This window comes from Juglans microcarpa x Juglans regia, chromosome 1S (assembly GCF_004785595.1).
Source record: "Juglans microcarpa x Juglans regia isolate MS1-56 chromosome 1S, Jm3101_v1.0, whole genome shotgun sequence".
Lineage (NCBI taxonomy): Eukaryota > Viridiplantae > Streptophyta > Magnoliopsida > Fagales > Juglandaceae > Juglans > Juglans microcarpa x Juglans regia.
Genome location: NC_054595.1, coordinates 26569315 through 26804263, shown reverse-complemented (window position 1 = coordinate 26804263; position 234949 = coordinate 26569315). Strand labels below are relative to the sequence as shown.

Here is a 234949-nt window from a genome sequence, read left to right as displayed (position 1 = left end):
TGTTTCCTGGAAATATTGAAATCAAGGTTAAGATTCTTTATTTGATAGATGATCGAGATTTTTAGGAGATCTTCAGAATTTTAGAAGATTTTAACCCACAAATATTCTATTTTAAATTAGTAATGTTAGGTACACTATTTATATGATATGCAAACTTCATGCATTTCCTTTAAAAATATAAAATTGACCATTACAAAAAATAATCTTTTATGTAGATTCTAGATTTATCTAATTTTTTAAAGGAATTGCATGGAGTCTACATATCCCAAAACAGCAAAGAAAAATTATACTTATCATCATTACACTATACACTACACATAATTTTTTTTCTTACCAAATGTGTGGTATACAAATAATGAGTAAAAGAATTTATTTAGTTTAGCAAGAACAAAATAAAAAATTAAAAAATTAAATGTGATGTGTAGTATAAAGATGATGAGTAGAAGAATTCATTTAGTTTAACAAAAATAAAATAATCTCGTTAGGTGGAGACTATAGTCGCTATACTCCTTATTTAATCCCTGTACACAGTTTCTCACAAAATAAATTCAATACGTTTTTTAATATATATATATATATATATATATATTTTTTATAATCTAAATAATCCCACTGTAAAATAAATGTTTATTAGATACTAATATTAGCAATATTTGAAATTTAAATTACAGCCCAAGTACGGCAGCCTGCAAAGATTTAGGGGTGGGTTGGGTCACTCGCACGCCGGCGGCCAGGGCTCTTGCTATTATAAGCTCATGGTCTAGTTCTGTAGCTTTAGGGCCCATAAGACTTAAAAATAGCCCATCAGCCAAAACCAATGGGCCATAAACTCTTGGGCTAGTTTGGTAGCTTTAGTTTTATTTTCATTGTATCAAAGATTAATTAAATTTGGATGAAATTGATATTCACAAATTATAATAATCGAGGAATACAATATATTAATTTTGATAATTTGAAATATACTGCCAAAATAATAATAATAATAATAATAATGGATAATTTTTCGTGGCGCACTCGATGTAATACGATAGAGTTTTGCTATACATCAGTTATTATTCATTCTCACATTCCACATCTAACAGTTTTTTTAATAGAATATAAAATATTTTTTATAAAATATAGAGGAATAAATAATAGTTAATAATAAAAATTATTCAATACGATAAACCGTAGTCTTGGGTGTGTACTTTTTTTTTTGGTCCAATAAATGACTAAAATTCGAGCACAAGTCATCTCATGTCTCTATAATGATGATAACAAATATTAGTCATGAAAGTAGTTTTCCTTCTAACCAGGATAGTGACATTATCTTTCATTAAATTATTCTATTTTATCGTGATATTTCACGCATGACGATATATATCTTTATCACGTCCACGTCCACCTTAATCTTAATAATTTTAGTAAGAAAATGATTTACACACAATAATTTTTACAATACTTTATATAATAATATTTTAAATAAAATATATTTTTATAAAAAAAATAATATCATTTTATAAAAATATCTTTATTTTATAAAATTATTATGTATTTATCATTACTCGTTCTAGTATTATAATCACATCCGTCCAGTTTGATTTTCTTTAAACTGCTTATGCTTTTTTGGCCTTATACGACATATTACTATATATATTTAACATTCGGATTATCATGAGATTCATATGTTTTTTTTTTTTTTTCACCTTATAATTACATTTAATATTATTCTTTTTCAAAATACGTGATTAACCTAAAACTTAATTTGGACAATTTAAAACTAAGAAAATATTTTATTTGTGATATTTAATTGGTAGATACAGCTCTGTGAACTACGTACAGGCTAAGAAATTACCTCTCAAACTAAACTACGTACATACTTAAAATGAGTTATTTGATTTTCAAACTAGTGTGTAGAGCATGTCATGATTTACGTTACTAAAATTATAAGATTTGATTAATTTGTAAGATTCAGATTTTAACATTTATCTTACAAATCAAATTATGCTATAGTATTTTTATAAATATAGTTTTTCCACACGACCGGCGTATAAACATGATTTTTCCGCTTAAGGAATATATGTGAAGTAGCGCTTGGCGAAAAATTAAGACTTACAAAATCACTTAAAAATATTATGTATGTTAGTTAGTGTAATCAATGATGGTGGAGAAAACCTATTCATCATCTTCTTATTATTTTATGATGTGATATTGATGATAAATTTATAAGTAAAATATAATAAATAATTTTTAATCATCTAATACTACATTATAAGATAATGAGAATTGAGATAACGAATAACTTTACTAATATGATAAAACTCAAGATATGAAAATAACGTAATTTAATTAATTAGCGACTTTACTCTCAATCCTTACCTAATCTGGGTTTGACTGTGATTGAAATTGTCTAACTAACATGACCTGTCTCGAACAGCCAATATGCCTCTCAAGTTTGGTGAAATTTCCCTACCTTTCTTGAAAAAAATCAAATTGGGTCATGGTCGCAGCATGAAATTAAAAAGGCCAGTTGGGCAACACTAAGATTGGCCAAACATCTCATCTAATCATTATAATATTTTTAAATTTTTAAATAAAAATATAAAAAATAATTTAATATTTTTAAATCTTAAAATAAAATAATATTAAAAATAATATTTTAATAATATATTTTTAACTTTTAATTTTCAACTCATTTTATCTATATAATCAAATAAATCCTAAAAAATCTTATAGATGGATGGCCCCGTTAATTTTTTATTATTATTATTTATTTTAAGATGGGCCTCATGTCAAAGTTGAATGATGGGCGAAGCTAACACCTGTTGAATATGCTAAGAAACATTAAAAGTTTGATAAAGACAATCACCCACCACAAGAGAAGAGATAGATCATGTGTCCTGTCGGCAAATATCGTACGTTTTGTTTCGATATTAATAGTGTTCCATCTCTTGTACATATATATGTTATTTACAAAGAATATCATTAATATTTGATTTGGAGTTATCCATAATACAAGCATCACATTCAACCAATTAATATTTATATTCGAATTAATCAACCTATACATGATATGAAACTTTGAATTCAACAATTGAATATCAAATTTGGGAGTCTAACGTCCCAGAAAAAGACTGCATGGGAATATCGTGCACAACAAGAAGACCATGATCATCATGATCAGTACGCGTAAATACCTTAGAGATAAAGAATATTTTTTTTATACGTACTCAGAGTTATAATTAATATATGAGTATTTCTAGGTATCAGCCTACAGCCGCAGCACATCTTATAATATTTTTTTTTTTTTTATCGTAACACATGATGTGTGCTGCGGCTATAAGCTGATACAAATATATTTTCTTAATATATTTAGCCTTCAGCGCGTCATATCATCATGTATGAATATTAATATATTTGATTTGGGTTTTACCCTTTCAATTCTCTCTCTCTTTCTCTCTCTCTCCATTGGAATCCTCTACGTACTCACAATGTCAACATATATATATGGTCACGTCAATATATCGCAAAACTAAATTTGAGAAAGAAAGAAAGAAACTTTGAATATTATAATAACAAGTAGTTCAATATCTCGGGAAGAAAGGGCGGAAGAGTGGGTTTGATTTGCAATATTCAAGTCATGCATGCCTTGCTGCAAGTTACACCAAAGTCCAAAAAAAAAATATTATTACAAGCCCTTATATGGCAAATGAATGGACATACGTGGAAAAGAAAGGGACAAAAACGTTTAAGATAGAGATTGGTGGGTACTGGCCGGGTCGGGGGGGCATGCATCAGATTCCAAAAGAGACAAAGGACCTCAGCTAGGCTGCTGCTGCATGCATAATATGTATGGTCGACGCTATCATCAAACACAGGATGGGTGAAATTTAATTTGTACACTTTTTAGCCTGTGGTCCTAAAACCTCCCTTTTATTTATTATCTCAACATGACTCTTAACTCTGCAATGCCATAGATTTCCGATTTAGCAGGCAGAATAATGCGTACGTCACCAAGTACTACTGCATGCTTTTAATTGGATTAGAAAAAGTAAAGAATGAGATCATATATCTGCGCCTCACAGTCCAAAACAGGATTACACGTACGAGATTATCATCATGTGTACAATGCACGTTTGCAAAGAAAAAATAAAATTATTGAAAATAATGTCTAAACGGTAAATAAAGTGTGAATTCTAACCTACAACACAAAATATTGAATAATTGAATTAGTTATTAGTTCATAATCATTAAGATTGAAAGAGTGCATAAAATCGATTAGTAAATAGTCTAATACATAAGAGCATAAAACCTAATACAAACAAGTATCTGTGAATTTTCATATTTCTCTACTTTAATAAGAAGAGTTTGTTCAAATCGCAGTATCTCCAAACATTTCCTTTGGGTTGATTATCTGTACGTAAAAAATAATCACGATCACATGTTAAAGCTCTGCATGGAAGTTTTAACTTTACAAATTAACCATATTTGACGGTAGAAATCAATGCATGCATGTCATGTTATCCAACCATGCAGAAGATGTAATGAGCTCGTATGAAGCAAATTCACACTTCATGTTTCTGCTCTCCCTTTTTCTTAGTTAATTAAGAATATTACGAGATTTAAATTATGTTAAAAACTCTAATTATTTATATGGTTTTACTTTCTTAAAAATATTTAGCAAAACTTCATTATTTAATTATGTGTACAGAGGGACGTAAGTGGAAGAATGAAGTGTCAAACAAAATTATTGTTCATCATTTATTATGGGATTTAAATTATGATGAAAATTCTAATTAATTAGATGATTTTATTCTCTTAAAAATGTTTAGCAAAACTTTATCATTTATTTACTGATGAAATATTAGTATTTTATAAATTAAAATTGATTTTAAGTGTATGATATGATATTTATTTTTTAATTATCTATTTTAAGTTAGTTTAAATCAGTGTTTAAACCTCCACTGTTAGATCAAATCTGGAGATTCAAGATGAATGATTGGGATTTAAAACTCTCAAACCTAGCATTTTCCCATCACTTTCCCTTTCTCCCTCTCTTTCATTCCCTTTCACCAGCTGCACGTCTTCCCTCTCTCTCACCTGATCTCCTCCTTCAAGCAGCCCAACGCCGACGTTCGCCACCCTGCGGCATCACTGACCACCTCACCGACTTCCCATCACGCCGGCAACCAAACACCATCGTCGATGCCCCTTGGCAACTTCTCCCTCACCAATATGCGAGCAACCCGAAATGGGTCTTGATGCACGAGTTCTCCACCCTTGCGCCATTGCGACTCAACCTCAGCTCCACCAAGCACCACCACTTAGTTCCCCTCAACGCGGTGGATCACTTCCATGGAACTCACCACATGTACCTCCTCCCTAGCCCCACACATGCACTGGTTTCTCCTCATAGTGCTGCCGTTAGCCACCACCATGCCACCGCACCACCATCAACAACTTCCTCCTTCGCTGACGACCCCTTCCCTTCCTCATTTCCTCCAGCCGAAGCCCCAACTACTCTCATGCCCTCTCTCTTCACGGGATCCCAAATCCACCGCCGTATGCCTCCTCTAGCAGCCATGGCGCAACTCCCTTGCTTTGTTGTGTGGTGATTTTGCGAGGAATATAATTATTGTGAGGATGTAGTCAGGGAGATAAGTGGAAGAAAAAAAGTATCAAATAAAACTAGTGTTCATTACTATTCATAAAGAGATTGGCTCTTTTAAAAATAAGGAGATATGTATAACTTGTTTCTCATCCATTTGGTTTAGTTTCTCCCTGATAATTATTTTTTCATTTTCCCTTTTTTCTCATCCTCAAACGTGCTCCCTGAACAGTTTATAAATTAAATGGTATTGAGGACCGTTTTAGGGTTTGGTTCACAATTGTAGTCCGTCTTTCATCACATAGGGTTAGCATATTTTCATGAACTTTCCGTGATCAGGACACTTAGTGTCGTTTGAATTCGAAGATGAGTTGAGATTGGTTGTGAATGGTATTGAGATGTGTTGTGAATAGTAGTAAAAGTTATGAGTTAAAGTTGATGAATAGTAATAAATAATAGTGAGATGAGTTGCGAATACAAACATCTCCTTAGGCCTTGTTTGAATAGTGAGTAATTGATATGAGATGAATTAAGATATGTAGTTTATCAATAATAGTGAGATGATTTGTGAATAATAGTGAAATAGTTTGAGTTTAAATGTTTTATGAGATTTTGAAAAATGAGAGAGGAAAAATTGAATAAAAATATTATAAAATTAAAATATTGTAATAATATAATTTTTGTTTTGGAATTTGAAAAAGTTGAATTATTTTTTGTGTTTTGCTTGAATGTTTGAAAAATTTGTAATAATTATGTAATAATTGGATGAAAATGTTGAGGATTTGAAATTAAAAAATGTTTTTGTTTGTGGTGTTTAGATATTGATAAGATGAGATGAGATTGCAATATCGCTCTATCCAAACCAGGCCTTAAGGCTCCATTTAAATACTGAGAATATCTTAGATAAATTTGTAAATAATAGTGAGAATAGTAGTAAAATAATATTGAATAGTTTGAAAATAGTAATAAAGTAATCTAAAAATATCTAAAAATATATGTATTTCCAAACAAACCTTAAAACTATTACGCGGGGATAGCCTTTGGATTTATACATATTTGCGGCCTAGCCTCCGGTACACGAACAAAACATTACCGGTTGGACAAAAACAAATATTTATAACAAATTATTTGTGACGTGAATGATTATTTAAGATAAAAATAAATTTATTTTGATAAAAAATAATCATTTTTGTTAAAAATAACTGGTCACAATTAAGCAGTATTTTTTCTAATTACAATGATCATGTGGATTTTTCCACAAGTAAAATGACACTGCAACAAAATATTTTTTTTCTTATGAAGTTTTTCATCTAAAAAAACTCATTTAATACGTAGCAAAAAAAAATTGCGTCGGATATATAGTTTATTTTATTTTTATGTTGGTAGGTGGTCGAGGTTCAAGAGTGAACAGATCAGTTTAGGTATGAAACAACTCATTGCATGGTGTCTAAGTTCATGATCTGTTAATAGTCGGCATTGCATTAAAATGGATATATTGGCCCCATGCTAGCTGTTTCTTTTCTTCGAGTGCCTAAAAAAGCGTCATTTTTGTCTGAGCCTTTTCACTTTCCTAGCTACTTAATTGATATTAACCATGAGTACTGTTTCGTGTTCATGTTTCTCGTACGTTGATATATATTAAGGGATAGCCCTTAGATTTATATATATTTGCAGCCTCCCCGCGTACACGAACATACATACATAAAAAAAGGTTGACATATATCACCGGTTGGAACAAATGTTCAAACAACCCAAGCTAGCTATCTGACATATAATGCAGTTAGGTAAGGTGTCTTGCCCAAGACCAGCTTTTTGAAAGGAGCTTGATCTTCCTGATCTGCTGTTGGTGTTGGATCATCACATGCATGCAGGTATATATGAATCAATTACTGGTTTAACAACTTGGTGGGCTCCCATTTTGTTAGATAATTTATGTGACAATTAATTGTCACACATCAATGGCCTGCAGCCCTGTCTTGGATAAGGTACTCTCGTCATGATTCTGCAATGGAAAACATGATGTAATATAGCAGCCTAATCTAATTACTTATTCATGATTAATTATTTTTATTGAATATGATTTTTTTATTAAATTAATAAATTTTTTTTTTATAAATAATCGTTATTATCGTAAATAATTCGTCATAAATATTTATTTTTATTATTTAATTTAAAATATCCCAACTAGTACAAATATATTTATATTTTTTGGGAGACTTTGAACATAAGAATGAGGCCTATTAATTATGATTAATCAAGAGATGATCATGGCAAGTACGTACGTAGTTATGACACGATTAATGGAAGTGATCAATGATCATGAATATATATACAATGCATTACAATTACAATGATGTGATCTTTCCATAAATAAAATGTTAATGCAACAAAAATTTTTTTTTTTTTTTTTTGCAAAATTTTTCGACTCAAAAAATTCATTCGGGTAGCAAAAAATAATAATTTCTTCGGAGATATATCTTATTTTATTTTTATATCATCATAATTAACTTAGTAGATGGACCCGAAATATATAATTTCGTCGGCCATGTTGTAGGTAGGTCGGTCGAGGTACTTAAAGAGTGAACAGATGTTTAGGTATGAGACAAATCATTGGTGTCTGAGTACTTCATCCGTTAGCTAGTCGGCAATATTGCATTAAAATGGATATATTGGCCCCATGCTAGACTAGCTGCTTGTAGATCAAGAAACTAACGTATATATAATATCTATATGAAATAATTTAATTTTAAAATGTAAATGCTACGTAGACATATCGAGAACTCCCGCATGCATTTAATTGCCATGTAAAATGGTACTGAATGGACTTCCTACCTAATTCTCTCTCCTTTTTAAAGGGATATATGCCTGATCTGCACCTTTATATATATACTAATTAATTTCGGCAAGTGACTGAATGCACCACATATGCAGAGGAAGCTCAAGGAAATTAAAGGGGTACGTTGATGTCATGTCTTGCGGGCCTAGACAACTTCACAATGACAGTATTTGGATTCTTTCTTACAAGGAAGAGAATGGGAGCTCAGGGTCCGTGATACCTCTAAAACTCAAGTTAGTTTTAATATTAGAAATGAAGAGAGAAAGTAGTAAAAATGTTTGTAGATGTTAACCTCTTTATTGATTATAGAAGACGTCTATTTATACATGTTGATCTAGCTTTCATGGTAGTAGAGTGTCGCTCAGTAGGAGATTGGACACTCATGTTGCCCATCTGTCATGCTATAGGATGTTCAGGTCTAATGGTGACTGCTCCGGATACAGGGCCTCTCCTAGTGTGTTCCAAGTCTTGGGTCGCATTCAATGCGATATGTCTTCCTCTCTAAGCTTCCTTCTACCTCATTAATGAGGCGTGCCTTCCTCTCTAAGTTTCCATTAATGCGACGTGCCTTCCTCAGCTTTTCTTCTCTTTATGTCATGTCTGGGTGGCGATATTTAGAGTCGGTGAGTGTACCTGTCCGTCGGCTAGTGGGTTTCCAGATTGTCTTAATTCCTTGCCATGGGTTTGCCACGGTTTCCTATCTACCCATCTTCTTTAGTTAGGCATTTGAAGTATACACGGCTCGACCCATACCTCATATCTGGGATAGGGCCCAGTTCTTCTTAGTGTGCTCGGCTTGGCCCAGACTTCATGTCTAGGTTTGTATCCGAGCCCTTTCTCTTGGTCTAGCCCCCGACCCGAGCCTTATCTCTTGGTCTGACCTAGGGGATAACTCCTCTCACAGGGTACATCTATGCAATTCTTGAATTGGAATGTCGATCAAGATTGTCGAGTACTAACCGAAGTTTAGGCTTGTTTGATTACGTAGATGAAATGAGATAAGATAAAAGTTGAAAGTTAAATAAAATATTATTTTTATTTTAGAATTTGAAAAAGTTAAGTTTTTATTATATTTTATTTAAAGTTTTAAAAAAAATATAATAATTATATAAAATGAAATAAAATAATTTCATCTTTATAACCAAACAAAGCTTAATTTGACGTACTCATATTTGTAGGCGGTGACATAGACACGGGGCGGCTTTGAATATTAGTAGTACTCACATAATAATAAGATGAGATAAATGAATTGAAATAATTTTAATATTCAAACAGAGCCGTCTCATGGCATTTCTTTCATAAAATCTTTTCATTTCGTACCCCTCTCACTAGATCTATACGTTAAAGCTAACGTCCTTAATTGGCAACCTTTTTTTACTAGATTTGAAAAAAAATAAAAAAATCTTTTTTTGCCAAATTGTGCGTATAGGCATGGAGTTTACGTTCTTTGCAAGTAAGTTTATTAGAATTCTGATCTTTTCATGGATTGGATAATTAAAAAATCTACACCATTTCATGACTAGATCAAGGCCGAAACCTCTATTATATTGAAGAACTAAGCCGTCGTTTCCCGCATCCGTCCTCCCAATATAAATACTCTCTCTCTCTCTCTCTCTCTCTCTATACTAACTCAAACCTATACGACACGGCAGCATCGAAATTTTGTCTTAATCGATATCGATAAGTTAAGACCGGTTTAGTTGGACCAAATACAACGAAGAAGGTTCCTTGTGTTCATTCAGGGTTCTCTTTTTTTGAAAAAATAAAAAATAGTCATAGATTTATATAATTATGGCACCACATCAGCCCGCATCATGATGTACAACCAATACCCATTTCATGCATTAAAATTGCAATCATGGCCGGGTTGAAGAAGTATAAGATGGGCTAATTGGCTTATACAATCATACCACATGTAAATTATATAGGAAAATATTCCCTCTATTTCGGTTGTCATGAGATTGAGGGTCTCGACTCTCGAATAGAAGACTACTTAAACATGACGTGAAGTAATCATGACTCTGTAATATTTATCTCATTTCAAACATTTATCTTTCTCAAACTTAAGATTTGTAAATTTTTTATCAAAATTTAGAAAAATATTGTAAGACTCATTTCATGTATACTTTTGATCAGTTTAAGTAAAATTTGCTTGAAATAACATTGATTGATAAACGTGCGGAATATGACAGTTGATAAACAACCATGATGATATGATCTGTATTAATATGGGATTTTCTTTTTCTGTTTTCAATTTTGTTGGCTTGGATGGAAGCCTCTAGCTCACTCTCTAAGAGTAGTCAAGAGTATGTCACTCTCAAACATCAAACTCGTCACCTACTATATATATACAAACCCATTGAATCCAAGTCCCGTGGGAGTAACCCTTGAAAATCGATCATTGAACCACACACATGACCATGATCTCGACTTAATTTATAATATTGTCAACTTTTTTCATTTATCTCTATCTAAATAGTCTCTAATTAACACACGTGGAGGCGGCTCCAACATGAATCAAACTCTATCATACATCTACCCTCGTTGACCAGATGGTCATCATCCATATTACGAAGTCGGTTAGGTATCGTTTGAATACAAAAATATTTTTAATTCATCTCATCTTAATTTTTTAAAATTTATATATAAAATATAATAAATAATTTAACTTTTTCAATTCTTAAAATAATAATAATAATAATCTTATAAAATTTTATTCAATTCATCTAAAACCATTTCATTTCATCTCACTATCCAAACAAGCCAATCTCTCTCGTGTATATTTTGAGTTTTATAATTTATAAATCTGCATAAAATTTTTTGTTACAACACAACTTATAGCAAGACCCATTATAACTTAAAAAAAAAAAAAACTTAAAATATAAATCATTTTTTAGTATAACTAATGTGAAAAAAATTTACATCAATAATGTGTTGGATATACAAAAAGATAAAATTTATAAATTGATTTTCTCGCAAATATATTATTTTGTTTTTTTGTATAAGCAATGTGTTAAATAAATATATCAGATTTTTTTTTTCAAATAAATGTTTTTTTAATTTCTTATTTTTATGGAATACTGACATTTCATTAAAGTTGGATTGAAAATCTCGTGAAAGACAGTATGCAGGTCGCACGTACGTACGCAATTAATTAATCTTAAATTCAACGTGCTGAAGTCTGCACACAATTCTCCTACCTCCAGACATGGGATCCAATGGAGGCAGGCAGGCCATCTCCACATGTACGCAATGCATTAATTAGGAGCCTAATTGGTAGAGGTGACATGTATTAATATTATGATGAATGTAGGCAGCCCATCTTCATTAATCATTCCTCCTTTTTTTTATCTTTTTTTTTTTCCCACACGGAATACCAGCAACCAGGACCCCACTAATTCTGCCAACTATACTTATTAATAAGAGTATGTATTTAAAAATAAAATGAGAAATACTTGTTTTTTTATAATAATTTTAATTGTGTTATTCGTTAATCTTTTTAAAATATAGGTTCGGATATGAGGTTACATTTAAATTACAATTTGCATTAATATCAAATTCATGCAGTACAAGAAAAAGAGAGTACATTGTCTTAGATAAAATCTCCATTATAATAGATATAAATTAAATAATCTATAAAATAGTAAGGTTGCTTAACATGATAGCCAAAAAAAAATCTACTTTCATTTATACATATTATTATGCAACGATTAATTACTAGATTTCTAATTCATCAATAATTATTTTTTTAATAAATTAATCACTAATTCTATATTAATATAGTTTTATTCATTTCACTGATAAAGCGCATATTGATTGATAACAAGCATTAAAGTTGATAATATTAAAAATAGGATAATGCTACTGAGAACAATGATGAACCGATAAAATTTGATCGATAAGCGTAGATGAACTTTTTTTCTTTTTTTTTTCCCTTTTATTTCAATCATTTTTTATATATTTTTAATCATTTTTAAAAAATAAAAATAAAAAATATATATATATAAATTCACTAATAGTACTTCCTTAATCTTTAAGTAAACAAAAATTAAAAATTCAATCTTTTGTTTTTATCGGTTTAAGTAGTATTTTCTTTAAAAATAATCATTGAGTACTTTATAATGCGGCACTAATAAAAACTTTAAACTATAGTATATTTAACATCACTTTAATTAACTTTAATACTACTATACATGATTACGACTTCATTAGGATCCAGGAGGTGCTATAAATCTTGGTCCAGCAGTATCATGATCATCTAACTTATACGGCTGTGCATATCACCTTATCCATCTTGATTGAAATTACTATTATTCATCAATGGTTTGTACTACAATCATATAGAAATTATATAAAAATAAACTCATAAATAAATGTAGTTTTATATGATTCGTTAGATTTGTTTTACAATAAAAGTAAGTTTATAATCTTGCAAACTATATCAATTTATAAAATTATTTTTGTATAATCACTTTGTAGTTAAAATATTTCTCTTTATTAATAACTACATGCGGTTGCTTTAAAATTTTCATTTCAATTGTATGATGTAAGTGAGGGGAGATAGACAGATAAAATAAATTAGACTTTAATGTTGCGTGAATGTGGTACCATTTTTATAACAATGATGATAATTAAAATTTACGAGCCATAACTTTTTTACTTCTTGGGAGAGTGATTATCATCTAACTAATGGACTTGATCAACTTGTATCATGAGAAGATAAGAGACAATGTTTATAAGATCAACGACAACTTTAAAAGAAGTATTAATTAAGATAACAAATTAGATTTTTAATTATTTGATGTTTCATAAAGAAATATTAAAAGTTAATTTTCTATTTATATGGATAAATAAGCTCCCAACCGGCTAATATGCCGCTTGTCTACTACAAAGCGATTACGTCTACACCTGATTAGAGACCTCATACAGCCCTCCCATGCCTCCCTCACTTCTTCGTCTTCCACTCCATCCCACTCCCAAATGAAGATCTTGAACCCCACACTCATCCCGGCGGCAATTCAACCCCCTGACGGAGCTCGGATCTCGACCCCACACTCATCCCGACTGCAACTCGACCCAGACGGTGGTACAAACAAAGCTTGATTTCCAAATAAAACTGTGAGATCTACACCTCTAAACCAAAGTGGTTTTTACTATTTTTCTACTTTACCAGTATTTTTTTGGCTTTTTGATTTTGTAATACAGTTTATTTGTTATGAGATCTTGACCCTAAACCAAAGATTAGTTTAAGATACTAAGAATAAATCTATTAAATTTGCATCTGCAATCAATTGTGGGTCTTTCTCATCTCTCTCATCAGCCCATTTCTCTGGTCTTTCAAATTTATGCATACAAGCTATATTTTTTTATTTAGGGGTATGCTTCAACAGATTAGGCTCCTGTAATTTTGCAAGATATGAAAACAAATTAAATGCATTAGAGAAAAATTTGAAACATAATGAACTCTTACAACTGGTATAGGATTCTGATAATAGCTTGGAGAAATAATGAATATTCATTAATTATGTATTATATTGTATCATAATTGTAAAGAAAACAAATATTTATTGCAATATGTGGATCACGTGGATATGTTCTACAGAAACTAGAAGACAACAAGAATTTTGGAAGTTTCTTTGAGATTTATTCAGCACAAAGAAGATGCATGATCTTGAAGTTTGGTCTTGGGCAGCAGACTGAGATGGTGGCGGTGGAAGAGAGGCGTAGCGAGAAAGAGGAAAAGATGAAAACACGAAGTGCTCTTCGGCGAAATCAGTGAGGGCTGCTTTTGCTTTGAAGTGTTTGTGTGGTGGAGTCTATTTCTCTTATGATGTATTTCTTTATGTGGCAAGCAATGAATGGAGGGCTGCTATTTTTCATTAATTAGCTCGATCGTTGCAACGCGGCTTTGCTTTCGTAAATATAATACCATACGATTTTGATTGAGAATATAATTGTTTTCATATATTCTCAATAATACTTAATTACTATTTACTATTGTTTTATTTTTATTCACAAATTATTTGACAACTATTCACAAACGAAAATAATTTTAGCATTGAAGCGGTAGACATTTTGATCATTTTAATAATTTTTAGAGAAATGATATATATAAGTTTCAAATGCATCAGTCTTACTCTTTTTTTTTTTATAAAAAAAAATGCACCTCATCAAAAATACAAAAAAAAAAAAAACTCATTTTAATGGGATACACATTTTTACAAAATTCATGTACAAAACTATACACTTTATCTAGCATTATTAAGGAGAGATTTGGATAAAAAAAAAATCATATCATTTTTATAATTTTTATAAATTTCTATAAAAATTATATTAAATAATTTAATTTTTTTAAATTTTAAAATAATAATAATATTAAAAAATAATATTTTACTCAATTTTAAATTTTATTTTATCTCATTCAAAGATTTAAATTTCGTACCGTACCGGCCGGTACGGCCGAAATTTTTCGTTTCGGCCGTCCGGCCGGTACAGGTACTATACCTGTTCCGTACCGGCTAAAATACCGGCCGTACCGGCCGGTACCGGTCATACCGGCCTCAATTTCGGCCTGTACCGGCCTATATTTCGGCCGGTACCGGCCGATATTTCGGCCTGTGTTTTTTTTTTTTTTTTTTTTTCGTTTTTTCAAACTACAAACTTATTTTTTAACCCTCAATTCAGACTAGACTATTTATAATTTATATATATATGTATTTGTATATAATTTATTTATATATAGACTATTATTTGAGAATATAATTTTTATATATATTTATATATATAATTTATTTATAGATCGACTATCCCGAAACGTTATCCCGAAACGCTATCCAGAAACGGTACCGGTACCGAAATATTTCGTTCTAGTGCCTTGACCGGTACGCTGTTCGGTACGGTATTCAAAACATTGATCTCATTTCTTGGCTGGCAAAAATCTTGCCTAATAATTTTTAAAGGTTGTGGCTAATATACTGCCCTAAGTTGACAGCTGGATGTATTGCTTAGTGTAAAATTTTTTTTTCTTTACATATTTTTTAATATATTTAAATATTTTAAAAAAATATCAATATACTTAAAATAATTTTTTTAATTATTAAGTAAAAAAAAAAATTTATCAAACGGTGAAATAGAGCGGTCACAATGAGTAGATAAAATAGTGTTTCTCATTTTTAAATAGTGGGTCCACTTTAGTTGTCTGGTTCAAGTTTCAAATCTACCTGTCACTTCGCCGAGAGTGATAGTACGGACGATCCGTAATTTCAGTAAAAATGGTGGTCGTTTTCACCCTTTTTTTTTTTTTTTTTTTTAATATATATAATGAACTTCAAACCGACTTTTCTGTCGCGTGGAAAGATGACGTGTTTATTAGGCATTGGCTACTTCAACATCCTGGAGCTGGATGAGCAGATAGATTAACTGTGGTAGTAACTACTGTCTACTATTAGCACGACTGGATCCCACCAAGATCACTACCTCTGATCCACGATCCCAACAAATACGTCAACCTCATTCCTTCCCGTCCTTATCTATTGTTTTTTTCTCGAGTTTCTTCTCACGAGCTGTTCTTGTTTCATAAATCTGATATTTATTTACAGTTCAAATTTAAAATTTGATTCCTATCTATATGTAACATAGGCCTTACAACATTCAATTTAAAATACAATAATAAAGTTTTTTAAATAAATATTTACTAATGTACGTATACCAAATTCATGATTCTGCTCTGACCAAGACAATGCATGACCAACATATAATAATGTTGTTGTTGGTTTAAGATATCGTTTGTTTTTATAGATGAGTTGAGATTAAAGTTAAAAATTAAATAAAATATTATTATAAAATATTTTTTTAATATTATTTTTATTTTAAAATTTAAAAATATTGAATTTTTTATTTTATTTTGTATGATAATTTTAAAAAATTATAATAATTAGATGAGATGAGTTGAGAAATTCTATAAAAATAAACGAAACTTAGTTGGGTGAAATTGTGTATAGGTGATTGACCAACCTGATAAAAAGGGCATCATCATGTGTCAATTAAAACTGCACAAAGGGGAAACATTCGAATATGTGCTATTGACCAACCAAAACAAGGAAAAACCACAAAAAAGGAAGAGGAAAAGTAAAGTGGATGATGAATGAGAAAGATTTGATTTGAAATTTTGATGTATAAAATTGTTTTCAGATTGGATATTTCAAAGAAATAAACAATTAAATCCATAAGAGTTGATTGATCCAACATTAACCACTAAGAGAATAGAACAAACTAACTATATATATAGTATTGATGAACATTTTTTAAGCTCACGTCAAATTTGGAATTGGTTTGAATTTAAAGATGAGATGAGATGATTTTTTATAAAAAATAAAAATTGAATAAAATATTATTATTATTTTAATATTTAAAAAAATTAAATTATTTATTATATTTTATTTATAAATTTAAAAAAATTATATTAATAAAATGAGATGAAATGAAACATTTTTAAATCTAACCGGACCCTTAAACCACCTTTCATCACCGTCTTCGAGTTTTACTTTCAGTTGTTTCAAATTGAATGGTCCAAGAGATATAGACGCAACATTAAATATATGCATATTATTAAAAAATATTATATTAACAATATTAAACAGTATAGACTTCTCTTTCTGCTCTATTCTTATAAAATCAAATCATATAATTTAATTTAATTAGATATAAAATGGAAGAATACCTGTACGTGTATTCATTGATTTTGACGAGGAGGATTGGACTATGTTTACGTGGCATTAATTTACAAATCTTTAATGGTGAAGTCTTGATTGTTGTTCAACTTGTACTTAGGGGTCGCGTGTAAATGTTACATACAGTGTTAAAATATGTAAATATGGTGTATATTTTGAAAATAATAATATAAATAATATTTTAAGTGGATTCCAAATTATTATTCGTATATTGATCATATATACTTAATTGACACTCTATATTTTGAAAAATAATATCCTTACACTTTATTTATTAATATTTTATTGTCTATTTTTTTTTTCCTTTTATCCTTTGAATCTGGATTGAGAATCTCAAAACATAAATTTCTTGCATAATTTTAAAAAAATAAATTCAATTAACCAATGTAATCATATAATTTAATTAAAAATAAATTAAATTTTATAAAAATTAAAATTCCTTCACCCTTTGAGTCAAATTTTATAAAATTAAGTGATTATGTTAGTTGATTGCTTTTATTTTCTTTTAAATTTTATAAAAAAAAGTCATGTTTTAGAATTTTTAATACGATTCAAATAATAAAAAGAAAAAATAGATAGATAATAAAATAGTAATAAAAGAAGTTTAAATAAAAAAAATAATTGTTACAATCGTGAATATGTAAATATCGTTTAATTATTTTAAAAAAATTGAATAAATATAAAATTTATATAAAAAAAATTAATATTTTATTAATTAATCATATTTTTTTTCGCATTGAACAACTACATATAATATCATTATCTACTTTATAGGCAGCTTCTGGAGTCCTTTCTGTTTTAAAAACAAAGAAAATAAACAAAAAAATAAAAAATAAAAGCATTGAAAGAGGGCATCCACTTTCAAATACCCACTGTCTGACACTGACAGGTTTTTTTTTTGGCCGAATGACCACAAAGACAACTTTATTTAATGCCTCGAAAGTGAGATTGTTATGTTGTGGGAACCCAATTTTTGTCACCAACTTATTTATTCTCCCGAAATCTTAAAAAAATCAAGCATTTATAATGACATCTTGTTGTCTTCGGTGATCTTCTCACGATATTTTCATTCCAGAGAAATGATATTTTCAATGTTTCGGATCTGGTGATCCAACTCCCCCCCTTTTTTTTTGTCATTTAATATTTCTTTTTTCCCCAAAGTTAATAAAATAAAGTGGGAAAGTGACATATCATGAAATTTACGAAACCCTTTACCAGACAACTCTATATTGTTGGGCGTGACAGACACGCGCCGTACATGTTTTTTAATTTTTGGGAGCCTGTAATTTCTTTTATTTTTGGCCGAGTGTGCGTGGAAACTGGGAAGGTAGTGTCAAGACTGTTTTGTTTGACACTTTTCGGGAGTAGTAGGGACGGCTCTTTTCTTGTGGTACTGAAATATTGTACATTGCTATGAAAGTACAGACCCTAAATTCTAGGCTGTAAATTACTATATTTTACCTTTTCCTGTTTCTCAATTTAAATATTATATGTCAGGTGCAGGTTGTTTGTACTGAGAAAACTTCTAAACACTCTAATTTTTTAAAATTTTTTATATAAAATATAATAAATAATTTTATTTTATTAAATTATAAAATAAAAATAATATTTTATTCAATTTTTAACTTTTTATTTCAACTCATTATCTAAATTTCATAAAAATAAACTAGAAACTCATGGACCATATTTTACCAGAGAGAAGCTATTTTGCTTTTCCAAGTGTACCGCTCAAGTGTATTACTTGTTATTTTTTTTATTTAATAATTAAAGAAATGATTTAATACACACATGCATATATACAACCAAATTAGAAAAACAAAGGTGAAGCAAAGCCAAAGGGATAACCCACCATCTTACTTTTATAATCTCGAAGGCGCAATAAATTGCCTATTTTTCTGTATTGATGAGCCAATTAATGCTTCCCTTCTTTCTACCCCCACTCCCTTTTGTTGCAGTGAATGTGATTAGTTGAGTTATAATAGTTTAGAAATAGTAATAAAATTAATAATTAAAATTAAATAAGATGATATGACATGTGATTTATCTCACCTCTGTATCTAAATAGGCCTTAACTCTTTTTTTCTCCTGCTATCAATATATCACTTAGAGTGCATTTGTGTGCTGAGCTGATCTCATATGATCTAATTTGATATATGGATATTAGTGTTTTATGGATTCTATTTATATGTATTTAAATATATAAAGTAGATTGAGATATGTATTTGAATATATGAAATATGATGAGATATTTATAAAATTTTATTGAAATTTGAAAAAGTAGTGAGTTTCATTAATGATTGATTTGAGATAGGTTGAAATGAGTTTGACAACAACATATAACCTTAAGAAAAAATTGACTTAAGAAAAATTCGAGTTTTGATTTTAAAAAAATTATAATTATCAATCTCATTAGTATCTTCTTTGTGCGTTTGTGAGATGTAATGATTATAAAATGCTACTTATACTTAACAATCTTACTTACAAAATCACACATGTTAATGGTTCAGCTATTAAAAAATGAAATTTAAATTAAAAAATATTGATATAACGGGACTACCACTCAATATTTTACGGAGTGCGTATAATAAAAGAGAATATATATATATATATATATATATGTGTGTGTGTGTGTGTTTCATTTCTCTTTCAGAATAATAATTGACTGCCATGTGATGTAATTGCCTGCACCAAGTTGGTATGTATTGTTTTATGGTTCGTGGGTTGAGGTGAAGTTATGAATAGGATGTTTCGATCTGATCTCATCTTATTTTAATATCTAACTATTATAAATATAAATATTTTTAAATTTTTTATATAATAATTACTTAATTATTACAACTTTTATAAATTCCAAATAAAATATAAAAAATAATTCAATTTTTTTAAATTTTAAAATAAAAATTATATTAGAAAATTATATTATGACAATATATTAGTTTTATAATATTTTTATTTAATTTTTTCCTTCTCATTTTTCAAAATTCCATAAATTATTTTAATTTAAATCATTTATAACTCATCTCATCTCGATTTAAATATTTTTTTATTATTTATAAAATTATTTAAAATTATATCATCTCAACATGATGCATATCATGTGGCATAAAACTTGTATGCGGTTTCAACAGGAGCTCTAGAGTGGACAAGTTGGGGTTTGATAAATGATAATCCAAATAAAGCAATTCCGCGGTGATGTTTCCCATAAAAAAGAAAAATGAAAATGACGCATCAAATCATTTATGAAAATTATTAAAAAGAAGAGAGAGAGAGAGAGGAAAATGGCAAGTTATATTTAGAAGCATCATTCATGTTTAGATTCAGTTGGGAGTTGATAACGATGACATGATCAAGCAACCAATTATGAAAAGTTCCCTTTTTATCAGTTGCTTCAAGTGAAATTATGATGATATCACCAAGAAAAAATAAAAAATAAAAATGGAGCAGTAAACAAGACCTGAAGATAAATGGTCCTTTTCAATATGAGTTTCCATGAAAGTTCTACCTGTCAATACTTGGCATTATCAACACCTTTCTCTTTCTTTATTTAATGTGTCTCAATCAATCCACCCATCTATCCATAAATATATATCATGCACATCTATATATAGGAAAATTCTTTATCTACAAATAGATTATATAAAATAACGTGATCTTGTATAATTCATTAGATTATAAAATTATTTTTATTATAAAGTAGATCCAATTACGGATCAGATACAGTCACGTTAATTTGTTAAATTATTTTTATGTAATTCTTTTGTAGATATAACAGTACTCATATATATATATAAATACTCACACACGTGATGAGGACACACATGCATTAGCAGTTCGCACGTGCATTAATCTTAAGTCTCGTTTGTTTTCAGAAAACATCTCATCTAATTATTACAATTTTTATAATTTTCAATACAAAATAAAATAAACAATTAAACTTTTTTTAAATCTTAAAATAAAAATAATATTAAAAAATATATTATAATAATATTTTATTCAACTTTTTAACTTTAATCTCAACTCATCTTATCTTATCTACGAAAACATCTTTGAAAAAATGGTTCCTGAAATCCCACCACTGGCTACATATATACTATAAACAGGATGGCCGATTTATGTTTAATTTGTTTGTATGCAAATGATTGATTACTAATTTATATAATTCAATATATGCTAAAAATTACTCATTTTTCTAACATCTTGACATTTTAAATAATGAAAACAGTACTGCATGCCAGTCCTGTGCCTTTGCTTTTATGGAGTTCACGAATATGACACATATATACATCAATACAATGAATATGACACACATATATATTTTTTGAGCAATTTATATATATATATAGATAATATATTCTTTTAGAGAGAGAGAGTAATATTAGATACGATCTTATAAATTATGATATATAAATTCCGTATACTCCGGTTAAAAATAATAGAGATTATAATTAAATTTATTGTAATATAAATCTTAAATTTATCAATTTTTTTTTTAAATGTGCAGAAATTAGAGTACAGATGATTTTCTATTATATATAATTAAAAAAAAAAAAGGAAGACAAAATTGACTTTGGTTTCAACGTATGAGTTATGATCACGACCTGTACCACTAATAATTTCAACCCTTACTAACTTGATTCAGAAAAATATAGTATTCGGGGGGACCCGATCGAATTACCAAAGTGGTCCACGTCTTTATCCTGCCCATCAATTATTTCTGGTCTTCCATTTCAGTAGTACAAACCATTACTTAAAAGGTAATATATTCGCGTGACACATTTCATAATATATTTCATAATATACATTATAACATATTTTATAACACATATTTTAAAGTGGGATTATTTTTGTAAAGTGATATATTTTTATAAAACATTTTATTAAAATACTCTTAATTTTAAAATATAATTATATATAATATTGTAAAAAAGAACCAGGTGATCTATGCATTAGCCACAAGTTAAGATTATAAAGAATGAAAAATTTTAATATCATTTTCACATCACGCATAATACATAATTTTATTTTATTTTATATTTTTTTCCTCAGTAAGTACGTGATGTAGAAATTATGAGTTGAATAATTTAATTAATTTAACAATAATAAAACTAAAATAAATAAAAAAAGTGGTATGTATTATGTGAGATGAAGAGTAATCAACCTCAATAAAAAAATTACTCTTCATGGCTCTGGTTATCATACATTTAGGTTTATACCCAAAAAGATTCAAATCATACATTTCTACTTAGAATAGGTTACGAGACTGATACAATTTGCAATGTCTTCGTGAAGGACCAAACTACAACTTATGTCTATATTTTAAACGATTCATCGGAATTCCATTACAACCATTTTAAAGAGCAAATTAAAAAAAAATAAAATAATACGGTATATAGCCTCTTTCTTTAAAGAATAATTTTAAAGTTTATCTTTAACAACCTTGAAAAAAAAAAGGCATAAAAACAAAATATGTTATAATTCTCCACCTTGAACGAATCACGTGTCGGGGAATTTGATGGAATTATGTAGATCGATGTACGATCGATACAAAAGATGGCCCCACCATTTTAATTTCCACCACCTAGATCTCATAAAGCGTACAGCTGTGACCTCCACGCGCTTACTGACAGAACCAAAAACATTTGTAAGGACAGTAACTATGCCTCATTTATTTTTTCCAAAACTTTTTTAACTCATTTTATTACAATTTATTATTATCATTTTTTTAAATATTTATATAAAATAAAATAAATAATTAAATATTTTTAAAATTTTTAAATAAAAAAAATATATTATAATAATATTTTTTTCTATTCATCTAATCTCATCTTAATTATAAAAACGAACAAATCTTTTGATTTTCGTAATTATTATTATCTCATCTCATTTAATTTAATTATTATAATTTTTTTAAAATTTTTATAAAAAATTTAAAATTTTTAAATATTTAAATAAAAATAATATTATAAAAATATATTATTTAATTATTTTTTATCGCAATTAATTTCATCTTATCTATCCGCAAAACAAAGGAACGGAGAATCAAAGGCCGAGAGGAGAAACGGAAGTGGGACCCATGTGTCCTCCTCGTTACATCCCAACAAGCTCAACCTCAGCCTCACAAACATGCGTGGGCCCATTTACCCAGACACAAGTCACACGGTTAGTTTGTTCCCTTGTCAGTGGCTCGTACTCTCCACGACCGCCCATCGAGCGTGTACACTTTGTTTTGTACCAAAACTTATCGTCCCTCAGTCACACTATAATCTAACCTTTTTTCTTTAAAAAAAAAAAAAAAACTTCCTTTTCTATTCTTTCCGATCACGTTTCTCACAAATATTTTTCAGTTTTAGTTCCAACGGTCCACGTGTCGTCTTTTCAAGCCATAGAGTCATGATCAAAGTTCGGTGTCATCGAGGGATGCAGCGCAGAAAGTTATTAGTTTTATAATATTATTGCTAAATTCATATTTTAATAATAGGAGTCTCAAATATATATATGGTCAGTTCTACGGGAAGACTGAAGGTCTATCGATACAACTGATTGATTAACACTAAATTATTATTTTTTAATTTAAAATAATAATAATAACTTAATATATTTCTTAATATCAAAGAGAAAACAAAAAATAAAAATAAAAATACACCCATCCGATACAAAAGCTCGATAAACCATCGGTCTACTTAGCATTTCTCAATATATATTACTCAAGACTCTTGTTCTTTTATATATTCATTTTATCTCCATGCACGTAATTAGTCGTTATACCATTACCAATCTCTTTATAGGTTATCATTGCGATTCACAACCTGAAAAATTTGACATAAATCAACGATTTTATTTTAATAAATAATTATCCTAAGGAAACCTACTTTGGCTATTTTCTACATTAATTATTGTGTGTATTAACATCATTAGTGTCAATGATCTCGGTCGTGCCAATATTTAAAAAGTCACCATATTTATAGCGAATTAGTTAATGTTATAGTTACATCTATGTAATATATTTTCCTTAAAATTTAGAATAAAAATATTGGCAGTATATGGGTACAATGAATGCATGCCATAGAAAAAACAAAGGTCACACACTCATCATGTGCAATATATATCCGTGCATGCATTATTGCTAGTAGGTATTTGTTTAAAACAAAAGCACAGTTGCATTTATGTTACAAAGTGGTGAGTGGGTTCTCCACTTAAATCCATTACGTGAAAGGAAACAGCTCTAAGAAAGAGCTATTATTATATGAGTATAAACCCACTAAGCTAGCCATATATATACATGCACGAATAACTCAAATTCGATTAAGTTTTTATTTATTTAATAAAAATGTAATGTTAATAAAATTTAACTTGTTTTAAACAATCTAACTTTTTATAAAGAGTAATTTTATACATTAGCCACTATTTATTTTCACACCCCACACTATATTTTTTTTTCATAGAATGTGATGTGTGAAAGTGAATAGTGATTGATGCATATAATTTTTCTTTTTATAAAATAAGAGAGAATAATACTTCTACTACAATAGTACATATCGTTTAAATTTTTATAAATATAAGTCTTGATACAGTATTAACGTATGAGAAAAGATATTTGCAATCGTAAATTATGCAACCGCCTTGTAATCATTTTGAAAAAAATGAATAAAACAAGAGACCTATATGAAAAAATTAATTTTTTAATAATAGACCACACTCTTTTTCAAAGTAATTACGTAACGTTTACACACTTCACAGTTGTATATAAAATTATTCTTAATCTATATATAACAAAGTCAAGACGTTTTCTAAAGTATTATTGATGTAAGGACTGCCACGTTGGCTTTGGAGGTAATGCTAATTTTATGCCAAGTATGATTTTTTTTTTATTTTTTTTAACAAAAACACAGGTATAGTGAATGAGTAGGGTGGGATGTTTTGAGAGCTAGTTGGATTTTTTATATTTATTTTTGAAATTGTAGACAATTTTGAGTAAAGAATTTCCTTTTATTCTGTGAAAAAAGCAATTATTCAATGGCTGAAATTTAATATTGGATTTTCATACTTTTAGTGACATAAAAAAACTCAAACTCATTTAGAAAATAAAAAAATCAATGCTCTGAATATTAATATAATTGAATAATAATAATCTCAAAGTTAACAAATATTGCATTAAATAATTAATACGACCTGAATTGATTATATAACCCTAACTCTTGTGGTTGATACGAGAGGATGACATCACGATAAATAAAAATTCTGGACCGGACGGACCCACTTTTAGAAAATATTATTATTGCCGAGTCGTTTCGTTAAGGTTAACTTCCTATTATTTAAGTATTAATATTATAATCGCCGAGAAATCCTCAAATTGTCCGTTCTCCCGCGACAAAAAAGTATTTTCTCCTTTATCTCGTTTCGTATCGCAATCATGGACGGTATTACTGTATCACGTGATTTATAATAAAGCTTAGTTTGTATTCAGAATTCATTTTAACTCATCTCAATTAATCTCAACTCATCTTATTACTATTCATTATTATTTATCAACTTTAACTCATAAATTTTACTATTATTTATAATTCATATTATTATTATTCATAATTCATTTCAATTAATCTCAATTCATCTTCGAATCTAAACGACACCCGAGTGTAATTGTACAACTACCAGCAGTGGATGAATGGCAACGGCAGTAATATTTAGCTTATTCCGGGGTTCAAAGTTTATGGGACCCGTCCGAGAAACCTTGTCGTTTCATGAGGGATCCGAGCCAGAGTAAAAGTCGCTTTCTCGGATATTTCGATCTTGTTCTCGAGTGTTGCTCTTTCTTGTTTATCTACCGTTAGATGGACTTCGAAAACTAGCTCAGATCTTTTGATTGAAATCTACGGGAATAAGTAAAGAACAGTCGCATGTACTTTGTGTATCCTATGATTTCTCTAACCCTCGGTCCAACCCAAGCTGAAGGACAGCTGTCAGCTGGAGATTCCGAGCCGATGACCTCGATAAAGTCTAGCCGGCTAAGTGGGACCCATCTTCAATTGGACATATAAATATGCAGATATGCATATCACCATAACTTATCTATTTTATGTACGTATCAGTTGATACGTACAATGACTTATCATCTCTTTACCTGTCTGCCTCCTATAAAATACCCTCCGTTTCTGCAAGTTCAATGTCTCATTATATAATTTTTCAGAGAGAGAGAGAGAGAGTAATACAATTCCATTTCTTGAGAGGAAAAAGCTCGTCTTAGCTTCCCTTCTGTTTAACGTGTTCTTTGGTTTTCAAGGTAAGAGCTTCCTTTAATTCTCTCAACCTCTCTCTCTGAAATTTAGAATCTTTTACTTTAAAGTTTTTAGCTTTTTAAGCTGTTCTATTTTTTTTTTCTTCTTCGTCTTCTTTGGGGATGCTTATGCGTCTTTGATACCCACATGGTCTAAAAGCTGCTTTCTTTGTTTCCGTGATCCTCACAAAAAAAAAAAAAAAACACCCTTTATTTTTTATTTTTTGGATTTTGACCCGATTTCTAAGCTTTACTCGTGTTGTTGAGTGCTAAGTACTTGTAGTAAATTTGTTTGCAAAATGGGTTGCTTTTGCGTGGGATGGATGGTGGTTGAGTGATCTGGTTCAGGGTATAGATTTGAATCTTTGTGCCGTTTGTTTTGCTTTTTTTCAACAATTAAGCTAGGAAGAGATGGCCCCTTTTTCCGATTTGTGTAACGTATGATATTTTTTCAGATCTAGCGCTGCTTTTGGTGATTTCGTGTTTTTTGAATCGAAGACGACGGGGCGACTACCATGTCGTCGCTTAGTAGAGAGCTTGTGTTCTTGATCTTACAGTTTCTTGACGAGGAGAAGTTCAAAGAGACCGTTCACAAGTAAACTCCTAAAATTTAGTTTTACTTCTCTGTTGTTTTTCTGCTGTTTTAGTTTTCTATTGATAGGTCATTCCGAACGATTGATTATGCACTTTTGCCTCATTAATTGCTTTGTTTATTAAATAGGCTTGAACAGGAATCTGGGTTTTTCTTCAATATGAAATACTTTGAGGATGAGGTGCATAATGGGAATTGGGATGAGGTTGAGAAGTACCTATCCGGGTTCACAAAAGTGGATGACAATCGGTATTCAATGAAAATATTTTTTGAGATAAGGAAGCAGAAGTATCTTGAGGCATTGGATAAGTAAGCTTACAAATTTTAAGTACTAATTTTTTAATCTTTGGTTTTATAATAACAGATTCTTCGTCTTTGGAGATTTTATGTGTATATTGTCTGCGAATGAGTGAGATTGTTCAAATTTTTGATAGGCATGATCGTTCCAAGGCTGTGGATATATTAGTTAAAGATTTGAAAGTTTTTGCCACATTTAATGAAGAGCTTTTCAAGGAAATCACCCAGCTCTTGACATTGGAGAATTTTAGGTATGATGAGTTTGTGTTGAACTCATACAGGTTACAGTTGTTTTTGGAAAACGAAGTCAAAATGGGTTTGTTGTATCACAGGGAAAACGAACAACTTTCCAAATATGGAGATACCAAATCTGCCAGAGCAATCATGTTGGTAGAGCTCAAGAAGCTAATTGAAGCAAATCCTTTATTCCGTGACAAATTGCAATTCCCAAACCTTAAAAATTCACGGTTACGGACTCTCATCAACCAGAGGTAATTTATTTAGAAATCCTGCAAGATTCAGTTTAAATGGATTACTGTATACTAGCTTCAAATGGACTTCAAGGTGTTTTTACTTGGTACCTTGTTCCCTGTGATTTCTTATTGGATTATTTGCATGAGTGCATTTGTCTTTCATGACATCGAGAGTGAGTGTTGTGTTATGCATCGTAGGTTAACCTATGATTATGTTCTTTTAGCCATCTCTGCTATGATTGCCCCTGCTCTTAAGGTTGGGGCCGTGCCTTAAATGCTTGGGTAAACAATGCAGGAATGATCTAATTTTCCCGCCATGCCAAGAGTAAACTTTCTGTGAATGTTAGCATGAAATATATGCTTCACAGTCTATAGCATAAGATATATGCTTCACAGGCTAGGGTCTGTGGTTGTATCAGTTTTGGAGAACAGCAGTAACATTAATGTTTGTCATCAGCATACACTCATGTTAGTTCAGTATACAATCTGATTACTTATTGTAAATTACAGCTTGAATTGGCAGCACCAACTATGTAAAAACCCTCGGCCAAATCCAGATATAAAAACCCTATTTGTGGATCACACTTGTGGACAACCAAATGGTGCACGAGCTCCATCTCCTGCAAACAATCCACTGCTTGGATCCTTACCAAAAGCTGGGGGTTTCCCTAACCTAGGTGCACATGGGGTAGGTTTCAACTTAATTGGGTGCAAAGTAAACTTAGTTGGATATTTATAGGCTTTCATTAATTTGCTTGAATTTATGTTTTCAGCCTTTTCAGCCTACACCAGCACCAGTTCCAACACCCCTTGCAGGTTGGATGTCCAATCCTGCCACTGTAAATCATCCGGCAGTTTCAGGAGGGGCTATTGGTCTTGGTGCTCCATCAATCCCTGGTACTAGATTAATCTGTTTTGGTATTGGGTATTGATTTCATTTGCTTTTTTTTGGGGATCGGATGTTCTATATAGTTCCAATTATGACCATGGAAGTGTTTCTTTATCTCAAATAGCTGCTCTGAAGCATCCAAGGACTCCTCCAACCAACCCTACTGTAGAGTACCCATCTGGGGATTCTGACCATGTTTCTAAAAGAACAAGACCGATGGGAATTTCTGATGAGGTATTGTACTGAACAAAGAAAATATGCTTTGTGACATCCATGATTACGAGTGAAAAAAGTTACTTTTTACACATTAAGTTTGTTTCTCATTCTACTAATACCTCGATGAGACAATTACGATTTCTCAAATAAAAAGTACAATAAGGACAAGTTTATAATGCAAGAATCAATAGGTGTGCATGCATCTAATGTGCTTTAGCAAACTATTCTGCTTTTTCATGGTAACATTTAATTATTGGATGGGGAGATCAGAAGCATATTATTCTTTCTAAGGTTCTTTATTTGAGATTTTGAAAATAGTTTGGTTGAACCTGATTAGTATTCGTTTGGTGCAGGTAAATTTGCCTGTCAATGTTTTGCCAGTAACATTTCCTGGTCATAGTCATGGTCAGGCTTTCAATGCACCCGATGACTTGCCAAAGACTGTCTCAAGGACCTTAAATCAAGGATCGTCTCCCATGAGCATGGATTTTCATCCTCTTCAACAGACCATACTTCTTGGTCTGCCTTTGTTTAAAACCTCTTGTTTAATTATAAATATCTGAGTACTACTATGTGTTTTAATTGGTATATTTCCTTACTCTGAAGTGTTTACTATTCTATCAAGGAATTGAACCTTGAATATTTTGAATGTTGTGTTTCAGTTGGTACCAATGTTGGGGACATAGGTTTATGGGAAGTTGGTTCGAGGGAGCGGTTGGTTTTGAAGAACTTCAAAGTTTGGGATCTTAGTATATGTTCAATGCCACTGCAGGTGTGTCCCATCTTCTTTAATCAATGATCCAATTTAAGTTTAATGTTTTGTCCTTTAAGCTTTTAATTCCGTGATGGATTTCAGGCAGCTTTAGTTAAAGATCCAGGCGTATCTGTTAATCGTGTGATTTGGAGCCCTGACGGTTCTTTATTTGGTAAGCTTTACGATATTGGTTCTTCAGCCCATATAATATAATTGAATATATTGCGTGTGTATTAAAGGTGAACTGGACAATCAGATGATATGTTTATTCTATTCTAATTACAGGAGTTGCATACTCCAGGCACATTGTTCAAATATATTCTTATCATGGGAATGATGATGTACGGCAGCACCTGGAGGTATATCTTATATGAAGCTTGCAATTTCAGATCTCTTACTCTATTGCATGTGGTATTTAAGTTGCTATACTAAATGTTGCTCTGTACTTGCTGGTTTAGATTGATGCCCACATTGGTGGAGTAAATGACATAGCATTCTCCCATCCAAATAAGCAACCTTGTGTGATAACCTGTGGTGATGATAAGAGCATCAAGGTCGGTTGGTCCTATTACATGTTTGATTGTTTAAATGTTTTGAGTGGAGGTTAAGTTTGCCATGCCTTATTAATTTTGGTTGGTAATTGTAGGTATGGGATGCTGCTACTGGTTTAAAGCAGTATACTTTTGAAGGTCATGAAGCTCCTGTTTATTCCGTCTGTCCCCACTATAAGGAAAACATTCAGGTATGCTTTCCATTTTCTCTGATTGTTTTAATTGAATACTTTAGACTTGTCAGGCTTATTAGTTTTTCCTTTCCTTTCCTTTTATGGATCCTTCCCAAATCCTGGAATTTTTGTTCTTAACATATTTTTTTGTGTTTGTATGCTTAGTTTATCTTTTCAACAGCACTGGATGGAAAGATCAAAGCATGGCTGTACGACAACTTGGGATCTCGAGTTGATTATGATGCTCCTGGTCGCTGGTGCACAACAATGGCTTACAGTGCTGATGGTACTAGGTAATTATGTCGGTACTGTTATTTATCAAAAAAATGTTGTTGGTACTGCTTGTCCTTTGCCAGTTGTTCGGGGTATTATCAACAACTAGACAGGGTCTTACCTGTTTTGACTTCTTTTTTTGGGTGTGGGGGTTGTGGATATTGCAGGCTCTTTTCGTGTGGGACAAGTAAAGATGGGGAATCATTTATTGTTGAATGGAATGAAAGCGAAGGGGCAGTTAAAAGGACCTATCAAGGATTCCGCAAACGTTCTCTGGGTGTTGTGCAATTTGATACAACCAAAAACCGGTTTTTGGCTGCTGGTGATGATTTCTCAATCAAATTCTGGGATATGGACAATGTTCAACTTTTGACAACTGTTGATGCTGATGGAGGCCTCCCAGTAAGTTCATCAAGTTAAATAAATAATTAGAAGCATGTCCTTTTGGAAAAATTGTTGCTCAATTTCGTCTTCACAACTTTCTGTTTAGGCCTTTTTTTCTTGTATACTCCCAGTGTTTATGGCTAACGCCTTTTGGCTTATCACTAAAAGTTGCTCTCTAAACAAATTATCTTTCATACTTCCTAGGCAAGCCCACGTATCCGCTTTAACAAGGATGGGACTCTGTTGGCTGTTTCTGCTAATGAGAATGGAATCAAGGTTTTAGCAAATACAGAAGGTATTAGGATGCTACGTACATTGGAAAATCCTTCTTATGATGCATCGAGAACATCTGAAGCTGTGGCGAAGGTAGCTTTGTTAGATCATTCGCTTTTGTGACACCCTGACCTCAGCATGAGCTCATCTTGTGTTAATATGTGATATCTCTTTCAGCCGACAATAAACCCAATTTCAGCTGCTGCAGCAGCTGCTACTAGTGCTGGACTTGCGGACAGAGGTGTCTCTGTGGTTGCTATTGCTGGAATGGTTTGTGGCACATGCCCTTTTCCCTTTATTATGTTTTATTCATATCACTTGGGCCATTGTAAGTTTCTGCTGATCATAGATTGAATAGAAGTTACTATCCAAGCACACCTTATATTGTTGCTATGTTATCTTTTTTGGTTCTTTGTTTTAAATGCTTTTTGCTTATGAATTTGTTTTTTTCTTTTAATGTTCATTAAATTGACATATTAATCTAACCAGAATGGGGATGTCCGGAACTTTGGGGACGTGAAACCTAGAATCGCAGAAGAATCCAATGACAAATCCAAGATCTGGAAGCTCACTGAAATCAATGAACCATCTCAATGCCGATCCTTGAGGCTTCCCGAAAACTTGAGAGTAACCAAGGTGTGATATGTGCTAACTGGCTTTATTCTTGGAAGGTTCTCTAACATGATATAGTTTGGCTATGTTTGTGATCCTGCTTTGTTTTAGTCTCTAGCCACTTTGGCGGCATTGTGTTCCTCTCCTAAGATTTACTTGTACTTTCATGTGCTGTACACCCACTACATTTTTTTCATGCCCACAAATTGGGTTATCTCTTTCCACCTACGTTGCTCTTTTCATAGACCAAACATTCAAAGTACATAAATACTAGTAGGATAGCAAGGGTATCTTCCCTTTTTCTTCTCTCTCCCTCTCTCTCTCTCTCTCCCTCTCTCGTATTGGATAATTCTGTATCAGGTGAACTCATGAAGTTCACTCAAGATTTTTTCTGATTCCATCCCGTCTCCAACAAAATACCCTCACTAGCTTCCTCGATTTTTTCGTTCGCTAAGTATTTCCTCCCTGATTGTCACAGATATCAAGGTTAATCTATACGAATTCAGGAAATGCTGTTCTAGCATTAGCATCAAATGCCATTCATCTGCTCTGGAAATGGCAGCGCAGTGATCGTAATTCTTCTGGAAAGGTATGAGGACATGTCAAAGTAGCTTATATCAAGCCTGAGTATTTCTTTGATCATATCTGGAGAAATGAGTTCCAGTTTGTCTAAGAAAATTGTCATTTATCTTGCAGGCAACTGCCAGTGTGTCACCTCAATTATGGCAACCACCAAGTGGAATTCTAATGACCAATGATGTTTCTGAAACTAGTCCTGAAGAGGCTGTGCCCTGCTTTGCTTTGTCCAAGAATGATTCGTATGTTATGTCAGCATCTGGAGGAAAAATCTCCTTGTTCAATATGATGACATTTAAGGTAACCCATGAGTCCTGTGTAACTTTGAATTCATGGACTAGTTTCATTTTGATCAATTTCAATTTCTTTCTTGAAACTGCAGACAATGACAACTTTCATGCCACCACCACCTGCGGCTACATTTCTTGCCTTCCATCCTCAAGATAACAACATTATTGCCATTGGCATGGATGATTCCACAATTCAGATATACAACGTTCGCGTAGATGAAGTATGATGCAGTATATGGCCACCGCAATTAATCATGGTTGGAAATGTTATTTACTTAATATTTTCTTGATGCAGGTTAAGAGCAAGTTAAAAGGACACTCGAAAAGAATAACTGGCCTTGCCTTTTCTCATGCACTGAATGTGCTAGTTTCATCTGGAGCGGATGCTCAGGTAATAATTTTCCTATTCAAATGTGATTTGCAGATTTGTGTTGTTTTTCTGATTAGTTGTTGTGAACTTGACCTAATCAACTTCCTCAATCTCGTTATTTAATTAATCTGCAAACATCAGTCAGCAAGGCAGAGCTAAGGATTAATTCTGCCTATTTACCCTTGATATGTTTAAAGGATTAATCAATGTTTCAACTTATTTGTCTGACATCTTTAAATAATCCCATAATAATGATCAATGCTTATTTTTTCTCTGACATGGAATGCAATTCCTAACTCGCACTCATGTTGATTTCTTTGGAATTTGATTATTCATCAATTTATTAACAGTGATCAAAGTTCGAAGCACTATCATCAGCATATTATTCCTGAATTCTAAATCAGTCGTAATCAATAATTCTTAATTTTCAAAGGAATTTTGTGTTGGTTCACTTACAATTGTACTATTTTTTTCCTCAGCTCTGTGTATGGAACTCTGATGGATGGGAAAAGCAGAAGGCTAGATACTTGCAGCTTCCTGCTGGAAGGGCTCCAGCACAATCAGACACACGTGTACAGTTCCATCAGGACCAGGCACATTTTCTGGTTGTACATGAAACTCAGCTTGCAATATACGAAACAACAAAACTAGATTGCGTAAAGCAGGTATTTTCCGCGTCCATGGGCTTTATATTTTTGGAAGGAACAATTTTCGTTCTTTTGTTTTTGGTTCTGACATATTCTTCATCTGTAGTGGGTCCCACGTGAATCTGCCCCCATCTCTTATGCGACATTCTCATGTGATAGCCAGTTGGTATATGCCAGCTTCTTAGATGCAACAGTCTGTGTGTTTAGTGCTGCAAATTTGAGACTACGATGTCGGATCAATCCTTCTTCTTATCTTCCTGCCAGCGTCAGGTAATTTACCAAGCTCCAAGCCTACATGGGCTTATTCAGGCTACAATCTTTGTTTAGATACGATGATATTTTGTTCAATATGTCTGAATGTCACTATTAATTTTACTTCCTCAGTATATTTGAATGATGGAATTAAACTTCTCAGCATTTGACACTTTCACCTTCTGGGTTCGTGAAGATTTTTGCTCTTTCCTGTTGTATTCCTTCAGTGTAGCCATATCCATGCCAGAGCCAAAAATAATGCTAAAAAAACTTCTTTGAGCCCTATGCACAAAGAATTGTTTGGGTTGAAACTTAAGACTCTAAATGTTTCTTTTCTTAAAGAAAAAACTCACTTAACATTGGAAAACATATTCTAAACTTAACATTGGTTCTTGTTAAAACATTTTTTACCCTAAAGAATTTATTGGACTGCCCAAATTTAGGCTCCAAAAGATGCTGAATTTTTGGCAATCACATCTAAATTTTGATCGAGCCTATCTTTTAACCTGGTAAAATAGCTTGTCCAATAACACAGATAATTTGTCAATTGTGTGCATCATGTTCTGCAATTACTTCTTTGTATGGGTACAATTGCTTGTTTTTCATGGGAAACTTGACAGCACTCTGCCTACCTATATGCGTGATAGCTATTGTAGATTCCAACCCTTTGTTTCCTGAATGCCAGCAGTTCTAATGTACAACCACTTGTGATTGCGGCTCACCCACAAGAACCGCATCAATTCGCAATGGGACTGTCAGATGGGGGGGTTCATGTCTTTGAGCCCCTTGAATCTGAAGGCAAATGGGGTGTGCCACCACCTGTTGAGAATGGGTCAGCAAGCAGTTTGCCAGCTACTCCGGTCGGAGCTTCAGGTTCGGATCAAGCCCAGAGATGATGAAGTAGCTGCCAGTGAGGAGTTCTTTTACATGCTTGCTTGCTGGCCCATCTCGAATTTAGGTATGCTGTACAATGTACATGACTTCTTGGTCTATTTGTTCAGAACCTCCAGTTGTCTGCTTTTGTTTTTCTCCTCTCTTCCTCATTCATATTTGATATTTGTTGTGCAGTTTGCGGGTCATGACACATGTAATTTACTCAAGGTCGCTGCAAAATATGTAGATTTGACATGTTTAATCAAATTCTAAGGTAAATGCTGTAGGAGTATAAATAGTTTTGGGAAGGAAATTCTTCGTAAAAGAATTTTATGTTCTTCTTCCTCAAGAATCACTGCATGGAATCATCGAAGTATCGGTTATGCGATCTGTATGAAATTTCAGTGTAGTCTAATCAGCCATTACTATGTCTTGAACGGCGCTTTGCTCTTCCCTTCCCAAGTGCACTAAATTTTTTTTATAATCAATTATAGTAAATCCCTTCGGAACCCTTTTAGCAAGCAATTACGGCCAGCAATCGGAATCTATTTTTGTTCGTCTTTATCCTACGACTGGTTTCCTCAAGAGCAAAGGGTCCAAGAAAGATTATTCGGAGCAAATGTTGAAAAACTCTTGACGTGAAACCGTAGTAAGCCCCGCGACTATCCGCCATTTTCATTCTCGCGTAACATCCGAAAATGTTGAAGAGGAGCCAAGATAATGACCCTGCACTCTCAGGTGTAGCTTTGGTTTCATGGACAGATTCAGATTGCCACTGCTTATTGAATGATCACCGCGCGAGGATCGGAGGCTGGTTTATGGTATTAGGTATATGTATTTCCATCACTTCAAAAATTCACCAGTGGATCCATGTATAATGATTTTCATTTCCAATCGCAATGAACTCCACAAAAAAAGGTTCCAAACGCACACAACCTAGGCCAGCAAAGGTGGTGTGCATGAGGGGCCTTGTCCGAATGACGAAGATAATTTTTTGTTTTTTGTTTTCTAACAATATCAAAACTTTCCACGGTGCTTTCATGGCTGCTCAGATTTGGTGGTCGGAAGCCAAAACTATAGTGTTGGGCTGGCAGTGTTGGGCGTGAGTGAAACAAAAGACGATGGGTTTGGCATGTTTCTAACGACAAAAGGACAGACAAACATGCAAACCGAGAGGAGAGGGAGGACGAACAATGTCTGCAACGGAGGCGAGAGTGCGTCATCCAAGTACCAAATAAAGCCAACATCCGATCGAGAACAGGGCATCACAAAAAGTCACAACCGGATGTCATGTGGTAGGAGGTAGGTGGAAAAATGTCGCAGTTCACTAACGAAGTATACATGGCCCATAGCCAGTTTAATTTCATTAGTAACTTCCTTTATTTTAATTCAACATGTTAGTTTTGTTTTCTTTGATCGAGCGAGCCGAGGGCTCTATAGTGTTAATCATCCGGAAGTCTAATATAATTGATTTTCCAATCTCTCTTCTGCTCTTGAAGGCAAGGTCATCTTTGAGTTTGAATCCATTTTCTTGCATTTTCTCGTATTTTCTGCTTATCCAAACACCTTCCATCGGGTGTTTGCAGAAAACAGCAAGACCCAACCTCCACAAAGTCGCCTAGGGCACACACTGCCCAGGTCACAGGATCAAGGCACTGGAGACAGGCGCTCATGGGGCACCGACATATTACTAAGAGTTTGGATGGCACTGAGTGTTCTAAGCGGACTGAACCGATTAATCCCAGCAATAAAGGTGATAAATAAAGGTCGAAGAATGCTAGTCACTTTCTTGATCTTCTTGCCTAGTAAAGCTCACTAATTTACAGAGATTTACATAGGCCATCAATCAAGAACCAAGGGCGTCGTCAATGCACAAACCCAACTACAAGGGAACTGCAGTACATAATTTATATGTCAATATATACAAAAGCATAACCACAGCTGAAAAATGTCTCAAGGAAGCTTTTATCTACATTTTCTTCTACACCATATGACATTCATGACACAAAAGAAAGCTTCGCAGAAAGCATTGAAATAATTTCCTAGAATGTCTCCTGAAGCCCCCATTTTGAAATACCCTTCAGGATTTTAATCATATGTACAGAACATCCAACTCCACCTTAATCTTTATTTTATATACATAGCTGCCCCTAACGCCAACTGTAGCTTTTCACATAAATCTTATCTCCATGACTACTCCGGACGGAAGCTTACCAGATTAGGAAGATCAGTTGACTGAAGCTTCTTCATGTCATTTGCTGTCACCTTGCAGCCCTCCAACGTCAGTGATTTCAAATTCTTCAGAGTTTTCAAATGATGCAGTCCTGCACTGGTGATGCGAGAATTTGACACATTCAAAGACACCAATCCCGTCAAGCCTGCATTGACATCGAAGGATAAGAGAATAAACTGGCAGGAATCCTTTGATTCGGAAACAATATCTCACATCTCAACTGCAACGGCTCTACAAATAAACTCCGGTACATTTGAGTCCCATATAATATACTATTTTTGTAAGTCCCATATAACGAACTAATTTTATGAAGATAAAGAAAGCACACATTCATTTAAAGAAAAATAAAAAAAGGTTCAAAGAGCTACCAGAAACCAACTCCAAGGTTTTATCTGTCAGGTTAGAGTTTTGTGAAAGATTTAGCAGCATCAGGGAAGAAAGATCTTTGATATTCTTCACACCGGTATCTGTCAGTCCACCGCCGCATATTTCCACCGACCTCAGGTTCTTAAAGTCTGACTCATCAAACACGGGAGGAAAAAGAGAGAATTTAAATCAGAACCGGTCAATCCGCAAAACAAAGTTCAAATGGTTCAAGAATGTTATTTATGAAGTTAGATAAGGCCTCTAATCATTCATAGTTATAAACTCTCTCTCAGATTCAATCATCATCAGAGAACCAATCAGTACATCTAATTAACTACAGAAGGAACTTGGAAGACTATCAGTTGCTAGATATTATAAAACATTCCCTGCAACTACATGAATCTGGTTAATGACAGTACTCTGCATTGTTCTCTTGTACCTAATCCAGTTCGTACATGAATCCTATAGCTCTGTGTTTAGAGGCAGCATCATGTATAACTAAACAAATTTGTTAGCATGGGCAACTATATTTAGTGTCATCTAACATACTTCGCAGATGGTTTGTTCCAGCATCTGTAATACGAGCTCCAAAAAGATCAAGATGAGTTAGTCCAGTCAAACCTGCATCCGAAAAACATGAACATTGCATCCTTTTTTTTTAAATTGTTAAAACAAATTTATATTGATCAAAAGAGTAGACAAGAGCCCAAGTATATGGGACATATATCAATTGCATCCTGAAATTGAAGCATTCAAATAATTATGAAAAACTAATAACGTAATAAGCATTTTGGGAAGAATAAGCTGCTCTTGCAGTGTAACAGTAGTGCTCATCAGTCTATTAATAAGAGCAGCAGAAGGGCAATCAAAGTGAATGCAGAAACTAATTTTGAGGCTATGACACAAAGAACTGAATGTTAAGGAGGATTGGGGGCTCTCAAAGTCATTTGATGACTTGGTTTGGACTTTTGAGAGGCTCAGTGGCCCAGATATTTTGCAATTAAATATAAAAACACATTAACAAAATCTTTGTACCAGGTTATTAAAACAAACTTATAATAAGAACGGAAAGAAAATAATGGCTCATTATTTAAATATTATAAAGAGATACTAGTTTAGGAAAATGATTCAGATTGGAAAAAAGAAAAGAAAATAAAGAAAGATCGCTTCCACTACAGGTATTCTAGCTAATGTTGATCCTTCGTACTTCCATTCTGTTCACATCCAAACAACTTTAATCTAAATCCCTTACTTGTAAGTGCTGCAAGCCCAGTATCCGTAATATGGCGAACATCCAAATTGAGTGATTTAAGAGATGAGAGTCCAGACAATTTTCTTAAACCGTCATCAGTAACCTCAGTGAATGATAAATTTAAACTCTCCATGTTTGTCAAACCTACAGGAAACAAACCAACATATCATGTTATGAGAAAATAAAATCTAAATGGCAATTTGCTAAACAACTTTGTTAGCTCCTTAGCCTGTTCCTTTCTGTTCCGACATGTGAACTCCTCTCTACATGCACACACAAATAGAATGAAATAAACTTTGGATCATACAGGGGGTAGATCTTTTTCTTTTTCCACTCAACTGGAGGTTAATATGTAATCTCATTCATAAAGGACAAAAGAATTTACCAAACACGTGCAGACCTTCATTATAGGTAACTTCCGACTCTTTTCTGTTCTAGATGTACATATACTCACACAAATGAAATAATACCGTAAAATCTAGCGGCTCTTATCATTAAAGTGCCACTTCACAAACAAACCACTTTTTAAATGCATGTGAACCTGATTATATGCTACAATGAATTTCTTGAAAAACATTTTTTATATAAGAAAGAAATTTCTTGAAAAATAGAAGGTGAATGTCTAACCAGATAGATAACGGAGTCCATTGCTTCCAACTTCGGTATCAGACAACTCCAAGCATTTCAGATGCTGATGGCCTAAAATCAAAGCATTTTATATTCAAATTTCAGCATTATTTACAAATGCGTTGGGGAAACAAGGAAAGTTCCTAGCATGTGTTGGGCCACTCCAAGCATATGTTGTTCTCATCATTCTATAATCAATTGTTACCATCAAGAATCATGTACAACAGCCTCGAGACTTAATCATATTGAACAAACTGTAGACATGTCTCTCAAAAGTAAATCCTCAATATTTACTAACCAAAAAAAAAAAAAAAGCAACTCCTCAGTATTAGGACTATTTACATTGATCAGCTCTGGTATTAAATCATAGGGCAAGCAAGCAAGCATCCATTGTAAAATCTCCAAAAGAGGTTGCAAGAACCATAAAGAATCACGTATTTTTTGTAACTCTGACATTTTTCCTTAAAATATGTTGTCTGAAGTTAAAACACTTTTTCTACTAGACCACTTTGTTGGAAGCAGAAGCTTTGCCAAAAACAAGGCGGACAAAATTTAATATTATAGAAAATAAGGGAAAACATAAACACCAACCTGTCAAGTTAACCAGCCCTTCATCCCCAATCCTACATGAATCCAGGTTCAAGCTTTCCAAATTTGTCAGACCTGCTTGAAGCAAGATCCACGATTATGTATAAAAACTATTATTCAAAATGTATAACAAAAACATAAAGCAAAGACCGAGATATGTGATAATTCAAGACATCACACACGCACAAACATGCTCAAACTTCTTTCACAAGAGATTTAGTTTTATGGAAAATTCTAACAAATATAATCCGTGAGCTAGCCATGAGCTACACTCAAAGCAGTTGCAGATATAAACATTGAATAAATAATGCAGTAATTTGTCCACAAAAATCATATTGCACAAGCTTAACTGTCAACAAGAACATTATGTATGATTGGCACAAACAAAGGAAATCAAGATTTCATATCCTGTGCTCAAAAGGAGGAAAAAGATCTCATATCCCAACTGCGATGATCCTAAGGGTTAAAAGCTTAACCAAATTAATATCCAACAGTCCTAGGGCATTTGGTTCAATAGTTGGGACCTTTAACACCAACTATAATAAATGACAGAAATTGCAGCTGTACTTTTTAGCAGTCATAGATACAAACTCTTTACCCTCAAACCTGTTCTTACATTCATGGAAACTACAAAAAAGGAATCACGGATCAAAGTTTTTGAACTTGTATAGATATGAGGAAAGACACAACCAACCTTTCAAGTGGACCAAGCATGCATTTGTGATGTCATTGAAGCCCAAGTTTAGTACTTTTAAGTTCCCAAGTCCTACAGATAACAAGGTATGCTATAAGTTCAAGGCAAGGTTCTTGTAAAAAGTAAAGCAGCACAGTATAAATGATTTTTATGATTATTAAAGCAGACCAAGAAATGCATGTGTCAGTCTTAATGATACTTACTCGAAAACTTCTCACATCCCTGATCAGACAGGTTACATCTGTTAAGATTCAAATATAACAGGGCAGAAAGAGCTGGCACAAAAACAATGTAAGATAGGTATCAGACCAAACCAAATATTGAACAGAATATTGAGTACAGATAATTTGAAAAAGGAATATTTATTTTTTTAAATTTGCATCACATGCTAATAGAACCCAATCAGCCATAGATACCATATAAAAATAATTGCCAGGGGTCAATTAATTAAATAAATTCACAATCAGAAGCATGGTATGTCAAAATCGGACAGCCACCCACAGACAGTGCCGACAGACACCACAGACAGCTCCGAGAACCACCAAAAAATGCCAACAGACCCACAGACACCAAAAAAACAGCAAACCCACCACCGAGAACAACCAAAAAACAGCTGAGAACCACCACAGATAGCTCCGACTCCGCAACCTGGAACACCAAGAGCAAAAAAATCTTGCAGAAACAGAGGGCAAAAAAAAAAATCTCCTCCTGTCACTCACGAAGGATTTAGACAATAGACATGAATATCAGAGTAGGGGCTCCGGTACCATGTCAAAATTGGTCTGAATACCCTTTCCATAGGGTTTGCTTTCATTATATAGAAGAGATTTACATATTGATTGCCAGAATTCCAGCGCCTAAGTGCTATACAAGGTAAGTATTTCCAACATTCTTTACAGCCTAATTATCTGCTATATACAATCTAGATATGAAGGAAAACATCCCTAAAATAGTACAAATCAAATCCCGTAACATGGTAAACCTCCATTCTTCCTATAGAGCCGTAAGCATTTCCACAAATTAAACTACCAATTCACAAGTACGCACTCATAGAGAAGACACTCCGTGAACAAAAGCATAATAAAAGCATTTATGAAAAAAATTAAATATAGTTTGTACTATTTTCTCTAAAGAATTAGGAGAAAAGACCAAGCACCAACAGAGTAAAAACCTGAAAGAGAGTCCAGGCATGCAGCAGTAACCGGGCATCCCTCCAAGTTCAATAGAGAAAGCTTGTGCAGACCTGCAACACAGATAAATAATCTCCACAAAAATTAATGTAAACAAAAACACGATACAATAATGATAAGAGATGAAATCCAAAAGCAAAAATAGAAAACCTATGCCACTTATTTAAGAAAATAAAGTACCTTTCAAGAAATTAATGCCGATATCTGAAACCTTGCTGCATGAAATCTGCAGTCCTTTCAAATTGATAAGCCCTGAAATTTTATTGAATGAGTGATCCACACAATTTTCTGCTACCATCTTGATTACAATGTTCATGCACATGCCAACACATATAGATGTTTGAAATGAACTAATCAAAATGTATTTGCAGTATGTGACAACAAATTCCTTGAGCTCTGTAACGTTTTAGTTCATACACGATGCCCAACAAAACAAATAATTTTTTTACTTTTCTATCAAAACGTATGCCTCTTGAGGGAAACACACAGGAAAAACCTCTTGGATGCTAAACTGAAACCCAAGTTTCCATACTTAACAGCACTGCTGTAGTTGTCCATAACTAATCCTAGATACACATCAGCATTAACAGTTGTAGTGACCAGAGGAATGATTTTTCCTTTTTCATATATATATATATATATATATATATTATATTGCATCAATGTATCTCATTTATAGAATCTCCTAACAAGCAATTCACAGAGGGGCGAGGGAGAGAGATGATGGGCATACAATTTCAATAGAAGGCTGACTATAAAACTATGGGCGTAGAAACAATGAAGGATAGAGACTAGAGAGCATAAGTTACCAGAGAGAGGCTTCATGTCATCATCTGTTATGCAATTGCAGCATTTGAGATTGAGAGACTCCAATTTCGTTAAACCTGTAAATATATATATTATTAGTAAACGATTATATTGATATGAATAGGCATCGCCCAAGTACACAAGATGGTATACAAGAGGTAACACCTATTTAGGATGAGGAAATGGAAACAAGAAAGTCATGAAAATCAAGGCCACGAAAATAAATTACATATATATAGATATATATATACACACACTACATCAACAGCGAGAAAGCTAACTAGACTATTCCATGCAATGTTCCTGTTATCAATAGAAAACTAAGTATAAAACTTCACTAAAAAGCACAAACTGCATAACCCAAGAACATAGGATGTATACAAGACAGACCTATCTAGAAGAAGAAAAAGATGTAAGAAAATCATGAAAGTTAAGCCCATTAAAGTTGAAGCTTTCCAAATAAATCTGGGAATGCCTTGCTACATCAAAGCATCTGTCTGTCAATAATTAGTGCCAAAATTACAATAATGCAGGCAAGAAAGGTAGTGAAAAAACATGTGTGCATTACCCTCGTTATAATAATATCGCCTCTAAATGATATTGCCATTTTCAAACGCCATCAATTAAGAACTAATGAGAGTAAATGGAGTGCAGTAATACTGACCAGTGATTGAAGACAATTATATCTTAGGTCACAAAATGAAAAAATGGTTTGATCATATTTTAATTACGCCTTTTTTAATTCTTTTTTTATAAGTAAAAATTAAGACCAAGCCTTTTTTAATTCTTTAATTGTTTGCATCTGACACGTGCATCATAACAAACATATCAATTGCATTCCAAGGACAGTCATGATCTTCTTTACTAAAGAAAATCTCTACAATTTTCTTTTAAATTAAAATAAGTTTAGCTGGATATTATTGCCTCTCCTTTTATCCTGGAGAGTCTAGGGTTCAACCTTTCATTGAGGGAATAAGTTTTGGAAGGAGAATGTTATGACCCAGGGAAAGCACTAGTCACATCTGCATTATAAACGCAAAGAGACTACTTAATTTAAAGCTCCTCTACAATCACTCATAAAACCCAGTTTTATCTAGTAAGTAGCCAATTTGATACTTAGCACTCCTGACCACCTTCATAACTTACCCACTTTATATGGATTATTCATATTCCGAATGTGGGACTAGGGTGTTACAAAATCTCCCTCTTAATTTTTGATGTCCTTGTCAGAGTCATGTCATCCCGTGCCCCAATTTCACACGGCTGACCTTACAGGTGGCCTTATACATTATGTACTGATCCAAGAAAAAAACTAGCCACATCTGTGCACTATAACCCAAAAAAAAAAACTGGTTTCATGGCAATGTGAGACTCGACGCTCATGACTATCTTTATAACCTTTTTTTTATTGCCACCAAGTGTCCGTTAACAAAGTCCCGACTAATCCCAGGGGTGCACAGGTCCTCGGAAAGGAGTTTCCTGCAAGTGCACCTCTAGTAAATTAGTAATTCAATGGGAAGTTCCCCAGACCGATAGCCCCTAAAAATTGTTTGCACCCAAGAGGATTTGAACCTTAGACTAGGAGGGAGCATACCACCAAGACCAAGCAAGTCCTTTACCACTTGAGCCAACCCCTAGGGGTTAATCTTTATAACCTATCCATTCTATGTGGGTTTATTCATATTCACAATGTGGGATTGGGGTGTTACAAGGTAGGCAATCCACATTACATAGCCTCCAATAACCATTCAATTTTAAAAAAATAATTAATTAACCTAATCACTTATTTAGCCAATCATCTTACTCAACAAACTCATGAAACCCATTTTGTTCCTCTTGGGGAAGGGAGAGAATGAAACTACGTTCAGAGAATAAATACCTTTAAGGTGGACAAGCCCACCATGAATCTCAAGGCATCTCTCCAAGTCTAACTTGACCAGGTTAGCTAAACTGGCAAAGGCACTCATTCCCTCAGCAGTAATTGCATTGTTTCTTCTAAAACTCAAAGTTGTCAAGTTTGAGAGACCTGAAACATTTGATAAAGGTCATACATGGCATACATAGACCTAATTCGAGTTCCAAGTAGGCCCAATGCCAATTCACATTTATCTCAAGTCAAGAAAAGATCAAGAGCACAAAATAAAATAAATTTAAAGTAGAATTATGCACCAAAATAAATGCTTTCAAAGGGGAAAAAAAAAACTGCTCACTCAAGAAATGTGGAAAAAGGATTTAGTCTTGCATCAACATATAGTAGACATGCATGTCATACAAACACCAATTTCGCGTCCAACACTACACTAGAATTCAGCACGCCAAAGAGAGTAAAACCATAGCATGAAACCAATCTTATATGATTAGGAGCATCTGGCTTCCTCTCCTCTCTTCCATTCTAGAGTTTGAGCATATAGCTAAGAAAGCCATTATGAATACGGAGGTCTTAGACACTTCTGTCTGAGTTTGATTTCAGGTACACCATGTCTCTTCTAGTATGGGATCATGATTACTTTGATTCTCTTTTTCTACCCTCTACACCAGCACTTCCCTCTTTATCTTGCATCCAAACTCCTCCTCCCAATTCTTTCACTTTTTCATCTTTATACTAATCTATTAAAATAATTAAATAACCAATTGAAAATATCAAATGCCCAGAACCAACATGGTAAACGAGAAAGCACAGAAAAGACTACCACTTAGGCATTCCAGCCCACGGTCAGAAATTTGGTCACAACAATTAAAATATAAGGCTTCAAGATTTGTGCAATCTTTGAGATGAAGCAACCCAGTATCAGTAACTTCAGAACCAGAGAGATCAACAGAAAGCAAAGACGATCCCTGTGAAGAAATTACATCCATCCAACTATCATTCACCCCAGAGTAATCTCCCAAGTGCAGATCCTGTAAAAAATAGACAGGAACATTAAAGAACAGCATGGCAGACTAAACACTATGGGGAAAATACATTAAAACCAACTTTCCAAATAATCACTATGAGCTACCTGGAGAGCGCAATCTCGAAAAGCTTCAAGAGAAACATCAGTTAAACGTTGAGAATATACCAACTCATCAAAGATCTGCTGACTAATATCCCTTGGGAGCATAGAAAAGGTTCTATATCTATCAATGTCCTGCAAGGGAGAAAAAGAGATAAGACAAGGAGTTGGTATCCTGCCCAAACATAATATATATTACACGTACCTCACATGTTTTACGTATACACAAATCCAAAAGCGATGGACGGTTCCCTCTTCCCAGTTGAATATCTATAGCAGGTCGCGAAAATGAAGTTGCCAACCACTTAGAGCTTCCACTCTTACGATATCTTCCAGACAACCCTCTGAGTAAATTGTCTTCATTGTCTCGCTGGTCTCTCTTCCTAGAACAAGCTCCCCCCATCGAGAAAATTTCCCGTAATAAAAAAAATTCACAAAAACTGAGGCAGAACACTACCTAAGCCACTGAATTATAGAAACCAAAATATGCATTCAACTTCCTGTATAATAAACAGAGAGAATAGCAGAATAAGTATTCAGCATAAGTGATGGTAATTTAACACGTGCATACACCAGATTCGTGTGAAATTAGGACTATCAAGGATAGAGATCAGAAAAATAGAGATCAGAAAATGCAGTTATTTCGCTAGTGGTTACATGCTGTCAAGGATAATATCATAACAGGCAATGGTAACCGCGACTCCTCAGCACCTCCGGAAGATAAGGATCAGTTGGAGAAGAATACGGATCAGATAGATAAGTCTCTGGAGTCAGTGGTTAAAAAGCTTACATTTATCTTTACTGCTATGGTTATCTTCTTGTGTACTATACTTTTAGTCAATCTTATGATCAGTAAACAATTTCAGCCAAATTATCCAGTCAATTAGTTTCTCAACTTGGTATCAAGAGCCTCGAGTTTTCTTCTCCTTGTTTCCCCAGAAGAACAGTATCTCTGACTATCTCCGCGACCGACCACAGACTCGTCGTCAACAAAACAAAGTCACCACTGCCCCTTTAACAGATAATCATAATTCACCAAAAGGAAAACAACCATAGACGTAACAACTTCGTACCGAGTCAAACGAAAAGGGAGGACACTACAATCGTACAGCATACAACCCCTTAAGCCGTTCGATTCCCTAGAGCGCGCTTCCACCGAAAATTCCCCGTTATTTTTTTTTATTAAAAAAAAAAAGCAACAAATTCAACCGTAGAGATGAACTTTCTCGACCCCGAACTTGATAAACAGTATCAATAAATTCACACGATATACCCATTAACATGAATAGACCGTCAGAGGAGAGAACAAATAAAAGTTCATCGTCTCCAAACTAAAAACTTTCCCGGAAAACGACTTCCACGGAAAGAATAAACTTTACCTCATCACGATCACCGACCGATAACCAAAAGACCTGTCGTTGAGTCACTGGAGAGAGAGAGAGAGAGAGAGAGAAGGCAGAAGAAGAGTAAGGAGGGAGGGGAGTGAAAAAGTGCCAGATTGCGTAAGGCCGAGACTGGGTCCAAGCCAACGGATGAAGAACACGTGGAAATTGTTGGTCAGATATTAGATGATTCGGAGTTTGGTTTGCTGCGTTGGGAGGTTGGGATAAGAAAGCAGAGGAAAGTGTGGGTCCCCCATTTGGGCCTTTCCTTTTGCTTGTGGGTTTATACATCTCAGAAAATGGGCCCACTCGGCGGCTTTGGACAATTCAACCGTTCAACGCTCTCCTTAATGGAAAATGAGGTTCGGTAAATAATTATTTCAATTCGTCTTAATTTATTATTATAATTTTTTTAAATTTTAAAATAATAATAATATTAAAAAATAATACTTTAATAATATTTTATTATCTCAATTTAATTTAATTTAATATTTACATCTCATCTCAAGCGACCGGGAGTGTTTTTATGGATCTTTTTAATAAATTTGTAAATTTTTTTAAATGATATTTAAAATGATTTTAAAAAAAAATATAAAATAAAAAAAAAATGTATTTCGTACTTATTAGTGGGAACTCTTAGGACCACTCGGTGTCCTTGCGGTCCTTTTTTATTCTAAATATTTTCTTTTGTCATTATGACAAGAGATAAACATTCGACTATCTCTAATAAAGAAATAATAATGATTGTTATGTTTATCCGGAAATAGAAGGTATAACTGGAGCTGATCTTCCTGCAGGCATTTATAATAACATCATGTGTTAAGAAGACAAATTTTATTTATAACTCAGTCTAAATAAAGGGAAATGATAATTATAATTATGAGTACGTAAGTATTATATAATTATTTTAAAATAAATAAATAAATATATGAAAGAAAAATTAATAATAAATTTTATTTTTTTTCAAAATAATTACACAATACTTATAGACTTAACGCATGTATATATTTACTAACTTATTACTCAAGACCGGTGGTACCTTTAAAACGAATCGTCATCTATCTGTCCATTCGGTTCTGACTTATGCAAAATAGGCCATTTTTTTCATTAAATAATGAATTTACTAATAAACCCTATTTATTTCTGCCTAACTAAAAAACGGGCCACAAAATAAATAAATGGACTCTTTAATGTGAATTGTCTAACTCACTCATTGATAAAATCATTAATTATGATTATATTAATAATGTTAATAGTTACATGCTAATGAATTATGATAGTCAAAACATGATGACCTATATATTAAAATCTTAATATTTTATATATGGTTAATGAATAATTAATCTATAGATACTTCATACTTGTAACCTATGTATTTTAATTAGGTATAAATACTAAAGTATGTATCGTTGCATATAATATTAGAGATATTATATTTACAGTTGTGGAATGTGTAAGCATTGCGCAATTCATTTGAAAAAAAATGAGTAAATATAATATTTACATAAAAAAAACTAATTTTTAATAGTATATTTCATTATTTTTTAAAACAATTGCGCGATACTTGCGCATTTTATAATTGTATGTAGCATTACTCTGTAACATTTTATATGATCAATGGTCACAGGTTAGATGAAAATTATATAATTAAATTATAAAATTATTATATAAAATACTATATAAAGAATTATTAAAAAAAATTATATATGTAGTCCGATTAGTTTAGTCTGGGATGAAAAAACCATACTACGAGACCGAACCAAAAATAAAAAATTTCAAAACTTGGAGGTCGAGACTGTAAGGTATGAGTGGTAATATGTGACACGATCCACGAACTCAATACGAATACAACATGAAATTAGCAAATTCGGATCAAAACAGGTTGACTAATTAAAACACGATTTATAAACGAGATAATAACGAGTCAAACCGTTTTGACCGGTTTAAATTTTATTTTAAATTTATAATTTTATTATTATTAAGTTGTAATATTGATATTTTTTTTATCATGCTTATGTTTTTATTATTGATATTGTAATTTTATATCTATACTCATATTTGTTGTTGTAGAGTTTGTAGTACTGGTTTTATTATATGTTAAAATTTAAATAATATTGATATTTTTGTTAGTAGGCAGTTTTATTTTATTTTAAAAATATTGTGTCTGCTAATAAATACATATTTTAACTTTGATGCGAAATTATGTTAATAAGGTCAAATAGGTTATGTGTATTAGTTTAAGCAATTTATATGAAACGTGTTTAAATTAGTTGTGTCTTGTTGACATATTTCTAATTAATTATTAAACGGGTCAAAACAAGTGACACAACACGACTCATTATTTAAATGGGTTGAGTTAAGATTTTTTTTTTTTTTTTGAAAATTGGGTTAAGATTTAAAATTTTAATACGTTTACCTTAATGGATCAAATTTAAATTGACTTATATAATCAAATATTCATAACTTATTATCATACTAAGAATGTAATTTGAAAATACGATTTGCCATCCCCACCGTAAAGTTATCAGTTTGGTCCACAGCGACCGGAACCATCCAACTCGGTCAAGTTTTCTGGTCCAGCCCAGTAACTTTAGACACTCACTCAAAATTTTTTTTTTGAAAATACTTATGCATTAATCTAACGATACGATTTTAGTTTTCACAATATTATGTATGGTGTCAAATTCATCTTAAATTATTTTAAATTAATTATTGATGAGACATATTATTTTTTTAAATTTTTTATAAAAAATTAAATATATTTCATAAATTCAAACATATTTCAATAAAATTTATAAAATATTATCATTTATAAATTAATTCAGATCGAAATCACTCATCACTTAAAAATATTCTTTTCATCTAATTTTAAAGATAAATTTAATAAATCTAATGCTGATGCTGTTATACTTCATTGACCAGTCTCAAAAATAAAAATGAAAAATGAAAAGATGTTTGACGTGTTACACCGTCCACAGGTACACCTTCGTGATCATTTCATTACCGGATAGACGGATAAACCCTGGATGACATAAACCCTGGATAGACGGATAAACCCTCTCCCTCTCTCTTTCCCCCCCCCCCCCCCCCCCCGGATAAACCCTCTCCCTCTCTCTTTCCCCCCCCCCCCCCCCCCCCCCCCCCAAAATCTTAAACCCAAAAGTCCAACCTTACCGTCTCGAGCGAGCATGGCTTCGGTAACGGCGGACCTAGCCACCACCTTCCTCACCCTCACCTATCGCCACCGGACCCCACTCTCCCAGGTCCGAGCCACGGTCCTCCCCTTCATACGATCAGCCAGGACCTGCCAGTTCCGGCCCGTGCGCTTCACCACCACGTCGTCGTTTCACTCCAGAATCATCGCCGTCGATTCCCCTAAGGCTAAAGTCATCTCGCGTCGGCTCTCGGTTGCCGCAACCGCCACCACGACTCCTCACAGCGAAGGCTCCGATGTCTCCACCAAGATTCCGCCCGACGATAGGGTCCCCGCCACTATAATTACCGGATTCCTGGGTTCTGGAAAGGTGTGTTTGTGCGTGCGTGCGAGTCCTTATTTCAAGGAACTTGAATAGGTTGAGATTTCTAAAAATTTTCAATAAATTTTGGAGAGCCCAATGTTTAATTTAAATTTGGTATCTCGAGTCAAATGCTAATTTTAGTTTCTTAGTTTTTCGCTTTAATTCTTCGACGGAAATGTGCTTAATGATTAGTCTGAAAAAAATGAATGAATTTAATTTATTTTTTATTTATTTTTTAATTTTAAATATTATTCAAGAAAGTGGTTTGGTAAGTGACGATTGAAATTGCAAATAGCGTATGATTTTAAAAGGTAGTGCTCTTTTGGTGCATTTAAAATGGACGTTGGTGTGAAATATTATTATCAAATATAAGAAACCTAGTATCTTGGAAATGAAAACGATTTGTTCGTTGATTTATGCAAGCCTCGTTAGGTTGAATTCAAATTATGGAGTCACCATTGCATGCCTTGTTCATGACTTCTCTTGGTTGCTAACGATGTTAATATGCGATGAAATATGCCAATGAGCTCCATCTCAAATGACACGTCCTCTCCCCTTCCCCTTGAGAACATGATGGAGAGAATAAGGCAGTGGGTCCTAGACCCGGGGATGCGTGTATAAAGTTTGAGTTTACATGGTGGCCATGCAGATGAGACTTAATTTTTTTCTTCTGTTATCTGTGTGGGTGCAAGTACTTATGTTGCTATGCTTTAATGTGAACTGAGCAGACAACATTGCTTAACCATATCTTGACTGCGGAGCATGGGAAGCGAATTGCAGTCATAGAGAATGAGGTATGAGGTTAATTCTTCCTCTGTTTAATGTGCTCACGTGTTTAATTTTGCAGCCCATGTTACTAATAAATGGTTAAAGGTGAATTTATTATTATGTATTCTTTCTTATTTTCTCAAATTTGCAGTATGGGGAAGTAGACATTGATGGTTCTTTAGTAGCTGCGAAAACTACTGGGGCTGAAGATATTGTCATGTTGAATAATGGCTGTCTTTGCTGCACTGTGAGGGGTGATCTTGTGAGGATGATCTCTGAATTGGTGAATAAGAAGAAAGGAAAATTCGATCATATAGTGATAGAGACTACAGGTAACAAGATTGCTTATGCTCAAGATAATATTTTATCAGGTGCAATGTGAATTGCACGGTTACCTTCTACTTTTTTTTTTAATCCTTTGTAATACTTGATGAGATTTGGCTGCAACTCTGCAGGATTGGCAAATCCGGCACCTATAATCCAAACATTTTATGCTGAGGATGATGTTTTTAACGACGTCAAGTTGGATGGCGTTGTCACATTGGTTGATGCTAAACATGTTGGCTTTCACCTGGATGAAATAAAGCCGAAAGGAGTGGTCAATGAGGCCATAGAACAAATTGCTTATGCTGATCGTATCATTGTGAACAAGGCATGTGTGATAACCACATTCTTTTCGCATGCTGGACATGAAATTTAGTAATCTCAAATATTTTGTTGATAAGTAATAATAGAATCTAATTAGATGAAAGAAGAGACCTTAAGTATATGGGGATGTGTACAAAAGTTTCACCTAATGAATGCATACACAACTCAGCTAGTCTATGAACTTTAAGAAAGAGAAAACTGGTTACTGTGAAAATAAGCATCCACATATACAGTGATCTCAAAATTGAACACTTGAGCTGATGCATGGAAAACTCAGCAACATTATTATTCCTCTCCATCCAAATAGTCTGCTTCAAAATAATTCTATGATTAATGATTGAATATGATAACGATGAAAGTTTATTTGATATAATTTATTTGCTCTTGCTGATTTGCTTATCCATTTGTTGGTGATAGACTGATCTTGTTGGCGATCCAGAAATTGCATCTTTGGTCCAGCGAATAAGGGTTAGTATCATGCTGCTCCTTATATTATATCATAATGATTATCACTGCTGCTGCTGCTGTTGTTTGCCAATGATGATGATGTTGGCGCTGATGTTTTCTCTGATAATAGAAAATAAATCACATGGCTGATTTAAAGCGGACAGAGTTTGGAAAAGTTGACTTGGACTATGTTCTTGGGATTGGAGGATTTGATTTGGAGAGGTAATCTTTCATTCACTTGTTGTTTAAATGGTTCAAAATTTTCACAAAAGATCTGAACTTAGGTTGCTGCATATTTAGGGCATTCACTGATCTCTTCTTTAAAACCACTCTCTCTCTCTCTCTCTCTCTCTCTCTCTCTATATATATATATATATAGATATCACACACACACACATATATATTACTATTTAGATCCAGCATTCTAGTCTCACCATCCCTAGTTGCCCACCACGACTTGTAGAATTTTATTTTTATGTGTTTTGTTTATGTAGCCTGTATTCGCTGCACCATTTTTTGAAGCTTACCTGGTCTTTATCGTTTAATGTTTGTTCATTTTACACGTAAAATTTTAGCTTTTTTGTGTATCTCAAGCAATTCTTCGTTCCCCCTTTACTCTTTCCAATGTTGTTCTTTGAGCACCCCCTGCTTGAGCCCTCATCGGTAGTTTTGGTTTTGGATTGTAGGCTAATATTGTTGGCATTTTGCCAGGATTGAGAGTGTTGTCAATGCTGAAGGTGCAAAGGAAGATCATGACCATGGCCACCACAACCATGATCATCATGATCACAACCATAAGCACGGTAATTTTTTTGTGTCGTACATAAAATGCTTTTTTCTTTATTAGTATTGTGGTGTGTGTATCAACAATGGATATATGTTGTTCTAGCAATTGTTTAATATTTATATATGTCATTCCTCTCTAAAAATCTCCTGCTTCAATCTGTGGAGGTGTCTAATTACTTCTTCTTAGCATCATGGTCATCAATTAATATTGGAAGTTATTGTTACTCACCTGAAAAAAAAATTATTGTTAGTCTTTTAGGTTTTACAACTATATAAACCTATAACAGTTATATTGGTATTCATATGCAGAACATCATGATCATCACCACTCTCATGATCACAGTCATGATCCTGGTGTTTCTTCTGTCAGCATAGTTTGTGAAGGGAACTTAGACCTTGAGAAGGTTCTCTCTCTCTCTCTCTCTCTCTCTCTCTATATATATATATATATATATATGCATGTATGTATATATAGAAACTTGAATTTAATGAGGCTAATTAATTTACAAATGACACAGCAGTATTTTTCTACTATTTCATCGACCTGTTCTTTAGTTTCAGATGGTTTACTAGACAGGAGATGGTCAATAACTGCCGACTTGATGAGCAATCACTCTTTTTTGCAGGCTAACCTTTGGCTCGGTACATTGTTATTGGAACGCAGTGAGGACATATACCGGATGAAAGGTCTTCTATCTGTTCAGGGCATGGATGAGAGATTCGTTTTTCAGGCGAGTTAAAGAATTCTAGGCGCCACCTATGTTTGTCTCTTTTATTTTCAGGATTTCTAGTTAATTTTGTTTGCTGTATATGTTTGTTCTAAGTTATCATTCTTCAGGTAAGTTCTTGGAGGTTTATACCCATATATATATATATATATAAAAGGAGTTATTCGAGGTTTTATTGCATAATTAGCTCAATGTATGGCTTAAGATTTTATATTCAATGCATTTCTTTATTTTTCACTTGCCGAGTGGTTGGTCATAAAATTCCAAAGTAGAACTACAAATAGTTTTCAACTTTTGCAGCGGCTCAGTAAAGCATATACTCCTATTGGCTTCTTCATTGATTGTTGTTTCTTGTGTTTCAGGGAGTCCATGACATATTCCAAGGTTCACCTGATCGGTTGTGGGGCCCAGACGAACCAAGGATGAACAAGATTGTGTTCATAGGGAAGAAACTGGATGCACAGGAATTAGAAAAGGGTTTTAAAGCCTGTTTACTATAATACGAACGGAAGATTTTATCCATTTTTATTCTCGATAATGGTCTCGAACATTATGACAGTGGCCTAATGTTGCGTATGGAAATTATGTGACTCTCACCAATAATTATATTAATTATCATATAGAAATTTAGTATTTGATCCGTCTACATTTTGGGTGCTATAAGCAGCAGGATAGGATTTTCCCTTGTGATTGTGAGCAGTACAGGACTTCGTTCTGCTACTGTCAACTGCAAAGGTGTTTGGCCCTTGTTCCCTCAAGAATAGAGAAACACCTACGTGCAGGGATGAACAAAAATTCAAAAATTCGGCTCTGAAAAGCCGAAAACGGAGTCAGAATTTTTTTCTCCTGGGAAGTCGGAGTCAGAGGTGGAGTTGAACCGACTTCAACTCTAATTCCGACTCCGATACTGATATTATACATATTTTATAAATATGTGTTTTTACTTGTATTAATCATATAAATTTGATATAACTATATCTTATATAGTTAGTTAAACTCAATGATTGTTAATATTATGTTCTTGGCCCACCAAATCTCTGTCAAGTGATGAGAAAAATATAATTATGACCATGTTATAAAAATGTTTTTAAAAATTATTAAAGTCCTTGAAGTTCTAGTCCAACAGAGTAGATTTCAAGCTCAATTAGCATTTATTAGCCGAAGCAATATTACAAATCTCAAACAACAATGATGAAGAAGAACCATTACATCAAGTCAATTTATCTCCATCCCAAACAAGCTTCATATCAACAGTTTAGCAGCAGACCTCTCCTCCTCAAGCTCAACAGGCTTCTCCTTCTCAGACATACAATCAAAGGCTTCTCCTTCTCAGACATACAATCAAACACATCTAATGGACTCTCAAGATCCACTTGATCTAGAACTGCAAATTATGACCATTAGATTATTATGTGATTCGAGGAAATGATTGCTTTTCCGATTATTCGACATGGACGGTTACTTTAAGCTGAAGTACTATTGATTACTATCAGAGCATTATCTCTTCAAATCTGCCGATGCGTGAAGACAACCAACTTTAGATATTATCAGATTACTGTTAGAATATCATTTAATATGTTCAATATCAAAATAAAAAATACTTAATATAACTTGACATCTAGCAAATATTTGTTATGCAACCAAGTTCTTTACGTTTTTAATTAAAACTTCCTTAACTGATTTGCAATTTATTCAAAATAAAAACTTTTGATTGATTCAATAAGTCATATTGGAATTTAAAAATGCAAAATACAATAGCTAAAATTTCTTTTTTAATTGTATTGCAATTTTTTTTAGCAGGATTTCAACATCATGAATAGAATCGAATAATCTGTTCTCAACCAATTGATAATGAATAAGGATTCCAACATCCTTATGATAAAGAATTTTATGGGAAAAAAAAATATCCATACTAAAGCTAGACTAAGTCAAATGAATAATGAATTATTAGAATGTTATAAAAAGAAAATTAACGATTTATTAACAAAATGATTGATAAGGAAAAGCAAATCACCATAGAGTTGTACTGCCTTTAATGTTAAAAAAATGCAGAATTAGAGCGAGGAGTTCCTCAATTAATTAGCAACTATAAATCATTAAATAAAGTATTACAATATATTAGGTACCCAATTCCTAAAAATAAAGATTTATTATCTCGTCTTCAACTATATTCTCAAAATTTGACATGAAAGGTAGATTTTGAAAAATCTAAATTGCTAAAAAAAACTGATATAAAGCAACATTCACCGACTCATTCAGACATTATGAATGTAAAGTTATGCCATTTGGATTAAAAAAATACTTTTAGTGAATTTCAACATATTATGATTGAAATATTTACTCATTTTATTCATTTTTTAATAATTTATATAGATGATGTATTAATTTTTCCTCATCTATTGAACAACATTGGAAACATTTAAATACCTTTATGCAAATTATTAAACAAAATTGATTAGTTGTTTCATCATCAAAAATAAAATTAGGTTCATTGGACATGATATCTATCAAGTAACTATTACACTAATCAGTAGAACAACAGAATTTGCTAATAAATTTCCTGATGAAATAAAAGATAAGCAACAATTACAAATATTCTTAGAAAGCTTTAATTATGTTGCAAATAATTTATATCAATCTCTCATGCCATTATGCAAACTATTATTCAAAAGATTAAAACAGAATTTCATGATCCAATTTAATTTTGTTTTGTGGAAGAAAAAAAAAGTAGCGGACAATACTTTAGTGCTAATGGATAATCATTTTGAGATGAGAAAATCTTAAAATTTTATTGGAGAGAGAGAGGAAGGAGAGAGGTTTAGATCTATAATAATTCCATCATAGTAAAAATCATCACGAGAGTGTTCCATTCTCTTGTAATTTGTCAAAGTGGAGGAGTTTTAAAAATATTTTTATCTATGTCTACTGGTAATCGTAATAATTGTTTCAAGATAAAGACTTGTTTAATGGTAATCTTATGAAATGCAATAATCGAGAATGCAGATGGAGAAATTTGAAAGTCTAATATATCATTAAGAAACTAATATAATAATGTGTAATACTAATAATAACCTATTAAATATTATTGGAATAACTTATAAATAAATACTAACAATTAAAATTAAGTGATAAAAAAATTATAAAAACTATGACTAAAAAACTTAGGATTAAAACGTAGATTAAAATCGATTTAGGATTTAGATTAGACTTTTAGGATTTGAATTAGGATTCAGGGAAAAAAAAAAAAAAACCCGACAGCCCAGTCCAAAAGGGCCGAAACGTGCCGCAGTCCACGTAAAACGGCGTCGTTTTTATATTGTAAAACAGCGCCGTTTTACGCGGTCACAGCCACGAAGACTCTCTCCCCCCTTCCCCGAAGCTTCTTCATTTCTTCTACAAGCTGTAACCCCAGGCGACGGCTCCCCTCACCCCTGCACGGCCTCTCTCTCAAAATCCCACTGGAGACCTCACGACCTCTCTCTGAGAGTCCCAACGCACGGTCTCTCTCTCTCTCTCTCTCTCTTCTGGTAAGCCCCTATCTCTCTCTTCTCCCTTCGAGTTCGTCGTCTATCTCTGTCTCTCCATCTCTCTCTTCTATGGTCTGCAATTTTGCCCATTGATTTGCGATTTGGTCTGCGATTTTTCAATGCTCATGAACCAATTGAGTTTACAGTGAGGATCTTGCCCCTCTCTGCCCAACGGTGCCCCCAACTTCCACGCCTCAGCCAAGCACTTCGCTCCACACGCCGCAGTCTCCGTCGCTACCTTAAGTGACGGGTTCTGCTTACGCCGCCTCTGCCACGACCACCAACACTGATTTTTTTTTTAATTCCCCGATTCTTATGCCATTTGGTTCCAATACAATTTATTACCTTTAGTTTGCAATAATTAATCAATATTGAGTACATTTGGTAAGCTGTTTGTTGTCTAGAAAAATTGAGGAGAAAAGAAATTAGATGAACAAAGTAGTGGAAACTATGATTCTTTGTCTTTCGGTATATATGAAAATCGCACCTTAATAGTATGCCCCACACATGAGCGCGCACACAAAAACCACTTTTATGTTTTGGATTTACGTCTTTTGCTTTGAGATTCATTGAATTAGAGATTCTTAGCACTCTGGATATATCGGTTGTAGTATGCTGATTGGTTTCCGGGGAAACTGAAGAACGGAGTACAAACTAGACATTTTGAATCTTTATGTCGTCGGGTTTTTCTGAAAACAGTATAAAAAATACAATTGAGTTGACCGAAGAAATGGTTTTCAGTTAATGCAGCAAATTGCCCGTACTCGTAGTTTTAAAGGAGTTCCTTTAGCTGATGTCAAAATATGTGCTTTTTTTCTTATACGTAATTTAACTGAAATTAAAATGTGAGAATATGAGCTTTGATTCTGACAAGAGTTTTCAAATATAAGTTTGGCTCAGCTCTGCAAATTCTATTGCACTCGTTTGATCTGCCTGTTCTTTTGCTAAATTGTTTAATCTCAATTGCCTTCGCTGAGAGCATTTACCGTACAATAACAAATTAATAGAAGTACACTCTGTTTGTCATTCACTTATAAAACTGATTTACAAATATTGCACTAGTTTTACTTATTTTAGATAACTGACTTTGTGTAATTATTTTGTTGTTTATGATCATAGGTGCTGAATATTCTGTAATTCCTTGAGAATAGTTGGTGCTAGAAGAACTGAAAACATGGAAGAAGCTGATGATTATGTTGAATATGTTCCCGTGGCAAAGCGTAGAGCCATGGAAGCACAGAAGATTCTTCAGCGAAAGGGCACATCCTCTGCACTTGAAGAAGAGTTGGAGAAAGCAAAACTTGCTGAGGCCAAACCAAGCCTTCTTGTAAAAGCATCCCAGCTGAAGCGAGACCAACCCGAGATAAGTCCAACCCAGCAGATTGTGCAACAAGAAAAGGAAATGATTGAGCACTTATCAGATCGGAAAACGTTAATGTCTGTTCGTGAACTGGCAAAAGGGATTACTTATAAGGAGCCTCTGTTGACGGGATGGAAGCCACCATTGCCAATCAGAAGGATGTCAAAAAAGGAATGTGATGCAATTCGGAAGCAGTGGCACATAATAGTTGATGGGGAAGACATTCTCCCTCCAATTAAGGATTTTAAGGATATGAGGTTTCCGGAACCAATTTTGAAGATGCTAAAGGCAAAGGGAATTGTACGACCAACTCCTATTCAGGTGCAAGGTCTTCCCGTGATTTTATCTGGGAGGGACATGATTGGGATCGCGTTTACAGGCTCAGGCAAGACATTGGTCTTTGTGCTGCCAATGATAATGGTGGCGCTGCAGGAGGAGATTATGATGCCTATCGTTCCAGGGGAGGGGCCATTTGGTTTGATTATATGCCCATCAAGAGAGCTCGCAAGGCAGACTTTTGAAGTAGTGGAAGAGTTCTTGACTCCCATGAGGGAGGCTGGTTATCCAGAACTGAGGCCTTTGCTCTGTATAGGAGGAGTGGATATGAGATCGCAGTTAGATGTTGTGAAGAAGGGTGTTCATATTGTGGTTGCTACTCCTGGGAGACTGAAGGATATGTTGGCAAAGAAAAAAATGAATCTTGACAATTGCAGGTATATAACTGGCTTCTATTTATATTGATGGGATTATTCGCTCCTCTGCATCGGCCGGAAACTATTTAAATCATTAGCCGTTAATTTTTGTCACTCATGTTACTGTTCCTCAATTTTTTTTTTTACTTCTCCTTCACTTGCATCAATGCATCTCCCGCATTATCTTGTTATCATTATGGTCACTTTTTGTTCTACTTTTAAAAAAGAAAAAATTGACCAAGTTGCTTTCTAAAATATTTTGTCTGCAGTTGCATGAATGCCAATCTTGATTACTGATTTATAATATATTAGTGCCACTACTTTCTATGCAGGTATCTTACTTTAGATGAGGCAGATAGATTGGTGGATTTGGGCTTTGAAGATGATATAAGAGAAGTTTTTGACCACTTTAAAGCTCAACGGCAAACTCTCTTATTTTCTGCCACCATGCCTACCAAGATTCAGAACTTTGCTAGAAGTGCTCTAGTAAAACCTGTGACAGTTAATGTGGGAAGAGCTGGAGCAGCAAATCTCGATGTGATTCAGGAGGTTGAGTATGTAAAGCAAGAGGCCAAGATTGTTTACCTTCTTGAATGCCTGCAGAAAACCCCACCACCTGTTTTAATTTTCTGTGAGAACAAGGCTGATGTGGATGACATTCATGAATACCTCCTCTTGAAAGGAGTCGAAGCTGTAGCCATCCATGGAGGCAAGGACCAGGAAGAGAGAGAGTATGCCATTTCATCCTTTAAGGCAGGAAAGAAAGATGTCTTGGTTGCTACTGATGTTGCCTCAAAGGGGTTGGATTTTCCTGACATTCAACACGTCATTAATTATGACATGCCTGCAGAGATTGAAAACTATGTTCACAGGATTGGACGAACTGGAAGATGTGGCAAGACAGGAATAGCTACAACATTTATAAACAAGAATCAGAGTGAGACAACGCTTCTTGATTTGAAACACCTCTTGCAAGAAGCAAAACAGAGAATTCCACCTGTGTTGGCTGAGCTAAATGATCCGATGGAAGATGTAGAAGCTATTGCCAATGCAAGTGGGGTTAAGGGCTGTGCATATTGTGGTGGGCTTGGTCACCGTATTCGGGACTGCCCGAAATTTGAACATCAAAAAAGCATGGCTATTTCCAGCTCCAGAAGGGACTACTTTGGATCTGGTGGTTACCGAGGGGAGATATGATATTGACCGAGCTTATATTTGTAGAGACGTTCTTCACATGGTCAAAAATATGGTATGCACTCTTTTGCATCTTGTAATTGCGCAAATGAAACAGAATTGGATTACATGCTTGTATCTTCATGCATGATGCATTTGGGGATAAGGCCTGTAGAAATGGTCCCGATAAGTTTGATTCAGTCGAATATCTGAATGTGTTGTACGTCAGCTAGAAACGTTCACAGTAACTATGATGAAGTGGAATCTTCGAGCATATTATGGGATGCCTGTCTTAATATGTTGCACCAAATAAAGAGTGCATACTTTACTTAGATTTCGTAGGAAAGCTGATGCATGGCATGCGTGAAGATCCAATACGCTTCTCTTGTCATTGTCATTACTAGTTCTAGCCTCGCTTCTCTTTTCTTTGGTGTAGCTTCATGTTTTTTTAATAATCAACTCGAAGGATGCAGATTTCATCATCACCCACTTATGTACCCACTTATGTTCATCTAGAGCGGCCAACTACCATGGAGCTAGGTTTGGGTTGAATGAATTTGGCAAGATTTTTCTACATGATTATGAAAAGGTTGAGATAATGCCAAGCGAAGAAAGAACGAAAATAAACACTTGGATGGTTCTTCACCCCAACCTGCAATGAGAAGAATATTCCCCATTCGGTAAAATCTCATGGTGAGACGTATAGGGTCCATTTCTGACCATAGTATTACATATTTCATTTGAATACAAATTACAGTGTAATTCCAGATGGATGTGCATATGGCACTAGAAAGTTGATTCTTTAATCTTTGGTACATATTCTTATGAGAAACAGTAAATCATCGTACTGAAATTTATAATGGACTCGAGAGCAGAAAATACAGTATCATATTATATCTGAAAGGAATCAAAACAAGGTGGTTGTACAACTTCCATGAAATCTCAGACGAGGCGAATCGACTATTTGAGAGCTCGTGCAGTACTTAAAGCAAGTTCATCGAATTCAATCATTTTAGATCTAAGATCTCTGGTGATTAGAGACAGATTTGGTTCAGGGAAAATAATATCTGATAGACCAGCCCCCATTTTTCCATCCTGTTCATAAACAACATGCATTAGGATAAAAGCCTTCAATGCATATAATTATAGCTGTAAAGAGGTAAGCATATGAGCATTGAAAATCATAGAACAATGCCTATACAAACCAATATCTTTTCGTTTCATTTAACCGAACGCCGATGCCAAGAAAATTTAGAAATGTTGGAAGGAGTTAACTCATTGTTATAAAGGTTAAGAATTTCTCGTTTCTAAACAATGTGATATTTTATTCGTCACTCTTTTTTTGTTTTTTTCCCCTAGCCGAAGCACAAAAGAATGAGTCAAGTGACACTATAAACTTCTATAAATTAAGAGTAATGCTATATATAATTGTAGAGTGTGCAAATGTTGTGCAGTCGTTTAGAAAAAGAGTAGGATCTACTATTAAAAAACTAATTTTTTTTATGAGTCCTTTATTTATTCACTTTTTTTAAAATGATTGCGTGGCGTTTACACAATCACAACTGTAATTATCATTTCTCATAAATTAATAGACGAGAGGATTTCAAAGCGGGAAGAGTTACCTTTGGTGAGTTTGCAGCCAAAGTATCATCAACCCATGTTTGTCCTATTGCTGGATTTTGAAGGCAGATGCAACGCTGTATAATCAGAAACTGCTTGCATATCTCATTCAACAGCACTCTGCTCTCTTGCAGAGCCCCAAATATATCTTTCTTCATAGTTTCAGTTTCTTCTTCGAGGATCTTCAGTCGTCCGTTAAGCTGTTGTACTATCTCAGCCTGCAACACTCCCTTCCCTTTGCAAGCACTGATGCAAGCCTTGCTTGAAAAACACTGAGGGTTCACCATTTTCTTTGGTGCTGAAACATTTGAATCTGTTAGCATTTTTGTACCACTTGAACTTCTTTTTTCCAGATTGCATTGGCTTGTTTGCTTATCCTTTCCTGTCATTGCAACTGCCTTGAGACACAGCTTGTCGAACTCACTGATGAAATCTCGCAAAATCTCATTCCAGAATCTGTATCCATCATAAGTAGCATGCTTACTAATGCTTGCAGTCATAAAATTCTTGAATCTTGAAAGCTCCTTCAGAGACGCATGAATTTGTAACTCAAAAGAGATGGCACCCATTTCCCTCCTGCACAAAGTATGTCCGCAATAACATCAGCATACCAGTGTTGATCAGATGTGAAAACCAAAACTATCTTAAACAAGCAGGCACATATATCATAAATGCAAACCAAGAATACCAAATACTTCCTGAAAAACTGCAAATGCAAAGAATAGAAAACTGCTTTGATAATTCTTAGAGTGGGAAAGTAGAAAAGTTGGGTATAACACAGATTAGTGACAGGGAATGATGGGTGCTTGCCTGACAAAAGTTGCAGCTTTAAAAAACAGACTGAACTGAGCTCCCTTAAAAATCAGTCCGGTACTGCTTGCTTTACTTGTAAGAAAGAGGAAGGGTTACTGGCAAAGCATGTGTTGCAGCGTCCAGGGGCTGGAAAATTTGAGAAGTTTCTATGTTGCGTGTGTTCAGGTGCATGTACAAGTCATACTAGCGAACGAGTGCCAGGAAATTGCTAGCAGTTGAAAAAAAACGTTTTATATTTGTCGGCATTGTGATTGCCGATTGGTAGGCTATTTTAACATGGGTAATGATATTATGATTAGCAATTCTACACAACCTTCATGCAACATATATTTTTAAATTTTTTCATATTTTTATTAAATTTTTTTTGAATTTATTATTTTTAAATTAATTCAATTTATATATTAAATATTTGATAAAATAATAAAATAATAAAATTAAAAAAAGTGTAATATTTAAAAGTTGTGTCAACAGTAATAAGTATTTTTTCTTTTTTCTATTATGATACCCTTACGTTTTCAGCCCCCGTTTACCATATATTTTTATTCTCTACAGCACTGCCAACTTCTCTGCCCAAGGTATCTCTCCATCGGTACCCTCATGTGTCAGAAACTTTCAGTGAGACGCTTTTCAAAAAGAAATTTCTTTTCGTCTCTCTCTCTCTCCTCTCTGCTCTCGCTCAGAAGCCTGCCCCTCTTCTTTCATTTTCAGTGGCCAGCCACCGTGCATTGTGCCGGTCGAGCCCACCCAGCCCAGACCTCCGCCGGCGTGGGAACAAGGGCTCCGTCGAAGGTTTCAAAACCACATATCTCAGAGAGGGACCCCTTTTCGTTTCCTTTCGTCTCCACCTCTCCTGAGCGCCTTCGAAGGTGAGGATACTTCTCTCTCCATCTACTTCGTCTTTCTCTCTCTAACTCTCTCCTTGTCTTTCTTTCTGTCTGGAGTTTGGGCTATTTGGGAGAAATCACAGCAGGGTGCTGCCGCTGTCGTCGTCTCGCACAAGCCCCCCTCCCAAGCCTCCAGGTACTTCGATTCCTTTCGCATCAGTTTTTCCTTTAGGTGCTTGGTCATTCACCCCTTCAACAGCTTTTTCTTTTGGTGTCCCTTCTTTCGTTTGCATTCCATTGACATATAATCTGATATGTGAACAGATTCTCGTAACGCAAGATGAAATTACTATAATTTTTATATTGTCGCACCGCTCAAATTGAAAAATTTAGACCTGCTTACATGAAATGAAATAACTTTTAAACCCTCCTGTACTCGATTGTTTTAGTTTCCTCGGAATGCAGTTGGCACATTTACAACTAAGAAAAGAAGATGAAAGGTAAGATAGGGAAGTGACGTGCGGTTTTCTTGAAGTAGAACTATTCATCTTGATGATACTGTGAAGGCAATCAAAACAAATAGAGGGATCAAATCTATTTTTGCTATGGCAGGATATAGGGGGATTGGACCTTGAGGAAAAGGTCTAGTTTTAATCATAACTATCTTTTGAGTGGTCACTTATGCTGCAGCTTAGCTTAACAGAAAAGAAAAAAAATGAAGAACTATAAGCTTAGGTTGCTTTCGGATCAGTAATTCCTTATTGAGAAGTTAGATTATCATCAGGTCTATACTTTGACATGGCCACTTAGATATCTATAAGCCATGTTCAATATTGATTCACGGTCTTGGTTTTGAGGTTCATTTCTAGGATTTTCCCATGTATGTAGTCCTATTGTGTAGAGTTTATAATTTTGGAAGGAGATAATCTTACCAAACTATTCCCTGGAACATCATTGGATTAGATTGGGTTGGTTGAGGGATCTCCCGCGTGAAGTCTTTAGGTTTCAGGTGTTGTAAACCATTTCTGTGAGGCCTCCATTGGGTTGCTTACAGCTGGTGGACAACCATAAGTATGAGATTCACAGTTCTCTTTGAAATGAGTTTTTCATCCACGTACATGGGTTGGTGGACATTTATGTGGTTTCTAAGCTTAGATTTCTTGCTTTATGCCAGGTTAATAATCCTTGCACTAAATGTAATATTTTCAGAATACAAAGTTTATTTACATTGTCTTGTGATATTTTCAGGTGATTTTGATGTTTTGTACAGTTGAGGAAAAGAAAAGCCAGATTGGTGCTAAAAGTATGCACATTGGAGAAAACAAGAAAATGAGACTACTTAGATTAGAATCTTGGATTCTCTTGTATTCTAGGAATGTCGTTTCGATTCGTTAAAAAATAAAAAATAAAAAGAGGCTGCTTTGTAATGTTGTATCCAATTGGAATGAATATTATGACTCAATATTTTACCAGATGACTTAATCCAAGGATTGTTATTTGACGGCAGTGTGAATGCAGTATTTATGTGTATTAAGGATTGTTTTGCACAATATGACTTGCATGTAATCACCATTTTTCATGACCCAAATATGTACGTGGGATGTATCAAGGATTCATCGTTATAATGCTGTAAAAAATTGTGCACAATTTGACTTTGTACGTAATCCTACTCAATGTACAATGGGAATGACCTGCCCAAATAAATCATAAATAACACTTTTATGGGATTTCATTGGTGAAGAAACAAAATTTGTATAATTTCTCACTTGGTACATAAACATCCCACTTGGTGGGATCAAAGCAGTCCCATTTTTCTTTATAAACAAGATTCTATATAAGCACATGGCTAGGAGAGAATAAAAAAACTCTATTAATTTTAGATAGTCGAGCTTTCATTGATATCAATTGCATCTCTTATTATTTTTTAATAATCGTTGAAACGATTCTTTTTTCATATAATCGTGACTTAATGTGATGTCAGATTATAAAATTAATTTTATTATAAAGTAAATTTAATATATCATATCAAATTACGTTAGCTGTGAATTTACATTTGTAAAATTTGTTGGTAGATACAACAAATTGCAATTAGATTATGGGGGAGAAAATAGGAAGGAAATGTCCGATTAACTGAATGGACAGCTTTTAATTACAAAAGTATTGGGACTCTGGGAGTGCTTTAATATTACCGGAGATTCTTTTTCTAATCCAGGTCGGGGGGCATTTCCGAAATTTAACCCGAAGACGTATTGACACAAATCACATTCACTTCGTAGTAGCGGACTTCGAGAGCTCTTGGCACCTGTGACCTACGCGCGTGACGCTCCCTGCGAGGAAGCGTAGTCTCCGCCACTGCGGTGACTCCCCAGCGAGATATCCGATCAGGTTAGTCCAGCTACCATTTAAAAATCCATCAATTCGATCGTTTTTTCTTACCTTCACTTCGTTTCCCTAGAAAATTTCGAGTCATAGTGGAGAAGATGGAGGAATGAGTGAATAGCTATTGTTGCTTCGGGGAATTAGTGATGTAAGATGGTTCCTAATAATTCAAGCGATACATACATACATACATATATATATATATATAGATATAAATTTACTTTTAATCTTGGGTCTTGAAACGAACACTAGGACTAGAGAATTAAATTAGGAAGAATTCGTTCGTATCAAAACAATCAATTTTAGGACGACTGGGAAGGAGTAGTTCTTTGTGACGAGCCACAGGCTAGGCCTGTGCTGGATAATGTCATTGGACATAATACAAAAATGTTGAGTAATTCGGAGAAAACAATAGTTGAGCTTGCTTTTTCAGCTGGTTTTTGCGCTGTTTCTATTTCCAAAAAAGTTTCCTCTCGGTAATAAAATATGTTTGGTTCGAATGGAGAAAATTGAAAAAAGAAATATCCACACTTGATCACTGATTGTAGTTTTGAGATCAATGACAGCCAAAGTTTGTCGAGGGCGTCTTAACTTTACGGAGATTTTGCTAAGGAATGCGTTATTTTCATATTTTCTCTCCTCCGCGGCAAATGCATGCTGTATATTACATCTATCTGCCAAAAAAGTAGGGTCTGAATTCTGATCACGGTAATTGCTGTGTGTATGGGCGTGCATGCATAAATGATATGTGAGATGGGTCATCCAGTTTTGGATCTGCCAAGGTGAAAACTTTTCCTGAGAAAAGTGTCATTTGGATGGAAATCTAGATAATATATATTAGACATATTTTGATTTTTTTTTTTGGGAGCTAGATTGCTTGGCCTCGGACATGCTTGGACTTGTTTGTCTCAAGGTGTAATCCAAGATATTTTTTTGAGGATCTACCAGTGGACCACATTTTTTGTGATGTTTTTTTACACTGAGAGAGAGTCTTGAGAGACCCAATCAACATTCTTTACAGAAATCCACATTTTATTACCCATGGATAAAATCTCCTGGATTTAATGACAGTTTAGAAGGTAAAGTATGATCCCTCTATATTTTTAATGAACTCACCAAGTATTAGTTATACTTTTACTAGAAACCAGACTGCTAGTTTGAAGTCGAATAATTTTTACACTATCGTTCCTTTTGTTGTTGTTGTTGTCAGGACAACTACTACATATCTGTGTACGCTTCTTTGATTCCTTTTCTCTTCTAGATGGATGAAGTTTCTCTCAACAGTGAGCCAGTCGGTGATGATGATGCTGATGAATATGAGATAGAAGGAGATTCTTCAATGATGGAATATGTGGGTCAAACTGGCATAATTCAAGGAGAGAACCCCCTTCCTCCCGTTGTTGGAATGGAGTTTGAGTCTTATGAGGATGTATATTATTTTTACAATTGTTATGCCAAGGATCAGGGATTTGGGGTTAGAGTAAGCAATACATGGTATAGAAAGAGTAAGGAAAGATACAGAGGAAAACTTAGCTGTAGTAGTGCAGGTTTTAAAAAGAAAAGTGAAGCAAACCGACCAAGACCAGAAACAAGAACTGGCTGTCCAGCGATGATGAAGTTCAGATTGATGGACTCCAAAAGGTGGAGAATTATTGAAGTGGAGCTTGAGCACAATCACTTGATTAGCTCAAAAAGTGGAAAATTCTATAAATCTCACAAGCACCTGGGTGTTGGAACCAAAAGAACATTGCAGTTAGATGGTACTGAAGAAGTACCAAAAGTTAGGCTGTTTCGGACAGTGGTTATCAATGCAGAGGATAATGGAAGTATAGATGTTGATGAAGGAGAATTTGGGAATAATGTCGACTACGGCAATCAATTGAAGCTTAAAGAAGGAGATGCCCAGGCACTTCTTAATTATTTCTGCTGCTCACAATTAATGGATCCAAACTTCTTTTATGTGATAGATCTAAATGAGAAAGGATGTTTGAAGAATTTGTTTTGGACAGATGCAAGAGCAAGGGTTGCGTATGGCTATTTTGGTGATGTAGTTGCTATTGACACTACATTCATGACAAATAAATATGAAGTTCCCCTGGTTTCTTTTGTTGGAGTGAATCATCATGGACAATCTCTGCTATTGGGTTGTGGTTTACTTGCAGGTGAGACTATTGAATCATATACATGGTTGTTTAGGGCATGGCTTACGTGTATGTTAGGACGCCCTCCACAAGCCATTATTACTGACCAATGTGCTACTTTACAGACTGCTGTTTCTGATGTTTTCCCAAGAGCTTCTCATTGTCTGTACTTATTACATATCATGCAGAAAGTTCCAGAGAAACTGGGAGGATTGTTCCAATATGAATCGATCCAAGAACTATTGAGTACAGCAGTTTATTACTCAGTGAGGTCTGAGGAATTCGAGGCAGCTTGGGAGGATATGATGCAACATCATGGACTTAGAGATCATAAATGGCTTCAAGCATTATATGAAGATCGAAAACGCTGGGTTCCAGTTTATTTGAAGGAGACATTTTTGGCTGGAATGTTTCCCATCCAGCCAAGCGATGGTGTATCTTCATTCTTTGAAGAATATATTGACAAACAAACTCCTTTGAAAGAATTTTTAGATAAGTACGATCAAATTCTGCAGACAAAACATCAGCTTGAATCCCTGGCAGATATGGATTCAAGAAATTCAAGTTATATGCTGAAATCAAGAAGTTATTTTGAATTGCAACTCTCAAAATTGTACACGAATGACATATTAAGGATGTTCAAGAGGGAGGTGGAGGGAATGTACTCTTGTTTTAGCACTAGACAGTTAAATGTTGACGGACCGATCTTTACGTACATTTTCAAGGAACAAGTTGAAGTTGAGGGTAACAGGAGGGAAACAATGTATGAGGTTCTGTATAATGCACCTGAAATGGAGGTCCTTTGTGCTTGTGGTTTGTTCAACTTTAAAGGTTATTTATGCAGGCATGCACTGTCTGTCCTTAATCAAAATGGCATAGAGGAGATTCCACCTCAGTACATTCTTTCACGGTGGAGGAAGGACATTAAGCGCAGTTACATTCTTGATCACAGCTCCAGTGGTATCGACAGCAATAACCCAGTTCATAGACATGATCATCTGTACAAATGTGTGGTGCAGGTTGTGGAGGAAGGGAGGAAATCACAAGATCGTTACAAGTTTGCATTGCAAGCGATGGAGGAGTTATTAAACAAGCTTCATCTTGTGGGGGACCAGCCAATGTAGCATATAAGATGGAGGATCCAGATTTATCAATTCTGTAACTTGAAGTTTGTACATATTGTTGCTTGATCTCTTTCAGCATCTGAGGAAACTTGTAAAGAAGTCCAAATTCTGACGTACAATTTCCCAGAACCTACAGCATCTGCTTTATACGTCTTGTGGAGAAAACAGAAACAGAGAAACCACCTAGCCAGAGAGTATTTAAGGCATGCAAAACACTGACCTAATAGGTGAAATCCATAACAATGGAGGTTGATTATGATGCACAGTGACACTTGTAACTAATTTAAAGCCTATCCAAGTGCTGACTTGGCTTTGGCAAGAGCTAGAGGTTAAAAAAAAAAAAGTCATTTTCTTTTTGTTTATTTCTTCCAAATCTCCACCATCATCATTTTGGATCTGGAGTGTGTTTTTCTTTGCATGCTGGTTGATACAAGTCTTAATCATGAGACGTTAGAATGCAAAGAAAAAGCCAATTTGAGTTGATGTAAATTTTAAACTATATCTTCATAGTAGCAGGTTTTGACTATACCTCGTCGCGGAGAATGGGTTTGATGGTATAGGATTCAGGTTGTCTGGGATTTCATAGAATTTGTTTGCATAAAATGGGTTTGATTCCAAACTCGTTGGCAAGCAATTCCTTGGTAGGCAAAGCAACAGATTAAAGTTTTTTGGATTTACGTGGTGTAGAACAGAGCTTTAGGTAGAGTTTCTTTTTATGATAGAAGTTCTGTAATTTCACATCCGAGGCACTCTAGCCCTAATTGAATAGACAGACGGCTTTAAAATAAAACTAGGCACGAATAGATTTTAATATGCTTGTATCCGACTACAAAATAAATAGGCTTTTCTGCTAAAAAAAACTCAATTGTAGTCCTTTACAAATGCCAGCTTATAATATTGTAATTTGTCTCTTCATGGTACAGAATCCCCTGAAAGTATTGATGCTCTGTTGCTCTTCAAAGCCAGATGATATACGGAGCAAGAAGACTACTCAACGCTTCACAGTCTGCCAATTTCGCAAACTCACCAATAATCTTTACATGAACATGAACCGTTCCTGAAATGATGGAATCGAGTTTTATCCCTAACAATTACTTCTCTGTTGTACAAATTTGACACCAGCTTTGCCACACGGTGACAATCCACGCACATTCTAAGGTTCTTCACGATTCTAATTGTGACCCCAGGTCCTGAACTAATAAGGCCAAAGGCAATAGCCAACTTTTCGCTATGCCGGTATAGTGCACTCTCTTTATCTTCTTCCCCTACATCAAGGGAAATCTCTGATGTATCAGGTGAATACCCTGCAATTTTCAAGTCTCTTGTCATCTCATCTAACTTTGAATAGATGTCTGTAGATTTAGGATGTGACTGGTCTCCAGCCACAAATTCATTGACGATACCATTCATCTCTATCAAACTGCAACCTGGGGTTTTCTTGATTCCTCTATCCTTCATTGTTTGTCTTACTTCACGCAAATCTTCCCATCTATTGCAAGCTGCATATATATTACATAATAGAACGTAAACAGCCCCATTTTCAGGCTCTAACTCAAGAATCTGTTTGGCTGCCATTTCAGCCATTTCTGCGTCTTTATGTACTCTACATGCACCAAGAAGTGCCCCCCAGACAATTGAATTTGGTTTCATTGGCATATTCTTTATAACTTCATGAGCTTCTTTTAGATGTCCAGCTCGGCCAAGAAGATCAACCATGCACCCATAATGTGCGACATTGGGCTTAATCCCATGTTGGGTGGTCATGCTAGCAAAAAACCTTTTTCCACTGTCTACCATGCCCGTGTGAGTACAAGCACATAGAACACCAATGTAAGTTATCTCGTCTGGTGCTATTCTAACTTTTAGCATTTCAGAGAACATATCCAGAGCTTCTTCACCAAGCCCATTAATGGCAAGACCAACAATCATCGCTGTCCATGTAAACTTATCAATCCGAGGCATCTCCTTAAAAATCCCTTGCGCTTTTTCCACGTTTCCACATTTAAAGTACATGTCTATTAAAGCATTTCCTACATACACGTCATTCTTGATCTTGTGTTTTTCAATATATGTCTTTATCCATTCTCCTAATTCAAGTGCCCCAAGATGTGCACAAGCAGTTAGAACACTGACTATGGTGAACTCATCCGGTCTTATATTTGAAGTTTGCATCTGACGAAAAAGTGTCAAAGCCTCTTTGAACCGGTTCATCCGAAGGTACCCATCAATCATGGCAGTCCATGAAACATAATCTCTTTCAGACATCTGGTCAAAATACCTCCGAGCTAAATCAACTTCTCCAGCATTGGCAAACCCTGCAACAATGGCAGTCCAAGAAATCACATCCCTGGTCTTCATGTTCCGGAAAATCCCAAGCGCAAGATCCATTTCTCCACAAGCTGCATACATATCAATCAAAGCATTTTCCAATATCAAATTGGGTTCAACCTTGCATTCTTTGACATACTCATGAGCCCGCTTGCCAATATCTAAGTCCTTGGATTTGGAGCAAGCTGATAGCACTAGAACAAGGGTAACTGAAGTGGGCGACACTCCCTTTTTGTCCATCTCATAAAAAAGCCTCCGTACTTCATCAAATTGTTTAATTCTGTTGTATGCAGATAACATTACATTCCAAGTAACCACATCCCTTATCTGACTCGAATAAAAAACACCACGAGCCATATCAATCAGACCACACAAAGAGTACATATGTACAAAAGAATTTTGAACAAACATATTAGAATCAAACCCATATTTCACTACATGACCATGCAACTGTTTCCCACATGCCAATGCAATATCATGTGTAAAACCCTTTAACAAGAACGGGAAAGTGTAATGGTCAGGCTTGACATTCCTTCTCAACATTTCCAAGTACATAGAAATCCCATTTTCAGGCAGATGAATCCTAGAATAGCCTTTTATCATGGTGTTACAAATGAACGCACTTGGTTCAGGAATGGTGTCAAACATGTAACGGGCATAGCTCATATCGCCAGATTCATGCGTACAACAGAAGGATACAATTTTATTTTGTACAACCGGCTTTGATGTCAACCCTGTTTTGATTGTTTGGGAATGGATTTGCTTGAGTTGGTCCATGGACTTGCAATTTTCGAAGAGAGTGAGTAATGGGTTTTCAAGGGAGCGAGGATGGGAGTGTGGAGAGATGCGTGTTGGGGAAACGGATGCCATGGAGATCATTTGCTCGAGGGATGAGGAATGTGAAGTTGACAAGGTCAAAGGAGAACAGAGCGAGTGGATTTTGAGAACATAAGAGGGCGGCATACAATGAGACGGAGAGAGGCAAACAAATTGCGCGGCTTCCCTGCCTTTTCAGTTTTCATGGACCTGTTGGAAGACCTAAAAAACAAAGGACAACTACCGTAACCTACCTACAAATTTTTTTGAACTAGCAATTTTTTTAAATATAAAAAATAAATTTAAAAGTATAAAAAAAATATTTGAAATTTGTCTATTTAATTTTTTTTTAAATATTCAAAACATTATTCTCTCTAAAATCTTATTTATAGTAAAAATTTCAAAATTAGGGTATATAATTAATTTATTTAAAAATAAAAAAAGAATGATATGTATCAGTCAACTTTCACTTTCATATTTTATATCTATAATTTTTTATAAGATATGAGGATGTTTTTCTGTTTTTTTATTGAATGTAGAGCATAGAGTCTAGACTATAGAATGATCAGGAGAATTTTTTGAAACAAAAACATGAACTATTTTAATATGTAAAAATATAAATATCAGCCTACAGTATAAGGGTAAATAAAAAAAAAAAAAATCAGGTAGGTGTATTGCAGTTATAGGCTGATATTCTATTTAATATATATTTATTTAACGTAGCGACAAGAATGTCTCCTTTCGGGGAGAAATGGTTGAGAAAGTATTCAATGCCGTTGAAAGAATATCACCAGGAGCAGGCAGCAACTCCAACATAAGAAGAAAATAAATAATCATTCGGCTCCGACCTACACAGTACACACCCTCTCTCTCTCTCTCTCTCTCACCCTCTTTCTCTCTGTTTTAGGAACTCGGTAAAGAAAATAAAATAAAATAAAAGAAAAGAAAGACAATCACAACTGAGATATCGAAATGAATCTGTACGCGCACGACCTCTCTCTCTTGGACGACTATAACCTCGACTTCTTCGATGCCATTCTTGAACCGTTCTCTCATCGCCGGGATTCTTCCTCTTCGAATTCCACGATTGACCCTTACGATGACGACGATCTCCTGGACAGCTACAAGCCCAATTCTGGTCACAGCGTGTTGCCCAATCGCAGCCCTCCCAAGCACCGCCACGACGGAAAGTCGCCGCTCCCTTTGGGTATGGATTGGAGCCCCCCTCCTCGCAAATGGGTACCCTTCTTTTTCATGTTTGATCGACTTTTATCGTTTTATGGGGTTGAATTGTAACTATAATTGGTGGGTTATGTGTTTTTGGTAAGATTTTCGATTCGTTTGAGCTGAATGTTTGATATGGTGGAGCTGTTGTTAATTTCCCTCAAAGGATTGAATTTGATTTATGTCGCTGATTTTCGGGGTTGCTTTAGATCACCAGGTTTGGAGGGTGGTGGTTTTTCTCCGTGTCTTATTAATTTAATCTCTACTGGCACTTGCACATATCGGAGAGCTGGGAATTTAGGTTGATATAAATCTTTTCGTTTGCGATAATCTGCCCTGCCCTTTGAATGTAGGATGGACGTGAAACTGTCTGGCCGCATGATTTCCACACTGGTTGGAGTTACTGCATCTCAATTCCTTCTTGGGTTTTCCTTTCCAAATCAAGAGGCTCAGATCCTGTGGTGGTATCTATAAGCATTTCTTAATACATACTTTTTTATGGTTTATTATTTCCAATCTAACCATCAAAAAAATTTATTTCAAATTGAACCACTTTGCTGTTTTCAAGTTCGACTAGTATTGGTAGTTACCTTCTAAAGTTGTTGCATGTTTCTGAGCGTGGTATTCTAGTTGACAGGGAGTATATGTGTGTACTTGTCTATGTAAAGAGAGTAAAAGTTTATTCTATAAAAAAAAATAACGTTTATCAATATTCTTCTTTCATACATGATGAAGAGTTTATTTGAAGCTGTCTAGTTTTACCCATTTCTTTAATTGGGCTGGATAGAACTGCTATGCTGTTATATGTATCATATGTTTTCTCCACTCTCTTGTCTTCTTTAGTGCTAACAGTTTCATGAGGTACGGTTTGGAATATTAAATGATATTGAATAGTGCTTGTTTTTCTAATTACTGGTAGCCGGATTATGTAATTTATTGGACATTAGGTTTTTGAGTGTTGTGAGTAAAATGGGTTTATATTATCAGCAAAGGTTCTGCCATTGGAATTGTCTTGGTAGCATTTTGTTCTGGTTCTATTTTAATTCAACACCACTTTACCTATTTTCTATTTTAACATTCATAGAGAACAGTTTTACAGGGTTCAAGTTGGTTTACAATCACCAGAAGGAATCACCACAATTCGAGGGATATTACGCAGATTTAACGATTTTTTAAAGCTTTTTTCCGAAGTAAGTGGCATTTCCTGTGTAGTGTGATACTAGGGAATTGCCTGCTTTTTAAATCATTGCATGCATTTTGCATTGTTTTAGGAAAACAGTGCATTTTGCAAAGTTTGCAATGTTTTTTGACCTTTTCTTATCCTCTACTATGGCGAACACATTCATTTGCATATTGTGGTTGGAGGACATAATCATTCTTTTTAGCTTTGTAGGTCAGGCAGGTATTTCCTAAGAAAAATCTGCCTCCAGCTCCTCCAAAGGGGATTTTGAAAATAAAAAGCCAGACCCTGCTGGAAGAGGTAGATTGCAAATTTTTCTTGTTTGTCTATCTAACTCTCTGTGGTAATGCTCAAATTTTCTTTAGTTATTTTGTACGATTCAAAAATAATTGATAGACTAGATATTATGATATACACTCTGAGACAAATTATGATGGCAATTCATTATATGGATTTTGAAACTTATTCTTGTAACCCCCATACGAAATAATGTTGGATCCACTAGTAGAGAAGTTTTGAGATGTCCCATGTTTTTTTTCTGTTTTTGATAAGCGAGTTGTCCCCTCTCTTACTTTAACCCTGGTAAGAGGAATTAATGGGTTCTTGGAGTTGAGTTTTTCTCCTGAAGTGCATGGATGTTTATGGAAGTATATCCAAGACCTGAAACTGTAGAAGGAAAGAAGAAAATCGTGTCCAAGTACGTGGCGATAATACATGTATTCAGCGACAATACTTTATAAGTTTTTGGTTTATTTGTTCAATCACTATATGCAATTTGAGGACAATGGCCTACTTGTATAATATTTGGCTGCAGTCACTGATTGTGCACGTCCACTATACTATCAAGTTAATACTCTTTTTGTTAACTACTTAAAAGATTTCATAAATCTAGCATATTTCCCCACGTAAAAATTTTAAAAATCAGGCCTATTTCCCCTCAAAATAACATTTACAATATTCTCAACACAGTTAGTTTGTTGCAGCGGAGGTATTCTTTGGAGGATTGGATGGGAAAATTATTGTCAGACATTGATGTATCAAGAAGTGCTCCTGTGGCGACCTTTCTTGAGCTAGAAGCCGCTGTGAGGTCTTGTAGGTGTTTCCTTGATGTATCTTGGAATCAGCATTACATGGTTTCCTAATTCTTAAGTGCACCAAGTGTGATCCTAAAGAGTAGAATATATGTACTCTACAGATAATACTCCAAACTAATTTGGGTTCTTGTGTTATTACTTTTCAGCATTCTATGATGAGAATCAGCAAACTCCGGATGCTAATTCTTCAATTGGTGGTGTGGTTCTATCATCTCTGCTCCGTTCCAACTCAGATGTTTCTGGGCTTGCTGGTGGTTTGTTTGCATCAGATTATGGTAATGATACTCCTTATGAGATATCTGAGGTTGGAACACCAAGGCGTCGGAATGATAATTCTACTAATCCTGGCTTGGAGAAATCCGTATCCGAACAATACTTAATTGATCCATATAAAAGGACTGTCAAACATGGCATGTTTAACAGAAAATTTATTCAGGAGAGCCTACAAAGATTTTCAAGGCATCAAATGAATATGGGAAGTCAGGTCAATAATATAGGCAGGGATGAGGTAATTGGGAATAATTCTGGTGCTAAACCTCTCCGCATAGATGGAACGGACTTTTTTCCTGAACTAGGGGATTGCGAGGTGGATGGCCATGTTCGTAGACTCTCAACAGAGAGTGTTGGAAGTGACTTGAGTTCTGTAAGAGGTAGTGAAATGTCAAATACAGGGGAAGCCAATTATTTTGGTGGTTACCCTGACCATTCCAGAGGTTCTGAAGCTCCAAAGAACATGGATTCTTTTGTAAATCCAGATTCACAGCTTCCAAGGGACTTACTGGTTGCTCTTCCATCTGACGAACGATATAGACTGAACAGAGTACTTGTTACCATGCAGCGGAGACTAGCCACAGCAAAAACAGATTTCGAGGACCTTATAGCAAGATTGAATCAAGAAGTTTCGGTGAGACAATTTCTCACAACAAAGGTATATTCTGTAGCAGTTATATAATTTTTTTGGTTCTTGTAATTATTTATTTCTTCAATGTCTGTTTCCCAGTCACTTTTTTCTTTCTAGTTCACATAAGCCGCGTTGGGGCTATTCAATAGTTTCAGGGTGTTTCTAGATGGTGAATTGGTATTGTATAAGTTTCATTTCATTTTTCTAACCATGATTAAATTTCAAATTTTGTGGTTCTATTTTGATTTAAGTGGAGAAAAGTCTGGATAGGTTTATTATTCGTTTGTTGCGCCACATCAGTGTTATGTTTTGGCCATATATTTCTTGTCGTTTCATTCGTTTTTCCTGTTTGGAAGGCATCAAATTAAGATGGAAGTTTTACATCTAATTGGTGCCTTTTTACTCTATTGATACTGGCGAATTAAAATCTTTGCATGTATTGTTTAGGAGTTTTCAACATATCAACTTCAACTTCTGAATGCTTTTTGGCCTTAAAAAGGAAGAGTGTTGTTCAATATTGCTGTCTTAACCTGTTTGTGATAGCTGTATGAGAGACATCATAAGGTTCGACGCGCTTGAGAATCTAGGCTAAAATTTATTTGCTCAGGGGAAATGAGTGTTCTGGTTTTTACATGTTCTTTTAGTCTTATCTTGTACCTTGGTAGAAATTTTAGGTGAGCCTAATGGAAATATATGCGAAAACTGTGGATGTGGCTTTTTATGCTTAAAATACATCCTGTGTGTGCAGAATTAGAATATGTGCTCGTTGACCCAAGCCATGTTAACGGAGAGTGTCAAACATGAAAGAAATGAAAAGAAAGTCATGAGGGCCTTGACATGCTTAAATTTTTTTCAAGATCAATTTAAGTACCATACTATCCGTTAATATCATTTATGGTGATGTGCTGTTGTAGGTCAAAGATTTGGAAGTGGAATCTGAAATTACTAGACAGAATTGTAAAGATAACATGCAGCAGGCTGTTTTAATTGAAAAGGAGAAATTGACACAAATGCAGTGGGATATGGAGGAGCTTCATGCAAAGTGCTTGGAGATGGAATTAAAATTGAAGCTTGAACAGGTATGGAATTTTGTACCATTATCATTTATCTCGATCTCCTTGTTATTCAATTTTTAGGGGCTTTGGTGAATGATGTGCAAGAATATTCCAGGATGAAAAGGTGCGTGCTGAGTCAACCAAAATATCAATCGTTCAGGAGAACAAAATGTTGCTGCATGAGTTAGATGTTGCCAGAGAACAGCTTGAAAACTTGCAGAAACAACATGAAGAGTTTGAGGTAAAATCAAAGGCAGACGTTAAGTTGCTTGTTAAAGAGGTCAAATCTCTTCGAAGTTCTCAGTTAGAATTGAAGCAGGAGCTCAGCCGACTAATGAAAGAAAAATTAGAAGCAGAGGTACTCATTTTCTTTTTACGTACTTTCTTACTTGTCAATTGAAGTTTCTGGTTCTTCCTTCTATTCTTCTTGAAGTAAAATTTTCCCTTTTGATTGTTCTGGTTGTTTCTTTATGTATAGTTACTTTTTAGTGAATATCTTAGGGCTTTGTTTACTTTATTTATATAATTAACAAGAGGAATCTTGTGTACTTGGGCTATGCCTATTCATATCAATATAATCGTTTACTTATAAAAAATAAATAAATAAATAACAAGAGGAAGAATACTTTGTTAGACGCAAAAAGAAAAGAAAAGTAAGGCCGGAGTCCTGGTCTGAAATATATGGCCTTATTTCCCTGAGACCATGCATATAAATGGTTTTAATGACTGCTGGTTTACCTTAAGTGACTTTTGGTAAAATCATGTGAAATAAGAATTAATTAGAGTATTTGTCGAAGGTCCACAAGTATCCATCTGGAGCATATGGTTTGTTAATTGCTTTAATTTTATAAACTTGTATGTCTCAAAGCATTAGATTGGGAGAAATTCCAGTTTCCTGAGAATGGGAGATAACCAATCTAATGGGTTAGACATGTTGGGCTCTGTCAAAGATTACATGGAAGACCAGACAACCAAGTCTTATGATATTCTAGCGCCTTGGCTCTCTCGTTGTACTTATTTTTTCTAACCTTATTTTCTTTCCTAGGCAAATTTTATGGCACCAGTTGTTGGGGGATGGAACCCCCATCCAAGACCCTAGCATCACTTCCTATGGGAAGGATGGAGGTGCCAACATGCCAGAGTCCTTGCTCGCTGCCTATTTTTCTAACTAATTTCCAATCAGAACTATTTTCTTTCTAATAAATTCTCCTTGCTGATGGGGTTGCATCTAGCATTTCCATGCTATTTTAGATCATTTGCAAAACCCTTTTATTTCATGCTGTTGTTCCTTGTGTCTTCCAGAGGAGTCTTCAAAAGGAAAGGCAAAGAATGGAACATGCAAATACTGCTAATACAAAGTTTCTGCATGAATGTGGAATTCTTGGTGGTAGGCTTCAAGAATGTAGTCTTAATTTTCTTGTTGAAGAGGAAGATAAATTAACTTTGGACACTTCATCACCATCTGATGCCATAGATCTGTTGACAACATCTGATAATAGAATTGGCCTCCTACTCGCAGAGGTATCTTAACAGCTTTAGTAAATTCTGTCATTTGTTTGTTGTAATATGTCCTTGCAATCTGTCTCAATTTTGAATGCTGTTCTAAAGAGTAACTCTTCGTGTGTGAAAGTTCAGTCGTCTAGATATAAGTTCACATGCTTTAACGGTTGCTTGTGGGCTATGTTTTGTACCATTTATCAGTGTTCAAATCTTGTCAAGCCTTAAAGAAAGAAACTGTGTAAAAGCAATGCCGTGTTAACTCTCTGTTCATAGTGAAAGTACCACAAAGTGCCACATTTGGAATGAAGTCTTTGAGGGAGTACAGTTAGTTTATATTCAGAATAATTCAAAGAAAGTGCATTGTCAACACCTTAAGAAATATGTATAAACCAATATGTGTCAGTATATGTATGTCTGGTTCAATCTAGGTTTAATATGCCCATAGTTACTTGGGTACAGGTTACGGGTTTACATGTTAACCGGTTTCTATTTGATAAGATTCTGGGGCACCAGGCGATTCTTTATTTCCTGATTTTGCTAGGTTTCTGATGTCACTATCTTCACATTAACTCCTTGTGAAAATTGGGAAGGGCTAGTTTTGATTTGTGTTTACCATGTTCGTTTGTCCATATAGTCAGTATACCGTAGCTATTGCCTCTTATCTCCATCTTGTTTGTCCACGTGACGCCATGAATGATTGTAATGGCCGTTTTTGGACCATGATAGTACTTCAGTATTAGTCGGTGACACTTTTTCATTTCTTTTTGCCCAAAAGTAGGAAAACACCAACCTGTTATTTATTTTTTATGTTCTTTATTTTCCCTCGTTGAGCAAATCCAAATGGTGTACATTCAGCGCACTTATGTTCCGTGGGCATGAAAAAAAGAAGGGTGAAATCTTCTATAGATTTTACACAAGTCAGAAAAGCCCCACAATTGTGGATTCTATTCACAGTTCTAGCATCGTATTTCTGGGGTGCATTTCAGGCTGATGAGAAAGTTATTCATGTACATAAAAAAGCCTGCCCTTTTCCTCTCTCCTTCAGATCTAACAAGTGCAGATTATCATTGTATATTTGGGTTTAGACTTCATAATATAATTTATTTTTAGGTCGTTTTTTTTCCCCTTTCTATTAACATCTGTGCATCTGAATCTTTGACATGGTTTGTAAAATTGGAACAGGCACAGCTTCTTGCACAGGATGTAGAAAATGCCGTTGCAGTAGTGGACGAATCTCGCGATGTAAATGGCAGTAATAAAAGGACAACAGATGATGAGTTGAGGAAGATGTTGACAGATGTATTCGTTGAAAATGCTGGATTAAGGAAACAGGTCAACTCAGTTATCCGTTGTGCTTTAAACACAAATGGTACACCCGAGCAAGATGATGAGGACGAGGAAGTTCCATTGAGAAAAACTGTTCTAAGCAAGTTCTTAGAACGATAACACGGTTGATCTACTAGATGAATATATGGTTTTCTGACAAATTCTATATTGTCATCCCAGTAAAAAACGCATCGAGTTTTGTAGTTCTGTATGATATCAGGTCTGGCTACTAATTGACATTGTTGTATCATATCGTTCCTTGAATAAATTAATTTGAGAAGCTCGCGGGCACCTATTTGCAGTGATAGTCTCTTTTCAAATTTCAACAGTTCTTGCACAAATAAATGCTCAAAAGTCATCACCCTTTGGATTGCCATGTTAAAATGAAAGAAGATATTATCGAGTTCTTGTATGAATATATAGACTTAAAAGTAGAAGAATAATAAATATATAAAATAAGTCTTTCACAGCATTTATAACATTTGCTCGAGACTTTCATGTTATGTTCGTATAAAAACTTATAAAAATCTTCATGCCCGTGCTAATAATTTTTGGGGTCTAGAAGGAAAAAGGGTAATGATTTCATTTATTTTGTTAATCGCGCAAGTGTCTAATAACCTCAAAATCATTTCCTTTTCAATACCGCGCGCGACCAACCTTTCCAAGTAATTAATTACATACAGATTCAAGGCTGACTCTTCGTATTACAACAACGTCCCACTAGCTCGAAACAAATTACTAAACCGAATGCGACCCCCTCAGAAGTGAATAAACATCTGAGAGAGGCGACCAGAATGGTCAGTGGCATCTATACGCATGCATGACTGCCTCTTGTCCGACAATGCAATGTTGTAGCTGCAGGAAACCAGTCCGAACTCATCATGGTCGGAGTTGTGGGCGGCAAAATCGATTAGTCTCCCCCTCCAAACATCCCCATCATATCTTTTGTAGATCCCATTTGCTTCATCAAGTTTTGTAAGCCACCCATGCCACCAATCTGCTTCAGCATCTGTGGGGGGAGGACTTTGCTCATGTGCTGTGCATTCATATTCCGAGATAACGCATTCATATCACCCTTCTTAGGAATCTTAAGCCCTTTCATTTTGCTCCATACTTTGGCAAGACGCTTGTACTCTTCCAACATATCCATTACTTCTCTCACAAGACGACCAGAACCTCGTGCTATCCGCATCATTCGAGACTCATTCATAAGCTTTGGATTCGTACTATCCAACTCTGCAACATTTTAGCAGTTAATTATTAGGATCAGGGCATGGGTTCTGTTCTGTCAATATAAACGCAATCCAATAATGATGCGGCCAGAAAATGTAGCAGAACGTTACCACATAAAAATTGACTAGACCTACCTTCATTTGTCATCGAGTCCATCATGGTCATGTACCTCTTGATCTTTGCCGAACTTTCCTTTTCATGACCTTTTGGCATTAGCTCGGCACTGGATCCTGGAAGCATTGAAAAAACCTACACAAACCAGGTCAGTCATCAACATGAAAAACCAGCCTCTCCGATAATGAATCAGAAGTAGAAATTTAATAGCTTCAGTTAAAAAAATCAAAACAACAAAGTTGAAACTTCCCAATGGTCATTTGGTGATGTGTAAAAAATTTTGTTAATCAATTGTTGACATTTCCCTATTTATTTGCCTTCACACATGCGATCATCAATTATTTCTCACACTCTAAACAACTGATGCAGAATAAATGTGAAAGACACATATTATCAACAAAGCTTCGATAAATAATATGAGTAACAACCTGGCTAATTGGACCCATTTTAAGTATGTTCTGAAATTGCTCATACATAATCCTTAATGTAAAGTGCCCCTCTGAAAGCTTTTGAAGAAGCTCAGGCTGCTGATCCATGGGAACAACTTCATGAATTTTGTCCATAAAGGCAGACAAGTCGCCCATGCCTAGATGGAAAGATAATTGATGTATAAATACTCAAAATATTCACAGGAATAGGTAAAGCCACAAAAGTCAAGCGTCAAGACTAAAAAAATTAGGTGCACACCTAAGAGGCGGCTGACAAATGGTTTCACATCAAAAACTTCAAACTCATCCATATGCTCTCCAGTTCCAATAAATATGACAGGGCTCTTTGTTGCTGCAACACTACATAGAAAAAGTGGAACATGATTTAGTTGTCAAAGCAAACAAAAGACAGGCTATAATTGCTTTCTATCAGAACGAGAGTTTCCATTTCAAAACAAGTTCTTTGATTAGTAATTTTAAGCACAAGGTCAAGAAGCACTTTTGGGAAAACTGCACTAAAATACCAAGTGTCCAAGCATATATTGCTCAAAATGCAATCGTGTTATCTTCCCTCAAAAACAATATTAAAGGATAAAGTGTCAACGCATATATTGCTCCCCTTGACAATTGGGTTGTTTTCGGGAAGACTCCCAATATGGAATGGAATTTAGGATCTCCTCAATAAATACTAACCCTAATAGCTTTGAGTAGCACTTGCACAGCCTTAACAAACAGATGCATGGAAGCTTTATCACAGTTTTTTTTTTATAAGTAGCACGGAAGCGTTAATACATTAAATCCAAAAACATAAAAGTGTAGGCCGCAGTTGCTTGCAATAGAACTTACGCACTAAGTGCACCACCTCCCTTTGCATGTCCATCCATTTTGGTAACAATTACAGCTCCAACTGAAACGCTTTGCTTAAAAGCTTGAGCTTGATCAAATGCAGCCTGACCAATACTGCTATCCATAACAAATATTACAAGATCTGGTTTCTGGAGGAAGCAAGGAATATATATCAGCAATCATAGGCAATTAAATACAATTTGAGAGGAAAAATGCAATATCGGGAAAATACCGTTGCTTCCGAAACTTGACGCATTTCTTCAAAAAGAGCAGCTTCTTGTTTGTGGCGCCCACTGGTATCAACAATTATTAGATCATAATTTTCTTCCTTGAACCTTTCAACACCTTCCGCTGCAATTTTCACAGGATCTGATTCTGTATAGCTGCAGGGTCAAAAATCCCTGTTACTACTTAAAATTCTGAAGAATACCATCTCAATAGATTTGATTGATAAGGAATCAATAAGATTAATAACAATAACAAAAATAAAACGAAGAAAATAATTCAGGTAGATAAAAAAAACAGAAGCTACCATCTCAAGGGAAGATAAACTCTCTCTCTCTACCCTTTTGAGAGAAGAAAAAAATGAAATTGTCAAAGGTCAAGCGTCCGCAAATATTTCAAAGAAAATCTAATGCTTCATCTCTAGAATGAAAATGCATTTCAAAGCCCATTATTAACCATGCATGTCACCATTTGGCAGTTAAAAAGAATATTGAAGGAGCATTATTGTTGTTTATCCTCTAGTCATTGTTGTCTCTGCAATTATCTTCTTTTACATGAATTGTGTTTCTCCGCACATTTACTTCGTCTGATCTTTGTAACACATATCTTTGCTCACAACAGTAAAAAGTTTAAAAATACCTTCCATAAAATGGAATTTTAGCTTTAGTAGCATTCTGTTTTAGTTGATCAAAAGCACCAGCTCTGAATGTATCTGCACACACGAGGGCAGGTCTCCAGCCCTTTTTCTGATGATAATATGCATATTTTGTACATGTTGTGGTTTTACCCGATCCTGAATTTGTTGGAAACGCAAATAATAAGAGGTGAAGATCAGAAAAAAGGTACATCCAACTTAAAATTAAAATAGTACAAACTACTTTTAGACCCATGAATCAACAGATAAATATCACCCGGATGACAAGTTCACATCCTAACTTCTCAAAAGAACAATCTCATAGATTATTATGATCTCTACTATATGAAAAATTCTGAATGACCCAGATAGAAATAAATCTGATAAACATTGTACCTTGTAAACCTACAAACATAACCACACTTGTCTTCCCTTTCTTTGGAGTGAAAGAAGGCTTCCCAGGGTCCAGCATTTTGCAGAGTTCGTTAAATATAGCCTGCAGTGAATGCAAACCTCTTATAAAAGCACAACAGATACAAGAGATTTTTTTTTTTTTAATCGGTAACAGATACAAGAGATAATATACAATGAAGACTAATCTTCTGCAGCCCCAACATAAGCAACTAGGTTAATTGCACAATCTAGTTCCTAAACAATAAGGGCAAACTAGTAACATGAGGATGGAATTATTTGACTTAAAAGAGACGTACTCGTGACTGAAATAGCACAGAGTAAACACATTATTTTAGTGATCAGAGCATGAGGATGCAATAGATCATGATAGATTTAAGTTAACTGTCATCACCAGCTTCCACTATCAGCAATCTCTTTCGCAAACTTTGTCAGAATGGATCTAGAATTCTAAAAACTAAATCTATATAGCCCTACTCTAGAGCCTCTAAGCATTGAGGTTGTAATTGGTAAAAAAAAAAAAAAAAAAAAACTCACTAATAGAACTATTTCTAGACACTAGAAACAAGCTATCTTTCAAATTGGGCACTCTACAATTTTCCCATTTTAAATGCTCGTCTATTAATGATTAATCACATAGGAGAAGTTTGAAAGGATATCATTGAAAACTATGTCTACAGCACTATATAATACGTAATTCCTACACCACCCGATTTAAGTCGGGGAAATTACCAACCTTTCCAAAGCAAATCCATTTAATCATAATGACTTACAAAGCACAATTATTAAATATATAGATGATAGAACTGACCGCAAGTATAGACAAATTGATAGAAACTGATATCACGTACTTGCTGGATGATCTTGCGTTTGTTGTGACCGGCGGCGAGATCGTCGAGGTTCACGATCTTCTTGATGTTGGTCTGCATGTCTCGGACGAGCTTGAATTGAACATCGGACTGAAGAAGAGCCCGCGTTATCTCGTTCAGGCACTCGTTGAGGACCTTCTCGTCGATTACGGTCGCATTGCTCATCTGCTGGAGAGCACGGGATATGCTCCCCCCTAACTCGGCCAACACCATTGTCGCTGCCTTCAAAACGACAAGGAACTAAGAAATTGGGGTCCGATATGAAAGAACGGGGGATTTAGGGTTTTAAGGTTTGGGAAGTTTTGGGGATCAATCAAAAGGAAGACCAAGATTGAAGACGGAAGTCGGGGAAGAATAACAGATACCTGATATAAATATACGTTTGCTGGTATGGGCTTTGTTAAGCCACGGCCTAAACCAGAGCCCAGAAATGAAACCATTCAAAGTTGGCCTAGTAATGGCGAAAAAATATTTTCTATAATAAACAAAATCGAAATATTTATTCATTATTCTTTTTAAATTATTTCAAATTTTCTATTCATTATTCATATAATAAACATTTGATAAAAGAAAAAAATAATAAAAATTAAAAAAAATGTGGAGTATGAAGTGTGAGGAAGTTGTGAAGATTTATTCAATTGAAATGAGTTAATAGATTAATATTCCGACTTATTTAATTTGAAAATAGTAATTATAAAATAGAGTCAAGATTAATTAATATTTAATCATATTATCATGGTAGATAAATATTTTCTATACTAAAAAAGATTGAAATTAATAGATTAATATTCCGACTTATTTAATTTGAAAATACTAATTATAAAATGGATTCAAGATTAATTAATATTTAATAATATTATCAGGGTAGATATAGAAATCTGATAATTATTGTAAAGTAAACAAAAATATTTGAATAATTATTTATGTAAAAATAAAATATTTTATATCTAAGAGTTGTGTACATTGTACCAAAATGCTTGCGTAGCCGAAAAAAAGAAAAAAAAAATGCTTGCGTAACTAAACTTTCTCGAATTTTATACATTCAAACTAAACATCTTCGCATAAAAAATTAATCATTAAAAATATCTCATCTCGATTTCTAAGTTACAATAAAAACATTTATAAAAAAATATTTAATGCAAACATAAATCTTATTAAAATAAAGTTATAAACTGATATATTTTAATATAATATATTAGATTGTAAAGCAACTATTATTATAAAATTATTAAAATATGTATAATATTCTTCTCCATCTATGCGGTCAATTAGAGTGCCATTAGCTCATTGACACGATCCAATAAAGAAGAACTTGCCAAGGCTCGGGCAGTGTGGAGAGTTGACCACGACTCGGTATGTGGCTATTAGAAATCAATTCCATCCACAAATCCCATCTAATATGTTTCTACATGGTGTAATGAAAATGAGAGAATTACGAATGCAAAAAATCAAAATCAAAATTTCAAAGTTCGATAAATTGTTCTCGGTAAACAATAAAGTCATTTGATTCGTTCTTCTAAAGTAGCAACCTTTTATGATGATAATTATAACATTCATCGCTGTGAAATTCCTTTTTTATATACTTCAAAGAATTAACATTCTCCATCAATACACAAGATAATATATATATATATATAATAATAATAAGTATATTTATTTAAAATACTAAAAATATATTTTATTTAAGTAATAAAAACCAACACACGGATGGTGAATCGGTGATTGATGAGCACAATCTATTTTAAATAAATAGATAAGTACATTTTAGTATTTTAAAAAATATATATATTTTATGATAAAAATAACATTACAATTTAATGTATCATATCACACGACGTTATTTTAATATTTTATAATTATGTATATATTTTTTCCTTTTGTGTGTATGTGCACGTGCGTGCGCGTGTAACATCTTCTTAAATGATTCTGAGTAGGTGGGCTCAATACCGGACTAGACGAAATTTTTTATGATAACCCAGGAATAGGGAGTACAAAGACACTCAATTTAAAACGAAATAAAAAATATCCATTTAATATATTTTTTCCTGGCGAACATAAAGAACCAAAATACATTATGGTTTGTTTCATTTGAAATGAAGAGGATCTTATTCATATCAGAATACTCGATAGCCCCCATCTTACATAAAGCTTCACTTGGACGTTTTAACATATTAATCTAAAATATATATATTTGTTATAAGTGCATATTAATCTAAAATATGTTGAAGATACATCTTTTGCAGACCCTATTATCAAATGCAAACTTCCATCTCGTTCCTAGAAGACATCGGGATGGAATCGCCCAGGAATGGAGCTGCTTTGGTTGGCATGCTTCAAATGCATTGTCAATGCATAGTTGCTCATCTGGATCCATACCCATGAAATTAAACAGATCAGTCTGCTAGAAATCAAATTTCTATTTAACATTACAACACAAGGATGGTTAAACTCTCGACTATAAAACAATCCCAATTTCCATGGTTTTTTTGACTCTTCCATTGCAGGTTGGAGGGTGGGACCCCTTGCTCCTACACTAAAATGTGTCCTAGGGAAGGGGATTTCACCCTAGACTAGGGGCTGAGGATGGGAATCCTCCATGGGTTTACTTATTTTAATTTTTTAGCTTTTCCCCTTCTTTGGGCTTTTTTATTTTCTCAATTCATTTATAATATATTTATTTAATGTTCCTCAGATATATGCACAGCGTATGATTGCTTGACATACGCAGATACCATCACATCCTAAATTGCCCCAAAAAAACCATCCTAGTTGAGATTCCGCAAAGGGGCAAAACCTCACGGACAAAACTAGTCAATATGCAAAAAATAATAATTATGAAGCATTATTTCTAACCTCAAGTGTTCTCAACTGCTCTTGATATTGGGTTACCAATTGCTTAAAATGTTGCAACTCTAGATTCCTATCATCATACTCTTTCTGACGTTCATGTTGGATAGCCACAGCACGCTTGAGAATGGAATTCTCCCGCATGAGTCCTTCAATTTGTTCCTTCAGCATCAGATTTTCCTGATATTTGAAAACATTCTAATATTTAAATTATACAAGCCAGAGAGAGAGAGAGAGAGAGAGAGAGAGAGAAGAAGGATCCTTTGCACGTTTTCAGGATGAGGCACAGTGTTCAGTTCCTCCTTGAAGTGTGGGTACCCTTCTCAATCAACAATTCTTATTAAACTTCTATCCCATTTAAAGACAGCATCACATCAACCCTTCATTATTAAAACTTGTCTTTTTTATGAGTCAATCTTTTTGATAATTAATAAAATTTATTGATCATCATAATTAGGCATAGCCCAAGTACACAGGTACAAGAGAAAAATACCTAATTACAACCTACAGACAAAAAAAGAAGCATACAAGTCATTAAAACTATCCCCCTCGAATGCTTTACGAGCCAATCTTAGGCATGTGCATCCAGAACCCCCCCCCCCCCCCCCCCCCCCCGGCCCGGGTCTGGTTGGAACCCTGCAGATCCGGGTATATCCAGATGCCCAGATCCGTATCCAGATGCACAGTCTTAGTCAATCTAGACGGTTGGATCTTAGAGAAGGGGCAAACTGTAAAGAAGTGATAGTTTGTGAGTGAAGTAAAAAATTTGATAGTTTAGAGGTCATATGGCAAAATGAGTTTAGGGGAGCAAAGAACGTTCAACCTTATAACACTTCTAGGTAAATGGCATGCCAAACAATGGCTCACATGGTCACACCACTTAACATTTGTTTTCAAGTGCTTCACAATCAACACATGGCTTTTGATAAGGACAGGAGTTGTTGAAAGTCATAAAACGGGCAAACTCCACTCCACAAAAACATTGACAGATTAGGATCATATGTTCATGTAATGGTTACAAGGGTGTCCATCATTAAATAATTCCACACAAAGTAGCTTCTCAACACCAATAGGACCTACCACTAATCTCATACTGGAAAACAAAAAAGGCATTGGCATGAGCATTAAATATACTTACCTAGTGAAGATATTTTGTTGCCTCACCAGCACGTGAACTGACTAACTTCTCAACTCCACTACGACCTATCTCTAGTCTCATATAAAAAATTGATGCTGATACGGGAATTATAGGTACTCACCTTGTGAAGAGTTTTTGTTGCCTCACCAGCACGTGAATTGATGGAATCCTCTAAAATCCCTAATAATCTTGCAGCACGGGCTTTGGCATCATCCATACTGGAAGCACCCATCATCTCCCTCACAAACAAGTCAACCCATTCTTGACCTCCTAGAGGAAGGTGGTTTGAAGTCGATAGATTATCAAGAGAACCAGCATTTCCATCATTTGTCAACCTACCTGTCATGCCAGCAACTGTGAGATTCTTCCCCCATAAAAGAAACTGATGTTGCAAAGAATGCAACTTAAAGCAAACAAATCTTAGCGGACCATCTAATGCAAAATCCCAGAATTAAAAATGACTCAACAAAGAACTTTCGCGTTGAAAACAACATCTTAAGGGTGAGAGTAATTAAGAGTTCAAATGATAATAATATACTCCTTGAAGGAAGAGGTTGAAAGCGAGCTAATAGGATTGACAATGTACCCAATAGGACATACAAGGCAATGTTCACAAATAACAATAAAAATGATATTTAATTTTTTTTTTTTTTTATAATTAACATGATATTTAAAGTTGAAATCTTATTTCTAATGTAATGTCCCAAAGGTAGCATGAGATTCAAGGCATTAAACGTTGTTGTCCTAAAAACTTAAGCTTATAAGAAAAAGGGAATTTAATTAATTTAAAACTGCAATGCAATGTTTGCAAATAACAATAAACATGATATTCAGAGTTGAAATTTTATTTCTAATGTAATGTCCCAAAGGTAGTATGAGATTCAAGGCATTAAAAGCTGTCCTAAAAACTTAAGCTTATGAGAAAAGAGGGATTTAATTAAATTAAAACTTCGATACTCTTTCACGTGTGGGGTTACACTCCCCTCTATTAAGTAAAACCCAACATGTAAAGTATTTAACTTAAATATGAAGTATCAGATAGTAAGGGTTAAAACTCAATATCTTTGCTCTAATGCTATGTCAAAACACTTGCTAGCAAGGGGTTTCCTGCTTTTGCAGGTCCTTCCTTCTCGATCCCTATTCCTGCCATTGGATAGTCAACCTTCCTTGCCATGGTTATTGGAATGAAAAGAACCATACCATCAAACACAGCCTTCATTGTATATCAATGATCATTTAAAAACGAAAGGAAACAGATGCAATCTATAGTTCTTCCTTCTTTTCAATTCATCTATAAAAGTTTCTGGATTCACTTGCATCCCCACCTGGAGCATGACAACCTAATTCAGGCATGGCAAGAAATTCTTGAAGAAATTATTTCTCAAAGATTTAGCTATTAATGTCGCTGATTCAAATTCTCCATGGCCAAAGGCAAATTGGTAGCATGGCAACTGAAACCTACTTTGAGCTGTCAATTTCAATGAAAAACTGCAGACAAGACAGCACATTACATACCCTTCTCCACATTTACAACTGATTCTTCCACACAACCTGAATTTCCCTCCGTAGATTCTAGGCAAAGCTCATGCAGGCTCTTGATGGCAGCATCCAAATCATTACCATGTTCTTGCAGTGCCCTCTCAAGAATCTGAAAGGTCAAATCATCACAATGTCAAAAATATGCTAAAAATGATTAAGCTGACGACAGTATACCATAATCCTGCAATCAAAGGAGAAAAAATATTTCTAGCATTATGCATAAACGCAGTAATGACAAGGTTGAGCCAGCACCACTCAAATTTGAGTATACTTGTAAAAACTTAAGTTAAATGTCTAAACCCCCACGATTGTGAAAACATTTAACAAAATTCTTAGACAGGGAGAGGAGGAAGGGAGGAGAATCCAAATTGGCACAACTACAAAAGATTATAGCATCTTAGACAGGGAGAGGAGGAAGGGAGGAGAATCCAAATTGGCACAACTACAAAAGATTATAGCATCTTAGACAGGGAGAGGAGGAAGGGAGGAGAATCCAAATTGGCACAACTACAAAAGATTATAAGCCCATGTGACGAGAACGTTACAAAAATTTGTCTTCCAAAGTGATAGCGAACAATTAATTCAATTGGAAGATTTACAAATTGCAATAAATCCCATATTTAGATTTAACTGATCCATCAGAGTTTATCTTGGCCTACTAAAGAAATCGCAAACATCCTATTAATAATGTTGGAACCACAATAACGAAGTCTATATCTGACTAAATCCATTATATAAAAGTAAAAAAATACACGCGCAAACTCTCCGTTTGGCTAAGAAGAAAAATAATATCACACGAAAAAAATCTAAGCTTTCAAGTTAGAACTTCCCCGGTATATTCGGTTATCGTCCCTATTCCTTTGCCAAAAAAAAATCAACACAACGAATTACACAAAATTTATCAGCAATTTTTTCCCTCAGAAAGCAAACAGGCAACAAGAATTGGCAACCAAACAAATCACCATCAAAATTCCCATATATATATAATAACAATAATTGATCAGAGAGAGGGGTGGATACGTTGAGTTCCATGTGAGGAAACACGGAGCGAAGCTGATCTAGGAGTGTCGGCGCAGAAAATCGAATCGGCGAAGAAGAAGAGGAGCAACGAACCCTCTTAGAGACGGGAGGCGACGGCGGTAGCTCTTCGAAAAAAGATCTCTTGCTCCCACACACGGCAGCAGACATCGTCTTCTTCAACAACAACAACAACAACAACAACAATTCCTATTCCAGTTCCTCTATATCTCCGATGCTCCGCTCCGGTTTATGAGACAGAAAATATAAACCAGGAATTCCAACCAAAGCTTTTATGTTTAAGGGTTGCTTGTCTTGGGGTTTCGGTTTGGCATTAAGGAAACGTGGGTTTCTTCTCTTCCCTTTTATAGCGGGCAGTGGATGAGCCGATGGGAGGCATCACCGTTTACTTTAATGTGAAACGTTGCTTTTCATTGTTTTCAAACATTTCGCCGTCAAAAGATAGACAAAGCTTTCCAAATTTATCGTAGTAACGATATTACGAAAAATTCCACTTCTCTAAGCACCACATATTATATAATATTTTTTAATTTATTTTTATTAAATATATGAAATATGAATGATAAATAAAAAAATTCAATTAATTTATAAAAAATAAAACTAAAAATAAATATAAATAAATATAATATATGGTATATGAAAATAATAAATAACAAAGCTAGGATATTATTACAATTCCTGTCACAACTAGTTAAAAAATAATTTTAATTTTATATAACTATTATTCATTTTAAATAGTGTGATAAAATAATTATAAGTTTTTTATTTGTTTTTTCAGCCGCAACATAAATAATTAAAAAAAAAACTGATCTAATAAAAATAAATTTATAAATTTAAGTGATTCAATATAATATAAATAAATCAAATAATAATTCCATATTTTACTGAATGCACATGACGGATATATTAGTTTGTGACATATACATTAAAATTGATTAATGCTGCACCATAATCTACCTCACTTCCATTGTGCTGTTAAAATATTATCTTACCTAGCCAAAGCCGCCATCTCATGTGCCAGATCAAATGGCACAAACAGATGAAGGAAAAGCTTGTAGTGACACATTTTTTCAAATTATAATCTTAGTGAAAAATTCAAAAATTAGTAGGTAATATAGATATGTGATATTAGTTTACATTGATTAATATATATGTGATATTTTTTTATTAAAAATATTGATATTTTTTATTATTTTCATATTCCCATCATAGGAGAATAATAAAATTAAAGAGAAAAATTAATATTAATTAAAACCAAAATAAAAATAGATCGCCATCGTTTTGCAGTCTGGGCCTACTCTGGGTAGGATAAGTCTCAAAGTAATTAAATGTTACGTAATTTTTTTTTTTTTAAAAAAAGTGATATTTATTATTAAAATTTTAATTTTTTATCACGTAACTATCGCAACATTTACTTATTTTTTTAAAAAAAGTTACGTGGCGCTTGTTCACGATTATAAATATTATTTTTAAACTAAAAATTTAATTCTCATCAGCCGGTTGAATAATTTTACACCCCACAACCTACGTTGCAAACCGAGTTCATTGAGAAATAAATGGGCTCTCCAAACTCGAACATACAGTCCGACACTTCCTCTCCTCCCATCTTCTCTGTGGAGCCAAGCATCCCCCATCTTCTATGTGAAGCTCGACACATCCTCTCCTCCCCTTTTCATCTCCTCCACTACTTGTGCTTCATCTCGGCGTGAACAAATCACCGATCTTGGCCTGCACAAATCATCGTGGTCCTCTCTCGTAAGTCTTTGCTCCTCTCTCTCATTTCTATGTGATTCCAGGGCAAAGCCATGCGTATGAGATTAGCTCCTCCCTCCCTCTTTACTCCATTTCCTTGTTTCTCTTTGATTCTAGGGCAACACAGAATATTGTTCGAGTTCAAGGGGTACTACGTCCAAATCTGCGAAAGAGAACCCGTCTCCAAGTCTAGATCTGCGCCTAAGGTACATTAACATTTCTGTCGAAGAATTGTTACGATCGACTAAGTATATGATTGGTTGATGGTTTATAAATATCAGGTACCATTCCTTGTAAGCTAGTTTTCAAAGGTAATTTTTAAAGGTAAGGTAACTTCTACCTAGTCGGTTCATAATAAATAGTATCAAAGCTATCTCACGTTTAAGGCTATGTTGCGACGGTTGCAATCGTGCGGCATGGGGTGATGTCGGCATGGTAGTGTTTGTCCGTAATTAAGAAAAGATCTAGCGCACAGCCAGCCCGTGTGAGCACCAGGACCGCCGTGGATGTCGGCTGCAGAGCGTGGTGATTGTTACGATCCCACATCGACTAAGTATGAGATTGGTTGATAGTTTATAAGCCCCTAGGTACCCTTCCCTTGTAAACTAGTTTTTAAGGATGAGTTCAACCTAATGGGTTCATAACAAGAATCTTCAATTTAAAATTGTGCAATACAAAAGAAAGAATAAAAACTACCGAAACTCATAGATATCATATGTAGAAAAGTAAACCATTGTACAATTGAGTCTCGGGATTTTTAGAGTATTCCATGCATATATTATCTCCTGCTTAATTTTTGGTATTGGGCAACATATTTTAGGACATGATAATGAAACAGGGGTCGTAAGATCACTATGATTTTTTGTGCAAAATTTCCTATGGAAGTTTGGCTTTTAACTCGAAAACCAAAATGCTAGCTGTTACTGGATAGAACTTTAATGCTAGACTCAAATGCCTTATAGATGTTATTTTCTGATTTGTCGAGAATTTTCCTCAAATACCATGTTCTAAAAATTTATATGGGTCCAATGGGATTTTGAGCACAAATCTACTTCGTAAATGAAATGGAAGCCATGGTAAAGGAGAAATTTAGCTATGTTCCTTGTACTGTTGGGGAAAAAAGTAACAATGATAAGTATGGGGCCCTCATGCAGAGTTTAAATGATTTTCAGGTTTCTTTTCTTTTCCGCTTATTTGCAACTCTTACTTGCAGCATGTTTCTCATCTATCAAAGTTATGATAATTTTTGCTTAAGATAGATGAGGGATTTAAATACTTGTAAGCAGGTCAAATGTTTCAATGCTCCATTACAACCTTTAGAAATAGTAGGTGTTAAGAGGGTTGTCGGCGGCAGAAAAGTTGCCAAAGGAGTCGATGAACGTGGGCTTACTTTGATGAGATTCCTCTTGCTAAGGTTTATTCATCCAGGATTATTCATCTTGCTAAGGTTTTGAGGTGGGCAAGCCCTGAATTTCCCACCCTAATCCCCTTATGTGCACATAATTTGAAGTTCGATTAAACTTCTTTGCTTGAGTATAACATACCATTTAGTTCTAATATCATGTAAAATGTCACTAAATGAAGCCATTGAGCTGACAAATGAAGCCATTGAGTATCTAAGAGGAATCTTTGAATTGTTTGACAGTGATCATGTATGTCTTTTTATGTACTCTCTGAGTATTTTCTTTTCCAAGTTTGTTAATTATATTATCATATTAATATAACTTGTGCAATCAGTATTTACTGTGGTAGCCACCGTTTATTTAAATTGAAACGTTAAGCACTCTTCCCATTGTGCAGGCAGGTGACTTTAAGTGGTTTAGTGATGGTGGCCAAGCTGCAAATCAATTTTGTATTTCTAACCCAATCATTTGTGTCTAAACTTGTTTTTGGTTTTTTAGAATCACGCATGGCATCAACCGAATCATCGTCGTCTTTAGTTAATGATTTTGTGATGGAATCATCAACTTGTTGATGTGGTTTGAAAACACTACTAAAGAACTCCCACGCTAAGAAAAATCCTAGAAGGAGATTTCTTACATGCCAAAGGTATAATACAGTATAGCAACTTTATCTTTCTTATATTTGCATATTGATTTTCCGTTTGCGGGGTGTACTCATCATGTTAATTAAATGTTCGTACTGTGTGCAGAGAGAAGCGAGATGTGAATTCTTCGTATGGGCAGATATACTTTATTTGCTAGATGAGAACATTCGTGCAAAAGAGAATGTGGATTGGAAGACGTGGGATGACATATTGTTGCGCGAGTATGAAGTTCGAAGAAGGGAAGATCAAGTGTGAGAGAGAGAGAGACATCTTGAAAAGGAAAAGCGAAAATTATTATGTCTGTACTAGATTGTCACATTTGTAATAGTGTTTGCTTGGTTCGGATAATATAAATATCAAGTTGTAACTTTTATGGAGTATATGGTCTTTGAATGGGTCAATTGTAACGGTGATCCCCCTATGTTTTGGTTATGATGTACAAAAGGGGGTATCTGTATGTATGGATCAATTGTGTGTAAGAAAATGCTGGATCATTACATTAACCTTTTGGTATGGAGTATGTATATTAACTTGTTTGTGAAATGGTGGTCTTGACCTTGCAAGTAACTTATTTGAATTGTTGTTGGACTATCAAATACAATAACTTTTTAATGGGTCCGGTCAGCAAGTTGGTAATGAAACCTCATGTAATTAACCTGCTAAAATGTACATAAGAAGTTAAATTAAAGAAATTCTTGCAGGAACACATAAAATCTCCAGCTAAACCAAATTATTCAACTTCATATAAAGTTGTTATATTCATCACAGTATGAATTTCAAGTAGATATCAGTATATACAAAAGGTACACATGGATCATGCTACCAACGCCCATAGTCTACATACAACACCACAACATCTCCGCAAACTACACCATAGCCTCTCCAGAATGAATCATCAAAAATTGGTTAAAAAATTAAGACAAGTATACCTGGAATGAATCTTCAACTCGCCTCAAGTCCTCCAGATTACTCGACGGAGGGTGGGGTATATTTAGTTTAAAAGGATGCTGCAATTATGTAATTTGTTAGATTCAAAAGCACGTCAAACAAACTTTTTAAAAAAATAAAAGACATCAACCTGGCTACCCACATGGTAGACGTTTGGATTTCGATATGTATTTTGAGGCCTCATTAATGGTGGGTAGTATGGATTTATGGGACCAACATACGACTGTGAAGTCAACATCAGAGGCCTGAGTGGCATTTCATCTTCCTTTTCCCCCATCGCACTAAAATTGAGAACGTCAATAAAAAAAACTAGTCAAGCTTACAATGATTAATAATAGCAAACACTTGAGCATGAAGAGCAAGATGTTAGATTAGGAGGAAAACCGTCCATAAAGAAAGTATACACAAACTTCTCAAAAAACCAAAAATATTAAGCTAAAAAAAAGGCAGGTCACAATAATATAAGTATCCTATCTCATGGCGGAATTGATATACAATAATCAGTGATACGCTAAAGAAACTTTATAGCAATTAAAAAAAAATGTAGCTTATCTAAACAATCGTGAAAATAACATGATGAAGTTTGTCAATTCCCACATAAAATGTAGAGTCAGTTGAAAAGAAAATCGCTCTAGTAGCAGGATGAAGCCTTGTTCAAGAAAGGATGATAATACAGTGAAGCTCTAGAAGTTACAACAAAGAACATGGATTCATACTGCTACAAGTATTGCTCAGTTTTCTTGTATAGATAAAATAAAGTATTGCTCAGTTTTTTTAGAATCATCAAAAGTTATATATACTTGAATAGAGATAACACACTATAAGTCATCCATAAATAAAGAATATAATATTTAAGAACACCCAGTAAGGGCTTCTAGCAACAATATCTGCCCATTACAAGCCGATCCTCACTTCCCCTTCTTTAATTTCCCTTTTTCACTAATTTATGGGTTTTTTTGTATTCACTAATTCAATTTGATTGTCAGCACCAGGAAATAAGCTAAACATAATCTTCTCATAGTGTAAAAATCATACTAGTGTCAACCTATCAGTAAACAAGAGACGATCACAAAGGAGAAATCATCCATAACCTTGACCATTAATCATAACAAACATTTATAAGAGATATTCCAGATGAATTCACCAGTTGGATAAACATATATTTGCCACCCAAAGCAATACTAAAAAAAGCGGGATAATACTATTCATTTCAAAGCTCTAGTTGAGGGATCGCTATCTGAAATTCTGAATTTTTCTGGGATAATTTCCTTTAATAAGAAGCTCAATCATAAAGAAAAAATGTCCCTGATAGAAGCACGCTCTTCTATCATTTTCACTCGGGTTATGTACATTCCAAACGGTAGGCAGTCCATAAAGTGTCAAATTGGGTCTAATAGCATTCTCAGCCTCAAAGTCATTGTCTTTTAGCCACCGACAGCCGAACTTCCCATCTTAATCCCAACCTAGAAACACTCCTCTCTCCTGTTAACTATCCAAATGTCTTCGCATCGTTCTGCTATGGCCTCTCTTTTTTATAAACTACATTTTTAGTTCTATGAAGAATTTTCAGAAAATCTGATTACTTTTTCCTTTACATAAAAAAGCAGCAATATTTAAACAAAACTTCAAACTAAAGAAGAAACGAATTTAGGAAGAAATCGATTATGAAAGAGAAACTTCAAACTTCCGTGCCTCCCTTCATCTCTCTCAGTACACAAGCACTACTCACTAATATAGAAGGAAAAATGGTAGTGGAGTTACCTAAGAAGTTGAGCAGAGGGACGGTAAAACAAATCTCACGAATTGGCTACCCGAAGTGTGAGCAAAGGGGTGAACGCGGGGTGGTACTGGGCGCAGGGAGGGGCAACGCGGGGCGCTGTACAGAGGGAGGGGTGAACGCGGGATTGCAGTTGCGTTTTAGCACGAAAGAAAATTCAAATGACCTCTATCCTCAAAACGCACGTTTCAAAAAAACAAAAAATAAAAGCGACGTCAAGTGTAGAGTGTGGATGAATAATAGTTAATCTTAAATGACAAAAAAAAAAGCCCATATCAAGTCCGTACCCAATATCTTTAGACTCTGAGTCACGTGCCACCGCCATATCCATTCTCCGATGAAATATTAACCAATCTACCAAGTCGCAGCACCGTCCTAACTTCTTTCTTTATAGTTCGACACTCTTCTTCTCACTCAGTGGGGGAGAGATAACATACGTTACATACATGACAAACCCTCTAAACCCTAGCAACCACCATTGAATCCTCAATCCCCCTTCAAAGATCTCCCGCTTCTTCACCTATCCCACAAACTCAAAATCTCTACCTCATTGGAATCTCAAATCTACACACCCTATAAATCATTTTCCTATCAAGGGTTTTTAGGGTTTTAGTATAGGGATTATAATCTTTTTGCCATGTGGAACAACGGCCAGATTGCGCCTCCGGGTACCTCTGGATCGTCTATACCGCCTCCACCCGCGGCGCAGCCCTCGTACACGGTGCTGCCGTCCCCGGCCGAAGCCGAGGCGCGGCTCGAGGAGAAGGCGAGGAAATGGCAGCAGCTCAATTCCAAGCGATACAGCGACAAGCGGAAGTTCGGGTTTGTCGAGACGCAAAAGGAGGACATGCCCCCGAGCACGTCAGGAAAATTATTAGGTGATAGCTATTTCGCGTGTTCTCCAAACTTAATTTGGATGATTTATTAGATGTTTTCTGATTGGTATCTTAAATGATATGATATTTTTTGGAAACGAAGATAGTTTAGGGGAGTAGTTGTTGGATTTTGCACGTGGTTAATTGATTTTTTAGGCATTCTAACCTCTTGTTTTGAGATAATATGTTTTTATGTTTCTCTTATCTGGAAGTATGCTTAGCTGAAATAAGTAATTAACGAATCAAATGCGAAATAAGTTACTCTAGCTCCTTAACCTTGCCGGATCCGAGCTGAGAGGACATAAGTCGGTTAGGGTATGGCTACCAGAAACTCCAAAACGATATTAAGGCATCACCAACGCAAATAACAAATTCCACAACAACAGAGCACTAAGTGGAATGAATACTGCTGTGTAACAACCCTCTGCTGTGTAATATTCTAGAATTCTGCTGTGTAACAGAATGGACAGATGTCATGTATTAAATGGAAAGAATATTCTGGGTTGTTACTCACTGCTTCTATAAATAGAGGCCTATCGTGTATATGCAAAAACAAGAAAACAGTGAATTAATTTCAAGTACTCTGTGTATGGCCTTTTTACAAACAGCTGGTGTGTTGTTGTTTTCATTATGGTATTCAGAGCCATAAAGGACTAACGTCCCTTCTACAATGGCGACTTCCGCTAAATCCACTTCCTCCTCTGTAAGTTCGTCTATTGTTACTGCAGCCACACACCTTGTTAATCTCAAACTCACCATAGAAAACTATCCTCTATGGAAAGCTCAAATAGTCCCTTTTCTAAAAGGTCATAAACTGTATGGGCATGTTGATGGTTCTTACCTGATTCCTGAACCTCTTCTTGATAACAAACCCAACCCTGCCCATGATCAATGGCTACTTCAAGACCAACTCATTATCTCAGCCATTAATTCCTCCCTCTCCGAATCTGTCCTTACTCAAGTTCTTGACTGTACCACCTCAAAACAAGTATGGTCAACTGCCTAAAATCTGTTCTCTGCACAATCTTCTGCACACCTCATGAACACTCAATTCCAACTTGCTACACTTAAGAAGGGAGCCGAATCTATTACGTAATATTACAATAAAGCAAAACATCTCTCCTCTCAACTAGGTGCTGCAGGTCGTTCCCTCTCAGATTCAGAATTTACTGTCTTCCTTCTAGCAGGGCTGGGAGCAGATTATGAGTCATTAGTCACCTCCTTAACCACTCGTCCAGACCCACTCACTCCTCACCAACTCTATAGCTATCTCCTAAATCATGAGTCAAGACTCTCCCATCAAACCAACTCCCTTCTCTCGGGTACATCCCTTTCAGCCAACAACACTACCATTCGACCCCCTTCTTCATCTGGATGTGGCCGTCATAATAATTACCGTGGTGGTCGGAGAGGACGTGGTTTTGGTCGAGGAAACAACTCCTCTCGTGGCTCAGGTCCTTCCTCCAATTTTTTCACCAATCAATCTGATACTCGTCCTCAATGTCAGGTTTGTCATAAACCAGGGCACACTACCCTCCTCTGTTATCATCGTTTCAATCAATCTTACCAGGCATCACCACCACGAAATTTGTCTGCTCATTTCACTGCAATGCCTCATTCCGCTACACTAAACTCAAGCTGGTTCCCTAATACTGCGGCAACACATCATTTTACTCCAGATTACAACAATCCCAACCTTGATTCTGTCTCTTATCAAGGCTCTGACTAGGTCAGCATCGGAGATGGCTCCTCACTGCCCATTCAAAACATCGGCTCCGCTCAACTTCACTCTTCTACTGGCAATTTTCTCTCAACTTAACTTCTCCATGTTCCTTCCATATCTAAGAATTTACTGTCTGTTCGACAATTTTGTCAAGATAATAACGTTTTCTTTGAATTTTACTGTGATCATTTTGTTGTGAAGGATTCTCGCACTCGGGTAACGCTGCTTCAAGGTCCCGTTGAAGAAGGCTTGTACGTCTTTCCATCATCCACCATTGCTACTGCTTCCTCTTCCCCACCTCAAGCACTACTCAGCACAAAAACAACAAATCAACTTTGGCATCTTAGGCTCGGTCACCCTTCCTCCAGGATTACGGCCCTTACTTTGAATCGGTTTCATCTTCCCACCTCCAACCATGGTCATCTTCTCTGCTCTGCTTGTGCACAGGCTAAGGCCCATGCCTTGCCTCATCCCTTGTCTCCCACTCGTGCGTCTAAGCCCTTTGGGCTTCTTTTTATTGATGTATGGGGCCCAGCTCCAATTTTGTCTTCAAAAGGATGTCGGTTTTACCTTTCAATAGTTTATGACTATTCCAAGTATATTTGGCTTTTTCCTATGCAATCAAAATTCAGTGTTTCCACTTTATTTTTTGCATTTTCCAACTATGTTACTAATTATTTATCCTCCAAAATTATTTCTATTCAATCCGATTGGGGAGGTGAGTTTCGACCTCTTCACAATATTTTTCAAAAAATTGGAATTTCTCATCGGGTCACGTGCCCTTACTCTCACCAACAAAATGGAAGTGTGGAACGTCGACATCGACACATCGTTGAAAGAGGCCTTTCTCTTTTGGCTCATTTTTCTATGCCCCATAAATATTGGGTTGAGGCTTTTCAAACTGCCACATTTCTAATAAATAGAATGCCCACTCCCATTCTTCAAAACAACTCTCTATATGAGGTCTTAATGGGCCATGCACCAGACTATTCTTTTTTAAGAGTTTTTGGTTCCTTGTGCTGGCCCAACCTGAGACCATTCAATAAACATAAAATGGACTACAGGTCCAAGCCATGTGTGTTCATAGGCTACAGCCCGGATCACAAAGGTTACTTGTCTACATGTCGCCTCGGGTCGCATCTGTGTTTCGCGTGATGTAACCTTCCATGAGACTATCTTTCCGTTTGCAAATCAGCCTTCAACTGACCATGGGCCCTTTATTCCTTATCCTGCCCCTTTCATTACTTACTCTTCGGTTCCTGCTACTTCACCCATATCTTATATTTCTTCTCCTAGTCCACATACTAAATGTAGCTCATCTCAGCCCAGACCCAATTCTCCTTCTTCCTCATCTAGGGCTTCGACTTCTTCTCCCTCACAAACAGACTCTCTTACATCCCCGATAGCACCCTTCTCCCCTGCCTCTCAACATTCATCCTCCTCTACTTCATCACTTCCCTTCGGTAACTCCTCTCCTCCTTCTATTTCACATCCGATGGTCACAAGAGCCAAGTCCAACATCCATCACCCTCTGGTTCGTTCCGATGGTACGATACCATGGCCTCCACCCAAACCCAGTTTTTCCCACACCTATTCGGTGTCTTACAATCCTTCCTCGTCTGTCTTCATACCCGAAGAACCTGATTCGTTTACTGAAGCCTCCAAATACCCAGAATGGAGGACATCTATGCATCTTGAGTTTCAAGCTTTAATGAACAATCAAACTGTAACACCCCATTCCCTTAGGATAGAGATATTACCAACATTTAAAACATAATGCCCGGTAGAGAGATTCATATCCTGAATTACCTCATTTATTGAAATTCATCAAAACATTAAAACTGAACTGAACATGATTGTTTTGGAAACTGAACGAAATATAACGAAACATAACTAATCCTATGCATGACATAAAAGAAATCTAATTCTGGTGATAAAATCACTTATTCAGCCCTAAGTCTTGGTACTAGATCTACTCCTGGCCATTCCGCTCTTCATCATCATAGACATCATCTGCGAGAATCAGACATGGAAGAAACAAGAAACACACAAAAATAATGAGTTGAATACTCAGTAAGTAGTACGTCATATCGTAAAAATATGGTCCTTGCCTAACATACAATTCATCTCTAGGATACCCTTACGAACGTGCACACAACTTCATGGATTTCAATCAAATACGTAACATGATTTTCTGGAAGACTTTACATACATATATCGTCACAGATTTACATGGCACCCATTTTCATTGTATTAACATGGAGTGAAACACGCTTGAGTCCGTGTTTCACTTAACTTGCATAACATAGAGTGAAACACGCTTGAGTCCGTGTTTCACTTAACTTGCATAACATGGAGTGAAACACGCTTGAGTCCGTGTTTCACTTAACTTGCATAACATGGAGTGAAACACGCTTGAGTCCGTGTTTCACTAAACTTGCATATCATGAAGGGAAACACGCTTGAGTCCGTGTTTCACTAAACTTGCATATCATGAAGTGAAACACGCTTGAGTCCGTGTTTCACTAAACTTGTGGTTAACCACGCTTGAGTCCGTGGTACCGTTACATTTCTTATCTTTCTTAATGCATGGGATTTGCTTCATGAACATCTTTAACATGGCATAATCTTGTACATGGTATAGCGTAACATGACATGGCATGGCATATTCTTGTACATGACATATTCTTGTATGATTTAGCATGGCATATCTTTGTACATGGCATATTCTCGTATGATTTAGCATGGCATACTCTTGTATACTTTAGCATGGCATAGTATAACGTGATATTACATAACATGCTATGAAGGTTCTAAGACGATCCAAGGCATACATGATCCAGGTATTACTTGAACATGGCATACATGGTTTAAGTATTACACAAACATGGTATAGGTACAATCTAAGCATTTCATGGACATGGCTTGCATAATCTGACTATTACATGGCATACTTGACTTTGAACTACAACTTCAACATTTCATGTCTTTCATGTGAATTTAGTAACATTAAATCAATCAACAATAAATTCATTCACTCAAGTATAATCTCATATTTCATCAAGATTGTAAAGTAAACTAACCTTGACTTGCCTCTTAGTGTAGCGTAGTTAGCAATCATAAGCACATCACATTTTTTTATACATAACAATAATATGTATACATAACAATAAGAACAATCATATTCACAGTACGCGTGCATTTGTACGATCATACTATTTACCTCTTAGCGCTGCTTCCTGATTTCCAATTTGTAGTGCGTTACGGGAGAAAGAGGCTGCGCGATGCTCACGAGGGAGAGCAGAGGGCGTCGGCGGCTCTAGGTGGCTGAAAGCGACCGGCGACGAGACTGGGGGGTCCCTGAGGGGGTGGGTTCGACGGGGTTGAGTTGGCCGGCGTTTTCTGGCGCCGTGGGTAGGGCTCTGACGTCCCGGGGTGGACGACGATGGTTGGGCAGAGGTAAGGTTTAAGCGGGAGGGTTGTTTCTCTTGATTTAACACTGTGTGAATCACAGAGGTTTGAGGGTCTTTTTATAGGCGATGGGAGGAAGCGACGTGGAGAGATTGGTTGAGTTTTGAAAGGTTTGATTGGAGTTGCTCAAACTCTGGAAACCGAAACTGGCATGGGGACTAAGTGGATAGCATATTCGAAGTTTTTTTTTTTTTTTTTTTTTTTTTTTTTTTTTTTTTTTTTTTTTAAAAGGAAAGGAAACACCCAATTGATCTATCTGTTACCACAAAGAAAAATAAAATCTAAAATAAATAAATAAATATAAAGAAATTAAAATACCGATAATTGAATAAGTAAAATACTAGTTTTAAACCCTAAATTTAGACCCGTATGTTACAATCTCCCCTCCTTAAAAGAAATCTCGTCCTCGAGATAACGTACCTTAGTCGAATAAATAAGGATATTTGATCCTCATGTCCTCTTCTAGCTCCCAGGTGGCCTCTTTTTCCGTGTGGTTGCTCCAAAGCACTTTGACCATCGGAATGGTCTTCTTGCGGAGTGCTTGAGCTTTTTGTGCAAGAACCCCGATTGGAAATTCCTCATAAGTCAGATCCTCGCGAACTTGAAGAGGCTCGTACTCAAGTACATGTGTGGGGTTTGGAACATACTCTCGAAGCAAAGAGACATGGAAAACATCGTGAATAGCCGATAACTGAGGTGGAAGGGCTAACCTGTAAGCCGCAGCTCCGATCCTTTCTAGTATCTCGAACGGACCTAAATATCTTGGACTTAGCTTGCCTTTCTTACCGAATCGCATGATTCCCTTCATTGGTGCCACTTTCAAGAATACTTTGCTTCCTTCCTCAAATTGCAAGTCTCGCCGTCTCTGATTCGCATACTTTTTCTGTCGCTCTTGTGCAATGGCAAGTTTCTTCCGGATAACTGCTATTTTCTCATGCATATCTTGGATAATCTCCTGACCCAAGGTTCTACGTTCTCCCACTTCGTCCCAATAGAGAGGTGACCGGCACTTGCGGCCGTAAAGAACTTCATATGGTGCAGCCTGAATGCTCTCCTGGTAACTATTATTGTACGCAAATTCTATCAAGGGTAAGTATTTAATCCAGCTACTCTTGAAGTCTAACATGCAAGCTCTAAGCATATCCTCCAATATCTGTATTGTCCTTTCTGACTGTCCATCAGTTTGAGGGTGGAAGGCTGTACTATAAGTCAACTCTGTCCCTAACTCTTTCTGTACACTCCTCCAAAAAGTCGAAGTGAAACGAGTGTCCCTGTCCGACACAATCTTAGAGGGAATTCCGTGCAATCTAACGATTTCGCGTACATACAGTTCCGCTAATCTGTCTGTAGAGTACGTCATCTGAATCGGAATGAAGTGAGCTGTCTTTGACAACCTATCGACAATTACCCAAGCTGCATCCTGTCCACCTGGTGCCTTAAGAAAACCCGACACAAAATCCATACCAATTTCGTCCCATGTCCAAACCGGTATAGGGAGCGGGTGTAAAAGTCCGGAAGGCCTCTGATGTTCTGCCTTGACTTGCTGGCAAGTTAAACACTGAGCCACATAGCTGGCTATCTCGCGCTTCATACCGCTCCACCAGAACTGTTGCTTCAAATCTCTATACATCTTAGTACTACCTGGGTGAACAGTGTAGAGTGAGCGGTGAGCCTCTCTCAAGATTACATCTCTGATTTCCTTAACTTTTGGAACGCATACTCTTCCCTTGAGCCTTAAGGTGCCATCCCCGGATATAGTAAATTCGGGCCTTCTTCCTTCTTGGACTTCTCCTCTGACCTTCGCTAAGTCTGAATCAGTAGATTGGGCAGCCTTTATTTGGTCCATCAGCGTTGATCCCAAGGTCAAACTACTCAACCGTGCTTGTGAATCCATAACCATCTCTATCCCTGCCCGTTCCATATCTAATAAAATATGCTTCTGTGGGGTATACATAGTAGCAAGGGTACCGGAGGAGGACTTCCGGCTTAGAGCATCTGCCACTACATTAGCTTTACCTGGATGGTAGTTGATGTTGCAGTCGTAATCTTTCAAAAGTTCTAACCATCTGCGTTGTCTCATATTCAAGTCCCTTTGAGTAAAGAAATACTTTAGGCTCTTATGGTCTGTATAAATCTCGCACTTCTCCCCATATAGGTAGTGTCTCCATAACTTTAAGGCGAACACAACTGCTGCAAGTTCCAAATCATGTGTCGGATAATTCTCTTCGTAACTTTTGAGTTGTCTTGAGGCATAAGCGATAACCTTCCCATGCTGCATCAAGACACAACCCAATCCCTGGAGGGAGGCATCACTGTAAATAACAAATCCTGTATTGCCTGAGGGAACCGTGAGTACAGGAGCTGTCACTAATCTTTTCTTCAACTCTTGAAAGCTTCTTTCACAGTCTTCTGTCCACAAAAACTTCTCATTTTTCCTAGTCAGCTTAGTCATCGGTGCTGCAATACTGGAGAACCCCTCAACAAACCTCCTATAATATCCTGCCAGTCCTAAGAAGCTTCTGACTTCACTCACATTGGTTGGCTTGGCCCATTTCACAACCGCTTCAACTTTTGACGGATCTACTGCAATTCCTTCTTTTGACACAACATGACCCAAGAAGGTAATCTCTTGCAACCAGAAATCACACTTCTTGAATTTCGCAAACAACTGCTCCTTTCTTAAGATCTGCAACACAACTTTTAAGTGGTACTCATGGTCTGCTTGGCTTTTGGAGTATATAAGAATGTCGTCGATGAAGACTACAACAAACTGATCGACATACTCCCGGAACACTTTGTTCATCATGCCCATGAAGGCGGCGGGAGCGTTCGTCAAACCGAATGGCATGACTAAAAACTCATAGTGCCCATAGCGCGTTCTAAACGCCGTCTTCGAAATATCTTCCGGCTTAATCTTAAGTTGGTGATAGCCCGATCGCAGATCAATCTTGGAGAAAACTTGGGCCCCCTGCAACTGGTCAAAAAGATCGTCGATCCTGGGTAGTGGGTACTTGTTTTTAATAGTCACCCGGTTTAATTCTCGGTAGTCAATACAGAGTCGCATAGAACCATCTTTCTTTTTCACAAACAGGACCGGTGCGCCCCATGGTGATACGCTAGGGCGAATATAACCCTTCTCCAACAACTCCTGTAATTGTCCTTTAAGCTCCTCCATCTCCTCACTATAATGTCTTGGCCTCCAAATGGATTCTCAAATCCAAACGCAGAGCTGATGGCTTCCTGGAACGCCGCAAGGCTAGACTTGTGGCCAAGGGATTTCATCAACAACCTGGCTTGGATTACTCAGAAACCTTCAGCCCTGTCGTGAAACCAGTCACCATCCGTCTCCTTCTTTGCCTTGCCGTTACCTCCAACTGGCCACTCCATCAACTGAACATACAAAACGCCTTCTTGCACGGTGATCTTGAAGAGGCAGTGTTCATGCGTCAGCCACCCGGGTTCGTCCATCCAGAACATCCTACTCATGTATGTAAGTTGCTTAAATCCATCTATGGTTTGAAACAGGCCCCTAGGGCCTGGTTTGCTAAACTATCTGATGTTTTAATTTCACTCGGGTTTCATGGTTCTAGGGCCGATTCTTCACTGTTTATCTTAAACACTTCTACTGGTTGTATTTACCTTCTCATCTATGTAGATGATATAATAGTCATGGGTTCCAGTAATGCACTTATCTCTAATTTTATTTCCTCTCTCAGTACACATTTTCCAGTTAAGGACTTAGGGTGTTTACATTATTTCCTAGGAATTGAAGTAACCCGTAACTCCTCTGGTCTTTTCTTATCTCAGTCCAAATACATTTGTGATCTTCTTACCCGTGTCAAAATGCATGCCTCTAAACCAGTATCCACCCCGATGTCAACATCTACTAAACTGACTGCTTTAGATGGCTGTACATTTGAAGATGCTCAATTGTACAGAAGTGTGGTTGGAAGTCTTCAGTACTTAGCATTCACTCGTCCAGACATCTCGTTTGCTGTTAATCGTGTGTGTCAATACATGCACTGTCCACGGCTGCCCCACTGGCAAGCTGTTAAAAGAATTTTACGTTACCTAAATAACACTCAAAACCTTGGTCTGTGCTTCTCTCCATCCTCCTCTCCTACACTGTCCGCTTTCTCTGATGCTGACTGGGCCGGTTGCCCAGATGATCGCAGATCCACAGGTGGTTTTTGTGTGTACTTTGGGACTCACCTCATTTCCTGGGGTTAAAAAAAAAGCCAACTATAGCCCGATCTTCCACAGAGGCCGAATACAAGTCAGTAGCAAATACGACGTGTGAAATTCTTTGGCTTTAATCCTTACTGCGTGAGCTGGGTGTTGTTCTCAAACAACCCCCCACACTCTGGTGTGATAACTTAGGTGCCACATACTTGTCGGCAAATCCAGTTCTTCATTCTCGCACCAAACACGTTGACTTGGATTATCACTTTGTTCGTGATAGGGTAGCAGCAAAGACACTTCAAGTATCCTTCATTTTCAGCAAGGATCAAATTGCGGACATTCTTACCAAGCCATTTTCAGCTGCATGGTTCCATCTTCTTCGATCAAGCCTCACTATTAAAACAGTGCCGCTTGACTCGCGGGAGGGTATTAAGGCATCACCGATGCAAATAACAAATTCCACAACAACAGAGCACTAAGTGGAATGAATACTGCTGTGTAACAACCCTCTGCTGTGTAATATTCTAGAATTCTGCTGTGTAACAGAATGGACAGATGTCATGTATTAAATGGAAAGAATATTCTGGGTTGTTACTCACTGCTTCTATAAATAGAGGCCTATCGTGTATATGCAAAAACAAGAAAACAGTGAATTAATTTCAAGTACTCTGTGTATGGCCTTTTTACAAACAGCTGGTGTGTTGTTGTTTTCATTAGAGCTATTCTGGGTAGCCAATGAATGTGACACCTAGACGCTAATGTAGCTGGTGAAACCAGTCTCCATTGCTGGTGATTTGATTGTCGTTAGCGACAGAAGGATTTTACGAGGGCTGTGTTTGGATGTTGAACTGAATTGAGTTGAGTTGAGATGATAAAATATTGTTAAAATATTATTTTTTAATATTATTATTATTTTGAGATTTGAAAAAGTTTAATTATTTATTATATTTTATATTGAGTTTTAAAAAAGTTGTAATGATGAGTTGAGATAGGTTTAACTTCCAAACGAAGACTTGTTAGCAAGAGAAGGTTTTTTCCTCGAGCACTGCGAGTGTTCTTTTTGTTTTCTTTAGCCGTCCTTTTTTTATGATTGTATTTAGCTTCCTGTTGGGATGTCTGGTTTAATAAATACAACCAATTAATAGATTTTCCGTTTTGGCCCTTTGTTTCAAAAGCCTTTTTTTTTTTTTTTTTTTAAATTTCCCCATCTTTTGATTTTCTTCATTATCTATTACTTTGTTCCACATCTACCCTTTTCTATTGTCATAAAGTATGTTTGTGTAGCTGTGAGATTTAATACAGTTGATTGCTGGGTTTATCACTGTATTTATTTTGGCGTTTCATTGCTCATCAATAAAATCCTTATTCATTGATGATTATCATTATTTTTTTTTTGTGTTTTATTGGACAGAGACCATGGGGACATGTCCTCAAAGAAATATCGTCATGATAAGCGTGTCTATCTTGGAGCCCTTAAATTTATTCCACATGCAGTTTACAAGCTCCTTGAGAATATGCCCATGCCGTGGGAGCAGGTACTTATTCTTTGCCTCCTTTGACCATCATTTTTTTCATCTTTTATTTTTGAAGTGCTTCATATATGTTCTTGTTGCTTTTTTGTATGCCATCGTAAATTATCTTACTGCTTCTATGTGGTTTTAGGTCCGAGATGTGAAGGTTTTGTACCATATTTCTGGGGCAATTACATTTGTGAATGAAATACCATGGGTTGTTGAACCTATATATCTGGCTCAGGTTTGTTTCTTCAGCAAGAAGTTTCCTTTTTTTTTTTTTTGCCCCTCTTATTTGGTTTTTATTAATGTGGAGCTCATGTGAGTTCAATGAAAGTATGGGTAGCTGTGCATTGCGCTCTCGTGTTATATAATTTATTTCCAAATTGCCAATGACAGATTGAATCTTTTTTTTTTTTGATAAGTCCAATGACAGATTGAATCTTAAAATGTTACAGTGGGGCACAATGTGGATCATGATGCGAAGGGAGAAGAGAGATCGTCGGCATTTCAAGAGAATGCGGTTTCCACCATTTGATGATGAAGAACCTCCATTAGACTATGCTGATAATCTTTTAGATGTTGATCCTCTTGAACCTATCCAATTAGAATTGGATGAAGAAGAGGATTCTGCTGTATGTACATGGTTTTATGACCATAAGCCTCTTGTGAAAACAAAGCTGATAAATGGTCCAAGTTACCGGAAATGGCATCTCTCCCTTCCGATCATGGCGACACTGCATCGGCTTGCAGGACAGCTACTTTCTGATTTAATTGATCGCAATTATTTCTACTTGTTTGACATGGAGTCATTTTTTACAGCCAAAGCATTGAACATGTGTATCCCTGGTATGTCTCCTACTTTCCCTTCTCTTATTTCATTTTTGTTTTTTCACAGAGTTATTTGGTGCTCTGAATGAAATTTTTGGACATTCTGGTGGTTTTATTTCATCATATGTGATTAGTTTACAGTTCTTCCTTTGGTTTGATTGATGTCATTCTTAAATCTCAGATTGGCTCTTTAGGGAAACTTGTTGGTGGCATATTTTTATCCTCTGACATGATGGGGGAGGAGAACTTGAGATGTATGGTTTGATGTGATACCAATTACCAGCACACAGGCACATAATGGTTCAGTTTAGGTTGGGCTTTTTGAAAAACTTCTCATTCTTTTGGAGGCTGTTCAATGGTGTCACATATAACAAAATTGTATGAGTTTTTTGTGTATCTCGGTCAGGTTTCTGTTTAACTTATATTACATAGGTTGGATGTCTGGTCCTGTTGTTATGCTGGTGCTGTTGGTCCGATTACTTTTCCAGTTTTCAGAAGTGCCAGTATTCAATACGGTCATGGTGAAGTTTGGATGTGCTTTTAGTGCTCTGTTAACTTGTTTTCTGTTGGCCTCTAACTTGCCAGTGGATCTTAAAATTCCAAGTATGTTCACTAGTATCGTCTGAGTATGTATTTATTCTGATGTTTATTTAGGCGGCCCTAAATTCGAGCCTTTATACCGTGACATGGAGAAAGGGGATGAGGATTGGAACGAGTTCAATGATATTAACAAGTTAATAATTCGGTCACCTCTCAGGACAGAATACAGAATTGCATTCCCTCATCTCTATAATAACAGGCCCAGGAAAGTAAAGCTCTGTGTGTATCACACTCCCATGATCATGTACATAAAAACCGAGGATCCTGATTTACCTGCATTTTATTATGATCCTTTGATACACCCAATAACTAGCACTAACAAGGAGCGGCATGAAAAGAAAAGTCGTGATGAGGATGATGATGATGATTTTGTCTTGCCAGAAGGGGTAGAACCTTTTCTGAATGACACACAACTTTATACCGACACCACAGCTGCTGGTGTTTCCTTATTGTTTGCTCCACGCCCTTTTAACATGAGATCTGGTCGGATGAGACGGGCTGAAGATATACCCCTTGTGTCAGAGTGGTATAAAGAGCATTGGTGAGTTCTCTCTGTTTTTTTATTTGTAATTTTCTTTATTAGTTTTTTAAATGCCACTCAGATGGATATGATGCAAATGAGGCATCTAATAGATATTAGATATTATCTGACTTTCGTTGTTTTTTTTTTTTTTTTTTTGCAGTCCTCCATCCTATCCAGTTAAAGTTCGGGTCAGCTATCAAAAACTGCTTAAATGCTTCGTGTTGAATGAACTGCATCACAGACCTCCTAAGGCTCAAAAGAAGAAGCACTTATTTCGATCTCTGCAAGCAACAAAGTTTTTCCAAACTGCAGAACTTGATTGGGCTGAAGCTGGTCTTCAAGTTTGTAAGCAGGGCTATAACATGCTAAATCTCCTCATACATAGGAAAAATTTGAACTACCTTCATCTTGATTATAATTTCAATCTAAAGCCTGTGAAGACCCTCACAACAAAGGAGCGGAAGAAGTCACGCTTTGGTAATGCTTTCCATCTTTGTCGTGAAATTCTCCGTTTGACAAAGCTTGTCGTTGATGCCAATATCCAGTTCCGCTTGGGTAACGTGGATGCCTTCCAACTAGCTGATGGCTTGCAATATACATTTTCTCATGTTGGTCAACTAACTGGTATGTATCGCTACAAGTATAGGCTTATGCGGCAGATCAGAATGTGCAAAGACTTGAAACACTTGATTTACTATAGGTTCAACACTGGTCCAGTTGGGAAAGGACCAGGATGTGGATTTTGGGCACCAATGTGGAGGGTGTGGTTATTCTTTCTTCGTGGTATAGTGCCACTTCTGGAACGGTGGTTAGGGAATTTACTTGCTCGCCAATTCGAAGGGCGCCATTCAAAAGGTGTGGCAAAGACTGTTACTAAGCAACGTGTTGAAAGCCACTTTGATTTGGAGCTTCGTGCAGCTGTTATGCATGATGTTCTTGATGCCATGCCAGGTAGTCTTTGATTTAACATAATTTATTTCCTTTTGGCTCATGGTTTTACCTTTAAGATCTGATTTACTGGTTGTTATAGTCTTGTGATGTCTCTAACATAGTAATACTTAATTGCAGAGGGCATTAAGCAGAATAAAGCTAGAACTATATTGCAGCATCTCAGTGAGGCGTGGCGATGTTGGAAGGCAAATATTCCCTGGAAGGTTCCTGGTTTGCCCGTGCCCATTGAGAACATGATTCTTCGTTATGTCAAGTCAAAAGCAGACTGGTGGACAAATGTTGCTCACTACAACCGTGAGCGTATAAAACGAGGAGCAACAGTTGATAAAACAGTTTGTCGGAAGAATCTTGGGAGACTGACTCGGCTTTGGTTAAAAGCGGAACAGGTGCGCATTCCAATTTCAACAGTCTCTGGTTAAAGTTCCACTTGATAATATATGTGTTTGTGTACACATGCATGCGCGCACTATCTTAATTATCTTTCAATTTTCGTTTCTCTTGTTGTAGGAACGACAACACAACTATTTAAAAGATGGTCCATATGTCACACCTGAAGAAGCAGTTGCCATTTACACAACGACAGTGCATTGGTTGGAGTCCAGAAAGTTTTCTCCCATTCCATTTCCTCCATTGTCATATAAGCATGATACAAAACTGCTTATCCTTGCTCTGGAGAGGTTGAAAGAATCTTATAGTGTGGCTGTGAGATTAAACCAGCTTCAGAGGGAAGAGTTGGGTCTCATTGAACAAGCTTATGATAACCCACATGAAGCACTGTCACGAATAAAGCGTCACCTGCTCACTCAGCGTGCCTTCAAAGAGGTGAGTTTGTTGATGATTATGGATGAATTGATTCTGACCTTTGGGCCTCGCATTGTAATCAAATGTGTTGGAACTGAACTTTTGTTTTCTAGGTTGGCATAGAGTTTATGGATTTGTACAGCTATCTCATTCCAGTTTATGAGATTGAGCCTCTTGAGAAGATTACAGATGCATATCTTGATCAATATTTATGGTATGAAGGTGACAAACGCCATCTCTTTCCAAACTGGATCAAGCCTGCGGATTCAGAGCCTCCGCCACTTTTGGTTTATAAATGGTGTCAGGGTATAAACAATTTACAAGGTATATGGGACACAAGTGAAGGGCAATGCGTGGTGATGCTTCAAACAAAGTTTGAGAAGTTCTTTGAGAAGATTGACTTGACAATGTTAAACAGGTGAGTACATATTCATTGCTTTTCCAACTATAAATATGGATTTTTATTATTAAATTGATGTTTCTTTATTCTGCTGTTGCAGACTCTTGCGATTGGTTCTTGACCACAATATTGCTGATTATGTTACTGCAAAGAACAATGTGGTGCTGTCTTACAAGGATATGAGTCACACGAATTCATATGGTCTTATACGTGGTCTCCAGTTTGCTTCTTTTGTGGTACAGTATTATGGACTTGTGCTGGATCTCTTGCTCCTTGGATTGACACGAGCCAGTGAGATTGCTGGTCCTCCGCAGATGCCTAATGAGTTCATCACTTATTGGGACACAAAAGTTGAGACACGGCACCCTATTCGGCTGTATTCTCGATACATAGACAGGGTCCATATATTGCTCCGCTTCACTCACGAAGAGGCTCGAGACCTTATTCAGCGGTACCTTACCGAGCATCCTGATCCTAATAACGAAAATATGGTTGGATACAACAATAAGAAGTGCTGGCCAAGAGATGCCAGGATGAGGCTCATGAAACACGATGGTATCTATCTTAGTTTTTCGTCTTCACTTTTAATTAAAAAGTTTTTTTTTTTTTATAAGTAATAATATTACATATATATATTTTAATAGGAGTAACCAAGTACACTGGATGTATACAAGAAAACACCTAGTCCATACAAGAGAGCCCCTAATGACCCAAAAGCCCATGAAAACCTACCCAAAATACACCAAGCCGGAAATGGAATGTAACACACCTCCCCGACCCCAGTCCCTAGATTCTGTAAAAACCTCTACCCGAAAGCCCTCCCTTTAGCCTTCCCTTGATTGGAACTAGCTCCCTTAGCATCGTAGTTGATTGCCCATGAAAGGTTATTTAACTCCCTGCTTTTCTTAAACTTAGATTTGGTTTCAAGAGCGTGGCTCGTCTCAATTGCAGTGAGTAGTGTTTTAAATTGGTCTTTTTATTCTCCATGTTCTCCATATGAAAGCCCTAGGGTTTGTAGAAACCCATTATCTTTATTTAGAATCCAATCCAATGTTGAACTTGCTATATCATTAATCGGAGGAAGAGAAACCAGGGGAACGACATTATCCCCAACCACAGTACCCGATTGCACTTCCAACTCTAAACCTTCCCCCACACGAGGCACCAACGACAATTCTAAACCTTCCCCCACACGAGGCACCAACGACAAATCGAGAATTTCCTTCTCGCCAAATGGTTGCTCGACAACTATATGGTTGTTGTCCCCTCCATCTGTTACCAATACAGGTTCCTCCCCTCTATCAACATTGCTTGTATTTGCTCCACCCCTCGACAATCCTTGCTCGTTTGCCGTGCCTACTTCCTCAAGAGGGGAAGCACTATCTTCTATTACCCCGTTTGCATCTTCTATAAGAGGCTCAACTGTTTTATCCGAAGCACTTGAGACCTTGAGGGGACCCCTGTCTTTAACTAAAAGAGAACCCTAGACAGAAGTACCAACTTCATCTGCAACTGGTTCCTGAGACCCTATAGCTCCCTCAGAAGGCATAGTGACACTGGCATGCACAAAGATGCCAGCGTCTAACGACCCTATCATTGACACACCTTTTGCCTGCACACTTTCTGTCACACTTACCGGCACACTTGTACCCATGACCAGGTCAAGCTCCTTGTCCACTTTAATCATCAGATCTCTTGCATATTCCATAACTCCTTTCAATTGAGGTTTGACATCTCACAAGACCCCCTCCAGCTCTCCCAATGTCACCTGACGTCTTTTGTCTCCTACAAGTGCCTTGCCCTTTCTTTCTGCCGCTGAGCTGATCTTGGTCGGACTACCTGCTAATGATCTCAACATTGCTGCGTACGAAGCACCTTTGACTGAGGAAGGCCTTCCCACTGTTTTTTCCATCAACAAACTCTCCACTTCGAGTAGTGGTTTTGGATTCAGTGACACTTAGAATGGACTGCAGAAAACCTTTCCATCCAATGCCATTTGTACCCTCCGGAATCATCAATAAACCTTTCTTCCTTCCATTTCAGAATTCTGAGATCTATAAAAAGTACCCCTTGCGTTAACATGATGTTGAATGCTAAAAACTCCATTACCCATCCTTAGCTCTCTGAAGAAACCTTCATGACAGTTAAGTTCTAAACAATCCTCAATCCCCTTAGCCACCCACGAAGCTGTCGTCCCCCCTAGACACATGAACTTAACTATCCTTTTGCTAAATTCAGAAATACGAAAGCTATTTCTTCCCTCTTTCGTAAAAATGAAAGTTTTTATTCCACTTTCAACCACCTCTTGCCTTCCAACTGAGAGGAATCCACCTCATGCTTCATCGTCATTGTCAAATCCCACTGCTCCCTACTGCTCCTGCTTCATCCTCAAGGTAAAAACACAGATCTTTGCCCACTCGAAAGAACCAGATCTGAAACTGAGCCAAAGAGACAGATTTGTGCCCACTCCCTACCTTGCGAGTGAATAATGCTGCAAAAATACAGATCTGAGCCCTGTGTAATGAAGGCTGAATGCGTTACCGTGAACAACAGATGCTGAGGCTTAAACTTGCAAAAAATCCGGTTGCCAAAGAGAGAACCGATGCCGGACGGCCCTCAACAAGGTCGCCGGGGTCCGCCGACCTCGTCTGTGACGATGGTGAGAAGGTGCTCGCCAGTTAGATGGGTGGCGACTTGTCTGGGAGAATAGGGTGGCAGGAGAATAGGGTGGCGACTTTTAATTATAAAGTTATGACCAAACCTTTTTAGAAAGAATGACTTAGCTTTCTTGAGATGCAGAAATTGGTTTATATCATGTCTCTTTCTCTGATTGTCCTTTCAGTAAATCTTGGGAGGAGTGTTTTCTGGGATATGAAGAACCGTCTTCCTCGAAGTATCACAACATTGGAGTGGGAGAATAGCTTTGTCTCAGTTTACAGCAAGGATAATCCAAACTTGCTATTCAGCATGTATGTATATCCATCTATTAAGTCACTGTATCTTTTGTACGTATTTTATGAGATGTTTCTGCTTTGGAGCTATGTTTTCCAGCAATGATCATATACTCAATGTTGCACGGGATTTTTGGTTTTGGTTAGTTCCTGGAATTTCCTATGCGCCAGTCTGGTTGCTTTTAATCGCTCAAGTTGGAACTCCTGGATGATTTGCCTAGATAATTTAAGAGTGAACAAGTACAAAAAGAATGGGTTGATAGTGTTGATCCAGACTTGTTTAACTGTGAGACATCATTTTCCCACATATGATCTATATGTTTGTATAGAATAGGTTTCTTGTGTTTAAGAGCTTTTTTTGGCAGTTACATGTTAGATTTATTTATAATATATATTTTTTTAATTATGCACAAGTCCAAGATGCCTTTATCTTAGCGCCATATTTGCTTTAGAAGATACCTTTTTCTTTGGCCTCCCTAGGCCTTTCCTCAAAGAGGCTTGTCAGATTATCTGAAGCATCTCCTCTTTGACCTGTAGGTGTGGATTTGAAGTTCGGATACTTCCTAAAATAAGAATGACCCAAGAAGCATTCAGTAATACAAGGGATGGCGTTTGGAATCTGCAGAATGAACAGACCAAAGAACGGACTGCAGTTGCTTTCTTGCGGGTGGATGATGAACACATGAAGGTGTTTGAGAATCGTGTGAGGCAGATTCTTATGTCTTCAGGTTCTACAACATTTACGAAAATTGTCAATAAATGGAATACTGCCCTGATAGGTACTTATTTTGAAATCTTATTTTGCCTTGTTACAATTGTTTTGACATTGCAAGGATATTTATGAGTGGTTCTTGTTTTTGATAGGTCTCATGACTTATTTCCGTGAAGCCACTGTACATACTCAAGAACTGTTAGATTTGCTGGTTAAATGCGAAAATAAAATTCAAACCCGTATAAAGATTGGGTTGAACTCAAAGATGCCTAGCAGGTAAAATTATTGGCTGCATGAGATGCAATTTCATTTCCCAAAGATGCATTGTGAATCTCATTGTGCTTTCTGAATCTCAATCTGCTCTCAGGTTCCCTCCTGTCATTTTTTACACTCCAAAGGAAATTGGAGGACTTGGCATGCTTTCCATGGGTCACATATTGATTCCACAAAGTGACCTCCGTTACAGTCAGCAGACTGATGTCGGTGTAACTCACTTTAGGAGTGGAATGAGTCATGAAGAGGACCAGCTAATTCCCAATCTTTATCGATATATACAGGTGACTTGAGATTTATGTTTCATGTGTATATGGTATGTCTATCTATGTATTTGCTTCAGATTTTTAATCATCTTGCTCGTTTCTTGACAGCCATGGGAGAGTGAGTTCATAGATTCACAGCGTGTTTGGGCAGAATATGCACTGAAGAGGCAGGAAGCTCAGGCACAAAATAGGCGTCTGACCCTTGAAGATTTGGAAGTGAGTGGCCATTTTTTTACAGTATTTTTAGGACTTCTGAAAAATTTCTTTCATCCTCATATCTTACTCCATTCATTTGTCAGGATTCATGGGACAGGGGAATTCCACGTATAAATACTTTGTTTCAGAAGGATCGGCACACTCTTGCATATGACAAAGGATGGAGGGTGCGCACTGACTTCAAGCAATACCAAGTTTTAAAGCAGAACCCTTTCTGGTGGACGCACCAGAGGCATGACGGAAAACTTTGGAACTTGAACAATTATCGAACTGATGTAATCCAAGCTTTGGGAGGTGTCGAGGGAATTCTTGAGCATACCTTGTTCAAAGGAACATAGTAAGTGTTCTGTGTGGCAAGTTTCTTCAGACTAGTTGTCATCATTTTAGTCAGTCTACTGTTCTATATTACAATGGGGATTGTTAATGAAACAAGTAGGTATATATGATTTGGTCTGTTAATACACCTAGCAGAGCAGGTTTTTGTCCTCTATGATGTTGGGCAGTTGAAGTTTGTTGCACTGCAGTACACACTTCACCTAAACGGGGTTGAATCGATGACCTTACTTCCACTCATTAGTCATGTAGTGGAAATGCCTTGTAGTCCTAAAGGCCATTGGTACATATATTATAAAACTTGTTCTATGGATTGAATCATTTCAGAAGTGGGTATGATAAAGGAGCAATAACTGAAAAAAAAAAAAAAGGAGCAATCTTTATTTTCAAATTGTTACACAGTTATGGGTGTAACACATATTGTAATGTCCTTCCCCTAAGGGATTAATTAATGTTTGAATTTTTCAGCTTTCCAACTTGGGAAGGTCTCTTCTGGGAAAAGGCATCGGGCTTTGAGGAATCAATGAAGTATAAGAAGCTGACAAATGCTCAGAGATCTGGTCTCAACCAAATCCCTAACCGTAGGTTTACTCTTTGGTGGTCACCTACAATAAATAGAGCGAATGTTTACGTGGGTTTCCAAGTCCAGTTGGATCTAACAGGAATCTTCATGCATGGGAAGATCCCTACCTTGAAGATCTCACTCATTCAGATATTCCGTGCTCATTTGTGGCAAAAGGTTCATGAGAGTGTTGTCATGGATCTTTGTCAAGTTCTGGATCAGGAGTTGGATGCTTTGGAAATTGAAACCGTACAGAAGGAAACAATCCATCCAAGGAAGAGTTACAAAATGAACAGTTCTTGTGCAGACATTCTTCTCTTTGCTGCTCATAGATGGCCAATGTCAAAACCTAGTCTTGTGGCCGAGCCGAAGGATGTGTTTGATCAGAAAGCTAGCAACAAGTACTGGGTTGACGTGCAGCTCCGCTGGGGAGATTATGACTCTCACGATATTGAGCGTTACACTCGAGCCAAGTTTATGGATTATACAACAGATAACATGTCTATATATCCATCTCCTACTGGTATGTTATCATTGCCTTTTGCTTTACTACTTTAGGTGCTTTTGCTTTTAGGTTTGAAATAATCATCATGGGTTTTTCCATGCAGGGGTGATGATTGGCCTCGATTTGGCATATAACTTACATTCTGCATTTGGTAATTGGTTTCCTGGGTCAAAGCCTCTCATCCAGCAGGCAATGAATAAGATTATGAAGGTATATCTCTTAATTTTGGGTTGTTATTTTTTTTTCCCCATAAATTAGTGATAGACATATAGCAGTACATAATGTTTCTTGGTGCATTTGCAGTCGAATCCAGCCTTATATGTCTTGAGGGAGCGGATAAGGAAAGGTTTGCAATTGTATTCTTCTGAGCCCACTGAACCATATTTGTCATCTCAGAACTATGGAGAGATCTTCAGCAATCAAATAATATGGTTTGTTGATGACACTAATGTGTATCGTGTTACTATCCATAAGACATTTGAAGGAAATCTTACAACAAAACCCATCAATGGTGCTATCTTTATATTCAATCCAAGGACTGGGCAGCTGTTTCTGAAGGTCTGTTTCTTTCAATATTTTTTTCCTTTTCAATGGTATTTTGGAAGTAGTCTCTCTCTTGATTTGAGATTCTAAAGTTCATTCATGATATGATTTCTTGCAGGTCATTCACACAAGTGTCTGGGCAGGACAGAAGCGTCTTGGTCAGTTGGCTAAGTGGAAGACGGCAGAAGAAGTTGCTGCTCTTGTCCGGTCTTTACCCGTTGAAGAACAACCAAAGCAAATTATTGTGACTCGTAAAGGAATGCTGGATCCATTGGAGGTTCACTTGCTTGATTTTCCCAACATAGTTATTAAAGGAAGTGAGCTGCAGCTTCCTTTTCAGGCATGCTTGAAGATTGAGAAGTTTGGTGACTTGATTTTGAAGGCTACAGAGCCACAAATGGTTCTTTTCAACATTTATGATGATTGGTTGAAAAGTATTTCATCATACACTGCATTCTCCCGGCTCATTCTGATCTTGCGTGCACTTCATGTGAACAATGAGAAGGCAAAGATGTTACTAAAGCCCGACAAAACGATCATTACCGAGCCTCACCACATATGGCCTTCTCTCAATGATGATCAATGGATGAAGGTAACTAACCCCATTGTTGTAGTGATGCATTCCTTCTTAAATTTGTTGTTAAAAAGACTCACCTTTTTCTTATCATTCAAAAGGCATATAAGTTTCATAAAGGTTACTTATAAAAAAAAAAAAAAAAAAATTTCATAAAGGTTTTGGAAATTGGTAGTGTTGTGATTAAAATTGGATGGTTAGATTCAAATCAGTAGTCTCAAGAAATCTTCTCAAGTTATGATTGAATTATTTTTATGCACCTCCTCAATATTATGAGTTATGCCAATGATCTTCATGGTACAGGTTGAGGTTGCTCTTAGAGATCTCATACTCTCGGATTATGCCAAGAAGAACAATGTTAATACATCAGCTCTGACGCAGTCTGAGATTCGTGATATTATACTTGGAGCTGAGATTACCCCACCTTCCCAACAGAGACAGCAGATTGCTGAGATCGAGAAGCAGGTGATGTTTCTTTCTGTTCATATTGATTATAACTTTATTTCTGGGTAGAATCTCATTGTTTTGGTGTGTTCTGTGTAAAAATATCAGGCAAAAGAAGCAAGTCAGCTGACAGCAGTGACAACAAGGACAACCAATGTGCATGGTGATGAACTGATTGTCACCACCACAAGTCCATATGAGCAAGCTGCATTTGGATCTAAAACTGATTGGCGTGTGAGAGCAATATCAGCAACAAATCTCTATCTTCGCGTCAATCATATTTATGTGAATTCAGAGGATATAAAGGTTCAGGTCTTCCTTCTCATATTATATATGATAATCATATATTATTCACATCTGCTGACATGGAGAGCACTGGTTAATGCAGGAAACGGGATATACTTATATCATGCCAAAAAACATTTTGAAGAAGTTTATCTGCATAGCAGATCTGCGGACTCAAATTGCTGGCTACTTGTATGGCATAAGTCCCCCTGACAACCCGCAGGTTAAGGAAATTCGCTGTATTGCTATGCCACCGCAGTGGGGAACCCATCAGCAAGTTAATCTTCCAGCAGCTCTCCCAGAGCATGATTTCCTGAATGATTTGGAGCCTTTGGGATGGATGCATACACAACCTAACGAACTTCCTCAGTTATCGCCACAGGTTTTTGTCTAACCCAGTACTCCATCTTTCTTATTTTGTTTTTCTCAATAAATTGTTAAATCATAGGTAGTTTGCTATTTTCTTCTTTTAGAGGGGAGCTAGGGAGTGTTATCTTACCTGAGATATTACTTACAGGATCTCACAAGTCATGCTAAGATCTTGGAAAACAACAAGCAATGGGATGGGGAGAAGTGCATAATTTTGACTTGCAGTTTCACTCCAGGGTCCTGCTCCTTAACTGCTTATAAGCTGACACCATCAGGGTATGAATGGGGACGTGTTAACAAGGACACCGGAAGTAATCCTCATGGCTACCTTCCCACTCATTACGAGAAGGTCCAAATGCTCCTGAGTGACCGCTTCCTTGGTTTCTATATGGTAAGAATGTTCTCCACCTGTCTTTGAAATTGATGATTATTGGTCATGCATTGGATAATGGTGTAGTTATTTTTCATCAGATGTGTATTTGCTTTGCTGATTGGTTTCTTGTTCTCCCATGGCGTTAACTTTGTCATTTATTGCTTTGGTTTCTAGATTCCAGATAATGGTCCGTGGAATTACAACTTCATGGGCGTGAAACATGCACCTAGCATGAAGTATGGAGTTAAGCTTGGGGCACCCCGTGAATATTATCACGAGGACCACAGGCCAACCCATTTCCTAGAGTTCAGCAACTTGGAGGAGGGAGAGAGAATTGCCGAAGGAGATCGTGAAGATACATTCTCGTAGGAGTTAGTGATTAATGTCACAATTGTAAACAAGTGTGGTATTATTTGCGGCGCGGCTTTTCAAAGTGCAACCACGGAGTTTTTCACTCGGCCAACTTGGGGACAGAAGAGTATAGAAACTATTTTTGTTGTAATAATCAATATCTTGAGATGGAGCATTTTGTAGCGGGCGGTTGTAGTGTTGTAGTAGCAGGCTTTGTACATATGTGATTTTGATATTTAAGGTCTTATTTGGATAATGAGATAAGACGAGATGGTTTTAGATAAAAGTTAAAAATTAAATAAAATATTATTTTTTAATACTATTATTGTTTTGAAATTTGAAAAAATTAAATTGTTTATTATATTTTGTATGAAAATTTAGAAAAGTTGTAATAAAAAAATGAGATGAAACTATTTCTATATCTAAACGGAGATGGAGAGCGTGTACGTCGGAGCTGAAGCCCTCGAATATTGCCTGCTTTGCACAATTTAGGCTGCGTTAGGACCAGCTCAGCTTAGTTCAATTTTAGACATCATCTAGCATCCAAACGCACTTGAGTCTTCACTTTCCACTTGAGCCTTCGTGAAACCCACGGATAAAAAGCAGAAGAAAAAGTTGAACTTTCTCCCAGCGTTTCCCTCAAAAAGTAATGGGATCTACTAACATTCCATCTCTATTTATCTCCAAGAAGAGAAATGTTTTGGGACCTGACTTGAGGACTCAAAAAGTGTCCTGAATGATTTTTTTTTATGTAGTGATTAAGAAAGTATTTTTTAATGATGTAAATTTTTTTATTCTTTTAAAAATGTTTATGATAATTAAAAAAATACATGCAAAAAAAGAAAGAAAAATAAAAAAGTCAAGTATGCTTTTCGAGACATATTTTCGATAAGTGTAGTGCTACTCCAAAAAATAGCCGAACTCTCTCTTTATTTCTTTTTTCTGTCAAAAAGTAATGGGACTCATTGATATTCTCTCTCTATTTCTCTTTAATTTGTGAGACCCATTGACCATCTCTCTCTATTTCTCTTCAAAAAGGCATTTTGGCTCTCAAGTGGGAGACAAATTTCTCTAGCTCGATTGTCAAGCGACTGAGAACCTGCTTGAGCGGGAGATTTTCTTCCGCATTACATGTGTTTTGTTTATCATTAATTAAATAATATATAAATAAATAATAGAATAAAATGTGGACATGATACTATTGTAATTTTATTAATAATTATTTTATCTTTTTTTTATTTTATTGTAATTTTTTTATATGCATTGAGGGAATTTATGTTTGATTTATATTATTTATTAATAAAATATTTAATAAATTAATTATTCAATTTTTATAACAACTTTACAATCATTGGTGGGGTCCATATATTTTTCAACTTTCCATAAATAAGTACTAAACTCATCGTAACATCTAAACATATATAAACTCATTTTAGATAGGTCCCACAGAACTCACTTTACTATCTCAATTCACTACTATTTATAAAGAACTAAGTTCAGCTCAGCTCAACATCCAAACGCAACACAACTAACATTTTGTATCTTTTGATACTGAGAATGAAAAATACAAATTTGTATTTATTTGGTGGTCCAAAATACAAGGTTCTTCTCTCCCCCGGTAATCTGTACCCATATTTAGAATGTAATGTAACCAACGTCAATATTATTATATCTATGGCTGATTTGTATTTTAAGGAGTTCTATACACTGGCGAAAATCTATCTGTGTGTGTATGTATAGTCCAGACATTGCGACGTTTATGGTAATAATAACAAAGCTGATAAGTGCGTGCGTCATTCAATGAAGTATATAGAAGTTCTCGAGCCAAAAATCCAACAGAAAATCCAACACAGTTTCCATGTCATTCGTTCCAGTACAAAGAAAGAAAAGATGATGAGCAACCAACCGCAAACAAAGCCCACTGCACTCGCAAAAAAACATGCTTTCTTGATACACCTTGACACGAGAAATCCAAATATTGTACATATACTTCCACATCAAATTGATACTGCACCTAGTAGTTTCAGTGATCTTGCTTGCTCATTTCTAACCCCGATCTTCATTCTCAGGCTTAAAATCTCTCTCCTCCGAAATGAAGTCTGAGCTGTCTTCCGCGACTGATGCCCCATCATTGTAATCTGCAGCTTGAGGGGACTTGAATAGTTCAAGATTTTCCAGTTCAGCTAATTTCTCCTTTGAAATTCCCTTCAGAAGATCCACCACCTCAAGCATCGTGGGTCTCTTCTCAGGACGACTGTTAGCACATACGAGTGCAACCAAGATAAGTCTTTTCAACTCTTCCTCTACATACTTACCATTAAGTTTCGGATCTGCTAGTTCACCAAACTTTCTCTCACATACCAATGGCAGCGCCCAATCAGTAATGGAGCGTTTCACTGTTGCACTCAGTTTTTCAAGGGGTTTCCTGCCGCTGGCAAGCTCTAGGAGAAGTATCCCAAAGCTGTAGACATCACAACTCTCATTTGCTTTACCTAACATAGCGTATTCAGGTGCAAGGTAGCCAAGGGTGCCCTTAACTCTAGTAGTCACATGTGTTGCACCATCAGGGATTAACTTTGCGAATCCAAAATCAGCAACCCGAGCCTGAAAATTGGAATCTAGCAACACATTGCTAGCTTTGATGTCTCTATGGATTATATGAGGGGTGGATTGGTGGTGAAGATAGCTGGATAAAAAAATTAGGGGTTTAAGTACACCTCATCACAAAATATGAAGAACAAAGTAGGGTTCAGTACTTACGCAATTCCATCAGAAGCCCCAACTGCAATACTCATCCGACGGTTCCAATCAAGAAGGCATTCTGCTGAGTGCTGCCCATGAAGATGAGATAGCAAGCTTAAATTTGGCATGTAGTCGTATACGATCAGACGCTCTTGCCCCTCAGCACAATAGCCACGTAAACTTAGCAGATTCTTGTGCCGTACTCGTGCCAGTATCTCAACCTCAACAGCGAATTCCAAATCTGCTTTGTTGCTCCAATTCTTCAACCTTTTGACCGCAATCTGCATATTTGTCACCTTTCAGAAAGATATCCAGTTTATAAGAAGGAAAAGTGGAACTATAGTGGCAGACAAACAGCCATTAGAATTCCAATATAATGAGGGAAAGGAGCATCAAAACAATACGCAAATGCACAGATTATCATCAGGTGAACAAAATTCAGGGAGGATTTAATTGCAAAAATCTGAAAACCCAAGGAGCAATCGTTAAAATTACAAACTCATGAAAACTAAGTAATTGATTTTGCATTTAAATTTTAACCCAAGAAGATTCTTCTGATGGCAATAAAAGCTCCATATAAATTTTTGGTAAACATGAAGCTGTCAACTTACAAATACTTTACAACCACATTTTAAGTGGTTTCTGTTTTTTTTTTTTTTTTTTTTTAATTTATTTTTATCGGTTTTAGGGTAATATCTGGTTTCTTGCGAGAACAATAACCAAAAATATCACAATTGGATAGAGAAAAGTGGACTTCAAGTTCAGAGAATATGCAAGAACTGCTTTTATTATCTTCAAGGAGTTAGCATGACAAGTGCAGCAAGAGTTATCAAGCAATGCAATTAGATGTAATTAGTCCAAGCTGGCCCAACAAAGCATCATAACTCTCTTCCTACTATGTCACTTAGGACGTAAGTTCTCCGTGTCTCGACATGGACTGTAAACCTATCAATATTCATTGGTAAGATTGATTACAGAGAAGGGTGCACTATTAGCAATTGCCTAACTAGAAGAAGAGGCCTCAAGATAGGTTAATGATAGCAAAAGCTCTTCAACCTACTGGGAGAAACTTAAAATTTAATAAGCAAGTAAAACACGTTAGCTTAGGCACTGATTGAGCATCACTTTTGCCCACAGCTTTGCTTGGATACAGGACAAGCCTAGAAACATGGAACTGGCAATTTTCCATTTACGAGAAACGTCTTATATAAACTATACGATCAATACTTGGCCTGTTATAGCACTGTACCCCTACAATATCACTTAGTGCATAGTGCATACAAATAGTTTAAGCAATCAGCTAACCACCTGTCCTCCATACCATGACTTCTCAATGCTATGTCCTTGTTTGACTTGCATATCTCTGCCATGATTTATCATTCCATTTTACAATGCCAAGATTCAAAGATTTGGCACTATTCTGTGCATGAGAGTTTTGTGGTATGCACTGCAAAGATGGGTAGATACGACACCACTTGCCGTCAAACATGGCACAAAGGGGAATTTTTTTTTTTTTTTTTATAAGTAATAATATTATATATATATCAATAGCAGTAATCAAGTACACTGACGTATACAAGAAAAACACCTAGCCCATACAAGAAAGCCCCTAATGACCCAAAAGCCCATGAAAACCTACCCAAAATACACCAAGCCCGAATTGGAAAACTATCGTTACACCTCCCCGACCCCATCCCCTAGATTCTGTAAGACTAATCCTCTACCCGAACATTCCACTACGAGAACGTCTTCACAAAGCCCCCTTTAGCCTTCCCTCGACTTGAACTACCTCCCTTAGCATCGTAGTTGATTGCCCATAACAGATGCATGTTGAAGTATGATGCCAGTTTTGTATTCTTTAATGGAAACATTGCCTCACAGAAAGAGAATAGAATGGAAAGAAACAACAAAAAGGAAATCAAACTCCTTTCAGAGACTGTACAAATGCCCCATGACCGTTTAGTTTTTTGGCATTGTCTTACAGATTTAATAATCAACATAGCAATAAAGGGGGTGGGAAACTACCAAAAATGTTGAGAAAACAACCCTCTTTTATTGATGTAATAATTAATATCCTCACTTTTTGTGGTGGAGGTACAACTAGTCAAACTTTAAGAAAAAACTATGCCATTTACTGGAATGAAACTGGGGAAAAGACTAGTTTCTGAAACTGGGGAGGCCTGCTTTATTCAGAGTATATATTCTGATCAGATTCTTGGGCAGTTCATAGCGAGAAGTTAAAAAAAGGACATGCCCAGCAGCACATAATATTGATATTGACACATACAAAACCTAAAGTAGAATCAATTGAAGCCAACACTTCAAGATACTGGTTTTCTATATGAATTATTTTCTATCGACAACGATAGCCATCAATGTTGTCCGCACCAAAAAAAGTCATTTTGCACAAACAGCAAACAATAGGGAGGCCAAATTACTTATATACTGAGCAGGATATAAATTTGAGTCGAAACATGTAAATGTAATCATTACTTGTGATCCATCCCAAAGCTGACCCCAGTAAACGCTGCCAAATCCTCCTTCTCCAAGCTTATTATCATAATTAAAATTGTTTGTAGCTGCATGCAACTCCTTCAATGAAAACACCCTCCATGTTTGCTGCTTCTTCCCTCGTTCCCTCCTGTACAATTGCGCACTCCACTAATTAAACTTCATTCAGGACCTCATAACGGAAAAAGAATACAACAGAGTCTAAGAGAATATAAAAGATATAACTTTAGTTTACAGACAAAACTGGAGTAGAACTCCTTATTCTGGAAAAACTGATTAAATAGTACAGTTAACGGATGCCTGCGTCTGTTGGTTTTAGTCATCAAGATTCCATTTTTATCTTTTTGCTCTTTATTTTACTTTTCCCATCATTTCTTAACAACCAAGCAAACCATTCAGAGATTCTTCTCACCCACACCCAAAATTCAGAATGCAAACCCTCTTCTTCGGCTCCCCCATATCTCACCAGAATACAGCACATCACAACTTCTCAAACTCAAATCACACCAACAATTCAGTAACGCTAGGAAAAGAAAATAAAAAAATAAAGCAAGTAAATATTCATACCGATCCGAAACCCTTCCGCAACAAAACATTGAGTAAAGATCCATATCTCCTCTCCTATCAAACCCACAAAAAGTTCAAAAATTGAACCCCTCCGAAATTCTGGGTTTTCAAATTTAGGTCCCTTTCCTTCTTCTAACTTTCAAACCCTTCTTCAACTTCTTGTCTCGTGCTGCTATCTGGTTGCAGAGTGGAGGACAGAGAAAAGCAGAAGCTGAAGCAGACAATCAGATGCGAAACGTAACGCTTTGGAAGAAGGTGTAGACATATCTTTCCTCGACTCTGTGTTCAACTTTTTGTGTTTCTTTTTTTTTTTGTTTTAGAACTGTCCGGATCAAAAACTACAGATTTGGAATGGTAGTTTGGTTTATTTGCCGAAGGAAGCATGCAGTGGACCTGCGTGCGGATAGTGGGTATGCACTTGAAGTTGGTGTTCCTTCTCCATCAAGGCTTATTCGTTTCTTTTTCTTCATGCGGCTTGGTCCTAGGCTCTAGCTGTTTGTTTCCCTTTTTCAAAACACGCACATGGGGACCATTTTTCATTTTTAATAATACACAATAATTATATTAATCATCACTCTACACACTGAAAGATATAAAACATTATATTAGGAGGTTTGTGGATTTGAAGTAAATGACAAAGTTGTTTATTTTGCCACTGTAATATTAAAAAAAAATGTTAATATCATTAACATAACCCAACTACCAAATATTTATCATTTTAATTTCACCAATTTCGAGAGTCATGTTCTTTCACCATGTAAGCAAAATAGCCTTTAGGACTCGTTTGTTTATATTAATGACATGAGATGAGATGAAAATTAAATAAAATATTGATATAATATAATTTTTATTTTAAAATTTAAAAAAATTGAATTGTTTATTATATTTTATGTAGAAGTTTGAAAAAGATGTAATGATTATATTAGATGAGATGATTTATAAAAACAAACGATACTTTAATCTAATAAGTTACCTTGGCGGTTGCTTTAGAGAGAATACACCTACTGCACCAATAGATCCAAACCCCCTCCCCCAAAAAGAACAAATTGAAAATTCATAGTCCAATATAATTGCCATTTAGGTAAACATTTTTATGAATTGGATGTTAGAAGCTGATTCGATCCAACCAGTTTTTGTCACACTTAATTCACAAAATGAAATCCATCCAATTGTTTGCGGCTAGTCATGTGGTTATGATGGGATTTTGGTGCATTATTTGGGAGGTTGTGATGGGATTTGACTAATTATTGGGATGAGTTGTTTCACCATTCAATGGGCCTATTCCTTTATTGCAATTAACTTGAAAATAAAAATGGTGCTTAATAAAAAATGACAAAATTGGCAGAAATTCAAATATACTGTACGGTAGTAGCCATATGATATAAAATTATATTTATAAGTCGACGTGTATAGTACATCTAATAAAGTATTTGCATGGCATAATTTGATTTAAAAAAAAAAAATTTAAAATTTAAATTTTACAAATTAAATATTATCATTTGAGTAATATGAATGACGTGCATTACATACTGACTTGAGAATATAATAACTCTTTTAAAAGACATTAAAATATAATCTCAAATCTACTACTCCAATTTCTCTCCCACTACTACCCAAACACCTTGCGAAGATTTTGTATCTAGTTTGTAAGGTCCCGTTTGGAACTTAAACTAAATTGAATTAAAATCAATTCAATTCAATCTAATTTTAAATTGAGTCTAACATCTAAACACTTAACTCTCACATTGTTAAACTCATCTCAATTCAAAATCTCTTTACATGTGAGACTCACAATCTTTTTCAACTCAACACATATTTATACGTGTGACCTACAACCTTTTTTAACTTTCCATAAATACATTTAAACTTATCTTAACATCCAAATAAATTTTAGGTGGGCTTCACAAAATTCACTCTATCATCTCAACTCACTACTATTTATAAAGAATTAAACTCAGTTCAACATTCAAATGGAGCCTAAACCTCACACATGAAAACTTTTCAATGCTATTTAATTAGATATTCATAGTGTTTATGCAAACTTAAAACTTTCTGATCGAATTTGTGTTTGGGAACTTAGTAATTAAGCTGGTAGAAAGAAGCCGAAATTAAAAAGAAAAAAAAAAATCTCTCTTTTTGGATATAGTAAAAAACAGAACTTCCAGACAAATTGTTAGGTATTTTGATCTGTCTGGATTTCTATAAAGTTAAATGCAGACAGAAGCCAAGAAGCCAGTTGCTCAAACATGGTATTATTTGCACGGATCGAGGGACTCAAAGCTTGGCAACTGATTTTTGGTCATCAAGTTCTGACCGTATCTATTATGTGATGCCAACCAATCGTGGGGACGTTATTCCAATGAACGAACCCCGACAAACAATAAAGAATAAATAATTTTGTATATATATATATATATATATATATATATATATATGAAGATCCATGATATATTTTAACCACACAAACAGATTATATAAAAATAAATTTATAAATTGATATGGTTTAATATAATGTGATATATAGTATATATCAAATTGTAAAATTATTTTTATTATAAAATAAATCTAATAATTGTATAAAATCACGTCAATTTTTATAATTATTTTTTTATAATCTTTTGGTGTCTCTGTCCATTCTCAGAAATAAATAAACAAAAGGCCAGAAACAGAATATTAAAACTTTGGTGGAAATATTATAGAGTACTCTGTCTTCTGATCCAGTACTGTGATTAAACTTTCAGAATATATAAATACAAATAGTATCTAATTACAAATTATAATATTCTTCATTTCTAATATTATCATTTTATAACTACGTGATCGATCATCTTGCATATTCTAAATGTTATTATTTATATAAATGATAAATAAATTAATTTATAATATGTTATATCCGAAAAATATAAATAAAAATAACAAGATTTCCAATAAATAGCAATATATTGCCCGTAGTCGTAGCAAATTAGCTATCCTCTACCAATACATTATGATACAAAATTTTAAGTCGGTAGGCCTTGATCTAAACATTGAAGTCAGAGCAGATGCCAATACTTTTTGTGAGCCCCACGCGACAAAACTGTCAATATGGCTGGCTATTCTTAATTCACTGTGACAATTGCATGTTACTTAGTATTGTTGGGAATAGCCGAGAATAGATTTAGAGATGATTTCATCTTAAAATTTGTTCTTATTTTCTTTTCGGATATTATTTAAATAATTTTTTTTTTAATTTTTTCGTATAATCATTATCTTACAACTTTTCCATAACACAAAAAACAACTCAAAAATTTCAAATTCTAAAAAAAAATATATATATTAAAAATATATATTTTAATAATATTTTAACTTTATAATATTTTTATTCAACTTTTCTTTCTCATTTCTAAAAACTCAATAAAACATCTTAACATGATTTAAAAAAAAAAAAAATAGAACATCTGAAGTACTCAAACCTTATCTTACTATTCACAAACCATTTCATTATGAGAAGATATTTACAACTATGAATTGTGCAACCGCAGCATAATCGTTTTGAAAAAAATGAATAAAGTATGAGATTCATATGAAAAATTAATTTTTTAATAATAGATCCTACTTCTTTTCAAAGCGATTATGCGGCGTTTCTTACTCTTATTATGTTTGACTCTAGAAAAGTGCACTAAGTCCTTAATTTGTGCTTAATTTATGTCCTTAATTTGTGCTTAATTTGTCTGGCAAGTTATAGTTTAAAGGGCACTATAAACAAAACAGCAGTTCCGAGATCAATAATTATTTTATGCTTTTTTCTTCCCTTTAATCTTCACTCAGGTTTATATATATTCACAAATTAAACCATCAAGATTCAGGGAATTATCACAAGATAAAATATAATGGGTAAAATTTCTTTCGCTATATTTTTATTTTATGTTCAACTATATAATTAGACCGGATCAACGTGCCTAGGTCTCAGATATGAATCTATGATTCTATGAAACAAAACCAACCAACCCACGAAGATACAAATTAATGAGAAAACACAGATGAGTTAATTTACGGATTAAAATATTTTAGTACTGTTTGTACTGTTGAAACTGCTACGTGCCAAAACAAACGTAGCCATGCAAACATGCAAATCTCGCTCTTGACACGTGCTGCCGCGTATGCACAGTACCTCATAGATGAAGCTTTATCTCCACTATAAATTGCATGCCTATATATATATATATATAATGTCTAAGCAACGGTGGCAAACTATGCAGCAAACGGAGGAGCACGACAGCGCAACAAAGCAAGGCACTGAAAATCAACGGGTAAGAGACAAGCATGTGAGGGATCTGATGGCGGGCAAGAGGAGACTAGTGGAGGTGCCCTACACGGCCTCGCTTGCCCACACGATGAACGTGCTGGTGGCTAACAAGGTCGTTGCAGTGCCGGTGGCTGCGCCGCCAGGTCACTGGATTGGAGCCGGCGGGTCTATGATTATGGAGTCCGATAAGCAGACGGGGGCTGTACGGAAGCATTATATAGGGATGGTCACCATGCTAGATATCCTGTCCTATATCGCTGGAGATGATGATCATGATCAGATGAACGGCACCGGCGATGTGTCTGATATTGATGTGAAGATGGCGGTCCCAGTTTCGTCCATCATAGGGCACTGCCTTGAAAGTCTTAGTCTATGGACCTTAAACCCTAATACTAGGTGATTTTTCGGTTATACACACACACACACACACACATATATATATATATATATATTACTGTATAAATCTTGCCAATGAGACCAATATAATATAGAAAACGAGTGGATTCAACCCTGTTTGTTTGGGAACTTGGAGAAGTTAGCTTTTTTCTGTTTCCTAGCTAGCAGTTTTGAGGTCACACACACACACACACACACACAAGCAAGCTGGGCCCCTGGGGAACGAACCCCTGTGATCAAAGCCGTGGAGCTTGGGGTTAAGTGGTAATGATAGTACTCGACATGCATTATCACTACATGTATTCATAGTGTAAATAATGTTTATTCAAATTAAATTATATGTCATGTCAATTTATAATGTTTATCATTGTGACACGTACGCAGTTTGTTAGATTGCATGGAACTGTTTAGCAAAGGAATCCACCGGGCTTTGGTACCACTGGACAGCCACATGGAAAACATATCGGGAGTGGAACTTGTCGAGTCTGCATCGAGCTATCAAATGCTTACACAAATGGACTTGTTAATGTTCTTGAAGGAACATGCATCTGACATACAAGGTATCATTTCGCGCACAGTGAGAGAATCGGGAGCGGTTACTGCGAATGTTTTTGCCATCACGGAGCGCACAACAGTCATTGAAGCCATCAAGTGCATGAGGGCTGCTATGCTTAATGCTGTTCCTATAATCAGAGCCTCCACTGATGCTCTTGCTCATGAAGATCATAAGCAGCTTAAAAATGTAAGTCTCTTAAAACAGCGCCCAGTTGGTTTGTCTTGATCAGTTTCTCCCTAGTACTGTTTAAATGATACAACTTCAACGTCTCACATGATAGATATCTATAAGATTGTTTCACTCTTTTTTAAGTTAGAAAAATGATAGTTGTAGTCTTGAGTATGCAAGCGCTATACAATCACTTTGAAAAAAGTAAATAAATATAGACCTTATATGAAAAGAAAATTATTTTTTTAATAATAGATCCTACCTTTTTAGCAACTGCACGGCGCGCCACAACTATTCGTAACACTGTATGTAACATTGCTCGTTCCCGTCATTTCTCTCAAATTTTTTCCTTTTGATTCTTCACAACCGAAGGGGTACTAATTGAAAAATCTAGATGGATTCTCTTTGAATGTAAATGGGGTTTCTCATGGATGATATATCCGATTTCCTTGATATGATACATTGATACGTCCAGTTTCATTGACCAATTTATTACTAAAAACTCGCATATGTTTTCTGAGACTATGAAATGCAGGGCAAGGGTAGGAAACTAGTAGGTACATTTTCCGCAACAGATTTGAGGGGTTGCCATCTCGCCACGCTGCAATCATGGTTGCCTTTGAGCGCACTAGACTTTACCGAGAGCGTCTTAAAAAGCCCTTTATATGAAGCTTCGGATTCACCAAGGGAACTTGTTACTTGCGTAGCCGAATCATCCCTCGCAGAGCTGATTGACAAAGCAGTAACCAAACATGTGCACCGTGTTTGGGTCGTGGACCAACATGGTTTACTTGTCGGACTTGTTTCACTCACAGACATGATTAGAGTGCTAAGGCTTGCTCTGCTCTCACATTCCCAGGCGATGTGAGAGGCTTTCGTGGTTTCTATTTTGGACTCTTCATCTTAAGTTATTGTTAACTACCTTTGGCAAGCTGGATGTTGTACTCTCACGTCGATTAGTGTGAAAATCAGGGACCCAGAATCTTGAGAGTTGTGCCAACTCGACAAATTGGCAGTGATGACGGCATAATATTTGTTTTCTAGCTAACCAAACAAGTTTTTTCTGTTTTTCAGTGTAATGTTGTTATGTTCGAAAACTTATTTATAGACGAATCCATTATGACATGTATGTGTGTTGTAAGAGAGGATGGACTGGATGATTCTACTCCCCAGAATCTAAATCAACTGGACAGGAGCCATCGTCTACGTTGGCAAGTGGGTCATAAAGGGGGTTGCTAGGATCTGTGCATCCTGGTATGAGATTGAGATCGCAACGATCCCCCTGCATCAGTGTTATTCCATTCCATCCATTAAAGTTTATAAACTAGAGAAACAATGAAATGATTGCTAAGATTCACCTGAATAATTCACTTACCCCTTCAACGGTCAAATTTCCGATCATAGCACATCTGTTGACCACAAGTTCCGTGTCTGGAAAGATAGCTCTGTCACATGCACCTTCTTTATTCAGATCTTCTGCTAGACCCTGCGAAACAGTATTCAAAGCTCCATTTCAGTATCGAACCTATCATGAAAAATGTTATGAAATAAATAGCTAGATGTGATTTTGTCTGAGTTAGTTTGATAATTCAAAAAGCGTTCATTTAGGTCACAAAAAATCCTCCCTACTGTCCTGCAAAGATAATTTTTTGTGATGTCTGAATTTGATTTCAACAAGAACTTGGCAGCATATGGTAACTGTTTTGAACGTTGCAGCACTACATTCAAGCTGCTAACTGATGTGTAATGTTATAACTTATACCTCGTTGAAAAAGTCTACCGGCTTGTTTCGCAAAGCCTTTGGAACTTGAAATTGCAGTTTGTAAGGACCATCCCAATCAACTCCGTTCGTGAATGAGAAGATCAAAGCCAGAGCTGTGGAGAGATGGTAAATTAGTAAGGAGAAGACAACTAACAGATGGAAAGATACATTAGTGGAAAGCAAAATACTTTAGAGAATGATTACTAACCATGCTTAGGAATGCTTATCTGGATGGTATATATTGGGGGATCAGCTTTGCCTCTGTTTTTCCTAAGCATTGCCCTCGGCTCACCACACATCATGGCCTGATTAAAGCCCCCTGGAGAGAACACAACTCAAGAAGTCAATTGGATTGAACTCTAACTGATTAGTTTCAACAGCAGAGACCCCTACAACTGCATTTTTAGCCATACAATGTCATGCTTGCTGTGGGGTTATGACAATAGGGCTTGCAGTTGAACCACACGACAACCGGATTAATTATATAATATGAACTACTTATCGAAATTGTAGAATCTATCATGAATTTTGGTATCCATCCGAATAATATCATTCATTTGTATATTCAATTTCTACAATAAGCTAGTACAATTCACTTTTCTCAGTTGCTAAAGCTAGCTTCCTTCTCTTGTTTATAAAAGATTAAATAAATTGGCGCATATGTTACACGATAAAATGAAAATTCTGTTTCCTGTCAGTGATAAACATGATAAACCTTCTGTTTTCATGACTAACTTCATATTTGTGCCTGCTTTAATTGGTGTATAAAAATGACTAATGTACAAAACATTATGAAGCATATGGTGTATAGAAAAGTACCATTAAAAGCAATCCCAAATTCTTCATTTGGAACAAGGTTGTTCGCAGCCGGATTATAGAAAAGCTTTAGCTTTTCTCCCTGTCAAACATTGTATGCACGTTGTCTTCAGAAGAGGATAACCAAGAAAAGTCCATTGCAGTTCTAATTCAGCAGCAATTCATGGCTTACAGAAGTAGGAGGAAGACCATTCATCGTTTTCCAGTATACAGGGGCCATGCCAAGTTCAAACGTAGCCCATGTAGGAAGGGTAAACCTGAAAGGACAGAATTTACAGATAATACCATAATAACAATTCAGTTTCTCACGCTAAGGCATTGAAATTTGTTTTTATTTTTTCTTGTGTGTTGCACATATGCTTCCAAGAAAATCTGAAAAACTAGTGTGGCACTTTATTAATCATAAAGTGTTCATATGACAGCAAACATATGTGATACAAGTTTAGCACTGATATGATAAAAAAGTAGGCAGTGGAATTCATACTCCTTGATTTCCACAGCAGGAGTAATTCCACCAGTTGCCACAGCTCTCACTTTCCCACTAATCTTGACAATTCTCTTCTTCTTAGGGGAACACCTTGGCAACCAAGAGCCGGTCAAACTGCTAACTGCAATAAATAAATATATAAAGCTGTTGTGCATTTGAAGTCTAGGTGGAGCAATGCTGATTGCGTCTTGTAAACAAATTTCAAAGTAGATACAATGACACATTGACGAAATCGGTAATACAAAACGAAACATATCCTATTAATTAGCATAGGATTTGTAAAATCACGTGTTTAACATTGAACTTCTTTTGCTCAAGAAAATAAATTAGCACAGGATTCGATTTAATTACACGTGTTTAACATTGAATTTCTACTTATCAAAAACATTGAACTTCTTTTTCACAAGGGGGGAAAAATAACTTTTCAAAGTTTTGCGTTTTTAGTACAATTTGTGAGAAAATCATAGACTTATTACTACTGTCTATTAATTTTTCAAAGGTAAGAGAGGAATTTCGTGAACAGCAATTGAAATTTGTGTATAATTAAAAGAAGTGTGATTGTAAGTTCGAAGCGAGGAGAAAACAATCTATTCCAAAAATCATACACACCAATCTTTCTGAACCTTCGTTGGATTCTTAAACCCAAACTCAAAGATTCTAAAACAGAATCATTTATTGCAGGAAAATCTACGAAAAAAAATTTGCAGATGAATTGAAATCACTCACCAAGCATGTTCGAAAGATGTGGAGTTATATTACTGTAAGAAACGGATTGCATGGCTAGAAAAGGTTGTGAGGAAGATGCACCCATCGACGCATTTACTGCCGCCATTTCTCGCGCTTTCAGTGCCTTCTCCAACTACGACAGCCAGACAGAGAGTGAGAGAGAGAGAGAAGATCGTAAGTTCTAACATAATCCATTCTGACACCAGTGGACAGTATATTAGAGAGAGAGAACCGCAGAGACAGAAGCGCCCGTCCACAAATATGCCTAAATATCTATAACTAATTATTTAAATGGACTTACGTTTGCGTGGACTTCAGATAATAAAATATTATTTTTTAATATTATTATTTTAATATTTAAAAAATTAAATTATTTATTATATTTTATATTAAGATTTAAAAAATTATAATAATAAATTAAAATAAAAAGTTAAATTTACGTGGTCCACTATTTTTTCTAAAAAATAGTAGACAACGTGAAAATATTATCTTTTTAATAATAAATTTTATATTCTTAAAATAAAAAATACACAACTTAAAACTACGTATTAATGAAACTATTTTTTTATATTTTATTTTATTTTATCTTATCACATTTAATTTTAATTAAAAATTTTATTACTATTTATAAATTATCTCAATTACTCTCGTCTCATATTTAATCTAAATCGACTTGCTACAAGTATCTCACACGGAGTTTCAAGCTTCCAATATCACCCGCACTGTGATACTAGTATTATCGCCGCTTGTAATTGTATAAATGGGCCGATGGGCCCAGAGAGGCCCGAAACTAGGCCCAGGACTTCCTCCTCAAAGGAATAATCAAGGTTGGGTTACTTTGGCGAGCCCATCAGGCGAGGGGGGAGAACTGTGATGACCTCTAAATGGGCGTGACAACATTAGTACTCCAAACGGACAAATCGAATTTGGTCATTTAAAGGGTAGAGATGTGAGGTTTGGGTATTATCTATTAAGAATACTTAAAAGGAATTCTCATAATATTTTATTATTATTTATTATTTTATTATAATTTTTTATTACTATTCATTACTTTTTATTACTATTTAATATTCTATTATTACTTTTTTTTATTACTTTATTATTACTATTCGCAACTCTTTTAAATTCTGCAAATTGGTCAATTTGCTTATTCTCCAAACTGAAAGAGGTCGGTTCCAAGTTCCAACCCGCATGATAACCCATTGTTCATAAATTAAATATTCTCTGAGCATGGGTGTCCACAAAAGACATGTAATAAATGTCATTTTTTAATATGTTGCAAGTACAAGCATGAAGCCAACGTACCTTGAAATCCATTATATATATATATATATATATAAATGAATAATATTAGATATAGTCATAAATTATACAAGCGATTTAAAAATTAATTTTTTCATATAAGTCTCATATTTACTCAATTTTTTCAAAATGAATAGTACTACGTGACTTCCGTATGCTCTATGACTACAAATACCATTTCTCTACATAAATAGAGATATATATGTATGCATGTATGTATGTATGTATGTATTGGAGTATTGATCAATCATACATTAAATCAAAACCCAGCTTGGATTTCAACATATTAGGCACTTTTAGCCATCCTAGCTAGCTATAAATTAACCAATCTTAGAGGTATATGAAAATCATGCAAGTGACTCATGTCTCGAGCAATGAGTAGTAGTCCTCTCTTCTAACATTATTTTATAACAAGCATCACCTAAGATATATATTAATATAACTTATTTGGCATTGGCTTGATCAAAACAGAGCACTAGACTAATATTATATGCGACACACATCAACTTTGGGTTCTAATTAAGAGAGGGAGAGGGAGCTGAAAGGAAACTCGTCTCTACTCCCAACGTAAACTTGGAATTTCGAAGCCAAAAGTGTGAAATTTATAATAAGACTGAAGCATATATAGGACAAAAAGAACAGTTTGAACTACCGCATGGATAATACATTAATGCAGTTTTCAGCAAGCATGCACGGGAGGGAGCTAAAAAGCAAGCATGACCATGATTATGAAGTTCAATGTCTGGTTCACTTGCAGGCTAGGGTACGTAATTAATTCAAAATGGAAGCTGTTTTCTTTTCTTACATGGGTATGATCGCCTAATTCAAAAGTTCTTCCTAAATTAAAACAAAGTAACTATTATTCTAGTTCCTTTTCCGACATTCTGCTTACGTCAATGCAGAGAGAGAGCATGCATGCTTTTGTACTTTCTCTTAGCTTCCCATTTTCAAATAAATTAAGCTCGAGGAATCTCATGCATATTCAGCCTTCAGGGCTAAGCTTTGCTAGCTAATTAAAGAATACCAAATGCTATTCTATATATGGAGTCATGCATTAACTTGAAACATGAAATTAATAGTAACTTGTAAGGGGTTTTTTTTCCCCTATTAGCCCTTAAAGTAAGTCCACAATAGATCATTAGAGAAGTAAATCAGAGAGCCTGGCCAAGCCTAATTAGGGCCAACAACCCTCCTCCAAAGGAGTCAGTGAGTCTCTGTAGAGTACTCGGCCCATTAGCCAAACCCACCCTTAAAGCAATCCATGCACAGAGAAAGCGGACGGTCGGGACAGATGAGACTCGCTACCTTGACACCATCTCGATGACATCCTGCCCTCTGGAATCTGCACAGGTAGGTAGGCGAAAAATATGGAGAATCCTTGATCTCTTGACAGCAGGCATGAAGAGGCTTAACAGGGAACACCCTCAAGATAAAGTGAGTTAGGAAGCCACGCCGCATTAATGACACCACTACCCGGATTCCATGCCGCATTAATGAAGCCATTCCAAAAGTCACATCGCATTAAATGATTATGACAAACAAATAATAGAAAGGATATAGGAAGAAGACGACGCGAGAAAGAAGAGGGGGGGTGGGGCGTTATTAATTCATTTTGAAATGGCGTTGTAAGCCAAACGATGCCGTTCTATTATATTTTTTTTTTAAATTTTCAGGCTCTAAAACGATGATATTTCACTCATTTAAGTGAAACGACACTGTTTTAGATACATATATTCAAAAAAAATTATAAATAGATCACCCAGGGGTTCAAATCGGCGCTGAACCTCCGATATTGGTTTTCTCTCAATTCCTCTCGACCATCGGCTAGTTCTTTGCCGGTTCCGGCCAGTTTCGTGCTCCGACAGTCAGTCTGATCGGTTCACGGCCGGTTCTGGCGATTCCTGAACACCCCTAATTATAACTATCTAAATGAAAAAAAAAAATATATTTATAATAAAAAATTATTTTTACGACGAAATTAATAATCGGTCCCCATCTATCCCACAAATTAAACATGATCAAATTAAGATCTAGAGGCCAATGGCCTTTTTGGTACAGTCCAAAATTTAAATTAAATTTGTCACGATTACAGGCCATTACGATTTTAATAATTCTGGACTGACGGACGGATACCTATGACTACATTACTAATAAATTACCACGTCAGAAGTGCCGAAACTTTTGGTGCGTGAAAAAAATGCAGTCTTTAGTAACACCGTGTAGGACTGTTGGAACAGTACTGGGGTCCCAAGCCACTGCTTGGCTTTAAATAGTTGTGACATCCGGCCAGCTTGTTTCTCATCCTAAATTACACGTACAAAACCTTAAAACTACGAAGCAACTGATCAAGGAAAGGAGAGATCAAATCTTTATATAGTTTGGGGCCTGAAACCCATTTCTCTTTTTAGTTCTTTTTTTTTTGCTGTTTTTTTTAGGTCAGCCAAAACGGGTCTTCCTCTGTGGATGCTTGGGTTGGGTGCCGATCCGTTGCGGGCCGACATGAATCGTTTGCTCGCTCTACTCTTCCACCAGGTAATCAGCTTTCTTATTTCTTGGAGGAGTCGTTTTGTTTGATATTATTATTCAAAGCTAGTGTTGCTACAGAAATCTCCATTAACACTGTTTTTGCCGATTAACATGCATGTTGTTAAAAGTCTGTTGTTGGTTTTTCTTTACTAGCTAGCTACCCTCGTATTCACAATACTTTTTTTTATCTTGGAAGTTGGATTCAGTACTGATTTTGGTTTTGTTGTTTAGGGTGTACTGGACGAGCAATTCGTGCAGCTTCAGCAGCTTCAAGATGAGAGCTCCCCAAACTTTGTCTACGAGGTTGTTAACATCTATTTTCATGAGTCGGAGAAGCTCTTAAAAAACCTCAGAGGATTGTTGTGAGTCTCTCTCTCTCTCTCAAAAAACCTTAATTTTGGTGACCTGTATTTGAAATTTTACGTTAATTTTTATGGGTTTGAATGATGGTGTTAATTTGGTTATTTATCTTTTGTACGTGATGGGACAGGATGGAGAGGGAGTTCTCGGACTACAAGAAAATGGGAATCCATTTGAATCAGTTTATGGGAAGCAGCTCGAGCATAGGTGCCAAGCGAGTCAGAAACGTTTGCGTTGCCTTTCGCGCCGCTTCTGAACAGAATAACCGTGCCGGGTGGGTGCGACCTTTCCTCCTCTATACTCGTGCTTCCAGCCTTCCACACCTTTCACTTTTTCAACATGTCTCCGGCCTCTCTCTCTCTCTCTCTAGTGAGAATGAGTAAACGACAAAGCATTGCCTTTTTAGCTATTTTATCATCTGGCATCTTTGGTCTTCAGGTGTTTGGGAGCTTTGGAGCTGCTAGAGCACGAGTATTGCTACCTCAAAAATAAATTGCACGAACTGTTTCATGTATGATCATCTGATCTGCACAAACTTTTTTTTTTTCTTTTTAATTACTTTCTGCATGCAGTACTACTTTCGATCTTTCTCCATGATACCTCATTCATTAAAGACAAAAATCTAATGATATGATGCAGATAGAACAGCAACGAGTTTTGGCAGCTGGAGTTAGGTACCCAATGCAAAACTAAAAGCGAGCTAGCCATGATATTATGATAACCGGGGGGCGAGGTATTTGAGTGCCAGACACCTGCAGCTTAATGTTTCAGGTTCTTAATTTGCTAGCGGCTATCGCTAAAAACCAAGCTAACCTCTCCAAATTAACAACGTAGCATGTACTTGTAAAAGGAAAACGAGAAGTTTGAGATCGAGCCTTTATGCCACCGCCAACTGCTCACCTGTATGATCTAATATTGTTGAGTACTACTAGCTCTTCGTTTTAAATAATGCATGGGCGTTACCGTAGCATTCAATGCAAATGAATTCTATTACTTATTAATTTCTGTTTCCGATGTCAAGTTATCTCAAAGTCTTTATATATGCTCGATCGTGGTACCCATGGAGTAACTGGCTTTTCCTAATGTCCAATATAAACCATTCAAGACCACTAAACTTAAGAGTAAGTACTGCTTAGTACTTATTGCTAATTGCGGTCAAATATATGAGAAATTAGGTCTTGGCATTAGTGTTATGGTGAGCAAGTTCGTGGCACTCGTTTTAAAAAAATTAGGTCTAGCGCACTGTCTTTAAAAAGTGACAAAAGAGAAAAAAAATACAAAACTTGAACACCTTAAAATTATATTTATAATACTGACGGACTGTAAAAAGGAGATATAGGATACATAGAGACTGCAGACATGAGTAGTACCTGATCTCATTGCCTAATATTTCAAGAATAATAATGGGGAGGAGCAGTACTCCAACTGTGCACCCCCATAAGCTCCAAATTAATGGATAACAAAGTGTCAATTGAAAGTTGAAACCTGGAGTGAAGGTTTATTTAATTGTGATGGCCTACCCAATGGTCCATCCCAATTCTGATGTTATTATAACTTTTACATTTTGTTTAAAGTAGTTATGATAATTAATTTCCCATTGGAGTAGTATGAAAATCTTTAGGATTATTATGTTAAGAATAATTTCAAAATATGCGCTACCATTTCATTACATATTTTGTGTTTTCTAAAAATGGGTTAGATGTATAGCTCATAATAGTACTTTAGTTAAGCTCAATACGTTGAGTGATCACTCGAGTTTTTTGCACAGCACAAGGGAAACCATAACTCGCTTACAAATTTAGTATAATCAACTATATATATATATATATATATACACACACACACACTGGATCCCCACTTCTTCCTTGAAAAAGAAAACCCATGACAATATTGGACAATAATGCGACCAAGAAACTGGCAAGAACACCAGATGATGAAGAATCTTCATGCGACAAATGCAATATGATTAGGAAAGTATCCGTTTGCCATAGGACCAGATGATGTGGGAGACGATGCTGGAGTTGGCGTGCAATCAGCAGGGGTGCCTGATGGAGGGGACGACGTGGTGGGCGGAGGCGGAGTACTGGTTGTAGGTGGGGCAGCACCAAGAGATCAAGCTCGAGACAGTAATGGTTAACTTCTGGCCGAGCTGACAGTGCTGGCTGATGGTGCAGATATAGTAATGATTTCCAGTGTTGGAGAGAGTTTTGTTGATCGGACCAGTGGTGATGATGCCGCCAATGGAGTTTGAAGCGCTACAAGAGTCGTAAGATTCTTTTGGTACTCGAAGGACATCATGCGCCCCTGTGCCTATGGTGAAGTTGAATGCTGAAAATGGCTAGGATATAATACCATATACATTTATGACGGAGGAGGATGATGAGGCATAGAAGTGCATGTTATTCACTAGCTACTTGATATAATCAAGTTTTCATCATGGAGTTCATGAGGCAAAAGATCATAAAGAAGGTATTGTCAGGAAAAACAAAATCTCAGCCATGCAGATAATTAGACGGTCTTCAACTTGCATTATAATATTAATGGATGTCACATATTATACTGAAAAAGAAAAATGATTTATCCACCCTTAATTAAGATCATGTACAAGTGTGATGCAAGCTATTGAAAAAAAAAATTTGAGACTAGTTTAAACAATCCAGTACTTTTTAACGAGTAGAAATGGGAATCTTACTTAGAATATCACCAACAACGAACTTCTTACTGGCAGCCCAGCTCTCATATCAGAGGCACCACCTCGTGGAACTGTCCAGCCCAAGCTATCTCCCACAACGTGTACCGTCTGTGCAGCCGCGCATTGTACAAGCACCGCAGCAACAACACCGAAAACAAACACGACACTTGTAAACTTCACCATTCTGATCTCTCTCTCTCTCCCACAATTGCAATATCTATATTTCTATGCTTTGTGCAGACACGAATTAATCACGATCTCAGTACCTGGCTGGCATCTGTCCGTAATGTGTATGCAGTATGCCTTTAATGACAGTAGTGAATATATATATATATATACTCTATTATAATAATTGACTATCTAATTATGAATAGTAACTTTTGTTATTTTTTCGTTAATTTTTTTTATTTTTTCGTTAAATTCTGTTTTACCAAAAGGCCTTTAAAACTCTTGGTCATTTGACGTGTAGCTCTCATGTAGAATTTAATAAATGATCTTGTTTTACCAAAAGGTCCTTAATACCGTTGATCATTTGACGTGTAATTCCCTTATAAAATTTAATAAAAGATCATGTTTTACCGCGGTTAAATACTTTACTGAAGTTTAGATTTTTTTAAATTTTTTTTCTTTAACTTTATATTTTCTTTTTCCAAACAAATAAGTTACTGACTTTTTCACTTTTATTTTATTTAAATCATTATGTCATGTGTACCCGGTGCTAATGCGTGCACCTTGGGCGTTCCCTATTATGTGTGTGTGTGTGTATATATATATATATATGTATATATATATATATAAAATGACTCACAAATATTGGTGGGAATATTTGGACAGATTAGGCGCGGCCTTGACGGTGAAGATGGGAAGACACGACGACATGGCTCCCGATTGAGACAATGATCTTCCATTTGAGACCAAGTCCAAAGTGGGAAGACAGAATTAGCTAGGTTATACGTGGAACTGTTCTACTTTTCTTTTTGGACCACCAAACATATCAATTCAACGTGAGGGCGTGACTGGCAATTAATTAATTTAATTGGTACTGGAAAAACAAAATTCATTTAACTCGTATGAAAACACGGAACGGTGTGGTTCTGATCTATCTTGATCAGTGCTTGACATGAATACTCTATTAATTGTGATTTTTGTTGAAAGCTTTATGGTATATAATTTACTAGGATTATTTTGTCCTTTTTGATTCTTTTTTAGGGTAATTTCATCTTTTTGAGGAGATTAGGGGTCTATTGCAATTTTTTTGGTGGTTTGGGAGAGTGATTGCAAATAGAGTGATAGTGTGAGAGTAATGTTACATACAGTTGTTGAGTATACAAACGTTATACAATCGTTTTGAAAAAGTGTGAGATTCATTATTAAAAAATTAAAACTTTTTTTTTTTTCATGTGAATTCCATATTTATTTATTTTTTTTCAAAACACTTACAAACTCAACTACTTCAAATATTATTTCTCTTTCCACTGTCTTACAATTAAATTTCCAACAACGCGCGTCCAAAGATACAAGAGTACTCTGACCTTCTTGGGACTCTCTGTACTCTTTACGCCTTACAAAGTTACTTTGTAATATGATTATTTTGAAATTGTTTGTATTTAAATAATATTTGATAAAATAAAATAAAATAAAATAAGATGGAAATTGTTTCCAAACATCTCCTGAATTATTAACTTTGGCTGACATTTCTGTTTTCTAGTTGTAAAATGAACTCATTGGAATTAGATGAATTTTAAATAATAGTACTTCTACTTGCAATCGGGAATTAAGTGCAACCTCCATTTTACATGCATATTATTGATACCGTAGAATTTGATTTGTAAAAAATTTGATTTTTAAATTTTTTTTTTTTATAAATTAAGTTCTGTTATATTATCTGTAAGGAAAATGCATCCTCTAAACCAATTTGCAAGTAGAATTTAGTTTTTGTTTTTAATAGAAAATGCTAGAGTGCTTCCTGGATTTGAATATTAGTATATTCTATTCTATTTTTTATTTTTAAATAATTAAAAAAATTATAATTACTAGCAAATTTATGTATTTTATTTTAAATGTTTAAAAAATATTTTAAAAAAATCAAAATGAGTTAGCAGTCATCTACATGCAGCAAAGTAGAACGTACGGCCCGTTCTTAATCTGTAACGAAATTATTTAGCCGCCGGCCAAACCATTCTCATGCATATGTAAAGGGGACGGGTAGTACTGGTCGATAAAAAAGGACAAAGACTATGTAGTATGTATTGTGGTAAAAAAAAAATCTTCAATTCTTATATATTACTGTTCCATGAATGAGTGTCTGTACAAGATAAATTAGTGGCTATACGAGGAGGCCAGGGATCGATCATGTTACATTAACAATCGGTATGAATTCAAGGAACCTGAACCCAATTCCTTCACTGAGCTGATAAAGCTGCAAGCTAGCAAGCATCGAACAGATCAAGCAATCGGTATGATTTTTGAAGCAATTAATTAATTATGATGTCAAAAAATCAGTAGCAGAATTGCAGCACAGCTTGCAAAAACCAGCATGTATGATGATCCAATTCCCTGAAAGCCGAAATATTAGAAAATGAAATATAGCTAGGAATTAAGCTTAGAAACTAAACCTACCAACATGAAATTAGAATGTAGGAAGTAGCTAGCTAGGAATATTCCATACCATGAAAGAGAGCAGAGACGATGCTGCTGAAGAAGGCTTTAGCCCAGTGAATCCAATATCATATGCAATGCTTCCATCTGCTTTAAACAATCCAAAGTTCCTCTCGGAAGTTCCTCCAGGTTTCAAATTCTCATTGAATAAAGCAAAAACATAAGCCTTCACCGGAATCTTTCGCCTATATGGGGTCCCCTTCTTTTTGGCTAGCCGTTTGCGCAAATTACTGTTGTAAGTTCTTGCATTTTTCTCTGAGGCACCTGCTTCACTCTCATCTCCACGAGAAGGCCAACCAGTTTCAGAAACTATGATCTCCATCTTGCCAAACCCAGCCTTTTCTAAAGCAGCATAAGCCGCATCAATCTGGGCATCGAACATGTTATCATAATGTAACTTAGTCTTTGCATCATAAATTCCACGATTTGATTGGAAGAGAGCATATTTGAGGTCAATATGCTCAGGATCACTCATATATGCCAGGAATGGATACGCATTTATGAAAAATGGAGAACCAATCTGCGAGAAGAACTGCAGAAGTGGCTTCATGTATGGAACAATATCTTCCTTGAAAATACACGAAGATGGAGGGAAGGAATTAGCAAACACACCCTGTGAATGTGGGCTTTGTACTTGAACAACCTTGGTCAAGTCCAACCTATCAAGGGCATTGTAAACATTTTTCGCTGCAGGCAGCAACACCTCCCAGAGATCTTGACGATCTTTATTCGCTAAGATCTCATTCCCGACTGCAATTCCACGTATAGAAGTACCAGGAAGGAAAGGCTGCACATTTTCTTTTATCCAACTCATCGCACGATCCTCGTTTACACTCATCTCTGTCAGAAAGTCGCCGCCGAGTCCAACCACTATCTCTATACCAGATCCGTTGAAGGCTGTGAGGACTTCATGATTAGCGTCATAAATTCTTATGTTTTTAATCTTTGCAGCTTTGAGAAGTGTCACCACATTTTCCGGTGAAGGTAAGTTGTCTGCTATTCTGCCATAGTTTATTCCATACGTCCCCGTGAATGCTTGTGCTGTCAAAGCTGCTGAACAGAAGATACATACATATATAGTGCCATTAGCCAATGATTGATTGCCATGATAAGAGAAGAAAGTTTAGATTTTTTTTTTTTTTTTTTTTTTTTAATTTATACCAGTCTCAAATATGGGATCTTTATGACATATGTGGGGTTCGAATCCCCTAATTAATCCCGCATGCCCAAAAAAAGGGAAATAATTTATATGATTGTTTTTTCAAAATTCAACTTAAGGCGAGATAATAATAATCATCGTCACATTGATGGGCATAAAGAACCCTATTTTTAAAAATAAAAAAATAAAAAAATCAATGACTATTCAAACATGTTAAATACTCTTCATTGAGTTAATTAACCATAGCAGACCTAATCAAATTATAGAGTTCTACCTATGCTCAAGGGAAATGAAAAAACAAGAGAATTCAGCCTATAGCTTAGTGGTCATACTACGCAATTCAAACAAGTCATAGTATTCACCATAAAGCTGAAAGCTGAGACAGAATGATACGTACCATTGATAGTTGCGATAGAGAAGACGAGAAAAAACGAAAGCCAGAAAGGAGAGAACGCCATGGTTTTGTGTTGGTGGGCATATTAACAATGAATGAGGATTCCATTTATAGAAGGGAATTGAGTACGCTGCAGTAATTTGTAATCCAAAAACGGTAACGTCAACGGAAACGACGCCATAAACGATGCTGTGGATGATGCAATGCTTTTCCTTCAGGCATGCCGTAGGCTCAAGATTCCAAATGTGAAGAAAGAAAACAAGAGGAAGAAGATTCTTAGCCTTAGCCTATAGATGATGAATATATATATATATATATATATGTATGTATGTATGTGGTAATTCTCGAAGGGGGCTTAGAATAGATTCTTCCTTTACTCTCACTTTTTAATCTCCCTCTTAAAGTGTGCCTTTTACCAGTTCCAGTTTTTGTTTCCATCTGGGTCTATGGTGTATACTGATCAGAGTCTTCCTCTCTTATCTCTGTTAAGGTTTTGGAGGGATAGTTAATATACCTTTCGTGGCTAAAAAGGTGTAATTTGAAACTTGGGAGGTGGTGGAACCTTTTGGGTTAGCAGATGGAAACAGAGGCGTCTCATGTGATCTGGGGGTTTACGACTTTGTGGAGTGTTGGTGTTCCCTGTTCAACCCCCAAAAAAGAAAACTTGATTTCAATTATCGTTTCCTGTTTGGTAGTGCATCTGAAATCGTGTTATAGAAACACCATTCCACCTAAAATTTGTAAGCTCAAATCGAAATTTTAATGTGCTACGTGAGTTCAAATCAAACAATCGCAAGTTCTCGAACAGTTCTGGAATTTTGTTATCCTTCGCATAAGTTATTGAAAACATCTGTCTAAGACCAACGTTCAATTGACCTTATCCTTGTGAGAGACAGAGTTTGTGTCAGACGACAACACTAACGTTTTTCTGTCACAATAGTCTCCGCCCCGTTCCATCTGGTCTATGTTCATTCTTGTGTTATTAACGTTCTGTTCAACCTGATCAGACGTAGTGCAGAGTGAATCCCACCCACACACACAAGTAACGGGGCCATCTTATCAGAGGAGAAAACAGGCAGCCCGAGCAAGTAAAATATAAATCACTAACCATGAAGTCACGGAACATGTCTTACAGTCTACAGTCTTGGGTTCCTCCAGATTGTAACAAAAGCTGCAGAATCTAAACCCTATTCTATCGTCTAAAGCTTCATTCCCCTACATTCAATTAATTCTAGCATCACCAACACTTAAATTACAGTCATCTGAGGAATCCCCAAGTTACAAAGACAAAAATGAAAAGGTGGAAGGGATGTTAACATAAGGGCTAATTGCTAAGGCAGGCAGTACGGTACATTCAGCAGTTCACTGGGGAGGGAGATGGTCGTTGGGGCGCATCAGCAGGCCCCACTTGGTTAACCTTACCATTTTCGATCACCTCCCCATCATTTTCCTTCGCTTTCTCCTCGGCCTCCACATTGTTCTCAGACAAAGCTTGGTTCTCTTTGATCTCTACCTTGGATGCAGATTCGATTCCATGGGGATTATCTTGCTTTGCTCCCCCATTCGCTTCTACAGTCACAGTATCTGTGTTATCATCCTGTTTCTTGTCACTTGTACCATTTGCTTTCTCCACATCGTTTTCCATCTCATTTTTAGTATTTTTAGTTGCCTCAGTAGCCACAGTTTCTCCAGTAAAGTTTACATTGGCTGCTATTGCTGCAACATCTTGCTGTTTAACATTAGCCTCAGCTTGGGTTTTATCCACACTGGGAGCTTGGGCAGAAGCATGCCCATCCTTGCCTTCCTCAGCATCAGTTTGGAGTTTATCTCCATTCTCTTTTTGTATTTTATCTCCATCCTCGACTGAAGTTTCCTTGGAAACATCTTTCTCCTTCCCAGCTTCTGCATCTTCTTTCTCATCTACCCCCAAATCTTGCATACGAATTCCCTTTGTACCTTCAGTTTCTTCAGGAGCAGCTTCCACTTCTTTGCTGTCCTTCTTTATCCCCAATGATTTTCGGCCACGTTTCCTCGGGGACTCACCCTCTGATGGTGGAGTTGCCTTGACCTTTTCACTGATTCTTGCAGATCTCCTAGGGGTCTCACCAGTACCCCAATCAAACTCTGATATTGCAGGATTACCAGTGTGTGATTTTAGGTACTGCTCCAGTTGTTTTTTGTTATTGATCTCCTCTCCAGTAGGAGCAATGAACACAATCTCATTCTTCCTTGGTGTACCTCCTTTCTTGGGGAAGAACTGAAGGAACAATGAAAACAGGGGTTTACGTAAGTCAAAGTGCCACACAATAAGAATTCTGACCTAATCATGCCTGAATGTTCCCCATCATAAATATGGCATAGTATGATTAAATTCAAAAGCATCTTGAAAGAAAGCCCATCAGTACTAACTACTTAAATCAAACATCTTAATCAAATAAATCAGAATGGTTCTAACATACCAACCAGTCCCTTCATGAATTGATTGGATCAGACAACAATACATGTGGATAAAGACAAAGTTATTAGTGTACAAGAAATGGAAAAGCTAATTCTTTTGAATTCCCACTCAAATGAATTATAAACCAACTGCCCATTTTGCCAAACCTCAACTAAATATTTCAACAAACATCCTAGATTGACTAAATAATGAAGGGACAGTGAACATTCAGTTTTGAATACTAGGCAAAAAAAGAATTGGAACAAGGAATTGAATATTTAATACCGATAGTCAAATGACATAATTAGTAAGACTTACAACTATAACACATGGCTAGATTGACTAAATCATTCACTGAAATGAAAAAAGGTAAAAAGTTAATGAAGCAAATACCAGAGCAATCATAAACAAAAAGAAAAGAAAAGAAACCCAATCCTTATGAAGGGAATGACTAGTCAATGATAAATTAACAGGGTTGGGTGTATGTATCTCGTTATGCATGTGGCACTCAATACAGTGACGGTGGTAGAGGGGTCCACAAAACTCTCGATCTTCATATTTTAAGTTATTTAAAGAGAACAAATTTGATGTTTGTACACCAATTACTGCATTATAAGAAGTATACCACAGCCAATCGTTCCAAACAGCAACTACTAACCAAATTCAAGTTTCACTTTTCCTCGCAAAGGTGGTAAAAAAAAAATCCCCTCAAGGCTTAATTACTACATAGAAACACAAGTGTCATTAAAAACAAAAGCAGTAGAGTTCACAAAGGCTTTAAGCCAAAAAAGTACAAGGATTAGGCCAAGAAAGACATCGCTTGGCCAAAAGGGTGCGACACTCGGAAAACAAAGCCAGGCACATCATAGTTAATGCAATTTCTAGAGGACAGAGGCAGAAATTCTACAAACCAAGAAACCTCTTTGTCAAGGGAACAAAACTTTGGCATGAATTTTCAACTATCATCTTCTCCTCTCAAACCAATTTTTAAGAGTGCAAAATAGTTTATTGTAAAATTAGTAACCGAATAAATTATTAGTGAGCTGGTGAAAGGAGCAAACATTTATGCATTGCTACGAAAAGAAAAGGAGAAGAAAACCCTAAACACAAAATCACTCCCCCGACACAAAATTCAAGCACAATCCCTAGCCGAAGGAGACAAAAAGAAAAGAAAGCTATATTATCAACCATATTCCACCACATAATAATACAGAACACTGACACAAAACAAGAAAAAACCAGATACCAAATTTTACCTACGAGCATAATAGAACAGAAATTTCGAGAAAGCTGAAATCTACGACAGCAAAGTACAAGAATATATTCTGGGGATAGAGAAAAATACTAATTTCTTCCAAGGAGGAGCTGGAAGAGAAAGCTGAAAACTACAAAAACAAAGTCGAAGAATTTATTCCGGTAAGAGAGAGACAGAGAGAGAGAGAGACCAATTTCTTCCAAGAAGGAGGGGCTGGGAGCTCCACCGAAAGAATATCATCTTGCGCTCCAGCTCTAACTTGTGCTTCCTTCTCCATTTTCACCTGCAAAACAAAGCAAAGCCAAACCCAACTAACCTGCAACGGAGCGTGCGTGCGTGCGGTGAGAGAGATCAGGGTCGGGAAAACCGTTGGGAGTGTGTTAGATACATAAATCGATTGTCACGTAGTGGAAGAAGGCGTGATAACGTGACCACCAGGAACGAAGTAGTAGGTTATTGGCTACCTACTTAAAAGCTGACTTTTGCCTCCTCTATTATTTAACCGTCTCTCTCTCTCTCTCTCTCTTTTTTTTTTTTTAAATGCTATTTCTTCCTGCTCAAAATTAATATTCAACATACATATACATTTATTTATATGGAGTTTATATTTTACAGAAATTTATTTTAAATTAGCAACGTCAATTTTATATCTTTTTATATTATATTATTTAATTTAATTTATATTCAAATAAATCACACATTTGAAACTGATTACCAAGTTCATTATTTATCATTTCTTTTTTAATTGATCTAATTATTTATTTATTCGTTACAGTCAGTTTAATCTTTTTCATTTACGTGGCACTCAAAATGGCCCAATTCAATGGAAAGTTCAAATTAAAATAATAAATATAAATCCTACTTTGATTCAATCAAGAAAATAGAATATATATATATATATATAATAAACAAATGTGGGAAATTTAAAATGTGGACCTCCGTTGAAGGCGCTGCCGGCTCACGTGGAGAATGAGGGTCACCTGTCCCATTTACGCGAAAGGTTTGGGATAACGCATTCTCTAATCTTAACAGAATTGGAACAAGCGGGCTGGGACCGTTGGGTTCCGACCGAACAATCGAGATTTTTTTTATTAGTCACTGTCTACTATCATATATTTTAGATCTTATAAAAAATATCACATATTCTATAAAAAAAAATTATAAATATAAAGTGTGAAAATAAATAATAATTTATTCGTAGAATTACTCTTTCTTATTTACATTTTTAACCCCCTCATTCTTTCATAAACATCGGTACCAAAAAACTTGGGCTCTGAAGTCTGAACTGTGATGGTACCGTGTGATGTCAAAAATTGACAACTCAGCGGAGCCATGTTGGGCTCTGAACTTGGGCCGGACTACCAAGGATTACCAAATGGCACGATGGGCCCACCACAACATTCTCTCAAAATGAGTTTAAATTTTAAATTCATTTCAATTCATCTTAATTCATCATTATAATTTTTTTAAATCTTAACAAAAAATATAATAAATAATTTAATTTTTTTAAATTTTAAAATAATAATAATATTAAAAAATAATATTCAAACAATATTTTATCATCACAATTCAACTCAACTCAACTCAATTCAATTTAACATTTAAACGCAGCCTCAATCTCATATTTCTATTAGAATATTTTTCATTCTTTTAATTGAAATTCTTTTCAAATATTTATATATATATATATATATTTATTTATTTAAATAACATATATCTATTTATGTAGTTCTAAAGTGCCAGTCTTAGAGAAGAAATCCAAAAGAAATTATTGAAAAAGGAAAAATTAGAAAGAAGATGAAGATCAAACTTATAAGTAATTTTTCTGTGATCATTCTAATTATCATGTTAATTAGATCAAAACCAACGTCAATTAGGTACACTCATGTGAGGTTACGTGTACGTGTACATATATATTTTCAAGTAGGAATATATATATATATATATATATATATATATATAATGGAAGCAGTTGGGGTTTTTCTTAAAAGAGATCAGTCAACCAAAAATGACAAAAAAGCTAGCAAATAATTCAAGTGACTTTCTATATAATGTGGGTCGGTATGATTAATTACAAATATTCTAATAGCAATTAATCCATATGGATTATTTATGTAGTGGGATCACCTTTTTATATTTGCTTTCATAAAGGTGGAAACAATGGTTCAAGGTGTTTCAACCAACGTGCCCCTTTCTCCGACCTAATCCTCTTAATGATTTCCATTTTTTCTTGACGGCGGGGTTTGAGTTTTAGACACAATTAAATTTTATAAAAATAAATTTATAAACTGATGTGTCTTGATGTGGTACGTTAGATTGTAAATATATTTTTATTATAAAATTTATATATTTACTTTTATGAAATATCTTTCTAGTCGTAGTCATTCTCAATTTAAAATAATTGATTTTGTATATATTTTACTTCATTGTTTTTGGCCAAACGAAAGACGAATTCTAATCTTCTTTACAAAATAATCGTATATAATAAGTTGAAGAATCAAATATTCACCTTATTAAAGATGAGAAAATACCAATTGGGTTATCAAGATTAGTTGATTTCAGTCACAATTGATCTCACAATTTCACATATATAACACAACATTAATTAGTTGCTTGCAGAAGTGTGGATGCATGCGTAGCAATGAGTGTGATCGTGACATCTGCATGATGCCTTCATATATTTGCATCTTTTCCTAATTAAAACGTATATATTATGTATATTTTGGTTAAAAAACCATAAACTAATACAGTTTATTGCCATTGATCAACAGCATCACCATCAAAAATACGAAGACAGCAGCTTATCAGGAAAAAACGATTCCAAGTAAGCGACAAGATTATTTGATTGGTTGTGCAAAATTGACTCTTGCAGCTAATTCACGTGTTTTGAAACTTTTCTCTCTCTTAGCAGGAGAAAAACCATCCAAGACTGCGACATTTTTAGTCCCCAAGTCAACAATGTAAAAAGACACAAACATCTCTGTTTGGGTTTGCGTTTGCGTTTGCGTTTGCGTTTCTACTTTCTACCGATTTTAATTCCGTTGTCACGTTAAAAATATAATATAAATAATTAAATTTATATCTTTTTATTAATATTTTAAATAATCTCATGATTTTACAATTTATTTTATTTAATTAAATATTTTATAATTATAAAAAGGATAGATATGATAATTACGGCAATTTAAATTAATCATTGTTATAATAAATATTAATTTGGCTTACTTTTTAATTAGACTTCTACTTTACAATACGTTAGTTTATGAAATATATGTAATAAATCTTTTTATGGTACCTTTAATATTACTCAATAATTAGGTACAAAAAAAAGAGCAAATAAAATAAAAGTGGAGGAGAAAATACAGCGCCATCATTAATGTTTAGGCACGATTTAAATAATGAAATGAGATGAGATAATTTTAAATAAAAGTTAAAATTTAAATAAAATATTATTATAATATTATATTTTAATATTATTTTTATTTTAAAATTTAAAAAAATTAAATTATTTATTATATTTTATATAAAAATTTAAAAAATTATAATAATAAAATAAAATAAAATAATTTTCCTAACCAATGGAGAGAGGATAGGTAGACGAATACAATTTAATTTAAAAAAATTTAACTAATCATCTGTATACTACACACTTTCTTTTTTATATGTGTTAAAAAAAATAAAATGTGTGGCAGTGAGAGCTGAATAACAATCAATTGCAGAAATTACAAGGAATGCATCACTTTCTCAAGCAAACAGTCAAAGACACCCTGACAAGGTTGCAAATTGGATTGCAACCACCACTAAAAAAATCAACAAGGTAGTTGAAAGCATTCAAGTTGCAGACTTGTCTCGACGATTTCCATAGCTGCCAGTCCCTCCCTCTCGATCTCTAGTTTGCAGATTTAAAAGAAGCTCACTCATCTAGTCATCTCATTCCATCTTTCACAAGTTGAGAAGCTCAGATTTCTGCAACAGACTGAGGTCAGTCATTTCTATACACTTTTTTCATGTCCGTCTGCGGAGATTTTAAATTTTTCTCCTCATCTACATCTTTATATTTTAGGTCTTTTGAATGTATAATTCTATTCTACATATCAAAAAATAATGTATGATTCTATTCTTTAAACTGGGTATAAATTTTTCTCCTTTTGCAATCGCATTTGATGGGGGGCTTTTATAGGCGAACTCGAAGAAATAGCGTGCGTATCAGTTTCTTTTTTTCTTTTCGTTGCTTTCAAACTTTCTTTTAAACTCTAGGCTGCACTGATTTCTTGTTATGGATATCAGATTTTGGACAGAAATTTTGGCTTGATTTAGCCACACTCAGAGGATTGATGCAGTTCCAGAAATTTATGGGTTTTTCCCAATTCATAACCTTGTGTCTCTGTTTCCTCCTTGTGTTTGAGAACTCCGCCGCCAGCAATCTACATGTTGGTCAGATTCATCCTGGATTCCAAGCATCTCATAGCCAATGGGAAGAAAATAATGGGCTATTTCTGTCATCCAGCAATTCGGCATTCGCTTTGGGCTTTTACACTGCCCTGGATGTCGAATTGTTTTTGCTAGTAATCATTCACCTGGGTAGTTCCAAAGTAATTTGGACTGCTAATAGAGGCTTACTGGTTAACAATTTTGACAAGTTTGTCTTCAACGAAAATGGGAATGTGTTTTTGAAAAAGGGGGACCGTGTGGTTTGGTCTACAAACACAACAGGGGTAAAGGTTAGAGCCATGGAATTGCAGGACTCAGGAAACTTGGTATTGGTTGCCGGGAATGGAAGTATTCTTTGGCAGAGTTTTAGCCATCCCACTGATACCCTTTTACCTGGACAGGTGTTCCAGGAAGGAATGAAACTTAAAAGCTTTCCCAACCACAATAACTTGTCTCATTATCTTGAAATCAAGTCAGGTGATATGGTCTTGTATGCCGGTTATGAAACTCCACAACTATATTGGTCCATAACAAACGATAGCCGGAAAAACAATAACAATGTCACCAGCACCAGTGGTGTCCATTCTGTCTCTCTGGCGTTCAATTCATGGAACTTCTATGATCAAAATGGGGTTTTGCTTTGGCAACTTGTCTTCTCTGATAATAATGGTACCAATGCCTTGTGGACTGCTGTTTTAGGCTCTGATGGCTCAATGTCATTCTATAACCTTCACAAGGGAAAGAGTGTCACTCCCGAGGCAACTAAGATACCTGAAAATCGCTGCAGTATTCCAGAGCCTTGTGATCCCTATTATGTGTGCTATTTTGACAACTGGTGCCAGTGCCCTTCGCTTCTCAAGTCCGAATTTCAATGCAAACCTCAGACTGTCTCGACCTGTAATAGCTCCAAAAGTTCAGTGGAGCTTTTATACATTGGTGAGAAGCTTACTTATTTTGCACTTGGATTTGTTCAACCCCTTCTGAAATCCAATTTAAATGCATGCCAAGAAGCTTGCCTTACAAGCTGCTCTTGCCTTGTGCTGTTCTTTGAAAGAACTTCTGGGAGATGCTTTCTTTTTGAACAGATAGGGAGTTTGCAACGCTCTGGTGAAGTTTCTCCTGGTTATATTTCATACATGAAGGTCCCTGGTCGTGGCAATGGTGGACCGAGTCCTGCAAGTAGAGAGGAAAGGAAGCACATTTTATCAGTCATAGTAATCGTTGTTGCAACCACATTTGCTATTCTTGGTCTACTTTATGTAGGATACTGGTATCACCGCAAAAAGAAGGGATTGCTGGAACATCCTCAAGACAACCTGGAAGATGACAATTTCTTGGATAGTCTTTCCGGGGCACCCATTCGTTTCACTTACAGTGATTTGAGTCGAGCAACCAAGAACTTCACCACAAAGGTTGGTGCAGGCGGGTTTGGCTCAGTCTACCTTGGTGTGCTGCCAGATGGTACCCGCTTGGCAGTGAAAAAATTGGAGGGCATTGGGCAGGGGAAGAAAGAATTTAGAGCTGAAGTCTCAATTATAGGGAGTATCCATCATGTCCATCTGGTGAAGCTCAGAGGATTCTGTGCTGAGGGCTCTCACCGGCTTCTTGTCTACGAATACATGGGTAATGGATCCTTAGATAAATGGATCTTTGAGAACAATGAAGGTAATCCCTTGTTGGATTGGGATACGAGATTCAACATTGCAGTGGGTACTGCAAAGGGATTAGCTTATCTCCACGAGGAGTGTGAAGTGAAGATTGTGCATTGCGATATAAAACCTGAAAATGTTCTTCTCGATGACAATTACACTGCGAAAGTATCTGACTTTGGTTTGGCCAAGCTAATGAACCGGGAACAGAGCCATGTTTACACAACGCTAAGGGGTACAAGAGGTTACCTTGCACCTGAATGGATCACAAACTATGCCATATCCGAGAAGAGTGATGTTTACAGCTATGGCATGGTCTTGCTTGAGATCATTGGTGGGAGGAAGAATTATAATACAGGATATTGTTCGGAGAAAGCCTATTTTCCCACTTATGCCTCCAAGATGTTAGAAGAAGGAAAACTGAAAGAAATCTTTGATTCTAAGCTGGAGATTGATGACCAGGATGAAAGGGTTTCCACAGCAATCAAAGTGGCATTGTGGTGCATACAGGAGGAAATGCATTTGAGGCCACCGATGACTAAAGTAGTCCAAATGCTTGAAGGCCTTTGTACTGTGCCTTTGCCTCCAATCTCCTCCCAAGTTAGTTCTCACTCAAGCTTCCTCAAATGGAGCAGTGACGAGGCTACTTCATCAGGACTGATCGATTCGAACAGTGAGTTAGCCATGTCAGATGTTCGGTTATCAGGCCCAAGATAACGAAAGCTCTTTTATTTTCCATTCTTTATTTTTTCTAATAGAAATCTAAAAATGGCTTCTTTGCACTTAGAAGAGTGATAAGTTTTGTTTTAGAGCCGGTTTGGATTGAGAGATTGATCTTCTCGCTACTATTCATAAATTTCAACTCATAGATCTCATTACTATTCACAAATCATCTCATATCATCTCTCAATCCAAACGGAGCGGCCTTAACCTTTCATCTTGTTTCCATTATATGCCCTACAAATTCTCTCTGCTGAGATGATATCAATATGAATGGCCATGCCACATTGCCATGCCTAGTATTTGTTGCCTTAGGAGAAGCTTGACCATCCCCTCATACCCGTGAGCATTCCTCTAGCCATACCTAAACAAGAGCTTCAGAACCATCAAAGTATTTAATGTTGGGGATTCTTAACATGTCTTGTTTGTTTGGAATACAAACTCACCTCGACACATCTCAAATAAATTATTAATAGGACTTACTATTTTTTTAATTTCCTATAAAAAAGTTAAATCTATTTCAATCTACTTCATAGTTTATACATTTAAACACATCTTTTAACTTATTTACATTCAAATATATATCAATAGGTCTCACAAAATATTAATATTTACCTATCAACTCAAATATCTGAACTTATTTCAGCATTCAAACGGAACCGATAGAATATTTAGCGAAAGATATTATATATATATATATATATATATATAAACTATTAAGGTCGAAAACCCTAATCACTCTTTTCTATCCATGATCTTTCTTGTGTTCTCAACTTCTCATATTTTAAGTCTCATTTGGATACAAAAAAATGTTTTGTTTCATTTTATCTCATCATTATAATTTTTTTAAATTTTTACACAAAATATAATAAATAATTTAACTTTTTTAAATTCTAAAACAACAACAACAACAATAATAATAATAATAATAATAAATAATATTCTAATAATATTTTATTCTCATCTCATCTCAATTCACTATCTAAATCACGCTTAAGTTTCACCGATCTCAACTTAGGATACAAATCACATCTTAAGTTTCTCCGAAGCCGATTGTAGCTAGCTAGCGACGTGAACGTCACTCTTCATTAAAGAAGGGTACTGCGGAAAGAAGATACACGGTTTCGAATTGAAACCTCTGAATAACTCTTCCATTCTTCGGATCATATCTTTAGATATTTCCTTAGGTTTTCTTTGTACGAAAAGTGGTAGGTAATTCTTTGATCTTCATGGACAGTACGCACGAATTGAATGTTTGCAAAAGAAGGTGCAAAATACATAGAAATGCCCACTTGATCTGGAAAAAGGGTGCATGCAAGAGCTTTTGTATACCTTAAAAAATTAACATACGTGAGAGTTTGCAGTTGAAAGCTCGTTATCCTAACAGTAATATAATTTTTAACTGTGCAAGATTTGTGTATTTTTTTTTAAATATGGGTTTATTATTAAAATAATAATTTTTTTTTATATAAATTCCAAATTATCCACTTATTTCAAAATGAGTGTACAAGTCTTAAATATCATTTCTCTTAACATTAATATTATTGGTGTGATAGTTTATATAAATATATACACTTCTCTTCATGGCCCAACTTTTTGAAAACGTTTCTAATTTTCTATGTATAGTGTTTAGTATTGCTATAGATTGAATATAAAAATGCCAACAATATTACAACTAAGCTCTCAACAATAGTGGCATGCATGCAACAATATTCTAGGACGTACAGCTTGCTTAATTACTTGGAGTTCTTTTCTCGGAGAATCTAACGCATGGAGAGGAGGTAGTAGTACTACTACTATAATCTATGAAAAAACGAACTCAATGAAATGGTCAGATTATAATTACATCGTCTACATTTAAGAATTATAGTAATGCTACTCATTATCTCATGACGTAGCATTAGATGATTAGAGATTATTTATTATATTTTATTTATGAATCTATCATCTAATGTCACATCATGAGATGATAAAAAGATAATGAAAAAATAGATGATAAATATATTTTTTCTAAGAATTAATTCTACATTAAACATATATATATTCGCATTTCGAATTTATTCGCATTAAGGAGTGAATGTATAGAGTACGATGGTTGATGCACATTCACAAGAAAGTCAAAATTGTGTGCATTGTTTATCAAATTACGAGCTGGGGCTGGAGCTGGAGCTTGTCTATAATTAGCTAAATATTTAGTATGGTGCATGCAGGTTCCATACCCACATTAACAAATTAATGATAATCAAATGTTTGCGTTATTGCCAAAGTTGATTTTGTTGTGGGCACAATTTTCCATTTGCTCCCATTTACCCGTTTTCTTTTATTACAAATGGCATATAATTATAGATTGTACAAGTTGCATATTTCTTTTTAAAAAATGTAAAATTTATTATTACTCTTATATTTACTTATTTAAAAATAAATTTGTTGGGGATAAGTGTAACTAGGACTAACACGAAGTATAGTAGCGGAACTAAAAGAAAGAAATTGATGACAATCACACAGAAAGAACACCAAGAATTAAGTGGTTCGACTCAAAACGAGCCTACGTCCACTGGTGGGGTCGGTATCGAAGATTTCACTATCAACAGAGATGGAGTACAAATCAATACAACAAAACTTCACAATGAAGTTATCTCTCAAAACTCTCTCTAGACTTCTCTCTCAAGAAAACACTAAAACAAATGCCAAATGAATTCTGAAGTCTCTTGCAAATGAGAGAGGCGCCGTTTGATATTTATAGGAAAAGTGAGAATTCACTTTTGTGAACATTGGCTCGAGCGAACGTCGAGCGAGTGTCGAGCGAACGTAGATATTCTGCACTTCGCTCAAGCCAACAGTTGTGCGAGAGTCGAGCGAAGCTCTCTGCCTGAACTCGCTCGAGCTGGGTGTCGAGCGAAGCTCTCTGACTTGGATATTGCTCGAGCTGAATGTCGAGCGATACTTGAGCGAAGCTCTCTGTCTGAATTCGCTCGAGCTGAATGTCGAGCGAATGTCGAGCGAAGCTCTCTGTCTGAATTCGCTCGAGCTGAATGTCGAGCAAAGCTCTCTGTCTGACTTCGCTCGAGCTGAGTGAACCTCCGCTCGAGCGAACCTACGACACTTGCACTGTTCAATCAGAATTCAAGCCACCTCATAACAAATCTCCACCTTGGCTTGAACTCTGCCAAAACACAAAAAACCTCCGACCACAAAACCAATCCCTACCACCAAATCCCTTACGGGAATTACAAAATGCGAACACCAATCAAGTCCAAACAAAGTTTGAACTTGTATACTGCAACTGGCTTAGTCATCATATCTGCTGGATTCTCTGTAGTAGCAATCTTCAGAATCTGTATAGCACCCTCTATAACAATCTCTCTGAGAAAATGGTACCTGACATCAATGTGCTTCGTTCTTTCATGATACATTTGATTTTTGGTCAAATGTATTGCACTCTGACTGTCACAGAATACTGAGATCCTATCTTGTTGTAAACCCAAATCATTGACCAAGCCTTTCAACCAAATGGCCTCCTTAACAGCCTCTGCTGCTGCCATGTACTCTGCCTCGGTAGTTGATAAAGCAACAGTGGATTGCAGTGTTGCTTTCCAACTGATAGCTGACCCACACAGAGTGAAAACATAACCTGTCAATGATCTTCTTTTATCTAAGTCTCCAGCATAATCTGAATCAACAAAACCAGTAACTTTGGAACTGAGATCAACATCTCTATCAAATATTAACCCAAAGTTCAGGGTTCCCCTCAGATACCTGAGTATCCATTTCACAGCCTGCCAATGAGTCTTACCTGGGTTAGCCATATACCTGCTAACTACGCTCACTGCCTGTGAAATGTCTGGGCGGGTGCAAACCATTGCATACATGATACTGCCAACTGCACTTGAATAAGGAACACTAGCCATGAACTGTTCCTCTTTAGTTGTCTGAGGAGATAGGCAAGCTGAAAGCTTAAAGTGCGTAGCAAGTGGTGTACTTACTGGTTTGGAATCAAACATCCCAAATCTCTGAAGCACTTTCTCAATGTACTTTCCCTAGGACAAGTACAACTTTCCAGCTTTCCTATCTCTGAAGATTTCCATTTCCAAAATCTTCTTTGCAGCACCTAAGTCTTTCATTTCAAACTCATTTCTGAGTTGGGTTTTTAACAAACCTATGTCAAATATGCTTCTAGCAGCAATAAGCATATCATCAACATATAATAGCAAATAAATGAAAGACTTATCAGATAATTTCTTATGATAAACACAACTATCATAGTTACTTCTCAAATAACCATGATCAATCATAAAGGAATCAAACCGCTTATACCATTGCCTTGGCGACTACTTCAAACCATATAAAGACTTCTTCAATCTGCACACATGATCTTCCTTGTTTTCAACAATGAATCCCTCTGGCTGATGCATGTAAATGGTTTCTTCAAGTTCACCATGTAAGAACGCTGTTTTAACATCGAGTTGCTGTAGCTCTAAGTCATACAATGCTACTAAAGCTAGTCGTAATCTGATCGAACTGTGTTTCACCACTAGAGAGAAGACTTCAGTGAAGTCGATGCCTTCTCTCTGACTGAAGCCCTTAGCAACTAAGCGTGCCTTGTACCTTGCATCTGTATCACCCTGGATTCCCTCTTTTCTTTTGAAAACCCATTTGCAGCCAACAGTCTTTACCTTCTTTGGCAACAGAACCAAATCCCATGTTTGGTTTTTGTGAAGAGACTCAATCTCTTCAGTCATAGCTGCGCACCACTGTGCAGATTCTACGCTCTTGACAGCTTCTGAATAACTGGAAGGTTCTGACCAACAATATTCTCTGCCGTAGTAAGAGCATACATAACCATATCTGCATGAGCATACCTCTGAGGTGGTCTAATCTGCCTCCTCTGTCTACCAGTCGCTATACTGTAGTCTTGCTCACCTTGTGCGCCGCTACTTGAATCAGAATCATGCTCATCTTCAAAAGCATGATCTTGGGCGTCGTTGGGCAGCCCTTGTGATGCTTCCACCTGAAACTCCACCTGCTTTCTAACATCCTGTTCTTGTCCTGTAAACTCAGAATTCTCCTTCCTCGGACTAAGCATGGACTTTTCATCAAAAGTGACATCCCTACTGATTACAAACTTGAGTGATTTAGGATCAGTACACCACAATCTGAATCCCTTCGCCCCACTGGCATACCCAATGAATATGCCCTTCTTTGCCCTTGGCTCAAGTTTTCCATCATTAACATGGAAATATGCAGGACAACCAAAAATTTTCAAATTTGAATAATCAGTAGGAGTATCAGACCATACCTCATTCGGAGTCTTCAAACCAATCGCTGTGGCTGGAGAGCGATTGACCAAGTAACAGGCCGTGTTGATTGCTTCGGCCCAGAAATCCTTAGCCAAGCCTGCATTAGAAAGCATGCTGCGAGCTCTCTCCAAGAGGGTCCTGTTCATCCGTTCAGCTACCCCGTTTTGCTGTGGAGTATGTCTAACTGTACGATGTCTGGCAATACTCTCATTTCTGCAGAATTCATCAAACTCACCTCCGCAGAATTCCATACCATTGTCAGTGCGAAGTCGCTTGATTTTCTTGCCCGTCTGATTTTCAATCAAAGCTTTCCACTGTTTGAAGTTGACAAATACATCACTCTTCTGCTTCAAAAAGTAGACCCAAACCTTCCGAGAGAAATCATCAATGAACGTAAGCAAGTATTGAGCTCCACCTTTTGACGGGACGGAAGATGGGCCCCAAAGATCAGAATGAATGTAGTCCACAGAACTTTTGGTTCTGTGAACCCTTGTAGAGAACTGAACCCTGCACTGTTTGCCAAACACACAGTGCTCACAGAAATCCAGTTTTCCTATCTTCTGATTACATAACAAACTCTGCTTACTCAGAATTGACATTCCCTTTTCACTCATATGACCCAAACGCATATGCCACAAACGAGTGACATCTGAATCTGGATCATCTGACACTGACACTGCAGCTGCACCTGTCACTGTAGAGCCCTGAAGGAAATAAAGATCATTTGTCTTATCTCCTTTCATCACAACCATAGAGCCCTTACTGATTCTGATAGCTCCACCTTCACCAGTGTACTTGTAGTCCAGAGAATCAAGAGTACCCAAAGAAATGAGATTCTTTTTCAACTCTGGAATATGTCGAACATTAGACAATGTCCGGACAATTCCATCAAACATCTTGATTCTGACTGAACCAATTCCAGCAATTTTACAACCCATATCATTCCCTAACAAAACAGAACCTCCGTTGACTGATTCATAGTTAGGGAACCAGTCCCTCTTGGGACACATATGGAAAGTGCAAGCTGAGTCCAAGACCCACTTGTCACTAAAGCGACTATTGGAGTCGCTTATTGCTAGAACAAGATCTAGGTCGTTAGACCTATCATCAGCAACACTAACGGCATTAGATGAACTAGTGTCGTCCTCCCTGTTTTTCAATTTTGGACACTCATTCTTGTAGTGACCAAACTTATGGCAGTAATGACATTTGACGTTTTTCTTACTAAACGTTGTTTGTGAACTGCCCCTGGATTTCCCCTTATTCTTTTCTGAACCCCTGTCATTCGATCTACCCCTGCTTGAGGACCCCTTAATAAACAAGCCACTAGCTTGTTCATTAGTGTTCTTCACACTCAATTTATTCCTCAACTCCTTAGAATTCAAAGCAGACTTTACATCTACCAAGGAAATTGTATTTCTACCATACAACATGGAATTTACAAAGTTCTCAAAAGATGTGGGTAATGAACATAAAATAATTAACGCTTGATCTTCTTCTTCAAGCTTAATATCTATGTTCCTCAGATCCATAATGATTTTATTAAATTCATCTAAGTGTTCAGAAATAAGAGTACCTTCCTTCATTTTGAGAGTGTATAACCGTTGTTTCAAATACAACCGGTTAGTGAGAGATCTCTTCATGTACAGATTCTCAAGTGCCGACCAGAGACCAGTTGCAGTCTCCTCATCAGCAACCTCTCTTAAGACTCCATCAGATAGTGACAAAAGGATAGTACTGTGTACCTTTTCTTCTTCTTCTTTCGAAGGAGCCGGAGAATCTTCAGATACCGAGACTTCTAATACTTTTGACAAGCCCTGTTGTGCAGTAAAGCCTTCATCTTGATGCGCCATAGACTGAAACTGTTCTGACCGTCAAATTTCTCCACTTCGAACTTAGCCATAGCCATCCCTCCAGATCCTGAGCCAAGCTCTGATACCAGTTTGTTGGGGATAAGTGTAACTAGGACTAACACGAAGTATAGTAGCGGAACTAAATGAAAGAAATTGATGACAATCACACAGAAAGAACACCAAGAATTAAGTGGTTCGACTCAAAACGAGCCTACGTCCACTGGTGGGGTCGGTATCGAAGATTTCACTATCAACAGAGATGGAGTACAAATCAATACAACAAAACTTCACAAGGAAGTTATCTCTCAAAACTCTCTCTAGACTTCTCTCTCAAGAAAACACTAAAACAAATGCCAAATGAATTCTGAAGTCTCTTGCAAATGAGAGAGGCGCCGTTTGATATTTATAGGAAAAGTGAGAATTCACTTTTGTGAACATTGGCTCGAGCGAACGTCGAGCGAGTGTCGAGCGAACGTAGATATTCTGCACTTCGCTCAAGCCAACAGTTGTGCGAGAGTCGAGCGAAGCTCTCTGCCTGAACTCGCTCGAGCTGGGTGTCGAGCGAGTGTCGAGCGAAGCTCTCTGACTTGGATATTGCTCGAGCTGAATGTCGAGCGATACTTGAGCGAAGCTCTCTGTCTGAATTCGCTCGAGCTGAATGTCGAGCGAAGCTCTCTGTCTGACTTCGCTCGAGCTGAGTGAACCTCCGCTCGAGCGAACCTACGACACTTGCACTGTTCAATCAGAATTCAAGCCACCTCATAACAAAATTACACGATAATTATATATTATATCACTGTAAATATCATTTCCATATTAAAAATGATGTCCTTCGAAACAAACAACAAACTCAAAACAATCCTACGAAAACAAACTTTTGACTCTGAATAAACAACGAAAAATTGCATATTATGTCGGTTGACTATAGCCTATCGTAAGTCGTTATTGGATGGTACATTGAGGGGCCACATCTAGGGCTACAGCTTGTGTTACATCATGAAGTGGGTCATTAGGGAAAAAAAATATTATATTTTTAAGTTAGGAGTGGTTTGGATTCAGAGATGAATTGAAATAGATTGAGATGATTTATAAATAGTAAAATAAAAGTTGAATTATTTATTATATTTTGTATGAAAATTTGAAAAAGTTATTTTGAGAATTGAAAAAGTTGAATTGTTTATTATATTTTGTGTAAAAATTTGAAAAAAATTGTAATAATAAGATGAAATGAGTTAAGATTAGTTGAGGTGAGTTTTGAATGCATACGAGGCCTTAATGTATAAAGTATATTATTTAAATAATAAATTTTGTTTTTAAGATTTAAATTTTAAAATGTATTTTTTAAATCAGATTATATCATATAAATACTTTATTATATGAGTAATTCTACTCATCATTCTAATTTTAATCATCATCTCATCATCTCATGATGTGTCATTAGATGATTGGAGACTATTTATTATCTTTCACTTGTGAACTTATTATCTAATGCCACATCATGTGATGATGAGAAAATGAATGATGAATAGATTTTTTCTTATTATATATAGTTTACGATAGAATTTTTATAAAAAGATGACAGATTCTAAATAAAGGGTTTTGCTAATTTTTGAGAGTTTGAAAATTTTAAAGTTCTTATAAAGAAAATGAATGAAGTAGGTCGAATAAAGGGCAGGTATGTTTGGTGAGACATTCGACTTCAAATCGAAAAAGAAAAGAGTTGTGCAGAAGGTGTAGTTAGGAATGGTCCTTTGCAGAAATAATGCTTTAGAATCGGACGATCTATTTCCATTTTCCACAACCTCTATGTCTGAGGTCTCTATTTGTATAGCCTGCACATAAATGTAATTAGAGAGAGACAAACGGTGATGGTTCGCGTTATTGATGTCCAATGAATAAGAAAACACTAAGAACCCACCCGTCTTTGCAAACCCTTTTGTTTATGTAACTGAATCAAAAAATGAGGTTAGTATCTCTGCAATATTGATAGCTTTTCCCATCTATACATTGAGTGTTAGAGACTGTAAAGTCAAATTCGAAGTTCTTCTTTGACATTGGTTTTTTAGCATAAATTTGTCCGGCACCTTGAGATTTTTAGCCCGTATCCATATTGATAAGATTTTGTTCACTAATTTAGCCAAGCTCCATCAATAGACTTGGTTATTGGAATTATGGGCTTGTTCCGATTCATAATGTTGCTTCTTTGTCTACTCCTTATGTTTGATACCTGCATTGCCAGCATTCAACAGTTTGGAAAAATATATCCTGGGTACCAAGCTTCTCAAATGGTATATATCGATAACAAATGTATATTTTTACTATCAAACAATATGAAATTCACTTTTGGATTCTATAACAGTTTGGATGTTACACTGTTTCTTCTAGTTATCATTCACATACCTAGTTCCAAGGTGGTCTGGACTGCCAATGGAGGCTTATTGGTTCAAAGGATAGATAAATTTGTATTTGGAGAGAATGAAAATGTTTATTTGGAACATGGGAATGGTGTTGTTTGGTCGACAAACACTACAGGGAAAACAGCCACATCCATGGAATTGCGCAATTAAGGGAATTTGGTGTTGGTTGGGGTTGGTGGAAGAATTCTATGGCAGAGTTTTAGCCGTCCTACTGATACGCTTTTGCCTAGTCAGGAGTTCTTGGAAGGCATGCAGCTCAAAAGTTTTCCCAACCGTAATAACTTGTCTCAACATCTTGAATTCCGGTTAGGTGATTTGGTCTTGTCAGCAGGGTTTGAAACTCCACAAGTTTATTGGTCCATAACAAATGACAGCCGAAAAACCAATAACAGCATCAGTGGCAAGGTTCATTCTATGACTGGTGTTCAGTTCCTGGAATTTCTATGATCAAAATAAAACCTTACTTTGTCAATTTGTCTTCTCCAATAATCCTTGATGGAATGCCTTATGGGCTGCTGTTTTAGGCTCTGATGGGTCAATCTCATTTTATAACCTTCAAAAAAAGGTATCAACTACTCCTAATGCAATCAAAATACCACAAAGTTCTTGTGCCACTCCTCAACCTTGCAGCCCGTACTATGTCTGCTATTTTGAGAATAGATGCCAATACCATTCATGTCTCAACTCACACTCTGATCTTTGCATGCCTCGAATGAACTCAACCTGCAATGGCTCCAAGAGTTTAGTAAAGCTTCTAAATATCGGCGAAGATCTTAACTATTTTGCATTGAATTTTGTTACACCCTTGATGACATCTGATCTAGATGCTTGCAAAGAAGCATGCCTAGGAAATTGTTCTTGTCTTATGTTGTTCTTTGAAAGCAGTTTTGGAAGTTGCTTTATGTTCGACCAAGTAGGAAGTTTGCAACGGTCTAATGCAGGTTCTACCGGTTATATTTCGTATGGGAAGATTTCAGGTGAACTAAGTCCTGTCATCGGAAATGGAAGGAAGCACATCCTTTTAATCATAGTCGTGGCTTTTGCAATTGTGATGGTTATTTTTGGACTGCTTTATGCTAGATACTGGCGCCACCATAAAAAGAAGATATTAATACAATATCCTCTAGATGATTCTGAAGAGGATAATTTCTTGGACAATCTTTCTGAGATGCCTCTTCGTTTCAGCTACATTTATCTTTCTAGAGCAACCAAAAACTTCTCTGCGAAGGTTGGCCATGGAGGGTTTGGCTCAGTCTACATAGGTGTGCTCCTAGATGGTACTCAAGTGGCTGTGAAAAAGTTGGAGAGCATTAGGCAGGGGACAAAAGAGTTTAAAGCTGAAGTTACTACCATTGGGAATATCCATCATGTACACTTGGTCAACTTCAAAGGCTTCTACGCTGATGGACCTCACCGGCTTCTTGTCTATGAGTACATGAGCAAAGGGTCATTAGATAAATGGATCTTCAGCAAGAATGAGGAGGTGCACTTGTTGGACTGGGATACAAGATTTAACATTGTTTTGGGAACAGTAAAGGGGTTGGCTTATCTCCACAAGGAATGTGAAGTGAAGATTGTCCACTGTGATATCAAACCTGAAAATGTTCTTCTCGATGATAATTATGTTGCAAAAGTCTCAGACTTTGGTTTAGCTAAGCTAATGAACCAAGAACAAAGCATTGTATATACAACACTACGGGGTACAAGAGGGTACCTTGCGCCAAAATGGATTACCAACTTTGTCATCTTAGAGAAGAGTGATGTATACAGTTACGGCATGGTCTTGCTTGAGATCATAGGAAGAAGGAAGAATTACAATTCGAGGGCTAATTATAAGAAATCGCATTTTCCTTCTTATGCCTCCAAGATGTGGGAAGAAGGAAAATTGAAAGAAATCCTTTATACAAAGCTAAAGATTGATGAAAAAGATGAAAGGGTAGTCACTGCTATCAAAGTTGCATTATGGTGTATACAAGAGGATATGCATTTAAGGCCACCAATGACTAAAGTAATGCATATGCTTGAAGGCTCTTGTGATGTGCCTCTGCCTCCAACATACTCTCAGTTGAGTTCTCTATTAGATTTCTCTAAATGGGGCAGTCAAGGACCAGCTTCATCTGGAATACTTAATGGTTACTTCAGTGATGAGGCCTTGTCAGATGCTCGCTTATTAGGACGAAGATGATAGAACCAGATCTTATGGTAGAATATTTCATCTTAATTTCTCTATCGTTGTGAGTCAGGAAATTTCAAAGTTTTGTAAATTTATGTTAGATCTCAAGATTTGCTCATCTTGGTTTCTGACAACTTGTTAATCTTTTGTCTTGAATATTTGCTTTTAAGAACTAAAATGACAGCTCCTACGATTACGATTTTCCACATGAACATTTAGCTTTGATTCTTCTAGTCTTGCTAGGAATATTCCTAGAAACTCCTATACTAGTTTGGTTGCTGCTTTCTGAATTGTTCAGTCTAGTCGACATGCATGTTGTCAATTTCTCCTCAGAAAAGTGTAGGGGTTTTAAGTTTTAACAACAGCAATCCAGAACCAGAAACATAGACAGATGAGCAATATAATTATAAAGATGGTGTACCCCAGTAGGAAAAATTAAACTATAGGAGCAGAACAGCATACGGGAACGGGGGAAAAAGATACTTCATGCATCATGATGCACGTTTGCAATCATACACAAAGTAGAAAGGGTCAACTTGGGGACTCACTCAAGGTTCAAGATTCGGTCCCTACTAGTGGAGCACTTAATTCTATTTAGTTATTTATTTATGAAGGAAGAGGACAATACTCTAATTTTATTGATAACCCTTACTTAGGATAGATGAATACTGTGATTATAACCAAATACCTAGTCGTTACAATAAATCATAAAATCCAAACATAGGCATAAAAAACAACTATATAAATAAATAAGCACTATACAAGATAATAAAATAAACATTAAAACAAAACAGAAAATAAGATGCATTACCTTAATAAAATAAAACTAACCAAACATGTATACAAACCTGTTATTTATGTTGAATTACGTGTAAACCAGCTTGATCCATACAAATAGCTCCCAGGATGTCTTTAGGCATGTTGTTTTTATTTTCAAAGAACGCTTCCTTGCCACTAGAACCCAACTTGGCTAATCTATCTGCAACGTGATTCATTTCTCTAAAATAGTGAAAAATCCGAACCACCATCGAATGCAACATCAATTTAGCTTCATTCCAGTACTTCTGACTCCTCTAAGGGACAATCCCACCTTTCTCCCACCAGTTTACCATATGTTGAGAATCAGTTTCCACTTCAACATGAGTTATATTCATCTGTGAACGGAGATTCAAACCATTCGAGAGGGTTCTAATCTCAGCGATATTATTGAAACTGATACCATAATATTTGACAAAAGCAAATGTCATGTGACCTTTCTTATCTCTAATAATTCCTTCACCTCCGCTTCTTTCAGGATTGTTGCTGCTACTCTCATCCATATTAAACTTAAAAAAATGTTGTGCAAGACACATCCATTTCAAAATTTTAATTTGCTTATTTATGACAGTCATAGTCAATAACCCGAGTTGCTTTAAAACTACACCATCTGAAGTCTTGATGAAAGGTTTAGTCATATTGATATGAATAATATGAACTGAAAAGTTATTGATCTTATAGCACACTTGCTCCCCTGTTCAACACCCCCTCCACGCGGGTTTTACATCTGTATAGGCACAGGAACTAGCTGATAATAGAAGGGAGAATTCCAAACACAATAGTTATCTAAGATACTGCCTGAGTCTTGGATAACCACTGTTGTATTTTTCCCCACCACGTACGAGTAAGCCAAAAATTCAGCCCCAGGATTGATTCAAATGACTTTCAAACATAATTAGGCATCTCTCCCATTAAAAGCAAGTGATCTAAGGACTCACAAGCAACCACTTTACAACATTCACATTTTGAGGCCATAGAGATATTCAACTTCATAATATTCTGGTTGAAAGGCAAACCTTTATACATACCTCTCCGCATAAAAGTAGAAATTTTACGAGGCAATAAGTTATGCCAGATTCATTTAACCCACTCCACTTTGTCTCTGCAATCATAAGTGAATTGCCAAGCTGAAAGTGTAGAGAAATTTCTGTTTTGTTCAGCTCTCCATACAGAAATATCAAGATTTGTACCTTTGAATTTTCAATTCTTCACATAGGCTTTACATAGGCTTTTCCGATTTTGTTCTTAACAATCTCATACATACTTGGGGGCCATGCCTCGACAAAACTCATGCAGCTCCAAATTTGAATTTTCATTTGCCATATTTAAATATAAAAGAGAATTGCTTTGGATTGTCAAAGAAAATACTTACCAATTGTCAATTGGTATGTCCACTAAATTTTAGATATTTATTTATTATAAAATAGATTTAACGTAATACATTAAGACTATTTGTAGACTTTGCACTACATCGGTATAACATCCTCATAATGTCAATTATTAATCATGAGGGAAACATGTTTTGGAATTTATTGTTGAATTTTTTCATTTTAACTTTTTAAAAAACAAATAATATTGTGTACAATATTACATTGATAATGTTTACTAGTAGTATAACTCCTTTTATTTATGGGAGCATGTTATGTTATAAAAGTATATACACGAAATAGATTTATCATCATAACATCTGGGAGAAAGATTCATTCTAGTTATTGTATAAATTTAAAATCTCAAGTGAGATAGATAGATACATGAAGTGAATCTTATCATATTTATTATTATTTGTATAAATATTTCGGCCAACATTAAATTATCAATAACTATATTTGAGATGACTCATTTTATGTATCTATATTTTTGTTATTCGAAATCTAAATCCAAACAAAAATTCGAGATAGTTATCCTTTTAACACTTGCCTATATAAAGTGACCGTACTGCATGACAAAAATATCATTGAGTTGTTTTTGAAATTTTAAACGCCAAATGCAAGAAAACGAAATAAAAGTACAACAAAATTCAGATACCATAATCATGGTTTGACAAAAATCTTCAGGGATACCTAATGACTCACTCTAATGAAAAGATCGCTGGCTTAAATATCTATGCCTACGCAGTGACACCATGCATATCGTCACCAATTGCAACCACAAGCAAGGTACCAATTGCTACTCAGCGGTACTTGAGATGTTTCTCCCAATTACAATTGCAGCAAGGATACCTAATGACTCTCTCTCTCTCTTTCTTTCTTTCAAAAAAAAAAAAAAACACTTGGCATTTAGGAAGATGCATCATCACCATTGCAGCATGATTTTTATTAGTACTCTTTTTCGGTATTTCGATATTCCAACGTGACAATAGGAAATTTGGTGAAAGTTTCAAGGTGAAAAGCTGATTTTACAATTAAAAAAAAATCTCAATATATTATTTAAAATTTAAGTTGCGTTTAGATGTTGAACTGAGTTAAGTTGAGTTGAGTTGAGTTGAGATGATAAAATATTATTGAAATATGATTTTTTAATATTATTATTATTTTAAAATTTGAAAAAATTGAATTGTTTATTATATTTTATATTAAAATTTAAAAAAATTGTAATTATAAGTTGAGATGAGTTTGATAACCAAACGTACCTTAATGCGTAATAGAGCGTAAACACTAATGTTCAAGCTTTTCTCTTCGGTGTTCAAAGTTCTCTTTACTACTATCACCAAGATTTACACCGACGGCCGCTTTGTCCAAGCTAATGTTTGGTTCAAAAATATTAACCTAATTCCTTTTTAAAACTCGTATGCAATACGTTATCAGACAACCTTCTTCGTCTCTTATGATCGACTAATCCATGTGTAAGTACGTTCACATGGAATCAGTACAATCATAAAAAAATCTTCAAAACGAGAACAGTTATTGAAAGACTTTCACATCATTAATTTGTGGACTAATATGTGAAGTGTGTTTACCAATCAAACTTTTTGGTGTAAAATGCAAGTGAATTATGTTCAAAGATTGTAGCCTTCATAAAATCCAGTTTAATGGGTCCAAAGGTACGACGCATTCCAGCCATGCAACAGGAAAAGCAGCTGGAGGTGCCGACTGATGATATTTAATTACGTCTCAGGAGCTTCACTCCTTCTTCTAATAATAACTACAGACAAAACAGACAGATTAAAGAAAGATATATGGAGCATGATATTGATATCAGCTTATCTCTGATATAAGTAAGAAGGAGAAGGAAGCGATTAAGTGACCCCGCCCATATATACAAAGGGGGTGAAGGGATTGCAAAATGAATTGAGGCCACAAATAAAGATTAATATCTATTTTGCAGAGATTATTATATTGGGATTCTACTGCAGACAACTTGCAATTTGCAAGCCGCCCTGGCCCTCACCCTTTCTCTCCTCCGTCCATTCTTCACGCTGGATATTTTTATGTTGATGTTCATCTGGTGTGACTTGTCGTTTTTTGGAAGTTACCCTTTCCTGGAAGTTTTTGGCCCCCACTGGGTTGGAGAAAAGTTTAAAGAGGTGTCAACCTTGAAACAAAAATCTAGGACCTATTTTTGGAATGATCTGAACCCACTAGGAATACTAGTGAAAATGCACCCGAACCAAAACATATTGAAAGGAAAAAAAAAAAAAAGAGTAAAAACACAAGATTTCAAATTGAAAACACAGTCGTGTGTACAATCATAAAAAAGATTTTAAAATAATTACACACTCCACACATAACATTACTCTCGTAATAATTACAAGCCGAATACTTTTTGTCCTTTTTTTTTTTTTTCCTCTTTTTGGAAGCAGGTCGAAGTAAATATTTCTCTAGCTTATCTTCTTTCTTTCTCTTTCAGGCTGTGCAATTCATCGGCTAGATAGACAAACCAATTAATAAGTTGCATCAGTTTAAAAGCTCAGGTAAAAATGGAGGATGACATCAGTTGAAAATGATGGGTTTATACTTTATTGCATTGCACTGCAGCTTCATTCATCATTTTCTATTGTATAATAATTTAGACTACCGCGTTAACAATTAGGGGACTTGACTTTCTTTTCTTGATACTGGGCAAACACAAAAGTCAAATGACCCATAGGTACATATTTCCTCTTTTCACACATTCAAAAGGTTCCTGATTTACTGATATTTGGGGGGCAGCTAATGAGAACTTATTGTCAGAAAAACAGTTCTTACCCATATTTACAGAAAGGGGGGGTACGTTATTTCTTAGCTACTATGTTACTTGAGCTTATCCAACTGGGGAGAGAGAGTTTTGAAGATTTGAGATTAAGCTGCAGTTAAATGAGACTGGTGAGAAGCTCCATGGAAGAAACTCGTTGGAGAAGCATGACTGTGATCAGTTTTGTGCTGTTCTTCCTCATCCTCTTCTTCTTCAGCATCCCATAGAAATCGAGCATACGAAGCCAAGACATAACTGCAACAAAGTTTACATCAAACTTTAGCAAGAACTTTGATAAAGCGTTTTTTATAACGCATCATCTACAGTAAGAAAAGTACAGACCATCAAAATATCTTCGGATGAGCCAAATTCAGCCCCTATTGTTGTTAGCCAGATCAATTCTATTAATATAATTTTAAATTGAGTTTAACTTCTAAATATCTTATTTTTAAATTATTAAACTCATCTCAACTTAAAATTAAAACCTCTTTATACTTAGAATTTATAATTTTTTTCAATTCAACACTTATTTACATGCAGGATCCACTACTTTTTTTAATTTTTAATAAATATATCTAAACTCATCTTAACATTAAAATTTATTTAAACTCATCTTAAATAGATCCCACAAAATTTACTCTATCATCTAAACTCACTCCTATTCTTAAAGATATCAACCCAACTTAACATCCAAATGCTACCTAAATAGTCTTTTCATCAGCTCAAAAACAATCCCTTGAAAGAATCAGTCAAAAACAAATTAAGCTTTATTTACACATAATATTTGTATTGGGATTAGAATCTAAAAATAGTCAAAACCCAAGCTTGATGAGCTGAAATATGACCAGGAGAGTTCGAGTAACAACGAGATGGCTTTCTCACCAATCGTCTGGGGCGGTTTTAACCGCTTGATGAAAATATGTCTCGGCTCGATCAGCATCCTTATTGGTTTTCCATATCAAATCAGCATAAAGAGAGAGAGCATTTCCATCGCTTGGATTAGCCAAAATTGCTCGTCCACAATACTCTTCTGCTTTAGTGAGATCTCCACGAACCTGCACGCAAATCAAATCACCAAACAAAAGTTTAAAATATAAGTGAATTAGCTAGGGATCGTTTCTTTTGTGTAGCAACGTAACAAAGAAAGGGTTCAATAACGTTATAATTTCAAATCAGTTCTTGATTACCTCCTTTAAAAATTTTGCATAGTTTCCAAGCAAAAGTGCATTCCCTGGGTTTGCTTCAATCATCTTCTGGTAATAAACATCAGTGTTCTCACTTCCATGATTATTGCTTTCAAAAGACCCTGACCAGCCATCATCACCCCCATCTCCACCATTTGATCCTCGCCTACCACCACCACCACAAATCCGACCACCATCATTCCCAACTCCACCGCCCGCCACCAGAGTCTGCATAACGCTATCTTTCTTCCCCACAGCACACCCTTCATTATCCACAACACTCTCACCCAACCCAGAGCTTGAAAAAAGCCTCTGAACTGAAGATACCGATGACACCAAACTTGGCTTTAGCTCCTGTTCCTCTTCTTCACCTTCTTTGACAGTGATTTTTGGTAGTTTTTTAGGGGAGCGAGATATGGAATTCCTCTTTCTGAGCGTCGGTGGGGATTGAAAATCGGTTTCTGTCAAGGCTTGGGTTAGCTTCTTGGTCGAGTCCTCGGTGGGGAAATGATGAAAAGATGTTGTCAAGGAAACTGATCTGGTTCTCGAAAGATGGAGAACTGGTTCAGACTCTGGGGAAGAATCCTTGGTGTGAGGTATCCATGATGAGTTTAAGATCGGTGCGGAGGAGCTCCTCAGAAGCATGGCTTTTGATTTCACAGAGAGAGAGAGAGAGAGACAACGTTGTAATATACAGAGAATAAGAAGGCAGCTCGTTAATATAGATCTGGCTTTTGAGAGATGTAACAGAGTTGAGAGAGAGAGAGAGAGCCCTCGGGGAAGTGGAGCGAGTCAAAGACTCAAAAGGGGATTTTCTCAGAGAGAGGAAGGCCGAAGGAGAGCCCCGAAGTGGTACTTTATAAAGGGAAATAAAGAGACGAGTCAATCTGGGCCGTACGATTAGTAGTTATCTTGCTATAGGGCACAGCACACTGTTCACTGTACGTGGCACGAATTAAGTACCGTTGCTGTCTCTGAGGAATTGAGAGCATCCTCTTTGCCAGTCCAATAATCAATATGTGTCAAAAAATCACTATATTAAATTGAATATCTCTGTAAAATTTTAAATTTTATTATAGTAATTCTTTAAATTTATAGATAAACAGTAAGTTAATCAAATATTAAAATATTTAATTCTCACTCATCTCACAAAATATGTAGATATTTTTTATAATTAAGAAATTTGATTTAATTTATTATTATTAAATATAAAATGTAATAAAAATAAATTAATTAGTTAATATTAATTAGAATATTAATTATTAAGTTAATTATAATGATAAGTTAATTATAATATAATTATTATTAATATTAATATTTAATATTCATTTAATATTTAATAAATGTGATAAATATTAATATTAATTTAATTAGAATATAATTATTATTAATATTAATATTTAATGTTAATTTCATATCTAATAAATGTAATAAATATTAATTTAATTTAATTAAAATATAATTATTATTAATATTAAATTGATAGAATTATAAAATGTGATACAAATAAATTAAATAAAAAAATTATTAAATTAATAATATTTTATTATTATATAGAAAGTAAATGATTAATTTAATATGAAGATTAAATTTAAATAAAATATATAAATATAAAAAAAATATGATATTGATTAATTTTAAAAATAAATTTGATCAAGTCGATGAGGATCCTCTTAAAAGTGTATATCACGTGACGTGTGAGCCCACCATGATTAATTTACTCTATTTTTTAATCATCGCCTGGCATCATGAATTGGTTTTGGAAGCAACGAAAGAGGCATCCGCTGTCTGCTTAGCTTTCCCCATCGACTTTGACACATTACTGCTTGAATAAGAAAGAGAATGTGGTTCACAGTCACCGGGCTGTCACAAAATTTTGAACAATGACTAATCAGTGCCCGGTCGGACTTAGCAAAATTCCGACTCCACCTTCGACTCCACACCGACTCAAAGTTTTTTTAATCAAAGAAGTCAGAGTCGAAAGTGGCGATATACTGACTCTGACTTCAACTTTGATTGTCCGACTCCAACTTCGATATTGTACATATTTTATAAAAATATATATTTTTTTATATACTAATCATATATATTTTATATAACTATAATTTATATAGTTAATTAAATTCGATAATATATAAGCATGAGTAAATTATTATAAAATAATATGTTTAGGCTATAATATAAATAGAATAAATTGACTAATAATAGTTTAGTATATATAAATACTATGCTATTAACTATTATTACCATATAACACTAATGTATAATAATATGTAATACTAATTATATAATAACTAATGTATAGTAACATTTAATTACTAATGTATTATTTATAAACACAAATATATAAATTTATAATGACATGTAATACTAATATATAATAACTAAAGTATAATAATATGTACTAGGAATGTATAATAATCAATGTAATATAATATTGATATATAAACACTAACATATAATAACATATAATTCTAATTTTTTAATTTTGGTTATGTTTTAATAAAATTGAAATTGAAATATGAAAGACCGAATCTGATTAGTGAGAGCTCAAGATTGTCAAAATTAAAATTTTAAATGGGCTAAGAAAAAAACCCAATAAAAAAGCCCAAATTTGACTCCGCTCCGACAAATCGGAGTCAAAGTCGTAGGTAGGACACTCCGACTCCGACATTGTCAGTACTCGGCCCTAGTGCCCATATACTATTATGGGAATGAACATAAATGATAGGCATACTCGGTGGCTGGGTGATACATTGAGATTATTTTATAATCAAAACATATTATAAGTTAATTAACCTAATGCATTACAACAAATGACCTTAATTTATAAAAACAAACTAAAAAAATCTACTCATCATTCATACAGGTGTAAAAAAAAACTAGAAAATCAGTTAAACAAGATCAGACTGAACCGATAGATTTGGTCTAATTTCTAAACAGTCTAGTATGGTACTAGTTATTAAGAATCAAAATCGGTCCTAAACAACTAAATCGGTGTGGTACCCGTTTCTATATTTTGAAAATCGGTTTAAATCAAACCGGACCAATATATATTTATAATTTTTTATATTATTTTATATATTATATGCTAAGTTACTAATTAATGTAACATGAAATTCTAATCTTATTATTCAAGTATATTAATTTTATAACATAAAATTAATATAACATGTGATATAACATAAAATTAATCTTATAATTTTTAATACAACATTTGATACAATATATAAATTTTAGTCTTAAACATAAATATTAATATTAAGTTATTAATATAAACTTACTTTTGATATATATATATATATATAAAGAATAAATTCATTTTTAGTATAATAAATTAGAATATATATATTCTTTTTGTAAATACTTTTTTACACATTTGATCATATATACTCATATAAAAAGTCTAAAATTTATATAGACTATAGTTAAATTCAATACTATACTAATATGTGTTAATTGTTATAAAATAATGTATTTATCCTATAATATAAATAGACTAATAGTTTAGTGTATATATATATATATATATCATATTATTACTATCAGGACCAAATCGGACTGGTTACACCCCTAATCATTCCTACATCACATTCTACACATAATTTTTTTTTCCCTTACCAAATGTGTGGTGTATAGATGATTAGTAGAATAATTCATTTAGTTTAGAAAGAATAAAAAAAAATAAAAATAAAAAATCAAGTGTGGTGTGTGATGTAAGAATGATAAGTTAAAAGACTTTTTACAAAATAAGTTTCTGTATTTTATCTTACAAAAGGCCAGTCCACTTAAATACAACATATAGACACAAAAATGTAGGGTATGGTTTGCTCATCACATACATAGACCATAATCTACAATACGAGTATACATCTTATCTTGTGGGTTCCCACCCAAATAGTGGGTCTAATGGTCCTAGCTATTTTCTGCAAGTTTTATGGTCTTTTCTTCCGCTAAATAAAAATGGGAGACCAGATCATGGTAACATCATACGTACTGAGAACAGGACAGGAAGGATCTAGAGGGTAGAAAGGCATAGACACTCTCTAAAGCCGAATTTGAACTATAATTTAGACCCCAATCCTACTTAAAAAATTAATGGAAGTTTGATAATTCAAATTGCCAATAGCCCGAATGCCTCCTGCCTGATGTATTATCCTAATGCTATTCCCCCAAATAAGCGTTATAAACAACATTATAGAAGCTTACTAGCTAGGCTATGATCTTCTAAATCGATATCTTTTGTTTGGTCTACTTTTCTCATCCCATGCAGAAGCCCAGAAGAGGAAATACATCCAGAAAAGAACAGCAAAGAAGATCTGTACTCTTATCTCGAAATTTGAACAAAGATGCTGCAAGTCGTGTTGTCAAAAGGATGAAAAGAGGTCAATAGGTCTCGTCAGAACCAAACTTCAGGCACTTCAGCACTAGTACTGTATTTATATAATGCACACGAGAAAAAAAAAAGAGTAAACATCTTTAATAGTTTGCCAAATGCCATTTCCATATGATAAATAATGTAAATAACAAGGATATTGGGCATATATAAGAGGCAAAGACAGGGTGGGGCAAAGGAAGGGGGAGTAACAGCCAGACTTGGGGAAATCAACAACCATTTATATATTCCCGGGTCAAGTTTCCGTTGGGATGCATCGATTCTAAAGACATCATGCATGGACATGCCACCGATAGATGATATTGTTAGACTAAAAATAATTTTAGAATGCGGAATTACACTTTAGAAATAAGAATTGATAGGTTTTAATGCCAAAAAATAAATACCTCCGGCTATTGATACTATTCACTGTTTTGTTGCATTTCTCTCTATGTTTGGCACTTCCAAACTCTTCTCCACTCTATTTAGATGGTGTAATACTGAAGAAAATTGAGTGAGTGAGTCTGGGGACCAAACACTATATTTATAGCCGAAACCTCCATCAAACTTCGGTGTTTATGTGTCCCACGTGATCCTATTTTCATAGGATCAATTATCAACGTGATAGAAGAGTGTTGGACCACTTCAAAACTCTTAAGTGATAGACTCATTCTCACGGACGTCTCCGTGAGAAACGGTCAACATTCTCTCACTTGGTCCACACTCCTAATCAAAGATTTCATCTTAAATCCATCGATAATCTCCATTTAAGTAATAAATGCATTAATCATGGCGATAGGTCCTCTAATGACGAGTATTACCTTCCATTTATTACTATGTATTTATTCTTTAAACATTATAATTTATGTGGGAACAATTTCTAATGAATAAACCTTATGTTTATTCTTGGTCCAACATAGATGAATTTTTCTCAAAATTTAAATTAAGATGCACATTAATATGAGAAAAAATATCAAAATATTTATGAATTTCATTAAAATAACATTGTTCATACAATGAAAAATTACATAATGGAATCAAGTCCCATGTTCACTACATGATCCTTGAATTTCAACGGTGGCATGCCCTTAGTCAAAGGATCAGCGATCATTAGTTCAGTGCTTACGTGCTCAATGACCACTTTATTTTCTTTAACACGTTCCCTTATGGCTAAATATTTAATGTCGATGTGTTTACTCCGACTCCCACTTTTGTTATTTTTAGCCATAAAAGCAGCAGTTGAATTGTCGCAATACATTCTCAATGGCCTAGAGATCGAATCCATAATTCTAAGCCCAGAAATGAAACTCTTAAGCCATACACCATGTGAAGTAGCCTCAAAACAAGAGACGAACTTGGCTTCCATAGTAGAAGTGGCAGTCAAAGTCTGTTTGGCACTCCTCCATGATATAGCTCTACCGGCCATCAAAAATATGTATCCTAATGTTGATTTGCGTGAATCAATACAGCCAGCAAAGTCAGAATCTGAGTAGCCAATTACTTCCAGATTATCCGTTCGTCTATACATAAGCATGTATTCTTTGGTTCCTTGAAGGTACCTCATTACTTTATTTGCAGCTCTCCAGTGGTCTAAACCTAGATCTGATACCAACTGTTAGACTAAAAACAATTCTAGAATGCGGAATTACACTTTAAAAATAAGAATTGATAGGTTTTAATGCCAAGAAATAAATACATTCGGCTATTGATACTATTCACTGTTTTGCTGCGTTTCTCTCTGTGTTTGGCACTTTCAAACTCTTCTCCACTCTATTTAGATGGTGTAATACCGAAGAAAATTGAGTGAGTGAGTCTGAGAACCAAACACTGTATTTATAGCCGAAGCCTCCATCAAACTTCTGTGTTTACGTGTCCCACGTGATCCTATTTTCATGGAATCAATTATCAACGTGATGGAAGAGTGTTGGACCACTTCAAAGACTCTTAAGTGATAGACTCGTTCTCACGGACGTCTCCGTGAGAAACGATCATCAGATATGGCATCCTTATTTTATTTTGCAAACGACATCCAATCTCACAATATTCTTACAATTGAGATCCTCGTTTTTTCAGTAAGTGAAAATGAATCATGTCAGTAGTACGAGGCTATTAACTAATCTTGAAAAGAAGAAGGAATGTGTCAAGTCGTGCTTTTGTAGTAATATTGGCATCATGTAAGATCATTGGTATTGGTCTAGTTAATGCAAAGTCTAAAATTTGATTAAAAATTAAAATTTTGGCTAAAACCAAAGCAATTGAAAGAACTAGTCCATATTGGATTAGCTGTCTCAAAATCAAAATAATAATATGATATTATATATTTTAATAATAATTTATTTTATTTCTTAATGTTTATTGTATTTTACAGTGCAAAAGGAAAATATAATTTCTCAAAAATTCACAACACAATAGATACACACAACAGCAGATACATAATTCCTAATTTTTATTGTTGATTATTTAGAAATAAAATATGGGTTGATGGATGAATAGTACCTCTCCAAATTTGGAGAAAACTTTAGAATTACTGTAGCTCAAAACTTAGATATTTTTTATAAGTCTAATGCAGGTCATTTTGGTAAAAATTATCTATATTTTAGATTTTATTGACATTTGACTAGTCCAATATCAATCCTCTTATGTTCCTCAACCACATTCATATTAAGTTTGAATTAAATTTAAAAAATAAATCATCAAGTAATTTGCAAGAATAGATAAATGCGTTAAAAGGCATAACTTTTCTTACAATCAAAAGAAAAAATAATATCATGCAACCAAAAAACACTCAAAGATATGCATTTTCAGCAGATAATTAATTGTGTCTTCAGAATCAGAAATCGAACGCACGTCCGCCAAAAAAAAACTACGTAAATGCAAAAGAAAACCAAAACAAAAAATCAATGAACTCAACGTGGAACCCGAACCTGTGAGAGAAAGCGGGTTAGAATTCCGGGGGAGGTCCAGGTGTGGTGGCGCGCGCGCGAGGACAGGAGGGTAGGAGATGATTGGCGGAGAGAGGGAAGAAGTCGTGGGAACGGGTGCATGGTATTCTAGGGAAGGAAAGGAGGATGAAAGAGAGGAAGGGTTTTGGAAGTGGCTTATGGAAGACGGTGGTGGAGGGACGCTGGAACCGAGTCTGATGAGACTTGGGGGCCATTATTTTGAAGGAAAACCGAATGAGCTTCGTTATGGAATTTGGTTAGATGCTCTTGTTATAGGGCTGGTTGATGGGCTTGGTTCTTGGGCTCATGCCAATGTGGGCTTGGCTAATTGGACTTCAAATTTTGGCTCTTACTGTTCTCTGGCCCAAATCTCAAAAAAGTTACAAAAACATATTTATTACTGTTCATATAAGTAACTAGAGAAATGCTAAACCCACCGATGGTGGGTCCCGATAGTGCGTTCCGATGGTTTTTTTTTTTTTTTTTTTGTGATTAATGAAGTTTTTTTAAATGATGTTATGAATTCTTTTTTTAAAAAAATATATTTAAGGGTGTTAAAAATATATAAAAAAAAAAAAAAGCAAAAACATAAAAAGATGAAATACGACTCAATTTTGAGTCCCGATATCAAAAAGATAGATATATATAAAATAAATACTACAATATGTTCGAAATATTTAACAAAAAACAATAAATATTATAATATATATTGTTTATAGATGTAGCGATCTTGAACAAACGTTTTCTCATTAGTCAAACTATTTTATTAGAGTAATTTTACATGCAGTTATAGAGTACGCAAATGACATGCAGTCATTTTAAAAAAGAGTGAAATTTATTATTAAAAAATTATATTTTTTTTATATAAGTTCCGTATTTTTTTTTAAATAATTACGTGTAATTTGTACACTCAAAATTACAATTATCATTTCTCATTTGAGTATAATTCGCAAACATCGATCAAGTAATTAAATATGACATATCCAAGACTTGTTTAAAGAAAGCCTATATATATATATATATGATGGTTTTCGAAACCCTTTCTACCAACGGACAAGATAGATATTCAAATTTCAAAGGCAATCCCCGAGACAAAGCAATTAACGTCCTTTTGACGAGTCTCCATCCGTCCAAACCCTCTCAGCATGGCTTTAAAACGAATCATTTATATATCCTCAGGTTGTGGAAGCTGGACGTGATCATGATCTTCATCTATGGCTACGTACGTACGTGCTTGTTTCTGAAAAGCTCTTGACCTGTCGTATCATATTAGTCTTGCTCAATCATGAGGGTACGTACTGAGTCAGAAAGGGATCGAAGGGAAGACATGATTAATTCTGCTCCATGTTAGATGTCGTATAAATGCAATAAAGGCAGTAGCTGAAACTAGAGGAATTTATGGGTATCGTCAAACCAAACACTATATTATTAGCTTAAAAAGTCCGATCATTATGATCAGCAAGCGCATCAAGCATTCAATGCGACTAAAAAGCAACCCAAAAATATCTTATCTAAAAATAATATTTTCTTAGAAAAGATGAAGTAAAGGAGTGCAGGGCCGCATGGGATCGAAATCACATAAATCTAATGATATCATACAGCAAACTACAAGTGATACGAGAGACGAGAGACGAGAGGCGCCTTGCCATATGAGCCTTTTTCTGCTCTTTAATTTGTAACAGTTTTCTACAAACAGAATGGTGAGTGATTGAGATATTCATGGTTGATAGAACTTATTCCCACATCTGCATTTCCATGTGAGGAGATAGTAGGTGTCATCTTCATTACGAGACCATGCAGCGAAACTCCCCTTCCTTTGGTGGGAAGGAATGACTAGCGTAGCAATGCAAGGCCTGCAATTCAAGCACTTGTTCACACAAGCAGGTGGCTTTGATCCCAGCACCATTACCTTCTGCGCTAAACTCTCGCCGTATCCTGAAGATCATAGCGATCCAATTAACATGGCAGCAAAATGCATGTATAACTTTAGTTAGTGCAGTACTTAAGCGTCGTATATAGTGCCGACCCCATGCTGGCACTGCATGGTATTAGAGATCACCTCACAGTTCAGAACCCAGTTAAATGTACTGATCGTTAGTACATTTAACAGGGATGGGGAAGATAATTTATCAAGTACACGCTTATAATAGTGAATGATGAAAAACTTAAAACAATACAATTAATTGGAGAATAGATCAGACTCAAACACCCTGACGAGAGAAAGTAAGATCCTCTTGGGATTTTTGCACTATGCTTGAGAAAGCTCTGAACAGTTTTACCGAAATGGGTTACTTTTTTTTACCTGATTTGGGAGGTATAAATGTGAGAAAAAAGATGAAAGCCACAGTGACTGCTACTTTCAGGCCGCGTAGACAAGTTATTGGGGCCATCAGTTAGTCACAGCCTATGAAGATATTGGCGATTGTGAGGTAAATAGAGTGAAGAAGGGGATTCGGAGAAAGAAGAACAGAAAGAACTATAGAAGGATCGGGTGTTTGATTGAGATAGAACGAAGGGAGGGAGGGATTTATCATTTAAGCACAGAGAAAGTTTCTTAAATAATGTATGACCAGGTTGAGGGCTGTTTCCTGTGGAAGAGACAGTTCCCTGAAGCCACGGCTCGCTCACCAATTACAAAAATTCTGTGAGTAGGAAAATGTGCTTTTTTTTTTTTTCTTGGTCTTTTTGGGGAACTGTTGCACTGACTTTAGGTTGTTAGTAAATGACTGAGGACTGAAGTCCATCAAAGCTGCTGACTTGATTGTCATGGTGTAGACTGTGCAGTGGACAGCTCATAACCCCAGTTAATCCTTGCTTTGAAATTAACCGAGATCCCGATGTGACCGAATATTTTGAGAATTTTAAGAAGAAAGTAGTATGAACTGTAGTACTTGTTTTATATTTTTGTTTGTGAAAAAATGGAAACCTAACATTTTTGTATTCTAAATCCATACATAGAATACTCCGATGCATGCATGCATGCTGCTGATCAGATTTGATTTCTACAACCTCTGATACGTACTATTGAGGACAGGCATATATACATGTTGTAGTTGTACCAATTAAATACGTCTACCATTGATGATATTCATTAAAGCAGCATACGTACGTGTCCTTCACTGCAAACTACGATCTTTTCCCATAATGCTTTTCCAGCACCCCATATAGTCTCTTCGTCCATGCAATTCCCTTTAATATTATTGCTGCTCTGTGCAGCCGACTCCATGTGAGCGAATGGTGGACTGGGATCAAGCATGCAGCATGTCCATGATTCTTTTTACCTGCTTATAAAAAGCTCATAATAAGGACAAACAAACAAAGATCATGGGAATGCCCTCATCATGATCGAAGCTACATTAAAAAAGATATATTTACATAAAAAAGTTGAGCTTTTCATATATTTACAGAGAGAGTGAGACTGGGGAAGAGCAGTTCAATAAAAAAGGTACGTAAGGTCCATCAATGGGGGCAAAAGTATTGTCGCAATACGCAATCGGACATGAATATAAAAGAGATGTCGACTGGTACACGAATTTCGAAACCCAACAAAGGGGACAAGCACCCCCAATCTAACGGTTGCTAGTAGTGTGTCTTCCCTGATCTGTCTTTGTACGTGAAGAGTGGGGAGGAATGGATTGGACGTAGCATTGGCAAAACTGTTGAAATGATAAGTACAACGTCATGCGAAAGCAGCAAAAATGCCAGGTGCTACCTAAAGGTGAAGACTTTGATCGGGTTTATCTTTTGGTGGGTCCAGATTCTGAACCTGATCAATCGAGGCTAAAAAGGAAAAGAAAACAACCCTTCACCTTTCTCTGTAGTTCTTGATCTGGGAAAAAAGTAAGCCCCACCCGTTTTTCCCTTCCTGTAGAAAAATATCCAATTGTTCACGTGACACGTGATGCTGGTCTTTCTTTTTTCAGCACAGAAGGCTATCCGCTATTTACTAAACTAATGAGTAAAAACTAGAGAGTATTGCCATTTGAGGCCTTTGAACCATATACCATAGGTCGATTATCTGTAGATGTTCAGAAATAGTTAAAACTTTCTGGCTATATATATACTCATGGGGGTCGTGAAGTTAGCGGGTCAAGAGTTATAGACATAGAGAATTGGTTTATAGAATGAAATGATATATTTGCGCAGAAAAGAAAATGCAAGGACATACAATGGGATTTTAAATTCGTTTGTTTTAGGGAAACTTTTCCATTTTGTGACAAGCAGTATATGAAGTGATCAAATAAGAGTTTGGTTTCAATTGGAATGGGACAGGCTTGGTCCGGGATTGTCGAATTAAAAACCAGATAAACAACATCCAAAATTCAATATCGTGGGAGATCATTCACCTGGCATTGTTCTGAAAGGTAATTAGGATGGTCAGGAAAAATAAATGGAGAAAGAATGAAACAGAACCCATCTGGATGTTAGCTACGCAAACCATGAAAACTCTGGTGAGGGCTGGTGGCAATAAAGGCAGTGTAGACAACCTTTAAGAGATTCTGCAAAACTTGCCCCCATGAACTTATCCTGAATTAAAGGTAATACAAGCGTGTCAAAAAGCCTGGATTATAAAAGCCACAGCATTGACATGCTGGTTGATGTTACAATTGGTAGACAAGCCCTAGTTTGCTCAAATCACCCTCTTGCTATGGAAGCAACTTGAATGCAGCAATGGCGGATTTTTTATATCTAAAAAACTTAATGTATACTTCAGCTGCTCAATCATATAATCCCTCCTGCTCCCAGATGTCGACAAGAAAATCTACCATTTCCTGTGGATCAACAAAGAATTACATATCGCATGGTATGGGGATCAGATCAGCTTTTGAGAGCATATACTTACAGCAAGCGGTATAGGATGTGAGAAGGGCTTGTTGCTCCCAAGCAAACTTTCATATGATGCATTCCAACTGCAAAGCCAAAAATTTTTACCAATGCATAGACAATGAGTGTCGACAAGATATAATAAATGAATTCATGAATACACCGATGCCTACTTTTACAAACAAAGGGGGTATATATTGCAGAAACTTTTCTGCAGACATTTCCAGCATCTTTCACCCATTGCTGTTTTTAATACAAAACAAAAAAAGGTGCCAATTTATGAATAGGCCAAACAATTTATATGCTTAAGACCACTCATCCATGACAGCCACACGAAACAGATGGGATATAGCACAAATCTTCCAACTTTTTCATCCTTTGTTTTGAAGTGCTAATAATCTTTTAAGGCCAGATGGCACAACATGAAATGAATTTGTTCCACAAGATAGGACACCGCATGTTCATATAATACAATGAACACGTTGATCAAATAAATCCAAGGGAAAGAATTAGAAAGTGTTTTCCAAAGGACAATGTCCAATTTATTTTGGTAGGGCAGGGGAAGGAAGGTGGGGAGTGAGTTTGACCCCAACGGGGGGGAGATGGGAATAATTGAACTAGCAACCTCTGTTGCATGAGGCAAGATCCCCAACCAATTGTGCTACCCCTTGGAGCTTCTCGGGTTGATGCTATTTCCTACAATCCTGATATAAAATCATAACTTAGATTCAGATTGTACAGGAGAAAAAAAGGAACTTGTTCCAAACTTCTATATAGAAGAAATATGAAAAAGATCTTCAATGCCCAAGGGGAAATAATAAACAAAATCAAAATCCTACCCTTTTTCCCTTCACTGGCTTTAACGGGGGAAAAAAGAGTAACCCAAAAGTCTTACAAATAATTGAAAAAATCTTTGACCAACTAATGAATTTTTTTTATAGGGCAACAAAAGTTTTATTGATAAAAATAAGTGGGCCTAGCTCAAGTACACCGGACATATACAAGATGCTGACCAACTAATGATTCATTACTTCAACAAGAAAAGGAGAGAGGTCAAAACAGGCACAAACTCACACGAGAAATCAAGCATCTTTTTTCCAGTATGGAATTAAATCATCTGCCAATCAAAACTAGGATAAAAGGAGAATGGCAGACAAATCTGAATATAGGTTAACTCGCCAAAACTACTTTCTTTTAGGTAAACTTGCAAGAACTATCATTTGAGGTTCAAAGGCTATGCCCTCAGATCTCCAATTATAATACCCTTATTTATTTGAAAATTTCAGAAAAACAGAAAATAGAGCAGCTCACCTTAATTTGGGTTCTCGAGCCTGTTGGCCCCTGATCTCAGATCTTTTATTTCCTACCCAACGCTGCCTAGTCTGATTCCAGAGAAGAAGACCTATAGCCGTTTAAGATAAATATTAAAAGTTCAACATAAAAACATAAAACAGCCGCATGCATACGCACACAAAGTGAATGTGTGACAAATGGAATAGCAGCATGCAGTAATGTTTACAACATCAAATAACTGAGGACACCCAATCAAAAAGCATATGCAAAGTTACAGTATGAAGGGTGGGGAGGGGACATTCTCTGAAATATTAATTGGATGCACACGGACTATCCTCCACACACACCCCGCAACAAAGGAAACAAAAAACAGAGTGAAGACCCACAGCAACGCCAGACATATGGATTCATAAGTTCTACAAAGTTACTGAACATCCAAGGAGAGTTGAAAACATACCATGATTTACAAATTCAGAAGGGGTGTTAGCACTGCCAGCAACGCCATGCAGATCCAGAACTTGGTTGGTTGTACTAATTGAGGAGATGCTTCCTTGTGACTGAATTGTGCTGTTGTCCATATCCCAGGTGCTGGTCGTCCAGAAATCCTCTAATATGATAGGTTTCTTCACCTTCTGATCTTGAATCTGCAATCCTTTTGATGGCGCATCCACTGATCTTGTTAGCGGCGGATTGGAATAGCATCCAAGACAACCACTGCTCTGTTACAAATCACATCTTGTTCTGTTACAAATCACATGTAATAATATAGCCGATAAATAGAAGCCACCACAAACTAAAAAACCCCAGAGAACCTGCTCTCTCTCTCTCTCTCTCTCTCTCTCTCTCTCTCTCTCTCTCAATGTGGAAAGAATATACTATCATTTTATAACCAAATATAAAGAGGATCACACATGCATAAATCAGCTGACAAGGATTGAAACTAGCCAGCTCATATGATACATTAAATTTTATTGAAAGTGTTGCACCCAACAAATAGCAACTGCAAGGGAAAATAGAAGAGTTCAAAGAATAATTATTAAAGATATAGCAAGAATCCATTGCATACTGGTGATAATGAACTCGGTATTTAAAAGACAGAATGAAAATAAAGCATCAGTACCCCAAACCTCATCCAGATGCTAGTTCAAGCCAAAATTAATGCAACGTGACAAAGATGTGCATGAGTTACAGCCAAATCCAAGAAATTACAAGAAAATGGAACCTTTCTTAAAGTCATTCATTGTGATCTGTAGGAAAAACTACATCCCAAAGTTTTAACACAACAAAACCGAACTATGATTCCAGTTTCAAGATGAATTTAATCTTCACTATCAATCTGTTAAGCAGTGCCATTAATCAGTGGAGGTTGAGTTCTCAGCTCTAACTTGTGCAATCAATCCAAGGAATATTTTGCATGTGGCTATTGGAAGGACTCAAAGCTTGATAAACCACAAGGGCAATACACATGCCCAATTTGCACCAGCCGTACTAATGCGCAAAGGCTCCATGGAGCCTAGGGAAAAGCACACATTTTCGAATTCACATCGAGTCATTTTGTTCTTTGGGTCTATTAGATAGACATACTACCATGCAAGATCTTTGATTTTCAATCCTTGATGACAATACAATATAACTAACTTGTAAAATAATGATAAGTATCTTTAACTTAAAAAATATAACCAAACTGCTAAGCTACTAAATGCGAGATCCGTAGTTTGTATACAGGAGAATCAAAGAGCATAGGAAATCAATCCTCTGTTCAAAATGGTAAGTCATTCCATTTAAACGGTCATGTTCTTCTTGTTCATATAAAATTAAAAGAAAATTCTATACACCATACTACTATCCTACTTTCATCCCACTAAGTAAGATGTGACATATTTATCACCATTAAATGATCATTTATTTCATGTTTCTCTATCATCTAATAGTAATGAATGTGCCACATACTACTTCGTATGATCAAAATAGGATGAGAGTGTGGTATATAACATTACTCAAAATTAAAACTTGTTCTAAACTTCAAGTCAGTTTTGTCTGTTTTTACCAAAAAAAATAATTGTTTTGGAAAAATTTAAAAAGTTCGAGTCCAGAAGAAAAGGGGGAGGGCACATACTTGTAAGTAGTGTGCTAGACTATTGGGAACATCAACAATAGAGTTGGTACAACTAATCAATGGTAATTTCTAACCAGTTCAGACCTAATCATTTTTCTTTTTATAGGTTTCCAAATCATCTTTCTAACAAATTGAATATTTGCAAAATAAATAATCAAAAGCACATTCTTTTTTAGTGCTTATTGCTTCACGAAAAATGTGCGCTTTTTGTGCTTGGGGTGCACTTAATTACATGCTTGACAACGCTGTGCATGGAATTGGCAGAAAATTTATACAAACTCCAAAATCATATCGCATGGCATTGACAAAACAAGAGAGGTAAAGTTATCGTATCACGAGATAGCCAAAGACTATCAATCCATTTGATTGCCAAAAAATGTTGAACTTTCTTTGCATATTTCATTGAACAGCATTGATTAAACCATAATTGCAAGGGACATGGGAACAATGGATTTAACGGAGGCTCATCAAGGTGTCTCATCTAGTTTAATTAAAATTTTCAAACTCTATTACCAAAGTTAATATAGAACCTCCTCCCCACGAAATAATAAAAAATGAATAAAAGAGAAACGCCATCTTATGCTTTTAGTTCTAGTGGCCGAGTCATAGATGATGAGATTGCCGAGTTCAATTGAGTTTGTCACTTCTCAATTAACCAAATTACATGATATATAGGTCAGCGATGCCCATTTAATTTCCTTCATTCAAATCTCGACTCTTTTCTTTTCCCTGGAATCAAACAACTAAATCCATAACTGATTCTAATTCAAACATAGAAAACAAAAAACTTACCCCATGTCATGCAATACAAGAAAGACACGCAAAAGCCTTATCAGATCTGCTTCGAAGTTTCCCTGGAAAATCGAAGCTACAATGGGAAAACGATTCTAGGAAAGAAATATCAGAGAGCCCTCCTGGGTGCCAGAAAAATACAATTAATGGGTATCAGAGATATCAGAGATTTCTTTTATGGTGAATCAGAGAAAAAATCAGAACAAAAATGAATAAGAAAAAAAAAAAAAAAAAAAAAAAAACTCTTTTCTTCAATCAAGGAGAAGAAAATGACCGCCCAAAATAACAAAGGAGCAGAAAAAGACCTGTGAGATTGCGTAAAAGAAGACTCACCCTCTTTCTCTTTCCCGAACCCGAAAGCCCAGTCGAAAGGGTTGGCCTTTCGGATTGCTGCTCGTCTGTCTCTGACAATAATTGGGAATAAAGAAGAATACAGGTTGAATAGGAAATACAATTATATATGGAGACTGCTAGCTCCCCTACAATTTGCCACCGTCAGGGTGTTCCTTTTGCGTTGCCCTTTTTAGCCACATCGACATTCCGATGCAGAATCTACCACCACCTGGTCCTACACAACATCATCCATGATACTCACTTTTAGTTCCTCTCTCCCCCTCTCACCCACCAGCTCATACTCCAAATGCAAGTTCCTTCTTTTGTAGAGATTTGCATCTCTCTTTTTTACTGAAAAGACACGACCTTTGTTCGCTTGGGGCACGTGATTGGGCATCGAGAAAGAAACGGAAAAAGAACTCGGATTTTTCAATAGCTAGCACGCGTGTTCCATACTCGGGAATATCTGTACTGATTTGTTTATCTTCGGATGTGTCTATCCTCTTCTTGTTGAGCAACAAAAACCTTCCTTTGCTAAATTCATTTCGCTCGTACATTTTGCTTGCTTACATTTTGTATCTGCTTCTGACTTGCAAAGAACGTTTTGGGATTCTTGGTGCTTCTTCATGTCATAGAAAACTCCATTTCCGTCAATCAAAATTGCTTGCTTGTAGATACCGAATATGCTCGCCACAATTAATCTCATTTAATTCAAAGTTGCATTTTAACCTTTCACGTAAGCGTAAGCGTGTATGCACCTACTTCTTTTTCAATATGAATTCAAACTCCCGAGAAAACCACTCGTGCATGGCTTTTTCTTTCTGAAAGTGGGTCACTTTTTGTATTCTTTAACCAGTTTCCACGTAAGTAATGGAGGATTACCTTTTTCTTTCACGTGTTCTGTGCGTCAACCCCGACGAATAATTGGACCCCAATCAATAATTGAGAAAATCCGACTGTTCTCAAATAATGAGGGATGTTTTCAGGGTTTTTTTTTTTTTTTTTTTTCAGCAAAATAAGATATTTATAAATAAACTAACGATTACAAGATACAAATTTGAGATGAGTCTCTTACAGTCTTTTTAAAACTAATATATTACAACACATAAAAAAAATACAAGTTCTGGAGCCAAATGAATGGCTCTCACCCATTTCTCACAAGAAAATACAGATTGGTGACTGTTTTTAAATAGTCTGCTGAACAAACTATAAAGCTGCAGCTATAAGCCTCGATAAAGGGTTGTGTGCTGTAATGTGTTGGTCTGAACTGGCTGGAAGGAACTTCATCCACTTTTACTTTATCCTTGGTTAGGAAAAGAGAGACGAATCGCGGGCGAGAGGCCATCTCTGGTTATGGCGGTGCGTGTAGTACATGCACCACACCTGGAGAGGAGTGGAAGGTTGGAATAAGTAGATTCGACACCGCTGATCCCAACGGTGTCACGCATGGCAGAAGAAAACTTTTCCAGGCACGACAGCAAGTGAAACTCACGCATGGCATGAATCGTGCGTGAGATTTACACGCCGCTCGTATGGACAGATTTCTTTTATTGTCTTGAAGATCGGCGCTTGGAGAGGCTGATCGTGGGGCGCGTGTCGGACTTTGCTCGCTGAAAAGTAACAGATCAACTAGTTTTAATACTAACGAGTGTTAAAAAAATAAAAAAAATAAAAAAAATCTAGTAAAAAACTGAGGCTAGCGAGGGAGGTCGGTCTCCAACCCCCTCCCCCAGCAAAAGGATCAAAGTCCTGTCAGCGACGATGAGTTTACGAAAACGAGAGAAAACATTGTTTGGAGAGAGAAAGAGATGGCTAACCTTCGAGAAGTACCTCCTGTATTCAGGTTGATCATTCCATTCCAAAATATGAAAATTCATCTTATTTTTAATTTAGTGTTTAAAGTGCATCATTTATATTATTTAAGCCGTGAGATTTGATTTATATAATTTAAATTTTAAATTTTATCTTATAAATTAAATTATGCCAGATAAATAATATATGACGTAGATGTCTTAAAATAATAATGCTCAAATATAAATTTAGGTGTTCAAATCGAATTGAATGGAAATTTGACCCCATGTTTCTTTTTTTAGTGTTATGTTGCAATACATGAGTTTCACTTTCGAGAACAAACTTGAAATAATCGACTTTCCGAAATTCCTTTTCTTAAATAACCCAAATTTTGTTAGAAAATGACCTGATTATTATTACTTTCAAAATTATTTCCACCACAATTCGAGTAAACAAACATAAGAACAAAATTGACTATTTGGAGAGGATCGAATAACGTTTGGATGTTAAATCGAGTTGAGTTGAGTTGAGATGAAAGTTGAATAAAATATTATTATAATATTATTTTTTAATATTATATTATTTTGAGATTTAAAAAAGTTGAATTATTTATTATATTTTGTGTTGAGATTTAAAAAAATTGTAATAATTATATAAGATGAGTTTGGGAATCCAAACTAACTGTTGAGATGAAATGAAATAAAAGTTAAAAGTTGAATAAAATATTGTTATAATATTATTTTGTAATATTATTTTTATTTTGAGAATTAGAAAATTTGAATCGTTTATTGTATTTTGTATGAAAGTTTAAAAAATTTATAATAATTAGATGAAATAAGTTTAGAAATTTTTTGTATCTAAACTTCAAAGAACCTCTAAAAATTTAACCAATTGAAATATATAGAATGCACAATCCCTTAGATGGAAACAAAACATTGTGCAATAAATTTATCAAAAAAAAAAAACTTAAAGAGTTAAGGTAACGAGATAAAATGAGTTGAATAAAATATCATTAGAATATTATTTTTTAATATTATTATTGTTTTGAAATTTGAAAAGGTTAAATTGTTTATTATATTTTGTATGAAAATTTAAAAAAGTTATAATAATGAGATGAGATGAGATAAGGTGAAACTATCTCTAAATCCAAATAGTATTGGCATTGACTTCATCAAAAATCTAGCCAAATGTAAAATACAGCTTATTTCTTTCAAACACAGGTATTGGATTAGTAAAAAGATAAATTAGAAATTGATTTACAGTAAAACATTCTTTTCCTTCGAATTTAAAGTGTTACTGTTCACCAACTAAATGTGTTTTTTATTCCGGTTTAATCGCACAACCGCCTTTTCCTTCATATAGGTTTCATCTCTCACTTTGTTATACAGTTCGAATAATTTCTGATGCAGACTTTCTACACCTCGTACGTTCTCTATTTATAGTCATCTAAAATATAAACTGTCAACCAATCACAACTTTTACACTACACGTAATAAAATTTTAATTTTTCCTCACATTATTATTAATTAAGATTCTTTCCATTTTACCTCTGGACAAATGAAATGATGCACGTATGAGGCGCACGTAAGTAGGAGGTGAGTAATTAAAGTTGAGAAAAAAATTAATTAAAAAAAAATTAATTTAAGGATAAAATTAAATTATTAATGTTCATATGATTTTATTAATGTAATTGTAAAATATGAAAAAATTAAAAATAGTATTATTAAAAAAATATTATATTATTATTTTCATGAATCTAATAATTAATTTAATATAAAATTATAAATAAAATTTTTTTGAAATTATAAAAAATATGTACTTTGCTTCAAACTTTGAATATCAATTTGATGAAGCGGAGCCAAGTATTTCCAACCACAGAAACGAGAAATACAAGATTTTTCTTCTTCTGAGCAAACCCAGAAAAGCCAAGAATAGTACAACTCCTCAATACGAGCACTGCATTTTTTGCACACGCTCCTTGAGAATTCCATTGTACAATGCAACCCGATTCTCCGGCATTCCACTCATTCTCCGGAGCTCGCTTCTGCAACCCATATCAACTTCGCTCCGTTTCATGTGCTCCTTCCTGTATTCCTCGCCATTCCCACTCGGATCCTTCGCATTCTCAGCAAATTGCACTTTCTTCTTCTTCTTTTTATCCCTTCTCTTTTCGTCTACAGTAACAAAGAGAAAACACAGTCATTTACCAACAAAAATGATTGGATGTGTTATAGAGCTGCACAACCCAAGCATCCCGGATCGGAACAAGAAAAAAGATAATTAAGGAACCCATACGTACCTGAATATAAGCAAGAGCGTAGAACTACTTGCATTTCCGGCTGCTGGGAATTTTGAGTATCCGAAAGTTGGGTTGGTGTGAAAGATTTTTGCCTACAATAAGCAAGAAAGAGAGCGGTGCTAGAGATAACCATGGCTGTGGCCAAGACCAAACCCTGTGATATGGAAGACATGGCGAAACAAAACCTCAAAGAAGATCAAGAAAGAAAAGATCAGAGCCCAAGGAAGTTCCTGTTTGTGGGTTCGAAGAGAAGTGAACAGGGAGGACTACTAAATAGAGAAAGAGAGGTTGTGTTTGTATAGTTTAATCAGAAAAGGGAAGGGTGGGGGGAAGTTTAGCGGATAATTAAAGAAAATGGGAAGAAAAAGGGATGTGGGAGTTGTTAAATTAAAAGGCAAGAACATCCGGATTTCTCTGGTGCTCTTTGGCATCAGAGAGGAAAGAAAAGGGAAAGGAGGAAGAATTTGGTAGTTTTGGTAGGGGTTTTGTTCTGGGGCAGTGCATGTGCAGGCCAAAACTGGGGAATCTTTTGGGTGGGGTGCGACTGAGCTCTGCAGTCAACTTGGGGGGCTTCTAGAGGAGAGAATGGGAGGGAACCCCTCCTGGTCAAGATTTTGAGAGTTTAGAAAACGAGTAGGAACGGGACTCTGGCAGGTCCCCCCGCCCTATGAACAGAGAGTCGTTTGCTCGACTCGTATTACCAAGGAAATAGGATAGCATCTTCGTCGGAGAGAGTACAACTAATCAACTAACTAGCAAGTCGCCAAGTTCCTACTTCTTTTTGTATTCTTTTGATTACTGTGTAGTGGTTCAGTCATTAATACTAAGGAAAAAAAAAAAAAGGTGTAAAACCTAACCATTTTGTGGGTCATCTGTCTAATGTGACAATATTATATGTTTACTTGTAATATTTCAATAGAAAGCAACTGATTGACGTATTAAATTGATTGTTGGTATTAGTAAGATTTGAACTAATCTAGCACGGATTGTTTTGCTTGATTATTGTCTTTTTTTTTTAATCATATATTTGCAGTATCGGTAGTTTGATTGAAGTTGCACATTAAAGTTCAGGAAAATACTTGATTACAATCATATGGGTTTATGTGATAAAACGAGGCTATCATTAAATACCTAAAATAACATTTTCTATGCGTATCGATGAATTTTATCTTCTAGTAATCGATAAGAAATATTCAATGAGTAGTGATAAATACACAACATTTTTTACAACACATTATAAAATAAGGGTATTTTTGTAAAATGATGTTAGTTTTATAAGATATTTTACAAAAATACCCCTCCTTTTAAAACATTGTTGTATAAAATGTTGTAAAATGTGTTGTGTTTATCATTTTTCAAAGAAAAATAGAGGGGGCAGCATTTATGGGCTAAACAAACAATACTCAAAAGCTATACTCGTCAGCATCAAAATCACACAGCATTACCATATCTCTAAAAATCCAGACAGAAAAATAATCTCCGCAGATTATCACAAGATTAAAAAGAGAAAAGAAAAGAAGAGTTTATTGCACAACTAACATAACAGTAAAGACTGGTGCAGAAGGTTATTACTTTGATGAACCAAGAAGGAAATACCACTAAGTAGTAAGGATTGGAGGCATGTAGTCAGATTTCGCACCCAGAACACGAGCCTTGGTGTCTGGGAAGAACTCAAATCCAGGTAGCTCTGTGATTTCTCCTTCACTGGCTACCCCAATAGGGTAACGCAGCAGGTGACCAGGCAGGTCATGCTCAAGTGTCTCCCTTGAATACAGATCCCAATATTTGTCAGCAACCTGGTTCACCTTCCTGATACACTCCTCGCTTTCTGGCTGAAGGAATGAATCATCAAGCATGCCAAGGTGCTCGTACCACAGTGCCATACGGAAACCATGGATCTGGCCGCGTGCTGGCTGCCTGGTGGCCAGATGATATGGTTGGTAGGCTCCCATTGCAATCTCAGAGTCCCTAGCACCATCCATAGATCTCTGGTTGATGTTGGCAGATCCAACAATTATATATTCATCATCGACTGCAAACACACACATAGGTCATTTCAATGACATAATTTATATCGAGGCAAAAGAAACATCACCGAAGTTGAATAAATACTTTTTGAGTTGATTAACGTTCAAACTTGAGTGGAAAATTAGTTTTTTTTTTTTTTAACTAGGGTTCAAATAGCGGTGGCATATCTTACCAATCATCATCTTGGTATGTACATAGATCATGAAACGCCTGGCCTCCTGGGCTCTGATGTAATCTGAATCAGGTTCTGGTTTTTCTGAAGGCTCGTATTCTCCATGCTTTTTTACCTCCCGATTTCCAAGGCAGAAAAATGTTAAATAGTTCCGAGGATCCTCCTCAATGCCCTTGGCTTTCAGAGCCTGAATAATATCTTTATACATCATCTCCATTGTCCTCTTCTGCCAATCTAATATTGCTTGAACTGATCCACTCTCTGGGATACCCTCTGGCCACATTGGGACAACGATATAGACTGTGAACCTCTCCCCTGCTTCAATCTTACTAACAATCTTAAGTGAAAGCTCCTTTGGAATCAGATGCAGGGCACCAATATCCTCAGGCTTAATACCATCAGCACTCCAGGCAAAGGAGCTTCCAAGGAAATACTGATTTTCAATATAAATGAAATCCTTTGCTCGTCTAATAGCATTAATATAAGCATCCTGAATGCTTCGGTCAATGATGTTATCCTTCCCGCTAACAAGCCCAGCTCTAGCTGCATCTTCAGGTGTCTCTGGGAAGCCAAAAGCAGCTCCACCATCAATGGATCTAAACAACTGCACATTCCATGTCTCATGGTCATCCGGGAACATAACTGGCGATGGGGTAATAAGAATATCATCAAGCTCTCTGAGCTGAATAAGTAAATCCTTACCACCCTGCTTTCTCCACCTCTGCTCAAAATTAAATAAGACATCCCAAGCAATGGGTCCTTCAAGTCGGGAATGTATATCATGCCATGGTTCCCTTGGACCACCTTTTGTTATTGAAGCACCGGTAAAATTGGGCTGATGAAAATCATCATGATGCACAGTGTCCAATGTCCTGAAAACTGAATGAAAGGCAGTGTCATATCTCCCATCACAAAGATCAAGACCCCCAACAAAGCTCACAATTCTCCTCTTCTGTGATCCTCCGGTAGGCAGCTCGCTGTCCACCACCACAATCTTCTGGTGATGGGTGAACATGGTAGAGATCTGTAAATCCTGAATAATGCTCCCACCATCATCAGGATTTCGGGGACATAAGACACAGTGCACATCAGTGTTCTGAAAATAATGTTCAGTTTCTTCATCATGGGTGGCCATCAATCCATCCTTTTTCAGTAAACCGACAGAAGTCCTGTCATCCCAAACAAGCATAAGAACTCTAACACCTTCACTTGCCTTTTTCTTAAGCAGCTCACCAAGCATGATGTCTCCTCCGGGCTTTGGCCTTCTTGAGTCCCTTACCAAGGAAATTTCAGTATAAACAGACCATCCAGTAATGTAGATCAAGTGCTTTGCATTAGAGATTGCATCAAAAATATCTTCCCAACATCTGTGGGGCTCATAATATGTCCCACCAGCAAGAGGGATTTTAGGAATAAAGTTATCTGGTACGTGAGCATCTTGGTACAGAGAAACCCTACATCCTTTTCTCTGAGAGAAGAATGTGTATGGTACTCCAGGAAATTTAGGACTTCTGATACCCCGAGACCAGCTACGGTCTTTTGCAACGTCGAAATATTGTAGCTTGACATGAATCTTAGAACCTCCATGTACAGGGTTTTTTTCCTCATCCAAGATTTCAACCCATTTATCCACTTCTTCTCCATACAATATTTCTTCAACAGATACATATGCTCTTCCGATTAAGGTTGCCCCAATAGGATTATCATCTTTGACAGTGAATATAACATCTGAAGCCATATGGGCGCAGTAAATATGGAAAGACTCATACCACCTGGGGTTCTTATGCTCGTTTTCTATAATTCTTGTCCTGCCAACTCTAGCTTTTCCTAGATCGATAGTTGCATAGAGTTTAGTAACACCTTTGCCAAAACCAACAGTCTCTTCAATGCCTTCCATAAGCTACAAAATGTAATTTCACTAATAAATTACAAAAATGAAAGGAAAAAATAATAATATTGATACTGTTAGTAATAGCCAAAAAATAAATGATAAATAATAAAACAATGTTTTGAAAATTGAAAATGAAATGCCAGTCTGTGAATGAGGAAAACAACCTTCCAAATTGGAACACCTATAGTCCAGAAACAAGCATCATATTCCAGAGATTAAATAAATTGACGATAGACACAAATGATAAACTTGGTTAGAGTGTAGTATATTAAATGCTGATGGGATCTTCTTACAGTGCAGATGATGATAACAATTGCAACGGAAAGATCCTTGATAAGAGAAAGAACAAATGAAAAGAAAATAAGAACCACGATCTTTAACAAAATCTGGGTGCCACAACAAAATCCATAAAGAAAAAAACAAAAGGAAGGTGTAGGATTTGACAGCCTATGATTAAAAGCATTGCTACAGCTCTAATTGATCGGGGCAAATCTGGGTTGATGAAAAGAAGTATTGAAGCAGATGGTCATAGACTAGAAACTACAAAATCAGTTTCTCATTCTCAAACACTGAATTTACCATCTGCTTTTCGTCTAGCATCAACCATTTGTTTCCACAATTTTTCCGTTTATCAAGTGCATGCTTGGCATACATGTCCAATTCAAGTGAAATTTATGAGTCAGAAGTCAGAACACAAATATTCGAAGTGTACTTGGGATGCACCCTTTAGAAGACGATTAAAAAACTTATTCAATCATCTTAAAAATGTTTCTTTTAATATTCTCTACGTCCTATGTTTATGTGTTTTTTTCAATTGACTCATATCGTTGCATCGCCGATCATCGGGATTATAAATTTTTTTTCCCCAAAGACATCTACATTAAACCATAACAACCCAATACTTGATTTGTTCATACACATATATACATATATGATTTAACTCTAAATACCAAATAGGTATCAAAATAACTTAAATAACTAAACAAAACAAAAACATGGCTCGTCGAGAAAAAAAATCAATAATACAAATCACAATGATTGACTCAGATCCTAGCTGATATATTACAAATTCTGTAGAAAATGAAGTAAAAAGAAAAATAAGCATATACCTTGCGGAAGATCCTAGGGCCACCGCCAGTGCGGATCTCGTCCACCTCAAAGATCGTAGCGTGAAGCGTCCCATGTAGATGAGTGTTTGTCATTTCTCACCTGCGTTCACCAGAACCCAAAATTAAGAGAAAGATAAGCAATCTAAAAGTAATAATAAAAATAACAAAGAAGAAAATATCAGGTATAAGCGCCAGAATAGAAGGAATGGTCGGATCAGAGTGCAGAGGGACCTAAAAGTGTTGAATCCAACAGGATACTGGAATTGGAGAGTAATATTAGTCGTAGACGGTAGATCAATCGAAGACGATGATCAATTAATTACTACTATTATGAGTTTGTAAATGAGAGAGATTAACCAACCTTGGGTTTGGGATTTGAGAGAGAGAGAGATCTGAGAAACCGAAAAGAGCAAGAAAATGGAGAGGATGCGATCCGCCTTTGGTTCACTCGATAATATATACAGCACACTGAGACGTCGGGAACATGAGGGAGAAAGATCCACTAAAACAGGGAAAATAGCAATTAAAATAGCTCCCCGTGGAGCATCGGTGGTGGAATACGACGATCTGACGACAATACAATGCAATGATGATAATGGCCTTTGGAAAATAAAATTATAAAATAAAATAAAATAAATGGAATTGATTTTGCTTTGTTAATCACTGTTCAATGTCCCACAGATGGAGGTTAATGAACAACATTATTCGATTATCTGTTTGGGATAAGATTCATGCACTCATTGTCTTAATTCATTTATTAAATAAATTATTTATAAATATAAAATTATGATCCACTATTAAAGCATGAACTCTTATAAAAAGTCAGCTCGATTTATATAAGATGGTATAAATCTAATAACTTATTAACTTTGTGTTCATAATTTTATAATGTTATTTTTAACTTTATAATAAAGATATTTAAAATATTTAAAACTATAAATGAAATCATGTTTATGATTTAATACAATATTTGTCATATGAAAGTACTACATATACAAATGTATTATATAAAAATAAATCTACAAACTAACGTGATTTTATATTATTTATTAAATCTATCTTACAATAAAAATAATTTTACAATCTGATTTACTGCATTAAATCACGTTAGTTTATAGATTTATTTTTGTGTAATCATTTTGTGACTACAAAATTTCTCAAATATAAAAATATATGTGTAAATCTGACTAGTTTAGGTAGTGAGATATTATGAGAATAACTCACTATTATTTAATATTTTATTATTATTTTTCACTACTATTCATTACTATTTAATACTCTATCATTATTCTTTCATTACTTTTTTTACAATTATTCATATAATACCTGAGAATACCTCACTACCCAAATACAATTATATAAACAAAATTGACTTATAAAATTAATAATGAAATATTTTGGTGTGGTTATAGAGTTGGTTAATTCTGGGTAATGTTTTAATGCATGGTTGCATCTTTGGTCAAAATTGTGGCAAACCGTCTGGATTGTGTCCGCATCTAATTCTAAAATACATATCGATTTTATTTTAAATTGAGTTTTTTTTTATGTATATATATATATTAATATTTCTTGTTTGAACAATTCAACATCCTGATTGCAAATTCTTGCCAAAGTATATGATACACTAATTTTTTAAAAGGTATATCTGACAAATGAAGAATATTTCATATATTTTACAAAAAGATTCTTTTGGTCGAATCACATTGTGTTTTGACTCATTAATTTAGAGGTAGAAAGATAGAAAAAGGAAGACCATGATTACTTTACCACCAAAGGTGTATCACATTCTCTATGGAAACTTAAGTCAATGACCAAAATAATAATAATGTTATAATTCTCAAACTTAGATTTTATATTTAATAAAGTGTAATGACATCTACAAATCATAAATAAATAAATCTCATTTATTTATTTTATAAAATGTAAATTTCACCGTACAAAATATAAAAAAAAAATTATTAAGATCCACTTTTTTACAAATTCATAAACAAAAGTTATAAACTTTAAACTCATATATAAACATAACTCTTTAATAAAATTACGATCCTGTTTAGAATGAAAAATGATATTATATCATCTTATTATTATAATTTTTTTAAATTTATATACAAAATATAATAAATAAACTAATTTTTTTAAAATTTAAAATAATAATATTATAAAATAATATTTTATTCAATTTATTTAAAATAAATTTAACTAATCTCATTTCAATCCAAACGAGACTAAAAGTGTCCCTTCCCACGTGGTAGCTGGCTGCCAAGGGAGTGAGTGGCTCAGTGGGGAATGCATGTTCCTTTTTCCTTATTTTTGATTGGGAGAGAGAAGATTTCCTCCGTAAATGAAGGTGAGATCTCCGACAATCTAGATGACAACCAGGGATCCCCAATTACCTTTTTGATTAAAGTTAAAGGATAAGATGATATTGGCAAGATTTGATAAAATAATAATATATATATATCTTAAAAGTTTTGATTCTAATTTAAAACCTATTTAGATATAGAAATAGTTAAATCATCTTACTTTTATCTCATTTTATTTTATTTTATTTTAAATAATAATATTTATTATTCATCTCACCTCATCTCATTCAATCCTAAATGAGTTAGGCATATGTTTATATATTGCTTAATCCATCTTTTATGTGTTTCATTCTTTATTCCCTTCGGCACGTGTTTATGTCTAATCGGCATTTTGATATTTGATATTTCGACTGATCAAATAAATATGTATATTTTTATAGTTCATTCAAAAAAATACGAAAAAAATTAAAAAAGCAATCATTACAAAAGAATATTTAGATTTTATTTGATTATTTAATTCAAATGAGATGAGATATTTTATTAAAAGTTAAATAAAATATTATTTTTAATATTATTATTATTTTAAAATTTAAAAAATAATAATAATAAAATAAAATAAATTTTTAAATCCATGTACCCACTTTCACAAGTTTCAATACAAAACATATCTTACAATTTAATCACAAAAAACAAAAAGAATAATGAATGAAGCTCTAATAAAGTTTGAATTTTACCTCTCTTTTTTTAATAATTATTGGTGGCAAAAATCAGAGTTGAGTCGCCGCAACACGTCTCGGACTTTGTGTCAGACAGTCAGAGTGGATCAAACCCGATTAACGAGGTTGCCGACAGGAGGATCCAACGGCTACCATTGGGAGAGAAAGTTAGAAAACATCGTCTAGGCCATTAAAATTTAAAAGTGATATATTTTTAGAAAACACTATTACACCTACTTATTTTGACCCAACTATTTAACTGTTAATATTTTTTTTTTATTTAGTAATCAAGAAAGTAATTTTAAATATATTAGTATATTTTTTTTATTTTTTAAATATATTTAGATATGTTAAAAAAAAAAAAAAAAAACCTTTTTACGCCTTATATTTTTTTGTACTAATTTTTCTTTTGTAGTTTTTTATTCCAAGCAGTAAGGTCAAAAGATGGGCACGTATTTTTTGAAAAAAAATGGTTCCTGACACGTTATCCATCCATTGTTGGACTTCTGAGTTCTGACACGTATGCTTGAGGTAGAGCACGTTAGCAGGCTCGGCAGACAAAAATATATTCATCAAAATTTTTTTTTTATCATTATTTCATCATCATCATTTTATTATAACATAATATTAAATCATAAATTCATATATAAAATATAATAAATAATTTTCTAATTATTTAATATTATATCATAAAATAATAAGAAGATGATAAAAATTTATATGATAAATAATAATTTTTTTTAATATTATTAAAAAAGCAATTACTATTGATCACATGTGTTCCTTTTTTAATTTTTTTTTAAGCAAGCAAACTTTATTAAAATAGAAGATGATACATGTTAGAGGGGGTGAGGTTCCCCAACAAAATATCCCAAAACAACAATTATAGTACAAATGTAGTGAAAAAAAGAAAAAAGAAAAAAAAACTGATTATGAGACTAATTTCTTGGTCTCTACCCAAGTTTTACTAAGAAGGAACTGTCTTAAAAGACGTTTTGAAAGTAAGCCACTACTAGAAGTTGTGCAAGCGGATGTACTGTAGTTGAAAGTCTTGAGATATTTGTGGGTGAGGTCGGGGCAGGTTTGGGAGATGAGATGAAAATTTTGTGTTTTGTTTGAAAGTTTAAAATCTTATGTTTTAATATTATTATTATTTTAAGATTTGAAAAAATTGAATTGTTTATTATATTTTGTATGGAGATTTGAAAAATGTATAATAATGAGATGAAATGATAATTTTGTGTCTCATCCCACCCTCAAACCTGCTCTCTCATAAGATCATCGGTTAGGAAAAATAATAATCCGGATAGACTGGCAGGGGAATGGTAGATCTATAGTGAAGGAATAGTCAACCCACGCCTCTGGAGTGGCGCATGAGGACCACTCGTCGGTGGAATGGAGGGGTCTGGCCGATTTGAAGGATCGGAGGGTGGTGAGTCTATTGGAGCGACGCGTGTAGCCGACCTAGCTGTCGAAGTGCGGCAGTGCGTGAAGACCACGCACGGAAACAAACCATGCGTTAGGGCCACGCGTTAGCATTTTGGGCTCAATTCCGCATTGTCCTAGTAGATCAGCAGGAGCGGAACGTCATGGCGGGGCGCATGTCATTTGTTTACGGTTTGAGCGCAGCAGATCTAAGAAAATCCGCACCAATAGGGAAAGACTACCATAAAGCATATTCATAAAGGACAATGATACACCACCAATTATATTACAACTTAATTACTACTATATATTAAAATATTAATATTTTCTACTTTAATTTAAAATTTTTGTGCTTACAACATGTCAAAGTAAATAAAATAATAATTTTTTTATAGTTAAAATTGTAAACAAATTGTAATATAATTGTTCTTATATCATTTTCCATTCATGGTACCATAAAAACTACCATAAAAGCATATTCATAAAAAGACTACCATAGGCGCGGTTCCTCTCCACTTCCGTTTCCTTTTCCCTTCCTCTACTGAACATACGGGTTCCTCGATCACATACTTGTTCAAATGCATCCGAATTCGGACATACTATCATTTTTTAATAATAAATAAAGGAATAAACGAACCGCAGAACGCCACCGAACATTGTATCTTTATTACGTCAACACTGTTATTGTTGTTATTATTATTATAAGCTTATTTAAGTCTCCTTTATTTTTACAAATAAAATAAAATGAGATAAAATAAAATAAATTAAAAATAAAATTAAAATTAAAAGTTAAATAAAATATTATTAAAATATATTTTTTAATATTATTTTTATTTTAAAATTTAAAAAAATTAAATTATTTATTTTATTTTATATAAAAATTTAAAAAAATTATAATGATTAGATTATATAAGATGAGATAAGATGAATTGATAAGAATTGTAACAACAAACGATGCCTTAATGAATTAAATTTTAATCTCTACTCAAAATATTTCTCTTATGGTGCTGACAATGATACGTAATGTTATAATCAAAGTTAACATAAATATTAAAAAGGAGAAATGATAATGACAGTCGTGAGTGTACAAATATAGTATAATCATTTTAAAAAAAGTAAATATATACGAGATCTACATGAAAAAAATTAATTTTTTAACAGTAGACCTTAATCTTTTTCAAAACGGCTGCACGACGCTTGCACACTCTATGACTGCATGCAGTATTAGTTATTAAAAAAGAATATTTGTATTACTTTTCTATAAGAATAGTTGAAAACTTGGGTTATAGACCTGTTTGGGTGTTAAGGTGATTTCGGATCATCTAATATAGTTTCGTAAGTATGTATACACACAACTTATTTCATTTGAGATCATCTTACTTTTTTTCATCTTTCATCTTAACTAAGTACTGTTCATTGATGAGAATTTGATTATTATTCCATTACAACATGTCAACAACAACAACAAACTAATCATTAATGAGATTCATTATTTTTTTAATTTTTAAAAAGTTAAAATATATCTCAACCCACTTCATACATCCAAATATAAGTCAATGAAACTTACAAAACTCACTCAAACATATGAACTCTTTACTATTCATAGATAAACTCAGATCATTTGATATATTCTTAGCATACAATTAGAGTTGGTCTCATTTGAACACTTCAAATATCTCAAAATATCTATAAATAATAGTAAAATTGTTTGAGTTAAGATGATTGGGATTGTTTGGATTGAGAGAATCTCTCAATTCATCTTGTCTTATTTCATTTAATAATTACAATTTTTTCAAAGTCCCTCACAAAATACAATTAACAATTTAACTTTTTTAAATTTTAAAATAAAAATAATATTAAAAAATAATATTTTAACAATATTTTATTCAAAATTTCAACTTTCATATCATCTCAACTCACTATTCATATGTTTTGGGAAATGATAGGTAAAATATTGAATAAAAATATTACAAAGTTAAAATATTTTTATGATATAATTTTTTAATACTTTTAGAAAAAAAAATTAAACATTGAAAAATATTTTATATTTGAATGAAATTTGAAAAATAAAATGATAATAGTTGAGTATTTCCAAACTAGCTTTTAATTTTGGATAATTCTAATGAAAAAGTGGACGAGTGTCATGGGTAAGATTATTGATATAATTAATGTTATTATTAAGAAATAGCTTAACCGTACCCATTTTATGAGATTTTATTTAATATTTAGTTTTTGAAAAAATAAGTGATGTGTATAACAGTGATATGGATTCAACAAATAAATTGGAAAAAAAAAAAATTGATAGGAAAATTTCACTCGAGACTTATATTATCTCGGGCCTTAAGGAAGGCCGAGTACAGCCATGTGATTTGGGCCAAGGCCATTGCCATGATTATTTAATCTGTGGAATATAGCATTACTCCTCCAAATATAAGCACCTTAATTTTCGGTTTGTGGAAGTTAAAAGCCCGACATCTCAAACAAAGACTCAATATAAGCCTGAAGTACTCCATCTTTATCACTTATACTTAGAGAGCAGCTCAAACAAAGACTCAATATATCCGTCCACGGCTCTGAAATACTTGTGCCTCCAGTTCTTTTTAATGATTAGGATCCCAAAGAAAGCCCACAACCCGAGTGCATACGACACCGTTACAAATGCGTAGAAGAAGAAAGGCTGATCAATCATTTTAATTCCTTCTTTTTCATCCTTGACTTGTTGCCCTTTTGTTGCCCTTGGCAGGGGGTCTCCAAAGAGTCCCGGATTACCCTCATAGCATTGGCTTGTGAAAGTTGAGAATTGATGCTCAAATGGGATTCTTCCTGACAGATTGTTGTAGGCAACACTAAATACAGATAAAGAAGTGAGTTCAACCAATTCAGAAGGGATTCTCCCTCTCAACTTGTTGTGAGAAAGATCCAAACTCTCCATGCTTGTCAAGTTTCTAAAAGAGATTGGAATGGAACCTGTTAGAGAGTTATTCGACAAGTTCAAGAACCGAAGCTGTGACAGTTCTCCCATTTCAGAAGGAATGCTACCTGTCAACTGGTTAGATGACAGGTCAATTGCAGTCATCATCAAGAGAGGGATACCTTTGAAAGTATGTAACCTATTTTTTATGAACAAAGATGTTTGAGCTGCTGATGTTAGAAAAGGCATATAATCATCTCCAAATAGGTCGTAGGGAAACCATATATGAAGTTTTTTGGCATAGTAATTCCAGTAAGTAGGACTTGGAGAACTCTTGTTCCAGAAAGTAATGTTATCAAGGCAAGAGGGAATACCTCCTGAAAGACGATTGTGAGAGACGTCAAAAACTTGCAGTGTTTTCATCCGACACAGTCTTCGGGGTAGGTGACCTTCTAAGCGATTTCCACTTAAAATAAGGCTAACCAAGTGAGGATGATCATACAACCACTCTGGAATATTACCGGACAAGTCATTGTCTCTAACCTCTAGGATTATTAAAGATGGACAGTTTGATATGCTGGGAGAGATTACTCCTTCAAAGTGATTGCCACTTAGATGCAAGATCCTCAACCTTGTGATGTTCGCATCCTTTGGGAGCATTTGTCCTTGCAATTTGTTGTTTGATAAATCTAGAAACATGAGTTGCGTGCCAGTTCTAGTCAAACTCTGCGGTATTGTTCCTGAGAGCATGTTATCAGAAAGGTATAAAAATTCGAGAGGCGGATAACCAAAGGACCAAGGAATGTTGCCTTCTAATGCATTTGAGGACATGTCAACAAGACACAGTTGTGGATGAAGATATCCAATATTTCCTGGAAGAGAGCCTTTCACATGATTATCAGATATGTCCAACCACTTAAGTGGTGGTGAAGTTCCATTAGCAGAGCAGTCAAGGAAAGAACCATCGATTTTGTTGCGACTCAAGGACAAAACTGTGATATTCTTGTTGAAAAGTAGTTGACAAGGTACACTTCCTTCTAATGAGTTGTCAGACAAGTCTAGCAAATACAATAAATATTGGTTGGATATGAAGGCTGGGACAACGTGACCATTCTTCTTGTTGAGGCTGCAGCCTGCCAAGTGCAGAAAACGTAGCTGAAAGGTGGGCACCCAGGAGGGAGACTCTGTTTCAACTTCCAACTTGTTGTTTGAAAGATCGAGGTAGTAAAGACTAGAAGCGTTGGCAAATATGGAAAATGACAACACCCCTTGTAATCGATTACCAGAAACCTTAAATTTCATAATCTTGCTCTGGTTAGAGAAAATCGATGATGGTAGATGGCCCTGCAAGCGATTATGCGATAGATCAAGAATTTCAAGATTTTCAAACCTCTCAAGACAAGAGGGAATATTGCCTTCCAATGCATTATTTCCAAGGTACAACTCCCTTAGATATTTTAATTGCTCCAGTTCACAAAAAGCTGCAGCGAAGTTAGTTTGACAAGTGAGTCTAGTAGTGATCTTCGCAATATGCTTCAAAGACACATAATTAAATAAAAAAATAAATCAGAGATAGGAGTGAATAACGAGTTTATATTTCTTCCAAGCAATTTAGAATAATTGATTTTGACAAATGTAGCAAGGTATCCCAAATCAAAATTGTTCACTAAGAAATATATAAACAAGTGGGAAAAAGAAAACAAACCGAAGACCACAAGTAGAATGCGATTCTTTTCATTCCGCTCTAACCTAACCAGAACCCTCCTGTGCCTTCTTTCAATCAACCTGCTCCAAGTGAAGGAAGAGCTCCAACCCCTCTCTTCCACCCCTCCTCAGTAAATGGGAGGCCGATCTCCCCAGAAAACAGCATTCCTAGCCCCATCTTCATGATTTATTCTAACTTTTTCTTAGTTTTTAATCTATATTATTATAAAGAGGATGAGAAGTAGATGATCTGCGCAAAATCCATCCATTATCACAATGCACACTTCTCACTGAAAGCAAATTTGGATCTTTACTTCAAAGGCTACTAATGATACAACTTTTTTTAAAATAATTTTTCCCCCGACCAATTTGAATCGATTAGTGGAGAGGCTATTCCGCCCGCCCAATACGATATGGGCCTGGCCTCTCCCTTACTCCTGATTTTAGCCCAATACCGAAGAGGCCCATTAATACCGAGAGGACCCAGTCCACTGCCAAAATCGATTGGGTAACCACCCGGTGACAATAAAGGATTAGAACAGTTACAATGATGATCCATTCCAAGTTTGAATTTGAATAATATATATATATATATATTATCGTTTAAGCAATCTAATAGTTCAAATGATCTATATGAGAGAAGAATCTAGGTACGTAAAAGGAATCCGATTCTTTGAGATTAAATATTATTCTAGCAGTTACTAACTTAGGCATCGGAAGTTTTCCATTAAATCCCGAAACCATTTAATTTTTTGTTATAGATGATCGTGAAGTGGTGACAGTGAAACACGTTCTTAACAATTAGTGTGCATTGGGTTAAAGCAAAATGTTTTCATAATACAATGTAACTCAGAAAAACAATTTTGTTGTTTGATTGCATTATGCAATTAAAGAAATAAAACCAGACCAAAAAATTTGAAATTTTGGTAACCACTAACCAAGAACAAATGAAGAGAACAAAAATTGTGAGGGAAGAATTAAATCAAACATCGACCTCACATTTTCTCATCAGGTATCTTTAATAAAGACATATAGCAATCAAAACATAAGACCCGAAACAGGATGATCATCAACTAAGAAAGTTGTTATATATATATATAGTATAATCATAGCAGTCAATATACATTCCGCAAGATGTATTTCACTCATTTTATAATGAATACGTAGCATATGGTTATGGTGAGTTAACCTTTTTACTCAAATTTGTTCAGGATGGACAAAATGGGGTTAGGGTTCTCACCTTGAAGCTCTCCTCCTATGCTCATGCTGCTAAGATCAAGAACCTCCAGTTCATTGAATAATGTGAAGAAAGTCACATTCGGAGACCATGTGATTGACGGCACCTTCATGTGGTTCATGTTTAGAACGATACCGGTAACTTTCCCATCTTTGTCACACCAGATACTATGACGTGAATGACAACAATGACTCCCGTCAAAATCGTCGAATGCTAGACCATGTGTAGAGTTTCTGATCTCCAACAGAGCTCTGTTCTGTTCTTTGCTGCATCCAGCTTCAACCCAAGTGGCCGATGGGCAAAAAGTGAGAGCTATTAACCAAAGGAAGATCATGATCAAGACCTTATTGGCAAAAGAAGCGTCCATTTGCGAAGAGATTGATCTTCAGAGGCAAGTAATAATGTTTTTGTTTATTATATGCAACGACTATATACTGTACAATGTGAAAATGAATGGTTGCATCTTTATCAACTCGATTGAATTAACGGCGTAATTGTCAATGTGAAATTGGCAAACTTTTCAAGCTTCATTCGGCGGAACGCGAATCACGTACAATACCGTAGTGTTGTCTACTTCAAATTGGACGAACATGATAATATCATGGGGTCCTTACGTTCACCATTTTTACTATATTTTCGGCCTTGCAGTGAATAACGTGCTCCGGAAAGAAACACGACATAACTCAACGGAAATAACTTGATTGGCAAATACAATTTTAGGTTCTCTATATATATAAAAGTATAAAACACAATGCTTGCTCCTCTTTATCTGCTGAGGATCCTCATAGATACTCTGTTTTTTTAGTTTATGTTCTTAATGAGACCGTACGTTTAGGTCAAGTAGAAACTTTAATGCGGTTTGCTCTTTCAATTTATGCATAAAATGCCTATATGCTTGTGTATGTATAATGTAACTGTGGAATACTTATAATGTATTTTAAAATCAATACAAACAATCCTATGTTAGACTGACTAATAAACAAATGGTTATGATTTTGGAACCGAAAGCATGGGGGAATTCAAAGCGAACAGTGGTGGCTTTTAACGCATTGGCCACCTACTATTACTATTAGTTGTCTGGTTCGGGGCCATGGCCTCACTTGGGGAAGAAAAACAGGGTAATTTGTCACAGACGAACTTGAATTATGCCTTGACAGCACAGCTTGGGATGCATTTGCAGAGCTTGGCATTCAAACCATCTTTTTCTTAGTTTTCATTTGTAGGTTTGGAATCAATGTTTTTCTCAAGGTGGAATTGATTTTATGCTCTTAAAAGTGTCAACCTCATATATATATATATATATATATAAAACCTACAGTCTATCCTTGACAAAGATTATACTTCCAACCTCCCAAAGGCTGAACACCTTCTTGCAATTAACCGAATCAAAGCCACCATAAATTATAGATCTCTAAAGAATTTGATAATTAGGTTTTGCAAATCCCAATTGCAGGAATGGCACTGAATTCATTTCAACCAGTACAACAATTGAAAACCTGAGAACTTTTAACGATGGCATGATGGAAGTGAAAAAATAAATACCACGAAATTATTCTGCCAAATTCTACCTATCAATGCCAAATGTTGCCAACTTTATGGATAATACTACTCTTCCCTCTCGATTTTATCACTCAACTCTACCGTTTTGCTTTTTTAAATTTTTTTTTACTTAATGATTAAGAAATTATTTTTTAATAATATTATAATTATTATTTTTTAAATATTTAAAAGTGTTAAAAAATACATGTATGAAAAGACAAAAAAAATAAATAAATAAATAAAACCCTATAATTAACGGTAGCTCCCAGCAGTAGCTGGGCCGGTGAGTTCAGCAGCACTCCAACTTTATTCCCATCCATTAATTCATTAGCTTCCCTTTTTCCCCGAGTCATTTTTTTTCAGTTGTCAATCACTGGTTTTGTAATCAAATCAATCAAATTGTCATTCAAACCTTACTAGAAGGAAAAACAGTTGCAAGAGCGAAGTAGTTCCCAACTTCATTGGCCATTTTCTCTCCATTATCAGTCCCAAAGTATTCTGCACATTCATCTGCTAATGAGCTAAGAGGGAAGCTAGCTAGATGAAACTTTCATCCTTGAAGAAGCAAGTGACACTTGTCAACAGTATTAAGATAAAGGATGAGCAGCCAAAAAATAGATAATTATGCAATCAAACATTCCCTTTTGACACTGTTAAAAAGTTAAAAATATTTGATTATAGAATGATAAATCTAACCAAACATATAACTTAATGTTTTCTATTTATAGAAGGATACAAATTTCTATAATCCAACTGTTATTACAGAAACAAAAAGACAAGGAAACTGAACGTGAATTAAAGCGGCAATGTAGCAACATTATTTTAAGCTAAGAGCTTCAAAATCAAAGCAACTCTTCATCGACCGTGTACTTGATAATCCTTTTCTTTTTTCATGGTTCAATTTAGAAAAAACTCAATCCTTTTCCTTTTCTATCCCTCTTCCCTTTGCCCGTTGGGGTGGCTTGTAGAATTGAAAGAATCTTTCATAGTTTTTTGTGGGGTGGTCTTGGTGATGAGAAGAAGTTCCATCTAGTAAATTGGGATAAAGTCTGCTCATCAGTTACTTGTGGGGATTTGGGGATCCATAATTTGAGGCTTTTTAATAAAACCTCTTCTTGGAAAGTGGATTTGGAGATATCAATTTGAGAGGGATGTGTTATGGAAATTTTTTATTGATGTTAAATATGGGAGGGTGCGGGGGTGTTGGTGTTCTAATGAAGTTAGAAGTGTGTTGATGTGGGCTTGTGGAAGTACATATGGAATGGTTGGAGGGATTTTGCTAAACATGTTTCCTTTAAGGTTGGAGGAGGAGATAGGATTCGCTTTTGGCATGATCTTTGGTGTGGGAAATTGACTCTCAAGAATGTTTTTCCTTCCCTATTTAGAATGGCAAGAGACAAGGATGCCACTATTGCTGATTCTGTATCTTTTTCCAATAATATTCCTCAATGGAATGTGATATTTTTTTAGAGATGTTCATGATTGGGAAGTGCTGATTATTATTTATTTTTTCAGTAGACTGTATGACATTAAAATGGTGCAGGGTGGAGAGGACAGAATGTTGTGGAAACACGCTGGAAATTCAATTCTTTCTGTCAGCTCTTATTATAAAGTGCTGACGTGTCATTGTGTCAATCAGTTTCCTTTGAAGTGTATTTGGAAATCCAAGGTTCCGACCAAAGTTGCTTTTTGGTTACACCTAGCTAGCTAGCTTTATTTGGAATCCAAATTCAGATTCCTTTCTTTGAAACCCAGATTTCTGATCAGTATGAATGATTTTCACTGTCTCTCCTTTGGTGAGTTCCATCCAAGTAAAGAAAATACCAAAACACACAAAAAAATATAAAAACAAAGTAAGGAAAAATGTAAAGGGAAACAATTATAAAATAGCTTTCCCATTTACATAATCTGTCACGGAGGACTTTTGATGAGTTTGAGGAGATGGTTGAGGTTGATGATCATAGCATGACAAAATTCCATAATCGAAGTTCCATTGCTTTCTCCTGAATATCTCCCTACATACGACCAATTTTGTCAGTAAATGGACAGTTTAGATGCTTAATGTTAAAAAAAAAACATTAAGTTGGAGATAGGGCATGATATAATCACCACAGTAAGCTGATAAGTCCACACTTTATGCTTTGGCGTAGTCGCTTGCATTCATCCTAGAGACAAAAAGAAGAAATGAATTTATATTTACTTAATAATTAATTAAGTGGGTCGAAATCTTCAACCCAAATGTATGTGCTACAAATTTGTCTTTGATTGACACCTACGACAATGACAATAAATATATAAACAAATATTAATTAAGCAAGGTTCCATGTTGAACCACTCAAATCACCTCAGTGAACTCTTGATTTGAGATTATATCAATTGATACGATCTCTGTCTTGTTGCCATTTAATATTTATAGCAAGATATCTGTCATCTTTTTACCAACTTTATAGCTAGGGCTCAGCAGCTTTGCATGTTCCTGTCACAAAACCATTAAGAAACTTTATGCTCTTGCAAAGACTTATTCCCAATACACTCAGATCAGTAAGGCACAACAAAAGTTATCTGAATACTTACCTACAACTTGGACTTAATTGCCTATACAATTCTAGCTTTTGACCACTAACTATGTTTCGCTACATAACTTATGCTTAATTACTTGAATCAGTAAAGTATAAGGTTGAAACTATAAATATCTCACTCAACCCATTAATTCACACCATCGAGTGCAAAATCAACATATTAATCTCTTAAAACCAGCTAAAGCTAGCTCAACCCATTAATTCACACCATCATGATGCACCATAAACTCAGATTTACTGCAGAATGTTTCATGAAAAATAGAGGGGAGAGGGAAGAGAAAGTATTCATCACAAGTTGAACACAGATTAATTTATGCCCAATCTGAATTTATTGTCTACTTTGAATATAGAGTTACTGATCTCAATTCCATCCTAAGGACTAGTACCATATTTAATTACAATCTTATATATATCTATATCAAATTGGTGATATACCATCTTTTGTTGGATATGTGCTAGTAATTTTAAGCTAAGATAATTTGGGTTGCAATAATAAATTTTGTAGTTTCACATGATCTATAGTACTAATTTCTAAAGACCAAATCTATCCATGTGATGATTTTTAGTCTTTAAATCTGTTTTATGGTTTGCCACGAGTTTGGACTTTGGTGTATCTTCAGGCTTGAAATTAACTCAGTACTTGATTTTCATCAATTTCTCCCCTACCTTCCTCATTAATTTACCTGGTATAGTTTTTTTCCAACACCCAAGACAAAAAACTTCATGATGCTAACTCTTAAAATCACTTTATTGCTCATATATGGTTCTATAAATGCATTCCATCAAAATCTCCTAATAGCTTCCAAAGTTCCAATTTTGACCTATATTCTCCAAATACAAGCACAAGAAACACCCACATTATCAAGTGCAGCATAGTCAACAAACTATGAAAAGAGCAAAAGATTCACACCCACACCCCAAACCTACCCCCCCCCCCCCCCCAAAAAAAAAAAAAGAAAAGAAAAAAGAAATTAGTATAGAATCACACCTTAAATCAATGGAAACCAATTTCAAGCAACAACTCTAAAGGCTTGAGTAGCTGATGTTAATCTGATGTTATATGATTTAAAGAACGAAAGAGAGTTCTTTGCAAGTTTTGAGCTTCTTGTTGACCTTGAATCTTTGGTTGCTAATTTCAGTTGTTTACGTGGATTTAAGACATATTCTCTCATGCACCTTATAACACTTAATTTTTACATGTGCATCACATAATTAATCTCTTTTTTTTTTTTTTTTTAAACAAAGATAACATTCATTCATAAATAAGTATGAATGGTCATTACAAGCTTTCTCAGCTAAAACCAGTCTATCAAATTCCACTTTATTTCTTTTATGCCGGATCCCTCTTAAAATAGAAGCTGTTTCTTCTAACTGTTCTTTATCTATGGTGCTGCATAACTGGTCCCATAACTCTGTAAAATCTGCAACGTTAACTTCCACTTGGCCAGCTTACTACTTGCAGTTGCCCAAATATTGATGGAAGCTATACATGTCCATAGTACATGTATAACTGTCTCTTCTTCTCAACTAGAGATTGGACAGTAAGGGTTTTTACTAACATTTCTCTTCAAATGTATACTTTAGTTAATAAGGAATCATTATTTGCCCTCCTTATGACATTTCCTATGGAGCATTTAAATTCCATATCTTCCCCCACCTCTCTTCATTTTTTCCTATTTTCCAGCATTCTCCCCTTTGCTTCCCTTTCCCCTCTTTAGCCAAGTAATAAGCACTTCCAACTGAGAACTTCCCAGTCTCACTGCAATTCCAGATTAACTTATCTTCTCCCCCGCCTAAGCTGATAGGTAAACTACATATCAATGCAGACTCCTCATTACTGACATGCTCCTTCACTACATCTTCCTTCCATACCCTTAAATCTTCTTCAATAAGCTCACTTAACTCTTGCATCTGGTCCTAGTGATGTGATTGGAGATTGCACACTGTATATGTAGTTTACATAATTAACATCCGGTCATATGATATTAATGAAATAAAGGATGATAAAGGGTTTGATTTCTCTTGCCAACGGCTGTTTCTGTTTGTAGCGGGGATGAATAATTTCTCTTTTTGTGTTTTTAAGGACACCCGACCCGAACCATCGATAGAGGAACATGCGATATAAGCAAAGATGAATGCTGAAATCTGTAATAGCAAAGAAGAAGCGATTTAAGTGAACAATATCTATATCTAACTAAGATTGATTTATTCTTTGGGGCTTGAAAGCAATCTACCTTTAGCTAATAGCTAGATTAGTTCTCCCCAAACTGATTAGTTGGTCGAGCACCGTCCCCTATTCCTTCGATCGGAACTGGCAACTTAACGTGTTCCCCCCTTCCCTGGGGTATCCCCTCCCCGTCTTCGTTTGTAGAGTAATCTTCCCTCCCATACTTGAGTAAGTACCTCAAAAACCTTTAAGTAGAGTGAGTTCCCTTGGGAAAGCTACCTTATGTTGGGGATCCTTCCTCTGTTGAGCTAGGAACCTACCCACTTTGTAAAGCTTCTCCAGATTCTGTTATTAAACCCGCTCAAAACTACAACTAGACTACCAGTAGAGGAACTTAACGGGCAAGAAGACCTAATAATAGGAAGAAAAAAAAGGTGAAAGGACTTGAACTTGTTCTGTTCAAATATTTCTTTTATTTGCCAGTTCACTTGTATTCTTGTTGATCGCTTTCTTTCAATGTTTTGGGACTTTCATGTCACTTTGTTTCTCTGTGTCTATGTCATAACAAATCTTCAATCTTTATTAAGCTTCCAGATCAGTTTGACTTAATTACTTCCTGCATTTAGGTAAACTGATAGTCATTTCAGCTTCCTTAGATACTTAAAATGATTTCTAAGCAAGTTTTCAGATCAGGTGTACTGTATTTGAGGCCTTATTAAATCTTTAACTCTTGCTAAGTTGTCCCCCAAACTCAATAACAGGTAATTGCACAATATCATAAATGACCAGTATGTTGATATGTTCTGTCCCCATTTCTTAAATCTTCTTACCTTCCCCCCACGCCATATTTTAGCCCTTCTCTCAAAATCTCTTTTAGCTTCCCACACACTCCTCCATATAAATGATGGAGAACTTCCCACTTTTGCTGAAAATGACACATAATTACTTAAACAGCATTGCAAGTTATTTAGGTTCCTTTAATAACTTCCAACCATGTTTACCTAATGTTTGCTAAATTAAAATCCTCAATGTGATAAACCCCAACCCACCACTATTTTCATCCTCCCCCAATCTGATATGTAACTTTCAACGCATCCAGCTTCAACCCAAGCGGGTGGGCAAACAGTGGGAGCTATAAACCAAAGGAAGATGATGACCTTATTGGCAAAAGAAGCGTCCATTTGTGAAGAGATTCTTCAAAGGCAAGCTTCATTCGGTGGAATCACGTACAATACTGTTTTGATGTCTACTTCAAATTGGACGGACATGATAATATCATGGGGTCCTTATGTTCATCACCTTTTTGACTATATTTTCGGTCTTGGGAGTGAAAGTGAACGTCGTGCCCCGGAAAGAAAGAAACACGACATAACATAAATAACTTGATTGGAAAATACAATTTACTCATAACATAAATAACTAGCGGGTTTTTCTTATTGTCTATTTTGCCATAATTAAATTTTATTCTCTCTTAAATAAAATTAAAATTTTACCTCTCTTAAAAGTAAATTTGGTCATCCCCTAGTACCACGACACACTTGGAATTAGGTTCATGTTCTATAGTTTTAAGAATACTACCATATGATATGAGTTATTTAGAAATAAGTCCATTTGATAATTTTTCTATCCATTAACATTTATAAAAATGTGGTCCAATCATGGAAAGTGAGCTGGGCTTAAGATTTTTTGGTTTTTGTTTTTAAATAGGTTGGGCTTAAGCTTTGTGTGTAAGAGTTGCTGCTACAATGATGTAGAACCAAAACACCAAACCATAAAGGATCATACGACAGATGGGGTTATCTGTGCTTACAAAAAAAATCTCGTCCCATGCATGTTGGAATCTGACTTCATGAATTCACTTAAGATTATACTAAACAGTATTATAGATGCAGAGATGAGAAGTTCAAAGAAGAATGAAAAAAAAAAGAAAAAAAAGGGACTATCAGCATATGAACTTGTACATGATCGACAAACTCAAAGTTGTGATTCTATAAAGAGTTCATTTTACCGGAAATTAAATGGTAAACGCACCGCAAACCAGTCTCTGAAATCAAAATCTGCTTTTACGGCATCCCTACTATATGATACGTTACATGATGCCGTTGAAGTCTTGGTTCAATGCATATACAAACCAGGCATCCCTACCATATGATACGTTACATGATGCCGTTGAAGTCTTGGTTCAATGCATATACAAACCAATCTATATATGATAATTGATCCTAAACATCTGCAAAGATCATGACCAAACAAAAGTAGGGATTCTTTCAGTCTTCTTGTCCATTAGAAGAAAGAAGTAATCGCATATAAATATAATTCTTTGTTCCTTTCTACCAATGCCATTTCCCAGATCAGTACCAAGAGAGCGTGAAGCTCTTATCAATTGATAGGTAGGTAGCACTAAGCTAATGAACCAGAAAAAACAATATTATAACAGCTTCATTTCCCGGCCCTAATTTATATTCTTGGTTGGGTGGTGTAGATTTATGCTAGCTTTTCTGTCTGGCATAAAATATATATAGCACCAAGTGGATCATGAGAGATTTCATGGCATAAATTCATCCAAACTAGAGTTTTAGTCTAGTACAGAACTATAGTTTAGCAAAATGATGTAAGAGGATTCGAGTTAGATGATGCTGAGTTGTCAGATTGCACGTTGACTGCGTTGAAGTACCTTGAGGTGGCAGATCAGTGCAAAGATGATAGAAAATCGTGATCTTTTCTTGATTGGGACAGTTTTGGACACGTTTCAGTATTTTAGCCATAATTTTGGCTACAAGTATCAAAATCGCAACCCAAATTCGGAAAACTCTTTTCTGCGTGCACGTCATGGGCACCCAACTATGCTCGGTTTGCATCATTTTCGAGGCCAAATTTCACTAATTTTCCATCTGAATTCCTATTTTTAATTATTTTTTACCTTTTATGGTAATATTTTATTTACTGTGTAGGAAGTGATTTTGAACTCAATTTGAGCCAGATTTTTAGCAGATTATTTCTTTTATTACGTATTTAATTTTGACATGATTATTGAGATTTTACTATTTTTGATAAAATTCTCATACGGTCGATTTTCAGCTATTACAGCCCGGCTTATGGGTTGACGGAACTATTTTTAAATTTTGATAATTTTCAATTGAACATTAGAGGTGTTTCTTTGTGTTTTTAGACGGTTCTCTCGTTTTCTTTCCTGTAAATTATCTTTTGAAATTAGTCTACAGAATAATTCTGTCATAAGTGAGGACTATCAATAAATTTGAGGTACCGTTCTCTTTAAATATATATATATATAAATATAAATATAACAATTATCTTTTTGCAGCACTTTCTAAACTTCAAAAATAATAAATAATGTTTGAAAAATGAGATGAGATGAAAATTTTGTGAATAGTTATAAGATGGTTTGTGAATAGTATTGAAATAGTTTGAGTTAAATATTTATTAGATTTTGAAAAATGCGAGAGAAGAAATTGAATAAAAATATTATAAATTTAAAATATTGTTATAATATAATTTTTTAAGATAATTTTTATTTTGAGATTTAAAAAAGTTGAATTCTTTTTTATTTTTTGTTTAAAAATTTGAAAAATTTGTAATGATTAATTTGAAAAAGTAATAATGATTAGTTTGAAGTGTTTATATTTATATAATGTTTTGGAAAGAAAATTAGATGAAATGAGATGTAAATTATTTCCAAAGTCCAAACATCCCCTGAATGATGGTACTTCAAAACTCTTCAAATGGTTTGATTCAATCCTAAAAAGGTGAGAGAGCTCCCTGCGCTAGCTAGCATGCACTTGCCTAAACTAGAGTTTGTTCTTCAAAAGGGGAAAAAAGGGCCGGGCTTTGAAATAGAACCAATAATAATCAAGACGACTTAATTAATTAGTTGTGAAATAATTAGTTAGTGCCATTGCGTAGGACATGAGTGAGACAGCTTCATGGTGTTGATTTATGAAAAATTATTTATATAATTTTAAAGTGCGTAAATTTCGTATATTTTCTTTAAAAAAATTTGACAAATATGAGACCGGCCACATGAAAAATTATACTGTTTTATAATGATAAATCCCGGCCATTATTTTTTAAAAGTAGTACACAAAACTTATACATTTTAGAATTATATATAACATTATTCTGAATATAAATAAATAATACTTCTTTTTGTATATATGTAGTGTATGTTTGGGTTATTTCTTAGAAATACTTTAGATGCAAAATGATTGTATAAAAATAAATCTAAAAAATAATATGACTTGATGTAGTAGTAGTTAGAATGTAAAGTTATTTTTATTGTAAAGAATATATAATAGATCATCACATGAAATCATATTATTTTATAAATTTATTTTTATATAATCTTTTTATATCTGTAATACTTTTTTTTTTCTTTTAATTTGTTGAATTAATAAAAAGCCAACTTAAGAAACCTAACTAGCAAAAACAGCATAACCGGATCATAGTCATCCAGAAAACCGAGAAAAAAAAGGCTATATAGTAAGTTGTAGCTTAGCTAGGATGCAAGCATGGATGCATGCGTGGGCCGTCTACAGCCAGCGGTTGTGGTACCAGCTTAATCAGAAGATTCAATTCAAGTAGGAAAAAAATGACTGCTGCAATATTGTACGTACTTGAAATACTGCACCGTTTTCAATACACGAACCTATAGAATTAATGTAAGAATATATATAAATATTTATCCAGAAGTTTCGTACCAAATTCCGCTATAATAACTTATTACAGCGTAATTTTTCTTTTTTTACCGGCATGCGCGACTTAAAAGTACCACTCAACAAATTTTCCTTCATATAGCTACAATATTTTGTGATTATAAAACTTGAATCTCGTTGTACGTCTACTCTATGGCCATCCATTGCCTTCGATCCTCACGGATTATGATATAAATGTTCAATAAATTCTGTAGATCAGTCTAATTAATTAAAGTTGTGTCTATAAATCCTTTGTTCATGAATTTCTTAAATTCAGACAAAAACTAATTAAACATATCGTTTTCAATACTTAAAAATCATATAACTTAATTTTCTTGTCTTCTTGGCTTGAGAATGGGAAATTTGTCTATGTAATTACAAAATAAAAAAAAATACTATTAAAAATATAAGAGGAACTCATATTTTGCATTTTCAAATTATTACCTTTCTTAAAATTTATGGCAACAAACAATATCCAAGCAAACAAAATTAAATTCTTATTTTTTCAAACACTTTCAGAAGAAATAGCAAAAGTCTTTTTAGAGAGAACCTATGACTTCTCTCTAGAAACTCATCCAAACCGAAACTACCCCCCGGGGGGGGGAGGGCTTTGTCTCCTCCCCCCTCCCTTCTCCCAACCTAGAACCTCTATCTTTCCAGTTTATTTCTTTTTTAGTTTGTGTTCCTTTATTTTTGTTTTTTTGTTTTTTTCAGTCAAAGCATGAAGAAGTGCTGCTTTGAGGTTTTTTGGTAGCTAGCGACCACCACAAGCCCCACCGTGGGGTTCCTAAGCCGCCAATCTGTTAATCTGTTGAAGATTTCACCAAAATGAGTGGTGCGTTATCCATAAGCGCGGGTCAAAGTACGCGCGTGACCTCCACGCGCCACCACACAGAGGGCTCTGTTGTCGCCATGCACGACGTTTCTGGGGTTAGCGATTTGGTAGCTTTAGGATTGACGGTCCGGCACACTCCCAGCGTGACACGTGTCCTTCACGTGCCACTACAACCTCCTTGCTTAGGGTTTCATCGTATTTCAAGTTTTTGTTTTGTTTTAGTTCTGTTTTTCAATATTTCTTATATATGTATTTTCTGTTCTGTTGTTTGTGTTAAGTAAAAATAAAATGAAATAGGCTATTGGACTTATTGTTCATAGCAAGAGAATCCATCTCCTCCAAATGAGGATGGGAATGGTTGTCCCGGTCCTTCTTTGGAGGATGGTGGGTGGTTGTCTCGTTCCTCCTTTGCAAGATGGGCGTTGGATACCCTATCCTCCTTTGTTGATTAGGTGATGGTTTTCTATGTTTTTATAAAGTGTTTTATTTTTAGACAAATCGAGATTGAAATCTCAAAAGGTTTTATTATTAGAGAGCTTATAGTAGTTAAGACAATGTTCGTCACAGAAATTTGTGTGCGGAGAAACCTCAAACAGATGAGTAGTTTGACTTGTAATCTGGATTTTTCTTTATATTTATCAGTCACAGTTATAATTTCGATTTTATTAAATAAAATGAAATCTATTTACGATTAAAAATAATAATTAAAAAAAACATAGCAAAAGTTGCTTGACTTCTATCCTGAAGGATATATTTATATATGATATTCGGTATTTAATTTATTAACGTATGAATTATTGATTTCCATTTTCAGTACTCATGGACAGAGTAAAGCATCGATCGATCTTTCAAAGATCATGATGAGAACTAACTTATAACGCTGCCACCGTCATGAATTAATTGATGATTGCTCGTACAGAATACTGACGTGATCTCATGACGCCCTTTCAATTATTTATCTTGTAATCTCTATTAGATTGTGAGCTTTTTAAACAAGCGAGACAGCAAGATTAATTCAGATCCACAGCCACACTCTTGGCATTGGTTCTGTAGGAGCGGTTTTGAAAGTGAGTTGAGATGTAATAATTTATAATGAAAGTTTAAATTAATTAGTTTAAAATATTGCTAGAATGTTATTTTTTAATATTATTATTATTTTAAAATTTAATAAATTAAGTTAAATTGTTTATTATAATTTGTATGAAAATTTAAAAAGTTATAATGATAAAAGATGAAATGAAACAATATTTTTTATATTCAAACTGAGTTAAGATGTAAGACCGTCAGCCATCGCATTACCTAATTATATTGATCCGTTGATATATATATATATATATATATATATATATATATAATGCTAAAAGGAAAATAATACTCGGATTGCAAAATATCATCTAGAATATTATTTATGACAATGAGCTAATCTCATCCAACAATAATAATATCCAGCTTATCTATAAACACTTAATTATATATTGGTAGCATATATATAGAAGAATTTACAGTCGGCTTTGAAAATGGCTTAAAAAATTCTATAAAGATGTTATAGTGCATGCATGCCAGTACTCAAATAACAAGAAATTAAAACCGATCGATATTAATCTCTCTCTCTCTCTCTCTCTTTCTCTCTCTCTCTCTCTATATATATATAGTGATCATGAAACTCAATATTGATCTTTCGGGTATGCATATAGATCATATTGATAATTAATAGGTAGCACGTATATATAATAATAATATGCAAATGATTAATTAATTATGTTGATTCAAGATTTTCATTGTTATAGTAATATAAGTGACAAGCTAGGGGTGATGGTACATATAAACAGCCTTACATAAAAGAGAAATTCTATTTCTAATCCTAAGTGGAAGACTGCGTGCTGTCCCATTAATAAATAGAGGTAAAAGAGGAAAAAACATCATTTAAAAAAATATATTATTTAATTTTAAATTTTTTTTAAACATAACTGTATGAATTTGCATGAATAGTCTCCATTTGGAGATTGTATATAGACTAACTACATAAAATTATTTCAATATTGACATATGCCAGTTGAGAAACTTTATGGGGTACTACTTCATAATCTGCCATGTATGTATGTAGGCAGTGCACGTACGTACGTCGTTGTGGCTATTATTATTTAATGTTACCATGGACCACAAAGTTAAGTCATGCTGTCAAGTAGTACTGCTAGTTACAGGTTATCACTTATTTAGCTTAAATATTTGGTTATAAATTTCTTAAGCTCCGTAATTGTTTGTTTAACCCCCCCCCCCCCCCCCCCCCCCCCCCCCCCCACACACCCACATTATTATAGTACGTACGTACCCAGGCAGCTTAGGTAAAATGTACCTTATTAAATATATATATGTACACGTCTTCTTCATTTTACGACAATTCTACGTCGATCTCTCTCTCTCTCACAGCCATTGGCTTTAACAAACATGGTACAGACAAAGAAGTTCAGAGGTGTCAGGCAGCGCCACTGGGGCTCTTGGGTCTCTGAGATCCGCCATCCATTGCTGTATTCTCTCGACTAACTCTAGTTGCTCTATATTTTCTCTCATAATTTTTATAATTACCATATGATCACATGCTTAATTGCTAGCTTCACATGATGAGTTCTTTCACTTTGTTTTCTTTTCTTTCTTCTTAGAAATCGGAATCGGAGAATCCTCGGATCGATATATCGATATATATACTCATGTGAACATGCAAGTACTACTAGTTCTACGTATACATACAAATATTATAGGGTTTGATCATTCATTTCTGCGACTTAATTACATATATATTGACTGGATCGATTCTATAGCAAACGCGGACGTCTCTCTGCAGGCCTTTTGTAATTTGGGCTATAGAATTAATTAGAGGGGTACTTGCGCTAATTAGAAGAACTCCAACTGCATATTCAATCTCAAACTGATCTAAGTTGATTTTGTTTAACCTAAAACTTAGTTTATATGTCAATTCCATCATTATTGCACTATTAGCTCTATGTGACAAAATGCATATCGATTATCGAATCAGCTTCTTTCTGCATGCATGTGATGTAGGAAAAGAAGGGTGTGGCTTGGGACATTTGAGACTGCAGAAGAGGCAGCACGAGCCTACGACGAGGCAGCCATTTTGATGAGTGGCCCTAATGCCAAAACAAATTTCCCAATCGTCGCAAATCAACTGAACGTTAATGACAACTCTACATCCTCTTCAACTGCACTTTCTGCAATCCTAAGTGCAAAGCTACGCAAGTGCGGCAAATCCCCGTCTCCTTCACTCACTTGCCTGAGGCTTGACACACAGAATTCCCACATTGGAGTCTGGCAAAAACGTGCAGGGTCTTGTTCTGATGCGAATTGGGTGATGATGTTTGAGCTTGGAGATAAAAATGGACAGGTACTGACCCCCGAGAAAACCATGCCCGCAGCAAGGACATCCGAAATGGATCATGAGGAGGAGCCGGATCAAGGTGGAGATGGGATGGATGAGGAGAAGAGAGTTGCATTGCAGATGATCGAGGAGCTCCTGAACAGAAATTGACCTACTAATTCGTAGTACTAATGTCAACTTCACATGGGCTGACCAAAGCACGATGTTGCTTCCATGTGCTCGGGTCATTGTCGCCATTGCTGTTTGTGTAATTCCTTTGTTCAAACTAGAGGTTTGTTGAATTGAGCCCACCAATTAAGAGGGTATATATATATGTCTATCTTCCCACATATGTTGTACTGGGGTTTTATTCAGCAATAAATTTAACATGAAGTGGGTGATGAAAATAAATTGTTTTTTTCCCTTCATGATGCTGTGTTCGATCGCTTGGTCCTTTTTTTTTAACAAATTCAAAATCCTCTGGCTATATATATCTTCTCATGTTTTGTTTGTACGTAGGAACTTGTATGTGAAATTAAGATTTTGGTTTCTAAAATCAGAAAAGGTTTTATAAAGATATTGGATTCTAATTTGCTTAATTCCCACGACATGTGGAACAAAACTGATTTTCCTGATCATGACATGGATAAAGGATATTTTATGGAAACATGCAGCCATGCATGCACTGCCAATGTGTTTCCCAATTAATTAGCTATAAGAAATTAACATGATGGATTATGCCTTTTTTTTTAACCTATGATGCAATGGAAAGACACAACGAATTAACTCATTTTCATGATGTGCATGCCCATATGTTTTGCCAGTTGCAATTGCCGGCCTGAGAAATATTATGGAAAACATGAGAAGATATATATTTGTCTTTTATCCAACAAATACAGAAATATTCTAGAGAAACTGAATTTCGTAGTAAGAAGTTGGAGATCCATTTAATATATAAATGGTTCTATTTAACTATAATCTCGTACATATACACGGTCATACGACATAGAGTAGAGTAGGAATATTCCTAACCACACCTTGATGTCAACAATATTATAAGGAATAAATGGTGGACAAAAAAAAATACAATATTATATTGATCATTGAGACTAGCGGTTTTGTCACTCAGAAATATATATATATATATATATATATATATATGAGAAAATCTTAGGACTGGTTGGGCTAATAACCCCCCAAATAACAGCCCTCCAATAGTTGGTTGCCACGTAGACTTTACAACTTAGTGATGGTGTGACCACACTTCAACTGATCCCAGGGTCATCCACTTCACCCCTCTCGCAAGAAAGAATAAATAAACTTTCCCCTCCTGCTCCAACATTTGGTGATGGGTCATTCTTCTTTCCCAAGTTAATCGTGTTTTTACCAGTTGATTGATGATTAGAGTTTTGCCACTTCTGAATAGAATTCCATGAGGTGGATGGTTTAGAGCTATTTGAAGGAGGCAGAGCTGTTTCTACTGCAAAAAATGGCTCGTGGCAATTAGGGCATAAGAGATTATGATTAAGGTATGTGTTATTTTGAGCCCTCGTATTTGAAGTTGTACTTTTGGTAAAATTGTAAAAACCATTCCCTCCTGGTGGTGCTGATGAACCCCCAGTAGGAGCTGAAACTTTTTGGACTCCGTTGTACAAAAAATCAAATTATTCTCAAAAAATAAAGAAAAATTAATGATTAATGTCCAAAGTTGGTTCGTTACTATCGCCAATAAAAAAAATTAATGGGTTAATGGAATAAACTTGAATTAATATGACCAATTTGTCACAAAGATCAAAACTTTCCATTCTTATTATTTTTCCCTGATTCTTTACCGATAAACAAGTAGAGAAAAAGAGGAAGAAAAAATTATTGTATGAATCTCGTGCGGTTGGTGAAGGCGCTCCCTCTTGGCGCAGATTGCATTAATGGTGGCCTGGTCGGGAATCAACGCCAGGAGAATCCCTCGATTTTCAGATTCCTAAGGAAACAAATTGGGTCTGAGCATCCCACCTACAAACCGATCATTGCAACTGTGGTGGCGGCGACGTCCGAACGTTTCACACTTGGTGTCGTCATTCATGGAGCAGCGAATATCATTGGAAGTTGCTTTGCACTGGAAGGGTTCTTGCAGTTTCGCAGCTATGGGTTGAAATCTGTCAGCGTCAAATTGAGATGGTGGCAGTGGAAATTCCAAAGCTCTTGGGCAGTGGAGCAAAAAGACGGAAAAGATGAAACAAAAATCGCGATGGTGAGATGAGTTTCGAGAGGGAGGGCGAGGCTCCTGTAACCTAGGTTTATGATTGTGTGTGGTTGCATCTATTCTCTATTTTGTGTGATTTATGATATAACAACTCATAATATAAGGATTGATTCTCTACAAAAAAACAGCCGGACAACTTAGAAGTTGGACTGCATATATGTATATATATATGTATGTATCTTATACTATAAAAGTGACTATCTTTTACAATAACTTTTGTTTGCCTCTTTATTTTTTATTTTTGGCCTTGTATAGCTGGTTATTATTAAAGTTTTGTCCTGACTCTTATATTTTACTTTTTGCTTGTACCCTTCTGTGAGTGATTTTTATTATGATTTTGCCCCTAGGTCCTGTATTATTTTATTTTATTGTTCCACTGTTTGACTAAGCATTATTACATTTTTGCCTCTAATTGATGAACAATATTTTTTCGACCACCATTTTTTTCTCAATTTTGCCCCTTGTTTTCTCAAGAAATTCCCTTCCTTTTTGTGTTTTTTCTTCATTTCATCGACATATCTTTTTGCTTTCCAATTTTGTCCCTCATGCATTGTCGCCTCTTTCACAGATTAGTCTAAAAGTTATGTCTCTCTCTCTCTCTCTCTCTCTCTCTCTCTCTCTCTCGTCAAAAAAATTTCTTCGCAATTTTTGGCTTTGGTTTATTTTACATCAACCCCATCTTTTTTTATAAGAAATTTCTTAGTAGAAATTTAGGCAACGCCAATGTACACAAGTCGTATATAAGAGAATCAACTCCCAAACAAATGAAACGACACTTAAATCGAATAGCCAATTAATCCAAAAAAATCCAAAATTCTATCTCACTAAAAAGTTGTAGAGCAAACAAGAGGGTGGAGAGATCTGAGAGATCAACTGCAAAAATCATGTCGGTGGACTATAACCGTATGCATCTTGCATCATTTCTATTGAGAGTACACATCATTTTGTGTGATTTTCTGATGTGGTTGAAGAAAATGCCATTCGTTTGATTTTCAGATGGACTATAAAACCATTAAAAACTAATAGACTAATAGAAAAACGTAAACTTTTTTTAGAAATGGTAGAAAAATGCAAACTTCCCAAACTTCTCATTTTTGGTACTCGGTCCGAAACGTCTCCTTCCAAACATCCAACCCAAGACGAACAATTTTTTCAGAGATTTCTTTACATAGCTTAGATCTAAAAACATAGAGCGAAAGATAAGAAAAGGGAAGAAATTTTGTGGAAAAAGAAGTGGGAGATCAGATAAAGGAAAATGCTTACTCTAGGTTGTTGCGAAGTTGTGGCAACGATGGAGGATGCGATGAGCTTTCATAGTGGGGAAGAAGGGGAAGGAGAGGGAGAGAGAGAGAGAGAGAGAGAGAGAGAGAGAGGAAAAAAACTTGAGCCTGAAGACATAGACGGCGACAACACTCACAAAGGAAAGAGAGAGTTTCGATGTGGGAGGGGAAGAGGAGGAATGATAGAGAGAGACGGATAGTAGAAAAAAGAAAAAAATTGGTTTGCAAATGTTCACGTGTCCTCTCTTCAAGCTATGGAGTAAGAGAAATGTTTTGGGTATCCATTTTGGATCCAAGCATTTCTATTGATTAATTTGTTTTGTTTGTTGTTTTTTTAATAATGATTAAGTATTTTTTTAATTTGTAATTTTTTTTTAAAAAGAAATTGTTTAAGAGTATACAAAAAATTAGGAAAAATAAAAGTTCGTTTGGCTTTATCGATTAGATGTCTCGTGCTACACGACTCATGAAGTAATGATCAAAGTTCCGAAGGATACAACATCAAAAGTTAACAGTTTTATAATATTAATTTTGATTAAAAAATATTTATCATACCCTACACCACACACCACATCCATTTTAATTTTGTTTACTTTTTCTCATAAGAAATATATGTGTTGTATAGATGATGAATAAAACAACAAAATTAGTTTAACAAGTAAGATAAAAATAAAATAAAATCATTTAAACTTTTAAAACTATATTATTTTTGCGTTCTAAAATTTAAAGAGTCCTACTTGAAAAATATGTTTCTTTCATTAACACTACAAATATCCCATTGAGTTTGGACTTTTAAAATATTTGAGAAATTTTCAAACACTTGGCTTAATTTAAAAGTCATCTACTAAATTTAAAATAAATACTTGAGATAGCAATATTTTTCTCCAATATTTTCTAAAATTCTAAATTTATTTCATGTAAGAACATTTACCGTATTTGCAAAAAATATTGCGACGCATGCTATATATAATTTCATATAGGAACAGCGACATAAGAGATTTAACGTCATGTCCATTCATCCAGTGACTCAATCAACAACATAAGTTTCAGGTATATATTTCCCTCAAACTATAACAAAACCGTTTTGTTAACTTAAAAAACCTTTTACTTTATATATGTTGTTTACAATCTGCCTTTGAATAGCTTTTTTGACCCTTTTTTACACATGTTGTTATGAGATGATGATGTTTTATTATTTAAAATTTTTTTCTTAATTTGTACACTTTGTTTAGATAAATTATTGCTATAATCTGCTTATGTGAAAATATTTTACTTTTTAATGTCTTTTTTTTCCCACCAACCGGGCACTACGTGCAAGAGGCATACGTGTCTTGCACATACTACCGTTACTTGTGTGTATCACGCACACATTCCAAACAATATCAAATCGTCGAACCCAATCTTTTCAAGATCGAGACTTTACACTAGTACTTATTATATAAATGTGAGTATATAGTACTGTGGGATGGCGCTAATGCTATTTGTAATGGATGATCTTAATGACTCGATCCTTATAAGTAGAAATCATTATGGATGCAAGCACTCTTCTAAATCTCGCTAATTTGTGATCAGCGAACATTATAAGAAAACTGCCTATTTGCGACCAGTTAATTCCAGCGAAATGACTATTTACAACTAAAATTAGTTACGAATAGTCTTTTGGTTGCAATAAATTAGTCATAAAAATCCGTTTTTCTCGTAATGGAATACTTAAATTAATCTTGATATCTAGGACATGCTTGATGAATTTCTAATATTAATAACGCCAACTAACATGCCAATATTATACCTAAAACTAACGGAGAAGGAAAAAAAAAAAAGCATAACGTGCGCGCGCGCGCGCTCACGTTTGTCGTGTATATATAATACGAACATGAATATTTATGATCAGGTGTCATTGAAAAGAGTAAGGTCAAAGAGTATAACTTAATCAGTTGCGGCCTTCAA

General features: G+C 35.3%; 26 protein-coding genes, 1 long non-coding RNA gene and 1 pseudogene across 46 annotated transcripts; 13 read left to right on the top strand and 15 right to left on the bottom strand.

The window, feature by feature from the left end:
* Positions 1-26277: 26277 nt before the first annotated feature.
* Positions 26278-35355, top strand: LOC121247086 (protein TOPLESS). 2 transcript variants are annotated; one of them, XM_041145419.1, is made up of 27 exons: positions 26278-26429; positions 26879-27018; positions 27145-27324; positions 27450-27563; positions 27645-27803; positions 28296-28473; positions 28559-28682; positions 28799-28908; positions 29244-29409; positions 29553-29662; positions 29747-29816; positions 29930-30003; positions 30103-30198; positions 30291-30386; positions 30534-30661; positions 30809-31043; positions 31230-31391; positions 31476-31568; positions 31788-31934; positions 32389-32499; positions 32607-32786; positions 32869-32997; positions 33072-33167; positions 33626-33811; positions 33900-34063; positions 34734-35003; positions 35114-35355. In XM_041145419.1, exons 2-26 carry the CDS (start codon positions 26939-26941, stop codon positions 34939-34941), a joined length of 3396 nt encoding a protein of 1131 aa, XP_041001353.1. In that variant the 5' UTR covers positions 26278-26429; positions 26879-26938; the 3' UTR covers positions 34942-35003; positions 35114-35355. The 2 variants fall into 2 exon arrangements, with proteins under 2 accessions (XP_041001353.1, XP_041001352.1); XM_041145418.1 differs by having other exon boundaries at positions 34731-35003.
* On the top strand, positions 32219-54578 carry LOC121247090 (COBW domain-containing protein 1-like). Of its 4 annotated transcripts, XM_041145425.1 has the most exons (11): positions 49976-50121; positions 50159-50574; positions 51297-51362; positions 51488-51668; positions 51792-51988; positions 52402-52452; positions 52562-52653; positions 53143-53234; positions 53527-53621; positions 53844-53948; positions 54308-54578. In XM_041145425.1, exons 2-11 carry the CDS (start codon positions 50239-50241, stop codon positions 54443-54445), a joined length of 1353 nt encoding a protein of 450 aa, XP_041001359.1. In that variant the 5' UTR covers positions 49976-50121; positions 50159-50238; the 3' UTR covers positions 54446-54578. The 4 variants fall into 4 exon arrangements, with proteins under 4 accessions (XP_041001356.1, XP_041001355.1, XP_041001359.1 ...); XM_041145422.1 differs by lacking the exon at positions 49976-50121 and adding an exon at positions 32219-32239 and having other exon boundaries at positions 50153-50574; positions 53527-53948; XM_041145421.1 differs by having other exon boundaries at positions 49971-50121; positions 53527-53948.
* On the bottom strand, positions 36802-47231 carry LOC121247089 (internalin A). The gene is made up of 16 exons (XM_041145420.1): positions 47048-47231; positions 45874-46168; positions 45675-45803; positions 45366-45573; positions 44555-44701; positions 42678-42752; positions 42049-42120; positions 41850-41921; positions 40882-40953; positions 40679-40750; positions 39988-40059; positions 39397-39468; positions 38770-38913; positions 38067-38138; positions 37520-37666; positions 36802-37296 (listed from the first exon to the last, which is right to left on the bottom strand). The coding sequence occupies exons 2-16, from the start codon at positions 46069-46071 to the stop codon at positions 37112-37114; spliced, it is 1737 nt and encodes a 578-aa protein (XP_041001354.1). The 5' UTR covers positions 46072-46168; positions 47048-47231; the 3' UTR covers positions 36802-37111.
* A 2726-nt stretch (positions 54579-57304) lies between the features above and the next one.
* LOC121246149 (DEAD-box ATP-dependent RNA helicase 35) lies at positions 57305-62692 on the top strand. Of its 4 annotated transcripts, none has more exons than XR_005937062.1 (4): positions 57305-57472; positions 58592-59545; positions 59857-60773; positions 62290-62692. XR_005937062.1 is itself a non-coding variant. In XM_041144169.1 (3 exons), the coding sequence occupies exons 2-3, from the start codon at positions 58647-58649 to the stop codon at positions 60719-60721; spliced, it is 1764 nt and encodes a 587-aa protein (XP_041000103.1). In that variant the 5' UTR covers positions 57305-57472; positions 58624-58646; the 3' UTR covers positions 60722-60971. The 4 variants fall into 4 exon arrangements, 2 of the variants coding, with proteins under 2 accessions (XP_041000103.1, XP_041000102.1); XR_005937061.1 differs by lacking the exon at positions 62290-62692 and adding an exon at positions 61214-61503; XM_041144169.1 differs by lacking the exon at positions 62290-62692 and having other exon boundaries at positions 58624-59545; positions 59857-60971.
* On the bottom strand, positions 61410-63332 carry LOC121246150. 2 transcript variants are annotated; one of them, XM_041144170.1, is made up of 3 exons: positions 63128-63332; positions 62320-62893; positions 61410-61792 (listed from the first exon to the last, which is right to left on the bottom strand). In XM_041144170.1, exons 2-3 carry the CDS (start codon positions 62884-62886, stop codon positions 61658-61660), a joined length of 702 nt encoding a protein of 233 aa, XP_041000104.1. In that variant the 5' UTR covers positions 62887-62893; positions 63128-63332; the 3' UTR covers positions 61410-61657. The 2 variants fall into 2 exon arrangements, with proteins under 2 accessions (XP_041000104.1, XP_041000105.1); XM_041144171.1 differs by having other exon boundaries at positions 63006-63137.
* A 432-nt stretch (positions 63333-63764) lies between these two features.
* Positions 63765-65453, top strand: LOC121246148. Its single transcript, XR_005937060.1, has 2 exons — positions 63765-64186; positions 65203-65453. It is a non-coding gene; the product is annotated as an uncharacterized LOC121246148 (long non-coding RNA).
* Positions 65454-66182: 729 nt separating this feature from the next.
* Positions 66183-69962, top strand: LOC121246146 (protein FAR1-RELATED SEQUENCE 6-like). Of its 4 annotated transcripts, none has more exons than XM_041144167.1 (3): positions 66198-66339; positions 67206-67412; positions 67595-69962. In XM_041144167.1, exon 3 carries the CDS (start codon positions 67595-67597, stop codon positions 69596-69598), a length of 2004 nt encoding a protein of 667 aa, XP_041000101.1. In that variant the 5' UTR covers positions 66198-66339; positions 67206-67412; the 3' UTR covers positions 69599-69962. The 4 variants fall into 4 exon arrangements, with proteins under 4 accessions (XP_041000098.1, XP_041000099.1, XP_041000101.1 ...); XM_041144166.1 differs by having other exon boundaries at positions 67544-69962; XM_041144164.1 differs by lacking the exon at positions 67206-67412 and having other exon boundaries at positions 66183-66339.
* A 414-nt stretch (positions 69963-70376) lies between these two features.
* On the bottom strand, positions 70377-72992 carry LOC121246145 (putative pentatricopeptide repeat-containing protein At3g15930). The gene has a single exon (XM_041144163.1). The coding sequence runs from the start codon at positions 72887-72889 to the stop codon at positions 70622-70624; it is 2268 nt and encodes a 755-aa protein (XP_041000097.1). The 5' UTR covers positions 72890-72992; the 3' UTR covers positions 70377-70621.
* Positions 72993-73477: 485 nt separating this feature from the next.
* Positions 73478-81329, top strand: LOC121246143 (PX domain-containing protein EREX-like). Of its 3 annotated transcripts, XM_041144160.1 has the most exons (11): positions 73478-73556; positions 73650-73981; positions 74320-74430; positions 75058-75156; positions 75360-75446; positions 76130-76238; positions 76387-77168; positions 78056-78220; positions 78312-78554; positions 79499-79717; positions 80879-81329. In XM_041144160.1, the coding sequence occupies exons 2-11, from the start codon at positions 73715-73717 to the stop codon at positions 81140-81142; spliced, it is 2346 nt and encodes a 781-aa protein (XP_041000094.1). In that variant the 5' UTR covers positions 73478-73556; positions 73650-73714; the 3' UTR covers positions 81143-81329. The 3 variants fall into 3 exon arrangements, with proteins under 3 accessions (XP_041000094.1, XP_041000093.1, XP_041000095.1); XM_041144159.1 differs by having other exon boundaries at positions 73484-73981; XM_041144161.1 differs by lacking the exon at positions 73478-73556 and having other exon boundaries at positions 73812-73949; positions 75066-75156.
* A 311-nt stretch (positions 81330-81640) lies between these two features.
* On the bottom strand, positions 81641-86141 carry LOC121246144 (signal recognition particle 54 kDa protein 2-like). The gene is made up of 9 exons (XM_041144162.1): positions 85765-86141; positions 84899-84998; positions 84508-84661; positions 83876-84026; positions 83644-83792; positions 83057-83157; positions 82798-82955; positions 82390-82504; positions 81641-82258 (listed from the first exon to the last, which is right to left on the bottom strand). The coding sequence occupies exons 1-9, from the start codon at positions 85993-85995 to the stop codon at positions 81933-81935; spliced, it is 1485 nt and encodes a 494-aa protein (XP_041000096.1). The 5' UTR covers positions 85996-86141; the 3' UTR covers positions 81641-81932.
* Positions 86142-87786: 1645 nt separating this feature from the next.
* On the bottom strand, positions 87787-92706 carry LOC121246142. The gene is made up of 5 exons (XM_041144158.1): positions 92327-92706; positions 91283-91415; positions 89889-90106; positions 88636-88809; positions 87787-88146 (listed from the first exon to the last, which is right to left on the bottom strand). Exons 1-5 carry the CDS (start codon positions 92492-92494, stop codon positions 88060-88062), a joined length of 780 nt encoding a protein of 259 aa, XP_041000092.1. The 5' UTR covers positions 92495-92706; the 3' UTR covers positions 87787-88059.
* Positions 92707-99221: 6515 nt separating this feature from the next.
* Positions 99222-123808, top strand: LOC121246835 (pre-mRNA-processing-splicing factor 8A-like). The gene is given in 26 exon segments (XM_041145129.1): positions 99222-99722; positions 99725-99746; positions 110531-110654; positions 110782-110874; positions 111089-111479; positions 112116-112602; positions 112745-113535; positions 113653-113921; positions 114043-114357; positions 114450-114754; positions 114837-115291; positions 117579-117705; positions 118225-118466; positions 118552-118675; positions 118767-118956; positions 119047-119154; positions 119238-119491; positions 119956-120572; positions 120658-120764; positions 120858-121112; positions 121216-121689; positions 121975-122136; positions 122224-122421; positions 122504-122782; positions 122918-123160; positions 123317-123808. Coding segments are annotated over 26 exon segments (7044 nt in total). The 5' UTR covers positions 99222-99505; the 3' UTR covers positions 123512-123808.
* A 1511-nt stretch (positions 123809-125319) lies between these two features.
* Positions 125320-129812, bottom strand: LOC121246836 (PTI1-like tyrosine-protein kinase At3g15890). Of its 2 annotated transcripts, none has more exons than XM_041145130.1 (4): positions 129314-129812; positions 128729-128876; positions 126254-126531; positions 125320-126179 (listed from the first exon to the last, which is right to left on the bottom strand). In XM_041145130.1, the coding sequence occupies exons 1-4, from the start codon at positions 129355-129357 to the stop codon at positions 125540-125542; spliced, it is 1110 nt and encodes a 369-aa protein (XP_041001064.1). In that variant the 5' UTR covers positions 129358-129812; the 3' UTR covers positions 125320-125539. The 2 variants fall into 2 exon arrangements, with proteins under 2 accessions (XP_041001064.1, XP_041001065.1); XM_041145131.1 differs by having other exon boundaries at positions 126254-126516; positions 129314-129796.
* A 3733-nt stretch (positions 129813-133545) lies between these two features.
* Positions 133546-133998, top strand: LOC121247471 (SNF1-related protein kinase regulatory subunit gamma-like PV42a). The gene has a single exon (XM_041145811.1). The coding sequence runs from the start codon at positions 133546-133548 to the stop codon at positions 133996-133998; it is 453 nt and encodes a 150-aa protein (XP_041001745.1).
* On the top strand, positions 133821-135843 carry LOC121246838 (SNF1-related protein kinase regulatory subunit gamma-like PV42b). The gene is made up of 3 exons (XM_041145133.1): positions 133821-133960; positions 134379-134736; positions 135254-135843. The coding sequence occupies exons 2-3, from the start codon at positions 134392-134394 to the stop codon at positions 135584-135586; spliced, it is 678 nt and encodes a 225-aa protein (XP_041001067.1). The 5' UTR covers positions 133821-133960; positions 134379-134391; the 3' UTR covers positions 135587-135843.
* LOC121246837 (protein POST-ILLUMINATION CHLOROPHYLL FLUORESCENCE INCREASE, chloroplastic) lies at positions 135703-138768 on the bottom strand. The gene is made up of 8 exons (XM_041145132.1): positions 138510-138768; positions 137781-137904; positions 137469-137553; positions 137300-137378; positions 136689-136799; positions 136481-136593; positions 136094-136204; positions 135703-136000 (listed from the first exon to the last, which is right to left on the bottom strand). Exons 1-8 carry the CDS (start codon positions 138613-138615, stop codon positions 135881-135883), a joined length of 849 nt encoding a protein of 282 aa, XP_041001066.1. The 5' UTR covers positions 138616-138768; the 3' UTR covers positions 135703-135880.
* Positions 138769-142114: 3346 nt separating this feature from the next.
* LOC121247177 (pseudo histidine-containing phosphotransfer protein 6-like) lies at positions 142115-143665 on the top strand. Its single transcript, XM_041145523.1, has 5 exons — positions 142115-142343; positions 142569-142699; positions 142828-142971; positions 143136-143208; positions 143337-143665. Exons 1-5 carry the CDS (start codon positions 142275-142277, stop codon positions 143388-143390), a joined length of 471 nt encoding a protein of 156 aa, XP_041001457.1. The 5' UTR covers positions 142115-142274; the 3' UTR covers positions 143391-143665.
* A 3973-nt stretch (positions 143666-147638) lies between these two features.
* LOC121246560 (glucan endo-1,3-beta-glucosidase 14-like) lies at positions 147639-149712 on the bottom strand. 2 transcript variants are annotated; one of them, XM_041144736.1, is made up of 3 exons: positions 149604-149712; positions 148058-149097; positions 147639-147945 (listed from the first exon to the last, which is right to left on the bottom strand). In XM_041144736.1, exons 1-3 carry the CDS (start codon positions 149662-149664, stop codon positions 147880-147882), a joined length of 1167 nt encoding a protein of 388 aa, XP_041000670.1. In that variant the 5' UTR covers positions 149665-149712; the 3' UTR covers positions 147639-147879. The 2 variants fall into 2 exon arrangements, with proteins under 2 accessions (XP_041000670.1, XP_041000669.1); XM_041144735.1 differs by having other exon boundaries at positions 148058-149100; positions 149604-149696.
* A 971-nt stretch (positions 149713-150683) lies between these two features.
* On the bottom strand, positions 150684-153714 carry LOC121246561 (methyl-CpG-binding domain-containing protein 11-like). Its single transcript, XM_041144737.1, has 2 exons — positions 153483-153714; positions 150684-151857 (listed from the first exon to the last, which is right to left on the bottom strand). Exons 1-2 carry the CDS (start codon positions 153567-153569, stop codon positions 150955-150957), a joined length of 990 nt encoding a protein of 329 aa, XP_041000671.1. The 5' UTR covers positions 153570-153714; the 3' UTR covers positions 150684-150954.
* Positions 153715-157012: 3298 nt separating this feature from the next.
* LOC121246899 (G-type lectin S-receptor-like serine/threonine-protein kinase SD2-5) lies at positions 157013-160154 on the top strand. The gene is made up of 2 exons (XM_041145213.1): positions 157013-157273; positions 157580-160154. Exon 2 carries the CDS (start codon positions 157627-157629, stop codon positions 160087-160089), a length of 2463 nt encoding a protein of 820 aa, XP_041001147.1. The 5' UTR covers positions 157013-157273; positions 157580-157626; the 3' UTR covers positions 160090-160154.
* A 9071-nt stretch (positions 160155-169225) lies between these two features.
* Positions 169226-172038, top strand: LOC121245784 (annotated as a pseudogene).
* Positions 172039-176666: 4628 nt separating this feature from the next.
* On the bottom strand, positions 176667-178844 carry LOC121246681. The gene is made up of 3 exons (XM_041144916.1): positions 178006-178844; positions 177701-177873; positions 176667-177073 (listed from the first exon to the last, which is right to left on the bottom strand). Exons 1-3 carry the CDS (start codon positions 178645-178647, stop codon positions 176926-176928), a joined length of 963 nt encoding a protein of 320 aa, XP_041000850.1. The 5' UTR covers positions 178648-178844; the 3' UTR covers positions 176667-176925.
* Positions 178845-186350: 7506 nt separating this feature from the next.
* Positions 186351-187932, bottom strand: LOC121247068 (EPIDERMAL PATTERNING FACTOR-like protein 8). The gene is made up of 2 exons (XM_041145401.1): positions 187622-187932; positions 186351-187254 (listed from the first exon to the last, which is right to left on the bottom strand). The coding sequence occupies exons 1-2, from the start codon at positions 187707-187709 to the stop codon at positions 187037-187039; spliced, it is 306 nt and encodes a 101-aa protein (XP_041001335.1). The 5' UTR covers positions 187710-187932; the 3' UTR covers positions 186351-187036.
* Positions 187933-189798: 1866 nt separating this feature from the next.
* LOC121247503 lies at positions 189799-196807 on the bottom strand. Of its 5 annotated transcripts, none has more exons than XM_041145841.1 (6): positions 196798-196807; positions 194345-194466; positions 191894-192150; positions 191455-191545; positions 190163-190229; positions 189799-190091 (listed from the first exon to the last, which is right to left on the bottom strand). In XM_041145841.1, the coding sequence occupies exons 2-6, from the start codon at positions 194347-194349 to the stop codon at positions 190038-190040; spliced, it is 474 nt and encodes a 157-aa protein (XP_041001775.1). In that variant the 5' UTR covers positions 194350-194466; positions 196798-196807; the 3' UTR covers positions 189799-190037. The 5 variants fall into 5 exon arrangements, with proteins under 5 accessions (XP_041001775.1, XP_041001773.1, XP_041001774.1 ...); XM_041145839.1 differs by lacking the exon at positions 196798-196807 and adding an exon at positions 194650-195374; XM_041145840.1 differs by lacking the exon at positions 196798-196807 and adding an exon at positions 194678-195374.
* A 1504-nt stretch (positions 196808-198311) lies between these two features.
* Positions 198312-199893, bottom strand: LOC121247505. The gene is made up of 2 exons (XM_041145844.1): positions 198768-199893; positions 198312-198642 (listed from the first exon to the last, which is right to left on the bottom strand). Exons 1-2 carry the CDS (start codon positions 198937-198939, stop codon positions 198413-198415), a joined length of 402 nt encoding a protein of 133 aa, XP_041001778.1. The 5' UTR covers positions 198940-199893; the 3' UTR covers positions 198312-198412.
* Positions 199894-200186: 293 nt separating this feature from the next.
* On the bottom strand, positions 200187-204545 carry LOC121247501 (phospholipase D alpha 1). The gene is made up of 4 exons (XM_041145837.1): positions 204329-204545; positions 203968-204067; positions 200968-202867; positions 200187-200799 (listed from the first exon to the last, which is right to left on the bottom strand). Exons 2-4 carry the CDS (start codon positions 204058-204060, stop codon positions 200366-200368), a joined length of 2427 nt encoding a protein of 808 aa, XP_041001771.1. The 5' UTR covers positions 204061-204067; positions 204329-204545; the 3' UTR covers positions 200187-200365.
* A 6384-nt stretch (positions 204546-210929) lies between these two features.
* Positions 210930-212875, bottom strand: LOC121247502 (receptor-like protein 13). Its single transcript, XM_041145838.1, has one exon. It carries the CDS (start codon positions 212622-212624, stop codon positions 210930-210932), a length of 1695 nt encoding a protein of 564 aa, XP_041001772.1. The 5' UTR covers positions 212625-212875.
* Positions 212876-228491: 15616 nt separating this feature from the next.
* On the top strand, positions 228492-229890 carry LOC121245801 (ethylene-responsive transcription factor WIN1-like). The gene is made up of 2 exons (XM_041143670.1): positions 228492-228617; positions 229150-229890. Exons 1-2 carry the CDS (start codon positions 228538-228540, stop codon positions 229631-229633), a joined length of 564 nt encoding a protein of 187 aa, XP_040999604.1. The 5' UTR covers positions 228492-228537; the 3' UTR covers positions 229634-229890.
* Positions 229891-234949: the final 5059 nt, after the last annotated feature.

Coding starts and splice junctions, on each gene's coding strand:
- LOC121247086 (XM_041145418.1), top strand. CDS start 26,939: ATGTCGTCGCTTAGTAGAGAGCTTGTGTTCTTGATCTTACAGTTTCTT. Junction 30,004..30,102: donor ATGTACGGCAGCACCTGGAG/GTATATCTTATA, acceptor TTGCTGGTTTAG/ATTGATGCCCACATTGGTGG. Junction 34,064..34,730: donor TATCTTCCTGCCAGCGTCAG/GTAATTTACCAA, acceptor CCTGAATGCCAG/CAGTTCTAATGTACAACCAC.
- LOC121247089 (XM_041145420.1), bottom strand. CDS start 46,071: ATGGGGGGAGCTTGTTCTAGGAAGAGAGACCAGCGAGACAATGAAGAC. Junction 45,574..45,674: donor TTCGAGATTGCGCTCTCCAG/GTAGCTCATAGT, acceptor TATTTTTTACAG/GATCTGCACTTGGGAGATTA. Junction 40,751..40,881: donor GGGATGTGAGAAGTTTTCGA/GTAAGTATCATT, acceptor TGTTATCTGTAG/GACTTGGGAACTTAAAAGTA.
- LOC121247090 (XM_041145422.1), top strand. CDS start 50,239: ATGGCTTCGGTAACGGCGGACCTAGCCACCACCTTCCTCACCCTCACC. Junction 51,363..51,487: donor TTGCAGTCATAGAGAATGAG/GTATGAGGTTAA, acceptor TCAAATTTGCAG/TATGGGGAAGTAGACATTGA. Junction 53,235..53,526: donor TGATCACAACCATAAGCACG/GTAATTTTTTTG, acceptor ATTCATATGCAG/AACATCATGATCATCACCAC.
- LOC121246149 (XM_041144169.1), top strand. CDS start 58,647: ATGGAAGAAGCTGATGATTATGTTGAATATGTTCCCGTGGCAAAGCGT. Junction 59,546..59,856: donor ATGAATCTTGACAATTGCAG/GTATATAACTGG, acceptor CTTTCTATGCAG/GTATCTTACTTTAGATGAGG.
- LOC121246150 (XM_041144170.1), bottom strand. CDS start 62,886: ATGGGTGCCATCTCTTTTGAGTTACAAATTCATGCGTCTCTGAAGGAG. Junction 61,793..62,319: donor TGGCTGCAAACTCACCAAAG/GTAACTCTTCCC, acceptor GTTTATGAACAG/GATGGAAAAATGGGGGCTGG.
- LOC121246146 (XM_041144164.1), top strand. CDS start 67,595: ATGGATGAAGTTTCTCTCAACAGTGAGCCAGTCGGTGATGATGATGCT.
- LOC121246145 (XM_041144163.1), bottom strand. CDS start 72,889: ATGCCGCCCTCTTATGTTCTCAAAATCCACTCGCTCTGTTCTCCTTTG.
- LOC121246143 (XM_041144160.1), top strand. CDS start 73,715: ATGAATCTGTACGCGCACGACCTCTCTCTCTTGGACGACTATAACCTC. Junction 74,431..75,057: donor GAGGCTCAGATCCTGTGGTG/GTATCTATAAGC, acceptor CATAGAGAACAG/TTTTACAGGGTTCAAGTTGG. Junction 75,447..76,129: donor GCCAGACCCTGCTGGAAGAG/GTAGATTGCAAA, acceptor AGTTTGTTGCAG/CGGAGGTATTCTTTGGAGGA.
- LOC121246144 (XM_041144162.1), bottom strand. CDS start 85,995: ATGGTGTTGGCCGAGTTAGGGGGGAGCATATCCCGTGCTCTCCAGCAG. Junction 84,999..85,764: donor AACGCAAGATCATCCAGCAA/GTACGTGATATC, acceptor CATTCACTGCAG/GCTATATTTAACGAACTCTG. Junction 82,505..82,797: donor AAATGGGTCCAATTAGCCAG/GTTGTTACTCAT, acceptor TGGTTTGTGTAG/GTTTTTTCAATGCTTCCAGG.
- LOC121246142 (XM_041144158.1), bottom strand. CDS start 92,494: ATGTCTGCTGCCGTGTGTGGGAGCAAGAGATCTTTTTTCGAAGAGCTA. Junction 91,416..92,326: donor TTCCTCACATGGAACTCAAC/GTATCCACCCCT, acceptor TTGACCTTTCAG/ATTCTTGAGAGGGCACTGCA. Junction 90,107..91,282: donor AGTTGTAAATGTGGAGAAGG/GTATGTAATGTG, acceptor CTGGCATGACAG/GTAGGTTGACAAATGATGGA.
- LOC121246836 (XM_041145130.1), bottom strand. CDS start 129,357: ATGGATCTTTACTCAATGTTTTGTTGCGGAAGGGTTTCGGATCG. Junction 128,877..129,313: donor TGCGGAAGGGTTTCGGATCG/GTATGAATATTT, acceptor GCAATTGTACAG/GAGGGAACGAGGGAAGAAGC. Junction 126,180..126,253: donor GGGGCTTCTGATGGAATTGC/GTAAGTACTGAA, acceptor TTTTTTATCCAG/CTATCTTCACCACCAATCCA.
- LOC121247471 (XM_041145811.1), top strand. CDS start 133,546: ATGCAGCAAACGGAGGAGCACGACAGCGCAACAAAGCAAGGCACTGAA.
- LOC121246838 (XM_041145133.1), top strand. CDS start 134,392: ATGGAACTGTTTAGCAAAGGAATCCACCGGGCTTTGGTACCACTGGAC. Junction 134,737..135,253: donor ATCATAAGCAGCTTAAAAAT/GTAAGTCTCTTA, acceptor TATGAAATGCAG/GGCAAGGGTAGGAAACTAGT.
- LOC121246837 (XM_041145132.1), bottom strand. CDS start 138,615: ATGGCGGCAGTAAATGCGTCGATGGGTGCATCTTCCTCACAACCTTTT. Junction 137,905..138,509: donor ACATCTTTCGAACATGCTTG/GTGAGTGATTTC, acceptor TATTTATTGCAG/TTAGCAGTTTGACCGGCTCT. Junction 136,001..136,093: donor GAAATTTGACCGTTGAAGGG/GTAAGTGAATTA, acceptor ACACTGATGCAG/GGGGATCGTTGCGATCTCAA.
- LOC121247177 (XM_041145523.1), top strand. CDS start 142,275: ATGCTTGGGTTGGGTGCCGATCCGTTGCGGGCCGACATGAATCGTTTG. Junction 142,700..142,827: donor AAAAACCTCAGAGGATTGTT/GTGAGTCTCTCT, acceptor GTGATGGGACAG/GATGGAGAGGGAGTTCTCGG. Junction 142,972..143,135: donor GAACAGAATAACCGTGCCGG/GTGGGTGCGACC, acceptor TTTGGTCTTCAG/GTGTTTGGGAGCTTTGGAGC.
- LOC121246560 (XM_041144735.1), bottom strand. CDS start 149,664: ATGGCGTTCTCTCCTTTCTGGCTTTCGTTTTTTCTCGTCTTCTCTATC. Junction 149,101..149,603: donor CTCTATCGCAACTATCAATG/GTACGTATCATT, acceptor TCTTCTGTTCAG/CAGCTTTGACAGCACAAGCA. Junction 147,946..148,057: donor CGTCTCTGCTCTCTTTCATG/GTATGGAATATT, acceptor TTCGGCTTTCAG/GGAATTGGATCATCATACAT.
- LOC121246561 (XM_041144737.1), bottom strand. CDS start 153,569: ATGGAGAAGGAAGCACAAGTTAGAGCTGGAGCGCAAGATGATATTCTT. Junction 151,858..153,482: donor CTCCTTCTTGGAAGAAATTG/GTCTCTCTCTCT, acceptor TTGTTCCTTCAG/TTCTTCCCCAAGAAAGGAGG.
- LOC121246899 (XM_041145213.1), top strand. CDS start 157,627: ATGCAGTTCCAGAAATTTATGGGTTTTTCCCAATTCATAACCTTGTGT.
- LOC121246681 (XM_041144916.1), bottom strand. CDS start 178,647: ATGCTTCTGAGGAGCTCCTCCGCACCGATCTTAAACTCATCATGGATA. Junction 177,874..178,005: donor ATGCAAAATTTTTAAAGGAG/GTAATCAAGAAC, acceptor ATTTGCGTGCAG/GTTCGTGGAGATCTCACTAA. Junction 177,074..177,700: donor AAAACCGCCCCAGACGATTG/GTGAGAAAGCCA, acceptor ACTTTGTTGCAG/TTATGTCTTGGCTTCGTATG.
- LOC121247068 (XM_041145401.1), bottom strand. CDS start 187,709: ATGGCCCCAATAACTTGTCTACGCGGCCTGAAAGTAGCAGTCACTGTG. Junction 187,255..187,621: donor ATTTATACCTCCCAAATCAG/GTAAAAAAAAGT, acceptor TATGATCTTCAG/GATACGGCGAGAGTTTAGCG.
- LOC121247503 (XM_041145841.1), bottom strand. Junction 190,230..191,454: donor GCTCGAGAACCCAAATTAAG/GTGAGCTGCTCT, acceptor TTGGCTTTGCAG/TTGGAATGCATCATATGAAA. Junction 190,092..190,162: donor CACATCCTATACCGCTTGCT/GTAAGTATATGC, acceptor GTTGATCCACAG/GAAATGGTAGATTTTCTTGT.
- LOC121247505 (XM_041145844.1), bottom strand. CDS start 198,939: ATGTCTTCCATATCACAGGGTTTGGTCTTGGCCACAGCCATGGTTATC. Junction 198,643..198,767: donor ACGCTCTTGCTTATATTCAG/GTACGTATGGGT, acceptor TTGTTACTGTAG/ACGAAAAGAGAAGGGATAAA.
- LOC121247501 (XM_041145837.1), bottom strand. CDS start 204,060: ATGACAAACACTCATCTACATGGGACGCTTCACGCTACGATCTTTGAG. Junction 202,868..203,967: donor GCCCTAGGATCTTCCGCAAG/GTATATGCTTAT, acceptor TACATTTTGTAG/CTTATGGAAGGCATTGAAGA. Junction 200,800..200,967: donor ACATACCAAGATGATGATTG/GTAAGATATGCC, acceptor GTGTGTTTGCAG/TCGATGATGAATATATAATT.
- LOC121247502 (XM_041145838.1), bottom strand. CDS start 212,624: ATGAAATTTAAGGTTTCTGGTAATCGATTACAAGGGGTGTTGTCATTT.
- LOC121245801 (XM_041143670.1), top strand. CDS start 228,538: ATGGTACAGACAAAGAAGTTCAGAGGTGTCAGGCAGCGCCACTGGGGC. Junction 228,618..229,149: donor GAGATCCGCCATCCATTGCT/GTATTCTCTCGA, acceptor CATGTGATGTAG/GAAAAGAAGGGTGTGGCTTG.